Raw genomic sequence first — 272008 nt, forward strand, 5'->3', positions numbered from 1 at the left:
GCAAATGCTGCTTTCAATAGCAATTACATTTACAAATAGGTTTTAAAGCACTAAAAATTTTGGCAAAAATTATTTTTTAGGTTGACATTGATACTGATTGTAGTGAATGAATGAAGACCTGCAGTACAGTATCTGCATTAGGAAATCATTTGTTGGTTTCCTGTGAGTGTTAATATGACTGGCAGAATGTCTGTAATTCCTTTGTACTACAGTATAATAATACATTCTATCACTCCCGTGCCCTTTTGCACTCACACTACGCATGCAGAACAAAATAAGCTCAACTGTGACAGGCAAAATACCTGACAAATGAGAGAGGTTTGGGAGGAGCTAATCCTCAAACTATGACTACTATACACTAGAAAAGGTTCCGCCCCTGTTGCTGTGCGACATATGAGCCAATGAGCAACTGTTTTGCTGATGACAGAGCAGGAAATGTAAGAGCATTGCTGTTTTCTGCTGGTTTTGTGCTGAGAACGGTGAGTATCCCAATCAGCATTATTCCTAGGATAGCAGATTGTGGGATGCTGGGCTCTTGCACCTCCTCTTTCTTCCTGTTCTGTAGGAATAGCTCTAGCATTACAGTATAATAACTTACTGTATATTTGTCAGTGGTATGTGAGTAATAATAGAGTAGGAAAGAAAGCAAAGTACATGGCAGCCACCCCATTTTGGCTCTTCTTAGCCACACTCTCATAATTACATGTCATTCATTAATTTCTTACTATTTCACCTGGCAAAAAGAATTAAAACTGCAGTTTGTCAACCAGTGTACGTGTGTTCACGCTTGCACACTCAAATTTTAATACCAGCTCACACATTAAAGTGTGGTGCACACAAAGACTTTTGTTTGTAAACACATAATTTGGTGTTTATTCTAATCTGCACCACTTTAAAAAGTGCACAAAAAAGAAAATGTTTTGCATGCCCAGCCAAGAAGACATTAGGGTGAATATTGCTGTCAACAGAGTAAAGTAGTGCGCGTGTGGTGCACACGTTGTTACAAAAATTAAAATGTCAGCTGAACAGCAGCAGCAGAATTATCATGGCCATGAAATAAAATCGGTCACAACTGGAGGTATAATGCTGCTTTTTCTGCCTTCAGTTTGCTCTGTCTTTCTGTGCCTAGCTGACAGGCTGCAAATGCTTCATTACTCAGCTGCAGCCGAGGTTTTAAAAAGATAGAAGGGGGGGAGGGGTTCAAAGCTGCCTACAATACTGTTTTTAGTCTTGCTGTTCTTACTGAGAGTAAGCAGCATAAAGCACATTGTCTGTGCTTGTCATTACTAGGTAGCTTTGCCCTGGTAAGATTTCTCTGTGAGCTGAGGCAAGGCTTTTAAATGACCATAGAACAAGGGGGATGGGAATGACCAAACCCACCCTAGGAACCATTGTTTGTGTTTGGTGTATTTGCATCAAATTACATGATGCAAGTCTAGTGTTTGGCTTTGGGAGTTGTAGTTAAACTGCAAAGTAGTGCTTTAACCATAGCTTTTTTGCAGCAGCAGTAGCCATTACAGGAAACACACAATGTAGTGCTGTGCCAAATCTTCTGTAAGGCTTTTAGAGAAGTGATCAACAGGAATGGGAGGTATTGCATATTACTCTAAATCATACAACTATGGCAATGCAATGTCAGGGAAATTTTTCTGCATTTTCTTGCAAATCACCCTAATTGTCAACTTCAAAAGGGGTTGTGTAATAAAAGACACAAAGCAACCAATCAACAGAAAGGATTTACTAGTCGCCTGTTTAAAAGCAAATATCTTATTGGTTACTATGAGTTACTGTTCCTTGGCAAACTTACTGCCTTTTAGTGCATATGGGGGAAAGTGTTTTAAAGGAGAAGGAAAGGCTAAGTCACTTGGGGGAGCCAAAATGTTAGGCACCCCCAAGTGACTTAAATCGCTTACCTCTTAAGGTGGCCACACGTGTGGCGATCTGACGATCTTTCGTGCGACCATCGGTTGCACGAAACATCGTCAGATCCGCCACACACCGTTCAGGGCTGAAACAGCAGATAAGGAGGTAGAAACTATAGGATTTGTACCTCCTGCCGATTCAGCCCTGACGGCAGATTTTGGTCAGGCGCCTTCTATGGCGCCCGATCAAAATTTTTTAACCAGGCCGATCGGCGAGTCGACCGATATCAGCAGCTTCCTGTGATATCGGTCGACTCGCCGATATGCCATACACGCACCGAATATCGTACGAAACGAGGTTTTCACTCTACTGCGCACCAGCCCGGGATAAAAGGTAAGCTATTTAAGTCACTTGGGGGTGCCTCGCGAGGCAACTTCGTCGATTTGCCGAAATCGCCTGCGCAGCGTGTGCCATCCCACCGGCGACTTAAATGTTCGCCCGTGGGATGGTAGTTCGGGGAGATTAGTCGCCCGTGACAAGGGAGATTTGTCGCGGGCAACTAATCTCCCCGTGTGCCAGAGCCCTTAAATGCGGCCATACCCATTCTTCCAGATTAAGAGGTATTTTCAGACACTTAGTTGCCAATAGGAGACGTGATCTCCAATGAGTGACCAAGCTCCCGATATGACATAGCCCCAATGTAACACCTTGCTGGGCTGTAAAAGGTATAGCAAATCAATAGAAGTCACATTTAATGAACATCTGCTGCTGTTTGGGCACACTGATATTTCTGTTGTTGGACTTCTTTTGCACAGTATCAGGAAGCATATTTTAACTCCTGCAACTGCTGCAAAGCCAGGTAAGAAAGCACTATTGGAACCAAGTGTCCTCTGTGTATTTTACTTGCTGGGTCAGACACTAACAAAGAAAATGTAAAACTTTACCTAAAACAAAACCACCCACTTTCCCATAGATTGTTGCCAATATCAATAAGCCACAATAAGAAATTAGGGTGCACGCTATGCACACTGCTTATTTCCCCAAAACTTCATTTGGAAAGTTGCCATTATTGACAGATAGAGGACATTACCCAACAAACACGATAGCTGTTGTGAAAATTAAACTGTTAATTATTTTAAACATTATATGCTGCAGATGTTGATTTTTTTCATTTACAGCAGGCTGTGCCTTGGCTTTTCTCTGCCTGTGGTTTTCCTGCGGGTGTACAAATTTCAAACTGCTCCTATCTGCTCTTTTGTCTGCATTGTCAGGCACGGCTTTAGCCTATGTGCATACCCATGAAGCGGGTTTCAGTGGCATAACTGGAAAGTATGCATTTTTGTGCCGAAAACCGATCTGTGTGCCGATGAGAGGCACGCTCAAGCCTGCATCTGAAATGTGCATCAAATGCGCAGAATAATGCCTGTGTAAGCCCAATATATATGACCTAAAAAGTGACTTGAGTGAAAAAAAAAAAAAAATCCTAATTTCCATACTAAAGTAGAACACAATTATCTAAAATATTTCAGACACAACTGTAAATATTTACATTTCTGGGAACAAACAGGAGGTGTTTTAAGGTACCCAGCGCAACACAGTCACAGGTTAGAATTTTGTATAATAAAATCCTGATGATCAAAACAAAATTAATCCTTGCCATAAATCCCACATTGAATCATTGCTTCTGTGGAAGCTACACATTTGCACAAATGTTTTGCTATATTCAGCTTCATTATATTTTTTTGTTTTTCTGTTGGTAATGACCAGTTAATATCTCAATTAGGGTTACCACCTTTTCTCAAGAAAAAAAAATCTGTCATTCCTATCCTTTATCCTTCCCTGGCATTAGGGGTTATTTTTACTAGTCATGAAAGTGGCAAAGGAGATTGTCGTGGTGCGACTAATCTCCCTGTCTCTCACCTCCCTTATATGTAAATAATAGCATGTGCAATTAAATCATCATTTACAAAAGTACAGGTATGAGACCTGTTGTCTAGAATTCTTGGGACCTGAGGTTTTCCAGATAAGGGGTCTTTCCGCAATTTTAAAAATTAAATTAGTTACCATCTAGTACAAGGTACAGAAAAATAAATTATTTAAAAAAAATTGCATTATTGGATTAAAATAAACTGTGTGGGAGATGGTCCTACTGTAATTCAAACTTTTTGGATTACCGGTTTCCATACCTATATTTTAAATGTGTGCATTTTTGTTAAGGCACAACCATTATTTGATAACACCTAGCATAACTAGTATAATTTACAGGCCTGGATTTGTGGCAAGGCCACAAATGCCTGGGCCTAAGGCGGCATGCTGCCCCACCGCACCGAGGTTTTGCTCCCAAACGGAGCAATGGGGACCTCTCCCCACTGCTCCGTATGAGTTTAAATTGGCGCCCACCGAAATGCGCATGCGTGCCCTTGCAGGGGGGAGGTGGGATGTGAGTCATGAGTCGTGGGGGTGGTGAAGGGAGTTGGGCTTGGGGCGCAAGGATCAGAAATCCGGAGCTGGTAATTTATTGAACTCAGAAGGACAATGTGGCAAAGAATTTCTTGCATGCAGAGTAGTGTAAAATGCTTGTAAAAGCATCAGTACCCATTCTTAACATTATCAAGGCATTGCAGGTCTTTCATATTGTTGTAACAAAGCGGCATTCTGAATACGTCAAACCCAGTTTTTCCACTATATACCATACATTATTTGTCTGAAGCATGGGTTTTATAGACTGGCAAGTGCATACAAACCTATCACCATGCAGAATGCTGAGTGTTGGCTGGGGTGGTGGCCACCATTCGACTGGAAATGTATTTTCTGGAGTGATAATTACACTTTACCAATTCGCAGTTTGACAGAGGATTCTGGGTTTGACTGATGCCAGACAACGGTTCTTTTTTATTATTAAGTTGTAAATTGGGATGTGAATTTTTATATTTAGTTTTGAAAATGTTTATTTTTGATTAAAAAAAACATTGAACTTGGCATGCACATCTGTGCATAATGATTAAGTGGAAAAGTAAATATTTGAAGATATTTTTCATATATTTTTTTTTAACACATTGTAAAAATGACATAAATAGATTCTGTATCTATAAGATAGCTTATTAAAGCATAGAGGCACAGCCAGGTATGTTACAGTTGTCTTTCACTGGAGTTACAAGCTTTAACTGCAGTGTTAAATACTTTGTTTGACAAGCTTTAGACAGCAAAGGCCTACATGACAGACCAAGGGATTTTACAGGATCCTGTAAATGGATTCATGGGTTAAAAACAATTAATGCTTTTGTGTTTAGGCCTAGCATTGCAAAGATCTGGGGGGCACATACCTCTATACCAGGGACTGGGCGGCAGATTTTGATGGCTGTTTAAATCACCCGCCCATCCCAGTTTATCTGGTTGGTGGAGCAGCGGCAGCAGTAGTGGGAAGTAGACGAGGTAGTTGCAGGTGGCAGAAGCGGTGTGTATGTGAGCGGGTTCTTATGCTTAGGGGTGCAGCAGATTAAAATCCAGCCCCTGGTGTCACTCCGTGACATTGACTAGCAGAGAATGGCATCCACTGCACTATTCTTGGCATAGCTTGGTCAGGGTTGGACAACCTGTATCTCTACAAATTAGTTGAACTGCAAGTCAGTATCCTATACTGAAGGGAGTAGTGGCTTCTTATACTGTACCATGAAAGGCTTTGGTACAGATTGTAATTGCTTGATTCTGCTTTTAACCTCGGATGATTCTTGACTATTGAAGTGTAAAAGTTTTGCGTATTTTCTTCGATATTTTCTTTAATTTGCGCAACTTTTACGTACTTTGCGTCAATTTGTGCTACAAAATCATATTTGTCATAACGAGTACGAAAGTTTCGGATTCATTCAAGCTTCGGTATCGTGACTTTCGTTGGACCAGGTTGGAGCTGCAGAGTGTCATTGAGTCCTATGGGAGGCTTCCAAAATCATGCACTGAAGGTTCAAAGTCAGAAAGGTTTTTTCTCCGGATTTTTGGATACGAAAATTGTGTAACTTTCGGATTGTACCACGATAATTTTGACAAAGCATGATGTGACTTTTCGCAAAATTAACACACATCAGATATTTTTGTATTTAATGCGAATTTTCGCAAATCGTACTGGTAATTCGTTCTTTAATGAACCTAGCCCTATGTCTTCAATTAGGGTAATGTCCCATAGGGAGGTTAGTTGCCCGCGATAAATCTCTTCTACCTTGGGCAAATAATCTCCCTGAAAAGCCTTTCCGCCAGCAATAAAGGGAATCGCCATCACTTCGGTTTTCTGCAGGAGGAAACTTCGCACAATTTTAGAAAGCCGAAGCGACATGTAGGCCTTGTTTAACAAGCAACTGCCTTTATTGCTGGTGGAACAGCTTTTTGGGGAGATTAGTCACCTATGGTAGCAGAGTTTTATCTCGGGCAACTAATGTCCCTTTAGGACATTACACTTATGGAAGGCTTTTGGACACAGGAGATATTGGATCAACACTAAGGGGCAGATTTATTAAGACACGAACACTTGGAGCGTTCATTTGAAGAATTACTATGCACAGAATATACGGTTGTACTCTACTTTTGATACTATTCACCATAGGATTGAGCAGCTTTATTTCTAAGGGGGAGATCTGTTTATGTTTCAATATATGTCTGATTAGGAGTGTAAATATTGCTTAATTGTTGATAAATCCTATATTCCTATATCCTGTATTTGTAAACTTATTAGGAGTTGCCCTGGTTAAAAGTTGGACCGTAAGGCTGAAGACACATGGAGCTACTAATAGCATCAACTTGTCGTGGCTACTAAAATAGACCATGCTGATTATTTACTGATAATTGTCTCTATGTGTGTTTTAGCAGAGTTTAGTAGCCTTGCAAAAGTATCTGCTACTAGTTGCCCAGTGTGTCTTTACCCTAAGGGCGACTTTTTAAAAAGTCTGTTGTGGTGACTAATCGCTGTGACTTTCTGTCATAGGTTAAAATAGAAGTGACTGCGACAAAACGCCCGATAATTTTCACTCCACAGATTAGTCGCCATGACTTTTTCAAAAGTCGCATTGACTAATCGTCCCGTGTGTCTTTGCCCTAAATGCTTGCTGCAACAGAAAAAAATTGACAAGTGCTGCTTAGTTAATTACTAATGAGTAACAATGCATTTTGCACACTGTCATTATTTTTTGTCCAACCATGTAATAGGTTTCAGGCCAGCAATTAACTTGATCATGATCAGTTTAGTACATATTTGAACTTGAATGGTCTGATTAGTTTGCCCTTGGGAAGTTCAGGCTAAGTAGTGGCAAAAATATTGTGTTAAAAAAAAAAAGTCTTTATCACACAAAAACTGTATTCCGCTGTTCATTTTCAATGAGTCTGCAATATTTTGATTTATTTTCCCTCAAAACTCAAACTTTAGAAAAGCTTTGATTTTAAAAATCCACAACCCACAGAAATCAGAATCACGCTTTTCACTGCAAAAATTATGGAGGGAAAGAAGCAATCTTACATAATAAACCGTATGCTATTTATGGTGGGTCACCATACTTGGTGACATACAATGAAAGTTTCTTATACAACATTCATGAAGACGAGGTACATAAGTTAATTTTTAGGTTGCAAAGCTTATTCTTCAACTTAATATGGGTACCCTGAGAAGAAACATTGCTATGTAGGGACATTACTATTTTCTGCTGCTGTGCTGTACAGCACAAGCTCAGACTCCAGCCTTTGTGCAGGACTTGACTTGCCAGGCACGTAATAGGAGCTATGAGAGGCCTTATGAAACATCTGTTGTTACTTTTACCCCATAAATTCAGTTTCAATTGCAATTTTTACGACAATAATATTTTTCGTTGCAGTGAGACTCTTAAAAACTAGGCCACAAAGTAAGTTTCAGACAGTTTTATGAAACAGAAAATCTGGAGGGGAAGCTTAATACTGTAAAATTAAGTTGTCATAGCATAGTGTAAAAACTGCAGCAGGTACAAGTATGCTGTATATTTTATTCAGGCACTGAATTGCACTTTGGGTTGCTGTTTTGCAGAGTTAGCCATACCAATTTGTAAGGTAGTTGTAAAAGTCATAGACTTACAGTAGCAGTGCTTTAACAGTGCAGAGTTTTGGTTGCCACAATCTGTTTTGTCTGTTCAGCCATATGTTACATATAGTTCAGCACAAATAATGTGGTGGTGTTGCCTTTTTGCGCTATGGCTTAAACAGAATTTATTGATGATGTAGTCTTCTTTTATTCTTTTTTTATTCTTTTAAAAAATTTAGTCGGATCGGGGAATGCATCGGCTCGTTGATGCGGTCCCCTGTACCAACTTTGCCTATTTAGACCCGTCGTTTTAATTTGATCGTTTGGCCCCAGGGCCAAGCTACCAAATTAGCCTGGATTTTCCCGATATCACCCACCCCTAGGTGGGGGATATCGGGAGATGATCCACTCGCTTGGCGACATGGCCAAGTGAACGGAACTGAAGGTGTATGGCCACCTTTACTAATGACCTGTTATCCCCCACTTCTGTGCTAAACAAAAGGCAGTCGGCACTATCCGGCCCTGTAAACACAGGTCTGTCACCTTTGCTACATGCTCTGCTTATATTTGTTTTGTGAGTCTAGATAGCCTGTAAATACCATTATTCTACTGTTGCATATAATACCTATACCTATCTATACTCTATTGTTATCTGCCTTTGTATGACCTGTTACCTTAAGCATGTAAATTGCACTATGCACACGCAACCACTATTAAATAATTATATTGAAAAATGTTTGTTTCAAGTATAAATAAATCCATATTGATCGACTCCCTGCTGCAGCTAGGGTTTGTTTTTCTTTACCTATTTATTTGAAGTAGCGGGATGGATATTATACACTGGATGCGCTTCACTGCCACTAAGTTCTAATACTTCTAGGTAGAGAAATCACAATTGCCAATCTTTAGCAAATCAAGTAGCCTCCATTATTTTTCAACCTTCCATATTCTCTGATATGCTCTGAGGCATGAGTGCTTATAAGCAGTAGAAATGAAAGTCCATATTATTAATTTACATGCAAATCATTTAGAATTTAGGGACTTTTTTGAAAACCCATTCCAAGCCCCATTTCCAGCATGCATACAACTGTTTTGTGCTTTATATTAAAAAATAATGTCATGGTTAGCAAGGTGGCACTGGCTTTTTTATACCAGCTTACATATATTAAATGGAAATATTTTTCTTCCCACAAACACCTTTAAAAATTATTCAAATTTTGGTGAATTATGCAGTATCGCTTCTGCCTTTAATAAAAAAATGCCTTCTTATTTATATGTGTGATTTATATGGCATTGACACTTTTATTTACTAGCCAAAAGCATTCTGTGGGTTGTAGCATTTGAGTTGAGCTACCACACTGAATATCTGTAAGACAAAGTCAGAGCATCAAATCAGATATCTGAAATCTGAATTTCTAAATTGCAGTAAACGTTTATTATGGATAACTGCACCTCCCCAAATTAGCACTTTGTCTTATAGGCTGTCTAACTAGGAAGAAAAATGCTGTGAGTGTATGTGTAACTTTATTATATATAAAATACTACAGGTACTGGACCTGTTATCCAGAATGCTCGGGACCTGGGGTTTTCCAGATAAGGGAACTTTCCGTAATTTGGATCTCCATAACTTAAGTCTGCTAAAAATTATTTAAACATTAAAAAAAATCCAATAGGATTGTTCTGCTTCCAACAAGGATTAATTATATCTAAGTTGGGATCAAGCACAAGGTTTTATTAATACAGAGGAAAAGGAAATCATTTTAAAAATTAGAATTATTTGCTTATAATGGAGTCTATGGGGCATGACCTTTCCTTAATTCGGAACTTTCTGCATAACAGGTTTCCGGATAAGGGATCCCATGCCTTAACAAGCTTTCCAATAGCAGAGAAAATACCAAGTATCTCTGGACTCTATATCCATATGTAATGACTAGTAAATTCTACCTGCTGAGTGGTTGCTATAGGTTACTGCTCCTGGGCAAACTTACATAACCTTCTAGTTAATTATAAGGAGAAAAGAACTAATACACTAGAATAATTGTGTTCAATTAAGTATTAGAAGAACAAACACAATATACTTCTGTTATCATAAACATTGCAGCACATTGGGATCTTTACTGTTTGGTGTCTGACAAGGAATGAGATCCTTTTTCAGTTTACTTCCCTGCCTACTTTTATCTGAAACCTACTGCAGATAGCTGAATAGTCCCACAACACAGAACCTCTCCTCTCCACATATATGTATAATTTTGTGACAAAATAATTTTGTAATGGCGGTATACCTTTAAAACAATATTTAAGTGCCATATAATAGCCGAACATTCTAATATGAAATTTGTATGATAAAGTTTATGTACAGTTCTTGCAAGTCAAACATCATACTGTAACAAACAAATATAAGTTTGTGTTAATTACTTGTACGAGGCAGCACCTTGCATATAGAGTAAACAATATACCCCAAGTCACAGTGGTTCAGGGGAAACAAACTATGTATCACAAGGTATGCCCCCATGCACCCCCTTTGGAAATGGTGCACCAGCACTATGTATTAATATTACATAACATGATAATGCTTGTTCCCGAGCTTTGTATAAAACCTCCTCTGTGTTTTCTGTACCCAGCATAGGTTTATATTATAAAGGACTAGCTCTCTGAGCCCTCATGAATTTACTTAAAGCTGATTATATGTATAAGATTGATGAACAGTGACCACTTTAAGTACTATCTGTTTCATGTAACTTTTTGTTGCCATAAACTATATATTAATAAAAAGGAGTTAAAGAAAAAATACTATAATATATATAGCTATAGAGATAAAAAATAAACTTTGCATATTATGAATTTAGACTGGAAGTACATATTTATAATGTAGCATTAGTCATTAGTCATTTACCTGTAGCTTTCTCTTTGCAGTGTGATCTTTGCTGTGTGACTTGCAGTAGGGAAGTGAAAAAATAAGCAGCATATACCAGTTCCCCATTACAGCAATCACTAAAAGCATAATGGCCCCATGAAACAAGTACAGTTAAACAGGCACCTAAGTGTGAAATGGGAGGTTCGTTTTATGCCTGGGCTAATGGAGCCATAACCTTGTGACTTATGCCTGCGCTAGAAATGGGAACTAAAACGAGATATATTGGTTATAACACCAAGGCTTTATTACAATCCTGAGAATCATTTATTTTTTAGTAGTAGTAATGTTTTACAGGCATCTGAATTATGTGGTTTGTCATTGGAGCAACAAACAGTCATTCCAGTGAATGTGCTTGCAGATTTTTTTTTTAGGATTCTCCATTTTAGGCAAATACGCCAATAAAGTAGTCTGTCCAACAAGAACTAATGTTTGAATGGTTGACTACCAAGGGCTGATTGGATTACAATCAGGATAATCATATTTTGCCTTACCTATATTTAGAGTGACACATAAAACTGTGACTGCTATGAAATGTGCACTGACTGATAGGCGATGGCATGCAATTTCCACCATTTTAGAGAGGTGCCATAGAAGACCGAATTAACAGCTACATAAAGGAAATGCTTGAAAATGTTATTCAGCTTGATTTGATAATACCATAGCACTATTATAAACCCTAGAAAGAGGTGACATATCTGTAACTCATATTGCATAAAAAGTCATCATCAACTGTAAGTGCAGAAGAGACAATTTTGTTGCAAAAAATGCTTTACCCTGCTGTACATGTATTAATTACCGTAATCAGACTGACCCTGCCAGTGTAAGATCTGCTAAGGTCATTATCTCTTGAAAATGCAGTTATGAGCTTTTTTAGGTAATATCACAATTGCATCAGCAGGGTCAGTGCAATTACCATTATAGTCTATAGAAGGGGTATTTTCCATGTTTTTGTGGCCCAGTCTGGGGGCAAACAATCATGTAGGCATCAAAATGGGCCATGTGACAGGTACTGCTCCTGTTTACTAAGTAAGACGTAACTCTTTCTTATGCCTACAAAATAAAATATGATACGTTTATCCAGATGGAGGCCAGCTCAGAAACATAATGTTTGTACATCTTCATTACTTTAATTTACATTATTTTCAATAATTTTACCCAATCCATTATTAAATGTGGACAGCACTGGTCTATTCTAAAACAAAATAGAAAAAGTACCTTGCAAAATATTCCATGTATTCAGACCAAAGCTTTCATTTTTGAATGACAAAATTCTATGAAAAGAAAATGTAAAATGAGTTTTAATGCAAATTTGTTTTATGTTCCAACACTTCATATTCTGTACAGCCACCTTTTGCAGGAATAACCGCTTTAAGTACCTTTTTGTTATGTATGTATCAGCTTTGCACTCTGTTCAGGAGTGGTTGTTGTGGCCCTTTCTTCCAGTCTCATTTGTTTAAGGCTGTTCAGATTACACAGGTTTACATTTTTAATCAGTGCTGCAGATTCTCAGATGGATTGAGATTACAGTTTTGCCTGGTTCACTGAAGGACTTTATTATACTTTATTATTCTTAAACCACTTTAATGTTACTTTGGCATTGTTCTCAGGATCATTGTCAAAAAAATGATTTTTTTGTTTTAAAAAGATACCCAGACCCTGCTGATAAAAAGCAAGCCCACAGCATGATCATACCACCGCCATACTTCCCTGCTGTTATGGTGTTTTTAGAGCTGGTGAAAATACAAATTGCTGTTCTAGATACAGTCACTTAGACCTATGCGTGTCTCTAATTTATTCCTGTTGTTTGTATGTTGTTCTGATGTAACCCTATCTATAACTGATAGGTAGTGGAGAGTGATTATGCATTTTATTGGCCCAGTCTTTGAAAGTAAAACATTAAACGTGAATGTGAAATTAAAAATAAGAGTCTCTTCCTTGCTGAATCATAAGCACTTAAGTAATGCAATCACTTCTTGATTACAATGTAACCCATTTCAGATGGAAATTGAACAGCTTGCGCTAGAAGTAATTGGAGAATAGCAATTCACCTCCACAGTAATTGACCTATTAGATTTTAATGATATTTTGCTTTAGCAATATTTGTTCTCCATTTCTTTTAAGCCTTTTTGCATATGTCATGACACACTAAGCATCTGTAGGACTACTCAGGCTCTGCAGATGTTCATTACTTACACAACCAGTTACACTATAAAAATGATAATGACATAAATGCCTTTTTAAAGGCAAACTATGAGATTGTATTTACTTGTTACAAACAAGACCTATATTATTTTTTATGTTTTATGTATACATGTTTATAGGTTGCTAATAGTTTGAAGGGTATATGAGCCGTTTGGATATCAGGTAGAAACTGCTAGAAACAAAGTAGGACACAGTAGATTTGTACAGCTCTCTAGAGCAGGGATCCGAAAAAATACAGCCCGCAGGCCAGATCTGGCCCCCAAGGTGCGCAAACTTGGTCATCAATTACAAGAAACGTTTGACCTCTGTGCTTGCAAACAAGGGTTTTTCCACTAAGTATTAAGTCTTTTTTTCTTAGAGGGTTCAAAAACTTATTTCACTCAATGAAATGCAAATCAGTTGCTATCTTTTATTTAAAGTTATTTTTTCGATTTTCCTTTTGATGTGCTATCTGCCACTGTTAAAATAAACCTACCATTGAAATTATACTGTTCTGAGACTTTTCATTTCTTTGTCATTGGACAAACTTACAAAATCAGTGAGGGGTCAAATAATTATTTCCTCCACTGTAGGTAAAATCTGCAGAAGTGGTCTATAAGCACCCTTTTTGGTAGACTAAAACTTAATATGGCTAGAATTGCTAGTTTTTTTATTTACTGCACCAGCCTAAACGTTCAGAATTTCTATGGTAGTGATGATCCAGTCCTGATCCAGGACTTTAATATCTGGGCAGCAGTTGAGAAGCCATGCTTAGAGGTCATCTCAAATTATCCAACAGAAAATGAGGTTGGCTTGTAATGTAGGCTAGTGCTACCAGCGCCTGATTTCTTCACATGGCTCTTAGAGTCCATCTCTGTATCATGCCCTGTTTTATCCAATTATCAGCCTTATATTGTGACATTTATGTTTTGTATATACAGTATATTGTGGGTCAGTCCCTAAGCTCAGTAAGTGACAGCATCACAGAGCATGTGCAGCGAATCAGCAGAAAAGAAGATGGGGGGCTACTGGGGCATTTTCAGAGACACAGATCTTCCCTGCTAAAGGACTGTGGTTGCCATGGGCTGCGATAGAAGTCCAAAACATAATGTACAACATTTCTGCCCTACTTCTTTAGTTAGGCTTTAGTTCTACTTTAAATGAAGGAATTGCACCTAAAACAGTTACACAATTTCATAGAGAAGGTTATTCCTCATGTCTAGTCTCCGTCTTAAAAAATACAGGTATCTAGGGGTTTGTTTCAGTGAATATGGGAGAGGTTTTATATAACTTCTCTGGGTCACTTATAAGGATCTTTATCTGTTTAATTGTATTGTATGCCTCTGCTATGCCTGCTGACAGGCAACCTTGTGCTATTGCTTTTGAAAGGGTCCCATATGACCCTTGGTTTGAACTAATTTTGACATGCACAGGGGGTAAATTTCATGTCATCAGTTGTTGGGAGAGTATGTGGGGAAACTAGATCCAAGTGAATACCTGAGAGGCATTTGCAGGTTACTGAGTGGGGAGAGAGTTATGTGTAAGGGTGCTTTCAGCACCAGGCATTTAGGAGTAGGGCATATGCCCCGAGGCTAGTGTTGTGGAGCCAGAATCTGAGTAAGCAAATGATTTAGTGTGGCCTTCATTGGGAAATTGAAGTCCTCCATATATGCAAATGGGAGCCATGGATCCAAATGCTTAGTTTGTTTAGAAGCATTCTAATAATGAAGTGGTGGTATATTTAACTAGAGTGTAAGGGTACATTTCTCAGTTATTATATAATGCATAGTTGGGTATCTTACATAGCTGTTTGTAACAATATGATGTAGTTTTGGTCCACCTGAAAAGTCCTGCCCTTCAGAGCAAGGGTTTTAATTAAGTGAATATACCCCCAATTTTCAATATAAGTTCAATGAATAGGGCTGGTGCTGAATTTACTTTGTGCCTAATGTTCTAATTATAAAATTTTTGTTAATTATGAATCTAAAAATGAAACTGAAGTCACATTCTACAATGTACTTCATGACTCATATGAGCACAATCAAAACAAATCAGCAGTGCACCGCGAACCCTTTGTACAAGCAAACCCTCCATTTCCCCAACTGCAGGCTGTTAGGCTGTGAGATAAAGAGCAGCTCATTATACAGAGGGCTTCTTAATAGACTGCTGACAAACTGTGAAAAGGGGATAAATATACTATTTTTTAAAATCCCTTAACACCTCCATATTCTTACCTATACATCACCCCAATTTGGGTGGGTCTAAGACACAAAACTGTAAAGTACTGTGAATTTTAAGTGTTTCTGTAAATGAGCCAATCCTGTCAAAATCAATTAGGGGACTTGTGTTAAGCGCAATTGTTGGTCTTGACTACTTGATGGCCCTTTATATGAAAGGGTAGTTCACCTTTAAGTTAATATTTAATGTGTTATAGAATGTCCAATTCTAAGTAACCGTTCAATTGGTCAATTGTTTTTTTAAAATGTTTTTTTATTTGCTTTCCTATTCTGTCTCTTTCAACTTTGACCCCCAACACACAAAAAATGATTGCTATGTAAAGCTACAGTATTGTTATTATTGATACTTTTCACCACTTAAATTTCTGTTCAGGTTCTGTTCATCTTCTAGTCTCTCATTCAAACCACTTATTGATTGCTATGGTAACCTGTACCCTAGCTAAATAATTACAACATTATGAAAAATAAAGACCAATTGTAAATTGTATGACAACATAGCTGTACAATTCATATAAAAAGTTAATCTAAAGGTGAATTTCCCCTTAAGGCAGCTTTGCAGGTTAAAGTTCCTTATATATATGTTAGGCGGAAAAGGGGGTGGGGCTTCACACTGTACCAGGAAGAAGAGGAAAGAGATTTCAACTTATAAGTCAGAAACCAGATCAGACTAAATGCAGGGACTAAGGTATGTTATTCTGGGGGTTGTTTAGAGTAATTTTAAAGATATTCTTTAATAAATATGCTTCTTTGTGCCATGAGCCTAACAGTGAATACATTTTGAATGCTTCAGAATTATATTATTACATTTTTAGATTCTCACTGTTAAATTTTTTTACCGTTTATTCTTTTATTGCTTACTTGTGGCATTTCCCATAACAAGTAAGGGCAGATTTACTAAAACTCTATAATTTCTCTTTTTTTTTTTAATTTCAAAATTCAACTAAACTTATTTCCTCAAATGTCTGACATTTAGTAAAAAAATCCAATATGAAAAGTCCGTGTACCAACTGCAATTTTTTCAAACTGTCACTGAAAACTCAAAATTTTTGCATTGACGTACCAAGACCTCTACTTCATTATTTTTGTCACCCAAAAAAACAGTGTAAAAAATCTGAAACCTCTAAAGTTTCAAGACAAAAAAAATCTTTAAGGAAAGGGAAGGGACCTCTGCCACTTTGACTTCTACATGAGCTAGGCCAGTTTAGCTCGCAAACTGTCGGGTTCAGATTTTAGACATTTTGACACATAGTAAATCTTGCAAAAAGCACTACTTCTTATTTTAGAGCTAAAAATCAGATGGTTAGTAAATGGGCCCCTCACTGTTGAGCAAGCGGTGATAATTGGATGATTGCTAAAAGCTAAACTACACAGGAGATTTAAATTAGATTTTGTTGGTCACATTTTATATGATTTCCACAGCCTAGATGCTAGTCAGATGATGGGTTTTGTTTCTGCATCTACATCCGACAGTCAGTGTATTTCAGTGAAAAGAAAAAGCCTTTCAGACCATCAGATTTTATTTTGGTGCAAATGCAGCAGACAGCATTCCCTTCTGACGTGTGTTGTGTTGGATTGCAAATCTTCCATGTACTTTACACATCAGAGTCTCATTATATTTTTACCCATGTGACTACATGGGACTTGTAGGATTAGGTTCTTTTAATCTATCGCCATCCTACAAAAATCTCCCATGTAGTTTAGCTGTAAGGTTACCATTAGGTAGAATGTAGTTCTTAGTATGCTGATCACACTTTGTAAATGGATTCAAAGGGATCTTATTTAATTTAATCAATGGCAGATCTTGATATGCAGTGCTTTTGATCACATTAACCAGATGAAACATAATATGTTTTTGTGCTTAAAAACAGCATACAGTGTTTATTAATTACCTTACTTCTGAAAATGGTATTTTAAGTTGCATAATGAGTTGTATTTTGTATACATTATCTAACTATTTTTTTCATTCTGAAAAAACTTCTTTACTGCAGAGAGTGAGAAGAACCCTAAAAGGTCTTATGTCAGCTATCAAAAAGATTGAACATACTATTGTTTATACTACAGCAGGCCGGCAGCTCTTACTATAAGTTAGAAGAGTGTTACGAAGATTGATAAAAATACAGCAGAACTGGTAGGTTTTTTATGTGTCTTTGAGAACAAAAGGTTAAGGTCGTCATACACAGGCAGATTTAGGCTGTCGATTGGGGTCTTTCAAAACAATTCGGCATCTTACCTTCTGGTGTATGGGGACCCCCAACAGGCCTACCTGACTGATATCTGGACTAAAATTAGCCAGCTGTCAATCAGGCAGGCTTGATTTTTCCATTAGATTGGGCACTATATCAGTTAATTGATGTGGTCCTTGCTCTGAAACGGTTCTATTTACAGGGCTGTATTTAGGTCTGGTTCCACCCTAGGCACTGGACCTAACCACACCCCTAAATTGCTGAAGTTACATAGGGTTGAAAAAAGACCAGAGTTCATCAAGTTCAACCCTTCCAAGTAAACCCAGCACACACAAACCTATATTGACCTATCTATACACTCACATACATAAACTATATATACAAACATTAGTGGAAGTGATTATTGATTATACAGACACACGGGCCTTTGGGCATCTATACATAGATACAAGCCTGCCTATTCGTGTTGTTGTAATTCAGTCAGCTTACTCTGATATCGCCCAGCTTAGGTGTGCATATCATTTGGCAACTTCAGAAGATAAAGTATTTTTCTGCAATTTAGATCACCATACCTTAAGTCTGCTAAAAACATTTAGATATACAGTAGGACCCCTATTTTACATGTTCAGACAACCAGAAAATAATGGTAAAATCTGGGAAAAATGTAAAATTGAGGAAATGCTTTATGCGTGGGAAAACTTGAAATCAGGGTATGTAAAATTGAGGTTTCACTGTAAATAAATAGGATAAATAGCATTGATTTTCTATGTTTCTGAGCTTTCTAGATAACTGGTTAATAGAACAGAAATATAATTCTTTCTTTTAAACATTTTATCTGCAGGTTGCTATTTGACGTAAAAACATATTCCATGCAATAGCACAACAGTGAATAGTACCTACCCTCAAGGAAATCCTCATGTGCATCATTTTCTTTAAGTTTGATCCCCGTCCTGTTTCCAAGAATGCCTACAGGTACCTATGTCTTTGTGTACTGGGGATGCCAGTGTGAATTGTGATTGTGGAAAGCAGGAATGGCTCACCTTAAAGTCTGCTTTTTTGGTGAACTTGCCAATTGAGTGGATCTGACAGTGTATGGCCAGCTTAATGTTTGATTTATTATTGACAGATCTATTTGGTCATTGTCCCAAAATGCATTTACAGGAGAGTATTTGCCACATCTTAGATACTTCTATGTTAGATGTATTAAAATCTATATTTGTTTATATGTCTTGCTACATGAAATAGAAATCTGGCTAAATATGCAGAGATACTACAATCATGGTGTGCTTATCTATATCCTGATGATTTTTTAAATATTTTTTTTTATTTTACAATGCAATAGGAGAACACTTTTAAAATGCATTGATAAAATGATTCTGTGTGTTTTAATAGTTGGTTGCTATCATTTTCACTCTGTAGAATGATAGCAGATATTACAGTAAAAACATAAATATGTTGGCCTTACATATTGTAACACGTTAAATTTCTTTTGTTCCAGATGTTTTCATTGAATAAAAAAGTAATGATGCCAACAATATAGACAATTTAGAAATCAGCAAGTACCGTATTTACTTGTGCACACATGCTTGCCATAACTGACTTTTTTTTACATCATCATTTAATTGTGTACTTAATTTGTATAAAAAGGCTCTTGGTTAATTTCCTGGATAGCATAGCATTTACTGTACAGTATGTGCTGCGATGCACCAGTTGCCCCTTTGCATCACAGCATGCCCCCTGACTTCAGTGTATCTATCAGAGTACATAATTGCTGACAGGTGTGGCCTTTGCTGGAGCCGCCGATTCAGCTCTTACAGTACACAGACATGATTGGAGATGGCATGTCCAGGCTAAAAGCATTTGGATTCAACATTACTGTCCTTTTAAATATGGGCCAAGTTATCTGTAAGCCAGTAAATCCTTCCAAACAGATGTGATTCTGGACAGCATCATTTGCCCTATTTAGTAGTAGTTTTTCATGGGATGGCTGTAAAAAATAAGACAAGATAAAATGTATATTTTATTATTGGCGCTTGTGTTTATGTACATGTATATTTTCTACTGACAAATGCCTGCTTTTGTCTTCATAAGGGTTCCAAAAGAGTAGAAAATATAAACATTTTATCTTTTTTATTCACAATATAGTTTATACACATTGTTGTGTACATACATACATATATATATATATATCTATATATATCTATATATCTATATATATCTATATATCTATATATATCTATATATCTATATATATCTATATATCTATATATATCTATATATATCTATATATCTATATATATCTATATATATCTATATATATCTATATATATCTATATATATCTATATATATATATATATATATATATATATATATATAATCTATATCCTTGTCTGTTTCATCCGCACTCACCTACATGGATTTCAAAAGTTCATCCATGTGCTGCACTACAGTTGGATTACATATACAGCAATAGAATTAATGCGCACTCCGTTGTATTCCATTTCTGTATTTTATTCAAAAGATCATCTTTAGATCAACGTTACGGTTCTGATATAGAACCTTTGTCAAGATGTTTCACAATGAATGACCATCAAATAAACTCATTTCCACGACATGTTTCCATGTCTGACATTTACTAAATAGTCTATTCTGAAAAAGTACACACTGGAAAAAGTGCAACTTTTTTGAATTGTTGCACTGAAACCTCTACTTTTTCAAACTGTCGTACAAAAAAATAGCAGTAAAAATTTGAATCTAAAGTGCAAAGAATAATCCTCCAGGGAAGGGAAAGAACCATCTGCCTTTGACTTCTACATGATCTCCACAAGTTTTAGCTGGTGAATTGTTGGATTTGGATTTTTTAGCCATTTTGTCAGATAGTAAATATCATCAACTTTTTTTTATGCACTAAAAAATCCGAATTGGAAAAAATGTAAGCGTTAGCAAATGTGTGGCATATAGCTTACATGACATAAATTATGGGAATGATTAAAGAGATACTGACACCAGAAATGAAACCTTTTTCACATCTATCATAACATTGTCTTTGCATGATATTTATAATTTTGCCATAAAAATATTTGCCCTATGCTTTTACATGACCTGTCTGATCCCCCATGTTTCTTTATGAGGGGGCTGCCATATTTGTGCAGTAGTAGTCTATTCACATTAGAAGCTATAACTGACAGGCTGGGAAGGGACAGTCAGGTTGGCAAAACAGTCAGGTTTTGGAACTTCAAGTAACAATTACTTACAAAAGCAGCCCTATCAGCGAAAAATGATCAACATGTTCTATAGGTAACTTTTTTATGTACATTCATATTTTGAAGAGTAGTTTTTTAGTGTCAGTATCACTTTAAGCCATGCTTGCAAAAGTCATGCTATCAAAAACCACATACACACAGGCAGTTGTCCTGTGTTCCTCTGTGGTGGTTCTTTCATGTATTCCACCGACAGGAGTTAAGGCACAGTTTGGCACTTCCCTGCGGCAGAATGAGCTAGTCTGGGCATGGTTTTGTTGGACTATTTCCTGTAGATTACAGGAAATTGTTTCTTTTAGTGATACAGGTATAGGACCCATTATCCAGAATGCTCGGGACCAAGGGTATTCCGGATAAGGGGTCTTTCCGTAATTTGGATCTCCATACCTTAAGTCTACTAAAAAATTAATAAAACATTAATTAAACCCAATAGGATTGTTTTGCATCCAATAAGGATTATTTATATCTTAGTTGGGATCAATTACAAGGTTCTGTTTTATTTCTACATAAAAAAAGGAAATCAGTTTTAAAATTCTGAATTATTTGCTTATAATGGAGTCTATGGGAGACGGGCTTTCCGTAATTCGGAGCTTTCTGGATAACGGGTTTCCGGATAAGGGGTCCGATACCTGTACTTGGAAATTTTAACCACCATAAGTTAGCTAGGGAACATTGGATAAGATGACCATGCCAAGCAGGTTATATTCAATTCCCTACTGTATTACTATACTGCTGAGCGCCGCATTTCTTTTTGTCCCTCTTTCCATTTTTCAAAATGTTGGGAGGTTTGCATTATCTAAGAATTGCAAAAAACACAGGTTAACTTTATTTTACTTTTTGCATTTGGTAAAAATGGATATTATTGCTTTTAAAATAAGCATGCATTGTATTTATGGTAAACCAAACTGGTTAACTACCTTGTGCCTGCACGCAAATGAATGGAATACACTCGGGTGCAGGCACATGTAGCCGATATCTGCTGAAAAGTCTCGTGTTTTTTGGCGGATATCAGCTACATGTGCCTGCACCTAAGTGTATTCCATTTATTTGGGTGCAGTCACAAGGTAGGACGAATTGACAGTAGTGGGCCGTATTCTCGGCAATCAGTTTTATGCCTGCCAGAAGCATAAGCCTAAAGCATAATGTCTTTTGTATGATTATTTTTAGAAAATGTGGATTTACAGAGATACTTAAGAACATTTACTCAGGCACATAGACCAAAACCTAATAGTGCCCAGTATCAAAAGAGTGCAAAGTGAAAAAAATCATCACCAAGTTTTTACCTACAACACAACAGGCACAATTATGCTGAAATTTTTCAAAAGAATGTTGTATTGTTGCAAGATAGAACACAGTGGTGCAAAGATTTGTTCCAGTTAATAAATCACATTCACAGTGATGCAGCTTACTTGAATAAATCAGGTGGCATAACAAATGTCATGTAGTTAAATGTGATTCAGCTGGCACAACATTGAGTTTTGATAGCCATGCTGTGCCCTGTGTAAAGGGTAAAATTGATCCCCTATCGCTATTATATATAAGCAAAAATAGGAAAAAGCACATTGTGTGCCATTCTAATGGGCACAATTTTTAGCATTTCCTGTATCTTTTATTTGTAAATGAGCCCTCATGTTTTTGTAACTGCCATTTAATTCCATATTTTTAAGGAATTTTTAATTTCTTAAAAACACTCATGCTGTTTCCATACCCTTATTTAATTATGCATGTCATAGTTGTATGCTATCATCCAGAGAATTTTCAACTTGACCACTTTAAATAAAGCCCACCTATATTTATTTGCATTCCACAGAAAGAAATGATAATGGCCTCACATTTATTTTTAAAAAAGCATGCATTTATGGAGCTATGTGCAGCCAACACGTTTTTTATCATATAGATCCACTGTAGTCTGGTTTGTTAGCTAGTCAAAAATGGTACAAGCACTGGACCCAAACCTGTCATTGAAGGCACAGAAGGGGGTGGACTGGAGATGCTTAAAGAAATACTATCATAGGAAAACATGTTTTTTTTTCAAAACGCATCAGTTAATAGAGCTTCTCCAGCAGAATCCTCCATTGAAATCCATTTTTCAAATACACAAACATGTGACCTGTGCTCTAATAAACTTCAGTCACACTTTGCTGCAATGCTGCAAGTTAAATTGATATCACCCCCCTCCCAGCAGCTGATCAGCAGAACAATGGGAAGGTAGCAAGATAGCAGCTCCCAGTATCAAAATAGCACTCAATAGTAAGAAATCCAAGTCCGACTTGGGACTTCTACAGTTACATGGGAGTAGGAGAAACAATAGGTTACCTGAAAGCAGTTCTAATGTGTAGCGCTGGCTCCTTCTGAAAGCTCAGACCCAGGCACAATGCACTGAGATGGCTGCCTACACACCAATATTACAGCTGAAAAAAAACATTTATTGGTTCAAGAATATAATTTTAAAAGGTAGAGTAAATTATTTGCAATGTAAACAGTGTAATTTAGAAATAAAAAGTACACCATAAAAATCATGACAAAAATGTAATCAGTGAACAGCCTCATTAAAATCTTTCAATACCTGCCACACTGGTTGTCCAGAGGTTAATAGTAAGGCTGCAACATCATCTTAATCACTTAGATTTCCTTCTCCTCCTGTAACCCACTCGGCCCCCTCCCTCAGGAATCTGCTTTGACTTCTGACTTGTGGGCATGCTCAGTTGTTCTAAGCTCAGATTAGTAAACACACCCTCCAGTCAGTCAGTGAAGAGATGGCATTGGTGGTTCCATAGAAACTCAGCTCTAGCTGTCTGCTTCAATCTTTTTCTCCTAACCTCCTCTCCTGAGCTCAGATCAAACAAAGCAGAACTTTTATCAAAGACAGTTCTGCTTGTGTGAGCCTGCATTCTTGAAATGTACGCTGAATAAGGGTCTGTGTGTGTATGCTGTTTGCAGATTTAAATGAATCTAATTATTCCAATGGTGGCCATTTATCAGAGGAAAAATGGCCACCGGGTGAAAGCTGCTATTTGCTTTAGGAAAATGTGATGGTGCTGGCAAATGGAGGGGATATATGCAGTACAAATGATGCCATTTGGGTGAGGGAGATGTGCCCAACTGATATACATTGTAGGCAAATGTAGGCTTTACATGTTCCTTAAAGACACTCTTGCAGTGAGTAGAGGTTGCAGGGTGGTGTATCTGCTATCTTAGTGGATTCTGTGTTCTCCATAAGTAATGTAACACAAGACTGGAACAGGCCCAATAAAACAAACAAGATTTATCCCAAAAGCATGTCCAAAACAGAAAGCTTTATACGTTTCATGCCTTCTGGCATTTAGCATAAAAATACGTGCCAGCAGACACTAAACACATAATGCTTTCTGTTTTGGACATGTTTTTGGAATAAATCTTGTTTGTTTTACTCAGATCTGTTCCGTGGTTTTCTTTTTGGTGTGCAGTCTTGTGTTACATTACTTACAGAGATCTACTTCTCTGGTTGAATGTCATTAAATTACAGCAGTTTGCATTTGCTTATATAATTGGCTTATATGGCACTCTGTAGCTTTCACCATTTTCTTATTGCCCCTATTGAACTTTAATTTATTCTCTCATTAATTGATTATAATTGTTTTCTAAGAAAAGTAACAAAGGATACAGTGGTGAAACATCAACAGGCCCTCAATACAAACAAAACAACTTAGCATGTTAAAATCTAAGGGAAAAAAAACAAAACAATGGTTGCTATCAGTGGTTGAGAGCATTAAAGTCACATATTGGTTTGAAATCGCTTTGAATATATCCTACAAAAAATATTATATTTAATACTTTTTCCCTGTATCCCTGCAGTGAAAATGTATTTATTATTATTTTAATCACATTGTACTAGCTTAGTGTATGCATTTTATCACCACATGCCGAATGCATGAGGTTTGGATGCTAATATATTTTAATAAGCAGGGAATAGCTCACTTGCTTGTATTTTAGCTGCAGTATGCAGACAGCTTTGCTACTGAACACAACAGCAGCCACATCAGTTAGATCAGTCATCCTCTTCTAAGGCCCTTTGAACATCCTTTTATCTCTGTATATTGTTGGCACCCTGTGTTTGCCTAACAGGAGGTCAGCCTTGTGCCTGTGTTCAGACAACTGCTTGGACTGACTGCTTTATCATTTTGCCAGGAGATGGATAAATGTAAGCCTGACAATCATAAGAGTTTTCAGCATGTAGCTTCAAAAGCCCTTAATTAGCAAATAATATCATGGATTAAATTATTACCCTTTGTGGCAGAATGAAAAAAACATGGGCTCTTCTGCAGTTATTGACACCTTGTAATCCACTTCAGTACTTCCGGACACTAGATTCTGCATTACAGCCATAATATCCATTTGTTATTGTTTTTGTCATATTGCTGGGCATTTCTTGATTGCTGGATTTGTGATCTCATAGTCAAGGGTAACTCAATATAATCTATTTAAACAAAGGTTTATCTTACATATGTTTTTCTGAAACACACAGTGAATGATGATCAAAATGGTTTTATGGGTGCAAAGTGTCTTGTCTGTGTATTTGTATTAATTCATATGTAAGAACTGTCATACTGCTTATGTAAGGCATTAGTCCTTAAATCTGTAATAAAGTTGGAATAAAACACTTAAATGTGATAAAAATGAAAATAGTTGACTGTGCTGATTATTAATATCAGTAATAAAATACACTTGCTATCAAAACACTTATTGATAAACTAGGTAGAAGATAAATAGCTTAAATACAATAGTGATACCACTGTATCAGATTTCTAAATGCCGCAGAAACTTGACTTCCATGCATAGTGATGAGATGGGTCTGTACTTTCAGGCAGCTGGAGCTCTGAAAATACAGCAGTTATGACAAAGCAAAGTGGCAATCTCAGGATACTTATTCCTTGGGGGTGGCACGTCTGCATTAATCACAGATTTATTATTGCATTGTCAGTATTACTTTAATACAGTACCCTTGTAAGGTACATTGATATTTATGAACCAGTGCAATTGAATAACAGTCAATCATACAGATCATCAGCAGGTAGGGATATATTATCCAGAATGCCTGGAAACTGAGTTTTTTTTTTTTTTTTTTTGGATAAGGGTTTTTTTTGTAATTTGAATTACTAAATCTTAAGTCTACTAAAAAACATTTGAACATTAAATAAACCTAAAAGAATAGTTTTGCTACATTGGAATATGGTATTATGCAACTTACCATAAAGTACAGATACTGCTGTATTATTGCAGAGAAAAGAAAAATAAATACAATAAATTAAAATTATTTGCTTAATATGTATTCCATGGGAACAGTTTTACTGTAACTTGATGCTTTCTGGACATTGAGTTTGCAGATAAAGGATTTCATACATAACTTCTTCACAACATGAATGTATGCATCTATAGAATATTCTATGCGCACAATTGATACTCACGCCCAGAGGCCTCTTTCGTTTATGAAGTGTGGGAATGCCCACAGTTTGTTGCAAGAAATAGATTGCATAAGACCCTCTTCTATGCTAGAAGTGAGATAGCCTTTAATTGGACGGGGCACTTGGGCCACGAATGTGGCAGGCTGGTCATAGCTGACTTTTCATGCTCCTCTAGAAATACTTTCAAGAAATACTTGCAAGAGTTTTCCACAAATTATCACAAAAAGATCCCTTATCTGGAAAGATCACAAGCATTCCAAACAACAGATTTACTGAATAGATCTATTGAAAAAGGTTCTTATAGCGAAGGCATACAGTATGTCTTAAAAAGTTAACTTTTCTAATTTTTTTATATATTACAGACTCATACTAGCAGCCAATCGTGATGAATTCTATCACCGACCTTCTAAGCCTGCTGATTACTGGGGGAGCAATAATGATATACTCAGTGGTATGTATAAGCAGAGCACTAGTGGGAAGACTGTCTGTTCTGCTTATAGGCTTCATAATTTCAACTATGGTTTTAAATATTGCATTCTTCAAATGTTCTTGAGTTCTGTTGTACTTACATTAACGATCAGCAGTTCTACCTACCCATAACACTTTTAATAAATTACACAGCAGGTGATTCTTCATTAAGACATAATTACAGCCCACATCTGTTCATTATAATATACTGTTTCTTGGCCTGTGTACGCTACTGTAATCAGGGTATCAATCCAAGGTATGGTGCTTATCTACATCTGTCACCACAGGTTTGGACATGGAATCAGGAAAAGAAGGTGGAACTTGGCTAGGAATAAATAAAAGAGGAAAGTTTGCTGCACTCACCAATTATTTACAGCCAAAAATTGACCTTCATGCTAAGGGCCGAGGTATGGAGGTTTTTTTTAATTATTATTTTACCTTTAACATTAATAATAGGGGGTATTGCGGGAAAGATATTTTAGATTAATGTTCGCTTTTTACCTTTTTTACTTTATCAGGATAACTGTTTCAGAGGCTGCCACTGAAATACGGTCTATATGGCAATTTTCTTTCTTCTAAACAAACACTTATGGCAGCTATTGGCAAGTGCAATTGTTTTACAGTCTTATGTTTTGTATGCTCCCAACCATAATCCACATAAGTAATACATCTGCCTTTATCAGCTAAACTCACAATTATTCATTCATTATAATGTTTAAATAGCTTTTAATTTTTTTCATGTTTAACTGGTTATATCTTCATATACACTGATTATACGCTTTGCATGCAGTGATTTTCATTAGAGGCTAAGATATTTTCAGGTGCTTTGTTGCCGAATGGGAAGATTTCTTTGCTGGTGACAAAGTGCTTTAATGCAATTACCCTTATGTGTGCTAAAGGCAATGGCATTTAATTGGTGATCAAAATGCTGTTACCCCAGAATATTGTCAAATCACTCCACATGGTAAATTATGAGAGGAAATAGTAAGTAGACCTTTTTTATAAAAAAAAAATCTTTAACATTTGTAAAACTATCCCTAAACATCACAAACTCCCTGCATTCAATCTGATCCAGTTACCAGCAATGAAGCACAAATACTTTTCACATTGAAATAATGTGGGGCTTTGTGGAAAGTGGGTGGCATTTGGAAGGTTGGACGCGTCAGGGTGTTACTGGGTGTAGTTGGGAAGAGCAGGATGTGGTCTAATTTGTCCTTTAATAATTCAAATGTTAGGAAGTATAGGTCTGGTGAGTTACAGCTTTTCATATGTAAAGTGGATAAGCAAAGGTGTGATTAAATTGAGCTCCTTCTGTATCATACCAGTCCAAGAGTAGCTAGAGCTGAGTTGTGTTTCCAGACCAGGATAGAATAGTGTAGGTGTAGTATAGGTATAGTGTTTTAGTGCTCAGAGCCTTTTAGTTCTGGTTGCTATGGTTTGATTTAACTTAGCAGCCAGACAGTGGTTGGAATGATAGACTGGAATATGGATAATAAAATGAACAATAAAATCATAGCTTCCCGAATCTAGTTTTTTGGCTGCATTTGAAAGATGATTCAAAAAATAAAAAATGAAAGTTGTTTAGAATAAGACATTCTATAGTATGGAAAAATAGTACTTAAAATTTTAAATTGCAAATTTAAAGATAGAAACCTATATGTCCAGCACGTCAGGGTTAAAGCAAACATTTTGCAGATCTGACCATTGGATAGTTACACCCTGCTCATCATACCTTCCATATAATATTTCTTTTTGCAGGGTCTCTGGTGACCAGTTTCCTGACATCTGAGATAGATAGCTTCTCATACCTGAAGAAGATATCTGCTGAAGGACATCTGTACAATGGTTTTAATTTGTTAGCAGCAGACTTTAAGTAAGTCAGATTTTTTTTTTTATAATCCAAGTGTTACAAAAACTGGTGATAGCATTGGTAGTATTTAATAGTGGTAGTAGCATTTGCTCCTTTAACTTGCAACCTTTGGATTCCTAGTTTAATTAATCAAGATCACCCAGTCATGTTTTTAAATAATTAGCAGAACCACTCAACAAAATAATCCTTTCCTTTCCCTGTTGGGAGGGAGACATTAATTCCTCTATTATCAGTGATTGACATTGAGCCTGTGCTAGAAGTCATGAGAGAGAACATTTTACTTGTAACAGTTTATTGTACAAAATACTTTGTTGACAGAAAATGTAATATCTGGCTCTAATATTTTATTGGAGCTCTAGTTTAGGTCTCCTGAAGGGTTCTAGCATTCACATATATTGAAAGGGACACAGGTGCTGTGTCCACATAGGCACCTGTAGGTTAGTAGCAACACAGTTAAATATAATGAAGTATTTTGCAATGCCATAACATTTTGGACATTTATAGACTGCACAAAGCACAGAAGGTAAATAGATTACCTTCATACCTGATGTTTCCAAAATAGCTCTAGTAAATATGTTTTCTGGCTTTATTTCATTATGTTGTTTATTATTTGAGCATCTGATACCTTGCCATCTCTATCTCTCTATTTTACTTTGTTTTATGTCATTGAAAAATTAATCAGACCATAAAATTAAATTATATAAAAGCAACTGCATGGTGCATTATGAAGCTAATCAAAACAGAAAAGGTAACATTGTATATATGCCAGGGAAAAGTGTACATCCATATTAATTGCATCAGTATGCTAGAAAGATTTCTTCTTGCCCAGATTATATGAGGAGGATTTAGTTTCCCTATATGTTTGTGTGTATATATATATTTATTTTTGTTAAGCTTGCCTGTTAAATCAAAGTTATCCAAACTTCTAAACCCTCTTCATGCCTGTCCACCCCCTTTTACACAAGATATTGTTAGATATTTGGTTAATTGAGTTGATCATTTAGAGAGAGATCCGCTTGCTAAAACTTTGGTAGTTTAATGGTAAAATACTTGCTGACTTCCAGTAAGTTTAAACATACATTCCTTACACTTTTAGCACCTACTTAAGCACTCTGACCTGCATTCAAGGTATCCATAATACTGCTAGTGAATCAGGTGCATTTACAGTATTTGTAGTCAATTGATTTTATATCAATTATAATGGGATTTTTGTATGTTAAGAATAAAATGCCCATTTGTACATGCCATTATTTCTTTTTAATACATAGTAAGAACACACTTAAACAACATACCTACAACTCCACTAACTGTCCCAGATTCATTCTGAAACATCCCTCATTTCCCTTTAATCTCCTGCACTGAACACTAAAAAAGGTACAATGTTTCTCAAATTTAATTTAAAAAGTAGCTTTTGGCAGAGAGCCCAGAAAACTTAACAACTTAGAGGGCAATTTAACCTTTTTTTAGAAAAACTGTAATAACACATAAAACCCCCAGAAATGTGTTCAAACTTTAAATAACCTGACAAATTTTGTAAAATATGAGTGGTATTTAGGGCGTGGCCAACACATTTTCTCTGCACTACGTGCGCCATTTCGTTTTGTCCCTCTTTACATTTTTGGGAGGTATAAAACAAGCCCATAAATAGGAGTTATTATTGCTTATGTACATGTCTGACCTTGTGGTCAGCCCTTGAATAGCTGATTAAGGGATCTAGCATATTTTATACAGATTTCTCAACATTTTCAGTCTCTGAGGAACTAAGCGCTGCGCACAATGATATAGTTTTATACATTACACCGTTAATGTAGTAGCAGTGTTGTCACTGACTGCCATGCTCAAGTACCCTCTGCCCTCCCACATCACAGTTGTGGAGGTTTCATTTTACACACAGCTTTTGTGGACCTTGTATTGATAAGAGATCTTACCTTTTTGTCTAGGTCTCAAATAGTCCCAGCACTGTACAAAGAGCTGCTAGGAAGGATATGGCTTGATGAAACTAGTCAGGCCAAATAGCAATTGGGGATAAACTATTTAGATAAAAAAGAAAATGGGGTTTAATGTGTGCCTAGGGTTCAAAGTGACTTTTGCTTACAAAGGAAATGCTTTCTGATTCTCCTTGACACTGCTAAGTGCTTTAGCTGAGAATAGGCCAGATCAGCTGCTGTAGTGGTCACCAATAAATCTTTTTAAAGGAACAATGAATGCCTGTGTTCAACATGAGTTCAATAAATAAAGAGTTTGTCAGATATACTTGTCTGCATTTTGCTTTATTTAAAAAGTATTTATTGTACTGTAATTGAAAGTACTTCCATTTCCAACTTCCTTGTTTTTCATATTTCTTTTATTTAAAGTAGCAACTGAAGCTTATTGGGGAGCATGGGTAACAGTCGGGTCCCCTTTTTTATTGTGCAGTTGGATAATATTCAGAATAGTAACAATCTTGCTTTAAGATTCCAATTCTACTTTAGAGCAAGTGTGAGTAAATACAGCAATGTGTAACAAAGAACGATCCAATACATAAGAGAACATTTGGGCCTCACTTAACAGAACTTTTTATTGCTGCATGAACACTGAAGAGAACTCAGTTCAGTTTCGTAATTAAGGTTTCTATTAATAAATTTGTTTACATAGCTTTAATCTTCCCAAGGAATACTGCAGCACACAAAGTTCTTTGAATTCATTATAGTATATGAGGAAGCAGCTACCAGTGGAACATGTGAGTTTCTTAAGAACATTTTAGCCATGTTCACACACTGTGCTTGCTCAGATGTGCCCTAGAGAGCCTCTGCTGTATTTGAGGCATTTTACTTACTGCAGGTTTTTTTCCTTTTGAAAATTCATAGAAATATATATACATCACAGGGACCAAAATGTGAAGTAGCTTGAATTTCCCTGAAATTACAAAAATCATTGATTTTTTGGTGATTAAAAATGTATGTATAGCACAGGCCCTATTGAACTCATGTTGCTCAAGGGGTATAATGCCCATTTAAATGCTAGTAAAACATTTGAACATTATTTATATGAATTTGCATCAGATTAGTTGAACTCAACTACAGGTTCCGACTTTTTATTATAAAGAAAAGGCAAATCAGACAAAATCAATTTTTTTGTTTAAATAAGCAAAATAATCATATTAGTTAGGGAGAGAGGGACTAAGGGCTCTGGCACACGGGGAGATTAGTCGCCCGCAACAAATCTCCCTGTTCGCGGGAGACTAATCTCCCCGAAATGCCATCCCACTGGCGAAAATGTAAATTGCCGGTGGGATGGCATACGCGGTGGCGCGATTTCAGTGAAATCGTGGAAGTTTCCTCTAAAGGCAAAATCTCCCTGTTCGCAGGCGACTAATCTCCCCGTGTGCCAGAGCCCTAAAAGTAGCCCAAGAGCTGTTATCAAATGCAAGACAAGCATCAGGAGCCTTCTTAAAACAGAATGTATTCGCATGCCTCATGCTACAACATAACACTGCCTTAAAACCTAAAATGAAAGGCTTTGACCTTTACTTATGGCATTATAGGCAGAAACATTCAAATGACTCCTTAATGTCAGTGGCCAGTGGCCAACTATGTATCCAGAACTGCTGATTTACTAGCACAGACACATTTCTCTGTATTACAGTTTAATCCTAAACTTGTATATATTGTGGTACAGTGACTGGGGGAGGTAGAAGGAAGGTATGTCTCTCCCAGAATGCTCTCTGTGACTCAGCAGATTAGGAGAATAACAGGGTCTGTGTTCAGTCAGGCTGGAGGTGCTAGTGCAGGTGTTGGAGTTTCTGAGTTACCACCTTGGAAACATGAAGTGGTGTGGGTAAGCTCTCTGCCTAGGAGGTAGGTGTGTGGTCATTGCCCATGCAGATAAAAAGCTGAGGAAAACTTTTTAGTTGATGCTTACTTTATTCTGAAATAAATAGCATTAATAGTGGCTGAGGCACTTTCCAAAGCAGGTTGCTGAGGTGTACAGTCTGTCCACAGACCAGTCTGGTCTGGTGTAGGAAGAATGAACTTTAATTTGCTTATGTTGTCTGATGTGAAAATTGTTCTATTTTGCAAAGAAAAACCTGCTGTGAATGAAACAAGCACAGATGCATACAGGTGTGCTTTGTCCTCCTTTGAAAAAAGGCATTGCCTCTTCTGCTATTTGACTGAACCCCCACAATATGTTTTACTTACAAGGTAAAAGAAGAAGAACAAACAAGGAAAGATCTGGGACAATGGGATGAAATTAACAAACGCAGCATTGTTTTTGTTCTTTTGTTTCATGTTCTTATTATTAACATAATCCATATGGCTAGTTACTGCCCAGGGAGTGAAAATCGCTTCCGCAGCATAAGGAAGAAAGATTTAAGACCAAAGATCTGGCTGCTCTCTGCTATGCTGTAATAATTCTGGGATATCTTTGTGGGTTTTTTTCCTATAAGGACAAGCTTTGCAGTTTACCCCTTGGATATCAGAGGGCATTAAAAGCCTTTTTGAAATAGGTCAGCACCCTTTCTATCTTAAGTGCTGCACTGAGAAACTCATTGCAAGTGTTTCCATTTTAGGTTAGCTGTCAGCTTGTTTTGCAGTGTTCATTGTTCTTTTTTTGTTATATTAGACAGTAGGGCATCCTGTGTCTAAATATACAGCAACAGTAATAATGTATAGTTCTGTCCATCTTACTGTCATCCATTCAGCTCACCCTGACATTCCCAGTAAATGTATAACCCGTCTGTCCTGTTAACATACGAGTTGGCTCTAACAGGGGAGATTGACCTGAATATAGAAGCAATTATCATTCCCCGGCAGATATGTATGCATCTGGCAGTCTGCACTCTGTTGTAAGCCAGCAGTGGCCTCACAATTGTACCCTTCTTTTGCATTCAACATGTTTAGTGACTTTTCATGACAATTTAGTAAAATAAAAATATAATTTATGACTTTACTGACAGTAAAATCTGTGTTTTGTTAGTCTTGACAAAGTTGTTAAATCAAGCCTAAATGCCTTTTATCTGCTTTTCTTAATATTAAAAAGGTAACTATTATTGAGACATAACAAAGGTTTATGAATCATAGTTTATATGCATAAGACACGTTTTGGCACATTTGGATAATTTCTGGGCAGTAAGACCTCCCACATTAATAGTGAATGCTTCATACTATTTTCTTCACTTAATTTTTCAGGATTCATTGAGGTCTGGCATGGTGCCAAGAAGCTGGCTAATTGCTAATGTTGTGCCATTATTCAAAAAGGGATCCCGTTCTTAAGGCCCGCTAGTCTGACATCAGTGGTAGGAAAACTTTTGGAAGGGGAAATAAGGGCTATTATACTTAAATATATTGCAAGTCACAATACTATAAGTTTGTGCCAGCATGGTTTTATGTGTAACAAATAATGCCAGACTAATTTAATTGCCTTTTATGAGGAGGTGAGCAGGAACCTCAATGCTGGAATGGCAGTAGATCTACTTGGACTTTGCTAAAGCATTTGATACAGTGCTGCATAGAAAGTTAATGATACAATTGAGAAATATTGGCCTGAAACATAATATTTGTAATTGGATAGAGAACTGGCTGAAGTGGTGGTAAATAGAACATTTTCTAATTGTGCCAGTGTTGTTAGTGGAGTACCTCAGGGATCAGTTCTTGGTCCTTTGCTCTTTAACTTGTTTATTAATAACTTTGAGGTGGGCATAGAATGTACTGTTTTATTTTTTGCTGATGATACTAAATTTTGCAAGACTTCCATGCAGGATGCTGCTATTTGCAGAGCGATCTGACTACACTGGAAAACTGGGCAGCAAAATGAAAAATGAGGTTCAAAGGGCAATGTTATGCACTTTGGTAGGAATGATTTAAATGTGAGTTATACAGTAAATCAGGGGTCCCCAACCTTTCTTACTCGTGAGCCACAGTCAAATGTAAAAAGACTTGGAGAGCAACATAAGCATCATAAAAATTCATGGAGGTGCCAAATATGGGCTAAGATTGGCTATTAGGCAGCCTCTATGCACATTATCAGCTTACAGGTGGCTTTATTAGGTAGTAAATCTTGTTTTTATTCAACCAAAACTTGTTACCAAGTCAGGAATTCAAAAATAACTACCTGGTTTGGGGGCACTGAGAGCAACATCCAAGGGGTTGGTGAGCAACATGTTGCCCCCAAACCACTGGTTGGGAAACACTGCACTATATGGTAGTGTGTTGGGGGGATCCTTAATGGAGAAAGATCTGGGCATTTTTGTAGATAACAACTTGTCTAACTCCTGAAAATGTCATTCAGTAGCTACTAAAGCAAACAAAGTGCTGTCTTACATAAAAAAGGGCATTAACCTCTTTATAGGTCTCTGGTAAGGCCTCACCTTGAGTATGCAGTGCAGTTTTGGACTCCAGTCCTTAAGAAGGATATTAATGAGCTGGAAAAAGTGCAACTAAACTGGTAAAGGGGATGGAAAATTTAAACTATGAGGTTAGACTGTCAAGGTTGGGGTTGCACACAGAAGTTATCTCATTCTTTATGTACGTGCATATTATTGTACCTTCCCAATAACTGTACAAAGCACCAATATTTATAAAGCACAAAAGGGGCCACCCCCCATTTTATATCATACAGAGTTGAAAATAACTAACACTCTCCACCACCACCCCATGTTTATACTGCCAAAATCAACCCCCAGAAATTTCTAAATCAGAAGCCTCCAAAATGTATCTTGGCACAGGAGGACCCCCAGAGTTCCAAACAGCAGAACATAGTCTCCAGTCCTGTGAACAAGTTACATCAAAACAATAAAGTTATGTCCTAACTATCACATTAAGAGTAGAAACAAGGGGTGCTATGTAAAGAACAAAAAATATATAAAAACCAAAAAGCAAATATAATTAGCAAAAGATAAACATAGAAAGTCGGTGTTCTTGAACCAATACACAATCCGAATAAACGTATTGTAATGAAAGTTCACAGAAAATAGATACAGCTTTCCAGGTGTGTATTAAGTGGGGGGTGCAGCCACCTCGCGTAGCAAATCAATCTACCGATATCTAAAAACACATGAAAACAGAGGCGCACTCCCATAGTGTAAAATCAAAAGTAAATAGTTTAATACATAAAAGTTTCACTTACAATTGTTGCAGTACAATAAGCATATCAATCGATGAGGCCCATCAAGTAACTTCCGCAGGGGCATAAAGATCCACATTGAGCAGGGTTTTTTATACTTGATGACGAAACGCGGTGGGCCTCATTGATTGACACGCTTATTGTACTGCAACAATTGTAAGTGCAACTTTTATGTATTAAACTATTTACTTCTGATTCTGTTTCATATGTCCTAACTATACTAACAGAAGGGGCCTTTGTGCCTAGGGATATGACCAAAAACATAGTAAGGACCCCATCCTACGTACCTTTTTTCTGCTTTTGATAGGTCATTTCAGGGGTCATAGACTTAAAGAAGGAAACCACAGCCATGTGCTATTTTTATTAATGTGACAGATTGAACCAGATTCAATTTACCAGGATTAAAAAAACAGATGAATGTGATGTCACAGGTAACAACAATATGCATCCTATATATTTGCTCTCCATTTTGGACACAAATGTGGATTTAGGCAAGCCATCCTCAACAAGAAATTGATGCAGGACACACTCCATTTTGGCGACGCATACCTCCATGTCCAATTCTGTGTAAATGTAAGCAGCCGCTTGAAGATGAAGTACAGTGTCCATTCATCATGGCTTTTTATGCATTTTGTAGAGTGACTTCCCCTGGAACTTACTTGCTGCTTGAATTTTCCCCATTGGCTTTATTGGATTACGCAAGGTGTAAAGCGGTGTAAATAGTGTGTTTCTGTAAGCCTGAGAAATTAGAAAAAAAAAAAAAATCACTGAAATCATGAATATTTTTAATTAATAGAAGGCACTTTTTACACAAGCTGTACTTATTTTCAACAACCAAGTACATTTTGCAATTTAATAGAATCAGGTAGAACTGGGTAAGGGGAGAAAGTTGTGGCATGGATAATTAAATGAAGTTACAATGCCTGTCAGCTAAAACACCAGGAATCCAATATTATTTTGTGTTTTACCTTTACTGAAAGATCTGTACTGTACAGAGGCACCTCTATAATCACAGCTTGGTCACTTCAGTACAGCTAGGTACATTGACAAAAAAGGAAAACAATGATTGTTACAAAGTTTTATTTAGTGTTTCTGACTCAGAATTATTGACAATCTTTATTCGGAGTCATGTACACTGAAAATACAGATATTAGGTTTTTATGCTGCTTGAATAGTTGATCTAGATATTTGTAGGCTGGAAATGATATGAAAGTGATCAGCTTTATGGGCATGTATTTTATTTTTTTAAATTTTATTTTGTATAAATATTTATTGTAAATTAAAGTGGACCTGTCACCCAGATAGTGCTGGGCGGTATGACCAAAAATTTATATCACGGTATTTTTCAAAATTATATCGGTATCACGGTATTTGACGGTATTTTTTTTTCCCCATGCATGATTAGGTGACCAACCCAAACACCCCCCCCCACCCCAAACACCCCCCCATCCGCACGCAGCCCCCCCACCCCCCCATCCGCACGCACCCCCACACCCCCCCATCCATACCCCCCATCCGCACGCAGCCCCCCACCCCCCATCCGCACGCACCACCCCACCCCACCCCAAACACCCCCCATCCGCACGCACCCCCCCACCCCAAACACCCCCCTATCCGCACACACACCCCCACCCCACCCCAAACACCCCCCCACCCCAAACACCCCCCCCCCACCCCACCCCAAACACCCCCCCATCCGCACACACCCCCCCCACCCCACCCCAAACACCCCCCCATCCGCACACACCCCCCCACCCCAAACACCCCCCCATCCCCTTCACATAAATATAACCCCCCACCCCACCCCACCCCATCCCACCCCCCCAAACACAACCCCATCCCCTTCACATAAGTATAACCCACCCACCCCCACCCCAAACACCCCCCCATCCCCTTCACATAAATAACACCCCCCCATCCCCTTCACATAAAATATAATTACTTGCCAGGCACCCCCCGACAGCTCACATTGGTATCCGACTCTGAATGCGTCCTAGCGATGGCGCTTTTGTAGAGTGTGCGTGCTGACGTCGCGTGTGCGCTGACGTCACGCGCGCACCCGGAAGTATTCACGCACACCGGTATGGGGGTATGTAGAAAATTCATATCGGTTTCAAAAAAAAAACCGGTGATCGTTTTTTACCGGTATACCGCCCAGCACTACACCCAGACATAAAAAGCTGTATAATAGAAGTCCTTTTCAAATTAAACATGAAACCCAAAATTACCACATTCATACCCATTTTAAAAGCATTTAAAAGTCCCAGCTATCAGTCATATATTGCCCCTAGAGGTAGGGCAGACAGTTACGTTCACTTTCAATTCAGAACTTCTTAGATGTTGCTGCACTTCCTCTCATTGCCCCTCCCTCCTCACCATGTAATTTTGTGCATGGACATGGGCATCAAGTAACATTCAAAGTCCTTTGTTCTTCTGCCCCTCTCAGGGCCACCATCCTTTTACACTATCCATGTCTACTTCCTCTTAAACCTTTCTATCTTGCTGCTCCCTACCTCTCGAATTCCTTCCCTCGATTTCCCTGTAGGAGACCCACTCTCAACCTCTTCACAGAAACTCAGATACCACATTTTGGAATCCTAAAACATAATCTTGTCCATTCTTTGCACTTGAGGGCCAATTCATCAATTTAGATTTTAAGCTATACCTCCTCCAATGTGTCTCTTACCACATGGCACTTAATCTCTATATTTGTATATTTGTTTATTTTGTTTGTGCTACCTATGTGTGCTATATTGTAAAATGGTACAGTTATGCATATTCTAGTAGTGCTATATGAATTCATACATACAGTATATACAGTATATAAGTACAGATAAAAATGGAATATTTCACTAGCAGCCAGAAAAAGTGGAGAGTACATTGACGTTCAATCCTATAATTAAGTTCTTGCTTACAGCATTTAGCTTTTGGGAAACTGCCTTGTACTTTTATGAAATACAAAGCAAATTATGCTTTTTATTTGCAAAAAGTTTTGATATTAAGAAATATTCCAAAAGAAGAAAAAGCCTAATTATGTGTGTTTCCAGATTTTCCTCAAAAGGATCTAAAAATTGTCTTCTTATTTCTATGAGCCATACCTTATGGTTTGTTTGACACGGACTGGCTCTAAAACGATTGATAGGGCCATGTGTGAAGTGACATACTTTTGATATACCAGGTTCTTTTATTTTTCAGTAAGATTATTAGAATAGAAATGATCAGTTTTGAGCAAACCTCTGCAAATTATCTTTCTGACAGTTATTTGTAAGAATACGTTACCTTGGCAACTATTTTCTCTAAGGTTTCAGAAAGGTTACAAAAAAGTTATTTAATGTTTCCCAGAACTAGTCGATGGATTACACTGCTCCAGGGTATTGTATTTTATCTACAGGGAAGTGACAAGAATGCTGAGGTGGCTGCATTCAGTGGTGCCTGGATCCTTTACTGCAATGCAAATTGGGCAATTGGATTTTAGCTACATTTTCAGTACATGCTCCATCTGGTGGCAGGTCAGAAACTTAAACAACAGATTAATAATTTGTGGGTTACTTTATTTAAAATTAGCTCCATATTCTTACCCCTAAAAGAGCTCATTAAGTCAGGTTTATGTTGAAAAGGTGCATATACAGTGTCTGAACTTTCAGAAATTTAAAAAAAAAATATAAAGCTCCCTGGGGCCAGTTCCCCATACCCCCTTGGCCTCACAGTGTAATGCAACCGCTCAGGGTTATCTGAGAAGCAGGTGGAGTGGGGGAAGAGGACCCAGAATAGGGGTGACTCGCTAGGCACCTAGCTTTTCTGCCTACCCCTATTTCCGGCCCTGTGTCCCTGAAACCATGTAAATATGTACTGAAAATGAAACTGAAATGTTGTTTAGAATAAGTTCATCTATAACATGCTAAAAGTTTATGTTAAGATGAATATCTTATTTAATTAACATCATCCTCAAGTAAAAACAAAATTCCATCACAGAATTTGTCTGACTGTTACAATGTTATTTGAAACCTAAAAGGAGACAGTGTTACCTGGCCCTCAACCAGCCATAGATATGGTTATATAAAAGTATGATAAAGGGCAGGAGGCACTGCCTAAATTCATGGTTGAGTGCCAGTGACTGGAACACCATACGCTGTTGAGCTGCTTTGCAGAAAGAGTTCAATTTACTTGTATGCAATTCTGCTGCATCATACATACTTTATTATCTTTACGATAAAAACATGTGCTGACCCCATGATTTTTGGATTTGACCAAAATTTGTGTCAGTACATACCTAGTTTCCATTTCCTACATTGTTGCAGGGGTCAAAGATTAAATGTAAAAAATGTGTAAAATATATAATAATAATATTCAAACACCTTTCTGAGACAAGAAATATTTTATAGACTTCCAATTGTCTCATCAGTTGCACTAACCTGTATACCTGATTTGTAGTTGCTTACTGCCTCTTACTCATAAAACCACAGATGAAGAAGTGGAATCATTTGCCAAGCGGGTGTTGTTGTTTAAGCTAGTTAAATGCTTCTAATGAATTCTGCTTCGGATTCCAGGCACTTCTCAGCAAGTTACGACCGTCTCATAAAATGCTTCACACAGGCTATAAACTATTCACAAACGCAAAGACATTTTTAGTCATTGATTTTTAGCTGAAAAATAAAAAAAATGACTCGTGTCTAAGTTGTCATGTTCATTATTTATCATCAGGTCCCTAGATATAGCCATATAACAATATAGTCAGAGTCATTATTTATTATTGATTCTTAATACTTTTCTGTAAAGGATGTGTGTTGCAATATCAATATCTTCTTGTCTAACTCCACAAAAGTTTATGTCAATTGTATGGGAAAATTGGCTGGCAAATATATGCCATAAAACAGTGACATGAAATAATAGCATGGAAAATATAACATAGATAATAATGAGGTGAAGTGGCTGCTGTAATAATCATGATAATTTGCCAGATCAGGTCTAGCAAAATTTATGTTTGCTAAAAAATGTATTGACATTCTTGATACATTGGTATATTTTAAAAGTTTTGCAGTGCTGTAATTACACCTGGATAAAATACTATATTCCTTATAGGCAGTTTTTAATGACTGACATATAGGTTTTACCCCCTCATTTTCAAAAAAAAGTATCTAAAAATATAATGGGATGATGAGCAAATTATATAAATCCTACATATAATTGCAGACAGTACAAAGGCAACATATCAAATGTTAAAACAAGATCATTTAATTATTTTTTTAAACTAATTTTGATCATTTTGAATTTCAAGCCAGCAACACATATCAAAAGAGTTGGGACAGGGGCAACAAAAGACTGGAAAAGTCATGTAATGCTACAAACACCTAAAGTAACCTATTTCCAAGTGGCCCCAGGTCAGTACCATTATTGGATATAGAAAAAGAGCAAGTTCCAGAGAGTCTGGGTCTCTCGGAAGTAAAGAAGGGGAATGGTACACCACTCTGTGAAACACTGTGCAGGGTGAAAATATTGCAAAAATTCAAGAATAACATCCCTCAACACTAAATTGCTAAGAATTGTGGATTTCATCATCTACAGTGCATAATATCATTAACAGATTCAGAGAAATCTCTGTACACAAGGGACAAGGCTGAAAGCCAATATTGGGTGGCTGTGATTTTCAGGCTCTCGGACGACACTGCCTTTAAAACACACAATTCTGTAGTGGAAATCTCTGCATGGGCTCAGGAATACTTCTGAAAGCCTTTGTCTGTGAACACAATTCTTTGCTGCATCCATAAATGCAAGTTACAACTCTACCATGAAAAGAACAAACTATACATAAAGATTATCCAAAAAATAAAAATTAGAAATAAGAAAAAAGCTTCAGCAGGTTTGCTGCAAAACATTTATTATGGGTAGTGGTAACACAACATGTTTTTTATCAATACCCTTTATCAAGTGTACAAAGACCATAATCATGTGATCTCATTTAAAGCCAATTTGACCTATGACCCACCAAGCACACAGCATTTCGGGAAACTCCTTAAAGTGATAGTACAACAATTAAACATACTGTATATACTCGAGTATAAGCCGATCCGAATATAAGCCGAGGTACCTAATTTTACCTAAGAAAACTGGAAAAACTTATTGACTCGAGTATAAGCCTAGGCATCCATTTCTTTTAACACACCTGCACAGTAGCTTGTGTCTGAGTAGTAAGGGCAGCGCTGGATTACTAGTCCAACTGGCCAACCATGTTATCATTTTAATTTGGGTGATTAGAAAGGAAAGGTTTGCATGTAGTACAGTGATATCCCGGCACAGAAGGAAAAAGGGGGTACATAGGGGGAATGTAGAACAGAAAGCAAAACAGAAAGTAGAAAACCTCAACTCATACTATAACTGTAGACATTTGTGTATTCCATCGTCTTACTGTTTTGGCTTTTATTACATATTGGGGATGGAGTTATCATCATGAGTGATGGCACGGAGGGGTGGAAGGCAGCCAGGTCCTCCAGGGGGCCCATGGGTATCCACTCTCCCTTTCTAATATGTTTACTTTTGCATATTTGACTTTGGTTACTAATAGACATCCATTTTTAGGGCAGCCTGGGTCAGTGGTTTTGTTGCCCACTGAAGAGAAAGCCCTGGAGCATGTGTGTTATAAGGCTTCTGTGCAACGTGTCACATACTGTAGCCCTATTAGAGCAGAGAAAAAAATCATTGACGACTTAAGGAGCATAAAATAAGAGAAATCAAAGCCAAAGGATGAGACATGTCTCCGAATGTGTCTGGCAGGATGTGCGATCCCCCTGAGGCATAATGTCCATTTTCATATTGATGAACTGTCAGGTGCAAAAAATGGCATGAACTTATAAATAAAGCAAGACCTATGCATTCTCCCTTGCACCGTTTGAGGCATTCTGATATCTTTGGTTACAAGGAGAGCCAGCTCGGCAGATAAGAGTTTAATGGTCATTAACACTCAGCTAAACTCTTATCTGCCGAGCTGGCTCTCCTTGTAACCAAAGATATCAGAATGCCTCAAACGGTGCAAGGGAGAATGCATAGGTCTTGCTTTATTCATTAAACAGCTCATTTAAATGAAAGTTCTTTTACCACGGAGACAACAATCCGCAATTTTACGAAAAACGGCAGCCCGTAATACCTTGCTACAGCCATCGGACGCGTACCGGCATTCGGCACACACGTGTCATGTCGCACTCTGCGTGACGTGCGTGAGTGTGCGCCGAATGGTCTAGCTGCGCTCGCTGCCTGTAGCAAGGTATTTTACGGGGGTATTTTACAGAGAGGGGGTCGCAGAGTAAGCGCATGTACACGCGTCGGCCGGGGGAGGGTTGGGTGCGCGTGCGGCTACGCACTTGGGCAGGGTTACATCAGCATCTACCGTATATACCCGAATATAAGCCGAGGATTACTTTTTCAGCTCTTTTTTAGGGCTGAAAATCTCGGCTTATACTCGAGTATATACGGTAAATGATGGGTCATTATATAATATACCTTATGAAAAAAGTGCTACAATTAGGCAAGGCAATGTTTCATTATACATTAACATTAAAGTGATAGTGCAGCAATTAAGCATAGATAATACCACATTGTGCATAGATTTATTGAAACAATAATCTATAAGATGATCAAAAACAAGTGCAAAGTGAATAAAACATACAGTCCAAATAGTAAATCCATAAGCGTTGATCCAATGTCCTAAAAAATTGATTAAAAACAGCTCTGTAAAAGAAAAGGGGGGTCCAGTTGAACCAAATCCACCAAAAGCACTCTTGGGGGCCACTGCACATTTACACGTGTTTAACCACACCAATGATAGGAAATTGCTCATACAGGGCCTATCCAGGGTAATGTAATCCTTTATATATTGAAATTGCCTATACATGTTTAAATGCAATATTTTTAAGTCATTTCCATATAATTGAAATTACTGTTACAAAATGGATAAAATAAGCTGCAATATTTCATTAGTAACTGTTGCTGCATATTTTGTAATTGTTAATACCCATAGCAACCAGTTAGCCAGTACATTCTACCTGCTGATTGGTTGCTATGGGTTAATACCCATAGCAATCAATCAGCAGGTAAACATCTTATTGGTTACTATGGGTTACTGCTCCTGGACAAACTTAGTGCCTTTTATTACATATGGGGGTATGTGTTTTATTTACATTTTATGCTAAATACACCCTATATATTTTCTTTATTTAACTCTGATAAAGTTGTACTAGTTTCTGAATGACAGCTACTTGCATATATTTCCTAGAATAGCTCCTTTATTAAAATTGCATAGATTAAAGGCTGTAAACCTTTATTAGTATGTGTGCTCAATTAATAATATCAGTCACAATAAGCTATGATATGTAATTTCTTGCACAGTGGTAGCACAGAAGGCTTGCTAACACTAAAATTAACTTAGCACATGGTGTTGCAGGATACTTTTACTCTATTTTAAGCTTTCACAATATGTGTTTTGGACTTAAGAGGGATCACCCTAATAAATAGTCCAAATCCTGCTGTATTGCGTTAGCTGAGGGAAATAAACATTACTTATATTATAAATAATTTAAGTCTTTTCTTAATTTTTTTGGAATCCACAATAAGAGCATACAGGCTGTTTTCACGGCAAGCTTTGCATCATCCCAAAATCTTGTTTATGTGGGGGTCTTAACTCATGAATATGAGGAGGGCAGTGACATCTAGGAAGTGCAGAATGAAAACTGAAAGTGGTGGGGTAGCAAATATGATTGACTGCTGAGATTTTAAATTAGTTTATAACAACATGGAATTTGTGTTTCATGTTTAATTAAAAAAAGAGTCTTTATATTTTAAAAAGGGTCCTAATTTTTTTATTTTTATATCTGGGTGACAGATCTCCATTAATAGAAAAAAAAACTACCCTACTTTTTTTTTAAACTTTTTTTTTAAGTAGGTTGGCTCAGGAGATAAAAGGGGCCCGGTGGGGAACTGACTTATATGTTTTTTATGTAATAAAAAGAGGGGCCCCCAAATGATTTTGTGGTGGGCACATTAAAGGAGAAGTAAAGGTAAAAAATGAAAAATTAAAACTATTCTCCAACAAGCTTTAGCTTCAAAAGAAGGAACAGGAATGCTTTGACGCGAACACCGGGGGTTTGAGATAAGCGATTACAATCACTCGGGGGTGCTTAATATTTTGGCAGTGATTGTAACTCTCCTTCTCCTTTAAGTTCTAGTTACATCACTGATTCCCAGAATCTTTTGAAACTAAAGCTTGTTGGAGAATTGTAGAAGTTGGACGTCTATCCCATATTGCCTACTATGGACTTACTGTGATATGCCAGATTTTGCTGTGTCTTCCACAGTTCTCTTATATAAAAAATTAGGAGCATATTAGGAGTTATCGTTTACATAAAATGTGTGTATGTGTGATAATATGCTGTACAGGTTATTAGAAGTCACTTTAGGATTTAGAGACCTGTATTAATTTAATGCACATCATGAAACTCCTGGTATGCTGTAAATTTGCAGTAGGGCATACTTTAACTGATGCATACATAAGGGACTCCATTTCATTGATGCTTAGATCATTCCCAGAGAATGTACTCTAGGTAAATATAGCCAATGCTAATTTCACTTGGAGCTTTAACATATGCATCTTGTTCCTAAATATAGATCAGGATATAGTGTTAAAAGGGAGGCGTAATAGTAGGACAGGAACTTTAATGGAGCCTGGAATAGTATGAAATGATAGCACACTTAGAGCATGAGATTGTCTGCCTAGGAGGTAATGTTCAGCACATTTCATTTTTGCTGATGGGATTGCTTTCATCCCATAAAGTCAATTGGCTTCTTTGATTTCATAAGAAAGGTGTGTGAAAACTGCTCTCAGTAGCAGCTCTCTGATTTCTCCTAGCATTCCGCAAGAGACTGTCAGTGTAATGAATCCTTCCAGTGGGCTGTTTTCCAAATATAATATTGTAGTTTGGTCCTTGGCATTCCATTAATAACCTACCAACTATACACAAAATGTACAGTGTCTTTGATCATCTAACATACAATTTGTAGTATTTAATGGGTTTAATATTTCTACTGCTGTGTGTGTGTGTATATATATTTACCATACACCGTATAACTTAACCGTATAACCCTTTTAGAAACCCTTTGTCACTATTAAGATATTCTCTGTCTTTAGCACAAATACCCATTGGTTTAATGAAAGCAAAGGAAACTATATGATATACAGGTATAGGACCCGTTATCCAGAATGCTCGGGACCAAGGGTATTCCGGATAAGGGGTCTTTCCGTAATTTGGATCTTCATACCTTAAGTCTACTAAAAAATCAATAAAACATTAATTAAATACAATAGGATTGTTTTGCATCCAATAAAGATTAATTATATCTTAGTTAGGATCAAATATAAGGTACAGTTTTATTATTACAGAGAAAAAGGAAATCAATTTTAAAAATCCTAATTATTTGATTATAATGGAGTCTATGGGAGACATACTTTCCGTAATTCGGAGCTTTCTGGATAATGGGTTTCCGGATAAGGGGTCCAATACCTGTATAATGTCCTGCCTGGGGATCTCGCTGTCAGAGTATAGTTGTTACAAGAGTGGTTTGTTCTAGTTATGAATGGGTCCCTTTCCATCCATTTGTTTTACTGTAATCTATCTGTGCAACAGCTCATTCATTCAATTCATGCTGAACCATTGGGTATTCTGCCACTTTAAACCATGATGATGTGTCAAGACTTATGCATAATGTTAAGCTGGGGGTAGGGTTAAGGGAACATGTCATTGTTACTTTAATTGTGAACTACTGAGATCTGAATATGAATTATTTTGCATTTATGTCCCATGTCCTCTGCTTTGCTCCTAAATATTTCTAGGACGTATATAATATTAACTTTGAAACAATTTTTTTCAAATGGTGGTTTTTGGGCAGCTCCTAATAGTTTGTATTTTTATTCAAGCAGCACAAAGGAGGATGTCATGTGTTATTATGGGTCCAAAGGAGAACAAGAGCCTCTCATCTTAAATCCAGGTAAGTTACACTTAATTTGTTTGTTGCAAATAAGACATGGATTGCTTAGGACTTTAATAGTGAAATAATATTTTTTCTAATGTTTTTGAAGTAGACAAATACGTTAAGGGCAAGGAAAGGTGAATTCACTTGATGGTGACAACACATTAGGCACCCTTCATTGAATCCAGTCGCTGATTTGTTAAGTCTGATGTCTCACAAATGCACCAGTATCAAACATGTCTGCTTTTATGGACCAAACTGGAAAGTGGATTCAGCACTGAACAAGCTCCAAAAGTTATAAAGCTTTAAAAAATTAGCATACATTAGATTTCAAGGCCACAAATTCCACCAACAGTAAGTTTACCCTAGAAAACCATACATTTTTGGAAAGTGCACATTTGGAATGTGCCCCATGTAAGTTGATCCCTAAGCTCAGGTAACTGACAGCAGCAAAGGGCAAATGCTGTGATTTGGACTACTGTGGGCATATCTGTCTTCTAAAATTAATATGAATTAGTACCCAGAATAACATACGTTTCTCCCTCATTGAGTCTCATGTAAATTCTGTATCACAAGCAGCTCATCTTCAGCTCTCTCAGCAATTCCTAGTCTCACGTGAAATCCCGCCCCTTTTCTTTTCTTTTCTTTGCTTAGTTAAGCTTTTCTTTCTGACTGTGAAGATGGTCAAAGAGATGTCTACTGCGCATGCCTGATTAATGTCCATTGGGGAGAGGTAGCAAGCATGCGCAGTAAGCACCTCTTTGGCTATTTCCACAGTCGGAGAGAGAGAGAAGGATAGCTCAAAAAAGAAAAGGGGGCGGAGATTCACACTAGACTGGGAGGTAGCTGAGAGAGCTGAAGTTGAGCTGTTCGTGATACAGAATCTACATGAGACTAAGTGCAGCGAGAAAGGTATGTTATTCTGGGGGCTGTATAGAGTTTTTTAGGGGCTTTTATGATAAAAGGCTGACTTATCTCTTTAAAGGAGACATATTAAATAAAAAAATAAAAATGTGCTAGTGCATTATACTCCTCTAAATATAGAAGGAATGTGCAGAGAAGTTGTGTTTTGGTCTGATTTATTAAAAATTTCTCCAAAAGTCTCTTCCATGTGTTCCACTTCCTGCCGGCTCCCATACCAGGCTATGCAGGGGCACTTAGCATGCTGCACTGTAGGGTAGGAACCAATCAGCAGCTAGGCTAACCTCATAAGAAACTGAAACCTGTCTTTGCATGTGTGGCTGCTGCTGCGATTAGCTATCCCTCCTACTGGGCTTCTGGTAGGGACCATTAGAACATGCCCACCCCTCATTTGAAACATGCACAGGGACAGTGTCAATAAGAGGGCCATTTATAAACATAATGATTGTTATTAGCCCAGAGTGAAAGCTGACACACAGTGTTGCCTACAAGATTGGGGGAGGGGGTTATTTATGCTTTATGTCTCCTTTAAAATGATAATAACAAGTATATATAGGCTGTCCAGATCCAAAGCCAAAAGCTACATTTTGTGCTCATGCTATTTATATGAACCAGCAATACAGGTGGATGGCATGGACTAAGCTTACAGCCCACTGTGCTTCAGGGGATTACTCTTTCATCATTTATATTACCTGGCCACTCTTAATCAATTGTCCTACATCAAGCTAAATCTTAACTCAGCACATGGCAATTCTGTACTTAAAGCCCTGTGGCTTGGTTTCCTAGGAGCCCTGAGAAATTGTTGTGACCTACCTATATTCCTGCAATGCAAGAAGAGCTTGATAAGCACTCTGCCTGCAGATCAACATGTCAGTCACTTTACATTTTTATTTAATCATGTGCACCTTTCTCATCCAGTGTTGCTTTCGTATATATATTTTTTTTCTCTGTTTTTTAATCTAACATTCACTTCCACTTCAAGTCATTTCTGTTCCTTGAAGCCAAAGATGCCATATACCCTGTGTATTGCATTGTGCACATGTAATAATTGGTCTCTCGCCCTGCATGAAATGTATTTCATATGGGCTTCTGGCAGCCTCAATAATAGAATCTGTTGCTTAGGAAATGTATAAATTATTTGCATTTGGGCTCCAATTTATTGAAAAGTTGTTATTAAAATCAAGTCATAAGAGTGTCTTGTGACTGTAGAAAGACAGCATTAACATAAACACAAGCTTGTTCCGAAACAAACATAAACAATTTCCCACGCAAAAGGAAAAGCATATCCAATATTTAGTATGGCTTTAGGGAGAAAGATCCAGATTACAGATCCAGTGCTCTGGTATTGACGTATATTCTACTACACCATGTCAATAAGCTTATAGATTGTTCTGTATACATAATGAACTCTGCAGAACAGTTGCGCCTACAGGTGCTTTATTGTTTGTGTTTTTGTGGCTCATTATAAATTCTGTTCTCATATGATCAGTGTCCATCATAGCTCATATGTTCACTTGTGTATATATGATTATAGGGAATTACGTAAGCCACTAGGAACAGACACTAAGTTTAAAGGGGAAATGAACCCTAAAAATGAATATGGCTAGAAATGCCATATCTTGTATACTAAACTTACTGCACCAGCCCAAAGGTCAAGCATCTCTATAACAGTGTTGATCCAGACTTTTAAAGTTGTAACAGGAGCTCCCCATCTTGGACTTTGTTAGTGACACTGCACATGCTCAGTGTGCTCTGGGCAGCCACTGAGAAACTAAGGGGGAGATTTACTTACCCATGAACGCTCCGAGCATTCGTTCGGTGTATTTTTGGCGACTTTTTGGTACTTCGCAACAAAATTTGTGCGACAAAATCGTATTGTCGCACCGAGTACGAAAGTTTTGGATTCATTCAAGCTTCATTATTGTGACTTTCCTTGGGCCAGGTTGGAGCTGCAGAGTGCCATTGATTCCTATGGGAGGCTCCCAAAATCATGCACAGAAGGCTCAAAGTCGAAAAAGGTTTTCCTCCATTTTACAATCGTTCGGTACGAAAATTTTGTGACTTTCGGATCGCCAATACGATATTATCGTGACTAATACGATTTTTTCGTAAGCATATTCGTGATATTTGCGATCTTAAGAAATTATCGTATCCAATCCGAATTTATCCCATTCGAGATTCGAACTCGCGTTTTCATGAATGTGCCCCTAAGTGTAAGGGGCATCACAAATCATAAAGTAAAACATGATGTTCCTCTGTCATATATGCTAATGTAACAGGGCTAATTATTAAATTCTAATGCTAATTGCACTAGTTTCTGAGCTGCCTTGTACTAATAATATGAATTATTTACTATCAGCCTTATATTGTGACATTTATATTCTGTATGTATACAGTATATGGTGAGATGGTCCCTAAGTTCAGTAAGTGAATCAGCAGAAAGAAAGATGGGGAGCTACTAGGGGCACCATCCTTGGGATGGTATAGAAGGCCAAAACATAATGATAGTATTTCTGCCCAACTTCTTTAGTTCAGCTTTAGTTTTCCTTTAAGGTAGTGCTGCTGCAGCACAACCCTTTGTTTTAAAAATAATCCTTTTTAAATAAACTCTGCCTGTTACAGGACTGTGGAGTTCCAGTACAGAACTTTAACTTTCTAGCATTCTTTAATTGGAACACTCATTAGTCTATAATGGTGTCTTGGCTACAGTTACTACAATCTAATGTAATCACTTATCCTCTTTTGTTTCAAAAAGAAGAAACAGATAAAACTCACAAAGCATTTTAGTTGATTTTAAAAATGCAAAATCTTACATTGCAATAATAAATCAAACTCTACTATAATACACACCACATATGCAAACACATTAAACTATATGTGCATGCCAAACACATAAATTAATGGTAACTACCACCTGTCTGAGGTATTTAGGATACAAACAATTGGCCTGACCATAATGACGATACAATTTGAAGATGTTATGACCCACCAAGAGGCACAAAACTGCAGACAGCATCTCACCAGGCCAATTACCTACTTTCAATGCATTATAATGTATTTCATCACCACACAATGAGCAGTGAAATCCATTCAAGATCTTCTCAAAGGCATATGTGTGTATCTTGTTTAATAACAACAAATTAACTTGGGAGTCATTTGATTGATATCCAGTTTGGGTAAAAAATGTAACAACCACCTGTAAATAAAAAGAACACAGCTGACAACTAATAGATATTTTCTAGATCTTTGCTTATCAGTGACATCCCTAGATATTGCAGCTCACACAGAATGGTTGTTAACCTGCTTCGTTATAAAAAAAAATAAACAAAAGAAAAACAAAATAAATTCACTTACCTCTCTCTGTAATTGGTAAGTTGAGAAATTGCTTTTATGGGACTTTGTAGTTAAATACCATATTGTAAGAAAGAATAAGTGTATGTAAAGTGCTGAGCCATACAGTCTTGGAACATCCTCAAGTGTCCTACTGAAAAAGCAAATGTTGCAAAACTAAAAGACATGAATGTGAGCTGCAAAAAGTGTTTGATAAATTATGGTTTGTTAAAATATGCTACTATAAATAAATACTATTTTCTCTACTTTCTACAAATTCTTTTCTTCTGAGGTTTGTATCAGTTTCCAAAATGTTGGTTGACTGTATTAGTTACTGGTTTTTTGACTATATTTTGCTCTCATAGACACAAAATAGTTGTTTATGCTTTCAACTAAGAATGTTCTTGTGTTTTTTCAGGTGTGTATGGCCTGAGCTGCAGCCTATTGGATACACCTTGGAGGAAACTTCAGCATGGAAAAAAATTGTTTGCTGACATCATCAGAAAGAGCCAGGACATTGCCAGAGAAGACCTAGTGCAGGAACTCATTAAAGTGATGAATAATGAAGAGCAGTAAGAACAAAATGACCTACATTTCCCTCTCAAACTGCTAAAGCAGTATATTTCTCTATTGGTCCCATGTGGCCTAGTCTGTCCTTTCAGTTAGGATTCCATTAAACCAAGCCAAAAACAGAATCTGCTTTACGTAAAAGTGAAGTAAAAATAACAGTTTTAAAATCATTCAGCTATAAACTAAGAATTCTGACAGATATTAATTAATTCATTGCCCAACTTGGTGCATTAGCAACTTTTCAGATTTTATGTTGGATGAATAGAATGCATTTTTAAGCATAACGGCAAGCTTCTTCATTAGGGATCTGAGAAAGGTTAAGGCTGCATATGTGTATTTCAAACCTATATGAGATTTACATGATATTGGGTGAGTAGTGCAGTTGAAGAATGGTAATAGCAGGAGTGTGGCAGAAATAAATCAGAATGTTTTTGTTAAGGTAAAATTTGTACATAATGGTAAATAAGTTTAAAAAATCTGTTTCAGGATGATACAGAACGGAAACCTGTTACCTAGCTATTTAAACTGATTCAGTTCTTCATTTAGTCTCAATAATTTGTTTAGACCTGTAAAAGTCAGGGGATGTCAACCATAGCTTCATTCAAATATTAAAGGCCACATGCAACAAAAGAGAAAAATAGTAAAGTACAGATAACTATATAAACTGAAATAAAATTGTCCAATAGGCCTTACATATTCCCCCATCTAGTTCATAATTTGCTTAACAGTTGCATAATTTGCTTAACAGTGTGGAACATAAGAATTTGAACACCCTGCGATTTTGCAAGTTCTCCCACTTAGAAATCATGGAGGGATCTGAAATTCACATTGTAGGTGCATTCCCACTGTGAGAGACAGCGTTTAAAAAAAAAAAATAAGGAAATCACATTGTATGATTTTTAAAGAATTTATTTGTATTGCACTGCTGCACATAAGTATTTGAACACCTAGCAATCAGCAAGAATTCTGGCTCTCAAAGACCTGTTACTCTACCTTTAAAAAGTCCACCTCTACTCCACTCATTAATCTAAATTAGTGGCACCTGTCTGAGCTCTTTAAAGACACCTGTCCACCCCACAGTCAGTCAGACTCCAACTAATACCATGGGCAAGACCAAAGAGCTGTCAAAAGACAACAGGGCCAAATTGCGGACCTCCACAGGGCTGGAAAGGGCTACGGGGCAATAAAATAGATCAACTATTGGAGCAATTGTTAGAAAATGAAAGAGGCTAAAGACGACTGTCAGTCTCCCTAGGACTGGGGCTCCATGCAAGATATCACCTCGTGGGGTATCACTTATGATAAGAAAGGTGAGGAATCAGCCCAGAACTACAAGGGAGGAGCTGGTCAATGACATGAAGACAGCTGGGACCACAGTTTCAAAGGTCACTGTCGGTAGAACACTATGCCGCCATGGTTTCAAATCATGCATTGCACGGAAGGTTCCCCTGCTCAAGTCATCACATGTCCATGCCCGTCTGAAGTTTGCTAATGACCATCTGGATGATACAGGGGAGGCATGGTAGAAAGCCATGTGGTCAGATGAGACCAAAGTAGAACTTTTTGGTCTAAACTTCACTCGTCGTATTTGGAGGAAAAATAAGGATGAGTTGCATCCCAGGAACACCATCCCTACTATGAAGCATGGGGGTGGTGACATCATGCTTTGGTGGAGCTTTTCTACAAAGGGGACAGGACGACTGCACTGTATTAAGAAGAGGATGAATGGGGGCATGTATTGTGAGATTTTGAGCAACAACCTACTTCCCTCAGTCAGAGCATTGAAGATGGGTCATGGCTGGGTCTTCCAACATGACAATGACCCGAAGCAAACAGCCAAGATAACCAAGGAGTGGCTCTGTAAGAGGCATACCAAGGTTCTGAAGTGGCCTAGCCAGTCTCCAGACCTAAATCTAATAGAAAATCTTTGGAGGGAGCTGAAACTCCGTGTTGCTCAGTGACAGCCCCGAAACCTGACAGATCTAGAGGAGATCATTGTGGAGGAGTGGGCCAAAATCCCTGTTGCAGTGTGTGCAAACCTGGTCAAGAACTACAGGAAACGTTTGACCTCTGTAATTGCAAACAAAGGCTTCTGTACCAAATATTAACACTGATTTTCTCAGCGGTTCAAATACTTATGTGCAGCAGTGCAATACAAATACATTCTTCAAAATCATACAATGTGATTTCCTGAAATTTTTTTTAAATGCTGTCGCTCACAGTGGGAATGCACCTACAATGTGAATTTCAGACCCCTCCATGATTTCTAAGGGCTCTGGCACATGAGGGAGATTAGTCGCCCGCGACAAATCTCCCTTGTTGCGGGCAATTAATCTCCCCGATATGACATCCCTCCGGCAAAAATGTAAATCGCCGGTGGGATGGCATACGCGGTGGCGCGATTTGCGGAAATAACAGAAGTTGCGATTCCCACCGGCGATTTACATTTTTGCCGGTGGGAAAACAAGGGAGATTTGTCACGGGCTACTAATCTCCCTCATGTGCCAGAGCCCTAAGTGGGAGAACTTGCAAAATCGCAGGGTGTCCAAATACTTATGTTCCTCACTGTATAACACACAATATATATAGTCTTTCTATATGCATGTGGCTTGAGTCACTCATTTCTTACTATAAAGTGGAAGTAAAAGCCTCCAGCTGTAAATTATAGTAAGGAAATATAATTTAAATTTGATACTGTTAATTTAAAAAGGCAACGGCAGCTTTCTAAACTTCTGATTAAAGTGTTTAGTCTTAAATAAAAAACGATTCCCTGAAGGAACTGAAATGTGATTACCTATTTTACAAGTAGGTTAACTGGGTCAGTTCCGCAAAAAAGGAATACCTCTTCAGGATTACATGTATTAATGTAGTACACTACTTAACATTGCTAGATGTATGTATGTATGTATATTTTTATTTATAAAGCGCTACTTATGTACGCAGCGCTGTACAGTAGAATACATTAATACAAACGGGGTTAATAAGATAATAGATAAATACAAAGTATAACAATAAATACAAATAAATACAAGATACAGTAACAGTTGCAATAAGTTAAGAGTCAAAGGCAACAAGAGGATGGAGGTCCCTGCCCCGTAGAGCTTACAATCTATATGGGAGGGTAACTTACAGACACAATTAGGCAAATATAAGTGCTGTAGGTCACAGTGGGTGACAGTACAATATAAGTGCTGATTCCCAGATCAGGTGCTGGGCGAGTGCTCCAAAAGGTAGTCTTTTAGTTTGGTTTTAAAAAGACTGGGGGAGGATTCTCTCCGGAGGAAATCAGGGAGGGCATTCCAGATGTAAGGGGCAGCAAGGGAGAAGGGTTTAAGGCGGGAAACCGCAGTAGTAGTGGGGGGCGCAGCCAAACGGTTGCTCTGCGAGGAACAAGGGAGTCGGCCAGGGACGTACAGAGACACAAGGGAAGAGATGTAGTGAGGAGCAAAGGAATGGAGGGCTTTGAAAGTTAAGAGAAGAAGTTTGTAGGATATTCTTTGTTTGATAGGAAGCCACGATAAGGCCTTTAGCAGGGGAGGGGCCTGAACTCTCCTGGATGAGAGGAGGAGAATTCTGGTAGCAGTATTTAATATAGACTGTAGATAAGGAATCCTTTCTTAATAACATTACCATAGTAAGTTGTCATTTGATATGACCTACATTCTATAGATGGTTTCCACATTTCTCATATTATACCTTTTAATCTTAAAGGAACAGTAACACCAAAAAATGAAAGTGTATATAAGTAACAAAAATATAATGTGCTGCTGCCCTGCACTGGTAAAAGTTGTGTGTTTACTTCAGAAAGTCTACTATAATTTATATAAATAAGCTGCTATGTAGCCATGGAGGCAGCCATTCAAAGGAGAAAAGGCACAGGCACATAGCAGATAACAGATAAAACACTATTGTATTCTACAGAACTTATCTGTTATCTGCTATGTAACCTGTGCCTTTTCTCCTTTTTTCCAGCTTGAATGGCTGCCCCCGTGGCTACAAAGCAGCTTATTATATAAATTATAGTAGTGTTAATGTAGCAAACACACCAGTTTTACCAGTGCAGGGCAACAGTGCATTATATTTTTATTACTTTAAAGCTCTTTCATTTTTTGGTGTTACTGTTCCTTTAATAAAGGCTCCTAACAAATAAACCTGCCGTGGTGCAAACCTAGCAGCTGTGGCATTGTCCCAAATCAGTAAATAACAATATTAAGATTGTTCCTTTGTGACCAGGTTTGTGAAACAAACACTAACTATAAACCGCCAATGTAAAATATTGCCCAACAGAGCTACTATATCTAGCAGCTGAAAGGGATACTGTCATGATTTTTATGGTGTACATTTTATTTCTAAATTGCACTGTTAACATAGCAAATAATTCTCTCTACTATTTAAAATTTTATTCTTGAAACATCAAATGTATTTTTTTAGTTGTAATATTGGTGTGTAGGCAGCCAACTCAGTGCATTGATTCTAAGCTTTCAGAAAGAGCCAGAGTTACACATTAGAACTGCTTTCAGGTAACCTATTGTTTCTCCTACTCCCATGTAACTGGAGGAGTCATTAGGTGGTCTTGGATTTTTTACTTTTGAGTGGTATTCTGATATCTACCAGTTTTAGCAATACAGCTGTCAGGGAGCTGCTATCTTGCTACCTTCCCATTGTCCTGCTGATCGGCGGCTAGGGTGGAAAGGGAAGGGGGGGTGATATCACTCCAACTTGCCACACAGTAGTAAAGTGTGACTGAGGTTTATCAGAGCCAGGTCACATACCCGTGGCACCCTGGGAAATGAAGAATATGGCTAGCCCCATGTGAAATTTCAAAATTAAATTAAAAAAATCTGTGAGTTTTTAAAAAAAAAAAAAAAGATTTCAATGCAGGATTCTGCTGGAGAAGCTCTATTGTGTTTTGAAAAAAACATGTTTTCCCTTTACAGTATTCCTTTAAAAACAATACAATTCATCATTCAGATCTGGACATTTTCAGCTGGACATTTCCAAACTGAGAAATTTCATAATCTGAATACCTAGATAACAGTGTTATTTTCACTGTGCTTGAGGTCAGAACATTTTCCTCAGTGGGAATTGGAATATCTTTTTTAGTGCTACATTAAAGTATTTTCAAATGACAAGGAGTATCTAGACCTTGGTATAATATTGCAATTTCTACATAAAGCATTAGCCAAGAGCATGAATCTTTCCCCACTAAAAAGTCTTATTTGATTTTAAGCAGGGATATATTCTTCTGCTTGGTAGGTCTGTCAAATTAAATTCACCCATCCATTAAAATTACTGGTAATGTTAGTTGGATTACTGTTTAGTCCTTAGTCCACCATGGGTAAAATCTTCTAAGTATATATTTATTAAGCATCACAGAGTAACTTTATACAGTACCATGAAAGATGTCAACATACAATGCAAAACTGTGAGTGCAGGCTAACATTCTAAATACCATCTACGTATATGGTTAAACAAATATCAGGGAAGGCAAAACGGTTGATTATATTTACAAGTGCAGTTGTAGGACTGTAGCTTTAATGGTTTAAAAGGTAGCAATGATTAAGGCATAATTTGAAAGTAGATGGTAATGCATTTTGCTGCAGATAAAGGGAGATATCATTTCAGGAGTGACTTAAAAGAGAAGGAAAGGCTAATAAAGAGTTAATCCCAAGCTGCAGGCATACCTTCAGTTCTCTCAATAGTGCCCTTAAGTCTCCCCATATTTCTCCCGTTCAGATGATCAGAAGCCTCATAGGAAAAAAACGCTGAGTTGTGTAAATAAAGTTCCCATAATGCCTCGCTCCTGCACCAAGACCAAGACTTGCTCAGTTTGTAAGACTATGAGGAAGCTTCCTGCTGATTGGCTCAGATCACAAATTCCTAAGGGGGGGGGGGAGTTCTTACCATTCTTTCAGGGAGGGGGGAACAGGAGAGGGGAGAGAGGAGAGCTGCGCAAAGAGACAACAAATCCTGTTTCTTTAGACAGAGAGTGCATTGTTTCTGTGAATGCTTATGGCTGTATTTACATAGGCTTTTCCGATAAAGCTTATTTAGTGTTTACCTTTCCTTCTCCTTTAAAATTAAGAAATTAGTGAGGAATGAAAGATGTGTTGTCTGTCAGGCTGACTGACCAGATCACTGGCTAGAAATATGGGGAGAGTAAATCTGAACTGGCAATTGACTGCACACACATGCTTAATAGTAAAGTGCTATATCAGGGGAGCTCTACCTACTATGTGTACACCAGGTGTTACCCACAGTAGGTTGAGCTACCCTAATATATAGGGAAGGGAAGACCCTACCTTGTATAGGGGTCTGTACAGTTTCACAATTCCAGTAGTACACTGAAAATGTCAGCTTGTGAATAGGGTGTTTATTTAGCCCATACACCTAAAGAATAAGGGCTCCTTCAGGCCATTTCTCAAACCTGATGTGCAAACTTTATGGTGAGCAAGTCTATAATATACCTCATGTATGTTTGATCTAATTATGATTGTCAATTGTTTGTTTCACACATTAATTTTATTATGAACTGTTGCTTAAATGGATACTTTCATGGACTTAGTTGGACTTCATTGCACTCAATTTGTAACATCACATGGGAAGGGGAAGGTCACCCCTCTCATTTCTTATACCTGCCGGTTTGTGCACATCCTAAGAATATGTCTAAGAAAGGGTACAAAAGTAGGTTAGTGCGCAACTAGATATTTGCAACACTTGCTTAAAAGTGTCATTAGTCATGTGGTTTTCTGGTTTTTTTTAGAAATCACACAAGCAGTTTAGATTTAAGGGTACTTGGACACACCGAAAATGATTGTACTGGTCAATCGGAAATCAGAACACCCAAAATGTTTGTAGCCAGCAACAAACCTGTCTATTAGATATTTTTGCTCACAAACCTTCCCTTATAAGTTAGTGCTCAGATTTCCCCTGATCTCAGCCTAAACATTCTAATACCCAATAAAAGAAGATAGTCTTAAATGTTAAAAGTTCATAATCATTATGCATGTGGGCAACCTTTCTAATCAAATCCATGCAAATTCAGGGGCAAATCTGTGCCCATGTTGACACAAAGTGAAGGATAATTAAATATATTTGTCCGTTATATGAGACTACAGGGAAGTATCCCCAGCTGAGTCCAGTTTGCATTCCTACACTCTTTATATACTATTCCAGTCCTTATGGTCATAAGCATATGTATGATCATAAGGACTTTTTCAGCCAGTATTGATCCTGCATTGGCACTCCTGGCTCTGTGTCCTCACTGCTGCATACATCAGTCCATTTGATATATCTTTCTTTGGGCATATAAAATCAGCCACTTCCACATTTCCATACACTCAGTATTGCTGTGGCTAATTATACATATATGTAAGTCTAAAAATGGCTAACTGTTTGTTACATGGATAGCCACTGCAGTGATTTGAATCTATAGAAAGCAGAGGATATTATGCCAAAGGCTTTCAAGCCAGACAGCATAATATCTGCTAACAAACAATTTTAGATCTTATTACTTGCCCTTGATGAGTAATTTATTGTAGTGCAGAATGTAACAAAAATGATCTTTCTTCTATGTGCTGTGTGCTCCCCCTTGTGGCATTCTTTCAGTAATGTATTGCAATGTCAACATTTATAGACAGACAAAAGACAGACCCTACAACAGATATTCTTAGCCTATGATTCAGAAAACAGTTATACAAAGTATACCCAGATTAATTGGGAGAATAAGCTTTTTGACCGAAATATTGATTAAGAAGTAGGTAGTTCTTAACCAATATTTTGGTCAAAAAGCTTATTCTCCCAATTAATTTGGGTACCCTGAGAAAAAAGGGATGTAACATAAGATATTAGCAAATGTAATATAATTCCACTACATGACACTGCCATTGTATTACTTTGTCCTTCACATTGTAAGCAACCAGTCAGCACATTGCTTGCATCGCTGACCTCACAGGGTTTGATATAAACAAAGCAAGGATAGATTAATGCTATATAGTATTTATGGGTTTTTATAACAGTCATACTTAGCTCATATCTAATATTTGATACTTTGTGATAATTGTATGTATATTTTCTAACGGCTAGATATGTTTTACAGGCAGTTACCAGACCCAGCTATAGAAGAACAGGGAAAGGACTTTGTTCGTCCCATCCTTAGTGGCTACAGTGCAGTGTGTGTGCGTTGCAGTGGGTATGGAACTAGGTAAGTTGGAGACTGCCTGAAAGGTTATAGTAGAAGAGAGGGGTCTCTAAGTATGCATAGTCATTTTTGTTGGCTTAGAGGCAAAACCTACATTTATCTTCCAGAAAAAAAAAACTCATGGCCACCACAGATGCTTTGAAAGCAATTTTTTTGAGTTGGGCTTTTGATGGCAAAAACTGAAAAAGTTGCTGAAAATTTTTTTAGGGTTTTATTATGCAACAAAACCCAAACAAGTTGAAACTCGAACACTCTCCAGCTAAAACCTGTCAAAATCATGTAGAAGTCAATGGCAGATGTCCCTTTTCCAACTCGAAGATCTTTTTTTTACTCTGTATTTTAGGGCAATAATCCGAAAAAGTTGAGGTTATCGAGACACAAGTTGAAAAAGTCACAACTTTTTCCCACCTATGATATTTTCGCTCTTATCTCTTGATAAATGTCTGACATTCGTGGTAGTGACTTAAGTCGTGACTTTAAAAAAAAAATAATTTTTTGAAAAATTTGAGTTTTACCAAATCTGCCCCTAAGTGTTCAACTTTGTTTAACTTTTTTATATGGTCAAGTTATCTGACACACCAAATATTAAAAAAGAGTGTATTATTATTATTAGAATTCTGTGGAGCACTCGGGCAGGTTGGTGACAGTTTGCCTTATCTTCTGTGTTATTTTTTGCATATGCTATTGTATTTATTATTAACCATACATTATGCTTTTAGCCAGTTTTCTATTGGTCTGAATTAATGTATTGGCAATTTGTGTTACACATCAAGCAAAACATATTCACCATGCCAGCCAGCAAAGCCAAGGTGCCTTTTTTACTCCCCTATAAACTATTTTAGATACAGGTATGGAACCTATTATCCAGAATGCAGAAAGATCTTTATACCTTACGTCTGCTAAAAAATCATTTAAAAAATGGATAAACCCAGTAGGATTGTTTTGCCTCCAATAAGGATTGATTATACCTTAGTTAGGATCAAGTACAAGGTACTGTTTTGGGAGATGGACATTCTGTAATTCGTAACTTTCTGGATAACTGGTTTCCAGATAATGGATCCCATGCCTGTATAATGCAATTTTTTATTCTTTCTCTCCATCTAGAATTTACTCATTAAGTTACAGGTATTTCCACCAAACACCTGGTATATATGCTGTAGTGTAGTGCATCTCATATGTCAAACTTTACTGTGCGGGTTACAAACACCCTGAAACTCAGTATGTTAGAGGTCTGAGGTATAGTTCTCTCCTTGCAATATAAACATCCACTCACTAACACCTTAAGATCAGTCTCTAATAAACACCCACCACAATATCTGATGACTGGGGAGTCACATATTGATTACTTGAGTTTAGGTCTCTTTGTTTACTTGCTGTTTAGTACGTTTGTGACCCTTAATAGATAGAAACAGAGAGCAAGAACCTGCAATAGCATCAAGCAGGATTTTAAAATTCTTGGTTTACTTATAAAAAATTCAGGACATGACCCACTGGCCATTTGAAAGAATTCAGGACATGACCCACTGGCCATTTGAAAGAATTCAGGACATGACCCACTGGCCATTTGAAAGAATTCAGGACATGACCCACTGGCCATTTCAAAGAATTCAGGGCATGACCCACTGGCCATTTGCAATAGTTTAGGACATGACCCACTGGCCATTTGTATATTACCATACATTTGGTGTGTTTCTTATTCTTTGGCTCCCTTTAAAGTTTTATTCATGAATGAAAAGACCGTTTTAGCTTAAGGTTTGGTTTATCTTATGACCACCTTTGTTGTAGCCTTTAGAGAAATGTTAACAGGAATCACACCCTTAACCATTTTTCGGTTAATATTACATCCTGCCAAAATGTTTTTTATCTTTTGTTTTAGGACCAACACCATTGTTCTTATTGATGGCGAGGGACAGGTGACATTCACAGAACGCACAATGTTAAACAGCGACGTCACTCAGTGGAAAACCAGTGTTTACCAGTTTGAGCTGCAACGTTAGCTCTTCTCTATATGCACATGTCCTTTTAAACTCAGATGCACTGAACTCTGGGGAACCAGAGGAGCCTGAAAGCCAAAACTAGAACGAGCCATTTGTCAGCAGCACATATACACACACATCCGAGAACCAATACCACTTTTATATCAGACCAACAAGAAGAAAAGCTCAAATGCAAGTTATTCAAGCACACGTTCTGTTTTATATTTCACTCCTTCACACCTACAATTTGAATTTACTGTATATTCGTTTTATATTGACTACTCAAGTTTATCAAAGGAAGGCAAAATTGTTCCAAACTTCTTAATATTAGTTTGTGTTTGTATGTAAAAGATTTCAGCTTAGGCTACAGGTGTTTTTATACCCTTTAGATAGGGTTCTTGGGTTGTTTTCTAGTACATTCAAAAAGTAAAAAAACAAACAACAGGAATCTTTAAAGGTTCCAAGGAAAACTTAAGTCCCAGGAAACTAGTGTTTCTTGCAGGATCCATTCCTCCCCCACCCCCACCATAAACACTGCAATATTGAAGTTCCTTATGACTTGTTTATAAAAAAAAAAAAAAAATCAAGTTCTGGTAATTCTACTTACATTCCTGGAGAGATGTAATTATCTCAGTGTATAAGCTTACTAAAGATTATTGGTAAAATCTCCAAAAAATACTACTATAAAAATGCCTTCTGATTAGAAATGCCTTTTGATTAGAGTTTTATACATCACACTTTGATAAATAAGCTCCGGAATCGAGGTACCCCACCAATGAGAAAATGTGCTGAAGGACCCTCTGCCACCATCCATTTTAATAGTGGTTTTTTTTTAATAGAATGTTTTTATTTTACCTCTGGGTGTAATTGTGGCAAAAGGATTCTTCACTACATGTTCAATTCAATTCAACAAGGAATAGCTTTAACTAAATACATGGTACCTGGTAGCTGACTGGATTTTGAACATTTCAGTTCTACTAAAGTTGGTAAAATGAAGTAAAAAGAGGCATAAATCTTAATTTAATATTGCTTTTCTGAGCACTTTTGCAATAAGGATTAATCATTTTTAAAAGAAGTTGTTACACTGTTTATATCATGAATGTGCTACAGGAGACATTGGCAGGAGAAGAAATTGCTGATGCAGGAAGCCTCTCCTGATGGCTTTCTGCTCTGTTCTGTCACTTCTACTGAACAATCAAACTGAGCACTTTAACAATTTAATTAATGTAAATTGCAAAAGTGCTCAGTAGAACACTCTACAATTCTACATTGTGATATGGGTAAGTATATGTCCCCTGTAACTAAAGTAGCCTCATGTAACATTCATAGAAGATATCCTATACTAATAGGTGTATACAAAGTATTGGTGCTTCTAGAGAAATAATATAAAGCATATTCGATGTTTCTGCACAAAATGCTGTAGTAATAGCTGAAGAATTTAACAAAATGTAGTGCTGGTTGCTCTTTTGTTTTTTCCAATACCATCTGCTGCCGTGTGCTATGCCAAATGCACAGGTTTTGCAGCTCAGTACCTACACATAAGTTGATACCATACATTGCTCTTTTCTTACATAATCAACCTCAGTTTCCTCTTGTATGCTTTAAAATCTCAGGATTATTGTTCTATGACTAATTTTTTGCAAGTTTTTATAGTATTTGAAATGTTGTTAAAGTTGACATATAACTTTTTGTGCATGTTTCATTTTATTAGCTTGTATTTTACACCAAATTATTTAAAATCACTTGTTTTTTCACTTGCTAAAAATACTTGGTTGCTTGTATTATTGCTATGCCACAGGAATACATCCAACAAGTCAGTTGTAACATTTGATGAAAAAAAAGAATGTTTATTAAAAAGTGTAATTACAGAAACCAAAATTATATATTTATTCATATAAAGGCTTTGGGGAATATGGGTATATTTAGCAAAGGGTGAAAACTGAGCTTGGCATAGTTCTCAAGAGGGAAATGTCAGGGAGTTTTTAATTCGCTTGTATAGAATTTTTAGGGGCACATGTGTCAAAGTGAGAATTTACCCTTTGATAAATATACCTCTATACAAATAAAGAGAGAGATGTAAATATCCCCCTGACAGACTGTGGTGAGCTCTATTTTCATAATTTAATAATTCTGCCTCTAAGTCTAGTTTGCAAGGGATATTTTATAAAGAAAAATAATATATTACCTAGTCTGTCAGAAAAGGCAATGCTATGGTTCGTTTTACTAGGGTTGCCACCTGTTTGATTTTGACCTGGACAGCCTGGTTTTCTGAAGGTGTCTGGGTCAAAACTGGCTGCCCAGTTTTCCAAATTAAGAAACCCGGGCAGGACTTGCTGAGATTGTCGCACCGATTGGCTAATCTCCGTGTCATGGCTTGCCCCTTCCCGGCCCCTTATGACATCACTGCCCACCCACCCTCCAACCCTTATGACATCACTGCCCACCCACCCTCCAACCCTTATGATATCACTGCCCATCTCCTTCGCAGAGAAAGAAGCTAGCAGAGGTGGCAACCCTAAATTCTACAGAGAGCAAATCAGGTGTTTTTGGGGGTGTCTGTTAAACCTATCAGGCCAGTAAATACTGCAGATTAACTGCCCCCCTGCATGGTTCTCACCTTAGATTCAGGCTGTAATCCCTCTGTATTGTTTAAAAATGTAATCTGTGTTTTTTACACATTTTAATACCTGCATTGTTCACCCCCTGCAGTGTTCACACCTCAGGCTCAGGCTGTAATCACCCCCATTGTTCACTTCTTCACACCTCACACATACAGCCAGCATAGGGCAGGTAGAGTATGGCACACACAGGCAGCATAGGTCAGGGAGGGTATGGCACACACAGGAAGGGTAGGGCAGGCAGTGTATGGCACACACAGTCAGGGTGGGGCAGGCAGAGTATGGCACACACAGGCAGGGTAGGGCAGGCAGAGTATGGCGCACACAGACAGCATAGGGAAGGCAGAGTATGGCACACACAGGCAGGGTAGGGCAGGCAGAGTATGGCACACACAGGCAGGGTAGGGAAGGCAGAGTATGGCACACACAGGCAGGGTAGGGCAGGCAGAGTATGGCACACACAGACAGCATTGGGAAGGCAGAGTATGGCACACACAGGCAGGGTAGGGCAGGCAGAGTATGGCACACACAGGCAGGGTAGGGAAGGCAGAGTATGGCACACACAGACAGCATAGGGAAGGCAGAGTATGGCACACAGAGGCAGCATAGGGAAGGCAGAGTATGGCACACACAGGCAGGGTAGGACAGGCAGAGTATGGCACACACAGACAGCATAGGACAGGCAGAGTGCTGCCTGTGTGTGCCATACTCTGCTTGCCCTATGCTGCTTGTGGGAGGTGAACCTGGCAGGGGTTTGTTGTGGGAGTTTGTTAGCAGTTGGAAATAGCCATTAAATGGTCCCTAAGGTGTGTAATTATGTACTGGGGGTTGCTCTGCTATCCACAGGGGAGGAGGAGTCATATGGACTTTAAGGGTATATCTTAATATGACATACTTCTTTCACATATGAATGATGGTTGATATCCCCACAGTAAGGACCAAGCATTTGGGATTTTGCTGTGCTACCACCATTGTGATAAAATAGGTGTGGTTTGAAGTGGGTGTGGTTTCAAAAAGGGGAGTGGTCAAAACTGGCTTCCATTAGCGGCCCTCCACCATGTATGCTAGAGAAATTCCGGCCCTCGGCACCGTAGAAGTTGGACAGCACTGATATAGGCTATAGTGATGTTTCTGAAGCAAACTATCACTGCTGGGCAACAGCACACTATATTTTAAGTACTTTAAAAACTTTAATTTTTTGGAGTTACTGTTCCTTTAAAACAATAGCCAAAAATGAGGTTTAGCACAAGCTCTATTCAATAAGTTCATGTTAAAAGAGGGTATATACTGCCCTTTTAATTGGCACAGCATCAAGCGCTTATAAACACAAAATGTAAAGGGAGACTGTATTGTACCGCAGATCAAGGCATGTATAAAGTACACAGCTGCCCATTAAGGTGGCCATACACGTGAAGATCCGCTCGCTTGGTGACCTACGGGTGGGCGATATCGGGAAAATGTAGGCTAATTTGATCATTTGGCCCTGGGGCCAAACGATCAAATTACAACTGAAGCAATGGGCATAGTCAGTTCGAGGTCGCCAAGCGAGCGGATCTTCTCCCGATATCCCCACCTACGGGTGGCCGAAAATGTAGGCTAATTCGATTTTTGGCCCTGGGGCCAAACAATGGAATTACAACAGGAGCATTGGACGCAGTCGGTTCGGGGACCGCATCCCTACAATAGTCCCATGTATGGCCACCTTTACACCTTGAGCTAAAATTGGAGCAAATGGGAATAGGTACAAGGTATTTGTATGGATGAGCACAAGTATTGGACTAAATGCATATGTACTAGATGTTTTTCCTATTTATATTTACATTGTTTATTAGACCTAAATTAAGTATATTAAGCCTGCCAGAGCAGATAATATCAACTGCATCACTTCACACCCTATATAATTTCAATATGTAGCAATATTATTTCAGATTATACCACAAATGGGCTGCTATTTATTATGCTTTTACATTGGTTTTTTTTTTGGCACATTGCAGAAATTATAGCTACATTAATGTGTAATCACTAAAATACACTGAAGGGAGTAGTCAAATCTCCAGGATCATTATGAATGCCTAATGATTTTTTTTTTTACTTGTTTATATTGCTTACTGTTAGTAGGTGTGAACAATGTTAAAATGGATAATTATCCCTTGATGTAAGACTTCATATAAACACAATATGCACAGTGGTATAAAAATGAACTGAACTGGAATGTCATTTGGGCAATTCATGTCAAATCAAAACCAAAATAAAACAGGTAATTGTGTTACTTTGTTCTTTGTTTTAATTACATTTGGATCCAATGTTACACTAAGGGCAGTGACACACGGGGAGATTAGTTGCTGCGCAACAAATCTTTGTTGTTGCGGGCGACTAATCTCCCCGCAATGACATCCCACCAGCTAGAATGTAAATCTCCGGTGGGATGGCATATGCAGCGCCGCGATTTGCCAAAGTCGCCTTGAGAGGAAACTTTGGGAGACTTCTTCTAACTCCTTGCAGCTTTCAAATGGGGGTCAATGACCCTGGCAGCCCAAAAACTATTGAAATAAATTTCATAACTTATTTTTGTATTTAGCGTTGAAATGCGTTGAAATACACAGCTGATGTGTGTAAATCTGGATCCATGTTCTTTGTTCCTGCAATTGGAGTTGTAAGCGTTAAAGGAACAGTAATTAAAATATTATTAAGTCCTTAAGAAGGATATTAATGAGCTGGAGAGAGTGCAGAAACATGCAACTAAACTGGTAAAGGGGATGGAAGATTTAAGCTATGAGGTTAGACTGTCGAGGTTGGGGTTGTTTTTTCTGGAAAAGAGGCGCTTGCGAGGGGACATGATTACTCTGTACAGGTACATTAGAGGGGATTATAGGCAGATGGGGGATGTTCTTTTTTCCCATAAAAACAATCAACGCACCAGAGGCCACCCCTTTAGATTAGAGCAGTGATCCCCAACCAGTGGCTCGTGAGCAACATGTTGCTCCCCAACCCCTTGGATGTTGCTCTCAGTGCCCCCAAACCAGGTAGTTATTTTTGAATTCCTGACTTGGAGGCAAGTTTTGGTTGAATAAAAACCAAAGTAAAAGATTTACTACCAAATAAAGCCCCTGTAAGCTGATAGTGTGCATAGAGGCCCCTAATAGCCAATCTTAGCCCTCATTTGGCACCTCCATGAACTTTAATGATGCTTGTGTTGCTCTGCAAGTCTTTTTACATTTGACTGTGGCTCACAAGTAAGAAAGGTTGGGGAGCCCTGGATTAGAGGAATGGAGCTTCCATTTGAAGCAGCGTAGGTGGTTTTTCACGGTGAGGGCAGTGAGGTTGGGGAATGCCCTTCCTAGTGATGTGGTAATGGCAGATTCTGTTAATGCCTTTAAGAGGGGCCTGGATGAGTTCTTGAACAAGCATAGTATCCAAGGCTATTGTGATACTAATATCTACAGTTAGTACTAGTGGTTGTATTTATAGTTTATGTATGTGAGTGTATAGATTGGTAAGTATAAGGATTAAGTAGTAGGATTGTGTGTGCTGAGTTTAATTGGAAGGGTTGAACTTGATGGACGCTGGTCTTTTTTCAACCCTATGTAACTGTTAAATGTTGCCCTGCACTGGTAAAACTGGTGTGTTTGTTTCAGTTACACTGCTATAGTTTATATAAATAAGCTGGTGTGTAACCATGGGGGCAGCCATTCAAGCTGGAAAAAAAGGAGAAAGGGCACAGGTTACATAGCAGCGCTGCATACATAAGTAGCGCTTTATAAATAAAGCTATACATACATACATACATAGCAGATAAGACACCATTGTATTCAAGAGGGTTTAGCTGTTAGCTGCTATGTAACCTGTGTATTTTATCCTTTTGAATGGCTGCCCCCTTGGCTACACACCAGGGTTGTTATATCAACTCTAGTGTTTCTAAAGCAAACACACAGCTTTTACCAGTGCATTAAAGTTTAATTTCTTTAATATATTTTCATTTTTTGATGTTACTGTTCCCAGCACTGAACCAGTCTGTTCTTAATCCCAATGTTTTATTACAGTGTCATATAATGAATAGAAAAAATCTGTAAGATAACAGCAAGATGCCTGACATGGTGCAGGGAATCAGCATTCTCATTGGTCAGTTCTCTTACATTTTTAATTAAATTAAAATTTCAGCCAGTAGAATTCTCATGGGTGAATTATTTTCCGTGTGTAATTATGTTCATCAACTAGGGGGTGCAGTGGGACAGCACTGGCTACTCTAATAAATGTCAGTCACTCTTTACAGCTGTGTTGCAAGTTGGACTGATGTCACCCCCCCCCCCCTTCCCACTCAGCAGTCTATCAGCAGAACAATAGGCAGGTGACAGAATAACAACACCCTAACCACTCTGCTGAAGGATTCCTAAACTTGTTTCTATGCTGCTGTTTTGTGCTAAGGGCAAGAGCACATGGGGCAGATTGTCAGCCTGTGGATTAGCACAGAGGCAGTGGGAACTTTAACCCTTTTACTGCCAGCCTGTTTGGTCAAAGCGGAACTTGTATTGCCAGACAGTTTTTTAACATTTTGCACTGTTTCACTTTAGGGGCCTTTCCTTGGGGGGACTTTTAGTTTACCCAGGAAAACAATATATCGTTTTTTTCAGGACAACCTAAGCTTTCAAAATATGGTAGAATTTTTGTGTAATTCCAATTCTGTAACAAGATATAGGCTTCTAAATGTCTAAAAATGAAAAAAAAAATCAAATTTTCCATAATATAAACACACATACTAGAAACAAAAATTATTTTTATGCCCGAATATACAACTGATTTGGAAAGTCCCATGTCTCCTGAATGTGCCAAATACCAAATATATATAGTTTTATGGAGATTTCTCACTTGTATAGGTCAAAAACTCCCAGCAGTACACTACCAAATTTCCAAAGCACTGCTTCAGAAAGCTGCATACTTTAGATTTCAAGGACAAAATTTCCACTAACAAAAGGGGAATACAGAATAGGCACAACTGTCTGTCTTCTCCAAACTATTAAGTCGCAATTATTTCATAAAGTTAATGGTTTTTATCAAAATTTGTGAAATTTTTTAAAAATCACTTCAAAGCTTCCAGTCTATAGTTATCTTATCTCCTACAGGTCATAAAGTAACCAAATAAAACACCCTAAATATGAACGCCCGGGGTCCACTGAACAGTTTGATGCCCAATATGTATAGGTTTACCTAAGTATGTGGCATGTAGGGGCCCCAATGTGAACATACCCCCATATGTACTGTCATTTCTGCTATTTCAGCTCCAGAAAAATCAACACATTTACGTGCACCCCAGAAAGTCATATGTTTTTGGAAAGTACACATTCCCCCGTATCTAAAATGGGTACCCGTGTCTTTCTACTCCAAAGTACCAAGCTGCACAGCTTTTCTAAATTTAGCCATTTTGATGACATTTCCAAAAATCCCCTCAAAGCTTCCACTTTGCAGCATCTTATCTCCGACATAGCATTAGGTACCAAAATAAAACACCCTGAATTTGAACACCAGGGGTCCACTGAACAGTTTGATGCACAATATGTATAGGTTTACCTAAGTATGTGGCATGTAGGGGCCCCAATGTGAACATTACCCCATATGATCAATCATTTCTGTCATTTCAGCTCCAGCAAAATCAACACATTTACATCATTATATGTGGGATAAAGCTAGTAAAAAGTACACTCACCCCAGAAAGTCATATATTTTTGAAAAGTACACATTCCCCCAAATCTAAAATAGGTACCCGTGTCTTTTTACTCCAAAGTTCCAAGCTGTAAAGCATTCCTAAAGTTGGCAATTTTGATAACATTTCCAAAAATCCCCTCAAAGCTTCCAATTTGCAGCATCTTATCTCCCACACAGTGTTAGCTTACCTAAATATTTGGCATGTAGGGGCTCCAATGGGAACATACCCCCATATGATCTATCATTTCAGCTCCTGCAAAATCAACACATATCCTTTATGTGGGATAATGCTACAAAAAAGTACACTCACCCCAGAAAGCCATATATTTTTGGAAAGTACACATTCCCCCGAATCTATAATGGGTACACGTTTCTTTTTGCTCCAAAGTACCAAGCCGTAAAGCTTTCTTAAGTTTGCAGATTTTGACATTTCAGAAAATCGCATAAAATGTTGCAATTTGCCGCATTTATCTCTCACAATTTCTTGATAAAGATCAGATAAAGGCAAATCACCCCAAATAGGAACACCTAAGGTCTACTGAACAGTTTGATGCCCAATATGCATAGATATACCAAAGTCTGCGGTATGTACTGACCCCAAAATGAAAATAGCGCATAAGGATTTCTCGCCTGCCAGCTCAGCTCAGCTTTTGCATACAGAGCCCCGTGTCATTGTATTATGTGCCGAAACTTCCCCTAACTATACAGAGACCCCCAGAAAACCATATATTTTTGGAAAGTACACATTCTGACAAATCCAACAAGGGTAAAGAGTCCTTTCTACACCAAAGGACCAATCTGCAAAGCTTTTCAAAATTATTGGTTTCTATGACATTTCAGAAAATGGCCTAAAAATTTTGCAGTTTGCCGCATTTATCTCACACAATTTCTTGCATACAAAGGCAAATCACCCCAAATAGGAACACCTAAGGTCTACTGAACAGTTTGATGCCCAATATGCATAGATATACCAAAGTCTGCGGTATGTACTGACCCCAAAATGAAAATAACGCATATGGATTTCTTGCCTGTCAACTCAGCTTTTGCACACAGAGCCCCCTGTCAGTGTATTATGTGCCATAACACCCCCTAACTATACAGAGACCCCCAGAAAACCATATATATTTGGAAAGTACACATTCTGATGAATTCAAAATAGGTAAAGTTATTGTAGGGATCCATAGGGTTAACTAGTCCCTATGGCTTTACACCCTGCAGCTTCCTGTTTTGTGCTGTTACTGGGCAAAGACCCATGTATCAGTTTTGAGTTTCATGTGTGTGTGTTTATTGGTTAACAGGGAGACCACTCCCTTGGGACACAGATATAGTGTTTAGCAGGGGGGTGGGTCTGTCTCTTTGGCTGCCTTTGCTCACAGGGAAAGGAGCACTGAGCCTGGAGGCAAGGAACTAGGCCCCAGTAAGCAATGTGCCCCAGAGTGTGGTCATCCATTCTGGTGAAGTCGGGGACAGGGACCCCGTGAATGAGGACCAGTTAGAAAGCAAGTTTTGTTAAGCACTTTCTAGGAAAGTGAGATAGTGAGGGAAGAAAGCACGAGCAGTTTGGCTCAGAGGAAAGTAGCTGTGGGAGTACCCTTCCAGACAGGCATTGTTGCCTTAGCGTAGGGCCATGTAAACAGTGTAATTTAGAAATAAAAAACATACAATAAAAATCATGACAGAATCCCTTTAAAACAGAAATCATATGCATTGCTAAAAATGCACACAAGCAGAAGAAACAGTCAAAGAGACAGTCAAATCACACCAGACTTGGGAAATAACACCTTTCTGAAAGCAGTTCTAATGTGTAGCGCTGGCTCCTTCTGAAAGCTCAGACACAGGCACAATGCACTGAGATGGCACCTTCACACCAATATTACAACTATAAAAATACATTTATTGGTTTAAGAATACAATTTAAGTGGTGGAAATTATTTGTAATGTACACACTGTAATTTAGTAAATCAAAGTACACCATACAAATATATGACGATGACTTGGTCTGTTGGGGGTACTTTCTATGGGGGCAATTGGGGGCACTGTGTGTGGGGGGTACTGTGTATGAGGCAATTGGAGGCACTGTGTGTGGGGGCTACTGTCTATGGGGCAATTGGGGGCACTGTTAATGGGGGAAATTGGGGCACTGTGTATGGGGGAACTTTCTATTGGGGGCACTGTGTATGGGGGCACTTTCTTTCTCTATGTATTTACTTTTATTTGAATAAAGTTCTATTTTTTTTTATTATTTTATTTTTACTTCCGTAATATTTGGGGGAGGGGGCACAAAAGTAAATTTCTACTTAGGGCACCCATTTGGCCAGCAGCGGCCCTGCATGTAACGACAAATTTTGTGTGGTTAAAATCACAATTGGAAAAAATTCGGAGTAACCACGATAATTTCTGATGTGCAAAAATGTCACAAAAATTATTTTCTCGGTCATATGAGAATAATGTGGTTGCGATCCGAAAGTCACAAAATTTTCACATCCGAACAATTGTAAACAGCGCATAAACCTTTCTGGCTTTGAAACCTTCAATGCATGATTTTGGAAGCCTTCCATAGGACTCAATGGCACTCTACAGATCCAGCCTGGCCAAAAGATAGTCGCCATACCAAAGGTTGAATGAATTCCGATTCGTTGCGAAAAATACAACTTTTTTGTGCAAATGCTACAATCAAAATACTATGCAATGGAAAGAGTATGTATGTGTATACATATATAATATATATACACATTAAGTAATTTTACTTAGCACAGGACGAGAGAAACATAACTATGTTGACAAAAAAATGCTTAAAATGTACTGAAATATTTCATTTTTGGTCAAATCGCAAAAAGACGATCTGGTGAGAACATGTACTGCCGTTCTGTAGCAGAAGTAGGAGGGGCGAGTAAAGGAAAGCCAATTTGAGAGCTGACTTACAAGCAGCCTCCCACTGTGTAACATTGAGTTACGCCGACTTGCCACGCCCCCAAGGCAGTGCGTATGCGTCACTGGCTTACGGGTAGTTTTGACGCCAGTCTCGCGTGATGGGACTTGTGACGTTGAGATTTTCAGTGAGACTGGAGGCTCCGAGGCTGTAGTTAACAGCTTTTCGGGAGGTGTAAGTAGCGCTGTGCGACTACGGGATGTGTTAGGCAAGGCGGAACTTTTGGGCAGTATGCGTTTAGTTGGATTGCCGGGCCCCTACTGTCAGTAAGCTGCAGACTTCGGAAGGCAGGGCGGGAGCTAGGGTGCCTGCATGTTCTTTTCACGATACCGGTTTCCCTCCCGCTGGTTGTGCCATAGAAGCTTAAGGGAAGCCCCTTCCGAATTTTGCATTCTACTGACAGCAGGGGCTCCGCTAATCCAATAAAGTGCAGCACAGCCCCCCCCCTTAAAGCAAAATACCCACCGGGCCCGGTACCACTGCCCCCACCCTATGGCGGCGCTGATTTTATATATGTTCTTTCTTCTCTTTAAGTGAGGCCTTTCGATGCTTGATCAGAGCTAGATGTATATATGAATTTATTATAGTGTCGTTGTACTGATAAAGGATACTGCTGTGCACTTTGCATCAGTTTATTGTGTGTATGTGGAAGAGACTGCAACCCTTTCCCCATTGTTTCTTTCTTTTCTCTTTTCTTTTCTTCTTGTTACAGGTAGACATGAAGGTCTGGATCAACGATGTCTGATGCCTAGCGCTTGCTCTCATTAAGCTGAATACATTGTGATTTCCAGTAATAGAGACAGTATTTCTGAAGGCTGTCTACATTAATGAAAAGAGCAATGTAGTCAGCTTAACAGAATCATCAGTGTTACCTACTGATTGTAATGTGGTACACTCACATTGCTGGGCAGTTGCATGCTAGGGTTATAGTTACATTTGTAAACTAGCTGTTTTGTTGTAGATTTTCTGTGCTAAATTAGTATTAATTATGGAGGAGTGTGAGGAAGTAGCCCCTCTCCCAGAGGTAAATGGACATGAAGTGACGGAAATGATTCCTGCTTCTCCCCCTCCTCTGCCGCCAGATGAAGAGCCTCCACCACCTCCCCTGCAAACGTCCAGTGACGCAGAGGTAATGGACGTTGGCTCTGGTGGTGATGGACAGTCACAAACCCCAGCTGGGGACCTGCAACAAAACAACGGATTACAGCTTCTCACTAAGGGGTCATCCTCCTACAAGAGTCATCTTACAGTTCTTGATCCCTTTCACAGTGACCAAAGGCCAAGAACAGCTCGCCATGCACCATCTAATAAAGGGTTTACCCCCGATCTTAAGTTGCTAAAGGATGTTAAGATTAGTGTAAGCTTTACAGAGAGTTGCAAAAGCAAAGACAGACAGGTTCTGTACACTGGATTGGAATGTGAGGGTTCCCTAGATGGAGGTAGCAATATAAACAGTGTAAATGGAGATATGTATGTTTGTCCTTTTGCTGGTAGTACCAATGGTAATGTTACTGATAGTGTTGAAATTACACTTAAAAAAAACGATGAGCCTGAAATTGATCAGGAAAAGAAAGTAGAGTATGCTGTTCTGGATGAACTTGAAGATTTTACCGAAAATGTTATGGATGTCGATGAAGATGGAGCAGAATTTGTATCGGAATCCATTCTCCAGAGAGATAAGATTGATGAAGAAGCCCTGATGTACAGTTATGAGGTATGTTTCTTAACATAAATACAAGTGGATTATGGGAGCACATCCCATGCGTTGTATGTTTGTTACCAATAACATCCGCATTTGTTGCCTAATTTTTTCATTCTGTAGCAAATTTATATTCTGTTTTTATTTTACCTTTTGAGTTTTACAGCAGCAGCACATTCCAGGTGAAAGTGCTGAAAGTGGTGTCAGACTTGCTGCTTTTCAGATGTTGAAACAAAATGTTCTGCATCCCACCAATAGCTGAAATTTGTTAGGGGTGGAGTGTTCAAATAGATCTACCGTAAATGGAAAAGCTACAGGATGTCCATTCTTGGTTTAAATAATATGTCTTTGCAAGGGATAAGAGGAAGGGGCTCTGTTTCCCCACAGGGATGGAATTGGGGATGTTCCTGATGATTTTTCTTACAGGATGAATTTGATAACGATGTGGATGCTCTTCTGGAAGAGTCCCTTCACACCCCCAAAAAGCGAAGAATTGATGAAAAATATGATATTGATAGTGATCATCAATCAGATGGAGAGTCAAGTGTGCAACCCATGGTGACCAAAATAAAAACTGTACTAAAAAGTAAGCTATGGATGTCCTTTATCTGTTTGCCTCATTTTAATCTAATTTAGTAGAACACAGTGTGTTAAACATTTGTTACGTGTGTCTTAGGTTTTTTTTTTTTTTTAACCTACCTCACTGTTTCTCCCACTTGGTTTCAATTAACTCAGTGGGAAGAAAGGTGAGGTTTTGGGTTTCACTATCACACGGGGTCTCAAGTTTTGTTGGGTGATGGATTTTGACTTTAAACTGTATATGTTTTTATCCTATTGCACTGTAGTCAGTTTGTCCAGAGAAAACTTGTTTACAGAAACATTTTTAATTCACATAGATAAGGCTTGGTAGTTTTTTAATGTAGGAGGCCACAAGTCCCTGTAACATTTATTCTCACTACCTGGAGGATAAATAGATTGCTTCAGTTTGCATGGATGGCCAAATTATACCTATTAAACCTACTAGTATTAATATTGTACAAAGTCAGCCCTAGTATTGCAATGTTTTATTCCACTTCCATAATCACATGGAGATGGTAATTTCTATTTTGGAGAGAGAGGATGACTACACAGTAGCAGATATTTGTCACTGATTTTGACCGTTCTGACATAAGTGACCTGAAACCTGGTGAAAAGGGAAGCGTAATGCAGCTGACTTTACAGAATGCTCTGAAAAATATATTTTGCTGGTAACTGTTTGGCTGATGATCAGTTGGAATACATGTAAGTGTCTGATCCCACAAGAAAATGTATTTATGCGTTTGTATAGTGTGCCATAAACCTTAGTGTCTTCAATTTGCTAGGAATAAAACCTATTTCTGGTAAACCTTAATTTGCCATGCAAATAAGGGTTGTGTAGACTGTGTAGAAATTTCAGGCAATTAATCTTGCTGATTAGGCTAATGCCACACAATGCGAATGGTGTATATTTTTGGCTAGCCAAATAACACTTGCTGAGAATACGCGCCATATGCTCCTACCTGTGCCTGAGCCAGAATTAATGGACTACGCCCAGGTGCAGGCACATGTAGCCTCGCAGTTTTATGCGGACTTCGGCTACATGTGCCTGCACCCAATCGTATTCCATTCATTCAGGTGCAGGCACAGGTAGGAGCGTATGGCGCGTATTCTCGGCAAGCGTTTTGCTGAAAGTGTACACCATACACATCATGTGCCATTAGCCTTTATTATGCATGTATTATAACATTTTGACAATACTCATTACGATTGGATCCCCTGCCTCTTCCTGCCAATATTTGAAAATATTAGGAAAACAACAAGAAATGTAACTTTCAAACTGTCCTTTTTAATTGGTTTTATGTTGCAAATAAGTTCATTTTTTCCCCTTAAGTTTTAATCAGCATTGTCTGTCACTTTGGTGATCCTGTTAATAAAATTGTGTGGGAGAAGAATTCTCACAGAGAAATCAAGTCTAGGTAATTCCCCCATTAATATTTCTATCACTCTATTTTTTTAGGTCGAGGCCGCCCACCAACAGAACCATTACCTGATGGGTGGATCATGACATTCCACAACTCTGGCCTACCTGTGTACTTGCATCGAGAAACCAGGGTAGTCACCTGGTCCAGACCTTATTTCTTGGGCACTGGGAGCATAAGGGTAAGCAATTGTAGCTAAATCATTTAGCTGTAGCATGTTTTTATGGTTTAATTATGCAGTTGTCACATTTGCCAAATGAACTCAATAATTAAAAAAAAAACATTTTTTAGATCTTTGCTCCTTTTGGAGCCATAATTTTATTAATTTGATCTTTGGTTTCATTCATTAGAAGGCTAAACAAGAGCCATTTGGTTAAACAATACTCCTAGCTAGGAAAAATACACTTTGCTTCCAAACATTGAATATTTGTTAATCCTGTAAGTTCTTGCCAACCAAAAAGGTTATGCGTAGGCTTGAATGCATCTCTAATTTTATAAAAGTTTCATCCTGTCAGTGCAAAGAGTAGAGTGATTCACAAGGTTTTTGAAATCTTTTGAAGCAAAACATGATCTACCCGTTCAAGAGTATTTATATTTCCATATTCAACAAGAGGTTTGGGCGCTGTTTGTGCACTCTTTAGGTCCATGGTTATTTGAATTTTTCAGTTCAAGCCCTCCTTCTAGGTCCTTCTAAGGCCCTCCCTTTTAGCAACAAGGTTGCCATTATAGGAAAATCTTGGTATATCTGCCATTATTACAGGATTAATTAGGAAATCAAATACTACAAATAATTTATAATCTGGATGGGCTTTCAGGTATATCTAGTAGAGAAAATACACGTTCCTACTAAATCTCACCCTAATCGGCTTCCAACTAAGTTCCACCCCCCACTACAGCTCCAGCATTTGAGAACTACAGCTTTATGTTATAAATCTTGTCTGAGTGGCATGCGTTCTAAAAAGCATAATATTGCAGACTATTAGACACTTTCCAAAAATTGCATGTCATTGTGTATTAAAATCTATGTGCGCTTTCTGGCCTATTCTTTATATAACTGTGTGTGTTTATTTCCCATTAACCAATCACAGACTGAATGTAGTTTTCCTGACAAAGTTACACATGTTACTAGCTTGGCTGAGGAAATGTATCCTTTTATATTTTTTCTGGATTTCACAGAAACATGACCCACCAATCAGCAGCATTCCTTGCTTGCATTACAAAAAAATGAAGGATAATGATATTAAAGAGCAGAGCAATGATGTCGCATCAGCCCACATTTCAGTATCTCCTTCTGCAAAGTCCTCAGATGCAAATCACCATTCTGAAGAGCCAGACTCCACAGGTGCTGATTCTTTTGTTTCTGATGAGAGGGAGCCTGTAAGTGAAGCAGCCCAGGGAGCACTTGGGCAAGTCAAGGCAAAGGTTGAAGTGTGCAAGGATGAATCCATTAGTAAGTAGACAAACGGGACTACAATCGTTTTTTTACATTTCTGTTGAATAGCCTGATATGTTTTATGCTACCATAGCACTCACACTTTATAGGTTTTTAAAGACAAAGTAGCTTTTCACAATAAGGATATAATGCAGCAGTCTTCCACATAGGGTAAAACAGTAAGAAAAACCTGAGTAAAAAATACTTGATTGCATAAAAGTTAGGTTCCTAAATGATTTTCTTTTATTTTTTTATTTATAGGCATATCAAATATAATGTTTTTTCATTTATTATCCTGTAGCAGGTATATCTAATAGGGCCCCACTGAACTCTATATACTTTAGCTATTGGGTAATTTGCACTCTAGTCTCTGATTTGTCTACCATATGTCTTAGAGGATTGGAGCATTACATACTATTGTGATTAGCTATTGTATCTTAAAGGAGAAGGAAAGGCTAAGTCACTTGGGGGTGCCAAAATGTTAGGCACCCCCAAGTGATTTTAATCGCTTACCTTGTACCCTGGGCTGGTGCCCCTGTTAGGAGAAAACAGCACCAGCCCGGAGTACCTTGAACGAGTGCTTCCTCCTTCCTCTTTCTTCTGCCGGCAAAATCCCTGGGCTGGCGAATGTGCAGTAGAGTGAAAAGCCGACTTTTTTGTTAAAGTTCGTGTTTTCACTCTACTGCACATGCACAAGCGTGTGAACAAGGAAGAAGGAAACGCTACAGCTACCCCGGACTGGTGCTGTTCTCTCCTAACAGGGGCACCAGCCCAAGGTACAAGGAAAGCGATTTAAGTCACTTGGGGGTGCCTAACATTTTGGCACCCCCAAGTGACTTTCCTTCTCCTTTAAAAAAAACAAACTGTAGATAATGTGAATCACTCTTGTGCTAGTAAAGTATAAAATGTGCTCCGTCAAACTTGGTGAGGAGCACTCAACAACACTTTTTTAACCAGGCCTGTAAAAGCAGAGGTCAGTATCAGCAAACAAGGCCCCCATGTGCCTTCCCCCACCCCCCTCATGTGTTCGCACGGACTGATATGGCATCTATCTGTCCATGCTCATATGGGGTTGATTAAAACTGTAAACACGCTGTAGCACATAATTTGCAGTGTCTGCTGGTGTAAATACTAATTTTGAGTGCCTTCCCTTCACCAATTGTTTCACATGTTCACTGAGCTAAAGAATTTGTGTGGTGCGCTAATTACAGCTTATTTGAAGAGAACAAAGGGAGGGTAACCTCGCACAAGAGTAATGGGTGCACTATGAGTGTGTAATGTAATTACAAATTGAAAATAAAGACACCAAATTGATGGCACACCATAACTTAAATATAAAAACAACCTTTATTTAATCTCATTAAAAATCCATCGATTAAAAAATAGAAAAAAAAATGGAAAATCAAGATTTAAAATAAGTAAGGAGCAATCTAAGTACCTATCAATTTAAATCACGGCCTGGATTAGACCAAAATGCTGTTCTATCTACGGCTGGGATATCTTAAAATAGTGACTAGGTTAGGCAAAAAGTAACAAACTTGAACAAGTAGCAATTTGAGCAGGCTGCAATCACGCAGCTGCCTCTGAAAATAATTCAAAATGTATCACTCGCTCATTCCAATGTTCAGTGCTAGCTGCCGTATATTGATGTAACAACTCGTTTGCAACAATTGTTGCTAATATCCCGAAGTACTTGGCAGCTCTCCCTGGCTGCTCTAAAAATGGCTCATTCATGCAATGAAGTTCTGTATTCTAGTTATTACGGACAATGGAACTCTGGTTTAAATCATACATAGGTAAGTATATCTCAAGAAATCCTGCCATGGAAAAGCGTTCTAAACAGCTTAATAGGTATACGGTATTGGGAATTACTTTTTTTATATATACATACAAATTTATACACCTGCGTTGGGGCACTGAGTTTATCAAGTTAGCCCAAATTGTCAGCAGAGAATACAATGCCTTCACATTGAATTTCAAAGTAAAATAAATATAAAGAATTCCAATTATTCGGATTTAACTGGGCAATGGATATGAGTCGTGTGTCCTAAGAAAATGTGCTAAACAGAAAGAAGGATAATAACGGATCCCTTAATTCAAAGGAAGGACAATCAACACTTTACATTAATCCCAGTTATACCCATAGTTAAGATCATTTCCCAATACACATTTTGTAAATAAACGTCCGAGTGTATTAGCTTAAATTGGATATCATTGCTGATTCAGACTGTATATACGTTAGAAAGTTACTGATTCAAGGTTATTGCTCCTTCAATATATCATGACAGAATTGGGATTACAAACAATAACAGTGTTGCCGGTATGCTAACAGTGGCTAGAAACCCCTAGTCGCCAATGTTAAATAAAACTTAAGCAGGATTCACTTTTAATGCCGATAAGTTGTTAATTCTGAATTGATGCTCCTTCTGTCTAACTTCCACAGGTAGCACTTTCAGTAATTCACTAACGGTTCAGGCAATGTGCTATAAGTGGCTAACAGCCCCTGGCATAATTATATCATTATGTTGTTCATTCCAACGATACAATTAATAAAGAAATACACCAGAAATTTAGCTTCTATACAGGCGCTCACACATGCACCATTTCAATGTTAACTAAAATAGTATAGTCGAAACACAAAGAACTGTGTGTTCGGATTACCTCGGCGCGACTACATAAAGGAGTATGTTGGATTATGGACGCCCAAACAGGTAAGTCAAACAGACAACAACTACAGCCAACTCGAGAGCCATTACCTCATCTTGCCTACCACCATGTATGTATGTTACCTCGGCACGACTACATATACCACATCCGTAAATTTGCTAACATAGAATCTATTCAATCTAACCATCAACATCCACCAACAGCCTAAGATCTTTTACCTTGTCGTGCCTACTACCATATGTACAGGTTACCTTGGCACGACTACATCGATAGGTACAAAAGATTGCTAACGCCGACGCGCGTTTTGCTCATAGCTTTATCAAGGCGAATTGAACTTCCGCTTGTCTACAGGTCAATTTAAATATTTTTCAACCAATCACAAAGTTTCCTATTTTCTACAAATTCTTTTTGGGCAACATCATTAACCCTTTACTTCATAGGGGAGATTTAAACATTCAGATTGCCGCCACAATAGTTTGTAATTATCGGATCAACTTCCAACTTATCCCATAATTAAAGTAAATGGTGAAAGATTAATATGAATACCTAATCAACTTCTGATTTATCACATAATGAAAAATGAACTGGAAAAATGCTATAGTGAACTAGTGTAAAACACAATTTGTGCTACAATGATGAGTGTATTACAATATTGATATAAACTCTGCAATATTTAATTAGTAACTTCGCAGAGACAAAAAGTGCAATAATCAAAATGTCCCTTGCCACGCAAGGGCAGTAAATCATATGAATCAATAAGTGATCAATGAATGTGTTAATCAGTGAATATGTGTGAAAATAATTCTATAGTGTAAATAGAAATAAAATTAAATCAAAATCAAATGTGTGAAAAAATTTTATAGATGTGCATATGAAGTATAACCCGACTTAACCTCATTTGTTATCATCGAGTTAATAGCTAGTGACCATGATCATAGAATTAAGTGTAAATAAAATACTATATAGAAAGTGATCAAGTCCGTAAATTTACGGATGTGGTATACGTAGTCGTGCCGAGGTAACATACATACATGTTGGTAGGTACGATGAGGTAATGGCTCTCGAGTTGGCTGTAGTTGTTGTCTGTTTGACTTACCTGTTTGGGCGTCCGTAATCCAACATACTCCTTTATGTAGTCGCGTCGAGGTAATCCGAACACACAGTGGTAGGTACGATGAGATAATGGTGGGGAGGCTGTCTGTGACTTTTGATGGTTAAAACCACGCCGAGGCTTTTTGATTTTCACCAGTAGGCATGGTTTTTGTGTTTCGACTATACTATTTTAGTTAACATTGAAATGGCGCATGTGTGAGCACTTGTACAGAGATGAATGGGCTATATCTATTCTAATCGTTTTGGTGAGTCACCTTAAATAGAATCAAACACATAATAGGATATACCAGTGCTGTCCAACTGGCGGCCCGCGAGCCCCCTCTGTGTGGCCCCCACCTGTCTGGCTGCTTTGATGGCTTACTCTTGTGTAAGCTTTAAATGGTATCAGTACTGTGATTAACTGCCCCCCCTGCATGGTTCTCACCTCAGATTCAGGCTGTAATCAGGCTGTATTGTTTAAATATTTAATCCCCTGTGTTGTTCACACCTTTTAATCTCTGCATTGTTCACCCCCTGCAGTGTTCACACCTCAGGCTGTAATCACCCCCATTGTTCCCCTGTTCACACCTCAGGAGCCGTAGAAACCCACAAATAATCCCTGCACACTACAAAAAGAACATATACTGAGGTGGTACTGCAATTAAAAAGTTTTTTTTAATATATAGTTATTGTGCAGACTGTAGGAGCAGTGCCAGCATTGTGTCACTGTAGGCTGCCTGTGTGTGCCATACACACAGGCATCATAGGACAAGCAGAGTATGGCACACACAGGCAGGGTAGGGAAGGCAGAGTATGGCACAAACAGGCAGAGTATGGCACACACAGGCCAAGTACGGCACAAACCAGCCAAGAATGGCAAACACAGTGAAAGTATGGCACATGCAGGCAGGGTAGGGAAGGCAGAGTATGACACACAGGCAGGGTAGGGCAGGCAGAGTATGGCACACAAAGGAAGGGTATGGCAGGCAGAGTATGGCACAAACCAGCCAAGAATGGCACACACAGTGAAAGTATGGCACACAGGCAGGGTAGGGAAGGCAGAGTATGGCACACACAGGCAGGGTAGGGAAGGCAGAGTATGGCACACACAGGCAGGGTAGGGCAGGCAGAGTATGGCAGGTTTTTGCTGTACTACAGCCATTAATATGGGTATGGTCATGTGATAACATGGGTGCGGTTTCAAAAAGGGGAGTGGTCAAAACTGGCTTCCATTATCGGCCCTCCACCACGTAGGTTGGAAAAATTGCGGCCCTCGGTACAACAGAAGCTGGACAGCACTGGGATATACAATAAAAAATAAAATTCTGAAAAGAACATGTAAACCATCAGTTATTAACTGGTAATTAGGAGGAATAAAATTTAAAACAACTGGACTTTTCTGAGTTTTTCTTGAAAACGTTTCACCACTCATGGTTTTTCCAGGTTGGCATAAATGGCCTCTTTCACACCTCTTTCAAACCATCTGTCCTCTCGGTCCAAAATATGCACGTTACTGTCCTCAAAAGAGTGACCTTTTTCTTTGAGGTGTAGATAGACCGCTGAGTCTTGTCCTGAGGAGTTTGCCCGCCTATGTTGGGCCATTCTCTTACAGAGAGGTTGTTTTGTCTCCCCAATGTATAAGTCTGAGCACTCTTCACTACACTGGACAGCATAGACCACATTACTTTTCATGTGCTTGGGTGTTGGGTCTTTCGGGTGCACCAGCTTCTGTCTCAGGGTGTTGCTGGGTTTGAAAAACACAGGAATGCGATGTTTGTTGAAAATTCTCCTAAGTTTTTCTGATGTTCCAGCAACATATGGAATGACTATGTTGTTTCGCCTGCTGTGTTCCTCCCTTCTGTTTGTAGGTCTGGTCTTTCTGTTGGTCTTTGATTTGGTTTTGATGAAGGCCCAGTCTGGGTACCCACAAGTTTTCAGAGCTCCTTTTAGATGTTTATATTCTTTCTCCTTGGCCTCTGCATTGGATGCCACAGTTTCAGCCCGATGATGTAGAGTCCTAATTACACCCAGTTTATGTTCCAAAGGGTGGTGGGAATCAAACAGCAAGTACTGGTCTGTGTGGGTGGGTTTCCTGTATACTTCAATATCCAGGTCCCTCCCCTCTTTGATAACTATAGCACAGTCCAAAAAAGCCAGTTTGCTGTCTTTCACATCTTCCCTTGTGAACGTGATGTTTTTGTCCACCGAGTTTATGTGTTTGGTGAAGGCTGGAACCTCGCGTTCTTTAATTTTGACCCAGGTGTCATCCACATATCTGAACCAATGACTTGGTGTTGTTCCCTTGAAGGTGTCCAGGGCTTTCTTTTCCACTTCTTCCATGTAAAGGTTCGCTACAATTGGAGACACAGGCGAACCCATGGCACAGCCATGTTTTTGTCTATAGAAAACGTCCTTGTGCTTGAAGTAAGTGGTATTGAGACATAGGTCCAGTAAGGAACAAACTTGTTCTGGGGTCAGCTTTGTTCTGCTGCTGAGGGTGGTGTCTTGTTTCAGCCGTTTCCTCACTGTATCAATTGCCTCGGCAGTGGGTATGCATGTGAACAGAGATGTTACGTCATAGGACACCATTGTATCATCGATCTCCAGCTTTAACTCCTTCACTTTTTTGACAAAGTCCATGGAGTTCTGAATGTGGTGTACTGTGTTTCCAACTAAGGGGGCTAAGATGTTGGCCACGTATTTAGCAATGTTATAAGTCACACAGTTAATGCTGCTGACAATTGGCCTCAAAGGGGCTCCTTCTTTGTGTATTTTTGGGAGTCCATATAGGCATGGAGTGGCTTCGCCTGGGTAAAGGCGACGGTACAAAGCTGGACTGATGACCTTTTCCTTCTCAAGGTGCTGCAAGCAGTCTATAACCTTCTTCTTGTAGTTGCTTGTTGGATCTCTCTTGAGTTGCTCATATGTGTCTGAATCGTTGAGCAGTGTGGACACTTTGGCATGGTAGTCTGATGTATTCAGTACCACTGTACACCTTCCTTTATCTGCTGGCAGGATGGTGACACTTGAGTCCTTGGCAAGTGATGTCAGAGCCCTCCTCTCTTGCAGACTTAGATTGGAAGTGGGAGCTTTAGCATTAGCTAGGGCTGCTGATACTTTTAACCGGATGTTTTCAGCCTCATCCACTGGTATCTTATTGTTGTGGATGGATGATTCTGTGGCTGTGATGAAGTCTACCACTGGTACATACCGTGGGGCCACTGCAAAGTTCAGTCCCTTGGCTAAGACATCCTTCTCTGGTTCTGTGAGTTCCCTGTCTGATAAATTCTTTACCCACAGATCCTTGATGTTCTGGCATGTCTTGTTTTCATCTTCCTTCCTCCCTGTTGATTTGTCTGTTCGCTGGGTGTTGTTGGTACGTGAAAATAAACTTTGACATCCTTACCCCGGCAGTTTCACAACAGTTCACACTTCCAGTCATGTACTTTGAAGGATTAACACCTTCATCAATGAGAATCTTGGTACCATTGTGATTGGATCATACCTTCTTACACCTGTCAGTTTCAGCTAACACCTAACTGAACAAGTTCAATGGAACCATTGTGATTGGATGTCTGTGACTCTACTACCATCAAGAGTTTAAATACCGGGGAATTCCCTACCAGTCATTTGAACTGAAGAAGCCACTCGGATGAGTGGTGAAACGTTTTCAAGAAAAACTCAGAAAAGTCCAGTTGTTTTAGACTTAATTCTACTAGATACTGTATATCATGACCTGGATGAATGAGAATCTTCATAGACACGAGGAATAAAATATGCAAAGGCAAATTCTGATAGAAGTAATATTTGCTAGGGTTTCCAGACCTTACTTTTATTTCTTAATGAGTTTTATTAATATTATCTTATTTATAAAATCAGCACTGATGCAATAGTTTTGCTAGTCTCTAAGAATGCTGTCTCTGTGCTTGTTTAAGTATTAATGTTTTTGGTTAAATAAACAATGTTGAAATGTATTTGTATTTACAGACCTCGAGGATTTCCGCAGCTATCTGGAAAAAAGATTTGATTTTGAACAGGTTACTGTTAAAAAATTCCGGACATGGGCTGAAAGAAGACAGTTCAACCGAGAAATGAAGCGCAAGCAAGCAGAATGTGAAAGGCCCATATTGCCTGCTAATCAGAAACTTATAACCTTGTCAGTGCAAGATGCTCCTACAAAGAAAGGTTAGGCTTTATATGAACTGAACTGGGGTTCTCCAATTTATTGATTTACTGCTGCTTTGGGGATGAGCTATACTGCTCTGATTTATTTTTTAGGATTACGTAAACCAAAAAAGCTATTGAATTGTTAACAGCATAACAACTGTTGCAAATAACAAAATTAGCAATTAAAAAATAGCCACTTATACTGGGTAAACAGGTAGGAAAACCGCAAACCAACTCTCCCATATTCTTTCTGGTTCTGATTTAGTTGGTTTACCATGAACTTAATAGGTCAGTTTAGGAAGCATTTAGTTAATGAATTCCAGCCAGTAGTAAAATGACAGGTGGGGGCTTTGGCCACACCCAGTGCAGGACTAATACTTTTTATGGCAAAAAGGTCTGATAAAGTGTCCAGATGTAATTGTGGGTAAAAATAGAAAAAGTAGCTGCACCTCCCACACCTAAATAAGTGTTCACAATGTGTAACTCAAGAGATAGGGAAATTGGAGATAAAAACCTCCGGATAATGTGCAAATGAAGTGTATAAACAAATAACAAAACAAACAGATTAGGAAACACCCAAGCAGGTGTCCCTGCCAAAGACTTCAATTACATGCACCATTACCCAATTATATCATTAGGTCAATTGGTTATTAAAAAATGATAGTGGAATGAGAGTTAAAACTTAACCTTTATTTAAATTAGGATAAGACCAAAAAAGTAAAGAAAAACCCCAGTAAAAATAGCGAGGGGTGAGAACTAGTCTGAGCATTGAACTCGGAGCATCAGTTATTTGCCTCAGACTTGTTTCAGGCTAGCCGAAGATATTGTTGCAAACTTTTAGAAACATCAATATGTATCGAATTTCTCCCTTTCCCAGCTCCAGCTGAACAGTGATAGGGAGAATACCTCAACAAGATTGCAACAAATGTAACGAATCTATTGCGCACAGAGAGACATCATATCTTGCTGCTATTAGTAGAATACAGACGAGCTGGAGTGCCTATGATCCAGCACTACATTCACAGGGTATATTTTGTACTTCCCCTGTCAAGCCGAGGATATTATACACAGCCCCCCGGTCTCATATCTCCTTCACACCCCCGTCAAGTGCAGCAATGTGTCCCATAGCAATAACCAAGCCTCCCTTAGTATTACAAGAGTTCCACCCCCGCACCTAAAAATTGCACATCAGTCGTGCACCCACTTCTTCCCGCCCCCCTTAAGCAAATGGCCCCCGCATCAACACCCCAGCCTCCCCCCCTAGTCAGTGTGCCCGACACACGTTTCGCTCCTCACAAAAGAGCTTTTTTTCAAGCCCTTGAAAAAGCTATATATGAGATTGGGGGGGCTGTGTATAATATCCTCGGCTTGACGGGGGAAGTACAAAATATACCCTGTGAATGTAGTGCTGGATCATAGGCACTCCAGCTCTGTATACTACTAATAGCAGCGAGATATGATGTCTCTCTGTGCGCAATAGATTCATTACATTTGTTGCAATCTTGTTGAGGTATTCTCCCTATCACTGTCCTGCTGGAGCTGGGAAAGGGAGAAATTCGATACATATTGATGTTTCTAAAAGTTTGCAACAATATCTTCAGCTAGCCTGAAACAAGTCTGAGGCAAATAACTGATGCTCCGAGTTCAATGCTCAGACTAGTTCTCACCCCTCGCTATTTTTACTGGGGTTTTTCTTTACTTTTTTTGGTCTTATCCTAATTTAAATAAAGGTTAAGTTTTAACTCTCATTCCGCTATCATTTTTTAATAACCAATTGACCTAATGATATAATTGGGTAATGGTGCATGTAATTGAAGTCTTTGGCAGGGACACCTGCTTGGGTGTTTCCTAATCTGTTCGTTTTGTTATTTGTAATTGTGTGTAATACGTTCATCTACGACACCTAGTAAGCACACTTTGAAGGCATGTTTTAGCTGCATGTGTCTGAAGTGGTTGATCGGTTGGGATGGTACTTGGAACTGAAGTCAAGGGAGTGTGGGGAAAGAGCCCTGGTCCAATAGTTCCCCTATGAATTTGAATCCTAAATCTGGCCCAAAACATAAAGTCTCATAAATTACAGAGATGGGGGAGATCTCCCATAGCAGGGTATTCGGTGATAACTTGCCAAGGGGACAACTTGCAGAGTTTCAAACAATTGTGAAATGGGCTGTGCAGTTACCACTGACAATAGTGATTTGTCTTTGTTATCAGCAGTTTCCAATGGAACAAAATCTTTTGTCTTTTAGAGTTTGTCATCAACCCTAATGGAAAATCTGAAGTATGCATCTTGCATGAATATATGCAAAGGGTCCTTAAAGTGCGCCCTGTTTACAATTTCTTTGAATGTGGTAAGTTTGTTGCTTAGTCACCAAGAAATTATGATTATGAAAGTTGTTAATCTAAAAGTCAGTACAATGGTTCCAGGTTCACTCTTTGTTCCAGGTGTAATGCACTTAGTAGACCTCAGACAGTGCACCCACATCATTTTGCCTGTGGTGTTTCAACCACTTCTTTCCCCATGTATAAGTTACAGAAAATGGATTTTAATGTAATTTTTGTTCATAATATTTAATATGATGTGAAGCAGTCCTTCAGTATCTTACGTGTAGTAAGTCAGCTGAGTTATTACAAACCTACTTACTGTATGTTATTTGTCACTATTTACATCTTAATATTTAATGTATAAATAGTGACAAATATCAAACCTAAAAATTAATTATTTAGCAACTTTAAATAAGTATGCTACTTTTTTTTTTTTTTTTTCTTTGTAGAGAACCCAAGTGAGCCTTTTGGAGCATCTGTTATTATAGATGGAGTGACCTATGGTACTGGAACAGCAAGCAGCAAAAAACTGGCAAAAAATAAAGCTGGTAATGGATGAGTATGATGTGAAATGTTTTGTGTGTATCATTACTGTATATTTGAAAGTAGGGCATTATATTTTAATTTATCACTTTATCATTAGTGGTATGCTATATGCTTTTGTATTAAGCTTGTACATGCCTCTTGCATAGACACAGGCATGGGCATCTAGTTTATTGCCTTCTGGCTGGGATTTTTTCCTGTGTTGTGTGTGTGTGTGTGTGTGTGTGTGTGTGTGTGTGTGTGTGTGTAGCAGCAATTGATGGAGATGCTCATGTCCTCGTGAGGAACTAGACATGCATGTGATGTTATCTAATGTACATTCCAACACATTTAAATAAAACATCACTTTAATTCTTTCCAGCTCGTGCTACTTTGGAAATCCTTATTCCAGATTTTGTAAAGCAGACTTGCATGGAAAAGCCCAAAGACACTGATGAACTTGAGGTAAGAACAAGCCGAATATTACCTGTGCTTTGTCCCCTACAGTATTAATGTTGCTCTGATTTTGCTTTTTCTATATTTTACATTGTCTTGCATGGATGTGGCATAACAAGATCAGTGATCTTGTTGGCAGCAGAATATTTATAGTGATTAATGTCCTATGTGTAAGATTAATTTACACATGTTAAATTGTTTGTTATTGTTTTCTTGTTGCACAGTATTTTAACCATATCAGTATTGAGGATTCACGGGTGTATGAGTTGACCAATAAAGCTGGACTGTTGTCTCCGTATCAAATTCTCCATGAGTGCCTTAAAAGGTAAAGAACTTTGTCAAATCTAACTTCTTTACTCTGGCTTAGGTATACTGCAAATATAGTATACTGGTAATAATGCAAAAATACCGTGCATATAGTATGTAAACTATATTGTGCATAGTCTTTGATTTATGGGAATCTTTTTTTTTTTTTTTTTTTTTTTTTTTTCCAGAATTAAAGAGAGATATAAAACAGCAAAATATTCTTGATTGAAGCAGGGTCATCTCTGAGGCTGCCAATGGCACTGTATCTTGAGTGTAGACAGCACTCACCCGCTGGGTATATATTAAAGCCCCAGAAAAAGCCCTGCTTTAACGCAACAAATTTATTTGCACTAAGAATTGAATTTCGAGTTAAGAATAAGGAAATTTGGATCTTAAATATACCAAGGTTGGCTCTTGAGGCAAGGTTGTTGTCTTCCCTTATGGCTGAAACAAAACTAGGTTGAAGCATATAGCCATATGGTTTTATGGTATACTTCTGCAGAAAGTATAAGCAGGTTCAGTTCTGGAGTTCCATGGACTCTGCTGTGATCACAAATATTTAAACAGTTAATAAACCCAACAGGATTGGTTTGCCACCAGAATGGATTTAAGCAGTTTAGTTTCCAGTATTATTATTATTAACATTTATATTCCGCAGCGCTGTACAATAAGTGGGTTTCATACATTGGACATACAGAGTAACATATAAAGCAATCAATAACCGATACAAGAGGTGAAGAGGGCCCTGCCCAAAAGAGCTTACAATCTACAAGGAAGAAAGGGTTGAGACACAAGGTGTGGGAATGGGCATGACCAGAGTTGTGAGAGGTGTGGCACAGTAGTCCAGGCGAGATATTAATCAGAGAGTGAATAAGAATTTTGGCAGCATCTTGGGTAATAAATGATCGTATTTTGGAGATATTTCTTAGGTGAAAGTGACATGATTTGGTAAGTGATTGGATATGAGGAGTGAAGGACAGGGCAGAATCAAGGATAACCCCAAGGCACCGGGCCTGGGAAGATGGGGTGATGGTAGAATTGTTAACCGTTATAGATACCTCGGGAACAATGTGTGCGTTGGATGGGGGAAAGAGAACCAGTTCAGTCTTAGAGAGGTTTAATTTCAGGTAACGTTGGGACATTCAAGTGGTGATAGCGGACAGGCAGGAAGAGACGCGAGTTAGAAGCTCTGGGTTGAGATCAGGAGAGGAAAGATAGATCTGAGTATCGTCAGCATAGAGGTGGTATTGAAAGCCAAAAGAATTGATTAATTTGCCAAGTGAGGAGGTATAGAGAGAAAATAGTAAGGGGCCCAGGACAGAGCCTTGAGGAACCCCGACAGAAAAAGGCAGGGGAGAAGATGATTCTCCATTTTAAGAAACACTGAAGGATCGATCTGAGAGATAATATGAAAACCCGGATAAGGCAGTGTCACAAAGGCCAAGAGAGCGGAGAGTCTGGAGGAGAAGAGGGTGATCCACAGTGTCAAAAGCAGCAAAGAGATCGAGAAGTATAAGTAGCGAGTAGTGTTTTTTGGCTTTAGCCAAAAGGAGGTCATTTGTTGGTCAGGTTAGAGCAGTTTCGGTGGAGTGATGTTGTCTAAAACCAGATTGTAGGGGATCCCAGGAGGTTATTGTCAGAGAGGAATAGCGTCAGTCGGTTGTAAACTAGGCGCTCAAGCAGTTTGGAGATGAATGGGAGCAGAGAGATAGGTCGGAGGTTAGTAGGATTGGAGGGATCAAGGGAGGGTTTTTTCAGAATAGGGGTTACAAGTGCATGTTTCAGTTGGGAGGGAAAGATTCCAGTAGAGAGCGAGAGATTGAATAGATGAGTTAAGGCTTTGATAAGACAGGGGTTGGCATTACGTAGAAGCCAAGTAAAGTAAGTGCCTTAGTGCAGATAGCCCGCTAACCAGAAGTAGCTCACTGGCCTTACAGCTTAGTTTCTTGTTTGGCCAATGTTACCGATGAAACTTCCTGCAAAACAAACCTCATATAGCATATAGAAGATTAAATGGGGCTTATCTACTAGTTATCTGCTATGTAACCTGTGCCTTTTCTCCTCTTTTCCAGCTTGAATGGCTGCCCCCGTGGCTACACAGCAGCTTATTTATATAGTAGCTTTTCTGTAGCAAAAACACCCGTTTTTTGCAGAGCAACAGCACATTATATTTTAATTACTTTAAAACACTTTAATTTTTTGATGTTACTGTTCCTTTAATCTCATCTACTTTTTAACATTGTGGTAATGCTTATAGATTTGGTAAGCTTTGACCAAACTTTGGTCAAACTCCCAGTAAACTGCCCATTACTCTGATCAGTAAACCCATGATGGAACAATTTCAAATCAGGTGTGCTGGAAAAGAAGTCAGATATGAGTACCTTGCCAAGTTAGGCAGTATGCAGTTATGGTTGGAATCAGACTGGTAGGAAGGCTCAGGTCCCCTTCGCATGCCTTTTTCTAAAGGCTGCAAAGAAAGTGTATATATATATATATATATAATCCCATTATCTTTCAACAAGTGAATTTGGTTTTAATTCTCTAATATAATGCTCTGCAAAAACCTGCTGTGAATTGGGGTAGTATGGTGGTCTTGGCAAACAGGAGCAACCAGTGACCAAATCTAGGCTGCTTCTAATATGAAAAGATGTATTTTTCCCCTCTTACAACTGGTTCTTCCTGTGCAGTCATCAATAAAGTGTGCCTTCAAATAAATGAACAACTTCTTTATTTAAGGGTTTTAGCACATGTAATTTATAATCTGTATTTCATTTTTTTATACAGAAATCATGGAATGGGTGACACATCAATCAAGTTTGAAGTCATTCCTGGCAAGAACCAGAAAAGTGAATATGTAATGACTTGTGGAAAGCACACTGTGCGGGGCTGGTGTGAGTACTTTAGCCACATCTTTTCTCTTTGATTTATATATTTTTTTTCACTCAGAAAATTGGTTGCTAAGGGAGAAACTAGGGCCCTGTGGCAAGGCCTTCAGAAAAAGCATTTGGATTAGACATAGGAATGCAACTTTTTATATAGCAATCCAAACAGAACTTTCCTTATGTTTAGAGTCTGTTTAATTCATTTCCATTTAATTTTTCCATTTGTGGACCAAAGCAGATTTTTCTGCAAGAATGCCTGTGATTCAGACTGTAAGATAAGAGAAAGTCTGCACATATTCAATGTGCCCTGTTTTTGACTGTAAAGCTTTTTAGGACATAAAAATCATTTGACACCCCATTGTGAAGAGCAAAAACTTAAAGGAACAGTAACACATAAATATTTGATTACCTTACCACAAAACATCTCTAATAATAGGCCTACCCTTTTTCCCCTTGTCTTTTTTAAATGTTTTATTTAGACTTTTAGTCATAAACTGCTCCATAGCAGCACAGCGAAAAGGCAACGGGTGCTCGAATTCCTGTGTGCACTGACCCGGAAGTTGTCTTCACATCGAGGACCTTCAGCACTAAAGCTTTTTATCAGCTCCTTTAAAGTTATGATCACAAACTTACCCCCATACTGTCCGAAGGAATAGAAACATAAATTTAAATTACAGCGCTGATAAAAAGCTTATGTCCAAAACTGAGGAGAAACTGAGAGGGGGGTTAGGTTGCAATCATTCCCCTTATTACTAGCTTGAATGTTAATGTGGTTTTAAGCAAGTCTGCTCTAGATATGTAGGGTAGTTGTCCAGGCACTTACCTGACCCCTCTCTAAATTCTATCTCTCTAAAGAATAATTATTTTGTGGCATTGTAATGTATTTTATAGATCCAATCTATGAAAGCCATGACCATATCTGTCTCTCTATTGTTGGTATGTCCATTAGCAAAATATTGCAAAAATTGTCTCATGCAGAGAACGCTGATCTAGAAAATACCTCCCAACCCCCTCCTTGTTTTCCCTACTATAGGGATTTATTATATAAAATACCAGAACATCATTATTTGATTTGAAATGGAGACTCTCCACATAATACTTCTTCTGTATCAGCTAATGTACTATTTTGTGCTTTCTCGTTAGGTAAGAACAAGAGGGTAGGAAAGCAGCTGGCATCTCAGAAAATACTTCAACTGCTTCACCCCCATGTAAAGAACTGGGGGTCCCTACTGCGCATGTACGGGAGGGAAAGCAGCAAAATAGTGAAACAGGTAAGGTACATATGCTGCAAAGCAGTGTGTGCAAACACCAATCAACAGTGTGATAAAAGGAAACCATCGCCAATTCCACCATTCCCTATTTACATAAATATATGAATTGTTGTTAAACTGGCCATAAAACCAACGTGAAACAGCAATTTACCAAAATTCTCCCTACAGTTAACACTAAAGTTGCAGAATGCCTGCATTCAATGTAATTCATCTTGTTCAACTAAAATGCTCAGTATTCTTATTACATACATCAAGACAATCTCCAATATGACAAGTCTAAACCACTTAACTAAACCAGGAATCTTTAGCGCGTGTATCCACGCGTGGATACAGCTGTCCCTTTACTACATCACTAAGCATCATAGTTGGCTTTTGGGGGATACTGGGAACTTTTAGTTCTTTTTTAGTTCTTTTTTAGTTCTTTTAGATCTCTGTAGTCAAAGCCTGTTTTGTTCGCAGGAAACCTCTGATAAAAGTGTAATAGAACTTCAGCAGTATGCCAAAAAGAACAAGCCAAATCTCCACATCTTGAACAAGTTACAGGAAGAGATGAAAAGGCTTGCACAGGAGAGGGTGAGATTTAATGCCTTCTTACGGGTTGTTTAACATTTCCATTGTGGCAGGGGGTTATGTTTATTAAAACATGCACATCTTTTAAAATGTTTTATTGCCTCTTATAATTTTCCAACAGACATTGCTAAAGGTTTATTAGGACAGTATGTCACCGTGATTTACTTAAAAGGGAACATATACCCCCCATTTTGACATTGTCTCATTCAGTTGGGCTTATGTAAAAAAAAAAAGTGCATAAAAATTGAACTTTCAGATATAAATATGTGTACTTTATTTTTACACAGACATACCTGATTCCACAGATTAAAGGAAACCATGATAGTCTGCCAGTGTGTTTGCCAGTTCACCCGCCCCCTAGAGTTTCACGTAGACATATGGATAACGTTGAAACTGTATGCAGATAGTTTCCCGGCTAGGGCCCCAGCACAGTGCCACTGGTGCTACTTTATTTTTCTAAATGTGACTAAAATAATGGGAGGCATAGCTAAGACTTTGAGCTAGGCATAAAACTGAATTAAAAGGGTGGTTGATTCTTGGTTAACTTTCAGTACGTTAAAGAATTCTTAAGACCAAACTAAAGCAATTTTTCATTCGGTCTTCATTTTATATTTATCATTTAATTATTTGCTTTCCGCTTCTGACTCTCTTCAGTTTTCAGAAGGGGCTCACTGACCCCTCCAGCCAGAAAACTATTAGTCTTGATTTTATTGTTAATGATATATTACTTAGCTTTCTATTTAGACCCACTCCTATTCATATTCCAGCTTTTCATTCAGACTACTCAGTGATTTATTTATGATTTGACAAAACTGGACAAAAATTTTTTACATTGCATACATGTGCATACATTTTTTTTTTGCCTTTTAATAGGAGGAAACGCGCAAGAAACCCAAGATGACCATTGTGGAATCTGCCCAGCCAGGCAGTGAACCTCTTTGTACTGTGGATGTCTAATGTGAACCTTTAATGAAGCAATTAGGGACCTAGAAGACTCTCTTGAAAAACAGAGTGTTTGCTGATTAATGTGGTACATAAATAGGGCTGATTTCATTATGCATTTTCCATTTTTGCATCATCTCAGCAATATTACCTCCTTATGTGATAGGTGGCTGTTTGTCTTTACTGTGATCTGAAGCAATGCTGAGGCTTATGTATTCATATATATATCGCACAAGGCACTTTCTTATTAGGGACTCATTCAGTGTCTTAACATTGCAGATTTTTTGCGTTCTAAACTGGAATCCAAAATGTGGGTCTTTTATGCTTTCGGATTGTTATAATTCATTTTAGTATGTACCAGTGCACTACATATGTAGGAGGTAAAATAGAAGGGCAGGTTCCTAATGTGTTCCTTACTCGGCTTGTGCTCCTGAGATGCAGATACATATAAATGCACACACTTTTCTGTCAGCCCTATTACATGTAGCCCCTGCACATTAAACCTTATTCACAGGGTAAGGTAATCGTTGGAATAGGTTTAAGAGCAGTAACTAATTTTTGTCTGTGTTTGTGAAGGGTACTGTTTTTCTCTGTAATAAAGTGTGCTTTCAGTCTAGCCTACCTGTTAGATTGCAGTGATGGCCCATTTTTTATTGTTTGTGGTGGTTACTAGATGGAAAACGCAAGGTTGGAAACTGTGTGTTGTGCCATGTACAGGAATACAAGCCGTTGTACTCCTATTGTTTTTTAATAGTTTTAAGGGACTGAGGTCCCTTTGGAATAGGAGTCGGTGGCAAAGTGGTGCCAAGTTCTTTAGTGACTATTACATAACTTCAGGATTTAGTTCTTCACTGGAAAGTACTCACAGTTCAGCTCTTTTATGCAACTGCAATATCTTGCTTTGATAAAGCACATTCTGCTGCTTAGTGTCTCATTATAGCACAGACTAAATGAACACTACGTTTTCTTGTCTGGTACTTTGATTTTTATTTGATATGCACTTAATCTCTTAATGAAAGTGCTTTACTTTGGGAAGGTTCTCCCACCAGGCACATATGCATGCTGAGTGTGTTCAAATGCCCATATAATAGCTGCATCTGTCTGCTGCCCCCCAAAAAAGCAAATGTTATTCAAGTTGCGTGGTACCTAAAAGGAGCCATTATGGTTACACTGCCTTTTCACATGTCACATTAGCAGGAAGAAATCCCATGCTAAGCACTCTAACATAGAACTTGCACAACTATTCATAAATGTATATATAATGAGTTTTGTTCTCTTAGGTGCCCTCTTCTGTGCCGCTACCTGAGTTTGACAGTAGTAACATAGGTGTGCCCCAAGCTGCCTGACATTCTAAAAAAAGCACATTGGATGAGAACAGATTGTCTAGATGAATTCAGCAACTTTATTAAAAGTCATAATGCAAAACTGCTTCCAAAGCAGTTTGTTTCCCTTTCCTTCTTAACCACTGCCAAAGGGATGGCATTCCGGAGCAATCTTTTCCGATGTTGTATCTAGAGCATATTGCTTGCGAAATGCTCAGTGCTGTTTATGCCATGAGACAAGGGAAATAAAGCTGCTCTTGGTAATTATAATTATATTATTTCTAATCATATACATGGAAACCTTTTGGCTCTGAAGACCTGCCTTTTTATTAGGTACATTGTCACCAATGCAGTATCACACAGCAACAAATGAGTAACATGCGTTTCTTTAGCTGCACTATATTAATAAACTCTGACTGCTGTTGGGTGGCTTTGTGTTGCTGCATTGTTACACATAATTTCACATGTCACTTGCTCTTCTGCAACAGAAGCAATATCTGCCATTCTTTCTAAAACTTCAAAAGAGCAGGTGGCTTAAATGAAGCAAAGATGAATTTGTATTATACCATGTCCATGGAATCTGAAAATCCTACAGTATCAATCATGAATATGTTTTGTATTCATTTGATTTATCAGTGGTGGTGATAATAATTGTGTGAAGCACAGATTATTCATTGTGTTTTTCTTGTCTTGAAAAGGGTCTCTGCACTGTTCAGCACAGGGTGTTTGTATGGAAAGGCAAGCAGAAATACAGTTTTGCCCCTTCCTACTTGATTCACAGCTTTAATTCATAGTAACTGGTCTGTAACTTCTTATACATAGGAAAGTGTTGCTGATCTTTATGCACTGGAGGGAGAATGCAGATAAATGACAGCGGGTGTGTATAGTCAATAGTCAATTTGACTTCTATTCATAGAATAAATGAAGGAGTTTTTAATAATAACCATGGAGAGTAATAAATATAGAGAAATTAACCCTCATTAAAGAATACTGCTATTCAGATCTATAATGGCAGAAAAGGGGTTTTATTTCCTTCATGTGAAAATAAAATGAGCAGGAAATTGTTGAATGCAATATATTATCTCTTTACAAGATGACATTGAGTCCCATGGCTGTGGCGGATATAATCCAATCAATTCCAAACAGTGTGATGATCTTCTGTCATTTCTTTTGTTTCCCAGTATTAATTTAGTTTGTGTGCGACAGTGCCCATAACTAATATTGTGTTCCGCTTCCCCCCTTTGTAGTATTTGTGTTTCATCATGTATTAAAAGTATTCTTACCTGTAGCATCCTTTGTTATGTATCAATAGTACTGTTTGCTTGAAAGTGAAGATAGTAATGAGGTTACTGTTGTGGCTTTGTTTTTGTCACATTAGCTCTTCCCCTTATAGGCACAATCTATAATAGCCAATAAAGCCACTTAAATGAAAAGCCTAAATGTTCAAGGTCTTGAGATGATTTGGGTGATTAAAATCAGCAATCTGCTATTTAGATGCTTTATAAAGGTTATACATACATTCAAGGTTACTGTTCAACATGAGCTCATTGAATAGGCCTTGGGCTGAGCATTTTGACTATTAGATTAGGCTAATGCCAGACAGGGCCTGTGGATAAACTCAGACTCTGAGAATCAGCCCCTGCTGTAGCATCAGCCTTTCCTTGTGCCTGCAACTGAGCCATTGCATGGGCCCAGGGACAGACATACGGAGCTTATTTCTGCGCCAAAATGCGTATTTGAAATTTGCTCCGTGTACCTGTGCTCAGTGTAACACAGTGGTTCCAGGTACAGTCACAGGAAGAGGCTGATGCCAGAGCAGGGCCTGATTGGCTCAACCTGTGTTTATCTGAGGCCAAACACCACCCCCGTCTGGCATTAGCTTTAGTGATACAGGCAAGGCAGTAACTATAGAACAGTGATTCACAACCAGTGGCTTTTGAGTACCATGTTGCCCCTTGGATGTTGCTCCCAGTGGCCTCAAAACGTGCTCATTTTTTAATTTCTAACTTAGAGGCAAGTTTTGGAAGCATAAAGACCCAATGCAACTCCACTTTTTACACAGTATGATACATATACCCCTATTTGTACTGCCAAAAAAGAGCCTCCTGTAGGCTGCCAGTCCACGTTGAGCTACTGAATTGCCAATCTTATTTGGCACCCCCAAGAACATTTTCATGCTTGTATTGCTCCCTAACTTTTTTTTATATTTAAATGTTGCTCACGGGTAAAAAGGTTGGTGATCCCTGTTCTAGAGGAAACACTGTGCAACTGCTGGGGGTATAGGGGACTCGGCAGGGCACTGACTGCAGGTTAATTGTATGTACATAAACAATATCTTATTCCCAGAGGTTTAGAGGGACCTTAAATGTTTTGTTGGTGTGGTTATCAGGATCTAGTTACACCACTGGATGTATTAAAGGCATAAAGGTTTAAAATGGAATAACCTTTGAACAAAGCATCTCTAAGAAATAGTAGATCTCTCCATAGCACATCTCTCACCCTAATATAGTCAGATTACTTGCATTTACCGTATGAAGCACAAGTGACAAGTCTCCCTTCCCTTCACTTGAAACATTTTATTGGGGGAAGAAGTGTTTGTCAGACTGCTATCTCCCATATCACTGGCACCAATGTCAGCTTTGATACTTGTGTGTTTTATTCGATGAATTTGATTGTGTCGTGTTCTGTGCAATAACCTTTATATGGCATAATGTAGTAAAAGTTGCAGAGTTTGCCCCTGGTCTAGTAACCTGGAGCAACCAATCATTTCATTTTATAAACCTGCTAGGTATCTAAAATATATTTATGAATTTATTTCAACTTTTTTAAGCTCAAAATTTGTTTGAGTAGAAAAAAAAATGGGGAAATATGTTGCCGAAATACAGAAAAGTAAAAATCTGTATTCTTTCTGTATATCTGAATTTATACTTGTGAGCTTGAAATGCCATATTGCCTTTTAGTGCAAAGGTATAGCACCGGTAGGGTTTGTGCTAGTGTCGCCTCATAGCAAGCAGTGTGGCAGAACCTATATAGAACTACATTTTACATGCACTTTTAGATACCCAAAATCTTTCAGTGACGGAAGCCTATATAAATGTCATTGGTACGAAGTGCTGTTTTCTAAGTCATTTATAGGTCATAAATCCCCAACTCATGGCTTTTGTGATGGGAATGTCCCAGCATGCCTAGGCAATAATTACTACGGGTGCTGGAGATCTTGGCTCAGTTTGCTGTCCCTGTAATGTTTGATTCTTCAGCAGCTGGCAAAGTGTAGGGAATGTAAATATCTCTATTAGAGCTTTGCAAACGCTTGGTTTCCTAGTGGGTAGATAGTGAGATGCATGTGTATAGTATTACTGCTTATGTTGTTCGCCTGTGCGCTTTGTACCTACCAAAGCTATAGATGGAAACTCTAAACACCACTCCCATGGGCTTCAAACTGCCAATATTGGCACAGCCACAATTGCTCTGTTATATGGGATACGTGGAAGGTCCAGGGTTCCTGCCATGGTCAAGAAAGCAATTTGGGATGACAGAAACATTTGTCAGATTAACCTCAGACGCTTTTCTATAGTCAGTGTTTCAGATATTATTTTATCTGTTTTATTATTTGAAGTAAAAGTATTGGCTTTTTTTTTGTTAAGGAAGTAGAATCAACATTAAGTGCGCCGTACCAGAACCAGAACATGGGGCGCGACTTTGCTTTGTCTACTTGGCGTGTTTCAGAGAGAAAATGTGAACAAGTCATGTGTGTGTTGCTATTGCTATAGGCCCATTTGGTTCGACTAGCATATGCAAGCTGTATTCCTATTGGTCTCCCATTCCCAGGAGTGTTTTTAGGTCTTAATGTTTAAATGCATGTAAAAGCATTGGATGTTTTATGCTTCATTGTTAATGGATGGTACAGTAGCTTACAGGCACCCTTTCCTGCATGGAATCCTACATTAGAAATTTCACTTTATTATTGGGTTGTGGTTTTTGATGCCAGAATATGAAACGTTCCACATTATAGAGTATTATGGTGTCTGATGTGGTGAGTTTGGGTGGTGTTGCTGTTGCATTTCTGCTTTGTTCCCTGGCAGCTCAGTTACTGCCGGCAGGTAATGCGCAACTGAATGTATCTCCAGCGTCACCATTTGGGCTCTGCCACATTCATTCCTACCCATGCGTCTGACAGCGGGCGTTTCTAGGGAATCGCCTGCCAGTCTGTTGCTATTCTTTGCATGAATGCAGGTGAGTTGGTTTAACACTGCTCTTATTATATATGTCTGATGTAATTAACTTGTAGTTCCTGGCCAGGGTTTCTACACTTTGGTTTGAGAGCCACTTACTTATGATGCTGCCTGATGTCTTAATGGCTCTTTAATATTTGTATTTATATTTAATCGGCCTTTAACTAGAAAACGGAATTCTGCCATTTCATGCATTAAGATGTCTCCCTGTAATCGCTTTATATAGCACTACTGTTTGCTATTGACGACTGAAATAGAAGTAACTGTCATTGTGGACATTTGGATGGATTTGATGTTCTGGGCTGGACTGTTCATGTTGATGAAATCATTTGCTGTACATTTATAGTGAGCAGCTTAAGCCTTGTGTGTAATCATGTGGGACTTCAGCTAATTGTGCCTAACGTAACGGTTGTTGTATGAATTGTGTCTGATTCTTGTGACTGAGTTGTTCAATCTGTACCCCGCTCAACTAGATTGCCGCTCTCACCGACTCGAACATTGTATCTTCAGTACTGTTGGAAATATTTTGTTCGGCATTAGTATAAGCAATAAAAATTTGATATTCATGTGAAACCAGTGTTGTCTTTTTGTATTTATTCCAAATATACAAACCATGAAATTGCTAATACAGTGACATTCTCAAGCGTAGCAAAAAAAAAAAAAAAAACGTTTTAAAGAAATCACCAGCGCTTGGTCTAACCCTCATTCTGCAGCTGATGGAAACAATGATGAGCCATTATTTGTACACAAAAAGGAGACGCATGCCAGTGCTCACATTTAGCAATTGTTAAAACTGTTGCAAAAAAATATGACTGTCACCATATTTAAACAGGCAGTAATCTGTTTAATTTCTTTAAAGAAGAAAGAAAGGTAAAAACTAAGTAAGATTTATCAGAAGGGTCTATGTAAATACAGCCATAAGTACTTACAGTAATGCTGCACTGACTTCTCTATCAAAGGAAACAGAGGATTTCTTGTCTCTTTTTTTTGAAACATGATGTTCCAGCGTCTGACTTCCTCTCTCAGAAACATCCTTAATTCCTGTGGCCAGAGTCTGTGAAGCCCTCTTCTCTCTCCTGCTCAATCTCCCCTCCCTTAGGAATGTGTGATCTGAGTTGTAACGGCTAGAGCTGCAGACAGGAAGCTAAATGGCAGCTCTATCTTAAGCAAACGGTGAAAGCTTCTAAAGCTGGTTACTCTGGTATGGTAATGGTTTCTGCAGAATAAATATTGTGTTTTAGGTGGCACTAATGTGGCAAATCTATTGGCAGTTAAAGGACAAGGAAAGGCTAAGTCACTTGGGGGTGCCAAAATGTTAGGCACCCCCAAGTGACTTTAATCGCTTACCTTCTACCCCGGGCTGGTGCCCCTGTTAGGAGAAAACAGCTTCGTTCTGCCGCAAATTCCCCGGACAATCGCTTGCGCAGTAGAATGAAAAGCCGACTTCATAGTTTAAGCTTTTTCACTCTACTGCGCATGCGCGAGCGAAGCCGGAAGGAGGAAGCGCTGCAGCTACCCCGGGCTGGTGCTGTTCTAATGGAAGCCAGTTTTGACCACTCCCCTTTTTTAAACTGCACCCACTTCAAACCACACCCATGTTATCACAAGAGCTTTTAAGACCATACCCACATTAAAGGGGACCTGTCACCCAGACATAAAAAGCTGTATAATAAAAGCCCTTTTCAAATTAAACATGAAACTTAAAGTCTTTTTTTTTTTTTATTAACACATCTATACCCATTATAAATGCATTTAAATATCCCAGCTGTCTCTCTCCAGAATTGATCTGGCATTGGGATGCACAGAAACCAACAAACAGGTACAAAAGGTAGAGATACTGACAAGAGGTATATCCGTACTCTCCGGTACTACTAACCCAAACCACCTCACCAAAACCAGCAGATAGGATCTGGAGATTAAGCCCATACTGGGCCAACCATAAAGACATGTCAGAAAATATCCAAAATTGTATAGAGGCCTACTTAACAACAAATCTGGAGGATACTTCACCGGATATCACCTGGGACACATAGCATATATAAGGGGGGAATTCATAAGCAACATAAAGGCCCACAACCTAAACATAGCAGCTGATATCTCTCACAAGTCCCAAAAGGTGAGGGAAACAAGCAAAATATATTTCTGATCCTACCGATAACAACAAACGAGAACATTGTCAAGAAGATCTCAATATAGCTCAGATAGAACTAACCAAAAAACATACACTTTTCCAAAAGGCAAACATATTTGAGCATGGTGATAAAACATGGAAACTCCTAGCAATGCAATAATTTCCAGGGAAGATACCGCCAACACCTCCATATCAGCAATAAAATTACCAAGTGGTGACATTACCTCCTCCCCTGAAGAAATAAACCAGGCCTTTAGAAACTTCTATTCAGAACTATACACAACCAAACTCCAAGTAACCCCAGAAAACCTCCACCTATACCTAGAATCCCTACATCTCCCCATAATTGCACCAATAGCCTCTCAGCAAATAGCACAGGACATTACACCATCAGAAATAAAGTTAGCTATAGCGGCCCTACCCTCAGGGAAAACACCAGGTTTAGACGGCATGCCAGGAGAATGGTATAAACAGCATGCCAAAAAATTAGCGCCCACACTAGCCTAACTGTATAATGGGGTACAAAAAGAAAACCCACTACCACAATCAATGAGAGAAACACTGATAGTCCTCATACTCAAACCAGGAAAAGATCCACTGTTATGCTCTTCATATAGACCTATATCCTTAATAAATGCAGTTGCTAAAATTCTAGCAAAAGTGCTAGCCACTAGGCTGACCAAATACATCACAGGCCTAATATCCTCAGACCAGACAGGATTTATGCCTGGAAGGTCAACCGACACTAATATCCATAACGAAAAGGCCTTTGATTCCGTGGAATGGGAATACCTATGGCCCACACTCAAATCAATGGGACTACCCCCCACATTCATAGCATGGATCCAGGCCCTATACTCCTCCCCAATAGCCAAAATTCGCACCAACACCAAACTATGCAATTTCTTTCCAGTAAGCAGGGGCACTAGACAAGGATGCCCCTTATCACCCCTACTTTTTGCCCTTGCAATGGAACCACTGGCATGCCGTCTCAAACTATCACAAGAGGTAGAGGGGCTCAAACTAGGCAACACAACAGAACTAGTATCCATGTACGCAGATGACACTCTCCTATACTTGGCTAACCCACATCAAGCCTTATCCTCGGCCCTAGATATCATAAACAATCATACCACCTTCTCTGGCCTCAAGATAAATTGGATAAAATCGGTCATCCTCCCAATAGCTACCACCCCTAACTCGTTTATATACTTAGGGGTGTGGATTCACGTAGACCTAATGAAATACACAGAACTAAATATCAATCCGATCAGGCGATACCTAGAGAACAAACTAGAAATATGGAGGTGTCTACCCTTCACAGTAACTGGAAGAATAAATCTATTTAAAATGATAGCACTCCCCAAGCTAACATATATCTACAGACAAACCCCCACAACAATCCCCCGATCAACCTTCCGCAAACTAAAAAGCCTAATGTTATCCCTCTTCTGGAACGGCGAACAACCACGAATATCCTTACAGACACTACAACTCCCAATCACCAGTGGGGGACTTGCAACCCCAAACCCATATATGTATTACCTAGCCTCACGACTAGTGGTAGCATGGAGATGGACCTCTCCATCCTTGACTAACGCAGCTACCCTGCTTGAATTGCAAATCATAGGGTCTCAAGAGGAACTCAAAAATCTGCTATACAGGGGTACAAACTACACCAAACAAGCTACTCAACCAATGAGAACCACAGTTAGCGCATGGAAGAAAGCACAAAATTTTTTCCCAAAGGTACAACCACATTGCTCGCAGTATACCCCCCTATGGCATAATCCTAACCTGGTAAACGAACAGAAGACCTTTCTCGCACACCCTTAGCTCTCCAAAAAATTTCAACGCTCGGTGCACACTGCTGGAGGGATCGGCACCTTCCCCGAAATTCCAAATAGAAACAAAAGCACTGGCACTCAAGAGCTGCAAAACGGGACTAACCCTTTAGAATCTTTATTGCGAAAGTGCAACGTTTTGGGGCAAAGTAACGATGCTTGACAAAGGGGTTACTTTGCCCCGAAACGTTGCACTTTCGCAATAAAGATTCTAAAGGGTTAGTCCCGTTTTGCAGCTCTTGAGTGCCAGTGCTTTTGTTTCTATAATCCTAACCTGGAACAACTCCAAACAGTACCTGACCCCAGGATATGGACATGACATAATATCAAATACCTATCCGATGTAATGCCACAAGGTGCACTGCTTGCCTTCCAAGAACTGAAACAAACCTTTTCTCTCCCCAATACAATGTTCTTCCGATATCTGCAGTTGCGCCACGCTATGGGAACCCAATTTGGAGGCCAAGCAGTAGACATAACCCCAAGAAACATTGAGACCCTAACCCATATAGAGAAACTTAAAAAACCTCTCTCAGTATTTTATGCTCAGCTGATGAGGGCAAGCAATACAAACCTCACCAAATTACGAGCCAAGTGGCAACAGACATCCCCCAGCTTACGCCGGACCAATGGGATGACATTTTAGAGTCAACATTTGAAGGGATTATCAGTAGCAAGGACAGACTAACACAACTGAAATACCTCCACTGTACCTATCTTACACCCCAAAGACTGCACAAAATGCACCCAGACATAGGACAAGAATGTCCCAGATGCTGTAACTCCCCAGCTGACTTCCTGCATGGTGTGGAGCTGCCCATGGGCACAACGCTTCTGGGGTAAAATAGCAAAGATTATAAGGGACAGACCTAGTACGTCAGCTAGACCCAATAGTATTACTGCTAAATCAGGTAGAAGATCTATCACCCAAAAGGGCCGAAAGAACATTACTTCTTATACTATGCATGTATGCCAAAAAAACAATTGCTCTATAATGGAAATCACCTGAGGGTCCCAAAATTGCAGCATGGGAATCCATGATTAACAAAGCTATACCCCTATATAAGCTAACATACATAAAGAGGGGGTATCCTCAAAAATTTGATAAAATATGGGCAACATGGATAGATGCAGAACCCCCCTAGGACTCGCAGACTGGGGAAGGTCCCACTTCCAAACCACCCCCCCCCCCCCCCAAAACAGCCTTCACACCTAAACATAAGGTAAAAAACGTAACAACAGTATCTCAACTGTGCCTTGGATGATATGCAAATAGCTGCAAAGTAAAGGTTAAATGACAAATAACATATGTATCAGTAAAGAAGACACTGTAATGTTCTTAATGTTATAATGTTAATTTATTTTATTTACTTTCTGTAAAACAAGCAAATGACACTGGAAACAATATACTGCATACTTTGTACATTTAAGAGGTGGGGCAGACAATAACTTTACCTTTCCATTTAGATGTCAATGCCCTCCTCACTTTCCCCCTCCCTCCTCTCCATCTAATCGTGAAGCCAGTCCATGGGCCTGGGCATCTGGTCCCCCCATTCTATCACATACACATGATTTTGGCTTGATGTAAATCAGTGCCCACAAAATGGCGACTGCCTGCTTGCTTTGATTGTAATTCCAAGACTGAAGGAAACAAGATTTATATTATTTATATTGTGTAAGTGAAGCTTATTTTGCTCCACCAACATGGTAGAAAATAATTTGGAGTTATTTCTTAGGGTGACAAGTTCCCTTTAATAGTGGTAGCACAGCAAAAACCCAAATGGTTGGTGCTCACTGTAGGGATATCACCCTTCATTCATATGTAAATTATATTATGTCATATTAAGACATACCCTTAAATCCATATGCCTCCTCCTCCCCTGAGGATAGCACAGCAACCCCCAGCATATAATTACACACCTTAGGGACCATATAATAACTATTTCCAACTGCTAACAAACTCCCAGAACAAACCCCTGCCAGGTTCACCTCCCACAGGCAGTATAGGGCTGAGGTGTGAATAGGTGAACAATGTGGGTGCTTACAATCTGAGCCTGAGGTGAGAACAATGCAGGGGGTGAACAGTACAGGGGATTAGATGTAGAAACAAGCAATCACAGAAGCCAGATATGTGGGGGGGGGGGGCACACATTCAGCTAGTGGGCCTCCAGTTGGATAGCACTGTGCTAGGGTGAAATCCCACTCATTTTTCCTTCCAAAGCAAAACAATTGCATGGGTTTCCTAAAGTATTATTTGTAAACTATATTTGTTGGTCAAATTGGTGCAAATTAAGGGTGTCTAGTAATAATGCATTATACAAGAGAAAACTTGCCTTTCTGCAGCCCAGCTTGTAAAGAACAGAAACAGCAGCTTTTACTACAGGTGCCATAAATTCTACAGTTTGACCCTTGAAATGGCTTCTCACTTATGTCGCATCTTTAAAATGGTATCATTAAAAGTATTACTAGGAGTATTACTTTGGACACAACTGTCAACAATGAATACCATGGGAGAAAAAGGTGGGGATTTGAAGTAATGGCTGCAGTCCCCTTACGGTGCATCGTGTGATGCCACTGCATTACTGAGCATGGGTGGGATATCTTAGAATCTGGAAAAGTGTTACTATAGCTTACCTCTGTCAAAACCCTGAAATATTGCAGTGCCTAAATCTGGCCATACACATACCAATAAATATCTTCATATGATTTTCAATAGGTATATGAGGGCTTTTGATCCTAACCACATACTATGGCTATTGTTCAGTGTAGTCATGTATAAATCCATCTGCACCGTATCTGGCAGCGTCCTCTTCACTCTTCTATTTCCATATTGTGTATGGCCCTTTGTACTGGATCTCTCTGTTTACCCTGTGGGCTGATCAGTCGAATACCTATGGCATTTTTTAACTAAAGTAAACTAACACTGAAGTAATGCTGTCCATATGCCTTCTCACTTGCAACCTAAGCTGAAGGAATTAAGACGAAGACGGAGAACTATTAAAAGGTAGGTTAAAAAAGCTTTGTTACAGTGGCAACAATAGACTTCCGGTTTTGGCATAAGTCAGAAGGCTAGGAGGAGATGTGGAGCGTCACATGTTGGATTGTGCAGAGCGAATATCGCCCTATTGCCTTATTTGAAAAGACCGGACACAAAGTTTTAGCAGGTATTTTTTAATAAAGCATTGAAAATAATAAACATTCTGCAGGATAGGACAATTATTGGAGCAGGGTGGACAATATATTTTACTTAAAAACATTTGTGCCGCAGTTCCTTTATATAAGAGCAGTGGCCAGCTCCATGTTGTAGCTCCGACCATTCCCAGCTACAGTCAGGTGAACCCAGTGGAGCCAATAAAATGGCAGCCTTTTGGGGGTTTTAACCTTGAAAGCAAGCTTTCAGGTAAAACTTAGTCCCTTTGTTAAATGTATATTGAAGCAGTAGAATTCTTAATGAATCAGATAGGACTGGCCATACCAGGGATGACTGACATAGTTGGCCAGCTTGAAGTATATTGCAATATATGGACAAACAATCCCTGTTGTGCTTAAAGGGGAGGGCATTTCTTGGTAGCTTAATGCACAGAATGTCTTATAGATATTGATAATGGGGGAGTGCAGAGTGTCTCTGTCAGAATCCATTTTAGCAACATCTGTGAGTTTTGAGACAGGCTCTTAACATGGTACCAAGTCCAGGAGGCACCATGAGCCAAGGAAGGTTACAAGAAAGAGGGGTACACAACAGTATATTTATAAAACCATTTACTTGCTGAAGAATCAAACCATTGTTAGCCCCCCCCCCCCCCAGTGAGCTATGCCTGTTATGCCTGTCAAGGAGCCAGGATGCTAGAAATACTTTGGCTAAATAAAGTATAAGATTCAGTCCTATTTTTCTATATATTTTATTTAAGTGGACACACTAAACACATGGAAATGCTGTTGGTTGGTCCAGTTTTACATTTAAATAAAGTGACTCAAGAGAGAACTCATTAGTTACAACACTGAAATGAATAACACCATGAATCTTTGCCCTCACTGCCGTACCTTCGGCAGCTTTACTTTCCATAACAACCTCAGTCTGGCCGAACTGTGTCACGGCACAAGTGACGGCTCGGTGCTTTTAGACGGATCAGTTACGATTTCTGCAGGTTCCGTTCTCTCAAACAGAATAACCAATTCAAAATGTGGAGTCTGCGGGAAAAGGTCTACAGCTAAGGCTTTGATTGGCCGAAATGGTCTCCCCTTGACACGATTGGAAGGAGCACGGCACAGGCTGCAACAAATATCAATTCACAAAATCAGTAATGTTTCCATTCTAAATTGTAGCTGCAATATAAAATGTACAATATAACTGTATAGCACTAATACTCTGGCTCTGTACTATTCAGTGAGAATAGGGTAGAGTATAGGTTGGGCGATAGGTGCCTATGGGGTAAACTGAGTGTGTGCCCACAGCAAAGAACTGCTGGAGTTTGTATAAAGAGAAATATAAGTGCAAAGCCTTTCTGTTCTTTGCACTCACCTGGTACTGACTTCTGAAATATTGTAGCAGAAATCCGTTTTCTCTGTGTATGTTAATTTGCTGGTTTCTGCTACACTTTCTCACGAGTCAGAACCACCAGTGCAGACAGCCAGACATTCATTAGCAATTACATTTACTAGGTATGCATCAAATCCATAATTTTTGGATTCAGAAGGATGTAAAATAATTTAAAAAACTGAACAAATAAATGTCACATAAAAGTTAGCTTTTAATATGTTGTAGAATAGTTGATTCTTAGCAACTTTTCAGTTGGTCTTCATGTTTTTTATTTATCATTTTTAAAATATTTGCTTTCTTCTGACTCTTTGCAGCTTTCAAATAGGGGTCACTGACCCCAGAAGCCAAAAAACTACTGCGCTGTGAGGCTACAATTTTATTGTTACTTTTTATTGCTTATCTTTCTATTCAGAAATGCTAAATACAAAGCTAAGTAATTCAAAAATCACAGAAAAAAACTGAAGACCAACTGCAAATTTTCTCAAAATATCAATCTCTACATCATACTAAAAGTTAATTTTAAAGTAAGCTACCTGGCTCGGCAGAATACCTCCTGTTATGCGTAGGGTTAACCAGCACAAACATAAAAACAAGGCAATGTTTTCTCAACAAAGTTACTTACTCAATAAAGTTGTTCATTGCTGCCTTGGGATTGCAGGAAACATATATCAGTTGCTTCAAATGCTCTGCTTTCCTAATTGCAATAATCACCTTGGAGTCTAGGGTAAAAGATGTACTTATTAGGCATAAAAACGAATCTGACAGTACAAAGATGAGAATCTTTGTGCAAGAGACTGCACTTTATTCCATGGGAAAGGTTTGCTGAAGAAATGTGGTATTATATTAGTACTAGGGATCCATCAGCTATACAGCACCCCTATAAAACTCAAAAAAATGGGTCGACAGCCAGATGCCAGGCACCAGATACATCCTTCCTGCATTTAGCATGGCACTGCCCCCAATACAGAATTTCTGGGAAGAGGTAACAAGATATGTAGCAAATAACCTGACTCTACCAAAGGTCTGTTTCCCAGAGACCTGTTTATTAGGCCTAGTGGAGGACTTAGCACCTCTGACCAAGGCTAGGGTAACTTTGTACTATGCCAACAAATTAGTAGTAATGAACTGGATGGGTAACAACAGCCCAACAGTTACTTGGGTTGACTTAATTAAGTCCTCCCCTCAAACTAACATATCTGGCCTGAGGATGCCCAGATAAATTTGATAGAGTCTCAGGATTTGATAGAGGATGCCCAGATAAATTTGATGGAGTCCATCGCTAGATATTAACCTGATCGAGCTTCCTGATCTGGACAATCGCTGGCTTTAACTTTGTACCTGGATAGGACAGTACTTCTACTATTGTATGTATGTAAGATACTGTGTAAGATGGCTGTACTGTGTATCTATTGGATGACTACTTATCTCTCCCTGAACTGTATATTGGAGACATCACACACTAATGATTCTTAAAGATTGTGAACCACGCTTTGTAGTATGTTTTTTTTTCTTTTTATTAAAAATAAAATAAAGGCTTTAAAAAAAAAAAAAAAAAAAATAGCTGCCACCACAAGCAATTACAGATGGTCTGGCTGCAGAGCCTTCACTGTATTGGCACATCTTTCCAGAATGCTTGTGGCATAGCTAAAATACAATTTTAGTTGTTTGCACACAGAGAAATTAAAAAATTGAAAGCAAAAGAAAATATAATCTTGTAGCCATGAAAAACAGTACTTACGGAGGCCGGCTCTTGGTGGATCAACAATGGCCAGTGGGCTTGGGAACGTGAAAGAGTAAATAAGGGTGGGAAAGATGTCCTCAGCTTTGCCACATCGGAACTCTACATTGTCCAAATCTGTGGGAATACAGGATTCAAATGACCATGGAAAGGTGATAAAATATTGAAAGGCATAATCTTGTGTCTTTTTAAATAATGATAAATATAAAGCATACACAGCAACAACTAGAGCACAGCCCCAGCCCCCCTGTAAAATGAGCATGTACAACCTTTCATAACTATGTGGGACTCGTATACAATGTTTTGGACCAAACGTTTTGCCAAGGTTGGCAAAGAGCTTTCTTACTTTAAGTTTCCATAAGTGCTTATAGGTGAGGATTGTGCATAACTAACAAATTATAGTCCAATAATAATAATAAATACGCTAACTATGTTGCAATTTGCAAATGCAGTGCTTTATAAGAAACAATTCTAGCTGCAGAGCTCTCTGGCAAAAAAAATCCTTATTATTCACTTTCTTGCCATCTGGGGAAAAGTTATTATAAAGTCTAAAAACAGTACTTACTAAATGGCTTCCACATGGAATGAAGTACATTTAAAGCCATTTTATTTATGGAAAGGTCATTTGCAAATGGCAGTTTGGCACTGATGAAGAATATGCAAGAAATGTTCTTGGTGTGCATATTTATATTTTCATGCAAAGTACTTACTATTTAGTTGAGCATTTGCCTTGGCATCTGCAATAGCCTCCTGACACAGTTCAATTCCAACAACTTTTTTGACTTTCTATCAAAGAATATAAAGGAAAGCTGTGAAAATCACCTAACTACAGCAAAAATATACATTGTATGTTATGGAAATAAACAAAACCATCAACAAGTCATCATTTATGAAAACCATAAATTACTTGTTGAATTTTTTTAATTACAATACGATAGTTGGAAAGTAGAGGATGCCATTAACTAATACTTGGCAGAATTGAATCAATGCAGTAACCAGCAGCAACCAAATAGTTATAAGCTTAGTGTATTCCACTCACAAAAGACACTTTAGTGCTAACTGCTATGGGTTACTGCACACAATTTTCATAATCAGGAGGCAGTTACACTTCTCAGCATTCCTGTCTGAAAGACCTTTTCTTTAGCAGCTGATCAAATCAGAATGTGAAATATGATAAATGTTTTTCCATGTACTATAATGTAGAATATAAAACTCCCTGACAAATCAAAGCCAATGACACCTCTAAATCAGTAGCAGCATTGAATTCTGGGTAAATAGGTGTGAAACAAAACCTTGCAGCACGTACATTTTTATGACAAGAATTGTTAAATAGAATCAGCAATGTTCCATGACTGGAGGATTCTGATCCCACACTCAATATTTTTGTAGTTCCCCTTTAAACTTATGGTAACGATTTCAGGGTTTATTCCAGCGATATTTTTTTACAGATTAAAACATGGCATCAAAACACGTTTCCTAAAAATCATTTAGTAAATGTAAGGCTGCTGTACTGTTTCACTCTCCATTGCTGGCAGCTCACCTTAGCCAAAGAAATGCCAATGGTTCCAGTCCCACAGCAAACATCCAAAACAGTGGTGTTCTGATCCAGCTGAGCCCAGTCTGCAATGGCTGAATACAGAACCTCAGCTGCAGGTGTATTAACCTGCAAAAAGTGATTCCTTTAAGTATAATATATACAGAAGTTATATGTCTGTCTCCCAAAGTCACAGCACCCTCAGCCATACACCTATCGAGTGTCAATAGGACCCAAAAAACAAACGTTCCAATACCTGGAAGAAGGCATGAGGTGAAATTCTGAAGGTTAGACCAAGTAGATCTTCATAGATATACTGGTCTCCAGCTATATGTTCCACAGGCAAATCCTCCAGGTGGGGAGACTTCCTGCACAAAACAAGTTTGAATAAGACAAAAAGGAGAAATATGGAGAAAATGAAGCATTTAGTATTTGTGATAAAAGACAGCCTAAAGCAATTTACCACACTAAAACTAACCTGTCGAAAAACTAACCTTTGACCCTCTTCAACAAAATAAAGGGAGGTGACACCACTTTCCTTCCCCGACCCTTCAGTGAAATACATTGATAGTGACGTTTTTAGCTCTGAGAGATCCTCCTTAGGCAGTTTCTGCAGTTAAAGCAGTGCAATGAATAACAAAAACATACAAGTGGGATATTCCATGCAAATGTTCAATCCTACTATACCAATGAGTCATTCTTTTATGGAACACAATGAGCGATTTCATAGACACGTATGTGCAAGTGGAGGTGTAGCAGCTCCATAGAGGCCTGGTAAGGTACCATCCATAAAGCATACACAACAAAACACCAGGAGCTGCACACACTATAGACTGAAGAGGACTTAACCCAGCAATAAGCCAAACAGACACACTCTGTGGCTAATAATAATAATGGGTTAAAGGAACAGTAACACCAAAAAATGAAAGAGCTTTAAAGTAATACAAATATAATGCACTGTTGCCCTGCACTGGTAAAACTGGTGTGTTTGCTACAGTAACACTACTATAATTTATATAATAAGCTGCTGTGTAGCCATGGGGGCAGCCATTCAAGCTGGAAAAAAGGAGAAAAGGCACAGGTTACATAGCAGATAACAGATAAGCTCTGTAGAATACAATAGTGTTTTATCTGTTATCTGCTATGTGCCTGTGCCTTTTCCCCTTTGAATGGCTGCCTCCATGGCTACATAGCAGCTTATTTATATAAATTATAGTAGACTTTCTGAAGTAAACACACAACTTTTACCAGTGCAGGGCAGCAGCACATTATATTTTAGTTACTTTTATACACTTTAATTTTTTGGTGTTACTGTTCCTTTAAGCACCCTTCAATCTATCTGAGAGCTGAAGATAAAGATAGCAGAAAGTCAATAAGAAAATTCTCAGAGATTGGAGTTTAATTGCTGATGAAAACTCCTTATGGCCCTGTGTTAATCAAAGCCTCATACGCGTAGCTTCTATTGCAATCAGTGTGCGAAACTATTGTGTACAGCGGCATACCTGGGGGTTAAAATACACTATTGCCATAACCTGCCCCTTTCTGCTGGTACGGACAGTAAGCTGCTTCCAGTGACCAGCATATGTTTCAGGGCTATAGACATCATATGGAGTGCTCCTGTGTGAGAACAGCAAACATATTTCAGTTCAGTTTCATTTTTTTGAAAAATTGTGGCAAGGCAGAAAGTGACACTTTATTTATCTCAAAAATTTCTAGACATCAAACTGTACCTTATGTATTCCTGGAAAGCTCTCACAACATTCTTGGTAACAGGGGGAATGTTTATTGTATCAAATGGCTCAACCACAGCGCATGTGCCTCCTTTATATTTGCTAAGCCTGCAGCCCACTGTTTTGTCTTCCTGGTTAACACCATATCCAATAAGGAATTCAGATTTGTTACGATACTCTGTCTGACACACAAAAAAAAACATTTGTTTTAACGGCCATGGCCTATTGCCCCAGAAGCCAGTGAGCATTTTAAATTGCAATTAGGACAGATGCAGAAAAACAAATAAAAAAAAAAACCATTAAAACCATCTGAAAATGTGATAAAACAATGGAATCTAAATTCAATTTAAAGGTGAACTTACCTTTACATATGGTAAAAAGGATGGTACCAACCATCCTCCCATTTGTTTTACACTGTTAGGTCCACTGCACAGTGCTTTCAGACTCCTCCCCATGTCTGGTGGCATCAGTTCCAGGCTCTCTGGCAGTGATTGCCAAGAAGTAGCATATGAAGCTACTTAAAGCTAATATTAGGTTACCTTCCATTCTAAACGCTTAGAGAGAGACCATTTTAAAAACACTGATGCCCCTGCACAAGCCACCTTCCCAACCACATCACCCAAACCCCAAAACTGTAATGCTTTCCTGTACCATCAAAAGAGAGGAACACAAATAAATAGAAGCAGTGTGTATAAACATAAGAGCCTTCACATCTAGTTTACATGGCAAGACTCATTGTCCTCATCTTGTTTTGGTTTATTAAAGGAGAACTAAAGCCTAACTAAAGAAGTAGGCTAGAAATGTTGTACATTTTTTTGGGCTTCTTTACCAGCCCAAGGCTCTTAAGTAATTAATACAGATAATTTCTACATTGCGCAGATCAGAAACCAGTGCAATTAGTATCAGCTTATATTACAGGCCAGCCCCATTTCCTGCTTGGTAATTTGCGATGACCCCTAAGTTTAGCTTCTCATCAGCTGCTCAGAGCACACAGCATGTGAGTGTCACAGACACTTTCCAATATGGTTACCCATGGTAACAAGTTTGAAGCCCTGTATTATTGCTGCTATTAAGATGCTGAAACTTTAGGCTGGTACAGTAAGTTCAGTATATAAAATATGGCATTTTTAGCTATATTTTTAGAATTTAGTTCTCCTTTAAATTGCTTTTAATGTTTATTTTGGCTTGTCACATTACTCCTTAGTAATATTACAGATAGATATTAGCAAATGTCAAGTCTTTACTTGCTTTTTCGCATTCACTGTTGTTAACCAGCACCAATTTAATTTAATATTTGCACCTGTCTGAGAAATGTCAGTTGTTCTAAAGGTAACTACATGCCGATATAATGCATATAAAGTCTAGCTGTCTCCATGCAGTCCAATAATTAGTGTATGAGGAAATTATTTGATATATTAAAACACAGCCCTATAAAAAAAAACAAAACAACTTTTAGACGAACACACCTTGAGCTATATGCTAGATAGCCATAAGCTAAGGTATAGGGCTATTGTTTCTGGTATACCATTATATATACACTTTTTGCAAAATGCCATAGAAGTATGTAGAAAGCAAGATCACTGAGATGTAGAGGGAGATTTATTTATCCACGAACGGACCAAAAGTGTCCGATTGCGTTTTTTCGTAATGATCAGTATTTTTGCGACTTTTTCGTATATATTTTCCGCGACTTTTTCGTTGCTGTCGCAAAAAAATCGGATTGGTTTTTCCGCCGTTTACTATCGCTCAATACGAAAAAGTCGCGCAAAATACGATAGTCGCAACGGCGACGAAAAAGCAGAATGGAGAAGAACATGGTTTTGCTTTGTGTGGGACTGAGCATATCATTAAGCAATACCTGTATTGGAGATGGTATGACACGTTCCAGGGGACAGCAGAGTCTATTGTACTTCTGTTTCTGCTCAAACAGCCAAGGGGCTAGTGGCTTGTTATTCACTCCTATTTCCCTGGAATCGAATAGAGGCACAAACTGCTTTTACTAAAACACCAGCACCAACAAAAAATAAATATAAATGCTTACAGAGTGCATATACATAAAGTTGATTTGCAGGAATAGTTCTTCTTCACTTACCTAAGCCTGACATCACTGCTGCAGCAGCTATGCGAAAAGTGTTATTATTGGTCATCAATGTGAAAATGTGTTTAGTGGTTTCTATGGTTACATGCTTAGGTATTATGGAGCACAAACCTTGCACTGTAGGTGCCCTGCTGTATGAATAGGTCAGTATAGGTTTATGTGTGTGCCAGGTTCACTTGAAAGAGTTGAACTTGATGGCCTTTTTTTAACCCAACTTAACTATGTAACAAAAATACTGATACATTACTTTGTTAACTGCTTCAATACTTTGCAACATTCTTCCTCCTTAATTTTCAGCTGTTCTTCATATGGAACTTGCCACAAAGGAGTCACTACATCCGAGATCGTTTTACTGAGGGGCTCCTCCTCTGCATCATTGTGTGCAGCCTGACGCTTGCTTTCTGGCTGTTCACCATCTCCTTCTTCCTGCTTTCTTTTTTGCATTATGGGGTCAGCCCTGGGCTTTGCAAGTCGAACACTAAGTGTACGGTTCTTCCACTTCACCCCATGTATGACTTTCATAGCTTTGTCACGCTCTTCTTCACTTTTAAAAGTCACAAATGCAAAAGTTTGTTTATTCATGAGTTTAATCTTATGAGGATTTAGCCCATACTTGCCAAGGAATTTTTTTAAGTCATTAAAGCATATGTATTTTGGCAAGTTTTGTATTTCTACTTTGAAAATCTCTGAAGTGAAGAGATCGTCTTTGATGTATCTATAAATCCCTGCTTTATTCTTGCTGTCTGGACAGGACTCAGCAGAAGATTTTGCCATTTCATTGCTTCCATCTTCCTCTGCTGGGGAACCTTCTTGACTTATTTCTTCAGAGATGCAGATGTTTTCATTCGCGCAGGTTTCCATCTTCAAATCAGAACTGAAAAAGTTAACATTTACTAGCTTGAGTGTATCATTTATGATAGCTATTATAAAGTAGTATATATCTTGTCTTACTAGGGTAAAGCCAAATGTATTAGTTCCTCTCAGGACATATCAAGAACCAACACCATTACACTACATCAAATGAGTCCTACTGGTGGGTGTCTAACTCACTTGCTCTTTCCATGTTATCAAAGCACTCTACCTCGCCCCTTTATGCCAACCCTGGGTACCAGAAGAGTATGGTGGCAATTTGTTGAGAAGAGCACCCCAAGGCTGGTGAATTTTTGGGAGAGGAGAAGCGGGAGCCCGGGGTCTGAAGTAAGCAATCAGAATCACTGTGGGGTGCCTAGCTTGACACCCCAGTGATTAAATCAGAATGCAGTTTATATTCCTGAGTTTTACAAAAAAATATAAATATTTTTAAAACTACAAAAAACAAAGGAAATGTAAACCTTTAATGCAACTTAATTTAATATTAATCAGAGTGCTCTTCTAAGCATGTTTGTAATTTTTAAGATATTAGCAAAATGTCACTGCTACATTAATAAAACAACACTGCCGCCTGCTGGTCAGTAATTCCTACAGCGATACAGTTGGGAGAATTTTTCTGATGCTGCTCTACCTATGATTAAGTGTGCCTGCGCATGAAACGTGTTAGGCTTTGTTCTCTTAAATCAGCCAATAAAATTGGATTTTAACTGACTCTGATGGATGGTCCTGGTTTACGAGTATAGCTGGTTTTTGTATGGCTACTTAGGAAAGATTCTACTGAGAAAAGTCATCTAAGGTTTCTCCTGTTTCCTAAGCAGATTAAGATCATGAAATGTTCCTTGTTTCTAAACCTTTCTCTCAACTGTATCACAGTCAGAAGAAGTGACCAGCAGGTGTTGTTTCAATTTCACTATATTAGCACTATAACATTTTCCTTTTCCCCTAATAGCTTGAACATTGGGCAAAAATTGTATATTGCTCAGATGTGCCCTCTGAGCAATCAAACATCCTATAAGTACAAGAATATAAATGTAATCAAAAAATATGCCTTAAAACCTGTCCAGTCCTAAATCATGTTTTTCATATGTGCCATTCACTAAAGGGACATAATCATGTTTATGATTTACTAATCATGTGCTCAAACATATTGATGGTTTTATGCAGAAGCCAACTGAATAACAGACTTGGGGAGAGCTGACTAGTGATACACTGCTTCAAGATTAAATAACACACACATATAAAAACGAATACGGTTTTCAATTGTAATAAAACAAACCCACAGAAAACATCTCATTAAGCCGTATGTGGGAAAGTTTTATAGGATAACATTTTCTTTACTTGAGGGGGAAAACAGCATGTAGGTGGAGATACCCATTGGAACATCATGTTTAACATCCCCCGACCGAGCACATAGACAAAGACTGTTGGAAGGAATACAGTTATTGCAAAACTGCATATTGTACATGCATATAAGAAAACACAACCACATTCCTATGGAATGGAAATGACGGAAGGCAGTAAAGGGCTTAGTTCAAAGCCATCATCCATTTTAGTACCACGACATCGTATTCTCAATGGAAATAAAAAGTTGTATATTACTACATCAGCATTTAGATCCCGGCTTTATCTATAGCAAGAACAGGAATACATATCGCGCAATAAGACTCTAGCACGCAGCACTTACACAGGAGCTGCCATGCTGGTGACGTAAACGGAAACTGGCATCCGCCATGCCGCAAACTCCCGGAAGTGCTTAGGTGGCTGCAGTCATTATTCTGTCATTCATTGTAAGTTTCGTTGTGCCCCGATACTGCAGTACTGAAATGGGTGACGCATAGTGAGACAAGAAACCAGCGAATAGCATTGTATCAGCAATGTAAGTGTTTTTTGTCTTTTTAATTTTACTAGGGTTCCGTAGAATTGAAGAGGTTAGCGGATGTGACGTTGGGGGAGGAGAAAATCACGAGACGCCATCTTGGAGGAGGGCGCGTAGTGTCGTGAAGTGGCGTATAGTGCAGAAGGCGCTTGAGGCACGCACGGCATTGTGCAGGAAGAGAGGGTGGGAGGAAAAAAAACAGCGCGAAACCTGCGGAACAGACAGCGGCATTGAAGAAACAGGAGACCCACCCGCGCAATCTGCCTCCATCCTCTGCCCGATGGCCGATACCAAGGTATGGCTAGTAATATCCACTTCCCCCTGACTCACCGCTTTTTCCAGGATGCTTTTGCGCTGGTTTGTAAACGGGACAGAGTGATTTGTGTTGGCGGGCCGGGTGGAGGGGTGCCTAGCGTGTAGTACTGCAAGACCTGGGCGGGGTAACGAAGCATAAGGTGTTGCGAACCGGCAAAGTTGAGTGAGTGAATGGAGTGTGCGAACAAAGCGAGGGTTGGGCCGGAGGAAAAGTTACCTGCAGTCTAACTGTACGGCATGTGTGATTTGTGCGGCTCTTTCCCGCAATGCTCCGCACCCCGGGGAGCCTCCCGGCAGCAGGGAATGGAGAGTCCTAGTGAGGCAGAGACTTGCCCATCCTATGGGGCAGCAGCCCGCAGTGCTCAGTACACGTGTAGCCGCTAGTGCATATAGTAATGCGCAGGCCTACAGCATCGGCACCCCTAATGTAGTACAGCTAAAGCCCCCCCCCCCCCCCGGGACTGTCATTGCACTAGTCTTCTCATTGCTACAGGGGCAGTTGCACATACCTGGGCATAGCGTATTCCCGCCCCCCCCCCATGGCACTGTAGGAAAGTGGCACTTCTATACTTTGGTGCCTTGGGCAGCTGAACTGTAATCTGTTGTTGTTACCTGTGCAGGTAGCCAAATAAAGTTCAAAATGATAGATATTAATGAATCAGAGTCAGTAAGTATGGGGTGCAGCCAGAGAAGACTGATGTCATGTCTTTATGTGGTCTCCCAATCATTCCCTACACCACATTTACATTTGGGGGGCCCATGTGAAGGTGGGGGCTATATGTGGCTTACTGCATTCTGGCCTAATTACAAATAGTTTGCTCTCTTGCAAAGGCTGCAAGTTTAGCCTCCCCAGAGAAGCTACATGACTCAGATTTCAATTAGTCGCCTTACAGTTTTTATATAACTAGATTTGAGTGCTGCCAGAATCTGACTAACAGAATGGTCCAGGCCCATAGCAGTCCTTTCACCTCTTAAGGTGGCCATACACGTGGCGATCCGACGATGTTTCGTACGACCATCGGTCGCACGAAACATCGTAAGATCCGCCACACACCATTCAGGGCTGAATCGGCAGGTAAGGAGGTAGAAACAATAGGATTTCTACCTCCTTCTGCCGATTCAGCTCTGAAGGGAGAATTTTGGTCAGGCGCCTTCTATGGCGCCCGATCAAAATTTTCAAACTTGTCCGATCGGCGAGTCGTCCGATATCAGCAGCTTCCTGCGATATCGGTCGACTCGCCGACATGCCATACACGCACCGATTATCGTACGAAACGAGGTTTCGTACGATAATATCGGTGCGTGTATGGCCACCTTTACACAGAATGTCTGAATAGGCAGTTCCTGAGACTTGGTGCAGCTTTCATAGGCAACATATTTCCTTGACATTAGGCCTTACTGTAGTTTAGGTTATCGCCAGTTTAATTTTTTCGATGTCATTGGCTTCCACTTTGAGTTGTTTTAAAAAGCTAGAAGCAGCCTTGTGTGGCTTCACTTGACTGCTAATCTACCAACAGCACTTTAGGGAATTGCTTGTAATTTGCTTTATAGTTATTTTGTTTTTCTTAGGATACGCAAGAAGAGCATGAAACCTCTGTTGAAAACACAGAAGATACAAATCATGACCCTCATTTTGAACCAATAGTTTCACTGCCAGAGCAAGAGATTAAGACACTTGAAGAAGATGAAGAAGAACTATTTAAAATGTAAGTGTATCTTTGCCTTTCTGTCTTATACAATATTCTGTAAGAGTTCTTGTTGGTTACAAGACATATGATCACTTGATAATTCAGCTGAGCAGCATGAAACAATTGTATTTCACATGAAACCATTAGTTTAGTTTTGCTGTAACGCTTTGTTTTAATTGACTCATTTAGAATTAGTAGTACATAAACTCCCCAATACTTAATGGGTGTCAGGGCAGCATATAGTTAAATTCTTAAAATATTATTTTCCTTTAATGAAACTTGATTCTTGCTATGTGACAGTACTTCTGTAGAGGTGGATGAATGAAACCTTTGAACCCATCATGCACTTAACATGAAAACACTGAATTTACTCTTGAGCTTACATTCCAGAACGCTTCTACAGTCTAGCTATATTTGCCACATGTTTTAGATGTAACGTGTAATTCCTTCCATAGGCGCGCAAAGTTGTTCCGATTTGCGTCAGAAAATGACCCACCAGAATGGAAAGAAAGGGGCACAGGCGATGTTAAACTGCTGAAACACAAGGAGAAGGGAACAATTCGTCTCTTAATGAGGAGAGACAAGACTCTTAAGATATGTGCAAATCATTACAGTAAGTAAATGGGAGTTTCATAAGTTATTGGCTAGTTCTTTGATTAAAAAAAACAAGAACAGATGTAAATCAGTTCAAGATTCATGGCAACTAGATTGAAATGTCTTTAAAGTTAAAATACACAAAAGCCAAAGGAAATGATTCTTGGTGATGCTATATGACTCAGACCAAGACGGTTGCCCATTGCTTTTACTTCTGGCTTCATGTGAGGTGCATATGTTTGAGTAGCTATTGAATGCATGAATTGAGATTAATGCAAGGCATAAACTGCAACCCGAGAAAGTAACTGCATTATGGAAACTAGCAAAAACAAAACAAAGGTAAAAAAATACATTCCTTTTTTATTAATGTCGTTAGCCAAACAGTTTGAGACAGGTGGTTAGTAGATTAATTAAAATATTAATATTAAGGCTCCAGCACAGTTGGATATTTGCTTTTGAACTAGCTCACTTTTAGACTAAGGTGGTTTTATATCTTCCTTTTTTAGACATGTCAAATACCTTCCCTTTAAATAAACCTTAGGTATGATGTAGACAGCGATATCCTGCATAAACTTGCAGTTTATCTTTGTTTTGATGTGGACAGGCTCCTCTCTATGAATGTGAACTTACACAGTTTGTGGTATCTTGACTCTTAACAAGTTGGAGTAAAAAAAAATTAGTTAAACACTGGTAACAGGAATTGCTGATGGAAAAGATTGAATTCTTAAATGTATTTTGGGTTCAGGTCTCCAATAGCAGTCCAGCATTTCGCCATACTTCTCTTGGCATATAATAAGCTTAAGGTGTATTAAATTATATTGCCCACCTTTGCTATAGATTTATGATATTGTAAAGATAAAGAACAAATTTACATAAAGGGTTGATGTTCAATGGAATGTCATATGCCAGAAATTCAGCTCTGCGCACATTCTTACTGGACTGAAAACATCTGCTGGTGGTCTGTCTCCTGCTCTTCCCATCCACAAATAAGAGTAGTAGTGCAGGTGTGCCTTTCTTCTATTCTCACTGGTGGCTAGGAACAAAAGATAGAAGGCTGGTGTCTAAGTTAAGTTGAAATGTGTGCGAGTGGAAGCCAGGGAAGGAAATTAAATTTCAGCACTTTGTGTATGAAAACAGTAGAGAATTTTAAATAAGTTTATACTGTAAAACAGATCCCTAAGGCATATGAATGGCACTAACCGATCATAATTTTTTGCCTTTAGATCCTTTTAAAGGCACAAGATTGTAGTCATGAGTGCTTTTTCATGTAAGTGAGATAGGGTTTTAGGTGAGCGCATCAAAGTACAATGTACATTTTACAACTTGAGTGACAGATTAAGCAACTATAATAAATATATTTTATAAAGATATAATTTGCATGATTATGGCTTTTGTATGTGTGGTTGTCTGACAGCATCGGACACGGACACTATTAGCCTGCTGCTTACTGAGCTTTGTGGCTTAAATACTATTTTATAAAGATTTAAAGTTCTATTGAACGAATCTGTAGGTCTTCAGCCACATTGATATCTGCTGGTGTAGCGCATAGAAGGTATGGTACTTAACTCCTTGGTACTCTGTGTACAAATACCAGTGCTGGATATGGGGCTCTACATGTAAGATTGAAGTGTCATTCGTTGGCTTGTGCAGTCAAAAAGGCCTGTCCACTGATACACTGAATATGAGGCACATGTTGTCTACACATGCTTTGTCAGGGTCGCTTGCACCTAGACAATTATATTTATCCTTGTTACCAGCATGTGGCAGAGATTAGTTGACTTGTGCTCATAACACATTTACATTTCCTCTCTCTCTTTTTGTAGTTACCCCTGCAATGGAACTGAAGCCTAATGCTGGAAGTGACAGAGCATGGGTTTGGAACACATACGCTGATTTTGCAGATGAAGCACCAAAGCCTGAACTACTGGCTATTCGATTTTTAAATGCAGAAAGTAAGACCAGAACATATTTTGTCATCCATGTTAGTGATTTGTAATGCCTATGGATTATTATAAACACATAAGGCATAAAATTAAAGGAACGGTAACACTAAAAAATAAAAATGTTTTAAAATAATTAAAATATAATGTACTGTTGCCCTGCACTGGTAAAAGTTGTGTGTTTGCTTCAGAAAGACTACTGTAGTTAATAGAAATAGCTGTTGTGTAGCCATGGGGGCAGCCATTTAAATTGAAAAAAGAAGAAAAGGCACAGGTTACATAAGAAGATAACAGATAACTGTGTAGAATACAATGGGAATCTGCTACTTATCTGTTATCTGCTTAGTAACCTGTGCCTTTTCTCCTTTTTTCAATTTAAATGGCTGCCCCCATGGCTACACAGCAGGGTATTTGTATAAACTATAGTAGTGTTTATAAAGCAAACACACAACTTTTACCAGTGCAGGGCAACAGTGCATAATATATTCTTTTTATACACTTTCATTTTTTGGTGTTACTGTTCCTTTAAGCTCAGCCTTCAGAAAAATTTAATGAGGACAATGTAGGCTCATTCGATGTTCCCAAGATGCCTGGAATCTATATAGTCTCTATTAGTCAACCTCTAGCATCTGTGATGAGGGACAGATCCTAATGACTTCAAATATGTCCAAGTAATCTTATTTTTTTTTTTTTTTGTACATGCAAAAGAATGCTGCTGCAAACTAAATAACAATAGGTCTGAGCACACCCAGTTCAGATTCTGCAAAACTGAATTTGTTAGTGGTTCATATTGATATCTTGAATCTCCGTAACATGAGAGATTTCTTTGTTCCTGAAAACTTTTATTTTGTAGACCTCACAGGGTTAATATCTGAAATCAGATTTTCTGATCTGTAATACCCATTGTTATCTTCCAATCACTCCATCTCACATTGGCATTTGCTTCTTTTAATTAGATGCACAGAAGTTCAAGGCAAAATTTGAAGAATGCAGAAATGAAGTGAAGGGAGATAAAGGAAAAGGTAAGATAAATCATAGATTGTCAGTGTAAGTATTGCAGACTCACACTGTACCTAACTGCAGACTCACTCTGTACCTAACTGCAGCCTCCAGTTTTGGTGCTTTTTAAGTCTGCAAAATAAACTGCAAGATCAACATCAAAGCTTTCTTAGTTTTTAAGAAATGCTACTTGTAGATCATGGGATAGTTATCTGAACCAATATGCTGTGATTACTCTTAGGCCTTGTTTTTTTTGTTCAGGAATTTTACTAATACAGCTAAAGCTTTTTTAAAAGAAAAGGTAATTATAATTGTTCAAGACCTAAAGTGTACTGTTGTGCTGATAACATTACTTAACCATGCAATATATAAGACTGATGAGCTCAGCCCACTGTAGGTGATTCTAGGTAGGTCTGAGCTGCTTGTACTGAAAAGACCCTTCCCTACCTTGTATGAGGGTCGATATATTCCAGCAAAAATATCGAACAACACTGATCTTTGAAAAAACATAATTTATTTAGCCCATATTCTAATATTCAGACAACATTTTGAGCCCCGCTGGGCCCAATATGAAACCTATTGTTAACTGAGTAAAGACTGTCTTGGCAGTGGGAGTAGTTGAAGTGAAACTCCCCTTCCTCTGTAATACTTTTTCTGAAACACATTACCATTTGCAGAAGAAATACACATCTTGGGTGTTTAATACTGATCAAGTTGGTGACGTTAAAATAATCCTTACCCTTTGCCAGTCTAATTATTTTACAGTGAATTAGATAATTGAATGGTTTCAGGGTCTTGTAAGGCAGTGACTACATGTTTGGTTGCAAAAATGTGAATTCAAGAGGTAAACAATGCAGAACCAGTGTCATGATTGCTTGAATATAGCCTTATATATGCTGCTATTTAACCAAACTAGCAAAGAGTGTCTTGTTAAGTATCTTCATTGCAAACTACTTGAACATGGCTTTTTTGCCTTTCTAAGCTTACCAAAGGCTGCGTGCACACACTAAATTTCTACTTATTAACACATATTAAATCATGATAAAATATCTCATGAATGTTTACAAATGTTTGGTGCATCATTCTATACATACAACCTGTAACACAATAACATTGTGCACCCGCATCATACAAAAAATAGTCTTCTAAGTTGTAGCACTAACCGCAACTAAACTGAGGAGTCTGGGGGATATGTGGAATGAATGATTTTCTCCACAATTTTGAAAGGGGATGCTGTGTATTAAGGGTAACTGTATATGAAATTGTCAGTGTTTGTTGAAACCAGTTTTTTTTTTTTTTTTTATCAGATACAACCAAAAATGATAGTGCCGACAAAGTGGCAGAAAAACTAGAAGAGCTGTCTGTAAAGGAGGCAAAAGTGCAGGACAAGCAAGAAGATGCCAAGCAGGATAAAGCAGAGGAAAAGCAATAAATCATCCAGAGCCTTGTACCTTTTATTTTTACAAGGGACTTTATAACAAAGTAAAAAGAACTGAGTTTAAACATTCAGGTTGTTTTTCTAAGCTTTTGCCCTTAAGAAGAAAAAAATCCATTCCCCGGTCATGAAAATGTACTGTTCACTTTCTTTTTCCATAGTGGAAACACTTATTTATAGTCATCCATACTATTGAATAAAGCCAGTTTGAAAAAAAAAAAGTTCAAAGAATGGGACTTTAATCTCCAATTGTTATGTATAAATGAAATGTTTCAGCAGTGGCAGTCTTGGGGCTGAAAACAAGGATATGTAATCTCAATCAACACTGCATAACTTCAGGAAGGTTTGATTGGATGAATGGTGTGTTTTTTTTTGCCCTTGGTAGTATGACTTTAACTGAAGAATAAATTTCAGCTGATGACTGATACATTTTGTTTTCCATGAATGCCAGCAGAAATTAATGATTTATAGGGCCCCAGCCTTAATCTGATTTACTCTCATACATCCTTTCCACAAAATGTTGTGAAGCATCGGTTAGCATTGGATTACCAAAGACTAGGTTGTCTTGTGCCACATGTTCTTTCTCTACACTTGGGGGGAAAAGATGCATGTGTTAGCTTAGCTTACAGATCTCTTCCACTAACCCTTCTACTGTACTGTATTGCTTACATTTAAATTACCATTACATATAGAATGCAATGCCTGCAGGATTTGCTGTGCTGAGTCTTAAATCTAAATGACACAAGTTGTTTTCTTTTGGAGAAATGTGTAAGTAGTCTGTTACAGAGCACCCCTGTATGGGTATGGGCATACAGGATTTGTAAAGAATTGTATTAATAAAGGGGCTGACTAGTCAGTTTTGTGCCTTTTACTTTTCACGCACCATTTTTTAAAAGACATTAAAGTGCTGCTAAAAGACACATTTGCATCCATTGATAAAAATCTGCACTCCAAAGTATGTCAATATTTAAAAAAAAAAAAACCATCTTGCATTGCCAGTGTATGTGCTACTTTATATTTGTATTCTGCCATTGCTTAGAAATCTGTTCCAGCTCATGCTTTGCTGTCTGCATTCTAATTAAATAGCAATCTTACAATTTCCTTATGGTTTACAACATTTTTATAATTGGCACTATCCTAGTTCAGAAAGGTAAAAGCACAAGAGTAGGATTATTTAACTGCAGATTTTATGGTCGCTGTTCAAATGTTCATAAGTTGCAGCCTTAGGTTCCCGTGGCACTGTATTTCAGTAATGACAGGCCTGTATAAATGTCGTCATACTTTACAAGTAAGGTAGTGGTGTGTGTTCTACACTTCAATGTGGAATTTAAACACCTTGGTTTGCTAGGGTTAGTGGGGCACTGACTGCAAGTTAAAGCTTTATAATTTATAAATCCAAAGCAATTAAATGATCTTAGAATACCTTTACATCACACTCAAAGCAATGCTGTATTCAAGCTGTACACTTGTGAGCGCATATTGAAGTGCATAGGAATTTTTTTTTTTCTGCATACACTTCTTGCCTTGGCCAGCCCACTGTTCTTAAAGATTTACACACTGCAAGTTAAATCATGTTTGTGCATATGGTGTACAAGAAATGAGAGGGAATGTTGGTGCTAACTTTAAAGAAGACACAGCCTATAAAAAGTAATAATGTGCCAGTGAATTATACTCCTAGATATAGAAGGATTGTGCTTTAAAAAAAGTTGTTTCGGACCGATTTATTGAGTAATTCCACCAAAACTCTACTAGTCCCGCCCACCTGTTCCACTTCCTGCTGGGTGAAATCTCTGAATGTGCAGGGGAGCCAGTGGCTCTCAGTACATGGCACTGTAGGATAGGAACCAATCAGCAGCTAGGCTGACCTGAAGGGAACTGGCTCTCCCCCTCCGACTGTGCTACTGGCTGGGACCGTTAGGACACGCCCACCCCTCATTTCAAACGCAGACCGAGAACCTATAGGGAGCTCCAATAAAGGGGCCATTTTTGCAGATAGTATTAATTTTGAGCACAAATTAGGGTTTTTCCCATTTTTCCAATATGTCTCCTTTAAATGTTAAAAAAAGAAAAAAAACTTGCAGATTGTGTGCAGGAATTAAAGCTTTAATTAGGGTACTGCTTTTGGCAAACATTTAATGGTTTATGTACAGCAGCAATAGCTCTAGTAATCAGATACAAGTATCCTACAATGCTTTGGGCCTCACTTTACTACCGTCTCTTAAGTGCAGCAGGTTGGGCTTATCGGATGTATACCTGATGTACACCCTGTCTTGGAGCACTGTATGCAGAAGTCACATGACCGGCCAAACTATTATACAATTTTTTTCCCCCTCGGAATATTATAGTGCATAAACCTGCAAAATCTGAACTGTATGTCACCTAGACATAAAAAGCTGTACAATTAAGTCATTTCCAAATGAAACCTTAAACTTAAATTATTTAATAAAACATCCATTCCTGTTATAAATGCATATGAAAATGTCCGCTGTCAATCACCTATTGCCTGCCCCGCCTCAGGCACAGCAATTACTTTCAGTTTAATTTTTGCACTTCCTAGATGTAATCTCTCTCCTCACATTCCTACTGTCTATACTTTTGTAGCCTGAGCGTGGGAACATATGTCAGGTCCCCCCGGGGCATACACATCATTTTGCAATGTTGCAAACGTTGCCATAGCAGCTTCCACAAAATGGCTGCTACCTGCTTGCTGTGAAAACAATATTTAAATTATTTATTGTAGGTAATGTTTATTTTGCCAACTAGAAAAATAAAATAAGATTCTGAATTATTTATTAGGGTGACAGGTCCCCTTTAAACTGTTTCCTATTGAAGTCCTGCTTTCCATAGTGAAAAGCTACATAAGTCCAAAGACTTAAGGAAAAAATAATAATGGTCAGTATTTTAATTTTTATGTGCACAAGGGCCTCGCATGCCTAGAGCTGAATTGGATGGGCAGTCCAAATGGCAAATGTGTTTGTACAGCCCCATGTGGAAGAATAAGGGTGCGTTTCTTCCTGCATTCCCTGTGGTGGAGCACAGGAAAAAACAATTGTCAGTACGAGTCAGTAAGAGCTCTGGCTGGAAAATTTTGTAAGAATACTATTGTTTAAGTACAATAACGTCATAATTTTGAATACAAATTTTTTTTTTCACATGTAAACTTTGTATTTGTTGATTGAGCACCTACATGATATATTTCTTGTCAATAAGTGCCCTATTTTATATGAGATGTTATGGTATGTTTCCCACATACATTCACACTGATTTGGAATTGGTCCTGTTGGAATTTCTTGAATATTACCAAAAATGTTAAATATTCTTTTAGTTATACCTGTTTCAATGTGTTATTAATAAATTCAAAAAACTATTGCATCTTGGGATTAGACTGTCCTTAGTTTCAGGTGCAGTCAACCCAATCTTCCCCCATCTCTGTTCCCCCCTTCTCTGTAATACCCCATATGGAGGGGGTGAAAGCCTGTAAGCCTACCGGAAATAGACAATAGTAAATGAAATAAAATACATTGCACATTCTGAAGCTTCCATCAGTTTTATAAGAAAACTGGGATCTGGACTACCATATAGAACACATGCATTTCATACAAAAACTTGTGGTTCATGTCAACTCCAACACTTTCATCTTCCCCGATTCAAAAAAGGTGTCTATTATGACCATAAGAAGTGAACCAGGGAAAGGGAGATTGGGATTAGATTTTTTGGCAGTTGGGAAATCACCTGCCTGTGTAAAAGGGGCCTGGAATGGCAATCTGTGTATTCTGGAAAATGCTGTATAGCCGTATTTTAATAAAGGACTGTGGGGGCCTGTTTGAGCCTCAGTGGACTAGAAATACCAGAGTGTATTTAAATCTCAGTCTGTGCATAAGTGTATAAACAGCATCACTCTGACTATAAGCAATCAAATTTATTTTAAGAATTATGTTTGAAAAGACAATTTTGTCGACCATAAATTGCTCCCCCTAGTGACCATATGGCATGGCGATTTATCACTCATAAAGCTGATCCTTTGATTGAATTCTTCACACTGCTCAGACTTCCTTAAAGCCACATTGACTGCAATAATCAGAAGCCAAATTGAAATGAATGATTATGCCATGTGCCTAAAGGGTTGAAGTGGCAGCATTCATTTTATAGGTTCCGTCCCTCTTATGGTCCTCCAGACACACTGGGCACATTAATGGAATCTATGTTTTATGTGACTGGGTCAGATGTAGAGTGAGTTAAGGTGGCCATACACTGACAGATTTCAGCTGCCGATTCTGGTCCTTCAGACACATTGGGCACATTAATGGAATCTATGTTTTATGTGACTGGGTCAGATGTAGAGTGAGTTGAGGTGGCCATACACTGGCAGATTTCAGCTGCTGATTCTGGTCCTTCAGACAGATTGGGCACATTAATGGAATCTATGTTTTATGTGACTGGGTCAGATGTAGAGTGAGTTAAGGTGGCCATTCTGGTCCTTCAGACCATTTCGACAGCTTACCTGCCCATGTATTGGCACCCCAATGGCTTACCAGACCAATATCTGACTTAAAGTTTGCCAAATGTCAATTGGGAAGGTTTGATTTTCTCTCGGATCTGGGGCCGCATCGGCTCATTGATGCGGTCCAATGGCGCCTGTGCCCATCGCTGTAATTCAATCATTTGGCCCTAGGGCCCGACATTGCCCACCTCTAGTGACCTTACCATACGTTTGCCAACCTTACCAAACGAGCAAATCTTCCCGTGTATGTCCACTTTCATCCTCAAAACCTGGATAGGGTCAAGGGGAAACCAGGCTCTGCACTGACTTGTAACTTATAACATGTATTCTATCACTTTTATTTAGACTTTTGTATTGTCATCTTGTCTTTGTACCCAAGAGCATATGAGGGATGTAGTGTATATTTGGTTTTAGTGCTTATAGTGAAAATCTCTATTTGGCAGTAAGTCGATGAACGATAATTCATTGTATGGTATGTTGAGATGTTGTGAATTTATGTGTCTGATTTAACAAACTAATAGGGCATATATTGAAACTGACAGTAAGTTTTTGCATATTTATAGTAAAAATGCTTTTTTGGTGCTGCTTTCAGGAATATCCATAAAACTATATTTTTGGTATTAAAAGGGTTAAAACCTTTTTAAAAAGGCAACAACGCAAGAGGGGAAAATACAGTATCTATTTCATGTTTAATTAGACAAAGGGAAAAACAAGGAGATTTGTGGCCTTCTGTTATGACTGCCCGTTCAAACCAAAGCAATTCATCTAATCTGTTAAAGCAGCTCTGAGTAGTTTGCTAGAATGTAAAGGTGCTTTCCCACAATTCTGCAGAATTTGCGGGCACAGAACAGTTAATTATACAAATCTATAAGGGTCTGAAACACATTCAATCCCAACACTTTTTTAATGATAAATATATTTTACATTAAGCTTATGGAAGTCTGGCAATTGCCAAAGCCACCTTAAAGAAAATGGCTGCTTGCTATCTTAGAGGGATTTCCTGTCTTAAACTGCTTGCAAATCATAGCGCAGTAATTGTCTCATCTCGCTCTCTCAAACACACTGAGCTGGATTTACGTATGAGAGAGACTAATGTGCTTATTTAGAAATACACAGATAATTTACCAGTGCCTTTATTCTTCAATAAAACTACTGGAGTCCATTTCTCAGCTGTTTTATTTCACTACATGACATTTGGTTGGACAGAAATTACATGGTTGCTACAAATGTTAGAATAGGTGCAGCACATAACAACATTAACCCACAACTGTATTGTTTAATGCTAGAATCAGAATATTTTAAGACAATACACTGAATTCACAATACGTTGTTGACATTGGTCTTTACCAGTAATTGTCAAGATGGCCATATGTGCACGGCTATATTTGCACAGACTGACAGATTTCTGCATTACTGCCTGACCATCTGTGCAAGTATGACCCTCTCTGCATGTAGTTTCAGCAGACTATTAACCCACACTCAATCTGTGCAAAGAGAAAAATCTGATTTGCCAATGACTCCTGTCATCTGGGAAATGCAAAGCCAAAAATAAAGGCACAAAATGACCAGCAGTAAACAAAACGCTCACCGAGTAGAAGTGGTGCTCCAGGTGCACCAGCCCTAGACCCTCAGCATAGGGTGCTTAAAGCAAAAAAGCAACAGCCACCATGGGCATATAGGCACTCAGGATTCTCCACAGAGGTTTACAGATTTTTTCGTTTAAGTAAAAAAGACTTTATTCAAAGTTACATTAAAACATCTGCAAAGGCCCTATGCATTTCATGCCCTATGCATTTCATGCCCTAAGTGCACTTAGTCATGTGCTAAAAAGTAATTCAGTTTATTGGGGGGTCAGTGGAGTTTGCCCTAAGTTTAACCCCTTCCCACCTACCTGCCCCTGCACAGGCTGTCATTGCTTGATATGAAATTTATGTACATTTTTTGCATACATTATGTAAACTGCGCAAGTTTAGGAGCCCAATAATATTGCTGTGGCATCCAATAACTAGTCATTATCCTGCTGGAAAATTCATCTAGTAAAAACGGCAATATAAATAGCAGTTTAAAATGATCAGTTAATGTGATAATAAGTCAGGCAGTTCATTAGAGCAGTGGAGTTTAACTTAATTAAAGGAACACTAACACCAAAAAATGAAAGTGTATAAAAGTAACTAAAATGTAATGTGCTGTTGCTCTGCACTGGTAAAAGTTGTGTGTTTACTTCAGAAAGTCTACTATAATTTATATAAATAAGCTGCTATGTAGCCATGGAGGCAGCCATTTAAAGGAGAAAAGGCACAGGCACAAAGCAGATAACAGATAAAACACTATTGTATTCTACAGAACTTATCTGTTATCTGCTATGTAACCTGTGCTTTTTCTGCTTTTTTCCAGCTTGAATGGCTGCCCCCGTGGCTACACAGCAGCTTATTATTTAATTATAGTAGTGTTACTGTAGCAAACACACCAGTTTTACCAGTGCAGGGCAACAGTGCATTATATTTTTATTACTTTAAAGCTCTTTCATTTTTTTAGTGTTACTGTTCCTTTAAGCTTTTTAATTCAATGCTGGTCAGTGACGTTTGCCCCCCTGCCTGCCCCTGTCAAGCTTTTCTGCATTGTCTTTTGCTTGACAAGCAAATTTTGCGTAAGTTATGTAAATTGCATAAGTTTTGTAACTTTATATGTAATTTAAGCAATTTGTGTACCTTTCATGATGCGACTGGCCCCCCTCACCGAAAAAGATTTCAGGGGCCCAGCACAACCAGAGCTATCGACCTGACAGCTACGCTAGCCGGGAGGACAGCTGACACCGTTGCAGAATATTTTCCCCTAAATTCACTGCAGGACTTCGCGAGAATTCAGAAAAATTGGTAGAATGCAGCTGGGGGACAGGAGAACAAGGGACAGCCTGCAAAATTAGATAACTCCTAAAGAAATAGGATGGGGGGGCTTAACAACTGTACCCCCAATCCCCCTGACAGCAGCCCTGAGGGAAGGTTATGGTCAGTGTGGGTTGTAGGAATTTCGACCTGCACATTACTAGTGCTTAGCATTGCTGCCATGCAGTGCTGGGGTCCTGGGTTCAAGTCCAGCCAGTATGCAATTTGTGAGTTTTACAGGTAAAAAATGTTCTTCATTTGAGTGAGTTTTGTGCAAATGCTGCGCTAGTACCTGCAGTGATTGGCGTGTGTCAGGTTATATCACTATATACAGCTTTTCCACCTGAAAGGTTTGTGACCAACAGGACTGAAATTTGGCAGTCTAGCCAGGCCATAGAATACAATGGAACATTGACTCATCTGTATGTTTTCAAGTATGCAAAATTGTGACTTGTAACCAGAATTATCTGCAATTCATTGTATTCCAGTTCTACCAGGAAGAACAGCAGGTTCATTTCCTAAAGGAGAACATGTTATGTTATGTCTCTATGACGAAGGTGGAAGATACAGGATAAGAGAGGTGTGGCTGAAACCAGTGTGACATCACCCGTACTCTAGGATTCTCACCTCCTGACTGTATAATAGGTTTCACTCCCAGAAAGCATGAGGCATTCTTTGGCACTGATATTATCATCACCTGGCATGCAAACATTACCCTTAGCATGTAATTATATGTATTTTTGTTTTTTTAATATGTTAAATAGTTAATATACCCCAGACAATTGCAGGTCTCTGTAGAAATATATCACATAAAAGCTTTTCATTTAAAGCCTTTTCATGAAAAAGTTATTTTTCTACTATCTATTTTTCCCTTTAGAACATATATATTTTCAGGTTTAATTTTATGGGCAGGTGTCAACTTATATGGTCCAACTATATCAGCACTAAAGTACCATCAAACAGGTGAATTGTAAATTACTCACTAAAAACTAATATATGAGCTAATGATGGATTAAATGGCAATAAGCAGAGCTGTGTAATAGCGAGACATTTACTCTTGGCCTCGAGTGACATAATTTGGCAAAATGATCAGAAAACGACATATGAAGTTTTATTGTAATATTCTGCTGCCAGATTTACAGTTACAGCTGAGACACTTACTGGAGATCCTGAAGAAATGTATCCCAAACATTGGGGCACAATCAACCCTGACATTTACTGCTGGCCAATGGCCAGAGCTAGACATCAAGCAGAAGTGTTGACTGCACAACAGTCCCCCTCCACACACAGGGCCCCCTACTCTCACAAAAACTGATTTTCTTACTGTTACTCCCCTGCATGGGACATTTCTCATTGACAGCAGTGGCATAAGCCCCAGAGTTTGAGGCCACTTTTGTTGTGGTCAGTGGAAAGCCACCCAGAGCAAGTCACAGGCATTCTAAACACAATTAAAATGCCTAGTCTGGCATAGCCATTCACTGGCAGATATGCACTGCTGACTCAACAACCTCAACAGAGTTGACATACCATTGACTAGCATTGACCTGGTATGTACAGGCTGCTTTAAACACACTCACTCCTGTATGCTGCCCAAGGTGGGTGATCTTAAAGGAGAACTAACCCCCCCTTCAGGTACAACAGCCCCCTTAACTGCCCTCCATCAACCCCCTTACCTCTCCCTTCCCGTACAGTCTCTTATGTAGAAAAGTGCCCCTTTGAAAACCTAAACTAAAAAAGCAGAGCAGTGCAATGGGGGCACCATCTTCTGTCCATTCGAGAACGCTATGGGTCTCAGTGCTGATACAGACCATACAAGAGTATGTGCAGTTGGGGCTAGTCAGCAATCAGCTTCAACTGAGCATGCTCCTGTAGGGTCTGTCTGTGAGACCAGAAGAGTATCTGAATGGACAGAAGATGGCGCCTGGGCATTCCGCTGCTCTGCAATTTTAGCTCATGTTTTCAAATAGGGCCACTTTTCAGTGTAAAAGACGGAGAAGGGAGAGGTAAGGGGAGGGCAGTTGAGGGGGCTTATATACTTATGGGAGTTTAGTTCTCCTTTAACATTTATTTCTCCTCTTAATAGTGGACATAGAGTCCTTTTGGCACCTCTGACTTCAAACATGCCTAGACATGTCATATTTGAAGAAATGGTAACAATCCAAAGCAACAGAAAAAGTGGTTTGTGTAAAAGGGACACTGTCATCTAGAAAATAATGGGGTGTCTCAGTGGGAGAAAGGAAAATAAAATGGCAAGCTATGCAGGCGATTTACTCCTGCAGATCTCACTGCACACAGTACCTCTCTTCCTAGAGTTATGGGAGAACTGAAAAAGTTTGGAAAATATAGCCACTTTAAGGTCACTATGAGTAAATTATGGCATATTGATCCAAAATGCACCACAACATGTTTTTGAGAGATATGCACTTGGTGGTGATTCCCATTGACTTTGAATAGGGGCCAGTTCCTTTTGTCCCCCTCCCAAAATGCTAGAAATTGCCCAAACTGTCATTACTCTAACAATGGTAGTTAAAAGTCACGTTTGATGATGAGCAGAGCTATAAATGAGGCCTCAGTTACCCCTGTGGAAGGGTGATGTTGTGCATATTTACCATATATTTAAAAGCTTCATATAAATATACAGTCACAATAATTAAAAGGTTAAAATCAATTTATTAGGATGTAATAAACCAAGCTTAATGTATTTCATGCCTGCTGGGGCACTTATTCATACGCTCCCAATTTAGTGCCCCAGCAGGCACAAAATGCATTAGGCTTGGTTTATCACCTCTTAATATATTTTTGGTTTTTAATTACTGTGAATTTGTATTTATATGAGGCTGTCATATTTTTATATGACTACTTCCATCACAATACAAAGCAGAGCTGTCCTTGTGGTGCCTCCCTGAGCAAAATACCCTGGGGAAGACACCCTCATTAAAAATAGTATTAAGCACAGTAAAAAAAAAAAAAAAGCTGAAGAAAAACCATCCTGTTAACCTTTCTGTGCAGATAAAAGCTGGCTAAAGGCAAGCTGAGCCAGACTCGTTTATAAAACATTGGATAACAGTAGTCACTCAAACACAGATTTGACACTTCTATAAAAACCCTTAACATTACCTTTACTACTGAGACTAAAAAAAAAAAAGTCCAGCCGCACCCCCTCCCCGGGCAGTTGTGAGCAGAGAAAGTTGCAGCTCTGGGGTTGTTACACAGCATTAGCCGGGAGATAGGTGGATGATGATTCGTGCTGCTTTTATATCCACCTAATGGCAACTAATTAAGCCTATAACAGCATTCTTTCCTAGCTCACAGGCACTAGCAGCGGACGCACAACAGGAATCGGAACGTTCCACCTTAAGACGCTCCGGGGCGGCTCACTGAGTAGGCGGGGCCGTGCGGGGTGGGATTTCCTGTTCTGGCAGGTCAGCTGTTCTCTCCCTGTCTGTCTCTTCCCCCCTCTCTTCTCTCCTTCGTGGATCGTGCGGTCAGTGCCCCTCTCTCCCCCCGGTGCCTCTCTCTTGGGATCTGACTAGTGATGTGTAACCTACAGAATGCCCAGCAGTACTGGAAAAAGGTTTAAACCTACCAAATATATCCCAGTCTCCACTGCAGCCGCCTTACTAGTTGGATCCACCACTTTGTTTTTTGTTTTCACGTAAGTACAGCTTGGTTCTTGTTGGGGGGAAGGTTTGCGGGGGTGTCGGAAGGGAAGGGGAGCGACGAGCTTGAGGGACGGGGTTCTATGGGAGGGATGGGTAACCTTCGCGCCCCCTCCCCACTCTGAGTGAACTACCGCTCCCAGCATCCTTTACAAAGCCTAAGGCGTTCGGGTGGGGTGCTGGGAATTGCAGGTTCTCTCGGGCAGCAGGTTGGACGTCCATGTAAATGAAAGACTACAAGAAAGGCACCTCCTAGATCAAACAAGGTTCTAGGCCTGGGGTTCAGCTTCCTTCAGGGTAGTACTGTATCTGTGCTTGGGCTGTCCCTGTATCTCTGTATCTCTGTATCTCTGTAGCATGTGTCCTGAAAGCCGTACAGCCACCTCATTTGCAAGCTTGTAGCCTCTGCCTTCAATCCTCTTATGGCAGAATTAGGGCAAATGGAATGACCAGGAATGCATTACACGAGTAGTTCTGTAATAAGCTGCTCTTTTGTTCCCTCTCTGGATTGGAAGGCCATTGTTTTGGGGGAGGGGAGCTCATAAGGTGCTCCTGTAATATAGCACAGCCTTTATTTTCCTCTACTGACAGTGCCAAGCAACACTTTGTTGTCCCTGTATATAATATATATATATATATATATATATATATATATATACTGAGGACCACTCCACCACTACATCTTACTGTGACTTTGCTTTTCACTTATTCAAGATTCCTAGATTTATTCAGCATTTAGCCGCCTCTGATAGATGGATTGATCCCTCGATTGATTTATTTTCGTTTATAGCTTGGCTGAGGAGTATTGCTATTTGAAACAAGCAAACACACAGGGTTTATAATACAGTTTTCAACTAGTGGTATATATCTCTGGGTGTTTTTGTTTTCATGGCCACAGTGGGTAAGTGCAGGGGGATTTGGTTGGTCAGATTGTATAGTTATCAAAACAACAATACCTGTGCATTCATTTCTGTTTACTTTGTATTTACACGTGTATATATAAATGTATCTTTGTAGAACTACACATTCGGTAATTTGGGAACTTCCACCTAGAGCAGGGGTCCTCAACCTTTCTTATTTGTTAGCCACAGTCAAATGTAAAAAGACTTATAGAGCAACACAAGCATCATAAAAGTTCCTGGTGGTGCCAAATAAGGGCTAAGGTTGGCTATTAGGGAGCCTCTATTCACACTTTCAGCTTACAGGAGGTTTTATTTGGTAGTAAATCTTGTTTTTATTCAACCAAAACATGCCCCCAAGTCAGGACTTCAAAAATAACTACCTGGTTTTGGGGCACTGAGAACAAAATCCAAAGGGTTGGTGTGCAACATCTTGCCACTGGTTGGGGATCACTGACCTAGAGAAACCCACATCTTTTTATTCGTGGACAGTTTGTTTCTGTAGTTGTGTGGATTTGTACTTTATTTGAATTGTTTGCAAATCAAAATCACTCATAAAATCTACGAATGATGGTTTTTACACGTTTTTAGATTACATTTTGGTGATGTTCAGGATGCAGAAGATATTGAGCTATTGCTTATTAAAGTAAATTGAATATGATCACAGCAGAAAAACCGTAAAAGTAATGTCCTATAGCAGGGATTTTTAACCTACGTGTCAGGTCCCAGGTACTGCTATGCATGGTTCCCCTTCATTCCAGTGATAGTGTTATCACTTCCCTCATTACTAATTATAAACAAGTTTTGAGTCTAGGAAGTAATTCCTAGACTAAATTGGGGCCCCTCAAAAAAACAAGCTATGAAACACTGATCTGTAGCTTAGGTCACTTGGATTCCTAGGAGTCTCTAAATATGTCTGAACATCGAAACCACCTCTTGCTTGTAAGAGTAGCTAGCACTATAGCACACGGTATACGTCTGCAGGCCCACAGGCTAAATGCAACCCTGCAGTGCAAGTTATGCCCTTTAATCATGGACTTCAAAGACTTCTTCCAGACGTTAATTATAATAATATTACATACAGGTATGGGATCCCTTAATCAGAAACCCGTTATACAGAAATCTCTAAATTACCCGAAGACCATGCCCCATACAGGCCTGAATAGAAATATAAGTAATACCAAAACAATTGTAGTCCCACAGAGCAATAGTTGTTGGCTGCTGGGGTCAGTGACCCCATTTGAATGCTGGAAAAAAGTATGTATGTTTATCTTTATTTATAAAGTGCTACTTATGTAAGCAGTGCTGTACAGTAGAATAGATTAATACAAACGGGGTTATTAAGATAATAATAGATAAATACAAAGTATAACAATAAATACAAATAAATACAAGGTACAGTTGCAATAAGTTAGGAGTCAAAGATACAAGAAGATGGAGATCCCTCTCCTGTAGAGCTTACAATCTAGATGGTAGAAGAGGAAGGCAAATAATTCAAAAACTGCAAAGCGTAAATAATGGAATTCAGTTGAAAAGTTGCTTAGAATGATCCATTTTATAACATACTAAATTATCTTAAAGGTGAATATACTTTGCCCTACAGATATGAGCTATATGAAATAATTGATGTACAGTACATGGAGAAATCACTGGTTTAGCAATAAAGTGATTTTTTTTTTCTTCTTTTAAATCATATTATGGAGCATTTGTTTGTTTAGCAAATACCATCCCACCGGCGAGTATGTGTATCTCCTCTCAAGGCAACTTACGCGATTTCGGGGAAATCGCTGCGCCATGTATGCCATCCCACCGGAGATTTACATACTCGCCAGTGGGATTGAATTTCAGGGAGATTTGTTGCGGGCGACTAGTCTCCCCGTGTGCCACAGCCCTTAGACACGATAAGGTATACATTGGTATTCTACCTTGGGTGATCCACTCAGTTGCTGCTTTTTGTGTTTAGCGTATTACAGGACTATGCAGTTTTTCTAATTCATTTTTGCTGTTTATTGCATATTCTTTGTTTTGCTGTTAAATACATATTTTTGCTGGGTGTGCCTGCTATAGAACAATCCCATGTAGAGGGCTATTATATCAATTACACACTTTGTAAACAGTACACGTTCTGTGGTGGTAAAGCTAACAAAAACACTGCTTTCCTTCCTTTTCACTGTAGTGAACCAATAATCCACTATATCACATATTTAGTTAAAATTAAGTAAAAATGAATTGATGATGTCAGACTTCTCCAAACGGCTGTATAAACCTGTTTTGATGTTATAATATTATAACTGACCTTTAAAATCTGTTAACTGTATTCTGTAGTCTCTTAGATTTCATACATCTATCCTTTTTGCGGTACAGATATCACTTATTTGGAAACCTGTAACAAACAAAGGAAAGTTGTGTTCACTACTAAATTTTTAACCGTTAGGCGGGCGTGCAGTGAGGTTGTGACCACAAAACTTATACAGACAGCAACAACTAACCATAAATAAACCTATTTATTCCTGCAACACATTATCATTTCTAAAGCTTAGAAGCCTAGCATGCAGAAAGTTTTGTAGCCCAGAATTAATCTGTTTTACAAAATTACCCTAGTTTCTTTTAAAATGGCAAAAAAATACTAAGTAAACAGCAAAAACATACCAGTTACTTCAGTTGCCTGCCCAAAGTATTTTTCCCCATTGGTGAATTACGTTCTTGCCGGTGGGAAGGAAACAAGACATTTTATTGACCATAGTAGTACAGATATACCACAGGTGACAAATGATGTGTGCATCCTGAAGTTGCTGAGCACCAGAGTACACGCTGTTGGATGAGTGTGGTGGCATTCTTGAACTGAGCTGTGTGTATATATATATATATATATTATAATTATATTTCATTGTAATGTTTATTTTATGTTTTGCTAGCTGTTGAGATATAAATCCTACCTGTTTGCCCTGTGTCTATAGACCCTGGCAGTGCACACAGAGCTGTCAGTGGGTGGTGTTTCTTGGGTGATCCATAACAAGGAGCAGGCTTTGTACTTTTATCCAGCCATGCTGAACTAATGGGCTTAACTGGATAGTGGCCCTTTCTGGTTAATATATTTATGTATGTATACCTGAACCTTCAGAAGCACTGTTTTGTTAGCAAGAAAAAGCTGAATTACACAAGAGTTTTTGTTAGTTGTCCTCAATTAGAAATATTGTATCCTACCAGTCGGATGTAGTTGCACATGTCTGTAAGTAATTATAACAGCAATTAAAGCTGATGTGTAAACTACATATCATATTCACCATCTGACACGACATTTCTGTTGTGTTTTATCCTACAAATTAAAGTTGTATACACTTTTGTTTTGTATTGATAATCAGATGTAGATGTAGGAAAACCACCCAGCTTTCTGATCTGATTTTACATTAATGCTTAACTGAGATTTTAGTCAAACAGATTTATCCTTTCCAGAGTCTCTTCCTGCAACTGATCCTACACATTGTAATGAGAATCTGATCGGATAAAGTATAATGATTTTGTGACTTTACACCCAACAGTTAACTGAGAAACAAAAATCTATCCAAATGTATCTTGTAGGATGAGATGCGGTGTTCCTTTCCAAAGGCATGTTGTGTCTGATGGCAACATTTATGTTAATTGCATTTTTAAACTTGCAACTACATCTGATTTGAGGATGCTAGGTTGCCTAACAAATGCTCCCATGATTGTCCCAGGGTTACCACTTTTTGAGTTAAAGGGCACATATCATAAAAAAAATGTTTCCCTATAACAGAGGTGCGGGCTAATAATAACCTGCACTCCAGGTGGGGAAACAATAATATAGCAATCACAATTGTATTGTGAACACGTGAGTCAAGGAATTTGCCCAGGTTTATTGGCAAAAATTGTTTTTTTTGTTTTTTTTCCCCAGATAGGCTTTTTTAAATTATAAAAATTTAGGCACCTAAAACATTTATAATTTAGGAGAAGCCCACTCTAAAAAAAAAATAAACCTCAGATAACGACCCTGTGCAGGGCTTCTCTTACCATTGCTTGAGCCTTCAGGCATTAGCTATCATAAATCTGGCCCTATGCACGTGACTGAATGCTGCCACCTACATCATGAGCTTTTTCTTGATGTAGGTAACTTAGAGTTCACGGGACATTAAAAAAAAATCCCTTCACCATAGTGCGGGCTCTATTAACCTGCATCTCAGGTGGGGTAAATGTTTTTTAGATGGTATCCTCATCTTCATTACTAATATATACCATATCTTTTTATGACTCTTGGTAGAGGCAGCCTAAAGTGCTCTCAGATACTCCTCAACAATGTATTTACATGTGTTTCTGAAAGCTGAAGGCCATTTCCCAGTATGTTTTGTTATTTGGGCTGTTGGATCACAGTTGCAGTATACCACAACTATTGTGTTACAGTGCGATCAGAAGGCATGCAGTTAGACAATCAGAGACCATAATAGACTAAATTAGGTACAGGTATGGGAGCTATTATCCAGAATGTCTGGGACATTATATATAAGGGGTTTAATGTGATTTGAATCACCATACCTTAAGGGGCAGATTTATTAAAATGTGAGTTTAGAGCTTAATACGTAGAAACTCACCCATGTTCTATTCATTCCTATGGGATTTTTAGAAGTGTATTTATTAAATGCTGAGTTCTAACATTCACCCATTGATAAATACAATTCTAAAAATCCCATAGGAATGAATAGAACGTGGGTGAGTTTTTATGTATTAAGATCTAAAATCCACTTTTTTATAAATCTGCCTCTGTCTATTAAAAACCAAACTAACATTTAAACATTAAATAAACACAATAGGATTATTTTGACACCAGTATGGATGCATGCTACTTAGTTACCATCAATTAGAAGGTACTGTTTTATTACAGAAAAAAGGAAAACATTATTAAAACTTAAAATATTTTGTTTAAAATCCGCACTATATGAGATGGCTATAATTTGGAGCTTTCAGGATAACGCATTCAAGGGACCCCATACCTATCAATAAGTGCTTGTATTTTTTTCCATACAAGGCAGGGCTATGCCTCCGGTTACATGACAAATACTAATGTGCAGGAGGACGTTTTCTGTTTTATAATACACTAGCCATAAAATATCCTGTAAAATATATACTTTTAAATGATGCTTAGTGATGTTAGCGGTGATCTCTCATGGACCATTGTGTGACCCATGACCAAGTGTGTACTATAAAATAACGTACATCGTATCTTTAAATAGGTTCTAGGAGTTTTGACCTGTTGAGCTTGTGGCCTCATGCTTTTCTGTACCTTTGTATGTTAATGGTAATAAAAGGTCTGTCCTCTCAGACTTAAGTGACATGGCATCAGTAAGTAGAAGAGGCATGCATTAGTAGTCCAGCTATGGCACTAGTTCATTGGCATGCGTGGGCAGACCTTCTTGCTGGTTTATTGCTCAGAGTTAAAAAAAAAAAATAGCCCATAACTTACAAGAACTTAAATAATTATCCCAAGGCTGCAGTTGCCGGATGCCCCTAGGCCTAATAAAATGGTTACTTGTAGGCGATAACAAACGCACTTCTTTCAAGAACCAAGAAGTCAAGTTTGGTGTCACATTAGCCTATAAAGGAGGGAAATGTTCAAAAATATAATTGATGTGCTAGTGTTTTTTAATCAAGTTAAAAACGTACATTGTAAAGTTCAAAGATCAGTTGGATGTGTGTTTTATCGGAAGGAGCAAAGGAATTATGGATGCTTGTGGGAGTCCTGGAATTCTTGAACATCGAGTATATCAGGTCTTCCTGGAGAACTGGATTTTAATGTGGTTTGCAGTAATAGCCTTGGGGAGCATAGCACCCAGTTTGGAAAAGGTGTGTGTCTGTGGGAAACTGAAGGTTGAGGCAGACACTTGTACTCCTTTTTTGCAGTAGACTATAGTTTACCACTGCACTCCGTTTACTTTAGCACTCCATTTCATGGGCCATTTGACACATTTTGATTGTTGCAGATTAAATAAAAGATTCCAGGGCTTATTTATAGAGCTCTAGTGCAGTGAAAGTATCATATTTACTGGTGTAAATTTGTACCTGTCCAACTTTATTATTCGAAATATCAAGTCACCATAGTGGCTCATAACATATATCAAGACCAATAATTGTAAGCTCAGAAGGTTTTCCACTGATGTACATATAGGCACCTCAGTCTTTAGGCACCTGATCATGCTTCTAGTTAAACAGGCAATAAAGAAGTGGGGTGAGATGCCTGTGGCTACTGGTAGAATGCAGGTTTAATGCTTATAACTGGCATTCTGCAGCTCACACAGGGGTCCCATGACAGACAGACTAGATTTTTTAAGTATTTACATCCAGCTTCCTGCTCTTAAGTGTGTCCTTAATCTGTGCCCTATTTTTTCTGTGTTCCCTGTGCTCTACCACAAATGGGCTATGTGCAGGTCTGTGCTACATCTCAGACTGGCAAATTGTGTATTTATGTCCTTCTGAAAAGCTGACCTGTGTATGGTACATCATGAAAATCCTTTTCTTGACACATTCCAATATCCACCTTTACACATTCCAATATCCACCAAATCTGTTTTATTTTACACAGTCAGTAGAAATCTACTAGATTAGTCAGACATAATCCTTTAGCAGTAAATCTAGGCTGCTTCAGGTCTTGTAAGTCATTGCTAGGCTCTTCCCAGCTAACCAATTTGTAAAATGGTACAACATGTGCAGTTCTTCAGTTATCTGGAACAGCACCTGTCAATACTGACTGATTTCTGACCGTGGCGCTGAATGTGCAAACCTAAGCACAATACAAATATCTTCCCTTCCCTGCATATAATCTGTACTGTGCCATATACCTATCCCATTTTAATTTAAGATGCTAAAACAAGCCTTTAATTTCCGAACAAATCTATATCCTCTTATAGATGTAAATCTTGCTGTCATTCGCATTTCTAACTTAGTACCTGTAAATATGAATTTCTTCTTAGTATATCATTTTCTCCTTAGAGATACCATGGTAATACAATTATCTCCTATTATAATCCCATTCTATAATTGTATTTATTTATTTTGTTTTATACAAGCAGTAGTGCAGCAAATGGGACTTTTACATTAAAGGATAGTGGATCCTACCATTGTTTAGTTAGATTCCTGAGAGATATGTGCAGAATTGGTGTAATGAAACAAAAACACTTTTGTTTTTCTACCAAAAAGGAAGTAATTACATGAGTACCTGGAAATTAAATGCCCTGCATGTTTATACTATGTTACAAAATGTAATTGGTACAGCCTAGGTATACAGTTTTTTTATTGTTAATGCTGTGCTGCTAGGCCCAACTACCATTTTGTCTTATGCAGAACGATTCTGCGCCTTGTGTTTTAGAAATAGGTGTCTTGGGCAATGCAGAAAATGATAGGACCCAATCCTGTGTGTGTTTGGGAGCTTATATGATTTGCACCAGATTTGCAGCTCTTAAGGTCCTGTTGAACTGAAGTTTCCTGGCCTTGGCTGTCGTTAAATCCATGGACCTGCAGTTCAGGAGAAGGTGGTGGGCTTCTACTCCCTGGTTGCATAAAACTGGCCTGGGGTACTCAGATTGGAGTACAGATTGGCTACAGATTGGACCACCTATTTATAAATGGTTATATTTATATAATGCATATTTTTACGTAATGGCATACCTGTGATTCTGATTCTAGATCTAGATCTGGGGGCCCAAGCTTCGGTAAAGTGTGTGATTAATCACCTCTGCCTTTCTCGTTTTGTCTAATTTGAATGGTTGTTGTGGCTACACAGCAGCTTATTAATATAAACTATAGTAGTGTTTCTGCAGCAAACAAAACTTTTACCAGTGCAGGACAACAGTACATTCACCATCACCTGGTGATAGTGACATATAGTTATAGTCACTAAACACTATAGCGTTTGTTTAACCATGTAAGCATCACGAATAAAGGGATGTAAGCGCCGTGGATTGTAGATTCAAAGAGTTACATCACTTCCTGTTGTGGAAGCAGATCAGTATCTTTTACAGCCACTGATTTACTTCTCCTTCGTTTCCATAGCCTAGACAATGAGCAGAGGGTGTTAACAATTGTCTGTTGGTATGCAACCACCCAAGAGAAGCTACACAACAGCAGCCACATATAAAACACAAATTGGGTGACCCACTCCTTTTTCCGTGCAGTCTCTAGTGTCTTCCTTCTTCCTGCACCCAGGTGACACACACTTACTTTGACACTAACACACGCAAGCATTTGGGAAGTGTAGCCACACCTATACAAACTGTTTTTTTTTCTCCCCCTTTTACTGTATTAATGCTTGTTTTGTCCAGTGTGACTAGATTGAGCACATAATTGCTTTTTTTTTTTTTTTTTGCATTTATAGCAATTTCATTGCATTTCGATTTTTTTGTTGCTGTTGATTGCTACATTATTCCCCTAAAACATTAATTACACAACGAGACAAGTGCCTTGGGATTTTTACCACCAATCTCACCATGCAAACATTGTATTTTATAACATTGATTAGTTTTAGTGATTTACTTTTTTTTTCTGTATATTATGTGCAACATTTTTATCTTGGTTGTTGCTAAATGCCATAGTTTTGCAAATTTTAGAAAGACATACACATAGATGAAATATCAGGAATATTGATATGGACATATAGGCAATAACAGCTTTAAAGTGCAAGTTTTCAGGTGGTTAAGAAAATGTATACAAATGCTGAGACCATATACATGTATTTATTTTGTATTCACTTCCAAAAGTTGTGCTTGAGTGTCAGCCAATAAAATAAACATTAAAACAAAAAGAAAATGTACAGAAATGCTAATTTAGCTTAGATTTTCATTTAAGAAGAAATTTAGATTTTTTTTTTTTTTAAATCTGTCATTTTTAAACACTTTTTAGTTATCTGGGGTAAACTTACTGTTTACATTTTAGGCCTTTTAAATTAAAGTATGCTTATTTCTGTGCATTGACATATGCTACTGTACTACTGTGGCTTATATAGCTATACAAATGAATAATCTTCACAAAACTATTGGGGTATTGATATGCTCAAAAGATATGAGGCCTTTCAAATTTTATACAGATATTTCATGCATGCTATATGTTTCATATGCGTCTGTATTATGAAAAATATTAATAAATTATGCAAATGTTTTTTTTAAGTGGAATTATACAAGATTTGGCAGATAAAAGAAAAAAAGTTGTCCTACAACGAAAAGTTTAACCGAAAGGAACCAGCCTATAACATCCCAAAAATCTGCTGGTATTTAACGCAAGTGAAGTGCTGAACATGATTGGCTGTGAAAGGGTTAAAGGAAAATGTTCACCTGTAACAAAACCCGCAAGACAGCATGCCGACACTAAATGCTCTATTTAAAGAATTGAGTTTATGCTTTAGGTGATGGATTTAATTTAAGAATGCTTTTTAATTAAGTCATCCTACTATTTAAAATTCAAACTGGGATATTCTGGAAGAAACATTTTTGGTTGTTGCAATGGAATGTTGGAAACTGGCATAGAAAGAGAGTTGTCTGCTTTCCTCTAAGTCTTATGGCACATGCGGAGCCTTTCAGCAGCCAGATGTAAAGTGCCTGACATTGCCCCCTTAGTCTCCTATAAAGCACCCTGAGAGCCATGAGCCTCAGAGCTTGTTCTGAAAACAAAATTGGTAGTTAGATTAAAAGAAACTGTAACAGTCACTGTAGAAAATAGAGTATTTTGAAGCCAAAAATATGTGGTTTCATTGCAGCTACTAAATATTAAGAGTATAAGCACATAGGCCTTGACACTTTGCCACCTTGTTTAAATGCTGCCAGACCCGGAAAGGGATGTGTAGAGCAGTCGAATTCTCTGTTCACGGTAGATCTTGAAACTTTGTAGCTGTTAGCACAGTATCACCTTTACATCCTGTTTCACTCATCTGCCTTTCATCCTCTTATACCCCATGTATAAAGCAGTCACAGTTAAGGTGGCCATACACGCACCGATATTATCGTACGAAACCTCGTTTCGTACGATAATCGGTGCGTGTATGGCATGTCAGCGAGCCGACCGATATCGCAGGAAGCTGCTGAAATCGGTCGGCTCGCCGATCGGCCAAGTTAGAAAATTTTGATCGGGCGCCATAGAAGGCGCCTGACCAAAATTCTCCCTTCAGAGCTGAATCGGCAGAAGGAGGTAGAAATCCTATTGTTTCTACCTCCTTACCTGCCGATTCAGCCCTGAATGGTGTGTGGCGGATCTGACGATGTTTCGTGCGACCGACGGTCGTACGAAACATCGTGAGATCGCCACGTGTATGGCCAGCTTTAGGCAGCTTCATTTAGCAATCCCTTTCCCCTCAACCTCTCAATACACAGCTATATAAGTGTTTGCTTGGCCCAAATAACTCTTGCTTATCCATTCACACTTCATAGCTAGGTGTCTATTACTGCAATTAGCTCTGATGTGTTACATGCTTGTCTTCTTTGACTGATGAGTCAAGGCTGATAACTGTATGATAAAATGTTTGTATGCTTTTGCTTCATGCTTTCCAGTTTTTTAGTTCAGCCTGTTTGCTTGCAGTCTAAGAGTGTAATTGGATACATGGGGAATGTTGGGATGCTGGCCGTGATATCCAGAATCCTCAAAGCTTTTTGCCAGAGCATTTAGTAATAGTGGAGGCAAAAAGACCAGCAGCACTGGGATTTCTGTGCAAATAAAAAAAGTATATTTAATGGCGGTATATGTACATTTAAATATACTTTTATGATTTGCACAGAAATCCCAATTGTTGCTGGTCTTTTTTGAATGGTTGGTGTATGTATATGTATGTATGTATGTATGTATGTATGTATGTATGTATGTAATATTACATTATCATTTATTTATAAAGCGCCAACATATTCCGCAGCGCTGTACGATATGTGGGTTACATACATTGGACATGCAGAGTAACATATAAAGCAATCAGTAACCGATACAAGAGGTGAAGAGGGCCCTGCCCAAAAGAGCTTACAATATATATATACACAAATGGAAAGTGTCGGCACTCTCAGGATTCTCACGATAATACTCATGGACGATAAGTCATAGTTGGATGCAATAAGGTGAGATTTATTGGTCCTACGTTTTGGTTCTTTACTAGAACCTTCATTAGGGAAGCAAGTGTGTACACAGAGCAAAGTTTAAATACAGTACTTGTATTTAAATATATAATATTATACACACACATCAATGCCACACAGGCAAAGTGAGCAAATGCCAGTTTCTGCCTCAGCAGCTTATATAATGGCCCCCTGTTCCACCAATAATAAAATATGGCATAAAAAACCTAAAGGCATAAAAATTGTTCCTTTCAATAAAAGACTGTATGGAACGTGTACGTTCCTATATGTCAGCAGTGAAACTTTTACTTAAAGGAGAACTAAACCCTAAAAATAAATATGTCTAGAAATGCCTTATTTTATATGATTAACTTGACTGGACTGGCTTAAAGTTTCAGCATCTATACAGTAGTAATGATATAGGTCTTTACAGTTATCACAGGAGCTGCTCATCTTGGATTCTGTTTGAACTGTCCGGGACACCGCACATGCTCAGTGTGTCTCTGGGCAGCTTTTGACAAGCTAAGCTTAGGGGTCATTGCAAATTATCAAGCAGAAAATGAGATGTCTGTCATATAAGCTGATGCTACAGGATTAATCAGTTCTGATGCCGTTGCCCTGGTTACAGATCTGTCCTTTAATGTGAATCTGAATGAATTACTAATCAGCCTTTTACTCTTACGTTTATATTCTATATATACAGTATATTGTGAGTCAGTCCCTGAGCTCAGTAAGTGACAGCAGCACAGAGCATGTGCAGTGAATCTGCAGAAGAGAAGATGGGGGGGCTACTGGGGCATCTTTGGAGACACAGATCCTCCCAGCTAAAGGGCTGTGGTTGCCTTGGGCTGGTACAGAAGGCCAAAACATGTCTGCTCCAATTCTTTAGTTAGACTTTAGTTCTCCTTTAAGGGATGTTATAAAGATGGTGATCATTGCCACAGTTGTTATTTAAGTATGAATGTTGCTTTGCAGATTGTATTCTAGGAGTTGTAGTACTACATCCTTAAGGCAAATGGCAACCTGAGGACCTATTTAGGTAATTGAATGTCTGTGCTACCACTCCTTTCATATTATGTGCAATGAAAAGTTATGAGGCCCTCCATGTTCAAAAAAAAAAAAAAAACAATTACCCACTGTAAATTATATATTCATATGTTTTATGTTTTATGATCTATGAGTATGCATACTAATTAGAGGAATCATTGCTTTAGGTTGTTATAATTATTATAGTAAACTTTTTAATTTGTTAATAATTTCTACCAGTCACTTCCTTTATTGGCCAGTAATATGTGGCAGCTTTTGGCAGTGCGTTATCAGTGCTGCAGCTGCATAGTAACTGCAGTGAATTGTTCAGTTTTAAAGAACAAACAAACTTTCCTTTAATTATTATTATTTTTTTAAGTAGCAATAATGTGTACAGGCACAAACACAGAAAGCTACTAACATTGAAGAGTTCAGTACTTGCTGGAAAATGTGCTGAAGTGTGTCAGTATTTGGTTTGATCCCCCATCCTTTCTCAAGGTTACAGAGTTTGCCTTCCTTTAACTACTTACAAGCCATAGATCCTAGAATCGTTGACACTGGCATTCAAGTTACAGTATGCTATCACTGTCTGTGTGCTCGGGTTTTACTTTAATCATTGCAGGATAGCAAATTTTCCGGAAGTGGTAAAATATCCAGGGGCTCATTTATCAATGTAAGATTGGTTACGAATAGGAAAAAATTTTGTATTTTTTCTAACTTTTAGAACTGTGTGTATTTTCTGTGAATGTTTCGTACTTTGCGACAATTTGTGCGACAAAATCCTATTTGTCGCAACGAGTACAAAAGTTTTGCAATTCATTCAAGCTTCGGTATCATGACTTTCTTTTGGCCAGGTTGGAGCTGCAGAGTGCCATTGCCATTGAGTCCTATGGAAAGCTTCCCAAATCATGCACTGAAGTTTCAAAGTCAAAGGGTTTTGCGCCATTTACGATTGTTGGAATATGAAAATTTTGTGACTTTCGGATCGACAATATGCATACAATAGTTTCAATACGAAAATTTTTGAACTTTTGGATTGTAAGTACAAAATTTTCGTATTGAAAGGAAAAGAATTTTCGTGACATTTTTCATGTTTTGGTTTCGTACATTAGTGAATGGGCCTTCTAATGTAGAGAGAACCCACCCTGCCATAAACAGGTGGTAAAGCCATGCTTGCTCTTAGTGCTGGGCGGTATACCGGTTTTTGAAAAAAAAACGATATGATTTTTGAACATACCGCTATACCGGTATGCGCGCCTCCTGCAGTTTTTATCCAATTACATCCGGGTTGCGCCCGTGCGCATGTGACGTCGGCGCGCACGCGACGTCGCTAGGACGCATCGCTGGAGGAACCACAAGTTGGGTAAGTTGGGCTGGGGCTGGTGCTGGGGTTGGGGGGGTTGTGGCTGGTGCTGGGGTTGTGGCTGGTGCTGGGGGTTGGGGGGTTGTGGCTGGTGCTGGGTTGGGGGGTTGTGGCTGGGGCTGGGGGGTTGTGGCTGGTGCTGGGGTTGTGGCTGGGGCTGGGGGGTTGTGGCTGGTGCTGGGGTTGGGGGGTTGTGGCTGGTGCTGGGGTTGGGGGGGTTGTGGCTGGTGCTGGGGTTGTGGCTGGTGCTGGGGTTGTGGCTGGTGCTGGGGTTGTGGCTGGTGCTGGGGTTGGGGGGTTGTGGCTGGTGCTGGGGTTGTGGCTGGTGCTGGGGTTGTGGCTGGTGCTGGGGTTGGGGGGGTTGTGGCTGGTGCTGGGGTTGTGGCTGGTGCTGGGGTTGTGGCTGGGGCTGGTGCTGGGGTTGGGGGGGTTGTGGCTGGTGCTGGGGTTGTGGCTGGTGCTGGGGTTGGGGGGTTGTGGCTGGTGCTGGGGTTGTGGCTGGTGCTGGGGTTGTGGCTGGTGCTGGGGTTGTGGCTGGTGCTGGGGTTGTGGCTGGGGTTGGGCGGGTTGTGGCTGGGGCTGGGCGGGTTGTGGCTGGGGCTGGGCGGGTTGTGGCTGGGGCTGGGCGGGTTGTGGCTGGGGCTGGGGGGGTTGTGGCTGGTGCTGGGGTTGGGGGGGTTGTGGCTGGGGGGTTGTGGCTGGGGTTGGGGGGGTTGGGGGGGTTGTGGCTGGGGCTGGGGGGGTTATGGCTGGGGTTGGGGGGGTTGGGGGGGTTGTGGCTGGGGGGGTTGGGGGGGCTGGTGTTGGGGTTGTTGGGGGGGTGGGGGGGGCCACCAATATTTATTATTTATTTTTTATTTATATACCGTCAAATACCGTGATACCGATATAATTTTGAAAAATACCGTGATATAAATTTTTGGTCATACCGCCCAGCTCTACTTGCTCTGGCCTCGGAGTGTTCGTTACCTGTGTATAATTAGGCATATTAATATTACAGCAGAGCACAACAATCTGCTAAATGGTATAGGTGGCAATATCCTATATGTAAACTAGCAATACAGATACAGTTTTTACATTTCTTACTTATTCTGTAGTGCCATAAGCAGCTTCCTCACTATCCTGGATTTGGCATTTTGGTTTATCCAGAATTCTGTATTTTGGGAGCTACAGCAGCTAGTGCATACACATCTGAGTTCCTTTGAAACACTTTAGGCCGCCTGGTTTAATATGGCTGGCAGCAACACAGCATACAGTGCTCAGAAGTCTGTGGTTTTTCATGTTACTGTAGCTCCTGAAGTACAAAACTGTGCACTTATTGTATATGTAGGGTAAAGGCAGTGTCTGATTCAAGCAAGAAACTACAGGTATGCATAATTTATAAGAATATTTTCAGTCTGAAAGAAGTGGCAGCATAATTTTAATGAAGGTGAATTTATACTGCCGCAGACTTTAGACCACCTGTTGTACCACTCCATCCATGTTATTTGATAGATAGATTTATAAGGACTATGTTACTTTAAAAAAAATGCAAATTATATGCAGCTTTAATTATATGTTCCTAAATTGTTTTAAGCTGTATTGTTAATGAGTGTACCTAATAATCATGTGATACACTGCCGTAAATAATTATTCTTATTAACTTGAGGTTTTGTATGTTAACAGCGTAATCAGTAACTTCCTTTATTATACCAAGAATTATGCTATTATTAGTGTTTGGAATATTGCTCGGAAGCAATCTTTACATTTACTCTGTGTGCATGCTTGTACCGGTGGTGCCATGAAACATTAGTCTTGTTATAACAGCACAATAAATAGTATAGGCATAAAAGGGCAATGACACTTAGGGCTCTGGCACACGGGGGAGATTAGTCGCCCGCAATAAAACTCCCTGTTCGCGGGCGACTAATCTCCCCGAGTTGCCGCCGGCGGGATGGCAGACGCGGCGGCGCGATTTCGCACAAATCGCCGAAAAAGACTCGCGAGTCTTTTTCGGCGATTCCCTGAAATTGCCCCACCGCGTCTGCCATCCCGCCGGCGACTTACATGTTCGCCGGTGGGATGGCAGGGGTAGGCAACTCGGGGAGATTAGTCGCCCGCGAACAGGGAGTTTTATCGCGGGCGACTAATCTCCCCCGTGTGCCAGAGCCCTTAAAACTGGTGAAAATGGGATTAAGTGATTTATGGCAAATCTCCCTGTACACATTGGAGAGGTATTTCTGGGCATTTTGTCACTGCAACAAAATTCCACATCAATAATGCTCTTAAAGTGTTATCTTGTTCAAACACTATATAAAACATGAAAAAGCAGTGATGTTTTAGTTGAGCCTTGTAGTTAAAAGGCAAACAATGCCACTACATGTCTGATGCTTGTGTAATATATATATATGTATGTATGTATGTATGTATATATATGTATGTATGTGAAGATATATATACATATATATATATATATATATATATATATATATATATATATCTATATATATCTCTTCACATTAATTCAGTAAAAATATTCTTTATAAATCCATTCCATAAAATCATGCTGAATCAGGTAATATTAGTAAATTAGTAATGTCTCGCGCATTTCATGGCTATTTTATACCTAGCCTTTAAGAGTTTGATGCGGATGTGGTTAAAGGGTTTTTAAAGTGCTCCTGTGGGAATTACATATTTCAATGGTGAAGTGCTGATTACCCACGGAATGTGTCTCTACCACACGGAACTGCTGAACACTGGTTGAGGCACTGCATGTTGCTTCTTGCTTCTGTTAACACACTAAATGAACTTATAGCAAAGAACACCCAAATAGTGTTTTCTATTTAGCCTGGATATTGAATGTAAAACATTTTCCCCCAACACACGTAATGTGCAGAATTCTTGTGCAACACAGTTCCATGAGCTGTTGCATTCATTATAATGGTGTGTCCCCTGTTGTGTGCCAGTGGAGGCAATTAAGGCATACTTTCCCCCACCCTGTACATCTGGGATGCTGACAGGCCAAAAGCCAGTTGACTAATGGAATCCCCAGACAAGTTCATCTGCCAAAGTGTGCAATTGGTTTGGGAGCTTATTTCTAAAAGAGTTTTTGATATGTTTAGACTTAATATCCTGGAAATTCAAAGATTAAACTCTATCATGACATTGTCAGCATGTGCTATGCAGAGTTCTCTTTGCATTTTTCCAAATAAAAACATTTATATGAAAACATGATAGAACTGTAAACTTAACCAGGGCTGTTAAGGACAAATCAATGGAAAAAGCAGATTCTAAAAGAAATGTTTAGCAATAGTTTCCCTGTGATTATCTTATGTTACTTTGCTTACATTCTTAAGAGCCACTAGGAAAACTGTGTGCTGTCAAACGCTCTCTGGCCTTTTGGATAAAGATATATAGGTATGAATATGAAATATAACTGTATTCTGCGCTGAGCATTTTACAATATTTTATAACAGAAATTAACTGAATGTACACCTAAATTCATAAACATAGTAAACATTTTTGTACTGTGCTTTCTGGAAACTTCTTTCAATTGCCTGTTGTGCTTGCACTACCTCTCAGGCACAAAATAGTTTGATTTTCAATAGTGCCCTACCTAAATGGAATTTAGAGTGACTTTTAGCTAAGTTCTTGATTGCCAAACTCTGCTGACTGCTTGCCTCTACTTGTTTCACCCTGAAAACCTCACTCCCATATTCAACCCTCCTTTAACATTGTGTGCTGTGAAAGTGAAGTCTCACATGCAAGTTTAATAACTCCCAGCTGTGTCCAGATTATTCCAAGTTGTCTGCCTAAACATGAAGTTACCCTACAGAATCAAGCTATGGTGCAGGGCCAGACTGTATGGATAGAATGTGCTTAAACCATGTTGGTGTACCTGGCTCAAACACAGTTTTGTCAACTTGCACATGCTGCTGGGTGTTCCTAGGCCTTTGCGTGTGTGTATATATAAAATGTTCGGCAAAAGCTTGCACTCCGTTTAGGAAAACTAAATACCTGGGTGCTGGAATTAATTAATGTAAAATAGCAAACAAAAACTACCTGCAGGATTATAAAAGTGAACTTAAAAGTGATTAAGGTCTCTGAGACACATCAGTTTGTATTTTTTTGTTTTTTTTAAAGTCCTGGGAGTGCAGTTTGTTTTCTTTTCTATATGAAGTAGACCAAAATATATTGGTACCTGCAAGGAATGACAGTAATGGACAAAGTTTAAGCTTGAATGATCTCTCTTCCCTGCAGAGCTTGCAGTCTGATTGGTGCACTAGAAAGACTAACTTAGTCATCTGTAGCTGGAAATGAAAATGAATTGCTTTTACCGTATTTTTCGCCATATAAGACGCTCCGGAATATAAGACGCACCCAATTTTAAAGGAGGAAAATCTAGAAAAAAAAGATTCTGAACCAAATCAATTGAGTAACCTGAAGCTCTTAAATCACCATCTATATTTCCCCCCAAATAAATCAGTTCTAAATCACCAACAGCTTAAGATCGTACACTAAACTCCCCTCTCAATGCAGTCCCCATGCTCCTCACATACAATGCGTGTAAACAATATACAACTACTATATACTCACATATAGGTGCCACAACAAGTTCCCCGTGCTCCTTATTTTCGTCCACGGGGGTGTGTGTTCTTGGGTGCTGCAGTATATAGTATATACCGGTAGTTGCGAGCGCGCCGGACTGACAGGCGCCTACAGTCCCCGGAGCGTGCTGCCGTATGTGAGTCAATACGGTATTTGTCGTATAAGACGCACCAACTTTCCCCCCCAGTTTCGGGGAAGAAAAAGTGCGTCTTTTACGGCAGTGTCTTAACCCACATTGTAATTTTCAGTCGCTTTTTATTTGTGGTCTTTTGAAGGCTGTACCAGTAGATTTCTACATTGGATCAGAGATGAAAAGGGAATGCATGGTATTATGAATACTCTCTCCACCAAGTAATAAATCGCTTTGTATCTTTTGAGATGAAGTTGATGGTAAAGGCACAGCTAATCAAAGCAGGTTTCTGGATCTTTCTCTTTTAAAATGTCTGACTCATGATTACTGAAAATCATGGCTGCACTTAACTGCATCAGGAGAGCAAAACCACATACATTACAAAGACAATTGCAAGGATGGCTTTTTGAAGGTTATGAAGACAAACATTTACATTTAGTCTGTTTAAACTGATCGCTGTGTAGGATAAGCAGGCATTAATGAATGGTAAAGTCAGGTAAATACAAAGCAAGATACAGGGCCCTTTTTATCCCTTGTAATGGTTATTTTTTTATACAGTTATTGTATAGTTCTATGAAATATCTCTTGATGCTTTAAAAAAAATCTACTACAAAATCTGGTCTCCATAGGCTGTTTTATTTTGTTCAAGCATCTACATCCAACAGTCAATGTATTTTAATACGAAAAAAGTCACTCTGGCTGAATTTTATCATGGCAAATGCAGCATGCCACACAGGGATGGAAAAAATTACATGTAGTTTATACACCTGGTTTTTGTATCCATCCAATTATATTAAATGCCTAGGTGATAATCACAGCAAATACATATAGTTTTATTTTATTTTCTCTAGCAAAAATTTTGAGGCGCATAATTGGGTTCAACCCAGTTAACTCAGAAGTCAATGAAGTATTTTATCCTGAAAACCCCAGATCCTTAACAGTCTGAATAATACATCCTATTCTGATATTTGCATTTTGTTTATAATGTGGCCACCTTGGTCCCCAGTGAAAAGAATATGACCTTGTGTATGGCACACTTTTAAGGAGCATTTGAACACAAAGCATTTTGACCACAATATGCATAAAAATGTGTGTGTGTCTGTACATGTACTAAACGATAATATTTTACAATATATTTTTGTGTTATCACCTTGAAAAATATTTTAGTTTTTAGTAATTTGTGTGCAGACTTTGTCTGGTGTTCCTTGGCTATGCGCTGGTTAATGTGCTAGGTCTTAGCGAAAACAAGTTTTCTATTATTATTATCACAGCTCAAGATGAAATCAGGTGCTGGCAGGAAGTGAATGTCTTGCCCAGGGCATATAATCAGAGTTTTTCTCCCTTAATCAGATCACAAAAGCTTAAACTAATAATTGATGGAATTCTGGCAAGCATTACGAGTATGTTTGGATGGAAATATATATTTTTACCTGTGTATGCTTGATTGGTATCTTTTCTACCAATAGCAATATGAATTCGGGAAACATGGGGGGGGGGGGGGGGGGAGACTGAAGCTGTGAATTTAACATGTTCATTTAAAGTCACTAAGTATGATCATGTTGGTTAGTACCACCAATAGGCTGCCACTGCAGGGGTGATTAAAGGTCACCATACATAGGCTGATAAAATCTGCCAGCTCTGCCCCTACAAACGGAATCCACAGCTTTTTGACCCATGTGTGGGGTCCCTGGCAGGCATTTAAGACATTATACAGGTTTTAAAATCCTGTCAAAAGAGGAGTATATAGATTTGTTAATGTGCTTCCTGTCCAAAAGACCTCCATAGGATAGAGTGCATGATCTGATCATCTTCTTGATTTTGCCCTGTATGTGAAGGCCAAATGGGACCCAGAGGGTGCTTGTTTGGCAACCATGAATGGCCACCTTAAAGGCTCTGGCACTCGGGGAGATTAGTCGCCCGCGACATCTCCCTGTTCGCGGGCGACTGATCTCCCCGAAATGCCATCCCACCGGCGAAAATGTAAATTGCCGGTGGGATGTCATACGCGGCGCCACGATTTAGGGCTCCACACCAGAGCCTTAAGGCAACTGGTGTGGAGGAAACTACAGTAGGCAAAGCAAACGGCTTTGGCATGTCTGACAATTCTTGAAAGATAAACACTTGGTTTGATGTACAGAAGAGGTTCCATGGTGTGCACTGTCCCATCACAGTGTCACCGTTCACTCAGTCTGTTCAACCTCTGAAGTTGACCTATGGAAATAGTGTCACTGATTAAAAGTTAAGGTGGCCATACACACACTGATATTATTGTACAAAACAAATAATCTTTGCATGTATGGGGGAGGACTAGGCGACCAATATCGATAAAAGCCTTCGATATCTGTTGCCTTACCGATCAGGCAGGGCGAAAAATTTTGATCGGGTGCCTTTGAAGGTGGCTGAACATCATAATGTTAATGCTGAATCATTAGGAGTAAAGATTTCCTTACCTTAACGTTAGTAGGGTGGACAAATGATCTTTCCTTCGACCAATGGTTGTGGGAAAGGTTGTAATTGTAGTGTGTTTGGCCAGCTTTACCCACTGTGCTCACTAATGAGTATCTCTGCTAACATTCACTAATGTGCCTGCAGTCATAAGGATGGTTCTAACTTGTGTCCAAACAAGCGTATCAGTTTGCTTTGGCCCGTTGCATAGGTTGTCTGATTTGACAAAGATCATTTGGCAGCCTTGCCAGCACAAAGAATAGATCTTCCCGTGTATGGCCAGCTTTAGTTGCAGGCACATATCTTTGTGTGGTTTCCATTTTATTCTGTATAAGCTGTTTCAGAGAATTTCGGATTTTGCACATGGGTTTTTCTTGCTAGATTTGCTTTTGTTTAATATTGTTATCTCTCCTACTTTGCAAATTAAAGCTGTTAAGGCCTTTCCTTGCTGCACTATTGTAAACAGAATGTTTCTGCCTTCCCAAGAGAGTTTCACTGAAAGCTATGACATAAACCAAACCAGACTCCTGTTAGTAGACCAGGGGAAAGTGCATACATTCACATGATTTAGGAAAGTACATGGCTGAAGGCAATAAGCAGTTAGATGAAAATATAAAGTTAAATGCAACAAATAAAAAATAAATAAATACATTGACTTTTAAAATCTTACTTGGATATAAACCTCAGCTTTAATACCCATGTGAGGATGTAATTTTGTTTAGAATTCTGTTGAGTAAATTCAGTTTGAAGTCTTAAGAGCTTTGTTACATTGCTTTTCCACAGCCTAAAAGCACTATATCTTGAGATGCAGGTAGCAACGATTTCTGGAATATATATATTTAACTCTAACAAAACTAACAACTAAAACCTATAAAGTGTTGTATGACGTTCAATATCAGTATGGCATGAAAGCAAAAATGTAAAATATAATTGAGAACATACGTAGTACATGTGAGTTTATGCATGCCTTTGTAGACCAGGGATACCCTGTCTATTGTCTGCTACATGCTAAAGGTGATTATTTTTCATTTGTATATTGCTCTGATCCACATTTTGATTTTTTTTTTTTGTAAATATCTTTTTAATAAATGCAGGGCAGCAGTGTCTGCCTCTTTCTTTTCAAACTGAATGTTTAGATAGTATCCATCTGAAGCAGTCTGTATATATAGCAGCTGCACAGTTAAAATGTCTGAAAATAACCCACCAGGAATTAGCTTGTCAAGAGGGGGTTGGAGGCTTAAGAGCCACCATGCCTACTTTTCATTTAGGCACTCTGTTACAAGACATAAAATAGTGCCCAGGTTGAATTCAGGGAGGTTGTGTAGTTGCCACTGTAATATTTTTATTAAAAACAAGTTAAGTTAAAATATATTTAATTTATTATCAGTGATCACTTAATTACTAGCACCTAGACTGATTGAGTTTGCAGTTCATTCCCGTAAGGGGCTGCATGGTACATTGACTGTATTTGCAATGGCAGCCATTTTATGTCTGGCTTGCTTATGCCAAACTAGATATACATACCTTTTTGCTTATGTAAAAAAAGTGCATAAACAATATGCAATTTTTTATTATTTTTTTTTTTTACACAGATTGGAAGGAAACCATCAAACATACGTCTGTGTCTGTATTTGCAGGAACCATTCCCAGCCCCTCCCCCTTGGGCCCACAGAGTATTCCAACCCCACCCCTCTCACTTAGTTTTACTGTAAAGTAATGGATTCTGAAGCATGAGAGGGACTTCAAGACCCAGATTCTGTTCCTTCACAATGGGACAATGTGAAAGGATTTTATTGACTGTGAGGGTAAGGGCACTTGCGGGCTATTGTCAGCCTGTGGATAAGCATAGACTCAATTAAAGAAATATTCTTCTTGTGCCTATACCCAGAAGCATTGAATCTGCCCAGGTGCAGGCATATGCAGCCAATATCCACCAACAAACGCCAAGGGTTGCCTCGCAGCTCCTTGGCTCAGCTAAAAACTAACTTGTGTTTAAGCAGAGACAATTTAAATATTGTCTATGGGGGGGGGGGGGGTGATTTGTAGCCATGAGAAGTAGCTGCTACTACGTAGTTCTGTATATCTTGGCCCTAAGGAAGCCATAATGGTTCCTGCAAGCACAAGCTGCCTAAGTCATAGATATATCTTTTTTTTTTTTTTTTTTTTTTTTATGTAGAGATACATATTTATTTTTGGAAGTGGAAGTTCCAGCTCATTTAGCTCATGTTGGTTATACTTAAGCAGTTGGTAACAAATTTCTGTTTGAAATATTTCTTTTACAGCACTGTCACACGTGGTGATTCGTCGCCCGTGATAAATCTTCCCTACTGTGGACAACTAATCTCCCCCAAACGCCTTCCCACTGGCAAGAATGTGAATTGCTGGTGGGATGGCATATGCGTTGCTTTGTTTTTCCGAAGTCGCCCAAAGTTTCCTTGTGAATCAACTTTGGGGTCAACTTCGGAAAACTGCAGCAATGTATATGCCCTCCCACCAGTGATTCACATTCTTGCCAGTGGGAAGGCATTTGGGCATCGTGGTAGCGAAGATTTAACTGGGACCAGTGCCCTTAAAATTACTGGGCGCAGCCACCCCTGATAACATGCCACAGACTGCTGCCCAAGGCAAGGTTTTCACCTAGTCTTATAACAGGAATGTCACTGGTAGGAGGAATGCACCATCACCATGGGCTATATTATTTTGGATACCTTAGAAGCCTCTGGGTTTTCTACTTTTCTTATTATACAGTTGTGCCTAAATATGTGACGTGTCTGAGTAGTAATCGGAGTAGTCTGAAGCAATAATGGAACTGTACCTCCCAGGGCTCGAGTGCAGGGCATGCAGCCGGGCCCCACTCCCCCACTGGACACATTTTTATGGCATAATCTCAATGGTGCGAGAGTCCAGGGAGCCATCCTCCACACCCCTGCTAGTTTTGCCACTGGTCTGAAGTGGAGGGGCTTCAAAGGAGAAGTGGTATTTAAAAGAGAAGTGGTAATTTTTTTTTTTTAGCCTTGACATGAAATAATGATTACGGAATTTGCTTCTTGACTGAAAACTCTTGTTTAGAATTAATAATGCACTTTATTTTAATTTCTGTTGCATATTGTAGCATGATATTTGACTTGATTAAAGGGGTGGGGGGTCATGGAGACCCACTGTAAACAGCATGGGGATCCCAACCCACTGGATAAAAATTAATTATACAGTCACTCAAATCTCAAAACAATCTTAAATTGCGCTTTTGATTAAATATTTATAAAATCTTTGTTGAAATCTGCTGATGTAAGCCTCTATCGCACCCATTATGGGTTATTCTGAGCCTTTCCTGAGTCAGCAGCTTGGTAGGATCATATTATAGGTATTATTTTTACTGTATAGCCTTTTCACTCGCTACAACTTCTGCAGGAGACTTAAAGGAGACATATATCCTATAAAAATTATGAATGTACCAGTGAATTATACTCATCTAGATATAGAAGGATTATGCTTAAAGTGATACTGACACCAAAAAAATTATTTTAAAAATATGAACCTACTTCCAAACCTACCTATAGGTCATGTTGACTGTTTGTTTTTCCCTAAAAGTCCTGTTTCTCTACATGAACACGACTGTAGCTTCTCAATCTGTCAAAAGGACTACGTCATAAACTGGGAGGATTCAGCTTGCAGTTTGCTTCAAGGAGCTCCCCCTCCCTCCTTCGCATAGCATCGCATGGCGTTATGAACTAAGATAGCAGGCAGGCTTGAAAAAAAAAAGATATGGGTGGGGTTGCATTGTGTTGGGAAATTATTTAACAGAGATTGCTATCAAGAGTTTCTTTCAGTCAGTAGAATAAGGCATGTTTGTGTTATATCTGGCAGTTCTTATGTTGCTTTTCTATAAAACCCCATCTGAATGGGCTCATGTCAAAAGGGGGTATATTTTCGCTTTAAACTCTATTTGAAAACTGTTTGTTTAATGAAAATAAATTGTAATTCTAAGCAACTTTTCCAATGCACATTATTCACTGGTTTTGAAGTTAATTGTATTCTAACACTATATTTGTTTGACCCTTTCTGTTCTCTGGTTCTGAATTTGAAGCAATATAGTCCATTCCCCTTAGGGTCTGTTAATCAGTGACACTATTGAAACATTGATTCCAATGTGCGAGTTTATCAAAAGCTAAAGATTTCCACTACTGCTGCTATACTTCCACTCATACATCAGCTCTTTAAAATACAAGTATTGGATTTTGTGCAGGCCATCCCCCATGGTGCTGGGACACATATGCAAGATTCTTGCCCACATATTCTCCTCTTGTCTGCATGGGTTTTCTCCGGGTTCCTCCCCTGTCTTCCTCCCACAGTTCAAAAACATTCTGATTAGATTGTGTCAATGTGTTAGGGACCTACAGTCTCTGTAAAGTACTGTGCAATATGCTGGTGCTATTTAAAAAATAATTAAAGTGTAATGATAATAGTAAATTAATAACAAATTATGTGGAGCTATGTCACCAATGACCCATCAGTTAGTTTAGAGCATTTTAATTATGCTTGTTTCATTAAATTAAAGGGGACCCTAAGAAATAATTACAAATTATTTTCTATTGTGTTTATCAAGCAAAATAAACTTCAATTACACTATATAAATTATTTTAAACTTATTTCCTTCAGCACTGGAATTCACAATTGCAGAAAACAGGCAGGCTCCATTTTGTGGACACTGTTAAGGCAAGCTGTGTATCCTGCTAAAATCTTGTTTCTGTGCCAGTATGGGGGGACCTGATGCCCATATCCTTGCACTGGTTACACAATTAGATGGGGAGGAGGGAGGGGGAATGTGAGGAGTGCAGTGATATCTAAGAAGTTCTGAATTGAAAGTGAAAGTAACTGTCTGCCCCACCCTTATGCCTGAGGCATAGATGCGGGTCAGGCAATATATGATTGACAGCTAGGACTTTTAAATGCTTATATAATGGGTATGGATGTGTTAATAAAAAAATGACTTAAGGTTACGTGTTTAATTTGAAAAGGGCTTTTATTATACAGCTTTTTATGTCTGTGTGACAGGTCCACTTTAAGTAAAGTTATTTGATCTCTTATTCTAAAAGCTGATGTTTGGAAAGCTACCATTTATGGGAATCTCCCATAGATTCCATTAAAAAAAAAAACTGATTTTTATTAAACTCAATTTTATTTCATTACAGCTGCGGGACCTATTATTCAGATGGCCATACACATAGCAATTACAATCTTTCCTCCGGCCATCAGTTGATATCCACAGCCTTTGTGATATCTGTTGTCTTGTCGATCCGCCATATGCTCACTAAATATCATACGAAACGAGGTTTTGTTCAATAATATTGGTGCGTGTATGGCCAGTTTAAGGATTAGTCAGATCTTAGTTCAGATCAAGTATAAGACAATTATTTAAAAAAAAAAAAAAAGAATTATTTGCTTAAAATGAATGGCTGATAGCAGTCTCATAATTTGGAACTTTCTGGATGATTGGTTTCTGGATAACGGCTCCCATACGTGTCGTTCCTTTTTTTCTGTAATAAGAAAACAGTACCTTGTACTTGACAGTAACTATGCTGCATACATTTTATATTGGTGAGAAAACTGTTTATTCAGTATGTAAACGTTTTTAAGTAGCGTTAGGGTAATTTCTGGATAATAGATCCCATACCTGTATAAGCTCACCTATCTGCCCACAGTCGGACATAGAGACATCAGCCTGTGTTTGGCCAGCTTATCTGTTTCCTTTTGTCTATATCCATGGAATGTATGTATGACTCTTTCGTGTTGTTCTGTATGGTTAGCTCTACATTTTATTGTATTTTTTGTGTAGCTTTGTTGTCACTCAAAGTAGTCTCTCAGTGTGACTGTTGGAAAAGTATTTTTGTGTTTTATAAATGAAATAGGTAACCCGTTTTAACTGTTATACATGTCTGTGACTGATTTACCCACCAAAATGGCAGGCTGCCTGGTCTATATCTGATGTGTGTTTTGCCACCTACATCTCCAACTTGGAGGTCAGTTAAAAGGTCCCAGTGACTGTGCTGTGTCAGTTCTAAATGGCCTGATAAATCCATTATCGCTTTCCTGCTTATTCTGGCTTCTTATTTCTTTGCACTCAGCATCCCAAATAAACAATCACGTGCCTAGAAATGTGGGTAAAATCTTTAACATTCAAGCTAGAATATATTTTATAGCCCTCCACTGAATGGGAATCAAATTTCTGTGAGTACTATGGCAGTGGAACTGCAGTGGTCTTTATTGCACTCTTATGTATATATGTGCATTCAGTCAGAAAGCTTTGCCTTGTCAACGATATTTTATCTGTGACATTAGCCTTATTTTTTTTACATTATTTTATGTTACTGTTCTTTTACTTCACCTATTTTTTTCCCCCCCTGGTGTTTTGGAATGGTCCTGTACCACCCAAGTGAGCCCTCTATAGTGGCAAGGGGATACTCTTGCTGCAATTGGTCAAACAGTCAAAGGGGGGAACAAAGAAGAGGAAGCTGCAAGAGGGTTTTTAAATGTGGCCATTCATGCACCTATATAATTGTACTAAACATTGTTTTATATGCTAATGTGTGCATGTATGGTGGGAGATGAGGTGACCAATATTTGTAAAAGGCTTGGATATTGGCCATCTCGTAGCTCAGGCAGGTCTGAAATTGAAGGTGCCCGAACATCGTAAACGCCAATTCTTAATCGTAAGTAGGGCAAGAATTCCTTTGTTTTTACTTGCATATCTGACATTTCAGCTCTAAATATTAATAAAGTGGACAAACAATCTTTCCTACGACCAGTGGTCATGGGAAAGATCTTAATTGCAGCTTGTATGGCCACCTTAAGGGCCTGATAATCGGCTGCAGCAGTCACCAGGGCCAAAATCTACATGGCACTACGGACAAATTGTGAACAGATACAGCAGCTGTCTGATTCTCTAGATTCTAGACAAACTGACAGCAAGCAATCGTACAGCAGAGCCCTTCACTAAAGCTGGCCATACACGTGGCGATCCAACGATGTTTCGTACGACCATCGGTCGCACGAAACATCGTCAGATCCGCCACACACCATTCAGGGCTAAATCGGCAGGTAAGGAGGTAGAAACAATAGGATTTCTACCTCCTTCTGCCGATTCAGCTCTGAAGGGAGAATTTTGGTCAGGCGCCTTCTATGGCGCCCGATCAAAATTTTCTAACCTGGCCGATCGACGAGCCGACCGATTTCAGCAGCTTCCTGCGACATCGGTCGGCTCGCTGACATACCATACACGCACCGATTATCGTACGAAACGAGGTTTCGTACGATAATATCGGTGCGTGTATGGCCACCTTAAGCATCTAAGGTCATTAGAACCACTTTGAGACAGTTGCTGTTACCTAGCAGTCTAGGTCAAGAAGAAATTTTATGAGGGTTCACATGACCGGGTGGAGTCATCGACAGGAGCAGAGGTTCAGACTCCGCGGACTAGGAATCCTGTAAACACACATAGAAACAATTATCAATATTGTCTATTTTATAGCTACGACAAGTAGCTGGTTACAAGCAGCTGTGTGTCATAGCCCTTATATCAGTGATCCCTAACCAGTGGGTCGTGAGCAACATGTTGCTCACCAACCCCTTTGATGTTGCTCCCAGTGGCCTCAAAGTTGGTGCCCATTTTTGAATTTCTGATTGAAGGCATATTTTGGAGGCATAAAAACCATGTGTACTTCTAAACAGAGCCTCTAGTAGTCTGCCAGTCCAGGCGAATTAATTTGAGTCCTTATTGGTCACCTACTAGAAAAGTTGTTGTGCTTGTATTGCTCCCCAGTTTTTTTTTCTTCATTGAAATGTTGCTCACGGGTAAAAAAGGTTGGGATCACTCCCTTATATGGTCTTTCATGAGATCAAGGTGGTGCTAAGCACAGGTCTAGGGTTTTTTCAGAAAGTTGCTACTGATTTTCACATTAATCCGGAAGTAATCTTGATCTTACCTTTTTATTGACCTGCATTTAAATCTGAAAAAGAGTGGTTCATTTAAACCTAGCCTTTTAGTAATCTTTTAGAAAACCCAACTTCTTACTTTTTTTTCTGGAGATCAGAAGTGTGCAGGTTTCAAGGATTTTTTGTGGCAGGTAGATCAGTTCCACCACTGTGGAAACATGTAAGGTGTGGGAAGTGTCTTCTCCTATTAAGGTGCTGGCTTACTCAACTAGGACTGTGAGGACTTCGTGGGCAAGCAGGAATATTGTTTCTGTGGTACCTGGGTTGCCCTACAGAAATGGTGAATAGCAGAGTTCCCCTTTTTGTTCTGCCCTCCAGCCAGAGATGAATAGCCGCACCTTGTCATCCTCTCAGAAACTATTTTCACCCAGTTTTAGTTAAACAGTGTGCATGTTTTTGACTACGCTGACTGTATTGGCATGCATGTCAGCTCTGGATTAGGTTATCCTGCATTACTATCAGATCACAGTTTATATGTCAAATTTAAAAGTTTCATTTACTGATGCACTTTTTTGTGGGATTATAATTCTTTGGCTAACGAGGAAAGAAAGGAGCTGCAACTCCTCTTGAGTTGCTGTCAACGTCTTTTGTTTAAATACTGGATTTCTTGGTGAGTGTCTAAGCTGATCCTGACTTAGGGCAAGCACCCATGGAGTGACTTACCCGTTCATGATAGATTGCTGCTATTGTGGGCAAGCACCCGCTCCGAAAAGGGTTTACACCGGCAACAATAGAAGTCACTGGTGGAAAGCCCTGTATCTTTGATCCGGTTTCCGAAGCGCACAAAGTTTGCTCCTGAAGGCAACTTTGCGTGACTTCTGAAACCAAAGCGTTGCATGGCTTTCCACCGGCCACTTCTATTGTTGCCAGTGGAAACCCTTTTCGGAGTGGCTGCTCGCCCACGAAAGCAGTGACCTGTTGTAGGTGAGTAAGTCGCTCCGTCGGTACTTGTCCTTATCAAGCTGAGCTGGTGTGAGATTTCTAGTGATAACTGTAGCCTGTGGGCCACTTGCTGTACTTACTTTTGGTGGACAGTGAATGATAATGGTAAATAAAATATTTTAAGCCATCAAAGGCTTGTCTTAATATACTAGTTGTCATAGTGGGCTAGAAAGTCAGTGAAAATGTTGTGTAGGGCCACCTCTCACTGTAAACACTCTCAGCTACACAAGCAACTCTCAAAGACCCCTGTTGAAAGGCTGCACCCATAAGGTGCTCCCTTGGAATCTCTGTAATCTGATTTGCCATTCATAGGCTAGGGCTAAAGGTATATATTAAGATATTATTATATTAAGATATTAGCCGCCTTCTGATGAACATTTGGATATCAATCATATGTTTAATTTCAATGATCTAAAACTAGATTCAGATGAACATGAAATAGTTGGCAGACACCAGTCGTATGCCTGGAAATGCATTGTAGGTCTCCCAAGGGTCTCCCAATACATTCACAGATTTTATCAACATCTGACCAAAATTTTCTAACCTGTCTAAAATTATTGGGGCAATAACTTGGAGCCCACACGGTCCGAAAATCATACTAAACTATGTTTTGTACAGTTATTTTGGTATATGGCTAGCTTAAGGATGGGCAGTAGGTGGTGTTCATGTATGTGCTCGCATGGGTATCATATATTCATATGTGAATAGTATTACATATTTAATGGATGCAGCCACCAATCTCTAAACTATAAATATCCTGATTTTATGGTTTTTGTGTCAAGAAAAAGTTATATTAGTATTCTGCTTTGTTTTCAGCTGTGAAGAGGTTAACAACAATGCTGTGTTTTCCATCTCTGTTTAACATACTGTGAAATATTCCAGACAGACAGCATTTGGTTTCAGTGAGATCACACTCTCTGCACAATTTTAACCCTCTCAGTGACTTAAAATCTGCTATTCTTTTATAACAAGTAATGTTTCTGTGTCATAGCTGGGACTGCCATTTGTAAAAATCTCTTTATTTAGGAATAAAATACAAAAATTTTGCAGGTTTAATGTTGTGTGCTTTGCGTTTTTTACTTTCAGACTATTAGATTAAATGAAGCTGAAAGAAAACTCTGCTTTGCAGGGCTGCATAATAGGTGTAATAACTTTAGGGTAATACATACAGCCAGAAGCTGGCCTGATCAGATCTCTTTAGCCATTCCATAGGAAATGGATATTATAAAAATCTGCATATTTTCCATGTTATTCATCAGTTTACTAGACAGGAAAAACCTTCCCATTCCCTAGAAACAAAGCAAAATGGAAAAAAGAAAGAGACTGCAGTCTGAATGCAAAAAATGGAAGAATCACAACCTCAGCAGAGCAAAAACAATTCTTTTCCAGCGAATCCCTTTGTGGTGGTGGGGGCCGGGCTTTCTTGCATGGGGCTGATTTGACCCAGATATAACCGAGAGAGGAATGCTCAGACCTCATTATTTCCTGCCCCATCCTATTGGTGGAAATTAGGAGGCCTCAATTAATTGAGGCATTGTACGTTCAATATTTATGCATTATCTGTCGAGATGAATGAATGCAGCACATTTAAAATGATTTACAGCAGTTTTTTTTCTTTATATTTAATATGCAGTGCATTGTGGCAGTGTTTGGAGCACAAGTCATAAGGCCTGCAAAAACATATCAAGCCAATGCCCTGCTAAATTTTGTATGTACCTTTCCCATGGACCAGACCACAAAGCATTCCAAGAATCCAGCCGAGAAAACTACCAGAATTCATGATGTTAGGCTTTATTTGCTTTTTATATAAATTAGTAGCTGCTGCTTGGGGCTTGCTATAACCACAACAGAATTTCTTTGTTTCCAGTGTGGCAGCTTTAATGTGGAGCTAGCAGTTGTTCTCTCCCATAGGAATCAATGAAATCTATTTATAGACAGATACAAATAGAAGCTTCAAATCTCCATGCTTGACATTAGCTTTATGTAGATTATGTTAACAGAGACTGCACCAGTGAATGGAAGACAAGACATTCCTTAAAAGGATATGGGCATCACAAAATGTATTTTAGAAAGAGGGTTTGCACATGTTGTGCCTGCATGCTCTGTATAATGCTTCCGAAATAAATGATAGTCTGTGACCTCGCTGATGGTCACTGTGTTGCACAGTCTGGTATAGCTGGCTCCGTTATTCGGCCTAAGGTACACCATTCGCTTTTATTCTTTGCTCACAGATGTAGGCCAAAATGGCCCTGTGTGTGTGCATTGAGGCAAATGGCATCTACCTGTCTCTTCACAATAGGGGCTGTGACACCTGGATATGTGGAAGGTTATCTGACATAGCGGCTAAAACAAACAGAGCTGTAGCTGGGTTTATACAATCAAACACAAGTCTGTAATGTGAACTGAAAGTAACTTCAAACTTAGAGTAAGGGCACACAGTATGTTTTGTGACCTGCGCTAAATCTCCTTCAGCATGGGTAACCAAACGTCGGAATAATACTATTGAATAGACTTTCTTACTTAGTTTGCTGGGTTAAAGGCATTTCCATTCATCCTTTTCCATTAGTACTCTATCTTTCAGAGAAGCCTCTCCATCTGTAGATTGGGTCTCACATATTAGGAAGGAAACATATTATGTGAAAATCAAGAATGTGCCAGTGCATTATACTCCTCTAAATATAGAAGGAATGTGCTCCGAAAAGTAGTGTTTGGAGTTGATTTATTGCCACCAAAATGCTACTCGCCCCTTTCATCCTTTCATAGTTACATAGTTACATAGGGTTGAAAAAAGACCATTGTCCATCAAGTTCAACCCATCCGAGTAAACCCAGCACACAACCTATACTAAACAATCTATACACTCACATACATAAACTATAAATACATTTCCTCTTCCTGCTGCCTCCTTCCCCTGTGTAGCGGCACTCAGAATGTTGCGCTGTAGGATAACAACCAATCAGTAGCTAGGCAGACCTGATAGGCCTATGATTAAGTGCCCATGTGCACGAAACGCGTTAGGCTCTGTGCTTTTAAAGGGAATGAATAAAGGTTTGTTTTAAAGACCATGGTCGTTCGGTGTGCTGATTGAAGCCGCATTTGCTTTGGATTCTCCATTTGTACATGCCTGAACCAATGAATCTATGCAGAGGGTGATGCTGAACCTCTCCATTTTACAATCATAGTTACATTGGGTTGAAAAAATACCAGAGTCCATCAAGTTCAACCCTTCCAAAAAAAAAAAAAACCCAGCGCACACAAAACTATACTGACCTATCTATACACTCACATACATAAATTATGTGATTAGTACTGATGTTGGTATATATTGTTTATTACTGTTAGCACATTTAGCTGCAGATGAAGGCCCCTAGAATTTAGCTAGTGGGCCCAGAAGGGGTTATTAATTAGATGTGCCTTACCAGAGTATGTATGTGTGTGTATGAGTGTATTCGGGTTGGTAATGCAGTGAGACAGCGCGTAGGATCTGCCTGTGTGTGTATTGTCTGCTCAGGGTGTGTGGGCTGATGGCCTTTCAGAAAATAGATTCTGTTGTTTTATTCTCCAGCAGGGTTCAGCACGTTCGTTCCAAGAGCTTGGAAATGTGTGTGTTATTATTCCCCACACAATATCTGTCTGTCTTGAATATATCTTAGCTATTCATTGATCTCCGTAATGATGGAAATGACTGTGATTGTCACCAGAGTAGCTTTTTTTTTTTTTAATTTTTAATTTTTTTTTTAAATTCAAATATGCTAGCTATGTCACATAAAGCAGATGGGGAAGCAACTTTTAGGTGCCTGGAATTAGGTTTCATAGGTTTGGGTTGTGTAGTGTAAAATGCCCCCTTTATTTCCTACTGTGTATTCATGTGAGGAGTGTGGACTGCCACCCGCACAGCCACCTTTTTATGCAGGCATTTTGGGTTGATCTACTCTTCCCTACTATTAGGCTAATGTCAGATGGGGAGCGTATTCTCACCAAGTCAAAAAAATGCTTGCTGAGAATATGCCTGCTACTGTAAAATCCTCCTACCTGTGCCTGCACCCAAAACCATGGAATACGCCTGAGTGCAGGCACACAAGTCTTGCGTTTTTAGGTGGATATCGGCTACATGTGCCTGCACCCAGGCATATTCCATGTTTTCGGGTTTAGCCTTAGCCATTTGCTTTTTTGGTACAGGTATAGGACCTATCCTGAATGCTTGGGACCTGTGGTTTCCAAATAAATGTTATTTTTTTTTTGTTTTTTTTGAATCTTCAAACCTTATGTCTACTAAACATTTAAACATTAATTGAACATAGGACTTTTTTTTGCCACCAGTAAGGAATAATGATATCATTGTTACCATCAAGTACAAATGGAACCTGTGGGAGATAGCCTTTAGATCTTTCTGGATATTGGGATTCTGTACTTTAATTTGTGGCCTATGTGTTTTGAAACTGCAGTAAATCTCAAGAGCAGTACCAGTATAGCTGGGGAAAAAAGAGATTTCTAGAATTTTATCCCCCCCTAAAGGAATGAGAAAATTGTAAAAATTGCCCCGCGTGAGATTATCTTAGCAGGAGTTATACTTTGGTTATCTCTGTTAGAAAATGTGTAATATAAACAGAGCAATATGCCTATTATTATTTTATTTTGTAATATTGGAAACATTCACAAACAGTGATCAAAGTGTTTCTCTGGCAAGCTGGCAAACCACTAGTGACTTTCATGTAAGATGTGCACTTCATTTAGTAATATGTTGCTTTATATACAAACAGGTGTGTTGAAATTTTACTCATCTGAAAAGCCTCTATGCCCTGTCAGTTCTGCTATTTTCTTTGTTACTCCATACGGGTGGGGTTAACTTTTTCCCCAAAGTTTTAAAATGCTAGTTCATCTGTACTTTTTAGTATGATATAGACTAATATTTTATATTTTAATATTCTAATAGCATTCTAATATTTTAATTCATCTTTTTTTTTAATGTGGGTTTTGAATGTTTTAAATTTTTGTTGTGCAGCTGTCAGACTTTAAATCTCAATTGATGTGTGGTTGCTGGGGCTTAATTACCCTAGCAATCAGGCAACAGTTTGGAAGTCAAAATTTAAAGATAAATTGTAACTGATCTGAAACTGAACAGTACAAAAAAGTCTAAAATTGAAACTTCATATTCAGTTTGTTTTGTTTCCTGGGTCAGTGCGTTAATAAAAAGATAGCCTGTTTGGTTGCTGGCCATAAAGAGGTAGATTAGAAAGGCTAATAATTTCAAAACTTAAGAAAAATAAAAACTTTGAAAGGTTGCTTAAACAAGATCTATATATAACATTAAAACTTTTTTTTTTCTTTTTTAAATGAGATTCCACTTTAATATTAGGGATATCTGTAGCAGATGCCAAACTATTGCAAAGCAGGAATATTGCAACATGATTTTTGAAATAAAAGAGAGTTGCATTTTAATCCTTTAGGCCACAAACCACTTTAGTTGTAATAATACTCATCCCCAAGAATGTGTTGTGATATTTATCTTATTCTGTTGAACTCTGCGTAGAGGGCACTAAAATTAAAAAGTGGCATTGCTCTCTGTCTTGTTTTCGTGCGTGAACGTGCAAAGTAAGAACTCAGACTGTACTCTTTGGCAGTTATTCACCTTGAACAGTATCCAGCTGTTCAGCCTCTGGGACAGACACATGCAGTAGGACAGAATGGACACTTTTTCCCATTGTTCTGATTATCTACTCATCTGCAGATGCACCACACACTGGCAGATACAGTGTATAGCATATGGATATTGGATGGGATTGGCAGACTGCTATGCATGTACAAGAACTAAATGTATGGCCAATTTCTATAGCAGAGCAGGACTGATGAAAATATAGGATAAATGGTTATTTTACAGTTTTATATTCTCCATTTCTAATTAGGAAATTTTTGGGGGAGGCTGGACCCTTCAGGTATCTTGTGCCATCTAAATTTATAACAGTTATTGAACAACCAATATCTTAGTACGGTCATTAATGCAAGCATAACATCTGGGTAGATGGGGACTTCTCATAAACCAATAATCCCTTTTCTCTAGCCATTCTTAGTGCTCTGTAGATAAAAAAAAGTTTTGGGATAAATGTTCTTGGGGAGGAAATAAGTGGTGAACTCTGGGTTGGCACTAGGAATGCCCCAAATCCACTATTTTGGGATCCAGTGGAACCCCAAATCTTCTGTGAAAGATAGTTCTATTCTGTTAAGCAGCAAGGTATGAACATTGAATAGTGAAGCTGGCCATACACACTCTGAAAATTGTACAAAACATAATTTCATACGATTATATCAGACTGTCCTGATAATTTTCATACTATGGTAATCTGTCGTTTTGTCAGTCAGAGAGGTTAGAAAATTTCTGTTGAATAACAATAAAATCTGTGCATGTATTGTGTATCTGTCGATACAATGCATTTTCAGGAAGTCACTTTGGTATGATTGCTATCTGCCAACTATTTCATGTTAAGAACATCCTTTGATTTGTTATTTTTAGGGCTTTATCCTACAATTTCAGTCTGAATGTTGGTAAATCTAATTGTTGTTACTTTTTACAACTAATATTTTTATTCAGACCCTCGCCTATTCAGTGTCCATTTAATCAAACCACTGCCTGTTTGCCTGGCTAGATTCAACCTTAGCAAACAGGTAGGTGCTGAAATTCCAATCTGGAGATTTGTTGAACAAGTTAAAAAAATGATTTTCAGCTGCAAAACCTCTTATCATATTGTCCTATTAAAAGTTAATTTAAAGTCATAGACGAAACACTATCCACCAACGTGGCCAGTTAGGCTATGCACGCTCATGTTCTACGCCAAAAAAACAGTAATTATGCACTGGATGGGAGATACCCTTCCCTCCATAACATTCTGGAGACGGCTGGTAGATAGAGCTCTTTCTCTTAAATTAATTAAAATAACTTACGAAACAAGGGGGACATATGACGTGTTTGATAAGATCTGGAGAAACTGTGCAACCAAGATAACTTGGACACATAGCTCACCCCCCTTATATTAAGTGTGACTGACCTGACAGAACTAAACACATACATATATATAGTGACAACTGCAATGCCTAGCAATAGTGTCCTTGCTTGTATTGACCTAAACTCGACTTGACACCATTCCAATGTCGGTATACCAAACACTGTTTTGTATTTTATTGTTTTGTGATGTTGTAAAATCAATAAAATAAAATTTAAAATAAGCTAATTTAAAGGGGTACTGCCTCTTTAACCAGTCCCTGTGGCCTTTTGCTCACCCCTGAGTATTTCTGTTGGCTGCCAGACCTGCTTCTCCAGTAAAAGCTCAAGGCAACTCTAGTTTTATGGGTCAGGCCTGAGATTATAAAAGGGAATTGCAGGGACTGGCATAAACTGTACATTCGTGGGCAGTGTTAGGAAAAGCAGAGGCTTTTGCAGTGAGTAAAGCTTTTCCATTCTGTTTGGCCTCAGGTCGGCTTTATTTCTTTGCAGAACGCTGAGGTAACACGGGGTTATTTTGTGTTTAACCACAATCAGACTGGCTGATGCAGCAATACATTTGTCTTTGTGGGTTCCATGGAATCCCTAATAAGTTTCTTTTTTTTCTGGCCCTTTTCATTGGCCACCATTGATGTTACGTATCTTTGAGTAAGATTTCACATGCTATTTCCTTTTTTTTTTCCTCTCTAACATTTTGTACACTGCGTCATAAATATTGGAACTTAACACAAAGTTATAATTATTATGTGTTGTGTCCTGCATGAGTTCACTGAATCCCCTGCTGGCTGAGTTATTAGAATTAAAGTTAGGGCACTAGCTTCAATGAACAAAGCATCTCTCTCAGAAGGCCAGGTTCCCTTGCTCAGCAAGTAAAGCTATATAGATTAAAAAAAAAAGTTTGTAAATATCCATAGTTGGGCAGTAATTATCTTTTTAAATGTATATTTATCTTTACTGGCAATAAAACACATGCAGATGGCTGTCATGTGGTGCATCAATATGTTATAGGTAATGTGTGTCCACTGATAATTATCCATCAGCATATTGTCTCTGAGGCAATCTAAATGTTAAATGTGGTCCTCTCTAGTGCCTGGCACCATTTTTGTTACAAGTGCCATCTCTGGAGACTTCTGGGCTGCTTTTTTTTTTTTTTTTTTTTATTAGCTCTAATATTATGGTTCTTTCAGCCAAATCCCATTGGTGCTCCTGTTATGTCCCCATGCAGACGGCCTTTTCCCAAGGTGGTGGGTTTAACTTGACATAGATCCTCTGTGGGAACGCTGTGAGTGAAAACACATTGGGCTAGTTTATCCAGGAACTCGTAGTAAAAATCTTTGCTTACACTTTGCTTGCTGTTATTCTCACAGGTGTCCTTGGTTAACCAGAGAAATATCGCCGGCAATCCCTGTATACAATGGACTCATGTTCCTGTTCGTCCTGGCAAACTTCAGCATGGCCACTTTTATGGATCCGGGTATCTTCCCTAGAGGTAATACCTATATGCTTTATTATACAGTATATGGCCTAGCCCTAGAGCAAGGCTGGTTTACACACCACACATTGAGGGGCAGTGCATTCCCGCTGCTGAATCTTAAATTGTGACTACAAAACATGTTGTCCAACAGTTGCTTTTAAATGAGAATCTGTTGTTGCTCCGACGTATTCTTTGCCATTTGATTCCCATCTGTTGGAAAAGATTGGGAGCAGCCGTAATATGCAAGCAGCAGACCTTGCACTGAACCCATCATTAGCTCCATACAATCAATATAAACAAGACAGCCTGTGGGTGCCCAATAGTAGAGCTGAGCAGGACATAAGCTTTTTTAGCAAAAGACATTGAGAATAGAGATGTTTGTTTTTATTTTGCATTGTGTATGCTTTATTGCCTCAAGATGCTCTGTTGTGTTTTCTTGTGACAAGTTGGCAATATAACATTTCCTATAACTAGTAAGGTCATAGCAACGATTGCTACATATGTTACATATATTGGCTAACTTCTGGATACGGATCTAAGCTAATAGACAGCTGGTAACATTGAAACAATATCTGAGATACAAGTTACAAGTTAGACCAGTAGAATCTAAAAGCAGGTAATAGGGTGTGTATAGATTTCAAAACTTATTTTTTTCATATCTTTTCTTTCCCAATTTTTAGTGATCTAGATTTTAATGCATAACCAATAAATTCCATGATTTTAAGCAGGTGTGCCATGATCCCATGTGTCTTTAAAACCCAAATTTGTAAATAAAAAACCAACTTGTTTAATGATCATATTAAAGCAACAGGTGCAATAAACCATAGAATAGAAATAAATACATGCTGCTGTTTTAGAGTAACAAAGTGGGACAAAGCATGGAGGCATTTTCTACTGTTTTGTCCCCCAGTCAGCTTCCCTGGTGAGAGGGTAACAATTTTAAAATTCACCCCTATTTTTTGTCACCAATAATCGCTGGCAGGAACAAGTGCGTACCAACAATTTGAACTGACCCCAAAAAGAAGGGGCATAGTTAGCATTTTGTCGTCCTCACAAAGAGTGAGAAATCTTTTAGGGGACAAAACTATAGAAATTGCCCCTTTGCACTCCCACCAAACCATTTCTGCTTCCACTGTAAAATCTCAGAAATTGTGTGCCACGGTTAGAGACACTTAGTGCTGGCATTTGTGAAAAATAAATGTCATTTTACGCACTGTATAAATTGTATAAGCACGCTCCACTTTCAGAATGGCTTGCCATGTTGCACTTGAAAATCTTACTGGAGATAATTGCTTGCAGCTTTTAGAGCCAATTCAATCGTGATGCTGTAATTATGTCAGTCAGATGAACCTGGCCCTGACTTATATGAGCACAGAAGTATTCCCTAATTGTAGCCATCTCTTATTCTGCAACTGACTAGTCTTATGCTATTCCTACCATATCCCTCAATATATTGCATTGCCTTGTTGTCCTCTATCAAGGATACAGATGTAAATGTTTGTGTATAAGGGGGCCCCTGAACAGGTTAGACCTTCAAGGGGCCTTGAACCAAAAGTCTGACAATTGTACTCTAATTTCTAATGCATACAAAGATTATCTTTTGTGTGCACTTAAGAACTGGGTGAACAGGTTTGTGGGCAGCTCTAAACAATTGTTGAATTATGTGCATTGAAGAAGTTCTGTGTCCACTAAACTTTGTTGTGTGCACTGGGTTTATACCTTGTGTGTACTTGTGTGTACTCACAGTAGTGCAAACTGAGCTGTGACATCTTCATTCACTGGAGGGCATAAGAGTGAAACAGGTGACCATAAAATAAATTGCACAATGGTAGTAATAAGTAACAATGGAGTAATAAGTGACATTTAGTAATATAAATGCGGCTTGCCTCAGTATGTGTTTGTATCATCTTCTATCGCACGGTTTATAGTTCTGTTAAGCTTCTAAAATCTCTCCATACATATTCATGAATGTTGTGGCACTCTTGTGGCTATTTTAGTTTTCAGTTTAGTATTCTTTTCCTGCAAGAATGTATTGCGTCAGTTCTGCCCGAATGAGCATGCAAACCTCCAACTTGATTGATGTCTTTAGCCTCTTTGATGTATCTCTCCTTACAGCTGATGAAGATGAAGACAAGGATGATGATTTCCGAGCTCCACTCTACAAGAATGTGGAGATCAAAAGAATACAAGTACGGATGAAATGGTGCGCCACTTGCCATTTCTACCGGCCACCCCGTTGCTCTCATTGCAGTGTTTGTGACAACTGTGTAGAGGTAAGACCTCACTCTGTAGCATGAAATCATAGCAGGGACACAGCCACCCCTTAATAGAGCAATGTGTGTGTGTGTATGTATATAATGTATATACAGGTATGGGATCCCTTATCCGGAAACCCGTTATCCAGAAAGTCCTGCCATAGACTCAATTATAAGCAAATAAATCAGATTTTTAAAAATGATTTCCTTTTTCTCTGTAATAATAAAACAGTACCTTGTACTTGATCCCAACTAAGGTATAACTAATCCTTATTGGAGGCAAAACAAGCCTATTTGGTTTATCTAATATTTAAATGATTTTTAGAAGACAAGTTATGGAGATCCAAATTACGGAAAGATCCCTTATCCGGAAAACCCTGGGTCCCGAGCATTCTGGATAACAGGTCCCTGTATAATATATTTTAAAGGAATACGGTCATGGAAAATGTTTTTTTTTCTTCAAAACACAACAGTTAATAGAGCTTTTCCCGCAGAATCCTGCATTGAAATCCAGTATGATTTATCCAAAAGCAGATTTTTTTATATTTAATTTTGAAATTTCACATGGGGCTAGCCATATTCTGCATTTCCCATGGTGCCACAGCCATGTGACCTGTGCTCTAATAAACGTCAGTCACACTTTACTGCTGAGCTGCAAGTTGGAGAGATATAACCCCCTCCCCCCCTTCATTTCGCCCCCAGCAGCCGATCAGCAGAATAATGGGAAGGTAGCAAGATAGCAGCTCCCAGTAGATATCGGAATAGCACTCGATAGTAAGACATCCAAGTCCGGCTTGGGACTCCTCCAGTTACATGGGAGTTGGAGAAACTATAGGTTACCTGAAAGCAGTTCTGATGTGTAGCGCCGGCTCCTTCTGAAAGCTCAGACTCGTGGCTGCCTACACACCAATATTACAGCTAAAAAAAAAAATACATTTGTTGGTTCAAGAATAAAATTTTAAATGGTAGAGTGAATTATTTGCTATGTAAACAGTGTAATTTAGAAATAAAAAGTACACCATAAAAATCATGACAGTATCCCTTTAAAATAGTGCACTGCAGATATGATATCCCTGGTACTACCATCAAAAGAACCTTTAAAAAAATAAATGGAGCACTCATAAGACTAAATTATGAAAATTATCATAAAACAGTTTATCTACTTGATGGTTCAGTCCCTCCAAGGAACCTTGCTCAAGACAAACAATTTCATAAGTTCCCCATTTATCTGTATGTATATACACATTTGTGATGTGTTTGTGCTGTGTATCTGCTAAGGTCACTGACCCTACCATGGACAATGTATAATCTAGGATCTCATAGCCCAGTGGTAATTAAAATATAATTGTTTATACACTAGCAAGTTTGGATGGGGTTAGAGCTAGGATGGCAGCAGAATTCAGCCACTGACACAGCACGTACTATATTTGTATACAAATACTGTTTGTCTGTTTGGCAGGAATCCTGATCAGGCTACTGGGCAGGTAATTGTTGACTGAAAATGATTAAAATGTCTTGATGCACTCAGACTGCTATGTATTATAACCTGCTAGTATATGGGGTTTGCTGGGGGCTACATTGCTATGTTACTCTTTTTGCATTTGTTTAAACAAATATAACAGAGCATGTTTTTTTTTTTCTCTAGGATTTTGACCATCACTGTCCTTGGGTGAATAACTGCATTGGGCGTAGAAATTATCGCTATTTCTTTCTTTTCTTGCTGTCCCTGAGCACCCATATGATTGGGGTTTTCTCCTTTGGTCTGATATTTGTTTTGCACCATTTGGAGGTGCTGGGAGAGGCTCACACCAGCATCACGTATCCTTTTATATGGTACATGTAAAGAGAAATCTCAATTTCTATGTTTGATCCATTTAGATTCAGGTTATTAGTGCATATTATACCTGCACATAAAAGTGGAACTGCACAGGCCCAGGCTGCCGCCATATTGGCTTGTCTGTATTATGTTTTGTGTATGATACAAAATAGTAGTTAAATGTGTTCAGGATTGGTCAGAAGTCTGCTCACAGCTAGGACACCACAGATGTATTTATTCATGTGTTTGTGTGTCTGCCACACATCTGCAGTCATTTGTAGTATTTATTTTGTTTACTTATTCTACATTTCAAGGGGAACTCCACACAAACACAAAGTAAAAGTAAACATAATTGAAAAGTAAACATAATTTTAAGCAAGTTTGCAATATACATCAGGTAAAAAATATAGAGCCTTTACATGATTTTTAATGTAATAATATAGGTTGGTTTGGAAAATTTACCTAAACCTGTCCCCCCTGTTCTCCTACTGATCTGATTCTGCTTGAAATTTAAAGGAATACTGTCACAGGAAAACCATGTTTTTCAAAATCAGTTAATAGATCTTCCCCAGCAGAATCCTGCATTGAAATCCATTTGTCAAAAACACATTTTTAAAAAACACATTTTTTTTTACATTTAATTTTGAAATTTTATATGGGACTAGCCATATTTATTTCCCAGGGTGCCACAGGCATGTGACCTGTGCTCTGATAAACTTCAGTCACACTTAACTGCTGCACTGCAAGTTGGAGTGATATCACCCCCCTCCCAGCAGCCGAAGGAAGGAATCCAAGTCCAGCCTGAGACTCCTCCAGTTACATGGGAGTAGGAGAAACGATAGGTTACCTGGAAGCAGTTCTCGGGCACCATGCACTGAGATAGATGGTAGAGAGAATTATTTGCTGTATAAATAGTGTAATTTAGAAATAAAAAATATACTATAAAAATCATGATCGAATCCCTTTAATAGTAGTAGTCTGTCCTTGGCCTGCCTTAAGCCTGCATCTTTCAAATCCCACATTTCCCTGCACATATAATGTGAATAAGGAAAGTAACATTACAGTGCAATGTACTGTGGGTTATGTAGGTCCTGCATGCTGTCTGTAAGCTGTGGAGAAGTGGTTTGTACCATCAATGTTTAAAGATTTTTAAAAGATCTTTTAGTTATGGTGGGACCAAGCTTATGCTGAAACAATCTTTTAAAAAGTACGATTTGTCAATGAAAACGACAATTTCTAACTATATCGTCTAGTTGAAGACAGGAGAACTGCCTGCTTACTCCTGCAAACAGTTGGACAATGGGCACATATCATTGCTAACAATGAAAATTTTCAAACCTGCCCAATCGATTTTCTGACCGATGTTGGATGAAAAATCACTGGATGTGTGATCATTTGGTTCCCACTAACGTGACGATAATTTGACAGATTTGTTGGATCGCACTGAAATTTTTGAAGAAACAGGTTACAGTGATACAGAGCTTGGGAACTGCTAGTTTTCTTGTTGTGATCTGATCATCTTCCAAAACAACTGACTATGGATAAAGTTGCCAAGTTCCCCCCAAAATCAATAAAACAATAAAAACAATAAGATGCATTATATACTGCACTAATTTATGGTAAAACAAAAAAAACTGAAATAAGTAATAAATACAAGAATAAATCCTAGGAAAATAATCAGAATTAAGCACAGATATCTTAGATGTTCAGTATTGAGACATTCCTTAACGTGAGTGCTCAGAATATCGGTGATGTGCGTAGCTGGGCTCTTCTTTATTCCTGTTATTGGTCTAACGGGTTTTCATATTGTCCTTGTAGTACGAGGTCGGACCACAAATGAACAAGTAAGTGATGAAATCCAGGAACAGAGAATTCCTACTTTCTTTCGCCAAGAAAGCTGATAATGTTTGGTAAACCCATTTTTAAAGTGGTATAAACCTTAAAATATAAAATGTCCTTTTGTGTAATTGTTTTTCTTGATGCATGTTTTTGTTTAAAGGAAGCCAGGCTTCCCCTGATTGCAAATCAGACAGTAGTTTTAAAACAATGGCATAGAGAGCAATTCAGAGTGTTGTCAGAGAAATTTCTAGTTCAGGGGGTACCAAAATGCTTGGAATCACCCCTTATTAATTAGAGTGGCAATTGCCTGGTCTTGTGGTCAGGCAGCCGTTGCTCAAGGACTGTGTTTTCAATCCGCAATTGCCAGATCCTAATCTGTGTTCACATGGATGGTAAAAAAACTGTACAAAATGTCAGACCTTTTCCAACTGTCTCCTCAGTGTGTGTCCAAATAGTCAAAATCCAATTGCACATGTTGATATTCATTGTATCAGCATTCCAGTATCATGATATGGGATTTTCTGTCTCAGCTGATATTTCGGGGAGTTGCTGAATGATTGTATAAGCCCATTTAGCTACCAAAATGTAGCCAAAATAACCTGACAGGTGACTGGCCATATGTAGCTGTATGCAAGGGCTATCCTTTGGGCTAATTTTATTCATATAATATAACACAGTGTTTTTCAACCTTTTTTGGGCAAAGGCACACTTGTTTCATGAAAAAAATCACGAGGCACACCACCATTAGAAAATGTTAAAAAATGTAACTCTGTGCCCAGCAGCAGTGCCCCCCTAGTACATTGGTGCCAAGAGCAGTGCCCCCCTAGTACATTGGTGCCCAGCAGCAGTGCCCCCCTAGTACATTGGTGCCCAGCAGCAGTGCCCCCCTAGTACATTGGTGCCAAAAGCAGTGCCCCCCTAGTACATTGGTGCCCAGCAGCAGTGCCCCCCTAGTACATTGGTGCCAAGAGCAGTGCCCCCCTAGTACACTGGTGCCCAGCAGCAGTGCCCCCCTAGTACACTGGTGCCCAGCAGCAGTGCCCCCCTAGTACATTGGTGCCCAGCAGCAGTGCCCCCCTAGTACATTGGTGCCAAGAGCAGTGCCCCCTAGTACATTGGTGCCCAGCAGCAGTGCCCCCCAGTACATTGGTGCCAAGAGCCAGCCCCCCTAGTACATTGGTGCCCAGCAGCAGTGCCCCCATAAGTCAGTGTGCCCGGTGGCCCCCCCTAATACATTGGTGCCCAGCAGCATTTTACTCTTCGGCGGCTTCAGCAGCATCTTCCCCTCACGCGCGCCGCCTCTGCACTTCTGCCTACACGCGACCGCACACAGGCCCTTTTATAACGTTGCGCCCCGTGCGTACTGACGTCACCCGTACACACGGGGCGCAACCAATGACAGGGCCCGGATTTTTTTTTTTAAAGTAAAAATTGCGGCCCTGCCTACGGCACACCAGGCAACATCGGTTGAAAAACGCTGATATAACAGTCCATAAGAGCCCTATCTGTTCTGCCTATTAACTGCAATCATCTTGTGTACTGAAACTTCTCTTGTTTACTCTTGACATTGACCCAAAGACTGAAGTTTTATATTTAATTGTATATTTTGCTTCTGCTTAGGTGACAGGGAAGTTTCGTGGTGGAGTTAACCCCTTTACCAGGGGATGCTGTGGGAATATACAGCATGTACTTTGTAGTCCTTTGTCTCCCAGGTAAGTGTATGTTTAGCAAAGGAGCATTACTCTTTCTGTGCATTGCCTGCTATGTTGTATTGGTTGATTTCATTTGCAGTTGTAAACTGTACACTCCTTTAGTATTTAAAGGAGACATATACAAACAAAGTATGATGGTTAAATGTAATGTGTACAGAGCCTTTATGTGAACATTTTTTTTCTATTTATGATCAGGATCTAGCACATTAACATTGCTCGCTAATGCATAGGTTTTATCCATAAACTGTAAAAAAAATAGAGGCCTGTTTATCACCATAAGGAGTGTAGTTCCTACTCATGTGTTTGTACAGAATAGCAATGGTCTGTTCACACAAAAAAGAACAGTCTGTTTAAAGGAGAATAACTTTGTTAGAAATTTCCCTTTAAGACCTCCCAGCTTTCTATTTCATGAGCGTGCAAACACACATCACATTAGAACCAATAGATGTCTCTCTATACACCACCCCACCGTGTCAGACTGGGATGCCAAGGGCTACTAGAAAACCCTATAACAGTGATTCCTAACCAGTGGCTCTTGAGAAACATCTTGCTCGCCACACCTTTTGATGTTGTCCCCAGTGGCCTCAAAGTAGGTGCCCATTCTTTCATTTCTGGTTTGGAGACATGTTTTGGAAGTAAAGAAAGACAGTTTTACTCCAAGCAGAGACTCCTGCAGTTTAGTAGTCCACATGGGGCTACTAAATAGCCAATTGAAGTCCTTATTTGGCATCCCCAAAGAACTTTTTTCATGCTTGTGTGGCTCACCAACACTTTTTCCATTTCAGTGTGGCTTACAAGTAAAACAAAAGTTGAGAATCCCTGCCCTAGACCATAGACCTACTCATTATTTGTACTCCTCTCCATATTCAACCACTTTATTGTCCTAGTCTCTTTGAATTATAAGATATAAAGAAATCTGTTAGCCTCTTTGTTTTCAACCAGAAATAGGGAAAGACCATGAAATAGAACAATTGTATAGGCGCAGGAGAGCCCAATGAAACCTGGGCCCACCGGTTGTTTTCACTATATCCTGGTGGACCAGTCTAATACTGCACACTGCAGGTGAAGCAGAGTGTATCTTTGACCATTTCGTTACTTTGACTGTGTATTTTGACACTTCTATTTGACACTCTATTTTGTGACATACCATTGCCAGACGCCTATTAGCATGTAATACTTTGGACATAATAAGTAATAACAGTAATAAAAGATCTAGTATTTGTGCCTGCCATTTTTTCAGGGAAAATTTGTGATAAAATACAAGAAACTGTCTTAAGTCACGTCCTGTTATAAATTATGGGGATTGCAATGCTTGTGTTGTACTTCAACAAACAAACTGAGACTTTTCGGGGATTTTGTTGAGTTATATTTTCCCTGATGAAAATCATGGTTCTGAAATGCATTGTGTGCTATTATAACACAAGCCTTAAGGGTAATGTGTTTTTATTTTTGTCTTCTGTCTAGGTATATAGTTGATCCAAAGAAAAGGCCTTCAGTAGCTTTAAAGCCTCCTTTTATCAGGCCAGATGTGCTGTCTGAGAGGCAGATAACAGTCAAGATTAGTGACAATGGGATCCAAGCCAATCTGCATCGCTCTAAGGTACCATTATTAGTCAAAATGAAGAAACAAAGTTGCTCTTTCTGGTGGGTCTTAGGATCTGATGGGAAAATCGAACCTGTCCAATTTATGGCCAGATAACGGTCGGGGAGGCTCGGCGGCGGCCCCATACATGGGGAAATAAGCTGCCATATCAGTCTGAAGGGGCTGAATTGGCAGCTTAAGGTGGCCATACACATAGCAATAACGATATTTTGTTCGTCCATTGGTCGCATGAAAAGTTGTTTCCACTGACGTTCAGGGATACTACCTCCACCTGCCAATTCAGCCCTGAATGTAGATTTTGCTCAGGTGCCGATCAAAATCTTTTAACTCGCCCAATCAGAGAGAAGACCAATATCCTCAGCCTGTTGCAATATCGGTCACCCCTTTGAGCTGCCATACACGCACCGAATATCGTACGAAACAAGGTTTTGTATGATAATATTGGTGTGTGTATGGCCAGCTTTAGATCTGCCCGTGTATGGCCACTTTAAGTTGTTTCTGCATTACTTCTACTACTTTTGCTTATTAACAAAACCTTCAGGTCCTAGCTTTGTCTCTATTAATATCAGCTTATCTCATCTCACTTAACTATGTCCTTAGTCTGTCATATTGTGGGACATTAACACACTTTATCATCTTGTGTCACATTTGACATTTTGTCACCAGGACAAATTTACATGGTAACACAATAATGGGTGGGAATATTTAGTAATAGCATGGACAAAATCATCCCATGGCATGGGATTGTTTTGGGAAAAAATATATTTTAATGTTGTTTTTTTGTGTTTGGATAGGAAAGTGTAATAAAATAAGGTCTTTTAGGCTTTGTGGTTCTATATTTATGAGAATGTTTTAGGTGCCAATGAAACTTTGCTCACTCCATTCAAGTTAACTGTATTTACAATTAATTGACATCATGTACATTATTCATGTTTTTATTTTTTCATTTTTTTTGCAGTCAAAGGGAAGCCTGGAAGGTATTAATGACAAGTCCCTTGAGCTCCAGACTATGCTGCCAAAAGGAGACCCAAACAAATATTCTGACATGAAGGGGTCTGTGGTAACCAGTGAAGGTAAAAAGGACAAAATCTTGGGTCACAATACAAATGTAAAACTAGAAATAAGATTTCTAGAACCAAAAACAAATATTCAGTGTCACTAGCTCAGTTTAACATAATCTTGACAGTATGTGGGCTTTGGTGTGGTAACAAAAAGGTAAGAAAGGTTTAAAAATGGGCTCCTTTTATTTTCCCAACTAGGACATTTTTTACGAATCTGTGATGCAAAGCTCGGTCTCGGTTATCTATTATATGCAGGTCTCACAAGTTTATTCAATTTTTTTTTCTCCAATCTCTCAGAAAGCAGTTTGTCTCCAAAAATAATAAACCCACCGAATCCAGCAACTCCAGCAATGTATAAGTACCGACCACCTTTCAGCACCAACTCCAAAGTGCACTACCATACAGCAACTGAACAGGTGGGTTTGGGGGGAAAAGCCCTCATTCTAAATTGCATACCAGACCTAGAGCATTCCTGTGTTCCAAGCATGACTAATGGGACAGTTTATTGGTTAGCCACTTTTTTTTCTTTTTGTTTCCTTCAAAGTACCCAAGTGCCTTTTCTTACCTTCCTTATTGCTTATATATACAGAGATCCTTAATTCTGTTCTGTAACCTTATGGAAATCATTTTATGCCTTTTTGTGCTGTTGTGTTTTGTGTTTTTTTAATGTCAGAAAATGTTACAATGTGTGACTGTAAAAAGGATTTGGAAATTAACTGAAATGCTTAGCTTTCCCAGCAATAGGAATGATGATGTAGTGTCTGCTGAAAAGACACAATCCCTGCAGAATACCATAGTTATAACAAGGTACTGGAAAACTAGGTCTTCATTAAAAAAAAACTTTTTTGAAGCACATTTCTGTGCTCTATATAGCTTTTAAATAGTGTTGTTCGTACTTCATAGATTACAGCCACAGGAGCAGGCTGTTGTGTGACAGCACAATCTGAACATCTTTGCCCAATTAACTTAGTATTACCAGGTATCCCGAGTACTAGCTGTATAGGGAACCTGATGTTCTCAACTGCAGCAATCAGGAGTGGCTTCCAGCTGAAGATTTATCTGGTAGAAGTTATCTAAGCAGTGCCTGGTCTTAATTTTATGTTTTCTTATAATTTTTTCTGTCCTATCGCTTATGTCTGTCATGTTTTGTTTTTATTAATAAGACATAACTGATTCCACAATTAAAAGGACTTAAGGAACTTAAAGTGCCTCTGCTTTACATAATGGGTGGTTCACAAATTCAGACTTTAAAGGCCCCCATACACGGGCCGATTTTTTACAGTCAAACGACCGATTCCCGAACGATCCGATACTATCGTTAAGTTATCGTATAGTTGATGGTGTGCGAACGATTGTTGGCCCACTAATCGACCCGACATTATCGTCCCCAAAATCGATCGGCCAGGTTTAAAAATTTTAGTCGTTTAACGATAAAATCGGCCAGTTGGTGTGAGTGTCAGACATTTGTCTTCGAACGATTGTTCTCTGCGCATGTCATGATTGCCAGCAGCGGAAGTCAATGAACATAAATAAATAAATACCGCTTCAGCCCCGACATTGGATCGTACGTAGATGTACGATCGTACGTATTTTACGATAATGATACGATGAAATATTTTGCAAATTATCGTTGCCCGTGGATGGCATATCGTATGGAAACCCGATCGCCATACGATCGTTTGTCGATATAATCGTTCGTCGCACAACGAGTGAAATCGCCTCGTGTATGGGGACCTTAAGTTTCAAAATCCATTACGTAACAATGAAACAAGGTGAGGGAGTGGTTGAATTACACTGTTAGCTTATGGGGGGGATAAGGAACTGGTCTCTGCAAGCACAGGGAGAGACAATCATGTTTTTCTGTGGAATTAGGTATGTCTGCATAGAAATAGTCATTTTTTTTATTTATTTTCAGAAGTTCAGATAGTATTTATGCATGTTTTCTACACAAAACCAACTAATTAACTTATGTGATAAAGAAGGGGTATAATATGATGTCTGTTCTTTTTGCATGGTAGTGGAGGAAAAGCTTTTAGACTTTGTGTTGTATTTCCAGATTGCAGTGCAGGAAGGTCTACAAGACAACATGTTTCTGGAAGATGATTGTCGGAGTACTGATTATCAGTCAGAGCCAAATTTGGACATCCCAGAGTACCGAAAGAACTCTCTTCACAAATCTTACCAGTCCTCACCTCTACAGATTGACCCCTTTGCTGCAAACTCACGGTCCTTGAGCCTGAAGAACTCTGGCCGCCGTGAATCTGAAAAGTTACCTTTACAGCTGGTAAAGTCAGAAGGTGGCACCATAACACCGTACAAAAGTGTCTTTTCACCAAATGCTTTGTCAAATCGCAATGGAAGCTTATCATATGACAGCTTACTCAACCCCATGTCTCCAGCAGCTAAATGCACTACACAAACAGCTGCAGGCTCTGTGGGTTACCACTCCCCATATATGTCTGCCAAGATGTGCCACTTGCGAAGTGGAGAGCGTCAGGTGGCACATGGATTCAGCCCTGTGCTAAGCAGGGCAGCTGAGCATCAGCGAGAACCTTCTCCAGTCCGTTACGACAACCTCTCTAAATCCATCATGGCTTCAATTCAGGAGAGGAAGGAGATGGAAGAACGGGAGAAGCTGCTGCACTCTCATACGGATTCCGTTTTTGCAGACTCTGGAGTCTATGATACTCCAAGCACATATAGCCTGCAGCAGGTCAGCTCACTCTCTGAGAACCCCCGTGCAGGACGGTATGGGTCTAAAGACAATCTGCTGGCTGGAGCACCCAGCTTCAGCTCCAGGAACCCTGTACTTCAGTCTTCTGTATCATCACTTTCAAGCGCAGTCTCCCGAGCCCCTAGGACTTCCACCACCTCTTTGCAGGCTGACCTGGCCAATAATAATATCCAGAGTCACCAGCCCTTGCAAGCTAGAGTGAGCAATGGATCGTATAAGTCCCCTGGTCACCAGGCCCCATCATCGCCTTCTGGTATGCCCAGATCACCTTCTTATGGGGGAGCAAAAGCAGTCACATTTCTCAACACTATGGAGTTTGGGGAAGGGACTTCTATGCCTATTCAGAGGTAAGAAAATGTGTGTCAAGAGATTAGCCTGATACAGCCATTGATGCATTCACCAGAAATCAGCCAGTAACTCACTGGGCACAATATCTTCAAAATGTGTGGTAGCTGCCTAAATACTTGCTCTGTCACAGGCATCACTGTAGACTAGTTATGACATCATTATGCAATGATTGTACAATAAGTGGTACAATTCTTTGTATGTAGAGGCTACTGGTTGTACTCTACAAGTAAAAACTTGCAACAAAGTGTTCTGTGCTCAAGATAAGTTATTCCTTTATAATACACAAGAGCCATGAATACCCTGTAAATTCTATCCGGAGCTTAGTGATGTCATCCAATATAATCAGTGCTTAGTGATGTAATTTCTGTCGCATATCTCACTGAAACTTGTGGATTATAATAATGTACACCCCCATCCTGACTTTTAATATTTTTACAATAGGGGGTACATTATTCATTACATATTTTACTTTTTATTAAAAATAGTACATGGAAGGGTAATTTACATAATAGAGGGAGGTTTTTGTACACAACAAGGTTACAAATATTTCATGCAAGTCATTCTGAGGGCGGTCCAGGAGAATCTAGAAATGCAGGCTGGGGTCTGATTTCCTTTAAATATTGGTATAACATTTCATGTACATCAGTTACAGTAAATGATTCCTTGGCAAGGATAATAATGATGAAAATGTTGTATGTACATCCGATGTATAAGGTTATACACTTAATATGGTAAGATTTAGGTATTAATCTGCATTGTGTTGCGCACCTAATCAGTAACAATTTATAAGGGACCGGTAACCACACCAACTGGAAGGTGCCGATTATGTATAATGTAGAAAACAACTGTATTTGTGGAAGCAGAATGGCAGTGTCTTGCCTAATAACTGATGAACTTTTTAAAATTGTTATTCATGGCTACAGACTTATGTGTCTATTATCCCTCACCATGATCATTTCATATACCAAGCTTGCTGCTTAAAGGAACAGTAACACCAAAAAAAAAAAAAAAAAAAAGTGTTTTAAAAAAGTGTTTTAAAGTAATTGAAATATAATGTACTGTGGTCCTGCACTGGTAAAACTAGTGTGTTTGCTCCAGGAACACTACTATAGTTTATATAAATAAGCTAATGTGTAGCCATGGGGGCAGCCATTCAAGCTGGAGAAAAGGAGAAAAGGCACAGGTTACATAGCAGATAACAGATAAGACACCATTGTATTCTACAGGGTTTATCTGTTAGCTGCTATATAACCTGTGCCTTTTCTTCTTTTGAATGGCTGCCGCCATGGCTACTCACCAGGGTTTATATAAACTCTAGTAATGTTTCTGAAGCAAACACAAAACTTTTACCAGTGCAGGGCAGCAGTACATTATAGTTTGATTTCTTTGAAATATATACATTTTTTTGGTGTTACTGTTCCTTTAAGAGATTTAGATTCCCGTGTATTGTGACTGGCCTCCGGCACTCAGAAATCTGATAGAAAATTGATAGGGATGGGTGTCCATGATCCTTTTAAAGGGGCAGTACTAAGATATTTATTATGATATATATATTCTTAGACCTTTTACTGTTGGTCTTCATTTTTTATGGTTTTTTAAAAAAAAAAATTGTTTTTCAGCTCCACCATCTGGAATTTCTGGATGCTAGGGTTCAATTTACCCTAGCAACCAGGCATTGGTTTGAATGAGAGACTGAAACATGAATAGGAGAGGGTCTGAATAGAAAAATACAAAATAAAAAAAAAATAGCAATACAAATTGAAGCCTGACAGACCAATAGTTTGGCTGACAGGGTTGGTAAAAGAGGCAGAAGAGGAAGGATAATAATTTAAAAAATCATAAAATCCGGGCAGGTGAAAAGTTGGTAAGAATAGGATGTTTGATCACACACTATAAGTTGATCAGATTAAACTTGAGCCAACCCTTTAACAGTTATTATTGTTCATTATAATTAATTACCTCCTACAAAAGGAAATAGTAATTAAAACAAGGTGCTTAGCTAATAAGATAATTAATTAATAAGTACTTTATTACTAAAAACAGTCTAATCAAATGGAACTAATTTGTCAAAAGACAAACTTACATCCATTAAATTTTATTCACAAATGTCTAGCGTCTATACTTTCTCTTCTAAACCTACTCACATAACGTGCTAGGGAGCCCTGGGATGAATCCCCATCTTAAGGGGGCATTATTTCCAGAGTAGTGATGTGCAGGTCGACTAAAACTCAACCCGCCTGAACCCTACCCATCCCGGCTAGTACCATATATTTCTAGATCTGGGCCCAACCAGCTGTAACCCGTAAGGTGCAGGCAGGGAGAGCAGGTGGAAAAGCTCAACCCAAACCCACCTGCACATGACTATTCTAGAGCTCTTTTTGCATGTAGCATCTGCACATGTAACTGACTTGCACCTAATGTATCAAGCACTAACATTCTATCCAGTGCCAGTATCATGGTCACATAGGAATTGATACAGTTCACACACTGGCACACTCTGGTGGCCAAAGTTACTCTGAAATATACCAAATGTATCTTACATTTGATTTCTGGGCTTTCATTAACTGTCATCTTCTGTTTTATTTTCAGGGAGGATTTGCAGGTAAAACCACCTCACGGTAAAGTAAATGGACAACCAAAGGGTTTAGCAAGGGCTGAATGTCGGCTTGGATCCACTTCTAGCTCCCAAGGCAACACAGTTAGCCCCTCCAGACATTCTAACGTTAAGAAGGTCTCTGGTGTGGGAGGCACAACATATGAGATATCTGTGTGAGGGACACAACCTTATACCTTGGCACCGTGAGGACTGCAGGCAATGAACCAACATTAATAAAAAAAACAAAAAACAAATAGCATTCTGCTGGCCCCTTTGGTCGGTGTGCTAAAACCTTGGTAACACAGGAACTCAATGGTCGGACACGCATGAGGATGTGCAAAAGGATAGCTACACACACACACAAATATTAAGCCATTGTACGTGTGTCTGTCCAAACTACAAAGACTTTATTTTAAAAAGTTGTGACGTGAGAGCAATGGAACAGCTCTTTTATTATTATTTTTTTTTTTTTTTTTTTTTTAATTCTGTTTCATTTTGGTTGGGAAGTTGCAGTGTGTGTGTGTTTGTGTGTGAGAGAGAGAGTGAGGGATGGGCATCGTGGACACATTGAATACTGGAGAAAAGAAATGGGCAGGAGTTTTGGTTCAAGTTAGAAGAAGAGGAAAACTGCCACCATTTGTCAGAATCCCAACCCTGGATCTACCTTTCCCCTGAGTGGGATTAGTGTGTTCCTCCTACCTACTTTTGTGCAGTGTGAAGTTTATAGCACCCCCGCCCAGTTAGTCTGTGTGCATGTGTATTTGCCAGATAAAACCTAGAAGGATTAAAACTGGTTTTTAAGGTCACAGCAATTGTTTGCTCCTGAAAGTGCCTACAGTAGGAATGTGCAACCTCTTGCTCTCTAGATGTTGTCAAGTTGTGGCTCACTGCATCCTGCCAACTGCTAAAATCTGGGAGCTAGAGTTCACCAATATATAGAGGGTTGCAGTTTTCTTGTACCTACCACGCATAACAAAGTATCACATTGAGGTTATCTCAGGAGAGAATAAGCCCTTCTAGATGAGACACCTGTAAAAATTACATAGCCAAGGAAATCTTCTAAGAACAGGTGTCTAAGCTGGTGTTCCCAAGCAACCCCAACATCCTTCAGCAGCTGGTAGGCCTGTGGGATGGGACATTTTTGACACAGAGAATGCTTTGCCAACATATATGGGTTGTGCTCTCTGTGAGATGGTTTTGGGTTGATTTCATATTAAATGCTTTGCCACAGTTACTTCACTAAAGCCCGTTCTGTTCCTCTCATAGTGGCACCGTAGATTTTTTTTAAAATTTTACATTTCATCTCTTATTTTTTACATGACAATTTTACATTACATATTCACTTTTACATCAGCTGTCAAGTGAAACCATCGCTTATTACAACGGGGTTTATTGGTACCTTGGTTTTAGGAAACCCAAATGCTAAGATAAGGCCTATCTATCACACTGGGAGGTAAGAAGGTACTACTGGTCACATGTCTCCTGTGGGGGGGAAATAGGTGTTGTTGCACAGGAGGAAACAATCCAGCCTATTTCTACAGGATGCAGCATCTTATTTTGCAGTGTCACCTAAGGCTTTATAGTAGTTTGCAGTGGTTCCTATTTATGAGCTTTTGAAATTACACGACATAAGCCAAAATTGTGAACCATTACAACATTATATATTTTTCTACTCCAGAAGGAACTGCTTTTAAATGCACCTCCAGACTTGGCAAACATAAAGAATGTATGAACCACAAATTTAAAATGAGGAATATTTTAGTAAAATGTAAACCTGAAATGCCCTGGAGTCTTGCTGAGCATGACCATACAGTAGTGCGCAATTCTATACAAAACTATAAATACATCTGGTTAATATGCTGTGCGCAGTAAAATCATTGGGACACCCATATGACTTACAGGTGTGATTAAAAAATAAATGAAATATGTATGTATAGAAAACAAATAGGGTAGGCCATACTGAACATAAGAAACTGGGACTGGACAGAATTGATGAGTGCAGTGCTACAGATTTTATGGCTATACCAGTTACTTTATTACGGGGAAGAAATGTTAATGCTATTTAAACTGCTGCTGTGTCTTTAATGAAAGTGTAACCTCAATAGTGCATAGCAATCTGTTCTGTGAATGTGTCCTGTTTGTTACACCAGTGGGCAAATGTGGCTGGTAAATGCAATGTGAGAAATAAGGGACTTTTGTGTACGTAGAACTTTCTGGCATGTTGTGTAACCCCTTCATAGCGCTGAATTCAGTGGAGGGTGCCTCATACCCCTACAACAAAAAAATCAGCAGTGTTCCTGCTTTACATTCTATGGGTTTTTTTTCTATTAAGTGGAGTATTCAAATTTAAGCCTATTTAATAACGCCTTCTGAGATTGAGCTGCTCACTTTGGAAACTTCTTATTCAGTTTAACTTCCGTAAGTGATAGGATATCTGTTATTTTACATTCATTTTATTTTCTCTCTGTCCTACTCTGGATTTTAAGACAAGTAAGGGAGTGTAGGGACCCACAGGTGCTGGAATTGTTTCTTGCTGTGTTGGCAGAGTGCCATAGGGACCACCCACCCCATGTTACCTGTGTGTTAAACTTTATGGGGTCATATAGACTTGTCGGGAGTTTATGGTGTGTGCTGCACTTCCTTTCCCCTGTTCTATCTAAGCTGCTCTGTGTTAAGAAGAAATGGCTGGTGCCCCCCTTTAAAGATCTAAGCAGATGTACTGGCCAAAAAGTAACATTCAGCAGTGCAGATCCTTCATTATATAACATTCTCTGGGTAAGAGATATTTCTCAACCCACCCACCCCCTCTCGACTGTAATGTTGCAAACCCAGATATATAAGCCACAAGGCCTTCCTCTTAGCAGGGACTATGCCCTATACAAAATTATATCATTCGATGCACCTTTTTAAAAGAATAACAAAAGGCAAGATTTTTAAAGTTATTTGTTAGATAACAGAAGCCAATGTCCTGGCAGTTGTGCACACAAAGGCAATTTTTGTTTCTGCAGCTGAACAACAGTGAAAGTGGAGCACACCACACACAGGCAGAGTCTCATACAGTGCAGTTGTTATCCTAAGGAACAGGGATGTGCTTGTGGGCTGCTAACATAATGCTGCTCTAAGACCCCATGTGGTCATTATTCCGGAAGAGTGAGAACCAAGAGTCAGACAGAACTGAATTTATACCCATTTATGCTACATTGTGCAAAGGGATACGCACACTTCAATTATGTTATTAGGATTGTAGCAGAATTGCAATGGCAATGTGTACCCTACCTACCCTACCCTATTTGTACCCCATTTCCTGCATTGGCAGTTGAATGAAAACAGTGTGAACGCCAGTAGAATGGATTTTTTGATAAGATTGCCTGCTGTGATGCAGAGGTGATCTGTTCTATTTTCAAATTTATGTTTTACTATGGAGCAGGGTAAGAAAAAATCCATTAACTACATGGGCAATTGTGTATTGGTTAAGAGAGCACAATAAATATATATATATATATTATATTATACGACCATTGTTGGACCAATGAAACTAGCAGTGTTGCAGAGCCCTTAGGGACAGGGTGACAGAGGGTTACTCCCCATAGCAGCAGCTGCTTTCCCTAAGGACATTGATGCCATCAAGCAATCACTGCATTTTCTTAGGGAGAGCTGTTGCTATGGGGCGCATTGAGCTTTATGGTCCTATGAGTATCAATAACTTACACTTGGAAGACCAGTACTCACAAGAGCTGAGTGGTTTCAATTGACAGTAAAGCCTTATGGCATGCACACGTGCTTGATACCCTTCTGTATCGCCGCGCCAGCTGCCATACACTGATGTAGAGATGTTACATGTGTGTAGGCCTAAAGGGAAGTAATCGGCAGCAATTCCTCCTGTGAGCCCTGTGTGTCCCCTTGCCATAAGTGCTACAGACAACTAGTTCTTACTCACATTGCTGTGTTTGCTTATTGGGCTCATCATGTTTCTTTGCACATCACACTGTATAGGAGGACAGGAGACAACACTGCAATATTTTTAGCTCCTGGGCAGTAAAGGCAAACTCAGTTGTAAAATGTGAACACTCCAGATGGTGTTTTTTTTTTTGTTTTGTTTTTTTAAACCTTTTTCTGCCCTTTTTTCTAAGTTGTGTGTATGTGTAAATAGGAATTTGCATGGGGTAATTTAACTGTTAAAGCAAAATATTTATTTTTCTCCCCTCTTGTATCAGAGCAGAAGGCTTGTTTTCCAGTACTTGTAATTAACCCAACATGTAACTTTTTTCCTGTATTTTTTTCTTTTAAATTTATAATGTTCTGTGTATATTTTTCAGTTATTCCCACCAATAAATAGTTTTTTTTTTCTTTGCTCTTTTTATTTAAAAAAAAAAAAAAAAATCCTCAGAATTAAAGGAAAACATGTTAAAGATGTTATAATGTCTCAGACGCAGTTATTTTTGTTATTCAGATGCTTTTCATTAAAGTTAGTTACCTTTTTCTTTTATAGAACACTGATCATGTTGGGCAATATGAGATGTTAAATTGGCAGCTTATTGGACTGTATAGAACCTGCCTGACCAATAAGCATGCAGGTTAGAAAATGCTGCCCGATGGAGTTTATCGGCTTGTTCATGCTGTGCTTTCTGGGTCTGTATAGGTCAGGATTTATGATCTAATTGTTGCCATTGGGACCAAATGATCAGATTATGGAGACTGGCCCTATAACAGTTTTTCTGAACCCCAGCCTGCTGTAAGACATTGTTACATCTCAACATATTTGCCTCAAGTGCATTACATTATTGAGAGCTAATTCATGGCTGTGGTTGGTATGTATAGAATGGATCAAACTAGCCACAGCTGGGCTACAACACCCCACAGGCACTGACATATATTTAAAACAGATGGATGTCTCAGTTCATAGGAATGCCCTATACTGGCTCTCCAAGTGCAGCGCTGCATTTCTAGTTTGGGCATAGCACATTAGATCCCCAGTTCAACAGTGGTGATTGTCAATAAGATGTGCACTTGGCCAGGTCCACAGGTCATAGCTATGGTACATGGAACATGGACAGACAAAACTGCCACCAACTCTCCACTTATTGAGCAGGTATAGGGGAACACATAGATTTATATCTGTACTAAAAATGTTTTCTAAATATCAGTGACTTTAAAATGTAATGTGGGAAGCCACTGCCCTGCAGATGGTAAAAAAAAAAAAAAATGGTGCTCCTGGTGTGTCTTCCTTGGTTATGAGCATGGTGATGTGTTTACAAAAGTAATTGCTGTTCCAACACAACCCCATGTAACTTACTGTTCGTGGCCCTATTTACAGTATAGGTATGGGATCCCTTATCCGGAAACCCATTATCCAGAAAGCTCCGAATTACGGAAAGCCCGTCTCCCATAGACTCCATTTTAATCAAATAATTCAGAATTTTAAAACTGATTTCCTTTTTCTCTGTAATAATAAAACAGTACCTTGTAACTGATCCCAACTAAGGTATAAATAATCCTTATTGGATGCAAAACAATCCTATTGGGTTTAATTAATATTTTATTGATTTTTTAATAGATTTAATGTATGGAGATCCAAATTACGGAAAAAAACCCTTATCCAGAATACCCTTGGTCCCGAGCATTCTGGATAATGGGTCCTATACCTGTACAACAATTGGCCTGATGGCACTGTGTGAAGAGTTGAGCTTATCAGGAATTGGGAACAAGGGGCTCCAGAGCCACAAAGCTTTGGCAGGACTAAAACATCTTAAAGGAACAGTAACATCAAAAAATGAAAGGGTATAAAAGTAATAACAATATAATGCCTCAGAAAGACTACTATAGTTTATATAAATAAGCTGCTGTGTAGCCACGGGGGCAGCCATTCAAAGGAGAAAAGGCACAGGTTACTTAGCAGATAACAGATAAACCCCCATTATATGGGGCTTATCTACTAGTTATCTGCTATGTAACCTGTGCCTTTTTTCCAGCTTGAATGGCTGCCTCCGTGGCTACACAGCAGCTTATTTATATAGTAGCTTTTCTGTAGCAGAAATACCAGTTTTTTTTGCAGAGCAACAGCACATATTTTAATTACTTTAAAACATTTTAATTTTTTGATGTTACTGTTCCTTTAAAGGAAGCATGAGGACACCCTAAGAAGCTCAATTCAGAAGTAAAGTAGTTAATATGAATATATTTAAAACTACAAGTCAGGAGGGACAGAAGCTGTGTTTAATGAATATAAATACTATAACTAATGTTATGAAACAGCAAAGGAAGGCAAAGATAAAAAAAAATCAGGAACAGATTGTGACAGAAGTTAAGACTAAAGGTCCCCATACACGGGCCGATAGTAGCTGCTGATATTGGTCCCTTGGACCGATTCTACAGCTTATCGGCCCGTGTAGGGGCAGAAACGAGGGTCCTGCCTGACCGATATCTGGCCTGAAATTGGCCAGATATTGATCGGCCAGGTTAAAAGATTCAGTCGGATCAGGGACTGCATCGGCTCGTTGATGCAGTCCCTGAAACGACTGGCTCATTGACGCCAATATAATTAGAAATTATTTTTTTTTTTCACCTACACGCTCCCCGATATCGCCCACCCGTAGGTGGGGATATCGGGTGAAGATGGATCTCAACGTGTATGGGGGCCTTAAAGGAATAGTAACACCAAAAAATGAGTGTATAAAAGTAATAACAATATAATGTACTGTTGCCCTGCACTGGTACAACTGGTGTGTTTGCCTCAGAAAGACTACTATAGTTTATATAAATAAGCTGCTGTGTAGCCACGGGGGCAGCCATTCAAAGCAGAAAAGGCACAGGTTACTTAGCAGATAGCAGATAAACCCCCATTATATGGGCTTATCTACTAGTTATCTGCTATGTAACCTGTGCCTTTTTTCCAGCTTGAATGGCTGCCCCCGTGGCTACACAGCAGCTTATTTATATAGTAGCTTTTCTGTAGCAAAAACACCAGTTTTTTGCAGAGCAACAGCACATTATATTTTAATTACTTTAAAACACTTTCATTTTTTTATGTTACTGTTCCTTTAAGACTAAGTTTATTAATAGTAAACAGATGAAGGTTGAAAGAGTGGCTCCATTAAATAATGTGGTTACTAAGGATACAGAAAAACAAGTGTGCTTAATAATTTTTTCTTCTTTTTCTCAATTCTTGTGTATACAATTGAGGAGTCAGAGTTGCAAGGCCCATGCAATAGGGGCACAGGTGGGTCAGCTCATTCTATATCAGTGGTTGATGCAGGATATGGGATGCTCACCTTTAAACAATAGTTTGAATTTGAAGAGCCACTGTCAGAAAAAACATGTTTGTAAATCATCTTAATCCTTTAAAATGGGTAGTTTTTAAGCTACAGCACTCCTCTCTGTTCTCTGTAAGGGATTCCCCAGACCAGGACTTGAAGGCAAGTCCTGAACTGGTTCTGCACATGCTTTCCCTCCACTGCTTTATTTGCATATCTTTGATGTCATTGGCTGGCAAGATTCAGCCAATCCGATTTAAGAAATGCAGATGGAGAAGCATGGACAGTAACCAGTTCACTTTTTTGGGCAAATGTAAGTTGGAGTCGGCAATCCCTTCCAAACAGAGGTGAGGGCAAAAGAGAAAGTGTTATAGTAGTGCTGATTAAATAATAAAGATCATTTACAACATTTTTTCAGACTTCAGTTGTCTGAAGGTGAACATTCCCTTTAATTCCATCTAGAACAGTGCTGTCCAACTTCTACGGTGCCGAGGGCCGGAATTTCTCTAGCATACATGGTGGAGGGCCGCTAATGGAAGCCAGTTTTGACCACTCCCCTTTTTGAAACCACACCCACTTCAAACCACACCTATTTTATCACAATGGTGGTAGCACAGCAAAATCCCAAATGCTTGGTCCTTACTGTGGGGATATCAACCATCATTCATATGTGAAAGAATTATGTCATATTAAGATATACCCTTAAATTCCATATGCCTCCTCCTCCCCTGTGGATAGCAGAGCAACCCCCTGTACATAATTACACACCTTAGGGACCATTTAATGGCTATTTCCAACTGCTAACAAACTCTCACAACAAACCCCTGCCAGGTTCACCTCCCACAAGCAGCATAGGGCAAGCAGAGTATGGCACATACAGGCAGCACTCTGCCTGTCCTATGCTGTCTGTGTGTGCCATACTCTGCCTGTCCTACCCTGCCTGTGTGTGCCATACTCTGCCTTCCCTATGCTGCCTCTATGTGCCATACTTTGCCTGCCCTACCCTGCCTGTGTGTGTCATACTCTGCCTGCCCTACCCTGCCTGTGTGTGCCATACTCTCCCTGCCCTATGCTGGCTGTATGTGCCATACTCTGCCTACAGTACCTATGTCTGAGGTGTGAAGAAGTGAACAATGGGAGTGATTACAGTCTGAGCCTGAGGTGTGAACACTGCAGGGGGTGAACAAAGGTGTGAAAAACACAGGGGATTACATATTTATACAATACAGGAGGATTACAGCCTGAATCTGAGGTGAGAACCATGCAGGGGGTCAATTAATCTCAGTACTGATACCATTTAATGCTTACTCAAAGGTAAGCCATCAAAGCAGCCAGACAGGTGGGGGGCCACACAGAGGGGGGTCTTAAAAAAATGGCAATTTAAGCTGGTAAAAGGTATGGAAAATCTCAATTATGAAGAAAGACTGGCCAAGTTGGGGTTATTTGTGCTGGAGAAGAGATGCTTAAAGGAGGATATGATACCTATGTATAAATATATAAGGGGATCATATCATAATCTCTCTAATGCTTTATTTACCAGTAGGTCCTTCCAGCAGACATGAAGGCACCCATTCAAATTAGAAGAAGGAGGTTCAATCTTAGTATTTGGAAAGGGTTTTTTACAATGAGAATAAGTCCCTGAATCAGTTGTACTGGCAGATACATTAGATGGCTTCAAGAAGGGGCTTTTTACTTTAATTGAGGAAATACTTGTACTCTTAGATCAAATTGATCCAGGAACTAGCCCAATCGCCACCTTGAAGTCAGAAAGAAATTTTATCCCCCTCTGAGGCAAATTTGAGAGGCTTCAAAGGGTTTTTTGTTTTTTTTTTGCCTTACTCTAGATCAGGGATCCCCAACCTTTTTTTACTGGTGAGCCACACAAACATTAAAAAAAAAGTTCTTTGGGGATGCCAATTAAGGACTGTGATTGGCTATTTGGCAGCCCCATGCGGACTACTAGCCTGGGGGAGGCTCTGCTTGGAGTACAAAACTTGCCTCCTAGTTATGGAAGCAGGGCGCCTACTTTGAGGCCACTGGGAGCAACATGTAGGCAGGTTTCATACAGGCATAAAAGGTTGAAATCAGTGGACATGTAGCTTATTGTCAGCCTAAGTTACTATATTATGTTACATTCAAAAAAAATTTTTGCATGAATTAAAATTCTAAGCTACAATCCAATATACATTCATTGCCTAGTTAATTTTGTTTTAATGTTTTTTTTATTATACTTGTTTAAGTGATAAACAAATGCTGCTTTTTATTGCAATAACATTTACTAATAACTTTAAAGCCACTGTCATGTTTCGTAATAATATTGGAAAGTGGTGGCTCTGAATTAAAAAGAAAATAACATGCAAGGGTGAACAGCAGCTGTCCAAAGCCCAGAGAAACCGAAATTAGGACTGAATGTTATGACTGGAGGCTGAGAAACCACGTGACATGGTGTAGTGGAAACTCCAACTCCCAGCTTGCTTTTCGGCTTAGCTTGCGCTTGGTCCGCCAGAACGTGTGTGAGATATCCATACGCCGCGAATGTATCTCCGCAAGGCTCTCATAGCCGGTGGCTCTGCGGCTGCAGCGGCGGCAGCTATTCTGGGCGCAGCAGCGGTAGGCAAAAGCAAAGGAGGACCCGACTTGGATATTCTATCCGTGGTGCCAGCGGCAACTGGGCAGTGGGACCGAAACTGGGACCGGTGAGGCACTATGTGCGCATGCGCAAACTTATGCCGTCATTGGCAGCAAGGGGTGTGATTGAGAGGATGTTTGTGGGGGCATAGTGTACTCTGGGCAAGTCTGGACCCTGTTAAATATTGGGAAAGTAAAGAGACTGCAGCCTTCATTGTTAGTGAGGGGTCATGCAACCCCCCAAGTATAGAAACAAGAGTATAGAAACAGGAACGTCTCCGACACATAAAGGTGTTTCTATGGGTTCAAAGCAAAAGGCAATAAACACCTTTGTAGTACACTCTCCTGCTTCAGCCCGTGTTCCATTTTTTTTGTTTTAATTTAAAAAAAAAAAAAAAAACGGAGTATTTTGTATTTGTTTGCACTATACAGGGACGTTTAAGCCATGTTTTGTTCTTGTGAGGTGGATATTGGAAAACCAGTGCGCAGATATGCAGGAGGCTGTTATTCTCCCAAGGCTCAAAAGCATGGAGTACTTTCAGTTTCCCTTTTTAGCTCAACAAAGAACAAGAACCATAGGTTTTGCTAAATAAAAAATAGGCAAAATGTATGTTCAGTACAAGCCCTATTCATTTTATTGAAATATGATATGCTATTACTAGTGAAAAACATAAAACTATATATATATATATATATATTATTGTGGCTGGCCCTTTAATTGTCTGTTACACACTTAAAGGAGAAGGAAAGGCTAAGTCACTTGGGGGTGCCAAAATGTTAGGCACCCCCAAGTGACTTAAATCGCTTACCTTGTACCCTGGGCTGGTGCCCCTGTTAGGAGAAAACAGCACCAGCCCGGGGTAGCAGCGAGCGCTTCCTTCTTCCGTCTTCGTTAAGCTGTGACTGTGAGTCAGGCGCATGCGCAGTAGAGTGAAAAGCCGACTTCTCTGTTAAAGTTCCACTATTCAGTCTACTGCGCATGCGCGCGAGTGATACAGGAAGGAGGAAGCGCTCGCTGCTACCCCGGGCTGGTGCTGTTCTCTCCCAACAGGGGCACCAGCCGGGGTACAAGGTAAGCGATTTAAGTCACTTGGGGGTGCCTAACATTTTGGCACCCCCAAGTGACTTTGCCTTTCCATGCCCTTTAAGCATTTCCTTAATGCCAGTTACTTGATAGTTGGATTTATTATTATTTTCCCAAGGTAACACCTTCCTGGCAATAGATGGCAGCTAGGATTGTGAAAACTAATATATATACAGCAGGGAAAATAACAATTGAACACGTCAACGGTTTTCTCAGCAAGAAATTAACACCAGATGTCGGTGACAACCCACGTTATCCACACATACAAAGAAATCAAAACAAATCATTTCATAAATTGTGTAAATGTTCAGTACTTATTCCCTGTGTCATTCCACTTTATTACACACATTCACATATATAATACATTGTAGAAAAGCCTTTCTTGGTAATGCCAGCTTCAAGGAGCCTCCTGTATGGAGAAACTAGTCTGATTTTGGCCCATTTTTCCACACAAACTGTCTCCAAATCTTGAAGGTTTCATGGGCCTCTTCTATGAACTCTGGTCTTCAGTTCTATTCATAGATTTTTAATTGGATTCAAGTTGGGTGATTGACTGGGTCATTCTAGCAGCTTTATTTTCTTTCAATAATTACTGAGAAAACATTGATGTGTTCAATACTTATTTTCCCCTCTGTGTGTATGTATATATATATATATATAAATAGAAGAAACCGGCACTCACGTGTAGTTATCTTGCCTGGGTGCAGTCCCAAAAAATCAAAAAGTTTTTACAATCCCGGGGTCAGGAACCGCTCACACAGGACTTAAGGTTCATTTTTTAAGTGCTTTATTGAAAACAGACGACAACTGACGTTTCGGCTGCAACACCAGCCTTTGTCAAAGTTACACACTAAGACTTACACGGGCCTTATAAATTGTGTTTGGTGGGAAAACCCACAGACAATAGCGTGAAAGTGTAACACTCAATCACAATAAACGTGATGACATCAAACCCCCACCCATTAGTGTACATCTCCATATGAAACAACAGGACAAATCCAGAAGTAGGAAATAAAATGCAAAATAAAAGTAAAGAATAAATTGGAATAAACCACAAAAGCTAGCGAAAATAACTACGCGAAATAGAAACATTCATGCATCTAAATACACAGTAAAGATATAAGATAGCAAACATATGGAGATGTACACTAATGGGTTTGATGTCATCACGTTTATTGTGATTGAGTGTTACACTTTCACTCTATTGTCTGTGGGTTTTCCCGCCAAACACAATTTATAAGGCCCGTGTAAGTCTTAGGGGCCCATTTACTTACTCACGGCCGAATGCGTTTTTTTCGCAATGATCGGTATTTGGCGATTTTTTTGGAAAATTATCGCGACTTTTTCGTTGCCATCCGAATGTTGCGTAAAATCTGGCGATTTTTTCGTAGCGTTAAAACTTGCGCGAAAAGTCGCGCCTTTTTCGTAGCCATTCCGAAAGTTGCGCAAAATGTTGCGATTTTTTTCGTAGCGTTCGGATTAATTCAAGCTTCAGTATGGTGACTTTCCTTGGGCCAGGTTGGAGCTGCAGGGTGCCATTGAGTCCTATGGGAGGCTTCCAAAATCATGCTAAGTCTGAAAGTTTCGGCCGCCGCTTACGAGCGCTCAATACGAAAAAGTCGCGACAAGATACGAGCGAATCGTAATGACTACGAAAAACTTGCGTTTTTTTTTTTGCGAAAATCGTATTGGTAACGAAAAAGTCGCGACAATTTCCGAAAAGTCGTAAAGGCGCCGAAAAAAATCGCAAAAAATATGAAAAAGACGTAAAATGTTCGTTTTCCAATCGGAATTTTTCCAATTCGGATTCGAATTCGTGTCTTAGTAAATCAGCCCCTTAGTGTGTAACTTTGACAAAGGCTGGTGTTGCAGCCGAAACGTCAGTTGTCGTCTGTTTTCAATAAAGCACTTAAAAAATGAACCTTAAGTCCTGTGTGAGCAGTTCCTGACCCCGCTATTGTGTGTATATATATATATATATATATATATATATATATATATATATATAATGAGATATGTGGCTACTATCTTTGTTATCAAAAGATGGCGTGGCACTTTATAAGGGGAGCATATAAATTGTAGCCAGTTAAACAGGTACTGCATGGCTTTAATAATGGCAAGTTATAGTTTTTTGTTTATCCTGCCACTGATACAGAAATGGAGAATATAGCCATATAATATCAATAGTGAAAACAGCTGCAATCTGGTTATTTTGAAAAAATTTCACCTGGGGCTAAAGTAAGCTGGTTTTCCACCGTGTAGCACACCTTAATCGATTTAATTGACAATAGCCAAACTATATACATGAAACTTTGCATTGCCTCAGTATTTGCCTGACATTTGTGCCACATGTAACTACCAACAATAAGTTCAGGGTGATTTCTCAGCATTCCAGCTACTAATTTAGGACTACTAATTCTTAAAGTTTCTGTTTAATTCAGTACACAAATTTTCATTTGTATGGCTGATGATGAATGATGTTGCTTAGCCCATGCACCAGCCTTTGGCATTTCTTCTTCCCTGTTTAACCAAATTAAAATGTTTTTTTTTTTTTTAATTAGTCGGGAGCCAATCTCTATGGTCAACTTGAGTAAGATCAATGGGGAGACTGGGGAAGAGGAGCTCCAGCTTCATTTAAACAAGCACAAGCCGAAAGCCACTCGTCACATTTTCCTGATCCGACACTCTCAGTACAAGCTGGATGGGAAAACTGACTTTGACAGGGTCCTGACACCTCTTGGTGCGTAAATATTTTGTCTTTTTTGGTCACATTGCTAAATGTTAAAAAGAAAATATTGTGTGGCGGTGGGAAGAACAGGCACATTTTTTAATCTTTAGAAGATCCTTTATTTTATAGGTTTAAAGAACAAGTAATCTGTACAAATAAATAAATAAATATATATATATATAATAGGTATGTAAACAATTCTAATAAGCAAAGAAGGTAAGCTCTGTATAAACCTCCTAAATGCTTCCTAAATATGTTTGTATCTCTCTCTATGTCTCTCTCTATTTATATTATATTTGCACAAAATTGTTACATTCCCATTATAGCTCTGATAGGGTTGCCCCACTGTAAATAATTTCCACTCCCAAGCTTCCCTTTTTACTAATAGCATATCTTAAGTTTTGGCTCTTGTGATATTAATATAAATTGTATTTGCTTTAGGGATTGTTTGGCTTCTGAATTTTGTAAAGCAACTGTCAATATTTCATCTTTTGTTCACCTTTTCTGCACCCACCCTAAATATGCTAAAGATTTAGATTGGAATTTTCCCCTTTTTGTCAGCCAAGGGTGGTACAATCCGTTTTTATTCTTTTCTGTTTTGAAGGGCGCGAGCAGGCAGATCTAACAGGGAAGCGACTGTCAAGTTTAGGATTTAAATACAACCACATTGTGTACTCGACAATGACAAGAGCAAAAGAGACAACAGAGATCATTAGCAAATACCTGCCAGGTGAGGCCCGAAGTATCTATTCCGAATACAGTGAACACCTTTTATATGTAGTCAGCCCTGGTACAAATAACCAGAAACCCTAATGCCATTAAAGTATGATGAAATTCAAATACAGAGGGATGGTCTGAAATCCTCTTGCACATTGGCATTCCTTGCTCTGTGTGTGGCAAGCCATCAGCTAATGAAAAGCTTTGTGACAGACATGCCCACACATACAATTCTTAATCTATATTGTTTCATGACGTATATCTAAGTTTGTGCTTCTTGAAACTTCCCTACGATTTCAAACAGTGTTATCCTTCCCCTCTGCAGATGTAAAGAAATCCAGCTCTGATTTACTTCGGGAAGGAGCTCCCATCAGACCTGAACCCCAGGTCTGTCACTGGAAGCCGGATTTTGTGGTAGGAAACAGTGATGCCTTGAATGTGATGGAGGGTCTATTGAGAAGGGTAAATTAACCTGTACAGGTTCTTAACTATTTACTAATGAAACTGTCTCTAGCAGTATTATGAGGATGGCTCGCGGATTGAGGCTGCATTTAGACACTTCATTCATCGTGCTGATCCCAAGCAGGAAGCAGACAGTTATGAGATCCTGATCTGCCATGCCAATGTTATTCGCTATATAGTTTGCAGGTAACAGTCTATTTCATTTACTATGCAGCTTTGGGTTTGGATCTACAAAATGTATTAATCATGTATGTATGTATGTATAACTTTATTTATTAAGCACCACAAGGGTATGCAGCGCTGTACAATCTTACAAAATACAAAATTACACACAGGGTTGACAAGTGTTATAATAAATAAATACAATAACTATATATAAATGCACAGGGAATAAGTGCCATGTGGTATGAGACACATTAGGAAGGAGGTTCCTTCCCCTTTAGAGCTTACAGTCAAGTGGTTGGGTAACATACAGGCACAAACTGGAAGGTAATATATGTGGCAGTGGTGGGATCTTGAGAATCTACTATGCAACCAAAATTTAAATTATATAATGTAAAGTGGTAATAGATATTTTCTGAAGTATGTTTTGCTAATGTATCATAAGTAACATAATTGAATATAGTCACGAGACTGAGGAGAGAAACATTTTTAGACCTCACTTTATTTGCTCTTTATCTGGTTTTACGTTGGTTGCTCTTGTCTCCCCCACAGAGCTTTACAGTTGCCCCCTGAGGCTTGGCTTCGAATGTCTCTTAATAATGGCAGCATCAGTTACCTGGTAATCCGCCCCAATGGCAACGTCTCGCTTAGGATGCTCGGCGACTCTGGGTTTATGCCTCCTGAAAAAATTAGCCGGACATGAGTGGCATCCCCTTCGTTAAAGCTTCTCCACTGCCTGCCAAGCAGATTCCTATAAGACGTTTAATGCTGCAACTGTTACCAGCATCTTGCCCACTCTGTGCCTTTTTTCTTGGGCTGGGCTGAAGTTAAACATTCCTTTGTCAATCCTTTCCATTGCTGGAGAGAGCGCAAGTATTTTCTACTGTATATATATCCAGTATGGACAGACGTTCTCAAAGGGCAGATATCAAAGAAAAAACTGCCAGGTATTAAATGCTCCATGACATCCGGTTCGGCAGAGTATTCTTTGCAAAGAAAACTACAGCACTGTAGTTAGCATGGCTAAGTAGTATGCCCCAAAGCTGTACCCTGTAACATAACAAACTGACTGTGCATAACTAGCTAATTAACAAAAATGATGTGGCCTATGTATTATAAAGCATTGTGGTTAATATATTATAAGCCAATGTTTTAAAAGGTGCACAAAAACCCACAGGAAAAAAGAAAAAGTCATTGCAATGTTTAGTTATCTATGATAAATAGGACAACATTTGTGTATCGTTTATAGCTGTTGAAAAAACAACATTTCCTATATACCTAAGCTTCTGTACATCAAAGGTCAGGTCCCTGCCTGAAGGGATCATTTCATTATTCTGCTCTATGATAAAGAATGCGGCAGCTTTTCCAGAAAGGGGTGAAGCACTGTAGTTGTTTGTTATACAGAATATTGTTGTTGTGCTGGCAGTGCAAGGTATTTTTGCTACTATTAAGGGCTGAACATTCAGAACAAAATATTTCTGTGTACCTTTTAAGAAACTTAAATCTTTTTCCATGTCTCTGAAAAATGCATGTTTAGTTCAGAGACAGAAGATTGTTGTCATTTTCTTTTGTGGCACAGAAATTCAGCATCTCAGGAGTTAAGCCTTTTGGGTTAGTAATCATTCAGGTATAGTCTGCTTTTTAATGATTTCATTTTTTTCTGCATGGAAAGAACTATTAATTATCCAGTTCAGTTAAACATGAACCTTGTAGAGTAATTAGCTGAATTATGATTAGGAACATTAGGGTAGCATTTAGTTTTAGTGACAGATTTTAGTGTTGTTGTGTCCCACTGATTCTCTCAGTTGTACTGAGCTGGGACAGAGGGATACAATGATCATCTGAAAGAATTGACTTTACAGGTTAAATAAAGGATATCTGCTTTCTTGGGGGACCATAACTCCCCTGCTGGGCTTATTGGGCGTTCCCCCGTGTCTAAATAAAACACCAGTTTGCTAAGCATGTGCTAACTTTATATTTTGTGAAATATTGTTGAAGAAAGATATGTTTCACTTTGAAAGTAAATGGAAGTTTTAATATTTTCAATAAACTTGAACTGTGAATGAAGTATTATTTTTCAAGTGTGAGTGACCATGTCATTACGGTGACTCATTTAAAATCCACCCTTTGAATCAGAACTGCCAGATTCCATGTTATCTGCCTCTCACTCCTTCACAAACATGCTCAGTCCTAAATCAGTGTGTGTGGATCTTTGGGTTGTAAACTGTACTATTTTTATTGCTTCAGTTCTTTAAAGGGGTTGTTTACCTTTGAGTTAACTTTTAGTTATTTAGTTATTTCTGTTTTTGTTTGGCAGCTCTCCAGCATGGAGTTTCAGCAGTTCTTTGGTTGCTAGGTTTTAAATTACCTTAGTATGCAGGGTGTGGTTTGAATGAAAGACTGATATGTGAATAGGAGAGGGCCTGAATAGAAAAATAAACTAACAACCACAATTAAACTGTAGCTTCACTAAGCAATAGTTTTTTGGCTGCAATAAGATGGAAAAAGACAAATAATTCCAAAACTATGTTAAACAAATAATGAAGACTAATTGAAAATTTGGTCAGAATTGGCCTCTCTTTAACATACTAAAAGTAAACACAAAGGAGAACTATACCCCCCGGGCTATAAAAGCCCCCTTAACTATCACTGCCTTGTCCCCCCTCACCTCTCCCTTATCGCATAAACTTTTAAAACTGTCCCTATCGCTAACCCCAACCTAAAAGTTGCGAGTGAGCAATCTTTGGGTCTCACCGCCGATATAAACCCTGATTGTGCATGCACCGTTTAAGCAGATTTCTTGCTAGCCCCAACTGCACATGCAGGTTCGTGTCTGCAGAGAGTGTTCAGTTGCAGGGAAGATGACAGGCAGGTATGATGCTGATGCTGTGCTGCTCTTTTAGCTAGGGGTTAGTGATAGGGACAGGTTTAAAAATTAGAAACTATGCAATAAGGGAGAAGTGAGGGGGGGTCAAGCCAGTGGTAGTTAAAGGGGCTTTCATAGCCTGGGGGGTATAGTTCTCCTTTAATGGTGAACCACCACTATTTAAATAATCAGCCAATGCATTATTCAGACAAAACACTTTCCCATTCTTTTTTTTTTTTTTTGAAGACTCCTTTGTGACATCGTTGCATGTCGGTTCCCTTGTAGCCAATGCAAATCTTTATTTTTGTTTTCTTTATTGTGGGGCAAAATAGGAATGAGATAACTACCCACTGAGAGCTTATTCATTTTTATTTTATACTTAAAGGAGAATGCAAGTCAAAATTTAAAAAGCATACTGCCCAATAGTCCTCCTATTGTTTAGTAAAAACGCCACACTTTTGGCTCACCTAATCAAATATTTACTCAGTCACACTTACTTCACATTTTCTAGAACAGGCAGCCATCTCTAAAAAGGTATTCTCCCTCCCTTTCCCTCCTTGCTTCATACTGCACATGTTTCATTCCCTCCCCCACCCCCTCTGCCAGATCCGCTTCTGATTGGCTGGTGGGCATGTGTAGCTCAGAACAGGAGACAGGATCAAGTTACACACATGCTCAGAGAATAGGAAGGCTGCCGCTGGCACCTACAGGAAGGGGAGAGAGATTTCAGTGATGTCACTGTAGTCTTCACACTGCTGTAGGCTGCCAGCACCATATCTCAGAGAAGCAAGCAGGGATCTGGGAATTTAGATATGCAGTAAGTACTTAAAAAGAATGCCTTTAGACTTTAAGTGTCCTTTAAGTGTACTGGCCACAGGTTTAGAAATAGGGGTTCTGTCTGTGATACAATACTCGGCTTCACTGCTGCGTCTAAGCTGTGCTCTCATACACAAATTTTTAAGGCCAGCACAGAGTTATGTCTGAAAACAAATTTTGTACTTTTGTGCACACAATTTTACACATATGACAAAGAAGAAATTTGAGGGACCATTGCCCAACAGGTAGGGGATAAGGGATTATAGACCTTTGCTATACCTAAGGGCTATAGGTATATTTTACACTATAGGCACCACCAAACCTACCCCCTTTAACAGCCACCTAATGCAACCAAATGGAAGTCAGCACTTAGGCTGATGCCACACATGGCGTTTTTACGCTGCATTTTTTCTCAGCCTAAAAACGCCGCACAAGCCACACAGCCCCTGACTATGGCGTTTTTCAGCCTAGTACTGGTGACGTAGCAAATCCCGTTTCCATGGTGCTAATAGTGCAAAATAGTAAAAAAAAACGCTGTGTATTTCCGCTAGGTCTGGCAGCTGCCTTTGTGTATACATAGGAATAGCTTGCTTGCAAATACTGGCGTATTTCAGCCAACGCTTGAAAAATCCGTGCTAAGGCGTTTTCTAGCATATTTCCGCATTGTGTGGTTTGCTTCGAGTCTTTTCAAGTTATTTCTATGGATGATGATATCAGGCGTTTTTCAGCCGCCGAGAGAATTAGAAAATACGCAGCGTAAAAATGCCATGTGTGGCATCAGCCTTACCTCTTGTTTTATTAATCTATAAACCCTGCTGTGACCCAATCAAAACCTTATGTATTCTCTTAATACAGATGGGAGGCTGAATAACCAATCAAATTTAATTGTGCTGCTGTCCCAATTTCTGACAATGGCATTTTGCCATGCTTGATAGTGGGGACACCAGGGTATTCCTTTTAAATGATAATCTGTAACATGTTGTGTTCCACATGCATTTGGCATTTACATGTGCCTGTGTTAGAACAGCCCCCATGAGGAGGAATGGGATGCATTTCTTCCTGCACTGGAACACAGGAAAACACCACTGCAGTTAAAACCACTCATTAGTATGAGCCCTTATGTAGCATAAAATCGATTTACAACCAAGAGTGTACAATAGCAGTCACGTGGTTATACTAAGAATATGTGGGTAAATGAGTTTGTGATGGGCTACGGGTAGGCACCACCTTTTTCCAATTGTTGCAGCTTACAGAGACACTTATACAAGGGCTTATGTGAAACGGCTTAAAAATATTTTCATGCCAAGGTAGATTATTAACAGGGGGGAGACCATGCTGGTAGGGCCTTCATTTGTAAATTTGGTGTGGCTTAATATAACATCAGCCCCTCTATGCAATTATTTATTAAACCTGCAAATGAGACATTCCTGGCACTATGTTTATTAGGTAGATCTCAGTAGTAGTTGGGCATTAACTGGAAGTGCCCACAGGTTATTTAACCCCTATTAGTTTGTGAAAAGAAAGGTAAGCTTAGGGACAGATATGGATCTCTGCTAGCCTGTTCTATGCACTCATTAAGCCTTCAGAAGAGACACTGTAAAATGACAGCTGGACCAAAATGTGCTATAAGTATTTCACATGTAATTTTACATATGCAAAATACAGAAATACTCTACATACAGTGTATTCATGACAGAGCAATTGTGCTATATACACACCCTACATCAACAGCTCGAATAAAGAAGGTTGATCAGTAGTGTTTTAGAGCTAACTAAATGGCTTTTAAGTTCTTTCCTCCCCAGCACTGAAGAATCACCATTTTTCATACAGGTGGTCAGAGCATTTTCCCTCCCACAACATCAAGACAATTCACATTGCAAGTGGAGTAAATGTGCAAAATTGGCTTTTATTAAAACAGTTGTCATAGTAAGGCACAAGGAAACTGGTGGTAGAAATGGCTACTGGAATAGGATTGCTCCCAGAACAAAAAGGACAGACTGAACAAAAGCCTTATGCTCTTTTCTGTTTTCCCCCAGTGTAAAGCTGTAGAACTGACACCAGCTTAATATATATGCCATAATATATATGACTGTAGAGAACAAGTACATGCATTTAGACCAAGCTCAGTTATGAACGGCCGCAAAATCTAGGGAAAGAATTCCTACAGGTGTCATTGGAAATTGCTGCTGAAGTAAAATTAGAGAAGCCATGTATGTTAGTTTGGGTACCAACCATGTGTAGAATTGCTTTATTATTAACCAAACCAGCATATAACATACTTAATTTTAGGAACCATAAATATTTAAACCACACATCATACAATAAACACAAACGTTGGCACTTTTAAAAACAAAACGGTAAAACAAAAACAAGGGGTTATTTACATTTTGACTGATATTGAAACATCCCTTATAACAAACTGACCTCTGAGATGGTCCCACAGAATAAGGGGCAGATTTACAAACTGTGCGTTTAGAGATTAATACATAGAAACTCATCCACGATTCCTTCATTTCTACGGGATTTTTTAAAAGCATATTTATGAAATGGTAACTTCTAACTTTCACCCATTGACAAATATGCTTCTAAAAATCCCATAGGAATGAACAAAACATGGGCGAGTTTTTATGTATTAAGCTCTAAACTTATATTTTGATAAACGTCCCTTTAAGTATCAGTGCCCAAGGGAGTCTGACTGGTTAGAAGCTCTGTCTTTAAAGGCAGTCGTTCCAGATTATGTTTGCTCCCTTTAGGAAACCTTTTATATACGGATGTCCCACCAACATTTGCCTGCAACTGTTAAAGGGGAACTATCATGAAAAAAAAATGTAATACAGTATATGCTACAAGTTATGGAAACACATTTTATAACATAATCAAATGATAAACCCTTTATAAAACAATAAAATGAATCGTCACTATAGGAGGCTGTGTGTTGATCATTTCTTTGCAAAGACAGTTTGCTAGCATACATCGGCTAGGGTATGGAGACACTGGACCAGTGATGTATTAGAGCTAGCTGTACATCAACAAAACCAGACTCCAACACAAAGCTGCTTATAGAGAGACTGCTTACAACCGGAATATAATAAATTATACATTCTGCAAGAAAGTTTCTTATTACCATGACATGCAGTTTCATTTTTATTTGCATGATAGTTCCCCGTTAAAAAGAAGTCCTTACTGTAAAAGCCGTACTGTCACTCTCCATATTACAGCAATACCACAGACACTTCTATGTACAGCCTAAGTTCCTATAGAGCAGACACAGGGCAGTTTCTTCGCTGTGGTCTCGCACAGATAAAGGAAATTTGTCCTTACGGTGTATTAAGATTGCTCAGAAGGTGGTTTTTAGTGATTCAACCAAATCTTTAGTGTCCAATCAAACAGAATCTAAACCCTTAAAGCTACATGACTAATACTCTGAATAATTGTTCAGTTATCATATACGCAAAATAGAGTTTAAAGTCAGTTCATTATTTAGCCATGTCTTTTGTGAAGGATTTGGCCAAATCAAATATTTAGCATTTGGTAAATCCCTACTTTCTAAGCAGGTTCCTATGACAGTATAGCAGCTTGATGTCACTTTAAGGTATTGTTTCTGGGTTCTGTGGTCCATTCGGGGCAAACTGCTAAACTATATTTTCATGGATACAATTGCAGCTTATTAAAAGGTGTAATGCTTACACCAACAAAGGAAATTCTTAATTGAATTTAGAGTGACCCTGATGACTGAATCACAGTTTTATATCATCCATGACACCATAAAAATAGATAATTTCCACAGTATCTGGGAAAACTTCAATTCAACTATTGTGAAACTCCCTGACATAAATCCATATCCTCCAAATGAATTAACGAAAAGGGTCAATGCATTTGTCATGATGGAAGCTAAGAGGCGGATACGTGGGGCATGCTGGCTGATAGATTAACATCACTGATCTAAACAGTAAGGATGTACTTCCCTCGAGCTTCAGTCATACAAAAGGCCACCTACAAGCAGTCAAATATGGTGACCAACCTTTACTGGTATACTTAATTTGTTCTGGTAGTTCAGGCTGCATGTGGGTGAATAAAAGGTCATCTTGGGCATCTGTGCATGAGTAATTATTGTGCATACTGTAATTTGTTACTGGCTTATTAAATTGGAAGGGGTCAGCAATAGCCAAACACTTAAGAGTTTTGCTTTTTTTAAAGATATAAACACTTGGGGGCTCCATAAAATGTATTACATTTAAAACAGGTCAAAACATTGTAAACAATAAAAAGACTACAAAAACTACAAATGCACCGGGACACAAAAATGTAGATACTTGATGTACATGGCTTTCCCATCATAGTATTGTGGAATTGTATTATCAGTTGTGTAAGTGAAAAGCCACCTACAGAAACCTGGAAATTATTGCTCTATAAACTAGCGAGTCACTACCTAGTTCTATTCTAGTTTCAGCCGATGCATTGCCTGACTGTGATTACTACAGTCTATTCCTCTTCCAATAAAGACACCTTCAATGATGAAGAATAAATTATGTATCAGACCCCATGATCTGCTCTTCATTTTAGGAATAAAATGTCAAATTATTAAACTTCAAACAGAATCTTCCCAAGAAGAGTGCATCTGTTTCGTCCATTCTCTCCAAAAACGTTAAATGTGGCGGAGCTCAAGCCTCTTAAAAGGAAGTTTATTTTTCTAAAGTGCAGGGTGGTCTGAAAAGTGTCTGACACGTAGCAATTGGATATGACTGGCGTATGCAGGGCTATACCTTCCTGGGCTGCCATAATCAGATGTGTTCATGTATTTCCCAGGGCTTCCAGGAATGGGACTGTTTCGCCCAGGCGTAGAATAGGCATGGCTTCCAGGTGAATTGGAACAAAACATCTGAGACTTACCTCTACCTGACAGAAGTGCCGGACTTGGCCAACTGCAAAACAAGAGTAAATAGGCAGATTTTAGCAGAGCATTTCTGACCCCAGACAATTCTGCGTGGGTCTCTTTCTACAACATGACCGGGGGCGAAATATAATAAGATATTCATAAGCCCATGCTGTCAGTACAAATTGTAATCCGAAGAACTGAATTCTCTTTTTCTACTGTGTGTAAGCTCTTCTCAGTATTTGTATAACCAAGCAGGAGGCCACATTATAAAAAAAACAAAAACAAAAAAAAAACCCTGACTGATCTGAATAAGACAAAGCAGCAAAGAAATGACAGGCCTACCCAAATGGTTGGTATTGACAGTATGAGCCTAGGAGAAAAAAGGCAATTCTTCTTAGGGCCCTACCTGCCAGTGCATGACAACAGTGGATGCCCCAAAGCCATTTAAAAAAAAAAAAAAAGTGGCAAAACGGCAAATAATCATAAACAATTTAAAAGTCTTAATAACAAGGAAGAAACAGGTCAACAGCACATTCCAGCCAAGTTGTGTCCATGGAGGCCAGAACAGGAAGATGTATGCTAGTTGACAAGACCGAAAAATTGTTAAGACATCCACCATTTCTGCTATTGGATTTTTGATGTTTGAGAAGAATCTGGGAAGTTAATGACTACAATAAATGGTCATAGTGTGGCCATTCCGCTAACTGGCCTAGCTCAGCCCACTCCTTAATATTTTGGCCTCATGGCAGACACATCCCTAGTGACCCCTGATAATTCAGATATACCACAATTATGCCAAAGTTTGGACATGGCTGCCCACCAAGCATTTCTGCAAGGTACCGTACATGCACTGTCCTGCACTGACAGGGTCAGATGGAGAAAAATATATGCATAATGTACTGCTGGGGCTCAGGACAGGTGAGGGAGCAGCCTGGATTTGCCTTTGGAACAAAAGGTATGTGGGAATGACAATGGGAATGACAGTGGGAAACACTGGCAGCTCTTACAGCCATTACCAGCATGACCATACCTTTGGCGAGCTGTATTGGGATAAGACAACACTGCTTGCATCCATTTAGAAACACTGGGGTACTGATGTCCATCGAGTTCTACATTTTCCACTGCTGACAGAACATCACTGTCTAGTTTGGAAGGTTCCCTTCTGAAAGAAAGAATGGCACACAGTAAAACAACAAACAAATAACATTTAAAGGGCACCCTGTTACCGTAAGAAATAATTCAAAATCCTATTTTACTGTGCTAGCCGGGCTTAAAAAATAAAAAAATATTTATACTATATAAATTTAAATATTCTATCCTTTCTTCTTTTGGAATCTACAATAACAGCAAGCTGGTGGTAGCCATTTTGTGGAAGCTTTCATCAGGGCAAACTTTGCAACATCCCAAAATGATGTGGAAAGAGGACCTGATACAGATACCCATGCACAAACTACAAAGTTACAGACAGTGCAGAGAGCAGGGGAATGCCAACGGAAGTGCAGAAATGAAAGTGAAAGCGATTTGTGGCTGAGGCATAGAGGTGGGGCAGGCAATATATGACTGACAGCAGAGATCTGTAATGCTTTTATAACAGGTAAGGAAGTGTTAATAAAAAGCTGTCCTTTACAAATGAAACACAAATTCATTCTTTAAGGGCTCTGGCACACGGGGGAGATTAGTCGCCCGCAAACAGGGAGTTTTGCCGCGGGCGACTAATCTCCCCGTGTGCCAGAGCCCTAAGTCGAAGTAAGAGGTCCCCCTTGAAAGAGACAACGCCATTTTCTGTATGAATGGAGATATTATTGTGAAATATGAGTGAAAACGCCAAGTAAGGTGATGAGGCCTTGGCGCAACTTTATCCCAATAGTGGCAAATTGTAATTTACAGGAGAACTTTTCTTTGATGTAGATGGTAATCTTAAACTATACTGGTATAGGGTGTGACTAAAATAAACAAAAATTTTTTTTTTTTTTTTATGTAGGGATGAGGGTGTGATAATGTTATGGGACAGTACAGACTTGTTTAAAACCGATTTAAATGCACAATTATTTAAAGTGTGACTAATCTGACCATAGCAATATGTTTTTTGTTTAGTTTGCCAGTGTGTGCGCTTGTCAACTGTGGGATGCCTCAGCATTCAATGGTTACATACCCCAGCAGGAAGATGCTTTTGTTGCATTGGTTTCTTGGTGGAGTCTTCATACCCAGATGAATGGAAGAGTCCAAAGAGGCACGTGGGGGTGAGAGACCAATACTGTTTCTTGGTGGAGAAAGTTTATCCTGCAGGCTGAGCTCTGGCATCATTTGCTCAACTTGTGATAACACTGAACCATTTGTCCTGGTTGATGAACCAGCATGTAAATTGTGCTCAGTTTCTTTAGCTATTAGAGAAGGCTCTATGTTCCATGTCTCATTCTCAAGCTCACTTTTTTCTGAAATTGCCAGTTTATCAAATTCAGCCATAAGGTTAGAGACTGGTGATAGCATTCCTTCATGGACACCTTTATGCCTACTTTCCCCAGGAAGATACTGATCATGGCATAATGGGCTACAGAATCCAGGTTTGGTACCACTTTGGTGCTCACCACTAGGAACTGTGTTGGTTTCCATAATACACTCAGGCACCGTGATTGTCTCTGAGTGAGAGTAGCTGTGTTTTAGCGCTGCATTTTGGCGGTTTTTTAGCTCTTCCAAACTCATTTCATCCTCATCATCCAGAAAGGCTCCAACAGAAATGGAATTGCACATTTTTTTGCTCTTTCCTGTTAAGCAAGTGAAATGGCAGATTAATACAAGGCAAAAAGACAAATTGTTTGCAGATGTAGCTATAAGCACGAAGAATGTAAGTGAGCAGGGGGTTAAACCCATATTAAAAAGGTTAAAAGTAAGGTTAAGGTAAGCAATATCTGTTAGTTAAGTTTGGTTGGGGAAAAAAAAAAAAAAAAAAAACCAAAGTCCATCAATTAAAGGCATTAACAGAATCTGCCATTACCACATCTCTAGGAAGGGTATTCCCCAACCTCACTGCCCTCACCAAGAATAACCACCTACGCTGCTTCAAATGAAAGTATATAATCCCCTCTAATGTACTTGTGCAGAGTAATCATGTCCCCTCGTAATCGCCTTTTTTTCCCCCCAGAGAAAACAACCCCAGCCCTGACAGTCTACCCTCGTAGCTTAAATCTTCCATCCCCTTAACCAGTTTAGTTGCAGTCTCTGCACTCTCTCCAGCTCATTAATATCCTTCTTAAGGACTGGAGCCCAAAACTGCACTGCATACTCAAGGTGAGGGCTTACTAGAGGAATTTTAAGGGGTCTGCCCTTAGATATTACCTACACTGATGGTTCTGACTATCTACTTTTGAAACAATGTTACAGTAGTCTGCTCCCCTCTCACCACAACTCTCTCTGCTACAAGTTGCTCAGAATATCATTTGCTTTCATAATGCAAAATCTTAGATTTAGGTATAGATTTACGATCCCTTTAACTGCGTGTTCTTGGAGGAATTGACCATATATAGCGCTGAGTTCTTATCAGTGTAATACAGAATTTGCCTGGACTGTACGGACAGTAGTTTATAAAAAAATACATCACATTCTATGAAAACATTACAAATATACAAAGTGAATATTTTTATTCTTTATTCTTCTATTTGCTATGTTTATGTTTATTACCTGAAGGCGTTTTATACTTGTTACATATTTCATAATCTGAATCCCGCTGTGCCCTTTCACTTGTTTCTCTCTTGCTCAGATATTCCTCCAGCTTCCTCAGACCCTCCTGGGAAGAGAGGTCAACAAAGCAGCCAAGGAAATCCCAGTACTCCACCCAAGGCACATCCAGTTCATGAGCGAGCACTCTACAATATATGCATATAATGGCCGTTATGTTATGTACATCAAAGATTCACTTCAGAAAATAGAGTGGATTAGTAACAAACACAAAAAAAAGCAAATCAAAAAGAAAAGCATATGATGTGCAAATATACCATGCTGCTGTGTGGCCATGGGGGTTTGTGATTCAAGTTGACTAGGACACTCTTTTATATACAAATAAGCTTTATAGAATACAGCATACACAAAAAAAAACCCCATAACATTCACTGTAACCTCAGACTCACCATACATAAAGGGGCATATGAATGTCTGGCTGTTCATAGTAAAGCAGGTATGGCTGCATCTTACAAGTTGCAAATCACTTTTACTATACACCTGCTGAGGGACTTATAGGAAAATGATAACAGGATCCTACCTTCCCACTCTCTCTGCTCCTCTTTCTGGGTCTGTTTTTCTGATTTTGTGATAAAATTCAGCTTTCTCCCGTGGTGGTGTTTTCCAGACTCTTCTGAAATCTTCTGCCTATGAGGATAACCACAATATAGTTTCAACAGTGCTGCAAACATGGTATTACAGTGAGAAAAATCATACATTAATCGCTCTTTACATCTCACTTCACTTTTGGGGCATAAAAAAAAAAAAAAAAAAAAAAACCTGCAATCCCGCTCACTAATTATGACTGAGCAGGCTGTCTGAAACCCTGACAAAGCCTACTTGACATCCCTTTAACTGAAAAATATCCCATTTCAATTCAGGTCAATGTTTAAAGGAGGACTAAACCCTAGAAATGAATATGGCTAGAAATATTTTAGATACTGAACTTACTGCACCAGCCTAAACTTTCAGAATCTCTATAGTACTAATAATCACATTAATGATCACTTGGATTTTATTAGAAGTGTAATGGATAACTGCATTCCCAGTGTGTTCTAAACAGCTGTTGAGAAGCTAAGCTTAGGGGTAGTCACAAATTATCAAGCAGAAAGCAGAGAATGGCCATATAATCTAATGCTACAGGGCTGATTATTAAATACTGATGCTAAACTGTACTGGTTTCTGAGCTGCCATGTAATGTGAGCCTAAATATATCAGCATTTATATTTACATAGAATTTATATTCTATGTCTACAGTATATTGTGATTTGGTCCCTAAGCTTAGGTAACGGACAGCAGCCCAAAGAATGTGCTGTGAATCAGCGAAAGAGAAGATGGGGAGCTACTGGGGGCATGTCGAGAGCCACAGATCTTCCCTGCTAAAGGGCTGTGGTTGCCTTGGGCTGATACAGAACCAGAAGCCATACATGTACAACCTTTGTAGCCTATTTCTTTAGGTAAGCTTTAGTTCTCCTTTAAAGGAGTAACTTAAGAAGTTCTAGAATTTTCTTGGCAGCCAAGGGATTTCTACCATCTTTGTCCTCTCTAGGACCCCTGCTGACCAATGTGTGCTTAACCTTAGCATTAATATTTATGAATGGAGAAAACAGCTCCCTGTTCATTTGTATGGGGGGTATGGGGGATTATTCTAAAGAAGCTCTATATTATAAGAAGCTAGACAAAATATAAATTTGGCTGTAGCCTAATCAAACCCACCCCTTTAGTGGCAATAGTATGCCTTTAAAAATGTCCGAGATGGTTGCCATAAGTAGGGGTGGATTAACCTGTAAAAACGAACTGCTAGGTAAACCCTTTTAATTAAGATAATGAAATCAGGCAGTGAGTTGTCAAATTACGGAAAAAAAAAAATAAAATACTTGGGTATGGTAGCTTTGAAAATGTAATCGTAAACTGATAAAACTGCTTTAATTAAATAGAAACATCCATCAAAACCATTTTAGATTAGTCAGCAGGTCTTTGTGAACATGTACCTCCTCTCCAATAACATTTCTTTAAAGTTTGCCCTGGTTTCTTTTCAAAGTTGTATCAAAATACACGCTCAGACATTTACTTGGAGGCAAAGTATACATTTTTCACCTTAGAAGGGCTCATAGGGCCTGCAAATGCTCTCACAGCTAATAGCGGATCTTTGGGACTGCCAGAGAATCTGGTCTGGATTAGGTCAGGCTGCTCGGGAGACCATGGAGCTCCTATAACTGGAAACGAGGAGTTATCCTCAGCCCGTAACAGTGGCACATAAAAATGACCTAGGGAAAGCAAAACAGATTTAATGGCAGCTAAAGTATTGTTTTTTGGAAGAGCTTACAACACAAAAAACATATTAAAACACATTTGCCTGGTTTGAGAATACTGGTTTTCAGGCCCATTACAAACCTTTTAAATACTCTTTTATCTTATTCTTAAGTTCTGCAGATTTATTTTTGCTTCTTTCACAGACAGCCTGAAAGAAAATATTTGATTATTACACAAGATAATATGCTCATACGTCTCGCAACAAATTGTGACAATGCTACTTTGCAATCATATTCAGGGGCACAGCTAGCAACCTACTTATTTAATCGTATGATGCAGAAACATACCTCTTCCGGGGTCTGTTCATACTTGTTTCGAGGATTTTTTAAAATGTCAGGATGAGAGCATAGCACACTGACAACATCAGCATTCCCAAACTTGCAAGCAAAGTGCAAAGGAGTGTCAAAAACCTGTAGGAAATTAAAGTAAAATGCAACATTGTTTCTTGAAGCAAAAAGTGAATTAATAGCATGCCATATGCAGGCTGCTTTTGGACACTAGAGCAATAGTTACCATTTTATCTGGAGTGTTTAGATACAGATCAACAATATATCGGATCCGCTTATGTAGCATGAGGTCATCATCATCTGGGTACATGAGCCGCATGAATTCTGGATTTTCCAATGTATCTAAGAGGAGTTGGCAGATACCAGCCTGATTCTCCTTGGCAGCCACGTGCATGACATTATACCTGCACCCTTCCTACAGTAAGAAAACAGGGATGGGAGGAAAGATACTAAATATTACAGAAGAAAAACAAAATCTTCATATACAATAAAAAAAATGAATCCCCATCCTAAGATGGACAACATCCAGTAATAGGGCACTGTTTTGCACACATAAGCCTATGGATATGTGCCAGTGGAAGAAAATCACAGCATGGCAGCTTTAGTAGATACTTCCAAGAGTAGAATAAGGCGTATCCATGCTTTGCATAAAAACAAATAAAATGTGCACAATAAAATACGCCACATAAAATAGACCATAATTTAGATCTGAAGGTCGCTCTTCATGGCAGCATTCACCAGCATTGGACAATTCCCAACCCTTTCAGATCAGTAAACATAAAAAGATTAAAGCAAGACATAAGCCACCACCCTACTAACAACCAGTAGTGTAAGTATGAAGGGTGGAAAGGTGATAAACATTACAGAAAGACCGTTTTAAGAGCTTTTCTCCCAAATCTTTCTTCTTTACAATGAAGGAAATCAAGCTCATACTGAACAAAGGTAGTGGTTGAAGTCCATCTCGCTGCTTTGCAGACAGCTTGTGGCAGGGTCCTGCCTTCCGCTTTACAGGAAGTAGATACAGCAGTGGTAGAATGTGCTCTGAGATACCCTGGGGCCTCCCTGCCAACCAACTTGTACAACATAAACAAAGTTTCTTTTTCGTTATGGATGACCAGGAAAAAAACAAAACAGCCAGATTTGTGCAATAACTTAGTTGGGTCCATATAGTAAAACCAAACTTGACTCTTGTGCTGAAATCTCAAGACATAAAAGGGGCAAGAATTAGCCAATGTTGGTAAATTTGCTGCCATGGTGAAGTCATTCTATGATGTAAGCCAGCAGACCACAAGGGAACACTGGTTTCGGAATTCCTGTGTGGTTTCCACCACGTCAGGATCTCCCACAGCCAAAGTGTTCTAATTATATCAGGAAGGAAAGGGTCTGGTGTACTATAGACCTACAAGTGAAGCAGAAGAGTGCTACACTACCTGCACTACAGTAGGGTTATCTCCAGAACCTATGAGATAACGTGGATTGGTCCAAATAAGATCTGAAAATGTTGTTTGATCTCCTTTCTCTACAGCCTTCCTCAGCTTTGCAGTTAGATCTTGTGTCCTTGGACTTTTGAAGTTGTTTGCCCTTTCTTTGTTGATGTTTTCCATCTCTGAAGAGTTGATTCCATCTTTTCAAGCAAGAGCATTAAAAAACAAAACATAATTATTAGATATTTAGTTTTAACTGTGGAACCTAAAATGTTATGTACACACTGTTGAGATGCTCACTTATGATGGGTAAGTTCTGTATAAAGAGACACCTGAAATCCCCCAGTGTCCCCTATAAAGAAACCCAACGCAGGTGAGGTAGGAGATTAAAGTATATAAATATACCATATATGTGGAGCTGTTTGTGACACATTTCAGTTATTGTTCTGTATTGCTGAAAGCTTCCACAAGTCTTTGTTTCATAAATAAAACATAATTTAAAAGAACTACTACAGGGATGCAACTACAATTATTGCAGAAGCAGCACTGTGGCAAAGAAACCTTAAAGACTCACCAAATTCTAAATTTGGAAATTTGCCTTTCCATCTTGTGATCTTCCATGAGGTAGACTGCTAAAAATAATTCTACACTAAGGCAATTTACAAACAAAAAAACTCCAGCTGCAGCTATAAGCCTAAGCAATCCCTCCTTAGGCTTCCCCGTTAGAGTCCCTGCAGGCCCTCAGTAACTAGACTACAGGTAGGGCTAAAGCAGGAATTTACAGTAAGTTACAGCGAGTCCTAGGTAGTTACTTTATGGTCAGGACTAGAATAGGAAGCCCAGAGCTCCAACAGTTAATGGAGCAGTTTCTTGGAAATGTATTGAAGCACTTCCTCTACATCTTTTGGACCTGCCCTCCTACAAATAAATTCTGATCTGACAAAGACCTTAACCAGTGAGTGGGTACACCCAGGATTGAAAACTCAGCGATCTGTTAAGTGCAGTGGATGATTTGTAGCCCACTAATGCAGAATGCAGACTTTGTTCCTAAAGTTCTGTGTCAAAAGGTCTCCTGCTGGGGCGACTTCACCCCCAGGTTACCTATTTTCTACACATAGGTAAGAAAAACCCTTACCTCTCACTAGAGCTGGTGAAAGTTTTACAGGTGACAGGATCACTGAAGACTTGCTAGGTGATGGGCAGTAGTCACATATGCCTCTTGCAAACCTCTCAGCATCCTCCCTGGAGACAAAAGCCTTAAACCTTGAACCTTTTAACATTTTAACCACTTGAAGTGCTTCTTTCTTGTCTGCATAAATATGTACTTTTTCTGCAAAGAAAACAAATGGCAGAATACAGATGAAATCACATTTAGATTTTTGACATGGCCTACATTAAAAGTTAGACAATTTAGATTTTATGTATTAGAGCTCTGTAAAAAGGCTTTATTAGAGAGGTAGCATGTAATAAAATCAGGGCTAGAACTAGGGGGGGTAGGCAGGAGAGGCACAGAATGGGAACTCACCATTTTTATTTAGTGTCTCCTCATAGACAGGGCAAACAGCATAGAACATTGATGGATCCTTACATGTTGGGGTGAAGGTCTGACAATCATCTAACGATCTTCCATTAACTTCAGAAAAACCTCTCCCTGCCAACGGAGCTTCTTCGGAAGGTGGATTTAATCCAACACTGTACCCAAAGTCCCCATCTTCCAAGCAGTTTTTCTTCTGGGTGTAATTTGTGTGCTGCCTGTTATCAGTGCCTGCATTCCCAGACGCACCTGCATTCCCATCACAAACAGTTGTGGTTTCCTCTAAGTTCACTCCCTGTTGCTCCAGTAACACACGTGCTAGTTTCTTCTCAAATATAAATCTTGTGGTGGATGTGATTGGTCCACACTTTAATCCAGCCTTTAATATTTCTTCTCTAAGCTGGTCTGGGTTGAGGAGCTTCAGCTGGCTAAGGATATTATCCATACTCTGTGCCACTGGGGAGATAAACAAGTTTTAATGTCACTAATGAATGCTCTGGTACCAAATTATACAACATTTATAACATTCTTTTTATACATCATTCACATCTTATCAGTCACAATGGAGCTTACAATCTAAAGTCCCTATAACACTCACACTCTAGATGATTTTAAGAATACAACAAAAACAAAAAAAAGAATTAAGAATGTGCCTGTATTGAAGTGTGGGAGGAAACACTGGCTGGAATGGGGCTTAAAATCCCAGCAATGCAAGTCAGAACCACTGTACCACCATGTTGCCCTAACCTGCCCCGCATCCTAAATCTATAGTTACTTACTTATGGGAGGTAAATGAACAATGAACTGAATGTGTGATGGATACGCAATAACCTTGCGTATCACAATTTTACCAGCCATACCACTAAACAGAAGCCATGTGTATACACTGGTTACTATAAAATGTAATCAGAAAATGCAAAATGTATCTTAGGGAATAAAGGTTAGCAGCTTGCAACTTGTAGCTGCTACAAATTAGTTTATTGCCTTGGGTGACAACCTAAACAGTGTTTGAAGTACATGCCATGTCAGGTATTTAAAAATGAAGCTTGTGCTATCCAGTCCAAAATTGTCCACATTAGAGATGAACATAGAGCAGTTGTTCAAAAGTTACATGTATACCTTCAATATGAAATTTACTATAGACTTTTAGATTGTACTGCTGTTAATTCTATAACCCAGCATGACACATCCACTTCTGCAGTGAGAATCTAGACACTACAGGTCAGCAATATCTGAAGGGTTGTCCCTTGTTGGACCTACAGATTAATCATTAAGTACAACTTAATCCCAAAGGCTTTGTACCCACAAGCTTTTATGCACTCCGCAAGACAGCAATGCATGTGTTAATAAAGGATCTGAAGATATTTGTTTTGTATTGAGCACAACACCCTTGTGTGTCAGACCCACAGGGAAGAGTTAATTCACACATGCATTGCCTATAGTAGAAAATCTAACTGCGACATAAGACATAGGTGTAACTATTGCTGGCACACAGCACATTTCCCAAAGGGTTTGGGAAACTGAATAAGAACACAAATCATGTTTATGTTACATATCAGTGCGAATAAGGCATATACAGAGTTTGATGGGAAGCTTTTTCCTCACCTAATTGCACTTCGGTAGCAGGCCGAGGGGCGGACAGACAGGGCTCAGGGGGGTACAGACAGGGCTCCGGGGGGTACAGACAGGGCTCCGGGGGGTACAGACAGGGCTCAGGGGGGTACAGACAGGGCTCCGGGGGGTACAGACAGGGCTCCGGGGGGTACAGACAGGGCTCCGGGGGGTACAGACAGGGCTCCGGGTTAGACTTGTGCCTACGCCTCCTTTCTGCCAGGAGGAAAAGCCAAGTGCCAAGCAGCACCAGTACACAGGCCAGCAGGACCTGGCAGCCCCCCACACTATCCCAGGAGAAGTGGGTGCCAGACATGGCGAGCAGGGTTCCAGGCAACACTGGATATTGGATAAGCTGACTTTGCCGAGGAGTTGTGGGATCTTTCACATCACACGGCTCCTGTCAGTGACTTCGCTCTCTACTTCCTTTGGCAAAACTTTTAGGAACACCCCACGGAAGAACATCAATGCCCGCCCAGTATGGATTTAACTCTGCCCGGGCCCCAAGTTCTCCCCGCCGGGCACCAAACCTTTAGCCTATTCAGCCCGTTACCACCCTGGCACCCTCGCCCAGCAAAGCTTAACCCAGACTCTGCCCGCTCTTTCCTATAGCTACAATCGCAACAACGCTTAAGTTGCACAATTCTCAGTGTGCGCTCTCCCACTCCCACAGAAGCAACTCCAAAATCCAGCCCTTTCCTACCTCTTCCTCCGCCTTAAGAACCAGCCAGCCGGGGACACGGCGCAGTACGCAAGCTACACTTCCGGTTCCATCTGTAAGGACCCCGCTGTCTCCAACCATCATGGCTGCCCAAACGTGCCTGAGAGAAAAGGTCCCTATGTTCTGTCATAAATACTAAGTGAGGGGTTGGAGGGAGCGGGGATGCAGAGAGAAGGATGCACCTTTAATGTCCTAATATTGGCACCATTAGGTCCAGGGCGAAATAATAATAATAATAATAATTACTTAATTGAACTTTGGTTGCTGTGCAGCAGGGGCGCCATGATCCCGACAATTTCGGGGAAGCTCAACTGCCCTGCCCAAGCCTGCAACTGTGGCGTAACTGGACACCAAATGGCCCTGGGGCGGAAATGTTACCATAACCCCCCCGCCCAGCCTGCACCGCAACCACTCCTGACCTAGTTTTATTAAGAGCTTGCAAACTGGTCTTCGTTTTTATAAATATATATATCTTTTTTTTGTATTATTTATTTAGTGTTTAGTTCAGCAGCACAGTAGAAATGTTTGCTGGTAATCAGGACCTATTCACCTCAGCAGCCACACTGATTATATGACATACTGAAAGAATAGTAGAGGGCATAAATATAAAGATAAGGCATTAAAAAAATATATCAAACTGTAGATTTATATAGAGGTTCTAGTGAACTCTGAAAGCTGGACAGAGGCAGAGGAGTTTAGCAAATAACTGATAAGTTGCTAAGAATGTGACAATAAATATTAAATAGTACAGTGGCTCTAAAGACTTCTCCTGATCATTGATGGCTAGTGGCTATTTACACACAAATAGTTACATGTTTTAAGGAACAGTAACACTAAAAAGAAGTGTTTTATCTGCTATGTAACCTGTGCCTTTTCCAGCTTGAATGGCTTCTGAAGCAAATACACTACTTTTACCAGTGCAGGGCAACAGCACATTATATTGTAATTGTAACCCTTTCTTGGCACACTTACTTATTTTGGGCTGTATTACTTGCTTAAACAGGAATTTGGTCCCCTTTGCAGATGAAAGGTACTGGGAACTAGGATTTTAGCGCAGTGCCTCCACCTAGTGGACACTGAGGAGCACACCTCAAGGGGATTTCCACTAGGAAATAATCACACAGTTTGCAGCAAATATTAACTTTATTTAACTGGGTGTAAAGGTAATATAATTATAACATGCAAACAATAATAAACCCTGCTTTGGAAGCCTAGATGGTTTTAGCCACTACTGGCTCAGTCAGGACACAGTGCCACACTCCCTTCCCCAGAGGTCTCAGTTTCCCCCGGTAGCGCTACCTGCCCCAAAGTACCTCTCTCTTTGGATAGGCAGTTACTCCCACGTAGCAGGCCACGAAAAATACCTGTCCTCACTCAGGGGACACACATGGAGACTCTATATACCATTTCCTCAGATGGATCACTTATTGGGGATCCACACGGGTAAAAGCATGTAAGCGCAGTCTAACAGATTTCTCTTTACAGCTGGCAGTCAACAGAGTTCCCATCGGCCGTCACAGTCACTGCTTACTGGATAGTCTCTGTATCCACTCGGGTAAAACAACCGCTCCTAATTTTTGGCTCCAAACCTAGGCACACCTTTCTCCCCAACAGTGCACTGGGGTATCCAGCCAATCGTATTTCTCCCCAGTCTGTAGCCGGGTGGGATGATGTCACAGACAGAGAAACGGGAAAGAGTTCTCTGAACCCTTACATAATTATTTAAAAACACTTATTTTTGGTGTTACTGTACTATGGAAAAAGACCATCAAGTTGAACCCCTCCAAAGGAACCCCAGTGCATTTATGTACACACACTCATACTGACCTACTGTATTGATACTCACATAAATATATATAAACAAAATATACCAATAACTTAACTAACTACAGATCTTAAAATCACATTAACCTCAGACATTATGCTTGTTCACTAAATCATCCAAGCCCCTCTTAAAGGCATTAAAGGAGACATATTAGATAAATGGGGAAAACCCTAATTTTGTAGGCAATTATGAATAATATACGGTGCTGGTTTCCCTTTGGGCTAAACATTAATCCTATCTGTAACAATGGCCCCTCTATTGGAGCTCCCTATAGATCCTCTTGCTTCTCTGTGTGAAATGGAGAGTGGGCGTGTCCTAACGGTCCCTGCCAGAAGCACAGTAGGAGGGGGAGAGCCAATCACAGCCCTGCAGTCACACACAGACAGGCTTCAGTTCCCTATCAGGTCAGCCTAGCTGCTGATTGGTTCCTATCCTACAGTGCAGTGTACGGAGGGCCGCTGGCTCCCCAGCTCATCCAGAGAATTCGGCCAGCAGGAAGTGGCACAGATGGGTGGGGCTAGTGAGGTTTTGGTGGAATTTCTCAAAAAATCAGTTTGAAACACAACATTTTTAAGCTCAATCCTTCTATATCTAGAGGAGTATAATTCTCTGACACATTCTTAATTTTTATAGGATATGTCTCCTTTAAGACAATCTGCCATCACAGACATACAGTACCTGGCAGGACATTCCCCAACCTCACTGCTTTAACTGAAACTTCTGTTCCTCTCTAAAGGGGTGGCCTCTGATGCACTGATCTTTTCTATGAAAAAGATGCACTGATTCTATAATGTCCTCTAATGTACATGCAAAGAATAACCATGCAGAGCTGTCAGCCTGGTAGCTTGGGTGCTCGGGGGAATGCAAACATTTTCTCTGATACCCAGAAGTGACGTCACACGCATGCACAAAATCGCAGCTGAAGCCAAAAACTTCTACCCGCGCATGCCCAAATGCATCAAATTACATCACTGAATGTGTGAGAATTCTGTGCTAGGGGATGTAAGAATGGGTCTTCAAAATCGGGGAACTCCCAAAGAAATGGGGGGGGGGGGGGGTGTGACAGCTCTGAATTATGTCTCCTTGTAAGCGTCCTTTCTCCAGCGAAAATAACCTCAGCCTTGACAGTTTACCTTCATAGTTTAAATCCTCCATCCCCTTTACTTCACTCTCTCTAGTTTATTAATATCCTTCTTAAAGGACAAGGAAGGGAAAATCACTTGGGGGTGCCAAAATGTTAGGCACCCCAAGTGACTTTAACCGCTTACTTTGTACCCCGGGCTGGTGCCCCTGTTAGAAGAGAACAGCACCAGCCCGGGGCACCTGTAGCGCTTCCTCCTTCCTGCTTTGTTTAGCTGCGACTATGCGGTAGGCGCATGCGCAGTAGAGTGACAAACTGACTTCTCTGTTAAAGTTCCACTATTCACTCTACTGCGCATGCGCGCGCTCGCGAACCAGGAAGAAAGAAGCGCTGCAGCTTATCTCCCAACAGGGGCACCAGCCCAGGGTAAAAGGTAGGCAATTAAAGTCACTTGGGGGTGCCTAACATTTTGGCACCCCCAAGTGCCTTTGCCTTTCCATGTCCTTTAAGGACTGAGGCCCTAAACTGCACTGCATACTCAATGTGAGGCCTTACCAGGAACCTATCAAGGGACAGTGGAGGACGTACCAAAGCTGTCCCTGTGCGAGTAGGGTGGGAAAGAGAGGCCTATGTGGGAATTTCCACTGCAGCTTGGAATACCTTCCTGCCAAAGTGGGTGTCAGATGCCGCAAAAGTATAGAATTGGTAGAATTTGATGAAGGAGTGGACTAAGGTCCACATGGCACCCTTGCACAGCTGCTCCACTGATGTTTGATTCCGGAAGGCCCAGGACGTGCTTATCCCCCTGGAGGAGTGAGCCTTGAGCCCAGATGGAGGTGTCCACCCCTGGGCAATGTAGGTTCACTGGATAGCTTGCTTGATCCAGCAGGAGATGATTTGATGGCTAGGGTACCCTGACATGGTCACATGTGTATGATGAACAGGGAGTCCGACTTGCTAATGTCATGAACCCTGTGCAGGTAGAACTTGAGAGACCTAACAGGGTCCAGGGCATGTAGAGCCACTTCCTTAGGTTTGGCCGATGACAGGCAGAAGGTTGGATGGTTATCTCCTGGTTCAGATGGAAGGTGGATATCACCTTGGCAAGGAATGGCGGTATCATGTGGAGAACTGCCCTGTCAGGATGGAACACGAGGAATGGGGGCCTGCAAGATAAGATGCTGAGTTCTGAGACTCGCCATGCTGAGGCTTTAGCCAGAAGGAAGACCATCTTCCAAGTGAGCTACTGAAGGGAGATTGACGCCAGCTTCTTTATTGTCCTGGGGGATGAGGGGGTGTGGAGGAAAGGTGTATGAGAGGTGGCTAGTCTGTAGCCACCAGTAGAGGGACACTTGTGTTTGGTGGGACAGGTGGATCTCCTGGAGTAGACTTCTGTTTCCAGAAGGAAAGGATATTCCACTGAAGTTTCTTGAGGTTATTGTGCAAAGGATACTGCTTCGATGGTGGACACTATGACGCCCAGGACTTTCATGCAGAACCGGACTGTGAACTGGCATGAATCTTGTGATGTGGAAGGGAAACGCTCAGTCAGGGTGTCAAACTGCATCCCAAGGAATATCATGTACTGACTGGGAATCAGGGAGTATTTGTTTAGGTTGAGGCATCAGCCGAGGTCCTGCAGCGTGGCTATGTTGGATTGGACCGATTGCAGGGCCTCCAAGGAGGATGGCACCTTGATTAAGAGGTCATCCAGGTAAGGAGTTATTGAAATAGCATTTTTGTTTTGAGTAATAGCCCTTTAAACATTTGAGTAATAGCCCTTTAAAAGTTTTCCTGGAGGCATGGGGATGATTACCGCCGCATTTAGGACATTGGAAGGCTCTGCATTTGCTCAGATCCTGTGGGAGCCTGGACATAGTGGCAAAGAGAGGAAGAGAAATCTAAGTGATATCCTAATGTCAAGATTTCATGAACCCAGGTGTCTTGAGTGAGGTTGAGCCAGGTGTGGGTGAAGTAATGTAGTTTTCATCCTATGATTGTGTTGCCTGGCAGATGAGCTACCTCATCATGCGGGAGAGGGTTTCAGATGGCTTAGTAAAGGATTTACAGTTCTGCCAGGAAGACCTGGGTTTGCCTCCAAAGCAGCTTCTACCAAAGGTCAACTGCCATGGGTAGGATGGTCTTTTGCTTTTGTTCTGTGAGGTATGAAAACATTTTCTCTGCAAAAGGCAGAACATGACTTGTGGCTTTAATAATAATTTTGTCAAGATCAGGGCCAAAGAGAAACTTTCCCTTGAAGGGGAGGGAAGTCAAGGAATTGGTGGAGAAGTCCGCTGCCCATAGCTTCAACAAGTGAGATCGGCAAGGCGCCACTGCGAGGGAAGAGGTCCGGCTGGTCACCTGAGCAGCATCAAACCTCACAGATGTTCTAGTTTGCTTGGTGCCTGGAGGAACATCTGGTGTGCAGATCCGCGCAGAATTGAAAAGGTGCACGATGCACTGCCTGTTCATCTGGTTGCGCAAAAAGGAGAAGGACCGGCAGGGGGAGAATGGAGCTAATTTTAAAAATGCACTCAAGGCTAGAGAGCGCCCCCCTGCCCATCGATTTTAAACGGTGCCCCAGTGAAGAGAGGAAACACTGCACTCTTAAGGTGTTGGTGCTGGTTAATATGAGGCAGAGGTCCAGCCAGGAGGAACCATAGGAAGAAAAGGAGGAGCGGGCCCCTGGTGCCCCATGAAAAGTCTGAAGGGGGGTGGGAGAGGGGTCCAGTGACTGCCCTGTGCTCACCTGATGTAGGATGTGGTTTTCTTCGTGTGAGGGAAAGGAGAGATGAAATATAGCTGGATGGTCACATGTAAGACATCCTGCTCAGTGTCTTGAGCATCTCCTGGTGTCAGTATAACTAATTATGTCCTAACCTCTTAGGACACAACACAAACTGATCTGGACTCTGCCTGCTGGGGGTACAGCCAGTGGAGGAGCTAGTTCCTTTCTTTTTTTGTATATTGTGTCCTGCCTCCTAGTGGTACCAGCTATACCCCACTCTCCCTGTGTCCCCTAAGCAGACAGTGAAATATATTTTTTTACTTTTCTAATTATTTTTGAATGATTATTTGTATGAGGCTGTTTAAATGCCCTGCATGTACATCTGGTTGCCTGCAATGGACTTCTGCTATTTTCTGCCTTTGGCGGCAGTCAAAACATTCCATGTGACATTGACCTAACAGTTCTAGGTCAATACTTGCTGGTTATTTTCTATGAGAGCCTGTGTGCATAGAAGTGTACATTGGAAACTATTGTGGAATATAGTGGTTGCCAAAGACTGATTTAGCGTTTATGCATGGCACATACACATTGTTTGGCTGTATTTTTTACTCTGTATTAAACATACACAGAAAAATAAGATACCTTATTACCAAAAATATTTTATTGCACAAAACCTTGAAATATTTCTTATGCACATATCATTGTATCCACATGCTTTACACTGCAGTATAATAATATGTACAGGTGTCAACCAGTTCAAACAGCGGAAAATTGTAGTAATATAGTTGTTTATAGTAAAATGTTGAATTTATCAATTTGTTTTCTTTCTATAAATAAAACCACAGTTAAACAGCGTGTAAAGGGTTGAAGTATTAAAGCAAACCAACAGGATGTCAGTAAAATGCCAAAGGCTCTGAACAGTACAATCACTAGGCCACTGAGATTCTCTTAGCCAGCATGTTGCTTTATCTGAATGCAGTTTAAAAATGTTCCTAAAAAGAGTAGAGAGAACACTTATAGAATCATCCACATCTTCCTGTTGACTTAGGCAGAGGGCAAACAGTTAACCGTTCTAGCCAGAATGCCTGTTTTATAAGTGAGATTGTGTATTTATATGCCCAAGGAGGTTCAAACTGTTGCTTCAGTCACTGAATTCTGCTTGCTGACCCATCACTTTTTTTTATAGACTAGAGTACCAAAAAGTAATATATGACAACACCATAATAATTGACACAAATTATTACTAGGAATAATATTCTTCATTGGAATAAAGGTTACAAAAATAAATAAAAAGTAACAAACTCTTCCATCTTAACAGCAATCATACAGTAAATACAGCGTCCATTAATCTAAAGCAAGGCTACCCTAAAAGATGTAATTGTAGCACAGAAACCATTATGGCACAGAAGTGCTTCACACTCTGATGGAGTTCAAAGTGTAAAGCACTGCTCTGAAACCTACCACCTCTGGCAGTTAAAGGGTAATAGTACCCTTGAATGAATTTGGTGATTATTTGGTGCTGTTGCAAGTTATAGAATTAAGGGAGAATTAAGTGGGTCATCTGATATAAATAATGTTTTAACTTAAGACAGACAACATACACGGTGACTGAGAAAACCAGTAGACACTGAAAGGAATCCCCAAGAAAACAGTCTTCAGATTCATTAAATGCACCACAGTTACACTTTTTACACAATTATTTTTTATATTCTCTAAAAGCCCATAAAATGAGGTGGAGACCACCATGTTCTGAAGAACTCTTTAATGGTGGGCTGTACAGGAATGGCCTGTACCAAATGTTCAGTACTGCAGTGTTTGTCACTTTGCCCAGTGGATTTTACATTCTAGAAATCCTTTTTACTTTACAGTTTTTTATTTAACACTGCTAAAACTTTTGATTCACCATTTTTTTCTGTTTATTTTTAATATCTTGGTAGAAATGGCAAGTTTTTTTGTTATTTGTATCTCACATATAATAACTATGCTGCTGATACTTTGTAGGAAAAGAGATCGAACAAGTTGCTTGCAAGGTCACACCAGTGTCTTCTTTTGTCAGTTTTCTTGTTTCTGTAACAGCAATTCTTCTTGGCTGTATTTACAAGTCCAGACAGGCTTTTATAGTGCAATATATTCTGAAGTGTTGTTTAATTAAGCATAAGGCATCCACTTATGGAAACTGTAGTGAACTGTACACAGTCAGATTTTAGGCAAACTGGAATATTAAGCATTTTCCTAACTACAGAGCTGCATTGCCATTCTACCATGAAGCCTCAGGTGGATCTTCGCCAGGGGAGGAAATAAGGATGCCCTTGGTAATGTTTACTGCCAGATTACCATTTTTTTTAACAGTACTTTTAGCTCTTCTAGGGTAAGCCACCTCTTTACCCAGTTCAATCATTGAAATGATGGCAACAGACCCAGATGTGCCCCTACTTAGCCAGTACTATGTTTATTCTGTTAAACATTCATTAAATACCTAATTTTCTTTTTTTGTGCTTGGCTCCATCCCCCAATAATAAAGGGAAAAGACAATTTAGACAGATATATTTTAGTTCAAGACTTTGAGTAACTTAAAGCCTTAACTAATAATTAAATACACCATTTAACTTGCAAATAATAACTTTACATACCTCCTATAATTCTCATAGAAAGTGTGTAAAAAAGGAAAGCAACTGGCATCATTTCTTTGATCAGACTTCTAATGCTTTTTTGATTAGGCTCTTATATTTTATATTTAGTTAAACAGCAGGGCAATATAGTCTATAAGTCATTAGTCAATCAGAATGTAATGTAATGTTACATTAAGAAATGTGCAAATGCATTTTACATTCAAGGACCATAAAGGAACTTCTCTCTGCATGAAAAAAATGTACAAAATTTCACAGAAAATATAAAGGGCTATAACTTAACCTCATAAATAAAATATTTCCAGGATATGTATTTTCTGTTCTAGACACTGTATTCTTTGTTATGCATTTCATCCCATTTTTCTGACAGCTCACAATTTTTTTAAACCTATGAACCCTTTAACCTTGCTGCAGAAAGAAACTTGAAAATTACCAGGGAGAGAGGACGCTGGGCATTAATGGGGATACTACTAATGGTTAATAAAATGTTTGAGCACCCCGGACCCTATTTGTAAGAACATGGGTTAAAGCTGAAGTATTATCCACTGGATGCAGTCTGGTAGTCTCTTATACCATGACTTTATGCATATTTAAGTTATGGAAGTGGATTTATTCTCAGCAACCAACATTATATAGAGAGGAACTATTTTGCACTGTGCTTTGAGTCCAAACTTCTTCTGCCCAGAAAATATAGAAGCATCTTCAAGACACAAATGAAGTGTACAGTCACTGTTCAGCAGGTCCTGGATCACAGTTATTAAGGTTTTTGTCAATTAATTGGATGCTAGCGTTGACAATGGCTTGAGAACCAGAACCATCAAGATCCTGTAGTTGACCCTCAATTTGGTTCCAGGAAGTCATAGATTCATGCACAGTTATAGTATGTTCTTCCATCTGTCGTTGGAGGCTGTCCATTTCTTGCCTGCAATCAAGAATATACAATATAATTTGACGTTAAATTCTACCTTGAATAACTCATTCCAGACAACTACTTGCTGATTACCGCTTTCAGGCAACTGAAATGCAAATCAGTGAGGGCAGTTCCTGGTGATACCCAAATACATGTGACGCTATTCCCTTAGCCTATTTTAAATGATTGCTAGGAGAGATTGCTAGGAGAATGCTCTGTAATTCAGATATACAATATAATGGCATCTTGCAGAGACTTACTTGAGCTGACGAAGACAGTTGTTTAGATTATTTAGAGGTTCTTTGCTGTTTGCTGATGAAGGTTTCAGTAATTCTTCTAAAAGTGACGCTGGTACTGGACAGTCTGGTATCTTTACTGGAGTCACTGGATTAGAAGAAGTGGCATCACCTTTAATCTCCCTTCTCTGAAGAAAAAAAAGCACTAGTTAAGAACCAAAGAAATGGCATCTCAGTTTCTGAGCACAAACTGTTTAAGGGCTGTGGCACACGGGGAGATTAAATGCCATCCAACCAGGCGAGAATGTAAATTTACGGTGGGATGGCATACGCGGCGATTTACATTCTCGCCGGTGGGATGGCATTTCGGGGAGATGAGTCGCCTGCAACAAGGGAGATTTGTCGCGGGCAGCAACAGCCCTAAGTAGCACCTGAGAGTAGGTATTAAGTGTCTTTTGTCATGTCACTGCTACCTTCTTGATCCGGCCCTGACGTAAATCAAGCTTCAGCTGCTGGTTCTGCTGCAATAATGTTTTCATGCTGTTCTTCAACTCTGCCACCTTTGTTTGTAACATGAACTTGTCCTTTTGTGTATCTGTAAGCTCCTCTCGCACAGCTTCAAGTTCAAGTTTAAGGTTCTGAAGACAAAGAGATAAGTCAAAAAAATTAGCTGTGTAGGAGAATATAAAAATAATGATATGTATTTCAGCAACTTTCACTTTGTCGGTTCATGAATGTGTTATCTAAAATATCATTGCCCTACATGGATTATTGTTAACAAAAAACAATATATATATCCAAGGAAACATTTCTTCAATAGTAGAAAATATCTGGGTAATTTTTCTATGTTACTGGTTCTAAGTATGTAATTTATGTTAACAAGACTGAGGCCACTTAATTCAGTCAAACTGGTCAACTTCCTGTCAATTAAGAAGAAAGAACAGAGGAAACCATCATTAATGCAATAGGATAAAATAGGATACGTATTGCCCATGCACCTGCTGAGATCTGCTTGTTACCTGAGATGCTCTCACCTTTTAAGCTAGTTGGAGAGATCAATGCAATTGGGAAATGTACCTGCAACAATGTCTGAACACCTTCCAGCTCCCTTTGACTACGCTGCTCGGTCATATCCAACTGCTGCCGAATACCCTGAATTTCATGCTCTTTCTGCTCCACCTGCCATTTAAGGTCCTCCACCTACAGAATAAAAGTGACAAAACATACAGCAACATGAATAAAAAAAATAAGCAGTCATACCAATAGTGGTTATATTATACCACACTAAATCTGCAGAAAAAATTATGCCAAAAGACATTTGTACCCATGCCCAGCACCAAGTCTACAAATCCTTAGCAAATGATCAGATTTTTGCTATGACAGGTTGAACAGTAAATGCAAGCTGAAGATTGGCTTATGGGCATAACTGGTTTTATTACACTATAAGACTTGCACTATACACACAGCCATCAAAGAGTAACATATTTCAATTAGCTTTGTGACAAAAAATACCAAGAATAACATTCAACTGAAACACTGTATCAAGCATCTGTACTTTAGATGGAACTTCAGAAGTAGCTCAGGTTCTTGATAAAGGGCATTCTAGAAAGCTATTCACCCTCAGGTAGTTTTCATTCAAGTAAATGGAAATAATGCTGGAAGAGAAAGACTATCAACATAATTCTCCCTCAGAGAAAAATACCCATGTCACCTCCCTAAGTGTGTTCTCCATTCATGGCTTCACATACCACTGCCTATGGCACCAAGTGGTGTCAGACAGCAGGTTCAAAGCTGAGCTATGAAGTCGGCCAAGTGTGCCTACAGAATGCGTTGGTAAATGACCGGCAAAACAAGACAATGCAATGCGGGGACTTCACTGTATTTATTACAGTGTTTTGGGGGCATGTCAAGCAGGGCTGCCATTAGAAATCTTACGGTCCTGAACAAGTTATCTGGGACCCCACAATGAACACAAGTGCATTGTACCAATATTTTTGGCCACACCCCTTGTATGCGCTACATAAAAGAACCAGCTAGCAGTGAGGTAGGTTTTACTATGAAAAATGAGATTGAACTTGATGAATATATGTTTCTCTTTTTCAACCACAGCTAGTGCGATACAAACTCACAAATCATTTTACTGAAAAGGACCCCGAAACTGCTGGGACGCCTAAGAATTACAGGGTGCCAATGGGACTTATAAACAGTTGCAATAAATGTTTATGGAAAATGTCTTGTTTCCAAAGTTTAGGTGGCCCAATGATCATGTTTTGTAGGCTAATAACTAGTTCCACTGCGGAAAAGTTTATTGTAGGTGATAGTTCATATAATTAAGTTAATAAATCACAATATTTACAGTTGATGCTACTCTATAATAAGCTGGTGGCCATGCCTAAAAATACAAACGTCTCTGGCTGATACACTTGTATGGAGGGAAATTTACCATGAGCAGAATTTGCCTTTTTGTAGTCTATTCCGTACTGTGTATGGAATAAACTACATTCCTCTTGAGAAAGATTCAATATTGATATAACTTGTCTTCAGTAGTTCTGTAGTTTCTTACCTCCTGATTGATTTCTGGCCTCTTGCTCAGTTGCTCATCTAATTCTTTCTGAAGAAGCTGAAGTTGAGACTGAGCATCTGCAAGCTCCTGCTTGAACTGTGACAGCTCCTGGGTATTCTTTTCATCTTGTGATCTAAACGATAAAAACAAAACCCTATTCAGTACCAAGAATCAGATATCTAGAGACAAAAATCCACTAACATAAGATAATTTGTCAACACAAGGTACTGGCAAAATAAAACTGGGCAGCTTGTCTCAATGGAAGGAGGAGCTGTTATTCCTGTTAGTTTCATATCAGCTTATGCCCCCCACATGGACTGATGGTAAGTAACATGGATATTACTATAGTAATATAGTTAATTAAAACTATCAAGCTGATTTCAGATTATTCACTTACTGCAATTTTTCAGCTTCCGTCTGTAAGGCCTGGATGAGCTGTTCTTTGGCCTGTAACTCTTTCTGAATCTCACTCAGCTCCAGTGCAGCTGCCCTGTAGTGTCTTCGGTTGTGTGCTGCTTCTGCCTTTGCTGCTGCTAGCTGTAGGCAAAAAAAGATAAGCTTACTTACTTACGCAGATAACAACATAAGTATTCCATTATATTTATATAGACCAGTCAACATTTTCTAAAATATCTAAAATGCATTCAAAAGTTACAGTATTATTGATTCTGAGACTCTGGGAAAGCTTGGTTAAAACTGGAGATTTAAGTAGCTGGTTTTTACAGTCCTTGTTTGAATTATTGGGGAAAAGTCACACTTTTTGATATTTCAGCAAAAAAAATCTTTTTTTTTTTTTCAATATTTTTATATGGCAAAGCAAACATGCTCTGTATTCCACTGCTTGGAAGCAAGGCATGTAGCTATTTCCAGAACAGAATAACACTGTTATAAATGGCACATATTAAAGCACCTAGGGTGCCTCAGAGTTGTTTATTTTTTGTACCTATTGAAATGGAACCACACAAAGCCTACAAAAACAGTTATGCCTCAATGTGTTAACCTCCTGTTTGCTTTTTTACCTGTTCTGTCAAACTGCTAACTTTACTTTTCTCTTTCTCCAATGAATCCTGCAGAGTCTGCACAAGTTGCTTCATTTGTCGGTCTTCCTCCTCTTTGCGCTTAAGAACAGCTTGTACCTGCCCAGAAAAAAAAAAAAGAGTAATGAAGAAAGTAGGTTTTAAGTTAAATTGTAACAATTTGCCACAATCTGACATTCTTTCTCAATATACAGTCTAATTGACTTCCAGACCCTCAAACTTCAAGACCTTTATCTAGGCCATTGATCCCCAACCAGTGGATTGTGACCAACATGTTGCTCCCCAATCCCTTGGATGTTGCTCCCAGGGGCCTCAAAGCAGGTGCTTATTTCTTAATTCAGAGCTTCATTTAGGCTGCCAATCCACATAGGGGCTACCAAATAGCTAATCACAGCCCTTATTTTACACCCTCATGAACATTTTTCATGCTTGTATTGCTCCCCATTTGAGTGTGGCTCATGGGTAAAAAAAAGGTTGGGGATCCCTGATCTAGACCATGACTTTCTTCCATAAACTACATGAAGACAACCAGCATTCAGCAACCATTCTACTAGATTACCACCTTCTGGTACCCTTAGTACTAAATAGTTTAATATGTAGGAGGTATTTTAGAGAAGTACACCTTTTACATGTTTTAATGATGCAGACTATTTATGTACACTGATCATATATAGGTGTGGGATCCAGAAGCCAGTTATCCAGAAAGCTCACAATTACAGGTAGGCCATCTTCCCATAGAGCCCATTATAAGCAAATAATTCTAATTGTTAAAAATTATTCCCCTTTTCTCTGTAATTATAAAACAGTACCTTAAACTTGATTCTAACTAAGCTGTATGAATTCATACTGGTGGCAGAACAATCCTATTGGGTTTATTTAATGTTTAAATGATTTTTAGCAGACTGGTGATCCAAATTAGGTAAAGACCCATTATTCAAGCATTCTGGATAATACACCCAATAAATGTACAGCATGAATATTTCCCAAACAAGAGTGGAATGCCAGCTAAGACTGGTTTGCTTATAGCACTACACTACAATGTTCATCTTTCCTATACCACCCAAACTGAAATCAGTATTTCTACTAAGATCTCTAAATCAATCTCATAACTCTCTTTAACTGATCAAGATGAACTCAGAGATGACTCTGGTGTAATACACAAACAGAGATTGAGTTTGCCAAAACATAACTTTTTTCAAATTATTATGTTTCCCTATTCAATTTACCCAGCTACTATAGCTCTCGGTGACACATCCTATCTATACTATACCACTTCCTCCTCTTTATTTGATCTGCTATCTCCTTATTATGGTAATTTTTACTTTATTACTAAAATATTCTTCCATAATTTGTAAAAGCAAATGTGAATAACAATTATACCTGGAGGTTCAGTTGTACCAAATCGGACTCTCTCTTAGCTAAAGCAGCTTCAAGGATATTGCTGTGCTCCCGTAATGCAGCATTAGACTGGCCAAGGCCTGCTAGCTTCCCTTTTTCATGCTCCAGCTCCAGAGTCAGTTTCTTATTTAGCTCTTCCAAACGTTTAATCTTCCTTCTAAACCCGCGTGCTTCCTGGAGCTTTCGATTTAAATGAAATGATTAATTTAAAGGGGAAATGTAAAAAACCCTAAAGATTTAAGAAAAGAACAATAGATAATGATAAAAGGACTGTGAGAGAGTTTCATAGTAGAAGTTGAAAAAGACACATGGCAATCAGACTACACCTTGATCAAAACTGTATTAGGGTAAAGACAGACCGGGCAATTAGTTGTGGCAATTTTTAAAAATCCGATTGCGGTGGCTAATTGCAGCGGTGTAAAAAATGGTATCACAAAATTTAATGTATCAACCAGTATAGTCACCTCAGGGAGAGACTTCATACAGATCACTCTGGGGCTCAACAAAAGTGTGATGAGTCAAAGTTTATTTGTAAAAGTTTCAGCCCCACTAGAAGACATTTCTCAAGACACTTTGTTCATGTTGTGAATGGGAAGGGGCCTTGTGATTAGTTTGGCCAGTGATTAGTCCCTGTATCTAGGATATTTGGCCCAGATCTACCCAGGTCCCTTAGAGTTCCAGCCTTACCTCACACCTTTACAGGACAATATGATGCTGGCCAGTTGCTAACTACCACTGTTTGCTACAATTAAGTTTATTTACCACAAGTAACTCTAGGTACTTTGCTTTTATGAATATGTCTTAATCTTATTTAGAAAAGACAGATATAATGCTTAAACCCTTTTTTACATCATGCAGACCCCTAGTTCAGTGAATTTACTGCTGATAACTACTCTCTGTACACTATAAAAAGCCTTGGCAAAGTTAAAACAAATACTACTATCAAATGTAATGCTTCCTACATCCTAAAAGCAAGTACATTTGGGTGACAAAGCATGCTGATTAGTACTTATACAGTCATTATCCAGACAATCCTGGAAAATTCTCAAACTGTTTGGAATCTGTCTGGAATCTCCACTTTGCTATACAGTAGCATAAGGAATGTCTATTTTATCTACAGTAGAGAGCCTCCTTTAAGCTCAGCTCACCTGCATCTTCCTTTGGGGTGAAAACTAGACTTTCTTAGACGTACATTAGGTTTCCATAAATATTTAAGGAACTTAACAGTTGTGCTGCCAGACTAACTTTAATAAACCAGCCAAAATATCTCAATATCAATACAGTGTACTTAAAAAAATGTGTTTCCATATAACAAGATTTTCTATTGCAATCAATGTTGTTACCTCATCTTCCAACTCTAGGACTTTTTCTCTGTACTCCTCCAGTTCCTGGCTGGTCAGGGATATAACCTCCTGTAATTCCCGTTCCAACATGGCCTTGCTATGACTAACTGTCTGCAACTCATTTTGTAAACTTTGCAGCTTTGCCTGAAAGAGAAATCAGCCTTAAACCAAGAGCATTTACTTGAAGAGACCTCTTGCAACTCTATACATAGAATACCAATACCAATCTGTCTTATTTGACAGAACACAAAAAGAGCAAGTCCCGCCTCCCAGCTAGGATATGAACCAGAAATAATTTAAATAAAGCCCATCTAGGACCTGAAGGTAATTTATAGTAAATTAGAATAATATATACATTTTACATTTATCTGCACCTCTCCAAACTGGAAAGCTGAACAAGAAGGTACATAGAGGTGTCTTAGAATATCAGTCGTTACCTCATACTAAAAGTTGTAAGGTGAACAGCTTCTTTAAAGAAAAATATTAGGGGTGGGGCTTTTATACATATAATACATTAAACAATTTTGGCCAAAATGTGAATAAAAGTTCCCTTATGTGAACAAAAGCACGTAGCGTACAAAGGCTTAGTGAAAAGATGCAGGGTTCTTCCAGCTGACTGACCTGCTTATCTGTACTCTCTTATTCCGTAAACACTACTAAAAAGATTGTTTTGTGATTTTAGACTTTTTTTCAGTGAATCCTCATCCACCTAAAGACAAAGACTAATCCATTTACATATTTCCTTAACCTAGAATGCATTTTAAACTTTACTTAATCTTTTTCTTTGTACCTTCCAATGCTTTTAAGATAACTATTTCTTTGCCTTCCAATAGTCATAAGTAAAGATATTACTTGCAGCAATCCGGCTTTTTCGCAGGAAAATGTGAAAGAAGGCAACTTCCCATTATACTGCCAGATCACAACAAGCAATGAGTTTTCCTTACTTACTACTATTTTTACCCCCACAGGACCACAGATTAACCACTGGTGACCGATCTTCCTGTGTGTCGGTATTCTTAGGATAGTGTTTCTTGGACTGCCTACAAACGTAGGCCAAGAAACAGCTGGTTTGCTGGCCTCTTTCATTTTCATTCCAAAATGTGCTCCATATGTCTGCACAGAGCCCACCACAGTGCCCATGAGTGCAGACAGAGGAGCAGCCCCAGTGTGGCACAGGGCACACATTTTGTATCTGTTCTCTAAAGTTTTAGTGTAAAGCTTTGGCCACACTCAATTAAATGTTTGCCTTAAAGGAACAGTAACACTAAAAAACACCAAAAAATTAAAGTGTATAAAAATAATTAATATATTATGTACTATTGCCCTGCACTGGTAAACGTTGTGTGTTTGCTTCATAAACACTACTATAGTTTATATAAATACCCTGCTGTGTAGCCATGGGGGCAGCCATTTAAATTGAAAAAAGGAGAAAAGGCACAGGTTACTAAGCAGATAACAGATAAGTAGCATAGATTCCCATTGTATTCTACACAGTTATCTGTTATCTTCTTATGTAACCTGTGCCTTTTCTCCTTTTTTCAATTTAAATGGCTGCCCCCATGGCTACACAACAGCTATTTCTATTAACTACAGTAGTCTTTCTGAAGCAAACACACAACGTTTACCATTGCAGGGCAACAGTACATTATATTTTGATTATTTTAAAACATTTTTATTTTTTAGTGTTACTGTTCCTTTAAGGAGGAGCAAGATTTTTAGTCTGATCTCTATTGCAGCACTAAAATGATGAAGAACATCTTGCTGCTTTCTGATTAAGCACAATTCACTAGCAAAGAAAAGTGTTTTAGATGTGCAGTTAGTGTGTTCCTACAAGATTGTAGGGTGTTAACTGAAGGACATTTTGTGCACTAGCTGGGCTATCACTATAAAACTATCACCCCAGTGGAAATCTAGAGTGCAATTTCGGGTGTAAGTCACCATGTTTTTTTTACCCACAAAGTAGGTTTTATTTCCACAATTTCAGCATGGTACTGGGCGCAAGGTGGTGGCGCACTTTCAGCAAAACTCTATCAAACAGTTTTTATATGGTTTATCTATTTATCCAGTCACCCATCTATATTTGTATAGTCCATCATTGGGAAAACAAGAAAGCTGGCAAGGGTGGTTGATGTCCTGATCAGAAGGAAAGGACTCTCTAATAAGATTGTTTCCAATGGCCTGTTTTTTTTTTCATAGAACTAATGCTTTTACCTGAAAGGCTTGGTTATTTTCTCCATCTGACAGTTGTGCTTTCACCTTGTTTAACTCTGCCTCAGTAGTTTCTTTTGCAGTTAGTGCTTCTTGCAGCCTACGACTCAATATCCCAACTGCATTCTCATATGCTTTGTGTTTGATTTTCATCTCCTTCTGTGCACTGGTCAGATCTGATCCAAGACGCTTCATTCGTTGCTTTTGATCTGTAATAGCCCTATGTGGACAAGCATTGTAGCATACTTACATTATTATTTTTTTTTTAAACATGGTTAGACTTAAATAGTAACCCTGATTATATTAGTCTGTCTCAATATAATAGTACTTTATACTGTAAATATTTTATTCAGACCCTTTTCAACGTGAAACACACACCAACATCAAGTCATATATAAAAATTGTAAATGACAGCTGTATAAGCAGATCGCCAAAGCCAATTAAAAAGCTAATAAAAAGTATTGCTTACTTTTTTGCCTCATTTTGCATCAGCTCTAATTGTTCCTTTAGTGCAGCATTATCCTGAGTCAGTGTGGCCATCTGATCCTTATTGAACTGTAATGACTGCACAAGAAGAATTGGGGGGGAAAAACACATTAATTTTGCAAGGTGTATGCAAAGTGTGAATAAAACAGTTTCCTGCTTTATTCCACTAAAATCCTTTATTGCAGTCTCCAAATGTAATCCGAACAGAAGGCGGCAGCCGATTTATGCCTACATCCATAAGTAGGTATCAGCTTCCAACATAACTAGTAGTTAGACTGTGAGCATAAGAGCATCTTTACACATATTATTTAGGCTGCTGTTAAATATCAGCAATTCCAGACATGCCTGCATATCAATGGTAGTTTCTTAGTTTTTCATGGAAAAACTCCATTCTGACAGGGAAATTGTTAATAGGACAAAAATCTGAGAAATTACAAAATTACAGAAGCAAAAAAGTACTATATTGTACTTTAGTGTACTTTAGGTAATTCAAATCATAGTTTTATATAAAAAATGGTATCATATACAGGTACCAACCTGTAAGCGACTTTCCATCTCATCCCTCTCTTTCTGTACAGCTTGAAGATTAGATTCAAGTTCTTCCATCTGTTGTTGGAGTTGGGACATCTCCTTTTTTATCCGTGTCTGTTCCACCTCTGCAGCAGAGTTCTCCCCCTGAAGCCACAGCAACTTCTGTCTTAATTCCTTGACCTCTGAATCAAGTTTCTTTTTGGTAGTCTTCAATTCACTTATAAGTTGGTCTTTGGAACTAGCATCTCTGCGATAGGCTTCTACCATCACCTAGAACCAACAGGGCTATTTTAGAACGCTAAAAAAAATTAGTCCATTAAGATGGCCTGAGCACACAAATGTAAATCTCTAATTATTACATATATCTGTGGCTACTTCTTTTATTATTAACAAGTATTTATAAAAAAAAAAACCCACATACATAAAATATATATATGTTTTACACACCTATACATAAGGATATATATTTATAGATTAGGCACTCACTTTTTGCTGAAGGAGCTGCTCTTTCACCTTCTGTGTTTGTTTTTTGATAGTAACATTATCTTTCTCCAAAGTTTCGACCTAAGAATTAGGAAAATACATTACTGATGCATAATGATGCAGAATTTGGGAATATAAAGAACCCTGCTGTTAGGTTATATTAACATTCAAATTAATTCAGTTGCTTGAAATTTAAACACAACACCTGTAAAAATTCAGCAAATATTTCTCCTGTTTACAAAAATTACCTGACGAGACTTGATAGCAAGTTCCTGACGTAACTTTTCCAAGACTTCTGCAGCAGCTTCAGTTCCCTCTTGCAAGTTCTTTACTCCATGGTCTAGTCCCTCTTGTTCCATTTTAGCCGCCTGTAAGGCCACTTCAAGGACAATCTTTTGGTTCTGAAGGTACCCAATGGTGTCATCCTTGGAAGCTGTATCGCTTTGGAGTTCCGACAGCCTACCTTCTAGCTCATCGTAACGCATTTGTAAATCCTTTAAAGACTGGTCTTTGGTGTGTAGGGCCTCTTGAGTCAGAGACAACTGTTTTAAAATTTCAAGGTGCTCTTGCTGAAGTTCTTCTAGCTGCAGGTCTCTTTGATGCAAATTGAGTTTCACCTAATTTGAGAGAATTGATTTGGCAGAGCTCAATAATGCAACAGAAATACCACTGACAGATTATGAAGCAGTATTTTCGGTTAGCCTTGTAATGCTAGGGCACTACATTAGGAATAAGATATAAAAAAATAAATACTCTTTTTGCCTCCCAAAAGCAAACAAAACCCCTGCTTTGTAAGCAGAATAATTTAAAAAGACACAAAATGATGCAAGATACCTGCTCAAGCTCACGTTCCAGAGCAACGGCAGTGTCTGCTAATTTTTGCAGCTGTTCCTTCTCCTCTTCAAAGTCCTCCAGTTTTCTTTGCAGGTCTTCTTCTACCATGCTTTTTGCCTCTTGTATCTGGTGATATGCTGCTTCCTGATCGAGCATATCGGCCTGATTGGAGCAATGCAGAGTAACATGAGAATGGCAATATTTTCAGATCTGTATAGGTAAGTCCTGTTACTAAACATAAGGAATAATAGCGCATTCTGAACTGATATTTTAGTAAAAAGTGATACACAGATATTTTATACAGTAAAACCTCAATTTAAGTACCCTGATTTTATGTGTTCCTGCAATTTACATTGTTTTTCTACAATTCATTTTAGTGGGTGATTTTCCCTGATTTTACATAATGATTTCCCAGATTTTACATAAAATATTTTGTCACAAAAACCAGATGAATTATATGCCATGGTTCTGACTGTAAACAGTCAAATCCAATTAGTTTGCACCTCATACAGTCATGCACAAATCTCTTATTACTTTATTACGGTTGTGTGTCTGAATGTCAGAGAGGTTTTATACACGTTTAACATAAATGCTGCAATGCTTAAACCTTGTTTTTAACACAGTAAATATTGTACTTTAAAGTAAAACTGACTCTTGTGCTGATATCCTTTGAGTACTTGTAGAATAAGTGGCTTTAACACATTTCCCAGATTTTATACAATTTTTTCCTGGACCCCTAAAAATAAAAATGGGGGTTCTACTGTATCATGCTATACTACAATCAGTTTTATCTGTTGTTATCCTAGAAATGTGTCCACTATGTATTCAGGAGTTTTTGAAACAGCATATTGATATAGCAAGCAGGATTATGTGCACACTACTTCCATCTGCTGAAGTAGCTGGGCAATGAATTATATGGGTACAGGAGGATTTTATTTAACACTAAGGGGCAGATTTATCAAAATGTGAGTTTAGAGCTTAATACATAAAAACTCAGCCACATTCCTATAGGATTTTTAGAAGCGTATTTATCAATGGGTGAAAGTTAGAACTTTTTGATAAATACGCTTCTAAAAATCCCATAGGAATGAATGGAACATGGGTGAGTTTTTATGTATTAAGCTCCAAACTCACATTTTGATAATTCTGCCCCTAAGTGCTGGACTACTGACTCTTTGAAAATTATTGAATTACACTGGGACTAACAAGACTGGCATTAAACCTGGCTTGGGGCAAAAAATTGCCCTCTTTTCAGAAGGCAAGCAAGCATACAGGGACTGGAAGAGATTAATGGCTACTTTTTTGTAACAATGCTCATGGATCTTTTTTCTGCATCTGTCTATGCTAAAACTATTTTAATCAAATTGACAAAAAGAAAACAGGTAAAAAATTATACAGAAATTAGGACTTACCTCAATATGCTGAAGCTGTGTAGCAATGCGCTCCTTCTCCTTAAGAGATCTGTGCTGTGTTTCTGTTAGCTGGTGCGAAAGGGTCACATTTTCTATTTTGAGGTGCTCAAGAACACCAGCTTGGGTCATCTGCCCTGCCTAAAGAAATGAAGTTTGATATTGGCTCAAAAGATGGCAAGCGCTGTGTTTTGTTCAGATCTTACAAAGTTATAAAAAATGCCATGGGATTTAAAGAAAAAAATTGCCTTTGTCTAGAAATAAAAAAAGTACACTTTTGAGGTAACTTACCTGTATGTTTGCCATCTCACTTTGAAGTCTCACTCTAGCCTCTTGGGCAAGTGTTAGCTGCTGCTGGTACCAATCACGTGTCTGTTGCAAGGATGCAATTTCTGTCTTGGAAGCCTTAAGTTTGTTGGTAAGAGTTGAGCGGTCAAGTTGAACCTGTTGCAACTGATACTGTAGAGAGACTGTCTGTTGCCGCAGGTCATGAACTACAGGAAAAATGGGCAATTTCACATTTACATTTCCGGTTTCTGTAGTACTGAATTTATACATTTTAATTGTGCCAGAAACTATGGAGATCTGTACTGAAAATTCTGTTCACAGCTATACACTTATATACTTTAAGAATGAGAATAGTTAATGACTCATTCTGTTGTTAGGGTGAAGGCACATAGGGGCGATTAGTCGCTGTGACTTTTAAGCAAGTCTGTCGCAGCGACTTTTCTTCCATAGGCTATAATATAAGTCACCGCGACTAAACGATTGTGAGTTTTTGCTGCACAGGTTAGTCACCATGACTTTTTAAAAAGCTGCGGCGACTAAACGCCACATGTGTTTTTGTCCTTAGCCTTATATAAATGCATGATAAATCTCTAAGGATTTTAAAGGAGAAGGAAAGGTAAAAACTAAGTAAGCTTTATCAGAAAGGTCTATGTAAATACAGCCATAAGCACTCACAGATATGCTGCACCGAATCCTTTATCAAAAGAAACACAGGATTTCTTGTCTCCTTTTTTGTGAACATGTTCTTCGGCATCAGACTTCCTCTCTTTTAGGGCTCCTTCAGGTCTGGGACATGAGTCTGCTCAGTTCTCTCCCTTCTCCTGCTCCCCCCTCCCATAAGAATGCATAAGAACTTACTCCCCCCTTCCTAAGGAATGTGTGATCTGAGCTTCCAACAGCTATAACTGCAGCAGGAAACTACCAAGACCAAGCTAAAATGGCAGCTGCTATCAGTGGGAATTTCTTGGGCTCTTTACTCAGGTATAGTATATCTTTTTGCCGAATAAATATAGCGTTCCAGGTGGCACTAATGTGGTGACTGTTGGCAGTAAAATGCCAAAATGGCTTTCCTTCTACTTTAAAAATAGATTCTGTATTTAATTTACCCTCTTAGGTACTACAGTCGTGAGTTGGGTTTGAGAATAAGGATAAAAATTTTGCCAGCATTCACTAAGGGGAGGAATCTGTTTTAAGATGCAAGAGTATTTCTGAGTGGCTTGGGCAGCAGCAATACAAAAAAAAAAAAAAAAGATAAAATTCAACTAACCAGCATTATCCTTCTGGATGATAATCCTCTGCAGCTCCTCTACCTTGCCCATAAGTCGCTGGTACTGCTCTTCTGCCACTTGCAGGTCGTTTCCCAAAGAAGCCAAACTACTATTTTTGACCTCTAAGCTGTTCTGTAGATCTGCCATTGCCCTCTCCAAATCCAAGCAGGATTTCTTCAAGTTGAGCACCTCAGAGCTTAAAGACTCCTGTTTTTTTTGGCTTGTTTCTTGGTTTTCCAACTCTGCTTGGAGCTTAGTGCTCACTGCAGCCAGCTGGGCCTGTAATTCAGTCTTTTCTTTTAGAGCCTGCAGGGAAGAATACATTCAGTAAACATCCTGCAGATTGTTTGTGACCATGACACAAAATGGTGGCACCACCCTCCCCTATAAAGGCTAGTAAAACATAATCAATGCATCCACTAACTCAGCATTTATATGAAAACCTGACACTTTAACAAAATGGAGAAACAATTCAAGTATTGTTTTCTTTTACAGCACATGTCTCAACTGGTGGTGGTGGTATTTTAATGCCAATGGATGAAACAGACTATTGAATAAAAAGGTGAGAAACAGTACTGCAAATGAAAAAACAGCAATTGTTTTTCAGTATTTTTCTAATGGAAGAGTGTCTCTCTTCTCACTGGGATGTCTCATTGGGGATAGGTGGACATTTTATTTTATATGGAATTTCTAATGTAAATTGATTGTAGACATGCTGACTCTACTGGGGAAAAGAGCAGAGATCCCAAACATGTTGATTTGAATAAAATTGCAATTTAATGAATTATGCATGGTCTCCAGTAGATATTGTTTTCACTTACACAATAAGTAGGGTTCAGATAATACAAATCGAGGGGAACACATACTCTACACAAGACACAGTCATCAAGAATAAAAATGGTGATATCCCAGTAAGCAAAAAATAGTTGACCGGCACAACGAGTGTAATGCAAGCAGGGCTTAGCCCCTGCATGTTTATTAAAAAAATAGCAGCAATGTTTTGGGGGCGTACCCCTTCGTCAGGCATACAAACCAGAGCAGTGAACAAGATTAAATAGTCTCACATTTCATTTGCATACAAAATTGTGCAATTAGCATATTTAACCTTTAACAATCTGTAAAAGCCATTTTACAGTGTACACTGTGCACAGTTATTATATACATTTGGCATATGACTCCTCAGTATTCAAAAGTCAACATTAACTAGATGCAGCGAAGAGTTCAGTGCAGTTAGCAGTAAACAATACACAATTAAATATGTATATAGAGAAAATGTACTTTTTACCTGGCTAGCTTCTGAAGTTAATGACTCAAGCTGTCCTTCCAGTCTCATTTTCTCCTTTAAAACCTGCAGTAGCTCGTCATGAGTTCCAGCAATTGAGCTCTCCATTGATATGCTGAATTACAACCCAGAAGAAAATAGAAAAAAGTGTCAGTTAATAGATGAAAGGAAACCTGTCTACTTGATTTCCAGACTACTACGCACAGTACAGTTACTGTTACCCATACTTTGCAGTCGCCCCAACAAACATACAAATACACATGTTCAAATTAAAACAAGAGTAATCTGTAATATTTAACTTCCCAACATAATAATTACCTGCTTGAAATACTGTCCCTTCTGCTTCTGGGTTCCCCATTGATTTCTTGTTCTTGGGCATTATGCTCTGTGGCTGCTGCTTGAAGTACATCGCTAAGCGAAGGGTAATGTCCAACATCTTCCGCAGCAATAACCTGCCCATTTACAGTGTAATCTGCTTCCTGCTTGGGAGATGTAGCTTGTCGTACATAAGCACCTCTGCTGGCAGATGCACTACTATATGTAGAGCTGTCACTCTCATTCCCATCTTGCCTTATACCTATTTCACTTCCATCCAACTCAGAGCCATTGTCACCAAAACTCAAGCCATCAAAATGTTCACTGCTGTCCGCACTGATTTCAGACACTACTGATGTCATGCTACCCCTGCTGGGTTTCAAGGATCCTGAGGATGCATCTGAGTAACCTGGGCTGGAATTTTTGTATTCAGATTCTTCTGTCCGGTAGTCCGCCAGGGAACGGATCTTACTGGAAGACTTGGAAGACCGAGAGGACTTCTTTTCTTTGGAAGATGAAGGAAGGCCCAGACTACCCAGTTTTGGCCCACGTGGAACATTTGTGCGAAGGAAAGTATACTCCTTTGTCATAGCAACAGTACTGGCTCGAGGCAGGGTCTCAGGGTTAAACATAAGTTCAGGATCAAGAGTGCTAGAGGGTCGGCTTTTCGGAGTACTATGATTAGACTAAAATGATGAGAAAAAAAAAAAAAGACATGATGGTAAGAAGCTTTCTTTCTCCAAAGGAAACTTGCATATAAAATTTTATTTTTCCCCCCTAAGTGACAACATTTAGTAGAGCAATTGTATGGCCACCTTTACACTTTATAGTCAATTAAACTCTGCGGATAAATACCATTAATATGCCACAGTCAATTCACTACAAATATAGTGCTAAATAGCTATTCACTCACAAGATGTGAAAAGTATAATACACAGAACCCTATTTTCCTACACATTTGCACTGGACATATGGATCAGTAAGAGGTTGCTTCCTCAGATAGAACTGTTTTATCTCAGCCTAAGGGCTCTGGCACACGGGGAGATTAGTCGCCCGCGACAAATCTCCCTTGTCACAGGCGACTAATCTCCCCGAGTTGCCATGACCCGCCATCCCACCGGCGAAAATGTAAGTCGCCGGCGGGATGGCACACGCGGTGGCGTGATTTCCCGAATTTGCCGAAAGAGACTCGCAAGTCTTTTTCGGCGATTTTGGGAAATCGCTCCGCCGCGTGTGCCATCCCGCCGGCAACTTACATGTTCGCCGGTGGGATGGCGGGTCATGGCAACTCGGGGAGATTAGTCGCCCGCGAACATGGAGTTTTGTCGCGGGCGACTAATTTCCCCGTGTGCCAGAGCCCTAAGGAGACTCATAAGTCTAAATGCAAATAAAATGCTATCAGTCAGGTCTGAGCAAATGCTCTACTCAAACAGTTACTTCACTGCATATTACACTCCTAAGGGGTATATTTATCATGCTGTGTAAAAAGTGGAGTAAAACATTACCGGTGATGTTGTTCATAGCAGCCAATCAGATGCTTTGCTTTGGTTTTCTAACTGCTGAAATGTAATTGCTGATTGGTTGCCCTAGGTAACATTATCGGTAATGCTTCACTCAACTTTTTACACAGCATGATAAATATATCTGTTCTCCTGTTTGAAGGGCTTTACCCCATGGTACCTGTACATCCCTCAGAGAGATATATTTATGCAAATATTCATGCTTACAAAAAATAAAAGAAAAATGTAAGTATATTAGAAATCACACATTTAATTGAGCTTCCAGGAAAATATGCCTCAAGTGACATCACTAGGAACGGATTATCACTACAGTGTAAAATATTTTAACCATACAATGCCAGTGGGACATTTTTTAACACCCCGTTGTAGAATTTTTTTGGTAGAATTTTAACAAATGTAACCTTAAATTTCAAAAAGTATATTAGAAAGATGTACTGTAGTAAACTGTAAGAAAACACATGAAATTAGAATTTGTGTAGATGCATGATAGCAGCAAACACAGAGGTGCAGAATTACCAAAACCATGTTAAATAATGGAAAGCATGCTACTGTATACTATGTTGGCAGTGATCCCCAACCAGTGGCTCAGGGGCAACATGTTGCTCACCAACCCCTTGGATGTTGCTCCCAGTGCCCCCAAACCAGGTAGTTATTTTTGAATTCCTGACATGGAGGCAAGGTTTGGTTGAATAAAAACAAGATTTACTACCAAATAAAGCCTCCTGTAAGCTGATAGTGTGCATAGAGGCTACCTAATGGCCCATCTTAGCCCTTATTTGGCACCTCTATGAACTTTTATGATGCTTGTGTTGCTCTCCAAGTCTTTTAACATTTGACTGTGGCTCACGAGTAAGAAAGGTTGGTGATCTCTGCTATGTTGGCATTTAGAAAACACAAGAACTTACTCTCTCCTGATGGCGCTTTACTCTGTATTGCTTTAGCTGTTCCTCCAGGCGGCGTCTAGCTTGAAGTCGTATTTGCTCCTCTCTTTCCAGTGGAAGGGGAGCTTCACTAGAGCCTGCAGGAGTGAATCAAATAAGTATAAAGGACAGGCTGGTAGAGTTAGTGTGCAAAAATGAAAAGGTTGCCTACTTTAAGATACCCTAATCTGCACATAATCAATTAAATTAATGTTAATACAGAAATGCCCTGTACCGTAGAAAAAAAGAAAGCACAAGCCAAGTCGGATTAGAGAAGCACAAAGAAATGGCAAATATATTACAGATAAAAGACAAGAACTTCAAACCAGAAACCAGTCCACTACTATAGGAGGCCCGCCAAACAGATAACTTCAGCAATGAAAAGATCATGTATACACTGACTTAGATATACAATCTCTTTATGGACGTACAACTGCAATACAAATATATTTTTTTATTACAACAGGCTGCAAGCAGAAAGGGTGAGTCTGAAATGCTGTAGCCTGCAAAGATATATATGATTCTTCCATCCACACAGGACAAAAGAGAACTGGTCATTTATCTATGCTAGGCAATACAACAAGGTGATGGGAAAGGTCAGTAGGTAACTATGCTAAGCACACTTGATCTGCAGTACAACTTTTATAGGGTTCGCTGCAGTGGCCCATGTACAGTTTGGGTTCTGTGCATAAACTGAGAAAAATAGGAGGGTCAGCTGCAGAGATGGAATGGTCAGCTCACCAATAAAACTGCTGCCGAGTTTTCGGCAAAATCCGAAAATAAATAAAATATTTGATACAAGTAAGTGAATATGACATGGCTGGCCTACATTCTTCTCTTTCCAATAAAGAATGGGACTTAAGTGCAAAAATGCTGCCCATCAATTTGTTTTTAATTTTTATTTAAGTGTTATTTAATCTACAAAATATTGTCATATTTTACTATATATATCATTTTTTTTAAAATTCTTTAGGTGCTCTAGTTTACTACAACCCCACCAGACTAAAGGGCCTTATTGTGACAGCCGATTAAATAATTGGAGATTTCTCTCCTTTAATTTGAATTTTCGCCTAATTTAGTAATCCAACACTTCTTATGGGTAACTTTTTACCCAGTAAAATTAGGAGACTTATTTAAGAGATCTTAACCCAGGAGTTGTTGAATGCAGATTTTGCAGTAAGCGCTAGTGGAGCAAAGCAAGCGAGAAAGAATTGCTTGAGTAAAAGAGTGCTTACACAAATCTGTTTCCTGCATGTGAAGGCTTAGCTTCAGAGACTGCAAAGCTTCTTTCTTATGAACTATGCTCTTAGCACTAGATTCCATTAGGTTGTCACTGAAACCAGCCACACCTGGGGATGCTGATACGGTAGGGACATTTCTTGTGGAGTCCACAGATAAAATGGGCTCGATGCCATGAAGTGGAGGTCCATTCGGACATGCATCTTCTTTGCTGCTTATCGACACATTATCCACATCCTTAGGAAGCTGGTTTGAATTAATGCTAGTCACTATAACAGAGAAGAAATATAACTCAGTTAACAGAATTCTTCATAAATATATTATATTAAAGCTACAGATTCCTATTTGTGACCCCTTGAACATTAACTGAGAGTTTTAGTACAACAACGGCAACAGGTTATAGTCTGGATATCTTTCTGCAGTATTTTAATTTAAAGGGCCACTGGCACCTGCAAATAGGTCTTTGAATTTTGCCATGCTGTTTTTTTCTGTAAATGATTTTTTTATTCAGTATTTTCAAAAACTAAGTATCCCTCAACTTACTTACTTCTGGGTATCTGTTGCATGTGGTTGTAGGACTCCAGAAAATAAAATCCTGGAAACAGTAACTGAGTCTGTGAAACAGACTCTAGACAATACCATTTCATTACTTTTGTAATGGGGCACTTTACTAGTTCCTTAATGTATATAAACCCCTTCTACTTGTAGACCAGTCCAAACTTACTGATTAGAGTGTGTTATCACCGGGTAAATCTGTGGAAAAAAAAGGATACGCCAATTGCTTGTATAAGACCACAAAAAAAGGCATCCATTATCGGAAACATTAAATCCCGGTATGTAAAATTGGGGCTCTGTTCTAGAATACACACATACCAACTAATAAACAAAATGAACAAATAAACTAAATGTAGCTCTTGAGATCGCTGCAGCCTGATGCTATGCTTGCCCAAGTAGTCATCCAAGTCACTCTTAGAGGCACTAATGAAATCTGTCATCACAATATCCCTGGGCAGGGCATTCCCCAACCTCCACCTGCAACATTGCACTGCATACTCAAGAAAAGGCCTTTTTTTATGCTTGTGTGCCATAAATTAATGTCCTTTCTTATGCAAGACAGCACTTTATTTGCTTAAGTTGCCACTGACTAACACCGTCTAGAGGTACAAAGTTTGTTATTCACAAGAATCCCCAAAATTCTTTGCAATTGAGAATACCCCCAACATCATATTTATGTTATTTCTACCAACAATAATAACTTTGCATTTACAGTCATGGCCAAAATTGTTGGCACCCCAGAAATTTTTCAAGGAAAAACACTCACACATGCACTTCAATGCATTTCCTACTGAAATCAATGGGAGCCTTTGAAGGCGTCCATGGGCATTTCTCTGCAGGTGGAAAAATGACTGAAGATAAAATGTATCATTTTATCTTCTGCCATATTTTTTTTTACACAGCATGTGAAAAAGTTTCAAGGTTGTATGTCAGTCAGCTCTGATATAAGGAACAGATTGCAGTCTGAGTCAGTAAACTGGAATGCTCAACTGTTTAATAGCATGCCTAAGCTGTCTTTAGCATGGAACAAATGTTAGGTTGAGGCTGCACAATAAACCTTTTCATATCTTAAATAGGATCTAAAAAAAATAAATTAGTATCTGAGATTTGCAGTGAAGATTTGAGCAAATCAGTTCATTGTTATAGCTATACAGTTCCCCTTAAAGCTAGTGCCACACAGGGACAAATGCAGGCAGAAAATCAGCCCCTAAGCTGGCACTGCCCGGGTGCAGGCACAAGCATTTCAGCCAAAAGAGTATTTCAGCCAGAAACTGCTCAACTATGTCAGGCTGAAATACGCTGCATATGCCTGCACCCGGGCCAAAGCATTGTTTCCAGGTGAAGGCAAAACTTTCCGATTTTTAAAGTGTAGAGGCAGATTCTCGGCCTGCGCTTATCCGCAGTCTGAGAATCTGCCCTGTGTGGCCCTAGCCTTAAGCATCTGTGCTGAAGAACAGGGCACTACTCAACAGCCTTTACCTTTCAGCCTTTACCTTTTCATATCCCAGTGTTGCTGAGGTCAGCGAAGCCTTGAAGTGCACAACCTGTACAGCTACATGTAACATCAAGTGAGGGCAGAAGAGTCTTCTGATATGTGATGTAGAAACCCAGTATCGAAAAAGATTTAAATTGTAATACAGCCTATTTCAAACAAATTATTACATTTTAATGTAATTTTTGAATGATTCCTTTTTCTCTGTAATAGAGTAACATTACCTTGTAATTGATGGTCACTAAGCTTTATGAATCCATATGAAAGCCCATTGGGTTTTGATTAAATGTTTTTAGGAAAGCCCTAACAAATCAGCACCCCGCCTGCCTCCCTGTGCATTTACATGGTGGTTTCAACTGGCTCCAAAAACATCATAACTATTGCAGGAAAATCATCCCAAACAATATGTAAAAAAAGAAAAATAAATAATTTATTTAAGATTTAAAACAGTTTTATTAAAATATCCATGAGTTTTTCAAGTTGTCATATAACTAAAGCCAGTAAATGAAAATCATTTGAAAAAAATGTTTACATAATAACTTTATGACTGTATTCAGAGCAGATATGACCAGGTGATTGTTAACTGGCTGCTAAAAGATCCTATTGTATGTTTCCCAGTCAGGCATAACCTTTTAAAAAGGATATCCTTGATTACAGAATCACAGCCAAGATATGCAGTTTTGCATCTAAAGTGCTTAACTATGTGTTTCCTCTTACAGCTTTCAGTTAACATTATTTTAATTCATTTCTCTTTTCATTGCTTTCAAATCCTGCTGCTCAAATTTGTTAATAATAAGCACCTTCTTATAATTAAAAATATGAATATTCTGTCACCTCCCACTCAATCAATATTTTGGTTGCAAACACTGTGCTGTTGACACCAGCCCACAAAATGACAACCAGGGGCAAATTTTGATTTGGTGCATGCCAAGACCTGACTTCTCTAACCCTTTAGCAGTGGCAATTCTCAGTATTGTCTATGGCAAGGTATTTTCTGGCTTTTAGTAGTAGTGACAAGTAGCTGCTACTAAGTAGCTCCTTGTGTATATCTTGTGCCCCCAGGTGCATTAACTGCCTTGCCAGTTAAAAACAGCCTATAGCAGTAGCTGTTATGGCTAAATGTTTTGTTACACATCCCAACTACGATATAATTAATCCTCATTGGAGGCAAAACAAGCCTATTGGCTTTATTCAATATTTAAATAATTTTCTAGCAGACTTAAGTTATGGAGATCCAAATTACAGAAAGATCCCTAATCCAAAAACCCCAGGTCCCGAGCATTCTGGATAACAGGTCCCATACCTGTAATAGTAACAAACACTAATGTAACAGCAGACAACTGTATAATTGTCACTCATCCAGCGTGACTGAAGCACACCACGGGGGTAGACCATGGCAACAGGAAAAGCACCGAAAGGAAAGGATGACAGAATGCCTACAGCCATGGCATATTGCTAAGCAAAGCAATGCAGGAACTATAACTTGCCTCAATTTCACTGTGAGTCAGTTGGATGGAACTTGCAAACCTTAATTTGGCTCCAGCAATCTGAATCTCTTAGGATATTAATAGGTGGGATACTGGACAGTTCACAGTAGAGTTATGGTTATCCTAATTCAAGATATACGGATGCCCGCATAGAGTGACTCAACAAATAGCACCATGCTGAGTGGCACTCTGAGAAATTTGCACAAAGTTTTGAAGAATGAAATAAAAGGTTTTTATTTGGGTAAATTAAAACATTTATTTCACTTTCAACACTCAAAATTCCTGAGCGTGTCACTGAGTAAAAAGGCACTTGTCTAATATAAATTGTATTTAATTGAATCTGCATTTTAATAATTCCTCTAGTCACGTGATCTTAGTGCTATGTGACGTATAATGATGAAAATGAGCTGGTGAAATATAACTATAGACATTACATAAATAAGTGAATACTGACACTTCAGATATAAAGCTTTCTTCAAAATGGATGAATGCTAATAAATTCAAGCTAAACAAAAAAAAAGTGTGTCAGTTTCTAGAGCACAAAGAATTTCAAAGAAAACATTTTTCTGACAACTAAAAAAAGCCACCAGAAGAATGACAATATTTGCATTATACCATACATACATTTTAAACATCTTGAATGTTAGCCCCAAGTGCATTAAAAACAAAACAAAACATTGTTTAAGCAAATTATGCCGTTATTATCTAAACATTTGAACAAAAGGAAAGCACTGGAAGCATTTGCTGACTATATTTGTTTACAATGCTTTAGAAATCACATTAGCTATGAATCCTTAATAAACTGCTCTACTCACCAAGAATGCCTTCTGCGATAGATGCTGTTTTGGGATCAAAAAACTCCACTTTGCTAACTGTAGTCCTTTCTCCATTCAGTGCGTTGCAGGGAAAATTCTGAGTGGAAGCTTGTTGTTCCATTGTTAAAGTTGCCAAATGCACAAGATTAAAAAGTTTTCTGAATGGCCTCCAATATTGTTTTTCTCTCCATCAGAATGATGCACTTGCATCAAATCCTTTTTAGACTTCCTCACACCTGACAAGAAGTGCACAGTACATTTTAAGCAAGAAAAGAAGACTCCAGAAGCCAGACAGTTGCAATGTTTATCTTTTACCTAGAAAAGCAAAACAAATGCATTGTATTTTAGGCAACTGAACATGTAACCATGGATGCAACATTCTTTTCAAACACAGGGCTAGAGAAATTTGGTCTCTGTTAAACTTATGTCCAATTGCTTATTACATCCCTTAGGTTGCTGTTTTGAGAGCCAAGGAATCCCATCGGATGATGTAAAAAAAATTTCACAAAAAATGCAAATGTTTGACCCTAAAATGTAAAATGAAAGAGGCACTAATTTCACTTTAAACAGGGACGCTTTGGTTGAAATATATGGTTATCAATATATTTGACCAACAATCTACTACAGTGCAGTCTGATTTTTTACACACAGCACAGCATGTCTGAGAGCCGGGTTAAATGATGGTGTTATACATTTAAATGTACATAGCCTTTGAGCAGACTGGGAGGCCACTAAAATCCTTTGGTTGGCCACATTTGGCCCACGGGCCTCCAGTTAGACAAACCTAATCTCCTATATGGGCAACTCCTATGTGGTTATTTGAAATTGCTTTCAAGTTAGTCTATCAGATTGCAGTTTATCCACAAAGAAAATTTGGTCTGCCAATGCCTTCACAGGTACTAGCAGAAAGTTGCTGGACAACATGAAAGTGGCAGTAGCCTGCACTCCTCTACATGCTTCTGTTATCCACTTGTTCAAAACAGGTTGAAAAGATCACAAGGTAATAAAAATATACATAGACATTTCAGCCTGTGTTCCCATGCATTCCAATTCAGGGGAGCACAGGATAAAACTCCTTCTTTCTTACTGGCCTGTACTGACACAGGTGCATACAAGGCGCATACAAGCACTGAACGCAGGTGGAACGCAACCTGTCAGTTATAGCTTCTAATGCTAATGGACTACTGCTGCACAAATATGGCATAGAGAAACATGGGGGATTAGATATCAGGTAACGTGAAAACATTGGGAAAATACTTTAAACGCAAAATTAGAAATAGCATGAAAAAGCAGGAGTCATGCAAAAATGACATTTATCTGTATTGAATACAAAACTGTACAATGTTTACACTGTGTCAGTATAACAAGGCATTAAGCTATGCAGATTGTGTAAGGCATGGGTATCTGTTGTGTTACTGAGAGCAGTTTCAGCTCACAAAGGTCAGGGGGATACTGGGTGGGATGTGGGCTGGTTAGTGATCTGGGCCAGATATCTTACTGAGAACTAGTTTATCAGCTCACTGGGAATACTGGATGAGTGACTAGGCAGCAGGGGAGAGGTTAAGGGTTGGTTGGTGAGCAAGAACCAAGGGACATGGGTGCAGTACTAACAGATATGGTTGCTCAGAAAGAATGGCTAGGTGCCATCTCACTGATAATAATGCATATGCCTATGGCACATTATAATGGGGTTTAATGGCCAAATATTTCTGTGAGCAAGAAATAAAAGGACTTACAGCAGCTGGATGATAAGGACCAAAAACCCCGGTGTCTGAATGACAGGGACTAAGTACGAGAAGGGCTACAGGGTGCGTGTAGGGGTAACAAAGTGAATAATAGTAACAGTAATTATGATGACACCCAAGGTCTGTGTAGGAATATGTGACAAGGAAGCAGAGGAGATGCGCAGCAGCTTGTGACACTAGGTTCCACAAGGAAAGTGACAGCACAGACACATTAGCCAATTCTCTTACCGGGAACAGCTCAGGTTACATTCCTCTATCTCTCCGTTCTCCCTCTGCCTCTCCCACTAGACGTGGCTCTTGGCGACCGGTCTGCTGGCTCCTACTTTCCCTTCCCCTCGGAAACCCGCGCCCCCCGGAACCAAACGCTAAACCTTCCCCTGCCCGAGCAATACCGTTCCACTGCGTGTCCGAGGCCTAGCTATTGCTCCCATAAGGGCTTCCCCGTGTTAGTCTTTGGGAAAGAAACTCGCCTATCCCTGCGGAACATAAACATTTCCTCAATATGACAGCCGGCCTGGTTTCCGTCGGAACATATAAAACGATGCACAAGCTTCCTGCGACACCTGGAGAAAAAGGCGGGGCTAGGAATTTTAAGTAATTCTCGGGCAGAAGAGGCGAACGTGTTGTGCTGTGGTTGGCATGGCCTGGGGGTTTGTTTATAAGTGTCTTCGCTAATTGAAAAGCGTGGAATATGGGGAATAAAAGTTTAGACAGCTGCTGTTCTGTTGCGACTACATTCACTAGTGCCGTGTTTCTCTTGACTCTGTGCGCAAAAATATTCTGTGCCTATTTTGAAAGTGCAGCGCTACAGGGCTGGTTTTACTTACATAGGTGTTTTACTAACCCCACGCAGTGGCAGCCGACGAGTTATTACAGTTTATTCTACTGCAGATTAGAAAATGAAAGCAAAAATGCACATTGTCAGCCCCACTGGTGCAACTAAAGGAGCAGTAAATCCATTTTTTTGATTTTTTTTTTTAGATGAGCTCAATAATTTGGCCTTTTCTTGAACGAACAAAAAAAAAATCTATATTTATAAAGAGCTCAGTATCTTAATTTAACCAAAACTGCACAGTTTACATGTGGAAAGCTTAGCGAAAAATTCATAGTATTGCTTTATAATAGTAAAAAAAAAAAAGGAAAACATTGATTTTATACATTAAATGTATAGGCCAAATACATTGGTCAAACAAGTCTTATTTATGCTCATATTGAGCAAATGTGTACGCTGGCCTTTTAACATGTTAGTAAATTGTCATTTTGTATGCGGAGAGCTGGGTAACTTATAGTTACATAGTTACATAGGGTTGAAAAAAGACCAGTGTCCATCAAGTTCAACCCATCCAAGTAAACCCAGCACACACAACCCACACCTACCAATCTATACACTCACATACATAAACTATAAATACAACCACTAATACTAACTGTAGATATTAGTATCACAATAGCCTTGGATATTCTGATTGTTCAAGAACTCATCTAGGCCCCTCTTAAAGGCATTAACAGAGTCTGCCATTACCACATCTCTAGGAAGGGCATTCCACAACCTCACTGCCCTCACCGTGAAAAACCACCTACGCTGCTTCAAATGGAAGCTCCGTTCCTTTAAGGGGGTGACCTCTGGTGCGTTGATAGTTTTTATTGGAAAAAAGAACATCCCCCATCTGCCTATAATCCCCTCTAATGTACCTGTACAGAGTAATCATGTCCCCTCGCAAGCGCCTCTTTTCCAGAGAAAACAACCTCAACCTCGACAGTCTCACCTCATAGCTTAAATCTTCCATCCCCTTTACCAGTTTAGTTGCACGTCTCTGCACTCTCTCCAGCTCATTAATATCCTTCTTAAGGACTGGAGCCCAAAACTGCACTGCATACTCAAGGTGAGGCCTTACCAGGGACCTATAAAGGGGCAAAATTATGTTCTCATCCCTTGAGTTAATGCCCTTTTTTATACAAGACAGCACTTTATTTGCTTTAGTAGCCACAGAATGACACTGCCTGGAATTAGACAACTTGTTATCAACAAAAACCCCTAGATCCTTCTCCATTAAGGATACCCCCAACACACTACCATTCAGTAGATAGTTTGCGTTTATATTATTTCTACCAAAGTGCATAACTTTGCACTTATCAACATTGAACCTCATTTTCCAGTTTGCTGCCCAGTTTCCTAATTTTGTCAAATTTACATAAGTTTAAGGTACAGCGCTGCGGAATATGTTGCGCTTTATAAATAAATGTTAATAATAATAAGGGATGCCATCAGAAACTTTGGGGCCCCATACAAGATATTTGCTGGGACAAAAGGTTGAACTTGTTGGATATATTTTTTTACACAACAGCTACTATGACACAAACTCAAGTTATTTTACGAAAAGCAGGGGGTAACAGACGGGGGGAGGGGGCAAGTAGGACTAACAGTAGTCTCTTTAAGCACTGTGTAAAGTATTGTAACAAAATAGATTATAACAAAGCCTTGACATTTGGGCACAACAAACAACTATTTAACTTTTTATCTCAGAACATTAGTAGAATGGTGTCGGATGAACAGATTGTATCCTACAACTCGGATGTAGTTGAATGAGTCAAAATATAATGGGATTGATGCATAAACAACATGGAATATTTGACATGCATGTTGGAAGGGAACGCTGCACCTGCATCTGAAAAAATAAAAGCTGATGGTGCCTGAAAGGCTTTTCTGCCAGACTGACTCAGATATGGATGCATAAATAAAATACACCATCCCACTTTATGTGGGGATCAGATTTTATGCTAATCTCATGCCACTGCATCACAATATTTTGTGGGTCAGATAAAATCTGAAACCCAATATCTGATCAAAATCTCCTGTGTTGCTTAGCTGTAAGGACAGTTGTGACAGTTAAAGGAGAAGGAAAGGGAAAGGTCTATGTAAATGCAGCCATAAACTCTTACAGAAATGCACCTAGTTCTCTTTCAAAAGAAACGGATTTCTAGTCTCTTGGTTTTCCTGTGCAAGAGACACGCAGCTCTCTCCTCTCTTGCTTCCCCCTCCCTCAAGAATGCTAAGAACTCACTCCCCCCCCTTAGGAATGTGGATCTGAGCCAATCAGCAGGAAGCTTCCTCATAGTCTAACTAACTGAGCATGTACAGGGGTCTTGGTCTTGGTGCAGAAGCGAGGCATTATGGGAACTTTCTTTACACAGCTCAGCGTTTTTATTTTTTGCATGAGGCTTTTGTTCATCTGAACGGGAGAAATATGGGGAGACTTAAGGGCACTATTAAGAGAACTGAACGTATGCCTGCAGCTTAAGACCAACTCTTTATTAGCCTTTCCTTCTACTTTAAAGGAGAAGGAAAGTCATTTTGGCATTTTACTGCCAATAGATTCGCCACATTTGTGCCACCTAGAACACTATATTTCTACTGCAGAAAGCTTTACCATTCCCTTCATTTGTTTAAGACAGCAGCTGCCATGTTAAGTAGCTTCCTGCTTGCAGCTCTAGCTGTTGGTAGCTCAGGTTACACATTCCTAAGGAAGGGAAGAGGAGGAGAGCTGCTCAGACTCTGGCCCCAGGAATGAAGGATTTTTCAGAGAGGAAGTCTAATACCCAAGAACATGTTTACAAAAAAGCAGACAAGAAATCCTGTGTTTCTTTTGATAGAGTACTCAGTCCAGTGTTTCTGTGAGTGCTTATGGCTGTATTTACATAGAAAATAAAGCTTTCACCTCTCCTCCTTTAAGGTGGTTACACACACAGATATTATATGAAAAAAGTACAATAATCAGTGCGTGTAGGCAACAAATATCAGCAAAACCCTTATATATCGGTCATTTCGTTGATTGGTTAGGACGGAAAATTTTGATGAGGTACTTTTGGAGGAACCTCAACATCGGCAAACATTAATGCTGAATCATCAGATAGTGCTTAAAATAATGTTGTTTCTACCTGCTATCTGACAATTCAGATCAACAGTCAGTTTGATTTTTTTCTCGATTCTAGTTTTTTTGTGCAAAAAACCCAAAAACTTGAATGTAAAAATTTGGCGTTTTAAATCTTGCGATTTTCCATAGAAGTCAATGGGAGTTGTCATACACAAAGTCAAGCCATATTCTCAAACTCCAATTTCTCGAGTTTTTAGAGCTTGAGATATTCAAGTTTTTTTATTCAAACTAGTTTTCTTTATTAATAAATTATTGACCATTCAATATGCAAGTTTATTTGATTTAGAAAAGCAAACTCGAATTCACAAACTTGAAAATTGATGAATAAGCCATTAATGTTAGTGGAGTGGACAAATGATCTTTCCTGCAACTAATGGTCGTTGTCACATATGGCCACCATTAGAGGTTGCTAGAACACAAGAGCTTGTGGGAGTCCCATGGGCCTAAACAACTGAATATTTTACTGCTAAAGGAAGAAATGTTTGTATTGTGATTGCACTAATGGACAGTTCTTCAAACAAGAACCAAAGAACAAGGTTATCGACAACTAAAAGGAATTAGATTTAGTGGGATTGTTATTTGGAAATGAAAAAGAGCGGGGTTCCTCACCACATTTCAAGTTAACAACTTAAAACCAATCACTCAATTGCTTGTTATTTTTTGGGGTTCAATCCAGGTTTATTTAGTATTGGATACCCTACACCGTTGATATATATAACTTCCTCAGGGCTGGAACAAGGGGTAGGCAGAGAAGGTAGCTTAACTGTGCTTAACTGTGGTGGGGCACAGTGAGGGAAAATATACAATGTATTTGCCCTGTTCTCACCCACCCAAGCATGCTCTCAGTTTAGAAACAGCTAGACATTGCAGTCTGCAGTGGTAGGGTTGGGGAGGGAGGTTGCCATTGCCACTGTTGCTGTGCTGTGAAGGGTGGGAAATGGATGTTGCCACTGTTGTGTTGCACTGCAGTGGTGCTGTCAGGTGGGTGGAAGCTGGGACAAGAGGTATTTGCCTTGGGCGCAAGTACCACTTGGCCCGGCACTGATATTTCTTACCAGAACCATAATTTCTTCTTTAACCTCCAGGCATGGAAAAATCCAGGACTCATGAGATCTTTCACTATAATTTAGGCTACATACACACATTTGATTTTATATATTTATAAATGCACAGAAAAGTCCAGAAAGCCATCAAAAATGAATCGATTGTATTGATCCATTTTTTTCCATGGATGCTATGCAGATAAGGTACTGTCAGAAAATTCAAAAGAAAAATATACATGTCTCCTTGTTTTGGTGTGAAAAGAGTATTTATAGGCCACCATTTCATAATAAATGACAGAAATATAAAAGTTTGTTTTTCAGTTACTAGCTTAGCTCTAAATTAAGTAAAATAATACTGGGTCTTTACTGCGTATCATTCCCCACTTTTTCTGCATTAATGTTTTGTAAAGGACTATACTCAGTATCCTAACCATACTGAGCTGCAAATTCTTATTATAAAGTGCATTAGTGATAGGTCATCTCAGAGCTAAGAGATCTGTTAAAGCACTTGGTGTAGCTTAGGTTTATTATTTTTGATGAATCATGAATGTTTATTTTGGAGAGTGAGTGATGTCATCCATGTGCTGGGAAATCCTAAGAAGAATAACAGAATCATTTTTAGTATAAAGAAATTTAAAGGAACGGTAACACTAAAAAATGACAGTGATTTAAATAGCAAGTAATTAAAATATAATTTACTGTTGCCCTGCACTGGTAAAAGTTCTGTGCAGTAGTCTGATAACCACTGATTTTGGAAAATTAGGATTCTTGCAGCTTAGTTAGGAGTAACTACAAGGTACTGTTTTGTTATAAAATCATAAAAAAAATTTGCTTGAGATGGACACTATTGGAATGATCTTCCCAAAATGTTTAGCTATTTGCAGTATTTGGCTTAAGGATAAGATATTCTATATTTGTATTGCTGTGTTCAGGACAAAAAAAAAAGTTATAATATTACTGGTGCAAAGAAATGAAGGCAGATTAAAATGAAATGACCATTATAAGTAAAATGACCATTACAGTAAAGTGGGCAAGTTACTGTGTTCCCTCAGATGCACCCTCAGATACTGTCTTTGGACTGGGGATCCCAGAGGCATATCTCACTACTTCTTTGGTGAACTTTATGCAGCCTAGTGAGTTTTGTTCTTGAAGACCATATAAGATCATTTGGAACAGCATGCACATCAAAGAATGAAAGGTAGAGTGAACCAGTTTTTTTTAAAGTAATATACACCCCCCAAACAATGTAGGTCTCTATAAAACAGTATTGCATAAACAAGCTGTAAAATGTAATCCTTATTCATCTAAATAAACAATTTTTATAAAAATATACTTTTTTAGTAGTATGTGCCATTGGGTACTCCTAAATAGAAAACTGCCATTTTGAGGATCATAGGATTCACAGTGCACACAAACAAGCCAAGGCACACAAACCTGCTACACCACATCAACCAATTAATGGACAAAGTTCTGTCTTTTGCTTCCATACTTCTTTCTGTTAGAGCTGCATTATTTTTGGTCATGTGATCTCTGAGCACACAGAGATCACAAAAATGCTGGCTCAAGGGAAAGGATGTAAAAGACCAATATTTACTCATATACTGTATATATATATATTCCAGTTTGGCAAGATTCTTTAATAAGTCACTTTACATCATGTAAACTATCTGTTGGTTAAGTATTCATTCGTTAAATGGTAATGACAGAAGGCAATTTTAAAGGAACAGTGTTATAATAAAGCTGGGTAAATAGATTGGTTGTGCAAACGGATGTCTAACATAATAGCCAGAATACAACTTCCTTCTTTGTATCTCTATTATCTCTTAGTCAGTAACTAGAAGGGAGGCCACATGGGACATAACTGTTCAGTTAGTTTGTGAGCACCAGGTTATATTCAAAAGCAAACTGAACAGTTATGTCCCATATAGCCCACCTTCTAGTTACTGACCAGTAACAGGTTAGAGAGGTACAGGTTAGAGACATGTAAAGGAGGAAGATGTGTTCTAGCTATTATGTTTATCTGTTCATTCCAGCCTTTATAGATTACAATTTTGGCTAACTATATTAAACATTTTCCACAGCCCATCTATTTACCCAGTTGTATTTTTACACTGAACAGTTCCACTATGTTTTCTCAACTAAGCAGTTTGAAACTCTGTGGAATGGGTGCAAAAAGTGCAAAACTGCCCTCCATTCAAAGGGAATGGGAATCCCTATAAATGGTCTTGTCCTGTCAAGCAACAGATGCCTAATTGCTGGACAATGCTGCACACAAAATAAATGTTTGGCCAATGATCAAAATCAGCCCATATGCTACGTGCAACTGGCCATGCATGTGCCAACAAAACCTGCCAACTCTCTTCCCAGACTCACTATATGATCTTATTGTTGGCCCCATTTTGATAGTGTTTTTTAAGTACAGGAATGGGACCTGTTATGCAGAATGCTCAGGACCTGGGGATTTCTGTAATTTGGATCTCCATACCTTAATTCTACTTAAAAATCATTTAAAACATTAAATTAACACAATAGGATTGTTTTGCCTCCAGTAAGGATTAAATATATCTTAGGAATCAGGTACATGGTACTGTTTTATTATTACAGAGAAAAAGGAAATAATTAAAAAAAAATAATAATTTGCTCAAAATGGAGTCTACAGGACATGACCTTTCCATAATTTGGAGCTTTCTGGATAAAAGGTTTCCAGACAATTATTGTGTACTGCGCCAGAGTTTATACAGAAAGAAGATTTCTGTTTTGCATCCTCCTTTATGTGGTGTCCATTAACCTTTTTACTGCCAACGACGTATGGGATACGTCGTGGCAGTAAAAGGGCTTAAATGCCAACAACGTGTCCCATACGTCGTTGGCATTTCAAGGCTTCTCTCTGCAGCGGCGGCATGTGCAGAGAGTTTCTAGAGATGACAGCCCCCCTGGGCAACAAGCCAGGGGGGCTGTCATGTGGGTCCTGCGACGTGATCGTCGCAGGACCCTCCTGGAAGCAGCAGATGCGATCGCATCGCGTCTGTTGCTTCCTGCTTCCCCCCAATGCCGCCACCCACTGCAGCATGGAGGACAGAGGCGATCGGGTGCTTCAGGAAGGGAAGGTGTTTTTTTTTTTTTTTGCACTTACACACACTTACATACATTTATACACACTTAAATACATTTACACATACTTACAGCACACAATTTAGCAGTTTTTTTTTTTTCATTTTTCACACTTTTATACACTTATTTACACTCATATACACACTTACACACTGTCACACAACTTTTACACATGTACACACATGTATACACAAACACTTGTTTTTAGTTTCGTTTACCTAAAGACTGTTTATTTTGACAGCGTGACTATTGGATCAGATATTCTGACCACTAATTACACTGTCATGTGACTTATTTTGTTGTTTGACTGATTTGCACAATTTTTGTGGTTTTATCGCATTTTATCCCTGTATAAGTATTCCTGATCTGTTTTTAGCGTAGCTTTGCCAGGTGTAACTTTGGTGTACAATAATAACTTTACCTTTTTTGAATTCATCAGAATGTGTACTTTCCAAAAATATATGGTTTTCTGGGGGTCTCTGTATAGTTAGGGGGAGTTATGGCACATAATACACTGACAGGGGGCTCTGTGTGCAAAAGCTGAGTTGGCAGGCGAGAAATCCATATGCGCTATTTTCATTTTGGGGTCAGTACTTACCGCAGACTTTGGTATATCTATGCATATTGGGCATCAAACTGTTCAGTAGACCTTAGGTGTTCCTATTTGTGGTGATTTGCCTTTGTACGCAAGAAATTGTGTGAGATAAATGCGGCAAATTGCAACATTTTTAGGCGATTTTCTGAAATGTCATAAAAACCAATAACTTTAGGAAAGCTCTGCAGATTGGTACTTTGGTATAGAAAGGACTCTTTACCAATGTTGGATTTGTCAGAATGTGTACTTTCCAAAAATATATGGTTTTGTGGGGGTCTCTGTATAGTTAGGGGAAGTTTCGGCACATAATACACTGACAGGGGGCTCTGTGTGCAAAAGCTGAGCTGGCAGGTGAGAAATCCTTATGTGCTATTTTCATTTTGGGTCAGTATACACCACAGACTTTGGAATATCTATGCATATTGGGCATCAAACTGTTCAGTAGACCTTAGGTGTTCCTATTTGGGGTGATTTGTCTTTATCTGATCTTTATCAAGAAATTGTGAGAGATAAATGCGGCAAATTGCAACATTTTTATGCGATTTTCTAAATCTCATATAAATCTGCAAACTTAGGAAAGCTTTACAGCTTCGTACTTTGGAGTAAAAAGAAATGTTTACCCATTATAGATTCGGGGGGATGTGTACTTCCCAAAAATATATGGCTTTCTGGGGTGAGTGTACTTTTTTTGTAGCATTATCCCACATAAAGGATGTAAATGTGTTGATTTTGCAGGAGCTGAAATGATAGATGATATAGGGGTTTGTTCCCATTGGGGCCCCTACATGCCACATACCTAGGTAAACCTATACATATTGGGCATCAAACTGTTCAGTGGACCCCTGGCGTTCAAATTCAGGGTGCTTTATCTTGGTACCTAACACTATGTGGGAGATAAGATGCTGCAAAGTGGAAGCTTTGAGGGGATTTTTGGAAATGTCATCAAAATTGCTAACTTTAAAAAAGCTGTGCGGCTTGGTACTTTGGAGTAGAAAGACATGAGTACCCATTTTAGATTCGGGGGAATGTGTACTTTCCAAAAATATATGACTTTCTGGGGTGAGCATACTTTTTACTAGCTTTATCCCACATATAATGATGTAAATGTGTTGATTTTGCAGGAGCTGAAATGACAGAAATGATAGATCATATGGGGGTATGTTCACATTGGGGCCCCTACATGCCACATACATAAGTAAACCTATACACATTGGGCATCAAACTGTTCAGTGGACCCCTGGCGTTTAGGGTGTTTTATTTGGTTACTTTCTGACCTGTAGGAGATAAGATACTATAGATTAAAAAAAAATCACAAATTTTGATAAAAACCAATAAATTTAGGAAAGCATTGCAACTTGATAGTTTGGAGTAGACAGACAGTTGTGCCTATTCTGTATTCCCCAGAATCTGTTCTTTCCAAAAATGTTCAATTTTCTGGGATAAACCTTCTGTTAGTGGAATTTTTGGCCTTGAAATCTAAAGTATGCAGCTTTCTGAAGCAGTGCTTTCGAAATTTGGTAGTGTACTGCTGGAGTTTTTGACCTATACAAGTGAGAAATCTCCA

General features: G+C 39.1%; 8 protein-coding genes and 1 non-coding gene across 24 annotated transcripts; 6 read left to right on the forward strand and 3 right to left on the reverse strand.

The window, feature by feature from the left end:
- The first annotated feature begins 380 nt into the window (after positions 1-380).
- Positions 381-63426, forward strand: tango2 (transport and golgi organization 2 homolog). Of its 3 annotated transcripts, none has more exons than XM_012959343.3 (10): positions 381-479; positions 17212-17351; positions 18248-18378; positions 26471-26559; positions 26864-26983; positions 28335-28449; positions 46505-46575; positions 51227-51380; positions 59477-59581; positions 61455-63426. In XM_012959343.3, the coding sequence occupies exons 3-10, from the start codon at positions 18323-18325 to the stop codon at positions 61573-61575; spliced, it is 831 nt and encodes a 276-aa protein (XP_012814797.1). In that variant the 5' UTR covers positions 381-479; positions 17212-17351; positions 18248-18322; the 3' UTR covers positions 61576-63426.
- Positions 63427-72833: 9407 nt separating this feature from the next.
- On the forward strand, positions 72834-101250 carry dgcr8 (DGCR8 microprocessor complex subunit). Of its 3 annotated transcripts, none has more exons than XM_012955055.3 (14): positions 72834-72972; positions 73511-74512; positions 74924-75083; positions 76533-76675; positions 77671-77944; positions 85673-85870; positions 88099-88200; positions 88624-88722; positions 89079-89161; positions 89377-89477; positions 92243-92349; positions 93484-93611; positions 94071-94184; positions 95055-101250. In XM_012955055.3, the coding sequence occupies exons 2-14, from the start codon at positions 73787-73789 to the stop codon at positions 95136-95138; spliced, it is 2319 nt and encodes a 772-aa protein (XP_012810509.1). In that variant the 5' UTR covers positions 72834-72972; positions 73511-73786; the 3' UTR covers positions 95139-101250. The 3 variants fall into 3 exon arrangements, with proteins under 3 accessions (XP_012810509.1, XP_012810539.1, NP_001153011.1); XM_012955085.3 differs by having other exon boundaries at positions 73881-74512; NM_001159539.1 differs by lacking the exon at positions 72834-72972 and having other exon boundaries at positions 73787-74512; positions 95055-95138.
- A 6557-nt stretch (positions 101251-107807) lies between these two features.
- On the reverse strand, positions 107808-119769 carry trmt2a (tRNA methyltransferase 2 homolog A). Of its 4 annotated transcripts, none has more exons than XM_031895705.1 (12): positions 119568-119769; positions 116537-117163; positions 116050-116158; positions 114192-114373; positions 113964-114078; positions 112956-113071; positions 112718-112829; positions 112468-112590; positions 111638-111713; positions 110928-111044; positions 109812-109908; positions 107808-108922 (listed from the first exon to the last, which is right to left on the reverse strand). In XM_031895705.1, exons 2-12 carry the CDS (start codon positions 117148-117150, stop codon positions 108742-108744), a joined length of 1842 nt encoding a protein of 613 aa, XP_031751565.1. In that variant the 5' UTR covers positions 117151-117163; positions 119568-119769; the 3' UTR covers positions 107808-108741.
- On the forward strand, positions 118866-126862 carry ranbp1 (RAN binding protein 1). Its single transcript, NM_203689.1, is given in 7 exon segments — positions 118866-118946; positions 119068-119330; positions 120920-121056; positions 121494-121651; positions 123456-123584; positions 124529-124594; positions 125879-126862. Coding segments are annotated over 6 exon segments (630 nt in total). The 5' UTR covers positions 118866-118946; positions 119068-119315; the 3' UTR covers positions 126004-126862.
- Positions 124652-124783, forward strand: LOC116408512. Its single transcript, XR_004221015.1, has one exon. It is a non-coding gene; the product is annotated as a small nucleolar RNA SNORA77 (small nucleolar RNA).
- A 9990-nt stretch (positions 126863-136852) lies between the features above and the next one.
- On the forward strand, positions 136853-192180 carry zdhhc8 (zinc finger DHHC-type containing 8). The gene is given in 11 exon segments (NM_001044406.1): positions 136853-137044; positions 175878-175999; positions 178100-178257; positions 179885-180057; positions 181797-181899; positions 183515-183606; positions 185071-185206; positions 186168-186282; positions 186568-186686; positions 188327-189351; positions 191942-192180. Coding segments are annotated over 11 exon segments (2331 nt in total). The 5' UTR covers positions 136853-136940; the 3' UTR covers positions 192126-192180.
- Positions 192181-201572: 9392 nt separating this feature from the next.
- Positions 201573-209046, forward strand: pgam5 (PGAM family member 5, serine/threonine protein phosphatase, mitochondrial). Of its 2 annotated transcripts, none has more exons than XM_012959055.3 (6): positions 201573-201894; positions 205472-205650; positions 206243-206368; positions 206681-206769; positions 206870-207003; positions 207532-209046. In XM_012959055.3, exons 1-6 carry the CDS (start codon positions 201734-201736, stop codon positions 207680-207682), a joined length of 840 nt encoding a protein of 279 aa, XP_012814509.2. In that variant the 5' UTR covers positions 201573-201733; the 3' UTR covers positions 207683-209046.
- Positions 209047-212542: 3496 nt separating this feature from the next.
- ankle2 (ankyrin repeat and LEM domain containing 2) lies at positions 212543-227458 on the reverse strand. Of its 3 annotated transcripts, none has more exons than XM_012969394.3 (13): positions 227385-227458; positions 224798-225262; positions 224408-224602; positions 223279-223472; positions 222075-222263; positions 221849-221971; positions 221643-221709; positions 221346-221515; positions 219790-219896; positions 219213-219397; positions 217690-218299; positions 216568-216699; positions 212543-215583 (listed from the first exon to the last, which is right to left on the reverse strand). In XM_012969394.3, coding segments are annotated over exons 1-13 (2670 nt in total). In that variant the 5' UTR covers positions 227386-227458; the 3' UTR covers positions 212543-215351. The 3 variants fall into 3 exon arrangements, with proteins under 3 accessions (XP_012824848.1, XP_002931925.1, XP_004910629.2); XM_002931879.5 differs by having other exon boundaries at positions 227121-227458; XM_004910572.3 differs by lacking the exon at positions 227385-227458 and adding an exon at positions 226412-227114.
- Positions 227459-233411: 5953 nt separating this feature from the next.
- On the reverse strand, positions 233412-262297 carry golga3 (golgin A3). Of its 6 annotated transcripts, none has more exons than XM_004910570.4 (24): positions 261992-262297; positions 260019-260254; positions 255666-255938; positions 254416-254528; positions 251994-252676; positions 251679-251790; positions 250393-250699; positions 249129-249331; positions 248841-248978; positions 247429-247590; positions 246843-247211; positions 246598-246675; positions 246118-246381; positions 245564-245658; positions 245098-245314; positions 242887-243030; positions 241526-241723; positions 240128-240244; positions 239506-239645; positions 239109-239241; positions 237623-237745; positions 237019-237183; positions 236570-236733; positions 233412-236321 (listed from the first exon to the last, which is right to left on the reverse strand). In XM_004910570.4, the coding sequence occupies exons 2-24, from the start codon at positions 260137-260139 to the stop codon at positions 236126-236128; spliced, it is 4515 nt and encodes a 1504-aa protein (XP_004910627.2). In that variant the 5' UTR covers positions 260140-260254; positions 261992-262297; the 3' UTR covers positions 233412-236125. The 6 variants fall into 6 exon arrangements, with proteins under 6 accessions (XP_004910627.2, XP_004910628.2, XP_002931924.2 ...); XM_004910571.4 differs by having other exon boundaries at positions 255780-255938; positions 260019-260333; XM_002931878.5 differs by having other exon boundaries at positions 260019-260333.
- Positions 262298-272008: the final 9711 nt, after the last annotated feature.

The sequence above is a fragment of the Xenopus tropicalis genome, chromosome 1 (genome assembly GCF_000004195.4).
Source record: "Xenopus tropicalis strain Nigerian chromosome 1, UCB_Xtro_10.0, whole genome shotgun sequence".
NCBI classification, from domain to species: domain Eukaryota; kingdom Metazoa; phylum Chordata; class Amphibia; order Anura; family Pipidae; genus Xenopus; species Xenopus tropicalis.

Coding starts and splice junctions, on each gene's coding strand:
- tango2 (XM_012959343.3), top strand. CDS start 18,323: ATGTGCATCATTTTCTTTAAGTTTGATCCCCGTCCTGTTTCCAAGAAT. Junction 26,984..28,334: donor CCTTCATGCTAAGGGCCGAG/GTATGGAGGTTT, acceptor TTCTTTTTGCAG/GGTCTCTGGTGACCAGTTTC. Junction 51,381..59,476: donor GTGATGAATAATGAAGAGCA/GTAAGAACAAAA, acceptor TATGTTTTACAG/GCAGTTACCAGACCCAGCTA.
- dgcr8 (XM_012955055.3), top strand. CDS start 73,787: ATGGAGGAGTGTGAGGAAGTAGCCCCTCTCCCAGAGGTAAATGGACAT. Junction 92,350..93,483: donor GCACACTGTGCGGGGCTGGT/GTGAGTACTTTA, acceptor CTTTCTCGTTAG/GTAAGAACAAGAGGGTAGGA. Junction 93,612..94,070: donor GCAGCAAAATAGTGAAACAG/GTAAGGTACATA, acceptor TTTTGTTCGCAG/GAAACCTCTGATAAAAGTGT.
- trmt2a (XM_012956240.2), bottom strand. CDS start 118,891: ATGGCGGATGCCAGTTTCCGTTTACGTCACCAGCATGGCAGCTCCTGT. Junction 114,079..114,191: donor GCTTTCCAGGAATACATAAG/GTACAGTTTGAT, acceptor GTTCTCACACAG/GAGCACTCCATATGATGTCT. Junction 112,830..112,955: donor TTTGTTGAAGAGGGTCAAAG/GTTAGTTTTTCG, acceptor TGTTTTGTGCAG/GAAGTCTCCCCACCTGGAGG.
- pgam5 (XM_012959055.3), top strand. CDS start 201,734: ATGTATCTCCGCAAGGCTCTCATAGCCGGTGGCTCTGCGGCTGCAGCG. Junction 201,895..205,471: donor TGGGACCGAAACTGGGACCG/GTGAGGCACTAT, acceptor TTTTTTAATTAG/TCGGGAGCCAATCTCTATGG. Junction 207,004..207,531: donor ATTCGCTATATAGTTTGCAG/GTAACAGTCTAT, acceptor TCTCCCCCACAG/AGCTTTACAGTTGCCCCCTG.
- ankle2 (XM_004910572.3), bottom strand. CDS start 226,733: ATGTCTGGCACCCACTTCTCCTGGGATAGTGTGGGGGGCTGCCAGGTC. Junction 219,398..219,789: donor GGAGCAGAGAGAGTGGGAAG/GTAGGATCCTGT, acceptor CATATATTGTAG/AGTGCTCGCTCATGAACTGG. Junction 215,584..216,567: donor CCCAATACAGCTCGCCAAAG/GTATGGTCATGC, acceptor CTTGTTTTGCAG/TTGGCCAAGTCCGGCACTTC.
- golga3 (XM_004910570.4), bottom strand. CDS start 260,139: ATGGAACAACAAGCTTCCACTCAGAATTTTCCCTGCAACGCACTGAAT. Junction 255,939..260,018: donor TATCGCAGAAGGCATTCTTG/GTGAGTAGAGCA, acceptor TCTCTGTTATAG/TGACTAGCATTAATTCAAAC. Junction 251,791..251,993: donor AGGGACAGTATTTCAAGCAG/GTAATTATTATG, acceptor GTTGTAATTCAG/CATATCAATGGAGAGCTCAA.